At 45.1% G+C, this 288,358-nt stretch overlaps 2 protein-coding genes across 4 annotated transcripts in view; one reads left to right on the top strand and one right to left on the bottom strand.

The window, feature by feature from the left end:
• Positions 1-69,022: 69,022 nt before the first annotated feature.
• On the top strand, positions 69,023-278,803 carry ppp2r5d (protein phosphatase 2, regulatory subunit B', delta). Of its 2 annotated transcripts, XM_078212139.1 has the most exons (16): positions 69,023-69,117; positions 69,616-69,681; positions 127,524-127,701; positions 192,383-192,582; positions 204,068-204,178; positions 205,208-205,300; positions 206,224-206,354; positions 209,825-209,884; positions 215,368-215,476; positions 222,526-222,579; positions 234,791-234,961; positions 236,730-236,857; positions 237,249-237,350; positions 265,504-265,576; positions 269,725-269,841; positions 275,239-278,803. In XM_078212139.1, the coding sequence occupies exons 1-16, from the start codon at positions 69,091-69,093 to the stop codon at positions 275,374-275,376; spliced, it is 1,758 nt and encodes a 585-aa protein (XP_078068265.1). In that variant the 5' UTR covers positions 69,023-69,090; the 3' UTR covers positions 275,377-278,803. The 2 variants fall into 2 exon arrangements, with proteins under 2 accessions (XP_078068265.1, XP_078068266.1); XM_078212140.1 differs by lacking the exons at positions 69,023-69,117; positions 69,616-69,681; positions 127,524-127,701 and adding an exon at positions 129,466-129,549.
• A 5,149-nt stretch (positions 278,804-283,952) lies between these two features.
• The window catches only part of mea1 (male-enhanced antigen 1), a 45,135-nt gene continuing 40,729 nt past the window's right edge, over positions 283,953-288,358 (bottom strand). For both annotated transcript variants that reach the window (XM_078212141.1, XM_078212142.1), the window contains exon 2: positions 283,953-286,770. In XM_078212141.1, coding sequence (XP_078068267.1) covers positions 286,683-286,770 — 88 coding nt within the window. In that variant the 3' untranslated portion in view covers positions 283,953-286,682. The remainder of the gene's footprint in view (positions 286,771-288,358) is intronic.

Genomic DNA, 288,358 nt, shown 5'->3' with positions numbered 1-288,358 from the left:
TGCCTGATCTTCGTATTCCTACTCTCACTAGCACGTGGCACTGGTAGTGGTCCTGAAATTACTATCTTTGATGTCCTGCACTTTAGCCTTCTGCCTAATTCTCTATATTCACACTTCAGGACTTCATCCCTTTTCCCATCTATGTCGTTGGTACCAATATGTACAACGACCTCTGGCTGCTCCCCCTCCCCCTTAAGAATGTCCTGCAATCGCTCAGAGACGTCCTTGACCCTGGCACCAGGGAGGCAACACACCATCCTGGAGTCTCGATTGAGACCACAGAAACACCTGTCTATGCCTCTAACTAGCGAGTCCCCTATTACTACTCCTCGCTTGCTCTTTGCCCAACCCTGCTCCAAAGCAGAACCAGGTGTGGTGCCACAGGCCTGGCTGCTGCTGGTCTGACGAAGGAGCTGTGCTCCGAAAGCTTATGGTATTTGCTACCAAATAAACCTGTTGGACTTTAACCTGGTGTTGAGAGACTTCTTACTGTGCTTACCCCAGTCCAACGCCGGCATCTCCACATCGTATCTCCCCCTGACAGGGTATCCCCCTCAACAGTATCCAAAATGGTATACTTGTTTGAGAGGGGAACAGCCACAGGAGACTCCTGCACTACCTCCTGCCTCTCCTGGCGGTCACCCATCTACCTGTCTGAACCTGTGGTGTGACAACCTCCTGTAACTAGTGTCTATCACACTCTCTGCCCCCTCTTAAGGGGGCTCCTTGATGCCACACTCGGTCGAATGCGGCCTTGATGTCAAGGGCTGTCACTCACCTAACCTCTGGAATTCAGTTCTTTTGTCCATGTTTGAACCAAGGCTGTAATGAGGTCAGGAGCTGAGTGACCCGGCAAAATCCAAACTGGGCGTCACTGAGCAGGTTATTGCTGAGCAGGTGCTGCTTGATAGCGCTGTCGATGACCCCTTCCATCACTTTACTGATGATCGAGAGTAGGCAGTAATTGGCGGGGTTGGATTTGTGTACAGGACATACCTGGGAAATTGTCCGCATTGTTGGGTAGATGCCAATGTTGTAACTGTACTGGGAGAGCTGACGCAAAGTACTGACGCTAAGTACTTATTTAATACCTCGCCCAATTCCTCTGGCTCCAAGCATAGATGCCCTCCCCCTGTCCTTGAGTGGGCCAATCCTCTCCCTGGCTACTCTTGCTCTGTATATACGTATAAAAAGCCTTGGAATTTTCCAGTGACTTCTTGTGACCGCTTTTGGTCCTCCTGACTCCTTGCTTAAGTTTATTTCTATTTTCTTTGTATTTCACATTTGCTTCCTGTGTTCCCAACCTTCTAACCTTGACAAATGCTTCCTTTTTCTTTTTGACTTGGCTCACAATATCTCTCGTTATCCAAGGTTCCCGAAACTTGCCATACTTATCCTTCATCCTACAGGAACGTGCCGACTCTGAATTCCTACCAACTTAGACTTGAAAGCCTCCCACATGCCAGATGTTGATCTGCCCCCAATCTACATTCTTCAGTTCCTGCTTAATATTCTTGTAATTAGCCTTCCCCCAATTTAGCACTTTCACCTGAGGATTACACTTATCTTTACCCATCAGTACCTTAAAGCTTACTGAATTGTGGTCACTGTTTCCGAACTGCTGCTCTACTAAAACATCGACCACCTGGCCGGGCTCATTCCCCAACATCAGGTCCAGTACGGCACTTCCCTAGTTGGACTATCTACGTACTGTTTCAAGAAGCCCTCCTGGATGCTCCTTACAATCTCTGCCCCATCCACGCCCCTAGCACTAAATGAGTCCCAGTCAATATAGGGGAAGTTAAAATCACCCGCCACAACAACCCTGCTACTTTTACACCTTGCCAAAATCTGCCTACATATCTGTTCCTCTATCTGCCCACTGGCAGTTGGGCAGCCTATAGTAAACCCCCAACATTGTGACTACACCTTTCCTATTCCTGAGCTCTAACCATATGGCCTTGCTGTATGAGCCCTCCGAGGTGTCCTCCCATAGTACAGCTGTGATATTCTCCTCAGTAAGAAGTTTAACAACACCAGGTTAAAGTCCAACAGGTTTATTTGGTAGCTCACCCAGTAGTGCAACTCCCCATCCCTTTTACATTCCCCTCTGTCCCACCTGAAACATCTGTAGTCTGGAACGTTAAGCTGCCAGTCCTGTCCTTCCCTTAACCAAGTCTCTGTAATGGCAACAACATCGTAGCTCCTAGTACTAATCCGAGCGTAGGAGGCTGAGGGGTGACCTTATAGCGGTCTATAAAATAATGAAGGGCATGGACAAGGTAGATAGTCAATATCTTTTCCCAAAGGTAGGGGACTCTAAAACTAGAGGGCATAGGTTTAAGGTGAGAGGGGAGAGATACGAAAATGTCCAGAGGGGCAATTTTTTCACACAGAGGGTAGTGAGTGTCTGGAACAAGCTGCCAGAGGTAGTAGTAGAGGCGGGTACAATTTTATCTTTTAAAAAGCGTTTAGATAGTTACATGGGTACAATGGGTATAGAGGGATTGGGCCAAATGCGGGCAATTGGGATTAGGGGGTTAAAAAAAAGGGTGGCATGGACAAGTTGTGCCAAAGGGCCTGTTTCCATGCTGTAAACCTCTATGACTCTCAGTTCATCTGCCTTACCTGTTACAGTTCTCACATTGAAACAAATGCACTTCAGTCCACCAGACCCTCTTTCATTAGCAACCTCACCCTGCCTGCTCTTCCTCGGAGTCTTAGTGGCCCTACTCTCTAGTTCCCCTTCAGTTAATTCACTTTTGCTTTGGTTCCCAGCCCCCTACCAAACTACTTTAAATCCTCCCGTGTGACACGAGCAAACCTCCCGGCCAGATTATTTATGACCCTCCAGTTTAGATGCAACCCGTCCTTCTTGTACAGGTCCCACCTGCCCCGGAGGAGATCCCAGTGATCCAGATATCTGAAACCCTCCCTCCTACACCAGCTGTTTAGCCACGTGTTGAGCTGTACTATCCTCCTATTCCTAGCCTCGCTGGCACATGGCATAGGGAGTAATCCTGAGATTATAACCCTAGAGGTCCTGCTTTTTACCTAACTCCTTAAACTGCTGCTGCAGGACCTTGTCACTCTTCCTATCTATGTTGCTAGTTCCAAGATGTACCACGACCTCTGACTGTTCACCATCTCCCTTCAGAATGCTTTCTGCCCGTTCAGAGACATCTTGGTCCCTGGCACCAGTGAAGCAACATATCATCCTGGAGTCTCTTTCACGTCCACAGCAGCACCTGTCTGCACCTCTAACTGTAGAGTCCCCTATAATTATTGCTCTAGTGCTCTTTGTCCCTCCCTGATTAACAACAGAGCCAGCCGTGGTGCCACTGCTCTGGCTGCTGCTGCTGTTATCCCTGATAGGCCATTTTCCCCCCCCAACAGTATCCAAAACGGTAAACTTGTTAGAGAAGGGGACGACCACGGGATTCCTGCATCGACTGCCTGCCCTTTCTAGTGGTCACCCATCTATCTGCTTGCACCTTGGGTGTCGTCACATGTCTAAAACTCCTGTCTATGATGTTTTCCACCACCTTCATGCTCCTAAGTGCATCCAATTGGTGCTCCAACCTATCCATGCAGTCTGAGGAGCTGCAATTGGGTGAACTTCCTGCAGACGTAGTCACCCGAGATGCTGGAAGCATCATGGATCTCCCACATCTCACAAGTGCAGCACTTAACCCCACTGACCGACATTTCTATCACCAACTAAATTATTTAAGAAAATATATTAAACTCTTACCTTCACTTATTGCTGCAGTTACTTGATGTAGGTTCTTTATACCACTTACCGTCCCAGGATGCTCTCTGGATCTCTCCCTGCAGATTAACAGTGACAAAGCAAAAAGAAAGAAAACATAACAAAACGGGAAAAGAGCATCTCCTCTCACTCTGCACCGAATTACCACACTGCTCCAAATTACTAAACTTCACTCCCACTCTGGCTGCCTCACTCAGGCTGTCTCCCACTTCAGGTATGCAAAACTTTATCCTTAGTCAGTTTCACAATGCATTGCTCCGTGGAACTGTCAAAAAAACATTCTACAAACAATCTTCTAGACAATTCTTGCCAGTTAGATTACCCCTGTCTATATGAAGATTAAAATCTCCCATAATTATTGCATTTTCTTTGTTACCAGTCCCAGTAATTTCTTGTTCAATGCTCTATCCAACATTATAACTACAGTTCAGGGGCCTATAAACTACTCCCAGCAGTATTTTCTGACTCTTGCTTTTCTGAATTTCTACCCATACCTATTAGAACGATAGAAAAGTAATGGTGCACAAAGGGACCATTCAGTCTACTGTACCTGCACCAGTCAAAAAAGAGAAAAATGAAACCACTCATTTTAATCCCATTTTCCAGCATCTGGTCCATAGTCTTACAGGTTACAGCACTTTAGATGCAAATCCATAGAACATAGAACAGTACAGCACAGAACAGGCCCTTCGGCCCACGATGTTGTGCCGACCTTCATCTGAAACCAAGATCAAGCTATCCCACTCCCTATCATCCTGGTGTGCTCCATGTGCCTATCCAATAACCGCTTAAATGTTTCTAAAGTGTCTGACTCCACTATCACTGCAGGCAGTCCATTCCACACCCCAACCACTCTCTGCGTAAAGAACCTACCTCTGATATCCTTCCTGTATCTCCCACCATGAACCCTATAGTTATGCCCCCTTGTAATAGCTCCATCCACCCGAGGAAATAGTCTTTGAACGTTCACTCTATCTATCCCCTTCATCATTTTATAAACCTCTATTAAGTCTCCCCTCAGCCTCCTCCGCTCCAGAGAGAACAGCCCTAGCTCCCTCAACCTTTCCTCATAAGACCTACCCTCCAAACCAGGCAGCATCCTGGTAAATCTCCTCTGCACTCTTTCCAGCGCTTCCACATCCTTCTTATAGTGAGGTGACCAGAACTGCACACAATATTCCAAATGTGGTCTCACCAAGGTCCTGTACAGTTGCAGCATAACCCCACGGCTCTTAAACTCCAACCCCCTGTTAATAAAAGCTAACACACTATAGGCCTTCTTCACAGCTCTATCCACTTGAATGGCAACCTTTAGAGATCTGTGGAAATCCAGGTACCTTTAAAATGAGTTGAGCCAGTTCAGGCAGTGAATTACAGATGTCCATCACCCTGGTTGAAAAAGCTTTTTCTCATGTTCTCTAAACCTTCTATCAATCACGTTAAACATATGCTCATTGGTGATTGACCCCTCAGCTAGGGGAACAAGTCTTTCTTGTCCACCCTCTCTAGGTTCCTCATCTGGACCTTTGTGAGGCCAGATCCGTTCACATTAAGTTATCCTTTATTATAATGGTTGCCCCATTCTAATATCGTATACCCTGAAATATTTATTTCCTATCCTTGATCACCTTGTAACCATATCTCTGTAATGGCAATTAGATGCAAATCATTTAGACAGTCCTCGACTTTACAACATTCAATTTATTTGGAACAACATTTATAATTTGACAAACCATTTCAATTTCACATCGGCACCACGCCGGCGCACACCTGGCGTCCACCTCCCAGCACCACACCGACCATTGGTGTTCAATGTACTTTTACAGTACTAGGTGCCTTTTTTTCAAAATCCTTTTCAAATGGGTTGTCCAATTAAATAGTCTGGGTCTGTATTCCTTGAAGTTTAGAAGAGTGAGGAGTGATCTTATTCAAACATACAAGATCCTACAGGCGCTTGACAGGGTAGATGGTGAGATGTTTTCACTAGTTGGAAAGTCTTGAACAAGGGGACCTAGCTGCAAGAATAAGGACCGGTCATTTAAAACTGAGCAGAAATTTATTCTCACAGCGGGTGGTGAATCTCTGGAATTCTCTGCCCCAAAGGATGGTTGATGCTGGATCATTATAAGTATTCAAACTGGAGGTGGATAATTATTTGATAGATCGAGGAATGGAGGGCTTTGGGGAAATGGCACAGAAAAGGAGTGAGGCCGGCATAGATCAGCCACAATTGTACTGAATGACGGGTCAGGCTTGAAGGGCCTGGTGGCCTACTCCTGCTTCTATTTCCTTTGTAAGTGACAAACTGAAATTGTGCAAGAATTGTCAAGACATAACACTGTGTTGTATTATGATGGTACCTGCCAGTATTGTAGAGCATGTTGCTTGACAGAGAAAAGGATCAACAGTGATTGGAGAGTGACACCATCTTCAGGGTAAAGTATGAACCCTTGGTAGCACACGATTCATGACAGAACTTGGACAGTAGCAAGCAGGTATGGAAGAATCCCATGCAAGACAATATTTGGAACTGTGCATAGTTGAAGATTTCTACTACAAGTGTTATGTTAAATGCAAGCCTCAAGATCCCTCCATTGAACAATCGCTACATTCATATACAAGTGTCTAACTTTAAACTCTTTAAAATCTTTAACCTCTCATAACACCGACCTGAGGTCCCTATCTGTTTCAAGAAGATGACCATCTTCGCTGTACCAAAGAAAAGCCAGGCAGCGTGCCTTAATGACTTTCACCCGGTGACTCTGACATCCATCATTATGAAGTGCTTCCAAAGGTTAGTCATGGCACTGGGAGTAATTGAGGACACAGTGCAGAGGTTCATCCCAAACAAAAGAAAGGTTATCAGAGGGGGGATTAGGCAGCCATGGCTGACAAAGGAAGTCAGGGAATGCATCAAGGCAAAAGAGAGAGCCTATAATGTGGCAAAGAGTAGTGGGAAGTCAGAAGATTGGGAAGGCTATAAAAACAAACAGAGGATAACAAAGAGAGAAATAAGGAAGGAGAGGATCAAATATGAAGGTAGGCTAGCCAGTAACATTAGGAATGATAGTAAAAGTTTCTTTAAATACATTAAAAACAAACGGGAGGCAAAAGTAGACATTGGGCCGCTCCAAAATGACGCTGGTAATCTAGTGATGGGAGACAAGGAAATAGCTGAGGAACTTAATAAGTACTTTGCGTCAGTCTTCACAGTAGAAGACATGAGTAATATCCCAACAATTCAGGAAAGTCAGGAGGCAGAGTTGAATATGGTTGCCATCACAAAGGAGAAAGTGCTAGAGAAACTAAAAGGTCTGAAAATTGATAAATCTCCGGGCCCAGATGGGCTACATCCTAGAGTTCTAAAGGAGATAGCTGAAGAAATAGTGGAGGCGTTAGTTATGATCTTTCAAAAGTCACTGGAGTCAGGGAAAGTCCCAGAGGATTGGAAAATCGCTGTTGTAACCCCACTGTTCAAGAAGGGAACAAGAAAAAAGATGGAAAATTATAGGCCAATTAGCCTAACCTCAGTTGTTGGCAAAATTCTAGAATCCATCGTTAAGGATGAGATTTCTAAATTCTTGGAAGTGCAGGGTCGGATTAAGACAAGTCAGCATGGATTTAGTAAGGGGAGGTCGTGCCTGACAAACCTGTTAGAGTTCTTTGAAGAGATAACAAATAGGTTAGACCAAGGAGAGCCAATGGATGTTATCTATCTTGACTTCCAAAAGGCCTTTGACAAGGTGCCTCACGGGAGACTGCTGAGTAAAATAAGGGCCCATGGTATTCGAGGCAAGGTACTAACATGGATTGACGATTGGCTGTCAGACAGAAGGCAGAGAGTTGGGATAAAAGGTTCTTTCTCAGAATGGCAACCGGTGACAAGTGGTGTCCCGCAGGGTTCAGTGTTGGGGCCACAGCTGTTCTCTTTATATATTAACGATCTAGATGACGGGACTGGGAGCATTCTGGTCAAGTTTGCCGATGATACAAAGATAGGTGGAGGGGCAGGTAGTATTGAGGAGGTGGGGAGGCTGCAGAAAGATTTAGACAGTTTAGGAGAGTGGTCCAAGAAGTGGCTGATGAAATTCAACGTGGGCAAGTGCGAGGTTGTACACTTTGGAAAAAAGAATAGAGGCATGGACTATTTTCTAAACGGTGACAAAATTCATAATGCTAAAGTGCAAAGGGACTTGGGAGTCCTAGTCCAGGATTCTCTAAAGGTAAACTTGCAGGTTGAGTCCGTAATTAAGAAAGCAAATGTAATGTTGTCATTTATCTCAAGAGGCTTGGAATACAAAAGCAGGGATGTACTTCTGAGGCTTTATAAAGCACTGGTTAGGCCCCATTTGGAGTACTGTGAGCAATTTTGGGCCCCACACCTCAGGAAGGACATACTGGCACTGGAGCGGGTCCAGCGGAGATTCACACGGATGATCCCAGGAATGGTAGGCCTGACATACGATGAACGTCTGAGGATCGTGGGATTATATTCATTGGAGTTTAGGAGGTTGAGGGGAGATCTGATAGAAACTTACAAGATAATGAACGGCTTAGATAGGATGGACGTAGGGAAGTTGTTTCCATTAACAGGGGAGACTAGGACGCGGGGGCACAGCCTTAGAATAAAAGGGAGTCACTTTAGAACAGAGATGAGGAGAAATTTCTTCAGCCAGAGAGTGGTGGGTCTGTGGAATTCATTGCCACAGAGGGCTGTGGAGGCCGAGACGTTGAGCGTCTTCAAGACAGAAATTGATAAATTCTTGATTTCTCGAGGAATTAAGGGCTATGGGGAGAGAGCGGGTAAATGGAGTTGAAATCAACCATGATTGAATGGTGGAGTGGACTCGATGGGCCGAATGGCCTTACTTCCGCTCCTATGTCTTATGGTCTTATGGTCTTATGGATCAACTCCGGCCTCCTAGATTGCCTGGATCCATTACAGTTCACCTATTGCTGCAACAGGTCCACAGCAGACATCATCTCCTTGGCCCAACGTGAAATACATGGATAAAAAGGACACTTGTGTCAGACTCTGATTATTGACTATAGTTCAGCCTTCAACACCATTATCCTAACAAAACTCATCTCAAAACTCCATGGCCTCAGGCTCGGCTCCTCCTTCTGTGACTGGATCCAAAACTTCCTAACCCACAGACCACAATCAGGAAGAATAGGCAATGACACCTCCTCCACAATTATCCTCAACACCTGTGTCCCGCAAGGCTGTGTCCTTAGCCCCTTACTATACCCTTATACACTTAACTGTGTGGCCACATTCCCCTCCAATTCGATTTTCAAGTCTGCTAATAACACCACCATAGTTGGTCGAATCTCAATCAATGATGAGACTGAGTACAGGAAAGAGATAGGAAATCTGAAGAAATGGTGCGACAACGATAATCTCTCCCTCAATTTCAGTAAAATGAAAGAAAGAGTCATCGACTTCAGGAAGCGTAGTGGAGGACATGCCCCTGTCTACATTGACGGGGATGAATTGGAAATAGTCAAGAGCTTCAAGTTTCTTGGTGACCAGATCTCCAACAACATGTGCTGGTCCCTCCACGCCAATGCTATAGTTAAGAAAGCCCATCAATGCCTCTACTTTCTCAGCAGGCTAAGGAAATTTGGCATGTCCGCTACGACTCTCACCAATGTTTACAAATGCACCATAGTAAGCATCCATTCTGGTTGTATCACAGCTTGGTTTGGCTCCTGCTCTGTCCAAGACTGCAAGAAACTACAAAGGGTTGTGAACGTAGCCAAGCCATCACGCAAACCAGCCTCCCATCCATTGACTCTGTCAACACTTTCCACTGCCTTGGGAAAGCAGCCAGCATAATCAAGAACCCCTCGTACCCCGGACAAACTCTCTTCCACCATCTTTCATTGCGAAAAAGATACAAAAGTCTGAGATTACGTACCTACTAACTCAAGAACAGCTTCTTCCTTGCTGCCATGAGACTTTTGAATGGACTTACCTTGCATTAAGTTGATCTTTCTCTACACCCTACCTGTGTGGCCAAATTCCCCTCCAATTCAATTTTCAAGTTTGCTGATGACACCACCATAGTGGGTCGGATCTCAAACAACCCCGAGACAGAGTACAGGAATAAGATAGAGAATCTGGTAAACTGGTGCGGCAACGATAATCTCTCCCTCAATGTCAACAAAACGAAGGAAATTGTCATTGATTTCAGGAAGCGTAAAGGAGAACATGCCCCTGTCTACATCAACAGGGACGAAGTAGAAAGGGTTGAGAGCTTCAAGTTTTTAGGTGTCCAGATCACCAACAACCTGTCCTGGTCCCCCCATGCCGACACTATAGTTAAGAAAGCCCACCAACGCCTCTACTTTCTCAGAAAACGAAGGAAATTTGGCATGTTAGCTACCAACTTTTATAGATGCACCATAGAAAGCATTCTTTCTGGTTGTATCACAGCTTGGTATGGCTCCTGCTCTGCCCAAGATCGCAAGGACCTACAAAAGGTCGTGAATGTAGCCCAATCCATCACGCAAACCAGCCTCCCATTCATTGACTTCCTGCTGCCTCAGCAAAGCAGCCAGCATAATTATGGACCCCACGCACCCTAGACAGTCTTCCACCTTCTTCCTTCGGGAAAAAGATACAAAAGTCTGAGGTCACATACCAACCGACTCAAGAACAGCTTCTTCCCTGCCTTGCATTAAGTTGATCTTTCTCTACACCCTATCTATGACGTAACATTACATTCTGCACTCTCTCGTTTACTTCCCTATGAACGGTATGTTTTGTCTGTATAGCGTGCAAGAAACAATACTTTTCACTATGTTAATACATGTGACAATAATAAATCAAATCAAAAATGATTGTCACACTATATTCTGCACACTCTATTTCCTGCTCTATGTACAGTATGCTTTGACTGTATAGCACACAAGAAACAATACTTTTCACTGTATACTAATACATGAGACAAATCAAAAAGATCAAGTATATTTAGCTTTGATTTTTTTAGTAGTTTACAGCTCTGGATTTACTGTGTTGCATATTTGTGTTTATGTTTCCTGCCCCAACTGTCACACTATGACATGTTCCCCCTCCTCCTTCCCTATGTACTCTATGAACGTTATGCTTTCTGTATAGCACACAAGAAACAGTACTTAACTATAACATTCCATGTGACAATAAATCCAACTTGTGTGTATAATGTTTATTTAGAATGTGGGTTGAGGAAATTGATTTTGAAGATTATATAATAAAGCTAAAGGGGAAGGGATGATGTTTGTGGTCTCTGTCTCTTTAAGACATTACAGCAGAAGTGAGCAACCTGACTTGGAGAACCAATGGAAACTGAGAGTGAGTGATCACCAGAGGGTGGAGTCCTCTCTCAGACAAAATCTTTGAGCAGCCATGTTGTAAAGACTGGAGCTCTGCCCCACGACAGCCCAGAGCTGCAAACTTCCTCTACCTAAGTTTCTTTTATCAATAAATCCTAACAAAGTCTGAAACCCCTTGACAACACCATAACAGTCACAACATAACTCACTGACACTTGGACTTCACCAGGGCCACTCAGCTCCTGACCTCATTACAGCCTGTGTTACAATTCAGGTTGGATACCTCAAGGTGTTCTATGAAGCTCGCCCGACCTGTAATGTTTTACATTGAATTTGGCTAGGATGAGCTTTGGTCCTCCTGATAGCAAACATAGATTAGCATTTTTTCATTCTGGAGACCAAGTCCAGTGACAGGTGGGAAAGTTGCTGTGATTCCCGATGGGCAGTGGGCAGGGTAAAGATGCGATTTTCCACTTTTCAGTTTGTTAATTATGCATCTGCATAGAACTCGGCGAATCTCGTGGCGGCCGGCAAGAACCAGTTACCTCATGGGTGGAAGGACCTGCTATTATATTTAAAGGCATCCAGAAACACATTCACTTATAGAGTCATACTGGAGAAGCTCACAGATAGGAGTAAACACATCCTGAGACATGCCTATGGCATTGCCTATTGCTTACCCAATATAAGAGCACCACCAGCGATGCAGCCATAGTTAGCCCAATGCTCACTGTTGCAGTGGTCTATGTTCTCCTGCCTTCTGCTCTTGTAGAGGCCTCACACAACCTCTTGCTGCTTAGCCCCTTGCTCTTCACGGGCCTATGGCAACTTGCGATGGGCCCTCCTTCTCATTTGGAAGGGAATTACTTCCCAGACAGCGTTGCCTGCAGCTTGCCTCAGTATGAACTAATACATTTAGTGAACATGTCCTTTAGAGGTTTTGCTCCATTTCAAAGCCAGCAGGCAAGTGCTAAGCCCTTCACCTGGCCTCCATCTGGACATGGCATTCCCACCTCACATCTGCCTAGTCAAACAGCAGTGTGCAGGAAACCTCACTGTGACACTTTGTTGTTTGCCTCAAGTACTGTCAAGACTCTATACAGAGAATGTTGCCTTGGCATCATAGAAAGACTGACAGCATGATCCATTGTCAACCATGGCCATTCATCTGGGAGGATGAGACATTATCTAGAAGGTGGGATTCGGGGTGGGCTGGCTAGATGGATACAGAACTGGCTTGGTCATAGAAGACAGAATAGCGGTGGAAGTGTTATTCAGAATGGAGATCTGTAGCTCGTGATGTTCCGCTGGGATCAGTGCTGGGACCTCTGTTGTTTGTAGTATATATAAATGATCGGAGAGAAAATGTGGGTGGTCTGATTAGTAAGTGTGCGGATGATATGAAGATTGGTGCAGTTGGTGATGGTGCCAGGTATACAAGAGGATATAGATAGATTGGAGACTTGGGCACAGAAATGGCAGATGGGGTTTAATCCGGACAAATGCAAAGCAATGCATTTTGGAGAATCAAATTTAGGTGTGAATTATACTGTAAATGGCAGAACCTTTAGGAACATTAATATACAGAGGGATCTGGGCGTGCAGGTCCACAGTTCCCTAAAAGTGGCAACATAGATGGTCAAGCTAATTAAGAAAACATATGGCATGCTTGCCTTCATCAACTGGAGCATTGAGTACAAGAGTTGGGAAATCATGTTGCAGTGATATAAAACCTTGGTTAGGCCACATTTGGAGCATTGCATGCAGTTCTGGTCACCACACTGCCAGAAGGACATGGAAGCTTTGGAGAAAGTGCAAAGAAGGTTCGCCAGGATGTTTCTTGGTCTGGAGGGTGTTGGCTATGAGAAGAGGTTGAACAAACTAGGATTATTTTCAATGGGAAGATGGATGTTGAGGGGAAACTCTTGCGTACAAGATTATGAAGGGTATAGATAGGGTGAACAGTGGGAAGCTTTTTCCCAGGTCGGAGGTGACGATCACGAGGGGTCACGGGCTCAAGCTGAGAGGGGCGAAGTATAACTCAGATATTAGAGGGATGTTTTTTACACAGAGGGTGGTGGGGGCCTGGAATGCGCTGCCAAGTAGGGTGGTGGAGGCAGGCACGCTGACATCGTTTAAGACTTACCTGAATAGTCACATGAGCAGCCTGGGAATGGAGGGATACAAACGATTGGTCTAGTTGGACCAAGGAGCGGCACAGGCTTGGAGGGCCTGTTTCCTGTGCTGTACTGTTCTTTGTTCCTTTGTTCTTTGTCTACAAAATTATGACAGGCATAGGCAGGGTGGATAGCCAGAGGCTTTTTCCCAGAATGGAAGTGTCAATTACAAGGGGCTCAGGTTCAAGGTGAGAGGCACAAAGTTTAAGGCAGATGTGTGAGGAAAGTTTTTCATGCAGAGAGTGGTGGGTGCCTGGAACCCACTGTCAAAGAAGGTGATTGAAAGCAGGCACTTTAGCTACATTTAAGACATCTAGGTGGGTACATGAAGAGGGATGGAATCGAGGGATATAAGAACATAAGAAATAGGAGCAGGAGTAGGCCATCTAGCCCCTCGAGCCTGCCCCGCCATTCAATAAGATCATGGCTGATCTGACGTGGATCAGTACCACTTACCCGCCTGATCCCCATAACCCTACCCATATGAAGGTAGTAAGGGCAGAAGGTTTTTAAAAGTTCAGTTAGGGCTTCATGATCGGCACAGGCTTGGAGGGCCAAAGGGCCTGTTCCTGTGCTGTACTTTTCTTTGTTCTTTGACACAGCTCCTGGGAGCCGATTCTGGCTGTGGGTCCACAGTTCCCTAAGAGTGGCAACGCAGGTGGCCAAGGCGATTAAAAAGGCATGTGGCATACTCGACTTCGTCAGCTGGAGTATTGAGTACAAGAGTTGGGAAATCATATTGCAGCTGCATAAAACGTTGGTTTTTTCAGTTTATTTATTAGTGTCACAAGTAGGCTTACATTAACACTGCAATGAAGTTACTGTGAAAATCCCCCAGTTGCCTCACTCGGGCACCTGTTCGGGTACATGGAGGGAAAATTTAGCATAGCCAATGTACCTAACCAGCATGTCTTTCAGACTGTGGGAGGAAACCAGAACACCCGGAGGAAACCCATGCAGACACAGGGAGAATGTGCAAACTCCACACAGACAGTGACCCAAGTCAGGAATCAAAACTGTGTCCCTGGCGCTGTGAGGCAGCACAGCTAACCACTGTGCCACCGTGCTGCATTTGGAGTATTGCGTGCAGTTCTGGTCGCCACTCTACCAGAAGGACGTGCAAGTGATCAGGGGTGATCTTACTGGCTCTTCATGCCGGTTGATCGGTGTGATGAGCCAGTAAGATAGGGCAACAGGTGTAAAATCGGGTTTGTGCCTGGCTTTTTGCCTCTAGCGATGTTACTGGTCTGTTTTGCTGGCTGGCAAAATCGGCTTCACGTCGTTTATATTCAGTAGCTAATGTAAGTATCATTGGTGAGTCCTGGACGCTCATTGGCGGCATGGTGGCACAGTGGTTAGCACTGTTGCCTCACAGTGCCAGGGACCCCAGTTCAGTTCCAGCCCCGGGTCACTGTCTGTTGTTACAAGTCACGTTGGATAGTTCAAAGTGTTCTATGAAGCTTGCCTGACCTGTGATGTTTTACATTGAATTTGGCTAGGACGAGCATGAGAGGTTTCACTTCAGGTGTGATTCGACCGACCCACGGGGAGTTTTTATCAAAAACAAAGTTTAATTAAGAATATTGTTGACATGTATAGTTAGACAATTAGCAAGAACTTTTAACAATTACAAACAAGAAACACAACAACCACGATAATGTATAACTCTTAAGGAAATATCTCTAATGTGTTCCAACCAAAGCCAGCATCCAACACACAAAACCCTCCAAATAAACACAATACAGCATAGGTTAATGCCCACTTGTTACAGGAATCCAGCCTCCTGGGTGGAATGCTGAAAATCCCTCGTGAAGAAACTCAGAAGAGGTTGCAGTCGAATCTGTTTCCCAAAACACAGCTTCTTTAAGGCAGAACCAAACAAAGAGAAACGACATGGAGAGAAAAACTGCTTCCAAAACACTGCCCAAAACGAAACTGGAAGCCCAAAGGAAAAACCCCTATCACCTGACTACCACAAATGAAACTGAAAGCCCTATCACCTGACTGCCACACTTTCGCTCCACCCCCCATGACATCACTGAAGCTGTAAGCTGCATGATTTTTAAAAACTTTCTTAAAGGTACACTCACATAACTCTTGGTCCAAACTTGGACAAAGGAGCTGAATTCAACAGGTGAAGTAAGCAGCACCGTCCAAGACATCAAGGCAGCATTTGGCAGGGAGTAACATCAAAGAGCCCTGGCAAAACTGAAGTTAATGGGAATCAGAGGGAACACTCTCTAGTGATTGGAGTTATACCCAGCACCAAGGAAGATAGCGATGACTGTTGGAAGTGGAATATCTCGGTTCCATGATATTGCTGCAGGGGTTAATCAAGGTAGCATGCTTTTTTGATTATTTTCACAGGATGTGCGTATTGCATTGATTGCCCATCCCTAGTTGCCCTCGAGAAAGTTGAACCACAGCAATCCATGTGGAGTGAGTACTCACACAGTGCTGTTAGAGGAGAGTTCCAGGATTTTACCCAGTGAAAGTGAAGGAATGGTGATATATTTCCAAGTCAGGATGGCAAATGACTTTGGAGGGGACCTTCCAGGTGGTTGTCTTCCCATGCATCTGCTGCACTTTTGTCAAGGAGCAGAGGTAATTTTTAATGATTTATATTTGTATTGTTGAACATTACACATAAGGTATAGATTGATATAGGTTTGGTATTTTGTGTAGGAGAGGGTACAATTCTAGTTAGATCCATGTTAAATAAAGGTGTTTGCATGTGTAGGGGTTTGGTTTCAGTTCAAACTGTGTTGCTGTTGTGCTTAGAGAGTTTGTAGCATAAAAAGTAAACAGAAGCTTAGAAAAAGAGATGTTGCTTAGCAACCAGGGGCACCTGAGGGATTTTAGAGTTTTGTTTTAACTGGAGTCCAGTGGAGAAGGAGCATCTCAACTTTGCTGGAGGAAAAGCCATACAATGGAGTAAGGAGCAAGGGAGCAAGTGCCAGAAAACTAAAGAACAGCTAGTTAAGGCAATTGATGATGGCAGAGTGGTTAGCATTGCTGCCTCACAGCACCAGGGACCCGGCTTCAATTCCTGGCTTGGGTCACTGTATGAGTTTGGACATTCTCCACTTGTCTGCGTGGGTTTCCTCCAGGTGCTCCGGCTTCCTCCCACACTCCAAACATGTGCAGGTTAGGTGGATTGGCCATGCTAAATTGCCCCTTAGTGTCAGGGGGACTAGCTAGGGTGAATGCATGGGGTTATGGTGATAGGGCCTGGGTGGGATTCTGGTTAGTGCAGACTCGATGGGCCGAATGGTCTCCTTCTGCGCTGTAGGATTCTATGATTGTAAAGAAATGAAGATAACTTTCCATGAAGCCTGAAGTTATAAGAACATAGAAAACTGGAACAGTTCAGTCTTGTCAGACAGTTCTGTGATGGAGTTGGCTAGTGAGAAGCCAAAAAGATATCGGAAATGAATCCAAGATTTGTGATATCTTAGCTAACCTGTGAAGTGATAGTTTAAGTAATTCTGGGGCAATTGATGGCTGGATTTCAGAGTTTGTATAAAAGCATTCAAGGCAAAGGAAGGTTGTAAAACCTGGAAGCAGATCCTTGTTGCTAAAACAGCCAAGCTAAAGCTGTGAGTGAAAGTATAATTGAAAAACCTGGTGGTGGATCCTTGATGAAAAGAGCTGAGAGCATAATTTAGAAGATGATTTTAGTGGGTGTCTTTTTAAGAGTAGAGTGTGAGAATCATCTCGGGGATATTTGGGGAACAATCCACAGATGACTGACTGAGTGACATCTGCCATTTGGTTTCAGAGTAGGGTGTTGTCTGACCAATGGCAGCCTGTGGGTTTAATGGTCTGTGTGTTTTCTGAGCACATTATAGGCTAAGATATATTTTGTATCTTGTGTTCTCCTGACAATCTGTGCACATTTGAGAAGACAAGTGAGAATGAAGTATTATAGTCAAAATTTTCATGATTAATAAATGTTTTTTGTTGTCAAAAGCTAATTGGTAGCCCTGTGACTCAGTTCATCCACATTTTCAAAAAAATATATAAGTTATGGTCTTGAGCCAGTGTTCCATTCTGGGATCTTTCTGACCATTAGTGACATCAACTGAGATCATAACACATTTGCTTCTAGATGATAAAGGTTTGGAAGGTGCTGTCAAAGGAATTTTGGCAAGTTGCTGCAGTGCATCTTGTGAATGGTACTCAATGCTGCCACTGTGCATTGGTGGTGGAAGGAGTGAATATTGAAGGTGGTTGATGGGTGCAAATCAAGCAACTGCTTTGTCCTGGATGGTGTCAAGCTTCTTGAGTTGGAGCTGCACCCATCCAGGCAAGTGGCGAGTATTCCATCACACTTGCGCCTTGTAGATGGCAGACACACTTTGGGGAGTCAGGAGGTGAGTTACTCGCTGCAGAATCCCCATCCTTTGACTTGCTGTTGTAGCCATAGTATTGATATGGCTGGTCCAGTTCTGTTTCTGGTCAATGATAATCACCAGGATGGTGATAGTGAGGGATTCAAAAAGGTAATGCCTGAGGGCGGACCCTGGTGTCCTGTCAGGCAGACATCAAGAAACCCACTGGGTATTAGAACCCCTTCCTGGGACCTCATTGGCCGGAAGCCAGAGAAGTTTCTGGAAAGGCAAGCAGGCTGGAGGATAAAGGGACACATTTGGAGTCACACAGGAGCGAAGACTCGACAGGGGAGACGGCCGTGACCATTCGGAAGACTGACTAGAGAAGGAGGGAAGGAAGAAGCGGCCATCGAGACTCACCTTCGTGACGATGGACCAGAGGGACTCAGAGAATCGGACCTGCAGTTCAACGGGTAGTATACTTGAATCTGCTGGGGTATCTTCTTGTTTTATGTGGGTAATTTAAGGGTTAATAGTGTTATTATTAATAAACTTGTCGAACCTTTACTTGTGTTTGTCCTTTGTCCATCTTGCAAATAAGGGCACCGGAGTAAAACATTGGAGTAAGTAAACTGGTTGAAAGTATCTGAGAATTAACAGGTACAACACCAGCATTAGTCATGATGGTGTCTGAAACCTTGTCTGTCAGCCATGATTCCATGAATATGACTCTGTCAGCTTGTTGCTTGACTATTCTGTGCCACAGCACTTCCAATATTGACATAAACCTTCAGCTGTTAGTAAGGAAACATTGCAGGGTTGACAGGGGGTGTGCCGTTGTTATTTCATTGTTTGTCCAATAGTCCGGTTACATTCCTCTTTGACTCAGGAGCAGTTTAATCCAAATCAGTGGCTTGCTAGGTGATTTCAGATGCTCATTTAAAAGTCAGTCAGTTTGCTGTTTGTCTTGAGTCACATGGGCCAGACCAGGTATGGATGACAGATCTCTTTCCCTAAAGGACGTAAGTGAATCAACAACAAAGGTAGAAAGAGGGATGAGGTTATGCAGCAGGAATTGAGGGAACTAGGTAGCTGTAATGTCCTAATTATGTTCAGGGTTGTGGGTTTTACAGAAAAAGAAAAGATGTGGTTAAAACATGTAGATTCAAACTAATACAGAAATATTCCCTGCTCAAACTACAACCTGAAAAGTAAACAGCAGCCTCTGCAAATACCCTAATGACATCAACATTCAATCACTTAGCTCTTAAAGCAACCTATAACCTCATGATTAACCCCTCAACCAAGGGGAACAGCTCTTCCCTGCTCACTCTGTCCATACCCCTCATAATCTAATACACCTCAATCATGCTATAGCCTTCTCTAAAGAAAACAATCCAAGCCTATCTAGTCCCTACTCATTGCTCAAATGCTCCATCCCAGGCAACAACCTGGTGAACCTCCTCTGTTCTCCCTCTCGTGCTATCACATCCTTCCAATAGTAAGGTGACCTGAACTGCACACAGTACTCCAGCTGCGGCCTAACCAACACTCTTCAACATTACCTCCTTTCATCTTATACTCTATACCACAATTAAAGCAAGTGTTCCATATGCCTTCTTAACTATTCTATTCATGTGTGCAGCCACCTTCAGGAATCTGTAAATAATTACCCCAAGATCTGTCAGTTCCTCCTGAGCTTCCCAGTGTCCTGCCATTCATTAACTAGTCCCTCGTCTTTTTTTTCATTCATAGTGCATCACTTCACACTTATCAGGGTTAAATACCATCTGTCACTGCTCTGCCCATCTGACCAATCCATCTATATCTTACTGTAATCTACAACCATCTACTTCACTATTAAACACCCTACCAATCTTGGTGTCACCTGCAAACTTGTTCATCATTCGCCCCACATTTTCATCTGTATCATTTATGTATAACAAATAATAAGCATCCCAGTGCTGATCCTTGTGGTACATCGCTGGCCACCGGCCTCCAGTTACTCAAACAGCCTTCTACCATTAACTTTTGTGTCCTATTACTAAGCCAGTTTCTGATCCATCTCGCCAAGTGTCCCTGAATTATATGTGCTTTAACCTTCTCAATCAGTCTCCCATGTGCGACTTTGTCAAAAGCTTTGCTAAAATCCATATAAACTATATCAACTGAACTTCCTTCATCTGTGCACTTGGTCACATTTTCGAAAAATTCTACAAATTTGTTAGGCATGACCTCCCTCTAACAATGCAATGCTGACTATCCCTAATTAACCCATACCCTTCCAAGTGGATAGTAATCCTCTCCTTCAGAATTTTCTCCAATGGTTTCCCTACCAGTGATGTGAGACTCACTGGTCTATAATTTTCTCATTCATCTCTTTCTTGAATAATGGAACCACATGAGCTGTTCTCCAGTTCTCTGGCACGTCCCCTGTGGACGGAGAGGAGTTAGAAATTGTATCAGGCCCCATGCAATTTACTGCCTCACCTTCCACAACAGTCTGGGATGCAATTCATCTAGGCCAGGAGATTAGTCCATTTTTAAAGTTGTCAGAGCCTCAAATACCTCCCCATTTTTTAACTGTGCAAGTTTGTCAGTCCCTCTTCCTGAATTCTGCACCTACAGAGGTTTTTCAAGAAGCAATCTCAACCTGCTAGAAAGAGCATTGTTTTGGATTTTCAGTGCATTAGGCATAGTTTCCTGGTTGGGTGAGACCCGCTCCCCAAACACCAACCAGTCAACAGCTTTCATGGCAACCTGCTGCCCTGCCATCTTCACAGTCCCTATCGCAACTGCTGAATCCAACAAGGGCAGCAAGATGAAACCTTCAAATACCAAAAATTATACTCAATGCTCCTTTTTCCAGTTGAGCAGAGTTAGATTCAGCACTAAACAAGAGTACGTGAAGCAAAAGTTATTGGTCATTCTTCTCCCAAAGGTATAATGTGTGAAACTACTGCCCCTACTCCATGAGGTGAAGTGTTGCAAGCAAATTGGAATGGTCTCTTCAGATTAAAATGAACCAATACTTAAGATTTCTACAAAGCATCTTTGACATCCATGTAGGCACTCACATTCTGTTGTCCAGTCGCATGACTGTTTTGACATAGTAAATTATGCAATGGCTCCAATAATATAGCTGTTAGGAACAAATTTGCCAGAATTACTAATCCTAGAAAGAAGGTGCCTTGTGCGTTGGGTGATGTTTTGGGTGTCATGGACGAGTGGACCAAGGTGTCCCAGAGGCAATGGTTTCTGCAGAATGCTGACAGGGGGAGTGAAGGGAAGATGTGTTTGGTGGTGGCATCACGCTGGAGTTGGCGTAAATAGCAGAGGATGATCCTTTGAATGTGGAGGATGGTGGAGTTGCCCTTTGACAATATGCACCTTTGTTCTGCATTTACACGTTCCACCTTCTTATTGGATGCTATTAACATAGAACATAGAACAGTACAGCACAGAACTGGCCCTTCGGCCCATGATGTTGTGCCGAGCTTTATCTGAAACCAAGATCAAGCTATCCCACTCCCTATCATCCTGGTGTGCTCCATGTGCCTATCCAATAACCGCTTAAATGTTCCTAAAGTGTCTGACTCCACTATCACTGCAGGCAGTCCATTCCACACCCCAACCACTCTCTGAGTAAAGAACCTACCTCTGATATCCTTCCTATATCTCCCACCATGAATCCTATAGTTATGCCCCCTTGTAATAGCTCCATCCACCCAAGGAAATAGTCTTTGAACGTTCACTCTATCTATCCCCTTCATCATTTTATAAACCTCTATTAAGTCCCCCCTCAACCTCCTCCACTCCAGAGAGAACAGCCCTAGCTCCTTCAACCTTTCCTCATAAGACCTACCCTCCAAACCAGGCAGAATCCTGGTAAATCTCCTTTGCACTCTTTCCAGCGCTTCCACACCCTTCTTATAGTGAGGTGACCAGAACTGCACACAATATTCCAAATGTGGTCTCACCAAGGTCCTGTACAGTTGCAGCATAACCACGCGGCTCTTAAACTCCAACCCCCTGTTAATAAAAGCTAACACACTATAGGCCTTCTTCACAGCTCTATCCACTTGAGTGGCAACCTTCAGAGATCTGTGGATATGGACCCCAAGATCTCTCTGTTCCTCCACAGTCTTCAGAACCCTACCTTTGACCCTGTAATCCACATTTAAATTAGTCCTACCAAAATGAATCACCTCATATTTATCAGGGTTAAACTCCATCTGCCATTTTTCAGCCCAGCTTTGCATCCTATCTATGTCTCTTTGCAGTCTACAACAGCCCTCCACCTCATCCACTACTCCACCAATCTTGGTGTCATCAGCAAATTTACTGATCCACCCTTCAGCCCCCTCCTCTAAGTCATTAATAAAAATCACAAATAGCAGAGGACCAAGCACTGATCCCTGTGGCACTCCGCTAGCAACCTGCCTCCAGTCTGAAAATTTTCCATCCACCACCACCCTCTGTCTTCGATCAGATAGCCAGTTACCTATCCAATCGGCCAACTTTCCCTCTATCCCACACCTCCTCACTTTCATCATAAGCCGACCATGGGGAACCTTATCAAATGCCTTACTAAAATCCATGTATATGACATCAACTGCCCTACCTTCATCAACACACTTAGTTACCTCCTCAAAAAATTCTATCAAATTTGTGAGGCACGACTTGCCCTTCACGAATCCGTGCTGACTATCCCAGATTAATCCGCATCTTTCTAAATGGTCGTAAATCCCATCCCTCAGGACCTTTTCCATCAACTTACCAACCACCGAAGTAAGACTAACCGGCCTATAATTACCAGGGTCATTTCTATTCCCTTTCTTAAACAGAGGAACAACATTTGCCACTCTCCATTCCTCTGGCACCATCCCCGTGGCCAGTGAGGACCCAAAGATCAAAGCCAAAGGCTCTGTAATCTCATCCCTTGCCTCCCAAAGAATCCTAGGATATATTTCATCAGGCCCAGGGGACTTATCGACCTTCAGTTTATTCAAAACTGCCAGTACATCCTCCCTCCGAACATCTACTTCCTCCAGCCTATTAGCCTGTAACACCTTCTCTTCTTCAAAAACATGGCCCCTCTCCTTGGTGAACACTGAAGAAAAGTATTCATTCATCACCTCTCCTATCTCTACTGACTCCATACACAAGTTCCCACTACTGTCCTTGACTGGCCCTAACCTCACCCTGGTCATTCTTTTATTCCTCACTTAAGAGTAAAAAGCCTTGGGGCATTCCTTGATCCGACCCGCCAAGGACTTCTCATGCCCCCTCCTAGCTCTCCAATGCCCCTTTTTCAGCTCACTCCTTGCTAACTTGTAACCCTCAATCGAGCCATCTGACCCTTGTTTCCTCATCCCTACATAAGCTTCCCTCTTCCTTTTCACAAGACATTCCACCTCTTTCGTGAGCCATGGTTCCCTCATTCGGCCATTTCCTCCCTGCCTGACAGGGACATACCTATCAAGGACACACAGTATTTGTTCCTTGAAAAAGTTCCACTTTTCATTAGTGCCTTTCCCTGACAGTTTCTGTTCCCATCTTATGCCCCCTAATTCTTGCCTAATCGCATCATAATTACCTCTCCCCCAATTATAAACCTTGCCCAGCTGTACGACCCTATCCCTCTCCATTGCAATAATGAAAGACACCGAATTGTGGTCACTATCTCCAAAGTGCTCTCCCACAACCAAATCTAACACTTGGCCCGGTTCATTTCCCAGTACCAAATCCAATGTGGCCCCACCTCTTGTCGGCCTATCCACATATTGTGTCAGGAAACCCTCCTGCACACACTGCACAAAAACTGCCCCATCCGAACTATTCGACCTACAAAGGTTCCAATCAATATTTGGAAAGTTAAAGTCCCCCATGACAACTACCCTGTGACCCCCACACATATCCATAATCTGCTTAGCAATTTCTTCCTCCACATCTCTATTACTATTTGGGGGCCTATAGTAAACTCCTAACAATGTGACCGCTCCTTTCCTATTTCTAACTTCAGCCCATATTACCTCAGTATGCAGATTCCCCTCGAAGTGCCTTTCCGCAGCCGTGAAACTATCCTTGATTAACAATGCCACTCCTCCACCTCTTTTACCAGCTTCCCTACACTTACTGAAACATCTATACCCCGGAACGTCCAACAACCATTCCTGTCCATGTTCTACCTATGTCTCCGTAATGGCCACAACATCATAGTCCCAAGTACCAATCCACGCCCCAAGTTCATCTACCTTGTTCCGGATGCTCCTTGCATTGAAGTAGACACACTTCAACCCACCTTCCTGTCTACTGGTACCCACCCTTGACCTTGATACCTTCCCCAATACCTCACTACCCTCAACACTGACTTCCGGACTATAACTCCTTTTCCCACCCCCCTGACAAATTAGTTTAAACTCCCCTTAAGAGCCGTAGCAAATTTCCCTCCCAGGATATTGGTGCCCCTCTGGTTCAGGTGCACCTTGTCCTGTTTGTACAGGTCCCATCTTCCCTAGAATGTGTTCCAATTATCCACGTAGCTGAAACCCTCCCTCCTACACCATCCCTGCAACCACATGTTTAACTGCACTCTCTCCCTGTTCCTCAACTCGCTATCACATGGCACCGGCAACGTACCAGAGATGACCACATGTTTTGTCTTGGCTCTCAGCTTCCAGCCCAGCTCCAGAAATTCCTGTTTTAAATCCCCATCCCTTATCTTACCTATGTCGTTGGTACCAATGTGTACCACGACTTATGACTGTTCCCCCTCCCCTCAAGAATCCGGAAAACACGGTCCAAGACGTCACGGACCCTGGCACCCGGTAGGCAACATACCATCCATGAGTCTCTTTTGCTGCCACAGAACCTCCTATCTATCCCTCTAACTAACGAGTCCCCAATAACTATTGCCCTCTCGCTCTTCCCCTTACCCTCCCGAGCCACAGAGACGGACACAGTGCTGGAGATCCTCTCACTGCGGCTCACCACTGGTATGTCGTCCCCCTCAACTGCATCCAAAGTGGAATACTTGTTGCTAAGGGGAACGACCACAGGGGATCCCTGAACTGACTGCTTCCTCCCAGCCCCTCTCACTGTCACCCATCTATTTTCCTTTCCTGGAGTAACTATATCCATGAAGCTTCTGTCTATGGCCACCTCTGCCACCCTAATGATCCTAAGTTCATCCAACTCCAGCTCCAGTTCCCTAACACGGTTTTGGAGGAGCTGCAGATGGGTGCACTCCCCACAGGTGTAATCAGCAGGGACACTGACAGCGTCCTTCACCTCAAACATACTGCAAGAGGAACATTTCACTGCCTTCACACCCATCCCCTCTCGATACCTTGCCAATACCACTCGCAGATAGAGTTGCTCCAATGGAACAATGAGCTATTTTCCCCCCCTTTTCCTCGGAACCCACACGGACTGAACTTAAGATTTGCAATTGAAGAGACAACAAAATGAATTAAACTTACCCCACCTCACCCTTTCTGCCTAAGCCCTTCTGGAGAATGGCACTAAGCCCTTAGTGCCATTCTCAGCCTTTATCACCACCATTTACCTATTTACATTCCCTTTGTATTCTTGTCTGTGACATCTTGGTCATTGACCCCCCCGCCCCCCCCCTCCCTTACAATTTAAATCTCGTCCTATTTTCTTTGTCTTCAGCTCTGTCAAAGGGTCATCCAGACTCGAAACATTGGCTCTATTCTCTCTCCACAGATGCTGTCAGACCTGCTGAGATTTTCCAGCAGTTTCTGCTTCAATTAAAGGAAGCGGATATTGATCACAATACAATCAGCATACTTGATTTATGATTGTTTTAAAACCACCACAAATACAAACTGAAGCCCAGGTTTCAGAGCTGGAGCAGCGGCTGGGGACACTGGAGCATCCGTGAGGCAGAGTATCATGGATAGCACGTATAGAGTGGTGGTCACACCACAGGCTCAGACTCCACAGGAAGAGAATGGGTGAACACCAGGCACAGCAAGAGAGCTAGGCAGGGAATGCAGGAATCTCCTGTGGCCATTCCCCTGCAAAACAGATATACCGTTTTGAATACCATTGAGGGGAATGACCTCTCTGGGGAAAGCAGCAGCAGCCAAACTCGTTGCACCACAGTTGGCTCTGCTGCAGAAGGGAGGAGTAAAAAGTGTGGGAATGCAATAGTTTTGGGGGATTCAATTGTGAGAGGAATAGATAGGTATTTATGTGGCCACAAACGAGACTCCAGGATGGTCTGTTGCCTCCCTGGTGCTGGGGTCAAGGATGTTTTGGAGCGGCTGCAGGACATTCTGAAGGGGGTGGATGAAGAGCCAGTGTTGTTGTACACGATAGGTTTAAAAAAGAGGGATGAAGTCCTAAAAGCAGAATACAGGGAGCTCGGAAGCAAGCTGAAAAGTAGCACCTCAAAGGTAGTGATCTCAGGATTACTACCTGTGCCACGTGCTAGTCAGGATAGCAACAGCAAGATACATAGGATGAATACGTGGCTGAAAAGATGATGTGAGGGGGAGGGTTTCAAATTGATAGGGCATTAGGACTGGTTCTGGGGGAGGTGGGACCTGTACAAACTGGATGGGTTACACCTGGGCAGGATCGGGACTTAGGTCCTTGGGAGGGGTACTTGCTGGAGTGGTTGGGGAGGGTTTAAACTAATATAACAGGGGGATGGGAACCTTTGCAAGGATTATGAGCAGGGGGAATTAAGAATAAGAAGAAAAAACATTAAGGAGAATAAAGAAAGTGATAGGCAGAGAAATCAAGGGCCAGAGTCAGATACGGACCGAGTAAAAAACAGTAGGAAAGGGAAAAGAAATGTTAAAGATGCTCACCTTCCGGTTTTGTACCTGAATACTTGGAGCATTTGAAACAAAATGGATGAATTAGTTCCACAGATAGATGTAAAGGGGTATGATATAGTTGGCATTACGGAGATGTGATTCCAAGGTGACCAAGGATAGGAACTAAACATGGGAACTACTCAGTGTTTAGGAAGGACAGACAGAAAGGAAAAGATGGTGGAGTGGCATTGTTGATTAAAGACGATATTGATACAATATTGGAGAAAGATATTAGCATAGATGATGAGGAATCTGCATAGGTCGAGTTAAGAAACAACAAGAGGCAAAATACATTGGTGGGGGTGGTACACAGACCACTAAACTGTAATGGCAATGTTGGAAAAAGCATTAGACAAGAAATCAGAGATGCATGGGTTAAAGGAACATCTGTGATTATGGGTGACTTTAATCTACATATAGATTAGGAGAGCCAAATTAGTTACAGTACAACAGAGGAGGAATTTCTGGAGTGTGCACAGAATGGTTTTCTGGAGTAATACATTGAGGAACCAACAAGGGAACCAGCCATCTTGGACTGGGTGTTGTGCAATGAGAAAGGATTAGTTGGCAGTCCAGTTGTGAGAGAACCCTTGAGGATGAGTGACCACCATATGGTAGAATTCTTTGTCAAGGTAGATAGTGATGTAGTTGACTCTGAGACCAGGGTCCTGAATCTCAATAAAGGTAACTATGATGGTATGAGGCATGAATTGGCCATGATGGACTGAGAAACATTACTGAAAGGAAAGACAGTGGACAGGCAATGGCAGGCATTTAAGGAACAAATTGGTGAACAGCAGAAGTTGTTTATTCCTGTTTGGTGCAAGAATGATAAGGGAATTGCGGCCAAACTATGGCTAACAAGGGAAATTAGAGATAATATCAGATTCAAGGAAGAAGCACACAAATTGGCAAGAAAAAGCAATAGGCCTGAGGATTGGGAGCAGTTTAAAATTCAACAAAAGAGGACCAAGCATTAAGAAAGGAAAAATAGAGTATGAAAGTAGGCTAACGGAGAACATAAAAACTGACTGCAAAAGTTTCTATAGATATGTAAAGAGAAAATGATTGACAAAAACGAATGTAGGCCCCTTACAGTCAGAAATGGGAGAATTCATAACGGGGAATAAAGAAATGGCTGAGGAATTAAATTTGTACTTTGCTTCAGTCTTTACAAAGGCAGACATAAATAATGTACCAGAGAGAAACATATTTTAGTGAGGAGCTGAAGGAAATCAGCATTAGTAGAGAAAGCGTTTTGGGGAAATTGATGGGATTGAAGGTGGATAAATCTCCAGGTCCTGATAACCTTCATCCCAGGGTACTTAAGGAAGTGACCCAGGAAATAGTAGATCCATTGGTAGTTATTTTGCAAAATTCTTTGGACTCTGGGCTGGTTCTACAGATTGGAGGGTAACTAATGCCCGCTATTCAAAAAGGGAGGTAGAGAGATAACAAGAAACTATAGACCAGTGAGCCTAACGTCGGTACTGGGGAAGTTGCTTTCAAAGATTTCAGAGCTCAGTATTTGGAAGGCAGTGGTATAATCAGACAAAGTCAACATGGATTTACAAAAGGGAAATCATGCTTGACAAATCTATTACAATTCTTTGAGGATGTAACTAGTAGAGTTGACCGAGGAGAACCAGTGGATGTGGTTTATTTAAATGTTGAGAAGGCTTTTGACATAATATGTAAAGTTAAAGCACATGGGATTGGAACATAAGAACTAGGAGCAGGAGTAGGTCATCTGGCCCCTCGAGCCTGCTCCGCCATTCAATAAGATCATGGCTGATCTTTTCGTGGACTCAGCTCCACTTACCCGCCCGCTCACCATAACCCTTAATTCCTTTACTGTTCAAAAATTTATCTATCCTTGCCTTAAAAATATTCAATGAGATAGCCTCAACCAGATTCACACGATCCACAGATTCACAACTCTTTGTGTGAAGAAGTTCCTCCTCAACTCAGTACTAAATCTGCTTCCCCTTATTTATTTGATTGCAGGTAATGTCTTGAGATGGATCGAAAGTTGGTTAGCAGATAGGAAGCAAAGAGTTGGCATAAATGAGTCTTTTTCTGATTGGCAGTGGGGTTGCGCAGGGATCTGTGCTAGGGCCCCACCTGTTCATCTGCAGAGGGGGGTGGGGAACAAAACAGTAGGTCAGTAAGTACTGAGGCTGGGGTTGAGCTGGGGGCCAGGGTAAGGCTAGCTAAGAAGAGGAGCACTCTGGAGGAGGATGACCTGAGTGGGCCTGGAGGTCTGGAGTGCATCTGCTTCAATGCGAGGAGCATAATGGGTAAGACAGACGAACTTAGGGCCTTAATGTTTACGTGGAATTTGGATGTGGTTGCGGTGACGGAGACTTGGTTGAAAGAAGGACAGGACTGGCAGCTGAATATTCCGGGGTGTAAGTGTTTTAGGCGAGACAGAGGAGGGGCTAAAAAAGGTGGGGGAGTAGCGATATTAGTTAAGGAGCATATTACCGCGGTGCAGAGGGTAGACAACTTAGAGGGGTCATGTACTGAGTCACTGTGGGTGGAACTGAGAAACAGGAAGGGTGCAGTCACTATGCTGGGGGTGTACTACAGACCACCCAACAGCCCACGGGAAGTGGAGGAAAGGATATGTCAGGAGATTCTGGATAGGTGCAGGAAAAAAAAATAGGGTTGTTGTAGTGGGGGACTTTAATTTCCCTGGTATAGACTGGAAAGTGCTTAGAGCTGGGGTTCCGGACGGGAAGGAATTGTAAAATGCATACTGGAAGGTTCTTTGGAACAGTATGTAGATAGCCCGACTAGAGAGGGGGCTATACTGGACCTAGTTCTGGGAAATGAGCCCAGTCAGGTCGTCAAAGTTTCGGTAGGGGAACATGTGGCAAATAGTGACCACAACTCTGTTAACTTTAGGATAGTAATGGACAAGGATGAGTGCTGTCCTACGGGCAGGGTGCTAAATTGGAGGAAGGCTAACTATAGCCGGATTAGGCAGGAATTGGTGGCCGTTGATTGGGAGAGGCTGTTCAGGGGTAAGTCCACGTCTGGCATGTGGGAGTCTTTTAAGGAACAATTGATAAGGCTGCAGGATAGGCATGTGCCTGTAAAAAGGAAAGATAGGAAAGGTAGGATTCGAGAGCCGTGGATAACCAGGGAAATTGAGGATCTGATTAAAATGAAAAGGGAGGCGTACATTAAGTCCAGGCAACAGAAAACAGATGGAGCTCTGGAGGAATACAGAGAGAGTAGGAAAGAACGGGGAGTTAGAAGGGCAAAAAGAGGTCACGAAATGTTCTTGGCAGGCAGGATTAAGGAGAATCCTAAGGCATTCTATTCATACGTTAGGAACAAAAGAGTTGTCAGGGAGAAAATCGGACCTCTCAGGGACAAAGGAGGGGAATTATGCTTAGAACCCAAGGGAACAGGGGAGATCCTAAATGAATACTTTGCATCGGTATTCACGAAGGAGAGGGACGTGTTAACCAGGAGTGTCTCGGAGGGAGGTGTTGACCCGTTAGAGAAAATCTCCATTACAAGGGAGGAAGTGTTCGGTTTTTTAGGGAACATTAAAACTGACAAATCCCCAGGGCCTGATGGCATCTATCCTAGACTGCTCAGGGAGACAAGAGATGAAATTGCTGGGCCTCTGATGGAAATCTTTGTCGCTTCTTTGGACACGGGTGAGGTCCCTGAGGATTGGAGGATAGCGAATGTGGTCCCGTTGTTTAAGAAGGGTAGCAGGGATAACCGGGGAAATTATAGGCCGGTGAGCTTGATGTCCGTGGTAGGGAAGTTGTTGGAGAGGATTCTTAGAGACAGGATGTATGTGCATTTAGAAAGGAACAATCTCATTAGTGACAGACAGCATGGTTTTGTAAGAGGGAGATCGTGCCTTACAAATTTGGTGGAGTTTTTTGAGGAAGTGACAAAAACGGTTGATGAAGGAAGGGCCGTGGATGTCGTCTATATGGATTTCAGTAAGGCATTTGACCGGCAGGTTCGTTAAGAAGGTTAAGGCTCATGGGATACAAGGAGAAGTGGCTAGATGGGTGGAGAACTGGCTTGGCCATAGGAAACAGAGGGTAGCGGTCGAAGGGTCTTTTTCCGGCTGGAGGTCTGTGACCAATGGTGTTCCACAGGGCTCTGTACTATTTGTGAGATATATAAATGATTTGGAAGAAGGTGTAACTGGTGTTATCAGCAAGTTTGCGGATGACACGAAGATGGCTGGACTTGCGGATAGCGATGAACATTGTCGGGCAAAACAGCAGGATATAGATAGGCTGGAAAATTGGGCGGAGAGATGGCAGATGGAATTTAATCCAGATAAATGCGAAGTGATGCATTTTGGAAGAAATAATGTAGGGAGGAGCTATACAATAAATGGGAGAGCCATCAAGAGTATAGAAACACAGAGGGACCTAGGTGTGCCAGTCCACAAACACTTGAAGGTGGCAACACAGGTGGAGAAGGTGGTGAAGAAGGCATATGGTATGCTTGCCTTTATAGGACGGGGTATAGAGTATAAAAGCTGGAGTCTGATGATGCAGCTGTACAGAATGCTGGTTAGGCCACATTTGGAGTACTGCATCCAGTTCTGGTCGCCACACCACCAGAAGGACGTGGAGGCGTTAGAGAGAGTGCAGAGAAGGTTTACCAGGATGTTGCCTGGTATGGAGGGTCTTAGCTATGAGAAGAGATTGGGTAAACTGGGGTTGTTCTCCCTGGAAAGACGGAGAATGAGGGGAGATCTAATAGAGGTGTACAAGATTATGAAGGGGATAGATAGGGTGAACGGTGGGAAGCTTTTTCCCAGATCAGAAGTGACGATCACAAGGGGTCACGGGCTCAAGGTGAGAGGGGCAAAGTATAACTCAGATATTAGAGGGATGTTTTTTACACAGAGGGTGGTGGGGGCCTGGAATGCACTGCCAAGTAGGGTGGTGGAGGCAGGCACGCTGACATCGTTTAAGACTTACCTGGATAGTCACATGAGCAGCCTGGGAATGGAGGGATACAAACGATTGGTCTAGTTGGACCAAGGAGCGGCACAGGCTTGGAGGGCCGAAGGGCCTGTTTCCTGTGCTGTACTGTTCTTTGTTCTTTGTTCACAATATATATTAATGATTTGGAAGAGGAAACTGAATGTATTATCTCCAAATGTGTAGATGATACAAAGTTGGGTGGGAGGTTGAGCTGTGAAGAGGATGCAGAGAAGCTTCAGCATGATTTGGACAGGCTGAGTTTGTGGGCATATGCGTGGCAGATGCAATATAATGTGGATAAATGTGAGGTTATTCACTTTTGTAGCAATAATGGGAAGACATTATTACTTGAATGGGTGTAAATTGAGAGAGGTGGATACTCAGCGAGACCTTGGTGTCCTCGTGCATCAGTCACTGAAAGTAAGCGCGCAGGTACAGCAGGCAGTGGAGAAGACAAATGGTATGTTGGCCTTCATAGCGAGAAGATTTGAGTGTCGGGACAGGGATGTTTTGTTGTAATTGTTTAGGCTGTTGGTGAGGCCACACCTGGAGTATTGTGTGCAGTTTTGGTGTCCTTAGCTGAGGAAGGATGTCGTTGCTATAGATGGAGTATAGTGAAGGTTGATTCAGGCTGATTCCTGGAATGGCAGGTCTGTCAGATGAGGAGAGACTAAGTTGGTTTGGATTATATTCACTGGAGTTCAGTGTTAGAATGTAACAGGTGACAAATTTGTATTGGATGTAATGTGACCAATGTTAACAAGCAGTAAGGGTCAGCTGACCCAGTAAACCATGGAACCAATTACAAAGTGATGTGATGGTCAGCTGACCAGCTGACCCACTATAAATAAGAACCTGTTGGGAATTGTGGAAAGCTTGGAGTGGCCCAGGGTGAGGCCCCAAGTTTGGAGTAATGAAGTTTCTTTGTTAAACCTTTCCTTGATATATAAGTTGGAGTAATTTTGTTATATTTTTATTGTCTACATTTGAAGAGTTCCTTCTGAGGAAACATTGGTAGCAGAGGAAAACCCATCGTAATTTGGTGTTTGTTTTTGAAGAAGAGCTACAACCAGGCAGAAGGTGGACGTAAACCGGTGGAATTTGATTGTCCCTTTGTCTTTTTAGATGCCGAACCATATCGGCAATGGAAGGCAGAGGTGGAAATGTGGACTCTTGTCACCACAACGCCGAAAAAAAGCAAGGTATGGCATTAGCTTTGTCACTTCCAATTAGGAGCAAGATAAGGAGCAAAGTATTTTCCGATTGGACGGCAGATGCCCTAAATAGAGAAGAAGGGCTCCAGCTCCTGCTACAATACTTAGATAGGTTTTACCAAAACGATGTGTTCTTGGAGAATTATGAAGGATGGGTGATGTTTGACAGAATTAGGAGATACAATACCCAGTCCATGGAAGAGTATATCATGGATTTTGATAAGGCTGTAACAGGCAAATGAAATTTAATTTGGAAACTCCAGATATTGTTTAAGTTGTTACTCTGTGCATGTCTGCCGCAAATGGATACTCTTTCAGCAATGACTAGAGTACAATTAAAGCCCCTCTTTGATCAAATGTCAGCATCATTAAAAAGTTTTTCGGGAAACAATCCTTCCCCGCCATCTTGATCAATACGGACCGGAATGCCATAGCGCCCAGAACAGAGGAGTCAATGGTGACTCAGCCGTGTGCCAGACCAAATGGTACACGAAGGCCTTTAAACAGAGACAGTTACGTTAATAACAGGCCTAGTGTCGAAAACGGTTATAACTGATTTGAAAATGGGGAAAGAAGACGCTGTTGTAGGGAAAAATCCCTTGTACCAGTGCATTTAAGAGGTCGAGTCTCAAGGCAAGGTTCAAAGTGTTTTTCTTTATTGTACAATTACTCTGATCCCAGGGAGACCCGCGTAGCCAGCTCAGAAACAGTGGCTTGGCCACGTTGATCTCAACAGTTACACATTCACTCTGGATATTTATAGGAATCCAAATTCGAGCGGGAACATTTGCTCATACATTTTTACAATACCTAAAAAGTGGCGGGATTCTTTAATTGCTGCCCTGAAGATTTGGCGGGCAGTTTTGATTCGAACAGATTAACACTAAGAATATGTATCCCATCTGGTCAGGAAGTTCCCTGGTAGACTTTGTCAATTTGCATCTGTATGGTGTGTGTCCGTGTTAATGGGACTGCCTGTTCTTGCCCCGGTGTTTTAATGTGTTTCCCATTATCCTCTCGATGTGTCCCCTTATCTAAATCGACCTCCGATGTTTGTGTCTGTGTTCTATGCTTGCGAGATTAGATGTTAATGTCATTTTGTCCTGCTGTGTGTAGGGGATTTAATCTAATCTTTTATTCTTTTTATCTTGGTTTATTAAGTTTCTTTGCCTGCCTTGGCCATTTTATTCCCATAATATTTTATTTACAGTACAATTGTGCCATATATCCCACTGCCAGGTCTTGACTCGCAGATATCCCGATCTTCTGGCCAAGGGCCGGTTTAAAATGCAGCTTCGTGCTGTCGCTGGGCAGAATAAGGATCTTCTGTCAAATTTGAATTAAAGGTGTCTCAGCTGTGCAGAGGGGGATTTAAACGAATGTCCATTCGGGTGTTCCCCTCTGCATTGTGGGCACGTTATGAATGGTGCCAATCAGTCCAATAAATGAATATGTTTAATGAGGTGAATATTGATGAGATAATAATAAAAATATGGCTTTGGAAAATGACCTACTTCAGTCCCTCCTCTCGCCCAGTGGGTCCCATTCATGGCTGACCCCCCATGGATGATCTTCAGAGGTACAGTGACCTGTACAGATGTCGTCCTTGCCGTTGTTCCTCTTCCTCTGTGGTGTGGTTAAATTCTTGCATCTGGATACTGGCAGTGGGTAGCATTCTTGATACAATATTTGCACATATCATTTTAATACAGGTTAGGCCCAGGCAGAGTGTGATCAGGATGGCTACTACTAAAATTAATCCCTTCATAATGTATGCTCCCCAAACTGTGTTAAACAGCCACCCTAACCACCCATCAGTCCCTGTAAATCCCTGTTTAAAGCTATCCAATTGCTTTTGTATCCCGGGACATGGCTGCTGTTATGTTTAGTGTCTCGTCGTGTACATATGTGATGCATTTTCCTTTGATGATGGTGCATACCCCTCCTTGTCTGGCTAGCTGATAGCCTACTGCATATCTCGTTTGCTGTGTGTATAGTCTGAGTTCTGCGAGTTCTTGGTCAATTGCACCCAGTGCAATTACCTAAGATGGTAAGTCCACATATGAAGAAATTCCTATTACTGGCACTGATCACCCCTGCGGCGCCTCCTAGGGATAGTGTCCCCAGAAATCCATACCCCAGAGAAGATCCTAATGTGACAGGGGCCTGCCAGTCGGCGCAGAATTCTGCGCTGATGGCCCTGGTCACTATGCGTTTCTGGACATGTCCTTCGCTTGGGCACGGAACCGTGAGAGGTCTGATTGTCCCCACGGAAAAGAACCTTGGAGGCCTGTCTGTGGCCGTCATGTATACATTTTTGAATAAAAACACATAACCTTCTTTAACCCGATAACATGCATTACCCCGGGGTCGTCTGACCACATGGTCCCATGTTGTGGAACCTTCCCTCCCCCGGGACTGTCCACTTGATTGTCCCCCTTGGTGAGAATCAAATGGGTATGTCCCTGAGGCTGAGCTTACGTGGGTGCCGTTGCACTTGCCACACATAAGCTGCCTACCCGCGGTGACTGCAATGCACTTTTGTTGCTTACAGTCACAAGTGAAGTGTCCTTCCCGGACCCGGCACTCCTGGTGAGCACAATGTGCCTCAGTGCACGAATCATTTTTAGGGACAAAGGGATGCACGCACCCCCATCCCTCTCCCTTAAAACATTGTGGGTAATTCCCATGTGTCTCCTCCCGTTGGGGTCCCATCCCCCCTAGAATTCCCGGCTCAGTGAGCTCTACACACCTTCCTTGTATCCCTTGTTTAAAGTACCAATATGTTCCTTGCAGGGTGCCCCCGATGTGTCAATAGTGAATAACTCTTGTGGGAGCCACCCTGGTGTTGCGATGAATAGGGAGTTTACTGATCGCGCTGAGGGGTAACAAGCGGCCCTATTCCCATAGATCTGGATGTGTGTTTTCAGGAATAGGTTTCCTTCCATGATTGGTGGTTCTGCTCCCCTAACCCCCATATGTTGGAGCGTATTTACAATGGTCAGGGTTATTATCAAATATGTCCCTGTTCCCATATCGTTTTTTACAACAGTATTTTTACAGTTATAGTATATACAGAAAATAAACAGGCAATCAAATTCAAAGTAGTTTGTTCCGACGTCTTGATAGTAGATCTGGTCCTGGTACCTGTGGAATTTGAATGAATGAAAACAGTATCTTTAGTTCATTTGTCTTCATACAGCTTTAATTGGGTCCAATGTTTCCAGATCCCCTGTCCCCTTATATCTATGATGTGGAGATGCCGGCGTTGGACTGGGGTAAACACAGTAAGAAGTTTAACAACACCAGGTTAAAGTCCAACAGGTTTATTTGGTAGCAAAAGCCACACAAGCTTTCGGAGCTGCAAGCCCCTTCTTCAGGTGAGTGGGAATTCTGTTCACAAACAGGGCATATAAAGACACAAACTCAATTTACATGAATAATGGTTGGAATGCGAATACTTACAACTCATCAAGTCTTTAAGAAACAAAACAACGTGAGTGGAGAGAGCATCAAGACAGGCTAAAAAGATGTGTATTGTCTCCAGACAAGACGGCTGTCTAAGTATTCGCATTCCAACCATTATTCATGTAAATTGAGTTTGTGTCTTTATATGCCCTGTTTGTGAACAGAATTCCCACTCACCTGAAGAAGGGGCTTGCAGCTCCGAAAGCTTGTGTGGCTTTTGCTACCAAATAAACCTGTTGGACTTTAACCTGGTGTTGTTAAACTTCTTACCCCTTATATCTATACAGGCACAGGTATCTCCGCTAATAATGACCTCGTAAGGTCCGTGCCATCTTGGGGCAAATCCTGGTTTTGCAGGAAGCACTTTTGTTAAGACCCGGCTCCCGGCTTTTGGGACCTCCGGAAATATTTCTGAGTCCTCCTCTGTATCGACCTGTATCGGACCGGCGCATCCCCTTCAATTGGGTGCTAAGGTCTCGGATGTATTGACAGATCTTATCCTTTATCGGACCCACATCTGTCCAGCCTGTAATAATGTTTTCGGGTAAGTGCATTGCTCGCCCGGTCATCAGCTCGTATGGAGTCAAGCCGGTAGTTCGATTTGTGGTCGCCCTAAGCCTCATCAGAACTGCAGGTAGGACTTCTGTCCAATTTCTACCTGAGGATTGCATTGCTTTTGCCATGGTTATTTTTAGAGTCCGATTCATCCTCTCCACCATCCCGGAACTTTGTGGGTGATAGGGGATGTGAAATTTCTGTTTTATTCCTAATAGTTGGCAAATATTTTTCATAACCTTTCCTGTGAAATGTGTTCCCTGGTCCGAATCAACCTGAATTGGCATCCCCCATCGGGGAATGACTTCTGCTGCCAAAATCCTGGCTACCGTTAGGGCTGTACAATTGGTTGTGGGGAATGCTTCTACCCACCTGGTGAATTGATCTACTATTACCAGGCAGTATGTTTTCCCGTGAGTGGGGGGCAATGGTCCTATGAAGTCCATTTGTATCTGTTCCCAGGGTCCCTTTGGTCTGGGTTGGTGTCCCATCTTTACCTTTATGGGCTTCCCGGGGTTGTGCTGTGCACATATAGTGCATCTGCGGCAGTATGTGGCCACATCCCGTCCCAATCCTTTCCACCACCACTCTCTCCCCAGGCTCTGTATCATTGCATCCCTGCCTGTATGGGGAAGTCCGTGGTGTAGTTCCAGTAATGTGTTCTGGATACATCCTGGTGCCAATACCCGGTTATCTTTTCTCCACACCCCGTCAGCCCCTTTAACTGCGCCCAGCTCCTCCCATCTATCTCGTTCTTGCTGTGTAATGTCCCCATGTAATTTCTGTATGTCAATTTCTTCCGGTTCTACCACTATCGCTGCAAGGGGCAGGCTTTTAATGTCGCTGTTTCCTAGTGCTTGCTGTGCCGCTGTGTCTGCGGCTTGATTCCCTTTGAAATGAATCCACCCCGGGGTGTCCCTTCCGGGTTCCCGCTGGTGGGCTTTTATTTTAATTACTGCGGCCTCTGTAGGCTGTTCACTAGCTGCTAGCAGCGCCCTTATCTGCTGTTGGTGTTTAATGGGGGTACCTCCTGTAGTAATGAACCCCCTTCTCCCCCATGCGGGCATGTAATCATGGATCACACCAAACGCATATTGGCTGTCTGTATACATATTTATGGTTTTCCCTGCTGTTAATCTTAAGGCTTGGGTGAGGGCAACTAATTCTGCTACCTGAGTGGACTGACCCCCGTTGATCCGTCCTGATTCTAGGGTTTCCAGGTTCTGGTCTACTACTGCCCACCCTGTCCTTGGTGATCCAGATACATATTTGCGGGACCCATCCACATAGAAGGTCTTATCTGCTGTTCGAAGGGGTTCGTCTCTAATCTTTCCTTCCTTGCTATCTTCGTCAATTTCTCCACAGCTGTGCGCTTCCCCAATATCTAAAATCCCTTCCGCGGGGTTTTCTCCCGTGTCCCTAATGATGGTGACTGACTTATTAGATGGTAGGAGTGTGGCCTCCCACCTTGCCCTCCTTATATTCGAGACTGTTTTGAGTTTGCCCGTGTTTAGCGTTTCTACCAATGTATGTTTTGTGTGTAGCACGATATCTCCTGTCATGACAATGGGCTCACTTATCCTCACAGCCCATGCTGCACAATCTAGAGCGGCTATGCACCTGGGCATCCCGGTGACAACTGGTCCCTCAGCCGTTGAATAATACCCTACGGGTCTCTTTCTATCTCCATGAGTCTGTGCCACTACGGCAGAATAGAAGCCGTCCTGGTTATCACAGAAGATGTGGAACTCCTTGCTTCCATCTGGCAGTCCCAGCCCTGGGGCTGAAACTAACCTAGCTTTCAACTCTGCATATGCTGTCTCTTGCTCTTGTCCCCACTCTATACTTTCCAAGGCTGGCTTTCCTCCCTTCACTAGTCTCTGAATTGGCTCCGCGATTCTTGCAAAGTCAGGGATAAAACTCCTACTGTAATTGAATAGTCCTAAAACTTTTCGGACCCCTCTTACTGTAACTGGTCACGACATTTCTTTAATCGCGGTTTTGCAATCTGCGGGAATTTCTTTAATTCCCTGGGAAATTAGGTGTCCTAAGTACAGGACCTGGGGTTTTGCAATTTGTGCCTTATGTGGGCTGACTTTCAGCCCGGCTTTTGCCAATCCTTCTAGTACTGCATACAGGGCTGCCTTGTGCCCTTCTTCTGTTTTGGACGCTATTAACACATCGTCCACATACTGGAGGACTGTATTGTCCTCATGCAATTTCACCCTACTCAGGATATCGCTCATTGTTCTGTGAAATATGGCAGGACTGTTATGAAATCCCTGTGGGAGGCGAGTCCATGTATACTGTTTCTCTCCCACAGTGAAGGCGAATTTGTTTTGGGATTCTGTGTCCAGTGGAAGGGACCAGAACCCATTTGCTATATCTAGCACCGTGAAAATTTTATGGTCTTGTGCCAATCCGTTTAAAATAGTCGAGGGGTTTGCCACAATGGGGTGTAATTTAGGTGTTACCTTGCTCAAACCTGTGTAATCGATGGTGAGCCAGTAGCTCCCGTCAGGTTTTATAACTGGCCATGTGGGGGAATTGGTGGCACTGGTGGTTTCCCTGAGGGTTCTCTTTTCTATTAAACCCTTAACTATTTCTACCACTGCCCCTTGCGCTTCTCTCTTGATAGGGTATTGTCGGTGGGGCTTGTGTTCCGGTCCTGGGACTTTTATCGGTTCTGTGTCGGTTAGTCCGGTATCTAATTTCGTCCTAGCCCAGGCTTCGGGAATGGAAGCGCAGATGGCTCCGAACCCTTCTTTTTCCTGATCCCAATCTCGGGCCACAATGGTGGCTACCCCAACCGTCCCCAGGTGGCTAGCTAATGTCCCTATTCCGGTCTTCCTACCGTCAGGTTGTGGCCAAATTAGTTTCCCTTTCCCACAATCTATCAGCACCTGGTATTCCCTCATTAAATCATTCCCCATGATTGTGCCCTCATTATTCTGACATATGTAAAATTGCATTGGAATATACTTGTGGTTGATTTCTACTAGTGTGGTTTCGCTAAGATAGGCGGGTATTCTCTCTCCCCTACCCCGGTTATGTGTATTCTTTTGTTGGTCAGTGGCAGGGGTAGGTTTGTAATTGATATGGCTGCTCCCGTATCTACTAACATGTGGCATTCCCTACCCCCTACCAAGGCTTCTACATATATTCTCTCCCCCTCTTTCCTGTTTTGGATGGGAGCTACGGGTTGTGAGATTTCGACCAGTGTTGGTCGATGTGTGGGGTGGACGGACACCGGCTTCTGTCGGGATTCACTGTCTTCTGTGGGCGTGGCTACACTAATCCTCTCTTGTCTCCCATCTCCCTGGTTTGGGGTCTCTTCTAGTCACCCTAGCGGATTCCGGGAATGTGGTGCCCCCGGGGTTGGTCTATAGTTGTCTTGGGGTCTCCCATGTTTCCCCCAACATGTTGCCTCGGTGTGCCCTGCCCTGTGGCAGTGGTCACAGCGGGGCCCGCCATTCTCGGGTTTCCCTTTGAATGGTGCTCCCCTGCAGAATCTAGCCATATGCCCTGGCTGGCCACATGTGTAGCAGCTGAACCCGGTTCTCCCCTTATCTCCGTTATGGGGGGTTCCAGTTCTCTTTCGTCTGGGCTTTGTCTGGGCATCCTTCCCTTCTTTTATCCCGCTAGCCCACTCGACTAGCTCGTCATAGTCTTGGGATGCTATCACCCCCATCTTAAGGATTTCTTGGTGTACCTCTGATAGCCCGTCCTTGAATGCCTGGATAAAAGCCCTGTCTCTCCTATCCACGTTGTCCTGTCCTGAACACTCCCTATATACCTGGAATAATCTCTCTCCAAATTCCGATGCACTTTCCCCTGTCCTTGTTTAGTGTTTGTGATCCTGCTCCAATTAGTGGGGGAGTTCCCTAAGACCCGTTGGATTTCTGTCTTAAATAATGTAAAGGGTGCCTGCTGGGCGTCTATCTCAGCCGTTGTAGGAACAGCATGTGTCCACCTTCCTCCATTATAGTCCTGTGCTGCTTGGGTCGCTGGCCCTCCTGCCACCAACCTCCATTTATCCACTGGACAGGCTGCCCTGACCAGCGGGTGTATGTCCCTTAAATGTAACTGGTGTCCTACCCAGAGTGAATCTAATTCGCCCCAAAATCCCAGGTTTGCGCTTCTGGGTTTTAACTTCCCCAGAGATGCCATAATCTGCTGCCTTTCCCCTGGGGTAAAAGGCTTATAGGTTGCTTTTGGTTGTGCTAACGTCCCTCCTCTGGTGACTGGCGCTAGATTATAATTTTTTATGTCCCCTTCTGATGCTGGAGCGGTTGTATGTTTCTGCACTGACTCGTATGAGGGCCGAGGGTCCGTTTCCTCTGATCTCTGCGTTATCTCCGCAGTGTGGTTTCTGTATTCTAATTCCCTCACTCTCTCCTGCAATACCTTAATTTGTTCTGTCTCTTTGTGTCTCTCCTCCATGGAGGCATTTACCTTCTCAATTAGTCCAGCTAACTGGGTCACTAACATTACTCCCATTACTTTTGTTTTGTCCCGTTTAACTCCGTCTACCCACTTTCTCTGATCTTCCAAAGTTTGTGATGCGTTCCGCCCGTTCCGTTTCATCTTTGCAACAATCGCTTCTCTGGCTAACAGATACTTAAAAATGAGAGCTACTGCAGTTTCTCCCTCAATAACGTGGTCTGCCATTTTTCTGTCTAGCAGTCCTGCAACCCCCGTATGCTGGTTCCAACAGTAAAAGTGCCCCAACTCTCTCTCTCTTATCTCCTGTCACTGATACTGCTCCAGCACCGTCTGTATTGCTGTAGGGTCTCGTAGTGGGGTCCCAGTGGGTCTCTGCCCCTGTGCTCCCCCAACTATTCCTGACACCTCACGCTTGGTCTATTTTGTGTTGTCTTATTGGGATGTGTGCTGGTCTTTTAGTGGGTTTGTCGGCCCCTGTCCCCAGCCCCTTTAAGTACAACGCCTCCCGCTTGGCCACCACCTCCACTAGCAAGGTTGATCCGTTACCCCAGAAAGGGAGTCTCAGCACCCTGGTACCCTGCTATAGACTGTGGTGTTCCCTACAGACGAACAAGGTTATCAAACTCCGCCCGGGTCCCTAGTGGACTCTCCGTCGTCGTGTCTCTTGGTCAGGGTGGATCGGGTCCCCTCTTCCTCAACACTTACACATGTGTATCTGTTATCAAAGCCCCTGTTATAATTAGTAACTGTATCGACTCTGAGGTTGTTCGTCCCTTCAGAGTCTGTGTTGTTACCCGATTTACACTGTCCGTGCCTTGCACCCTGAGTGCCTGTGCCTCTTAGCGCCCGCTTCAAAACCCAACCTTAGCGTGGGAGATTTCTCCTCTTAACGTCCGGTTTAGGGTAGGGCACCTTGAGTCAAGCACTCCCTTGTCCTATTGCCTTGGCACAGACAGCGGTTTCGTTTACAATCCTGGGTTAGTTACACCAATTAGTTCTGCATGCGGTTCTTATCTTTATATTAGTCTTAATTCCTTATTCCCGTTATCAAATAGCCCAAAACCTGTTATCTTTACCTCTGGTCCTCTATTTCTATTAAAGTTACTTACCTTCTTCCACGCGGTCGTTCTGACCTATACCTCTTTAGTGCAGAATTCTGTTTCAATTTTAAAAACTTAGGCAAGATTATACAGTTCTACAAGACAATATTTAAAATGGACAAACCCTAACCCTTAAAGGTACCTCACTTTGAACGGAGACTTGTACTCGCCCCTGACTGCTCTGGATTTTTATCAGATTCGTTTAAATTTGATCCCGGCTTCCAGACCGTGGCCACCAGTCAGAAGTCAGATATCAAATCCTGCCGACTACGCCATTTGTTGTAGGGAAAAATCCCTTGTACCAGTGCATTCAAGAGATCGAGTCTCAAGGCAAGGTTCAAAGTGTTTTTCTTTATTGTACAATTACTGTGATCCCAGGGAGACCCGCGTAGCCAGCTCAGAAACAGTGGCTTGGCCACGTTGATCTCAACAGTTACACATTCGCTCTGGATATTTATAGGAATCCAAATTCGAGCGGGAACATTCGCTCATACATTTTTACAATACCTAAAAAGTGGCGGGATTCTTTAATTGCTGCCCTGAAGATTTGGCGGGCAGTTTTGATTCGAACAGATTAACACTCAGAATATGTATCCTATCCGGTCAGGAAGTTCCCTGGTAGACTTTGTCAATTTGCATCTGTATGGTGTGTGTCCGTGTTAATGGGACTGCCTGTTCTTGCCCCGGCGTTTTAATGTGTTTCCCATTATCCTCTCGATGTGTCCCCTTATCTAAATCGACCTCCGATGTTTGTGTCTGTATTCTATGCTTGCGAGATTAGATGTTAATGTCATTTTGTCCTGCTGTGTGTAGGGGATTTAATCTAATCTTTTATTCTTTTTATCCTGGTTTATTAAGTTTCTTTGCCTGCCTTGGCCATTTTATTCCCATAATATTTTATTTACAGTACAATTGTGCCATATATCCCACTGCCAGGTCTTGACTCGCAGATATCCCGATCTTCTGGCCAAGGGCCGGTTTAAAATGCAGCTTCGTGCTGTCGCTGGGCAGAATAAGGATCTTCTGTCAAATTTGAATTAAAGGTGTCTCAGCTGTGCAGAGGGGGATTTAAACGAATGTCCATTCGGGTGTTCCCCTCTGCATTGTGGGCACGTTATGAATGGTGCCAATCAGTCCAATAAATGAATATGTTTAATGAGGTGAATATTGATGAGATAATAATAAAAATATGGCTTTGGAAAATGGCCTACTTCAACGCAAACTGATAAAAGACGTTTAAATCAAAGGAATGCTAGAGGGGTTGTGAATCGCTGCTTCAATGCGATTCCCCATACCACTACATTGTAAACTGTCCAAAAAGAAGAAATCGTGTCTTTGAAAGCACATGTGACACAGAATACGTGGAAACTGACAGTGACGAGGATAAGGACCAGGACGGCATTGTTTTGGTGGCAGAAAAGTTGAGTCCCATAATGAGCGTCCTCACATCATAGAAATCATAGAAACCCTACAGTGCAGAAGGAGGCCATTCGGCCCATCGAGTCTGCACCGACCACAATCCCACCCAGGCCCTACCCCCACATATTTTACCCGCTAATCCCTCTAACCTACGCATCCCAGGACTCGAAGGGGCAATTTTTTTTTTTAACCTGGCCAATCAACCTAACCCGCACATCTTTGGACTGTGGGAGGAAACCGGAGCACCCGGAGGAAACCCACGCAGACACGAGGAGAATGTGCAAACTCCACACAGACAGTGACCCGAGCCGGGAATCGAACCCGGGACCCTGGAGCTGTGAAGCAGCAGTGCTAACCACTGTGCTACCGTGCCGCCCGATGATAGAGTCTTTCAACTGTGCTGTTTTAGATAGTGGATGTACATCCACTGCGGCCAAGATTGGCTAAATTGTTATTTAGGGTCTCTTGATCATTAATACTGAAAGAAAGCAAAAGAACATGATAGTTCCACCTGCTTTAGATTTGGAGATGAAGAAATAGGAGAGGCACTAAATGAATATTTTTCGTCGGTATTCACACTGGAGAGGGACAGTGTTGTCGAGGGGAGAACTGAGATGCAGGCTGTTGGACTGGATGGGATTGATGTTCATAAGGAGGAGGTGTTAGCAATTCTGGAAAGGACAAAAATAGATAAGTCCCCTGGACCGGATGGGATTTATCCTAGGATTCTCTGGGAGGCTAGAGAGGAGATTGCAGAGCCTTTGGCTTTGATCTTTGTGTCATCATTGTCTACAGGAACAGTGCCAGAAGACTGGAGGATAGCAAATGTTGTCCCCTTGTTCAAGAAGGGGAGTAGGGACAACCCTGGTAATCATAGACCGGTGAGCCTTATTTCTGTTGTGGGCAAAGTATTGGAAAGGATTATAAGAGATAGGATTTATAATCACCTAGAACGGAATAATTTGATTAGGGATAGTCAGCACGGTTTTGTGAAGGGTAGGTCGTGCCTCACAAACCTTATTGAGTTCTTTGAGAAGGTGACCAAAGAGGTGGATGAGGATAAAGCGGTTGATGTGGTGTATATGGATTTCAGCAAAGCGTTTGATAAGGTTCCCCATGGTAAGCTTTTGCAGAAAATACAGACACATGGGATTGAGGGTGATTTAGTGGTTTGGATCAGGAATTGGCTAGCTGTAAGAAAACAAAGGGTGGTGGTTGATGGGAAATATTCATCCTGGAGTTCAGTTACTAGTGGTGTACCGCAAGGATCTGTTTTGGGGCCACTGCTGTTTGTCATTTTTATTAATGACCTGGATGAGGGCGTGGAAGGATGGATTAGTAAATTTGCGATGACACTAAAGTCGGTGGAGTTGTAGACAGTGTGGAGGGAAGTGGCAGGTTACAGAGGGACATAGATAAGCTGCAGAGCTGGGCTGAGAGGTGGCAAATGGAGTTTAATGCGGAAAAGTGTGAAGTGATTCACTTTGGAAGGAGTAACAGGAATACAGAGTACTGGGCGAATGGTAAGATACTTGGTAGTGTGGATGAACAGAGGGATCTGGGTGTTCATGTGCATAGATCCCTGAAAGTTGGCGCCCAGGTTGATAGGGTTGTTAAGAAGGCGTACGGTGTGTTAGCTTTTATTGGTAGAGGGATTGAGTTTTGGAGCCAGGAGGTCATGCTGCAACTGTACAAAACTCTGGTGCGGCCGCATTTGGAGTATTGCGTACAGTTCTGGTCGCCGTGTTATAGGAAAGATGTGGAAGTGTTGGAAAGGGTGCAGAAGAGATTTACCAGGATGTTGCCTGGTATGGTGGGAAAATCGTATGAGGAAAGGCTGAGGGGCTTGAGGTTGTTTTCGTTAGAGAGAAGAAGGTTAAGAGGTGACTTAATAGAGGCATACAAGATGATCAGAGGATTAGATAGGGTGGATAGTGAGAGCCTTTTTCCTCAGATGGTGATGGCTAGCACGAGGGGACATAGCTTTAAATTGAGGGGTGAGAGATATAGGACAGATGTTAGAGGTAGGTTCTTTACTCAGAGAGTAGTAAGGGCGTGGAATGCCCTGCCTGCAGCAGTAGTGGACTCGTCAACATTAAGAGCATTCAAATGGTTATTGGATAAACATATGGATGATATTGGAATAGTGTAGATTAGAGGGGCTTTAGATTGGTTCCACTGGTCGGCGCAACATCGAGGGCCGAAGGGCCTGTACTGCGCTGTAGTGTTCTATGTTCTATGTTCTAACACTTTAACGTCCTCCATAAGGGTATACTTCCCTGTAGGATTGCGGGCATCAGTTTATTTATAAGTACAGCTGCAGTTTCCAGTGATATACCTTTGTTGTTGGGCAGGTCTGCGATGAAGAAAGCTCAGATGACCATCGATTTGAAACAGGATAAAGCTGTGGTATTTGGGGAAACTGTGGACCTACGTTTTACAAGATCTGGCCATTATTGTCTTCCTTTAAGCAAACTGAAATGATCAGACCAAAGGATTCATGAGGCATTAGTGTCGCTAACAGACAACAGCATGATGGACAAAAAGGTTATTCTGATCAGCAGTTTGTTCATCCAGCACCACAGAGACTGAGAGCCCTGCTGCAGGATGCAGGTGTGCTGGACAAAGGATATAATGATTTCATAGAACAAATATCAGCCCAGAGTGAAATTTGCATAAAATATAGAAGGACACCCCATGTCCAGTCGTGAGTCTACTGCGAGCACGAGATTTCAATGATGTAGTGGCGATGGATCTAAAGATATAGGACAACGACAAAGGCGCCTATCTATTGCACTTTGTGGACATGGCCACCCAGTTTAGCATATCCACGGAGATTTACAGCTAAGATAAAAAGACCATTATAGATAAAATTATGACCCGCTGGATTGGAACAGGATTGGGGGCACTGCCTAAATTTTTGACAGATAATGGGGGTGAATTTGCAAATGATGAGTTTCAAGATATGTGCAAAAATTTAAATATTGTAATAATGCGCACTGCAGCAGAGAGCCCATTCAGCAATGGCCTCTGTGAAAGGAATCACACAGTTATAGATTTCATGTTGCATAAGGTTTTGGCGGATCAACCGGGCTGTAAATTGCAGGTTGCATTAGCATAGGCAGTGCACGCGAAAAATTCGTTACAGATGGTGGGGGACTATAGACCATACCAGTTGGTATACAGGAGGAATCCAAAGTTGCCGTCAGTATTAACAGATGCTCCCCCGGCACTAGAAGGGACAAGCATTAGTTCCATGTTTTCTGCACACTTAAATGCTATGCATGCAGGGAGAAAGGCCTTCATTAAGGCTGAGGTTTCAGAACCGATAAGAAGGACCCTAAGACATTGTATAAGACCATTGGGGGTATACTTTGAGAAAGGGGATAGGGTCTACTATAAGAGAGAGGGCAAAAAAGAGTGGAAAGGGCCTGGGAAAGTGATTGGAAGAGATGGCAAGGTAGTTATATTACACACGGTAACCAGACAGTGTGAGTTCACTCTTCGAGAGTAGTGGGAATTGGGTATGAATTTGGAGCATCTGAGCAAGATGCAGAAGTGCAGGAGACACCTTGTACCTGACATGCACATACCCTGAGTTATTATGAGAAGCAGTCAACAATAGATGAAAGGGAATCCCATGATCTACAAAGTACCCGGGAAGCAGGGGATGAAGCTGCTACTTCAAAGGTTCAGCTACCTAAGTAGGCACAGTGGTACCATTCATACTCGAAGGGTCAAGCGTGTGGAGGGATGCCATTATAATCGGGAAAGCAGGAAAGGCCTCAGGAAAGGACAAATACTGGCTCAACATCCAAGAGCGAGGGCAAGAAGCCAAAGCTATAGATTGGGAAAATGGGGTGGACAGATGGAAGCAAAAAAAGCGAGACCTAAATTCTGAGGATGAGACAGTAAGCATTTGTGAACCCAGGAACGTCATGCATCTGTGAGCAAAGTTGTATCAACAGAGAACAGCAGTCTGAGAGTAGCAGCCCTGACAGAAACAGACACGGCAGTAGAGGCCGGAGTTTAACGATGAAGGCTAGGAATCAAACCAATGATGGAAATAGGAGTAGAAGCCCCCATGATAAGGAAGTATTGATAGCTGCAAACAAAATGGAGCTTGCAGAAGTAAGAGAGGCCAAACAAAGAGTTGGAAAGAGTTTGGGGTGTACACCGAGGTACCTGACGAAGGGCAGTCTGCTTTGTCCCATAGATGGGTTTGCACAGAGAAAGTTTTGCAAGATGGGACGTATAAAGCTAAAGCCAGATTAGTAGCACATGGATATGAGGAACATTTGGATGGGAGAGACATTAGGGACAACAGGGAAAGTGACACCGAAATTCTTTTCGCTGTTCTAGCATCTAATAATTGGATGTGTAAATTGTTCATCCTGAGAGAGGCAAAGAGGAGCAATTTGTTACAGGAGTGCTGGGGTAAGGGATCGACTTTTAAATCACTTTTTCGCGGGCTTGGTTTATTTATTTATTTTTAAACTTTTAAAGTCTAGACCGGACGTAGGCCGCGCGCGGGGTGTTGTGGGAAGGGTTTTTTAATCTTATTCTAAGTGTGCGGGAGGTTTAAAAAGCAGGCCGCAGTATCCAGTGGGCAGCGTTGAGAGCGGGCAGCAGAGTGAGAAGGGAGCAGAATGAGAGCTGAAGGGCTTTGGCTCTAAGGGCTTAGGCGGAAAGGGCGAGGCGGGGTAGGTTTAATCCTTAAGTACGTTTCTCTGTGTTCCTTGAAATAAGAAGGGAAATTATGAGTGTGAGGCCAGTCTGTTGTTCCCAATGTAGGATGTGGGAGGTCCTGGAGGCTCCTGGCCTCTCGCACGTCCATATCCATGATGGGTGCGTCGAGCTGCGGTTCCTAAGAGACCATGTTAGAAAACTGGAACTGCAGCTCAAGGATCTTCGTCTGGTTAGGGAAAATGAGGAGGTGATAGACAGGAGCTATCAGCAGGTGGTCAGACCAGGGCCACGGGAGGCAGACAAGTGGGTAACATAGAACATAGAACAGTACAGCACAGAACAGGCCCTTCGGCCCACGATGTTGTGCCGAGCTTTATCTGAAACCAAGATCAAGCTATCCCACTCCCTATCATCCTGGTGTGCTCCATGTGCCTATCCAATAACCGCTTAAATGTTCCTAACGTGTCTGACTCCACTATCACGGCAGGCAGTCCATTCCACACCCCATCCACTCTCTGCGTAAAGAACCTACCTCTGACATCCTTCCTATATCTCCCACCACGAACCCTATAGTTATGCCCCCTTGTAATAGCTCCATCCACCCGAGGAAATAGTCTTTGAACGTTCACTCTATCTAGCCCCTTCATCATTTTATAAACCTCTATTAAGTCTCCCCTCAGCCTCCTCCGCTCCAGAGAGAACATCCCAGGAAGGGTGCTCCTGTCTGAGTACTGCTGGGGGGGACAGCCCACCTGGGGGAAGCAGCAGTGGCCGTGTCTCTGGAGCAGAGTCCGGCCCTGTAACTCAGAGGGCTAAGGAAAGGAGGAGGAAGGCAGTATTAATCGGGGACTCAACAGTAAGGGGGTCGGACAGGTGTTTTTGCGGAGGCAGACGGGAGTCTCAGATGGTGGTCTGCCTCCCTGGTGCTGGGATCCGGGATGTCTCTGATCGCGTCCCAGAAATCCTGAGGTGGGAGGGAGAGGAGTCAGAGGTCGTGGTACATATTGGTATCGCTGACATAGGTAGGAAGAGGGAAGGAGTCATGAAAAGAGAATATAGGGAGTTGGGTAGACAGTTGGGAAGGAGGAACGCAAAGGATTGCTGCCTGTGCCACGGGAAAGTGAGAGCAGGAATGGAGTGAGGTGGAGGATGAATGCGTGGCTGAGGGACTGGAGCAGGGGGCAGGGATTCAGGTTCCTGGATCATTGGGACCTCTTTAGGGGAAGGTGTGACCTGTACAAAAAAGACGGGTGGCACTTGAATCCCAGGGGGACCAATATCCTGGCAGGAAGATTGGCAAAGGCTACTGGGGAAACTTTAAACTAGAAAGGTTGGGGGGAGGGAATCGTGATGAGGTGACTGAGAGCGAGGAGGTTAGCCCGCAAATAGAGAAGGATTGTAGACAGTGTAAGAGGGAGAATAGATGGGTGAAGGAGAAGGGGAGAGCTCAGACCAAAGGTTTGAGATGTGTCCATTTTAACACCAGGAGTGTAGTGAATAAAGTGGATGAGCTTAGAGTGTGGATCGATGCTTGGAAGTGTGATGTGGTGGCCATTACGGAGACTTTGGGACAGGGACAGGACTGGATACTTCAGGTGCCGGGTTTCAGATGTTTCAGAAAGGACAGAGAGGGGGGCAAAAGAGTGGGGGGAGTGGCACTGCTGATCAGGGATAGTGTCACAGCTGTAGAGAAGGTGGAAGCCGTGGAGAGATTGTCTACGGTGTCTCTGTGGGTGGAAGTCTGGAGTGGGAAGGGGTCGATAACTTTGCTGGGTGTTTTCTACAGGCCGCCCAATAGTAACAGGGATGTTGAGGAGCAGATAGGGAAACAGATCCTGGAGAGATGTAGTAATAACAGGGTTGTCGTGATGGGAGACTTTAATTTCCCAAACATCGATTGGAATATCCCTAGGGTAAGGGGTTTGGATGGGGAGGAGTTTGTTAGGTGTGTTCAGGAGGGTTTCCTGACACAGCATGTGGATAAGCCTACAAGAGGAGAGGCTGTACTCGATCTGGTGCTGGCTATTTGAGCCTGGACAGGTGTCGGATCTCTCAGTGGGGGAGCATCTTGGGGATAGTGATCATAACTCTATCTCCTTTACGCTAGCATTGGGAAGAGATAGGATCAGGCAAGCGAGGCAAGTGTTTATCTGGAGTAAGGTGAAATATGAAGCCATCAGGCAGGAGATTAGAGGCGTAAATTGGAAGGAGGCATTCTCGAGGAAAAGCACCAAAGTAAGGTGGCAGATTTTCAAGGAATGTTTGTCTGGAGTTCTGCATGACAACATTCCGATGAGACAGGGAGGTGTTGGTAGGTTACGGGAACTGTGGTGCATGAAAGCTGCGCTGAACCTAGTCAAAAAGAAAAGGAAAGTGTACAAAAGGTTCAGAGAGCTAGGCGATGATAGGGATCTAGATGAGTACACGGCTTGTAGGAAGGGACTTAAGAAAGAAATTAGGAGAGCCAAAAGGGGTCACGAGAAGGCCTTGGCAGGTAAGATTAAGGAGAACCCTAAGGCGTTCTATAAACATGTGAAAAGTAAAAGGATGAGATGTGAAGGAATTGGACCTATAAAATGTGACGGTGAGAAAGTATGTACAGAACTGGAAGAAATAGCAGAGCTGCTTAATGAATACTTTACCTCGGTATTCACGGTGGAAAAAGACCTGGGTGGTTGTACTACAGGATTGAGGTGGACTGAAAAGATTGAGTATGCGGACATTAAGAAAGAGGATGTGTTGGAAATTTTGAATAGCATCAAGATAGATAAGTCACCAGGACCAGATGGGATGTACCCCAGGTTACTGTGGGAGGCGAGGGAAGAGATTGCAGAGCCTCTGGCGATGATCTTTGCGTCGTCGATGGAGATGGGAGAGGTTCCGGAGGATTGGAGGATTGCGGATGTGGTTCCTATATTCAAGAAAGGGAATAGGGATAGCCCAGGAAATTACCAACCGGTGAGTCTAACCTCAGTGGTTGGTAAGTTGATGGAGAAGATCCTGAGGGACAGGATTTATGAACATTTAGAGAAGTTTAGTATGCTCAAAAGTAGTCAGCACGGCTTTGTCAAAGGCAAATCGTGCCTTACGAGCCTGGTGGAGTTCTTTGAAAATGTGACTAAACACATTGACGAAGGAAAAGCAGTAGATGTGGTTTATATGGACTTCAGCAAGTCGTTGATAACGTTCCCCATGCAAGACTTCTCGAGAAAATGAGAGGGCATGGGATCCAAGGAGCTGTTGCCTTGTGGATCCAGAACTGGCTTGCCTGCAGAAGGCAGAGAGTGGTTGTAGATGGGTCTTTTTCTGAATGGAGGTCGGTCACCAGTGGAGTGCCCCAGGGATCTGTTCTGGGACCCTTGCTGTTTGTCATTTTCATAAATGACCTGGATGAGGAAGTGGAGGGAGGAGTTGGTAAGTTTTCCGACGACACGAAGGTTGGTGCTGTTGTGGATAGTTTGGAGGGATGTCAGAAGCTGCAGCGTGACATAGATAGGATGCAAGACTGGGCGGAGAAGTGGCAGATGGACTTCAACCCGGATAAATGTGTAGTGGTCCATTTTGGCAGGTCAAATGGGATGAAGGAGTATAATATGTGGGACGGCACGGTAGCACAGTGGTTAGCACTGCTGCTTCACAGCTCCAGGGTCCCGGGTTCGATTCCCGGCTCAGGTCACTGTCTGTGTGGAGTTTCCACATTCTCCTCGTGTCTGCGTGGGTTTCCTCCGGGTGCTCCGGTTTCCTCCCACAGTCCAAAGATGTGCGGGTTAGGTTGATTGGCCAGGTTAAAAAAAAATTGCCCCTTAGAGTCCTGAGATGCGTAGGTTAGTGGGATTAGCGGGTAAATATGTGGGGGTAGGGCCTGGGTGGGATTGTGGTCGGTGCAGACTCGATGGGCCGAATGGCCTCCTTCTGCACTGTAGGGTTTCTATGATTTCTATGAATATCAAGGATAAGACTCTTAGCAGTGTAGAGGATCAGAAGGACCTTGGGGTCCGGGTCCATCGGACTCATAAATCGGCCCCGCAGGTGGAGGAGGTGGTTAAGAAAGCGTATGGTGTGCTGGCCTTCATCAATCGAGGGATTGAGTTTAGGAGTCGGGAGATAATGATGCAGCTTTATAAGACCCTCGTCAGACCCCACTTAGAGTACTGTGCTCAGTTCTGGTCGCCTCATTACAGGAGGGATGTGGAAATTATTGAAAGGGTGCAGAGAAGATTTACAAGGATGTTGCCTGGATTGGTTGGCATGCCTTATGAGGATAGGTTGAGGGAGCTCGGTCTTTTCTCCTTGGGGAGACGAAGGATGAGAGGTGACCTGATAGAGGTGTACAAGATGTTGAGAGGTATAGATAGGGTGGATTCTCGGAGGCTTTTTCCCAGGGCTGAAATGGCTGCTACGAGAGGACACAGGTTTAAGGTGCTGGGGAGTAGGTACAGAGGAGATGTCAGGGGTAAATTTTTCACTCAGAGAGTGGTGGGTGAGTGGAATCGGCTGCCGTCAATGGTGGTGGTGGAGGTCTTTTAAAAGGCTTCTGGATGAGTACATGGAACTTAATAGGATTGAGGGTTATAGGTAGGTCTATATATAAGCTGAGGTAGGTCGGGACATGACCGGCGCAACTTGTGGGCCGAAGGGCCTGTTTGTGCTGTATTTTTTCTCTGTTCTATGTTCTAAATCAATAGATATCAAAGCAGCATTTCTGCAGGGCAAAACATTTCAGAGAAAAGTTTTTTTGAGGCCACCCAAAGAAGCAAGTAATACACAGACATTTGTGGAAACTGAACAAATGAGTATATGGGTTAAGTGATGCATCAAGGGTTTGGTATTTCTCTGTACGATCTATATTGCTGAAGACTGACTGTGTCCAGTTAAAAGCAGATCCAGCAATGTTTTACTGGAAGGCTAAAGGAAAATCAGCTGGAATTTTAGTGACGTACGTGGATAGTTTCCTGAGGGGTGGCTCAGAAGAATGTGAAAAAAGGAGAATTGAGAAGCTGAAAGCAGAATTTAAAGTAGGCAGTCAAACAGCTGGTGCTTTTCGATATCCGACAAAGTACATCTGGTGTAACGATGAGTGAACAGGGATATCTAAACAGTATTGATCCCATTCCCATCACTGGAGAAAGGTCAATGGGAAAAGAGAACCAGGCCAACAGAAAGGAAACAGAATGAGGAGTAGGATAGGACAGCTAAATTGGCTCTGCACACAGACAAGGCTGGATGGGAGCTATTGGACTCAGTAAAATGCTGAGGCACACCACAGTCAGAGAGATCTTGCAGGCTAATAAAACATTTAAAAAGTTAAAATTAGAGGAATGTGTAATTAAATTCCCGGCACTGGGAGAACCGGAAGATATGAAATTGGTTGTGTTTAGTGATACTTCACATGCCGAGCTACCAGATGGACATTCAAGCGGTGCTGGATTCATAATATTCCTGATAGGTAAGGAAAGAAAATGTTGCCCCTTGGCCTGGGAAGCAAAGAAAATAAAAAGGATAGTCAAAAGCACATTGGCAGCTAAAACCCTAGCGTTTGTGGAGATGTAGGATATAAAGAACAAAGAACAAAGAACAGCACAGCACAGGAAACAGGCCCTTCGGCCCTCCAAGCCTGTGCCGCTCCTTGGTCCAACTAGACCAATCGTTTGTATCCCTCCATTCCCAGGTTGCTCATGTGACTATCCAGGTAAGTCTTAAACGATGTCAGCGTGCCTGCCTCCACCACCCTACTTGGCAGCGCATTCCAGGCTCCCACCACCCTCTGTGTTAAAAACGTCCCTCTGATATCTGAGTTATACTTCGCCCCTCTCACCTTGAGCCCATGACCCCTTGTGATCGTCACCTCCGACCTGGGAAAAAGCTTCCCACTGTTCACCCTACCTATACCCTTCATAATCTTGTATACCTCTATTAGATCTCCCCTCATTCTCCGTCTTTCCAAGGAGAACAACCCCAGTCTACCCAATCTCTCCTCATAGCTAAGACCCTCCATACCAGGCAACATCCTGGTAAACCTTCTCTGCACTCTCTCCAATGCCTCCACGTCCTTCTGGTAGTGCGGCGACCAGAACTGGACGCAGTACTCCAAATGTGGCCTAACCAGCGTTCTATACAGCTGCATCATCAGACTCCAGCTTTTATACTCTATACCCCGTCCTATAAAGGCAAGCATACCATATGCCTTCTTCACCACCTTCTCCACCTGTGTTGCCACCTTCAAGGATTTGTGGACTTGCACACCTAGATCCCTCTGTGTTTCTATACTCCTGATGACTCTGCCATTTATTGTATATTGTATGGGCATATATTTAGAGTCAGCATGGGAACAGGCCATTCGGCCCAATTTGTCCGTGCTGCCCTTTTTTAAAACCCCTAAGCTGATCCCAATTGCCCGCATTTGGCCCATATCCTTCTATACCCATCGTACCCATGTAACTAAATGATTTTTAAAAGACAAACTTGTACCTGCCTCTACTACTACCTCTGGCAGCTTGTTTCAGACACTCACCACCCTCTGTGTGAAAAAATTGCCCCTCTAGACACTTTTGTATCTCTTCCCTCTCACCTTAAACCTATGCCCTCTAGTTGTAGACTCCCCTACCTTTGGGAAAAGATATTGACTATCTAGCTGATCTGTGCCCCTCATTATTTTATAGACCTCTATAAGATCACCCCCCCAGCCTCCTACACTCCAGAGATAAAAGTCCCAGTCTATCCAACCTCTCCTTATAAATCATCAAGTCCTGGTAGCATCCCAGTAAATCCATCAAGTCCTGGTAGCATCCCAGTAAATCTTTTCTGCACTCTTTCTAGTTTAAAAATATCCTTTCAGAGCAGGGTTCCCATGTGGCCATACCCTCCACAACAGGTATACTGAATTGGATACTGTTGTGGGAGATGCTTTACCTGGGACAAGCTGCAACAGCCGGAACTCTGATACTGAGTCTAGTTCTACAGCGCAAAAGGGTGGGATGAAGAAGAGGAGAGCAGTAGTGATAGGGGACTCAATGGTCAGAGGTACGGACAGGAGGTTCTGTGGTCGGGACAGAGACTCCCGCATGGTTTGTTGCCTCCCAGGTGCCAAGGTCAGCGATGTCTCTGATCGCGTGCACAGCGTTCTAAAGTGGGAAGGTGATCAGCCAGATGTCGTGGTACACGTCGGTACCAATGACGTGGGAAGGAAGAGTGAGGAGGTCCTAAAGAGTGAGTACAAAGAGCTTGGAAGGAAGTTAAAAAGCAGGACCCCGAGGGTAGTAATCTCAGGATTGCTACCTGAGCCACATGCCAGTGAGGGCAGGAGTAGGATGCTTGGGCGGATGAACACGTGGCTGAGGAACTGGTGCAGGGGGCAGGGTTTCCAATTCTTGGATCATTGGGACCTCTTCTGGAGCAGGTGGGACCTGTACAAGAGAGACGGGTTACACCTAAACTACAAGGGGACCAATATACTTGCAGGGAGATTTGCTAGTGTTATTGGGGAGCGTTTAAACTAGATTTGCAGGGGAGTGGGAACCAGAGTGCCAGAGCAGATAGTGGAGCAGGGGTAAAAAGACAGGTTAGTTCAAGCAAAATCACAAATGGAAGGGTAGAGTGTGGTGGAAATAATCTTTTGAGGTGTGTCTATTTCAATGCCAGGAGTATTGTGGGGAAGGCAGATGAGCTGAAGGCGTGGATAGACACATGGAAATACGACATTATAGCCATTAGTGAAACTTGGCTACAGGAGGGGCAGGACTGGCAGCTCAATGTTCCAGGGTTCCAATGTTTCAGGCGGGATAGAGGCAGAGGGATAAAAGGTGAGGGGGTGGCATTGTTGGTCAGGGAAAATGTTACAGCGGTACTCAGGCAGGATAGATTAGGGAGCTTGTCTACAGAGGCCCTATGGGTGGAGCTAAGAAACAAGAAAGGTATGACCACATTAATGGGGTTGTATTATAGACCACCCAATAGCCAGCGAGAATTGGAGGAGCAAATCAGCAGAGAGATAGCTGACAACTGCAAGAAACACAAAGTTGTGATAGTAGGGGATTTTAATTTTCCACGTATAGATTGGGACTCGCATACTGTTAAAGGTTTAGATGGGGTAGAGTTTGTAAAATGTGTTCAGGAGAATTTTCTACATCAGTATATAGAGGTGCCAACTAGAGAGGATGCGATATTGGATCTCCTATTGGGAAATGAGTTAGGGCAGGTGATGGATGTGAGTGTGAGGGAACACTTTGGATCCAGTGATCATAATGCCATTAGTTTCAACCTGATCGTGGTTAAGGATAGATCTGGTCCTCGGGTTGAAGTTCTGAACTGGAAAAAGGCCAAATTTGATGAAATGAGAAGGGATCTGGGAAGTGTGGATTGGCACAGGCTGTTCTCTGGTAAGGATGTAAATAGAAAGTGGGAGGCCTTCAAAGGAGAAATTTTGAGAGTGCAGAGTTTGTATGTTCCTGTCAGGATTAAAGGCAAAGTAAATCGGAATAAGGAACCTTGGTTCTCGAGGGAGATTGTAACACTGATTAAGAGGAAGAGAGAGTTGTATGAAATGTACAGGCAGCAAGGAACACATCAGATGCTCGTGGAGTATAAAAAGTGCAAGAAGCTACTTAAGAGGGAAATCAGGAGGGCTAAAAGAAGACATGAGGTTGCTTTGGCAGACAGAGTGAAGGAAAATCCAAAGAGCTTCTATAGGTATGTTAGGAGCAAAAGGATAGTGAGGGATAAAATTGGTCCTCTTGAAGACCAGAGTGGTAGACTGTGTATGGAACCAAAAGAGATGGGGGAGATACTAAATGGTTTTTTTGCATCCGTATTTACTGAGGAAACGGGCATGGAGTCTACGGAAATAGGGCAAACAGGTAGGGAGGTCATGGAACCTTTACAGATTAAAGGGGAGGAGGTGCTCGCTGTCTTGAGGCAAATCAGAGTGGATAAATCCCCAGGACCGGACAGGGTATTCCCACGGACCTTGAGGGAAGCTAGTGTTGAACTTGCAGGGGCCCTGGCAGACATATTTAAAATGTCAGTATTCACGGGGGAGGTGCCGGATGATTGGAAGGTGGCTCATGTTGTTCCGTTGTTTAAAAAAGGTTCCAAAAGAAATCCGGGAAATTATAGGCCAGTAAGTTTGACGTCGGTGGTGGGCAAGTTATTGGAAGGTGTGATAAGGGATAGGATCTACAAATATTTGGATAGACAGGGACTTATTAGGGAGAGTCAACATGGCTTTGTGCGTGGTAGGTCATGTTTGACCAATCTATTAGAGTTTTTCGAGGAGGTTACCAGGAAAGTGGATGAAGGGAAGGCGGTGGATGTTGTCTACCTGGATTTCAGCAAGGCCTTTGACAAGGTCCCTCATGGGAAGTTAGTTAGGAAGGTTCAGTCGCTAGGTATACATGGGGAGGTAGTAAATTGGATTAGACACTGGCTCAATGGAAGAAGCCAGAGTGGTTGTGGAGGATTGCTTCTCTGAGTGGAGGCCTGTGACTAGTGGTGTGCCGCAGGGGTCGGTGTTGGGTCCATTGTTGTTTGTCATCTATATCAATGATCTGGATGATAATGTGGTAAATTGGATCAGCAAGTTTGCTGATGATACAAAGATTGGAGGTGTAGTGGACAGTGAGGAAGGTTTTCAAAGCTTGCAGAGGGATTTGGACCAACTAGAAAAATGGGCTGAAAAATGGCAAATGGAATTTAACGCAGACAAGTGTGAGATATTGCACTTTGGAAGGACAAATCAAAGAAGAACGTACAGGGTAAATGGTAGGACTCTGAAGAGTGCAGTTGAACAGAGGGATCTGGGAATACAGGTACAGAATTCCCTAAAAGTGACGTCACAGGTGGATAGGGTCGTAAAGAGTGCCTTTGGTACATTGGCCTTTATAAATCAGAGTATCGAGTATAAAAGTTGGAGTGTTATGGTAAGGTTATATAAGGCATTGGTGAGGCCGAATTTGGAGTATTGTGTACAGTTTTGGTCACCTAGTTACAGGAAGGATGTAAATAAGGTTGAAAGAGTGCAGAGAAGGTTCACAAAGATGTTGCCGGGACTTGAGAAGCTGAGTTACAGAGAGAGATTGAATAGGTTGGGACTTTATTCCCTGGAGCGTAGAAGATTGAGGGGAGATTTGATAGAAGTGTTATAAGATTTTGATGGGTATAGATAGAGTGAATGCAAGCAGGCTTTTTCCGCTGAGGCTAGGGGAGAAAAAAACCAGAGGGCATGGGCTAAGGGTGAAAGGAGAAAAGTTTAAAGGGAATATTAGGGGGGGCTTCTTCACGCAGAGAGTGGTGGGAGTGTGGAATGAGCTGCCGGATAAAGTGGTAAATGCGGGGTCACTTTTAATATTTAAGAAAAACTTGGACGGGTTCATGGATGAGAGGGGTGTGGTGGGATATGGTCCAAGTGCAGGTCAGTGGGACTAGGCAAAAAATGGTTCGGCACAGACAAGAAGGGCCAAAAGGCCTGTTTCTGAGCTGTAATTTTCTATGGTTCTATGGTTGTATAATAGGGTGACCAGAATTGCACACAGTATTCCAAGTGTGGCCTTACCAATGTCTTGTACAACTTCAACAAGACGTCCCAACTCCTGTATTCAATGTTCTGACCGATGAAACCAAGCACGCCGAATGCCTTCTTCACCACTCTGTCCACCTGTGACTCCACTTTCAAGGAGCTATGAACATGTACCCCTAGATCTCTTTGTTCTGTAACTCTCCCCAATGCCCTACCATTAACTGAATAAGTCCTGCCCTGGTTCAATCTACCAAAATGCATCACCTCGCATTTGCCTAAATTAAACTCCATCTGCCATTCGTCAGCCCACTGGCCCAATTGATCAAGATCCCATTGCAATTGGAGATAACTTTCGTCACTGTCCACTATGCCACCAATCTTAGTGTCATCTGCAAACTTACTAACCATGCTTCCTATATTCTCATCCAAATCATTAATATAAATGACAAATAACACTGAACACAGCACTGATCCCTGAGGCACACCGCTGGTCACAGGCCTCTAGTTTGGAGAATGCCTTCTCCTTTACGCTAGCATTGGAAAGAGATAGGATCAGGCAAGCGAGGAAAGTGTTTATCTGGAGTAAGGGGAAATATGAGGCACACCGCTGGTCACAGGCCTCCAGTTTGAAAAACAACTCTCTACAACCACCCTCTGGCTTCTGTCAATAATGATGTGGAGATGCCGGCGTTGGACTGGGGTGAACACGGTAAGAAGTCTCACAACACCAGGTTAAAGTCCAACAGGTTTATTTGGTAGCAAATACCATAAGCTTTCGGAGCACTGCTCCTCCTCTTGTGAAGAAGGAGCAGTGCTCCGAAAGCTTATGGTTTTTGCTACCAAATAAACCTGTTGGACTTTAACCTGGTGTTGTGAGACTTCTTACCGTATTCTGTCAATAAGCCAATTTTGTATCCATTTAGATACCTCAGCCTGGATCCCGTGAGATTTAACCTTATGCAACAACCTACCATGCGGTACCTTGTCAAAGGCCTTGCTAAAGTCCATGTAGACAACATCAACTGCACTGCCCTCATCTACCTTCTTGGTTACCCCTTCAAAAAACTCAATCAAATTTGTGAGACATGATTTTCCACTCACAAAGCCATGCTGACTGTCCCGAATCAGTCCTTGCGTCTCTAAATGCCTGTAGATCCTGTCTCTCAAAATACCTTCCAACAATTTACCCACCACAGATGTGAGGCTCACTGGCCTGTAGTTCCCAGGCTTTTCCCTGCAGCCCTTTTTAAACAAAGGCACAACATTTGCCACTCTCCAATCTTCAGGCACCTCACCCGTGACTATCAATGATTCAAATATCTCGGCTCGGGGACCCGCAGTTTCCTCCCTAGCCTCCCACAATGTCCTGGGATACACTTCATCAGGTCCCGGGGATTTATCTACCTTTATGCGCTTTAACACTTCCAGCAGCACATCCTCTGTAATATGTACACTCCTTAAGACATCACTATTTTTTTCCCCAAGTTCCCTAACATCTATGCTTTTCTCAACAGAAATGTGATGAGAAATATTCATTTAGGATCTCACCCATCTCTTGTGGATCCGCACATAGATGACCTTGTTGATCCTTAAGAGGCCCTACTCTGTCCCTTGTTACTCTTTTGCCCTTTATGTATTTGTAGAAGCTCTTTGGATTCTCCTTTGCCTTATCTGCCAAAACAATCTCGTGTCCCCTTTTTGCCCTCCTGATTTCTCTCTTAACTCTACTCCTACACCTCCTATACTCTTCAAGGGATTCACTTGATCCCAGCTGCCTATGCATGTCATGTGCCTCTTTCTTCTTCTTGACCAGGGCCTCAATATCCCGAGTCACCTGGGGTTCCCTATTTCTGCCATTCTTGCCCTTCACTCTAAGAGGAATGTGTTTACCCTGAACCCTGGTTAACACACTTTTGAAAGCGTGCCACTTACCAGACGTCCCTTTGCCTTCCCACAGACTCCCCCAATTAACTTTTGAAAGTTCCTTCCTGATACCATCAAAATTGGCCGTGCCAATTTTAACTTTTGGGCCAGACCTATCATTCTCCATAGCTATCTTAAAACTGATAGAATTATGGTCACTGGCCCCAAAGTGATCCCTCACTAACACCTCTGTCACCTGCCCTTCCTTATTTCCCAAGAGGAGGTCAAGTTTTGCCCCCTCTCTAGTCGGGCCATCCACATACTAAAGGAGAAATTCCTCCTGAATACACTCAAGAAATTTCTCTCCATCCAACCCTCCAATACTATGGCTGTCCCAGTCAGACACATTAACAGAATTATTTTTTATGGGCACATCGGGTAAGAAAGTACCAATTGAGTGTTATGTGGACAATGGGTCTTTATGGGACAATGTTCACTGAACAAAAAGTGTAACAGAAAAATGACTAAGAATTGATTTGGCCAGCATTCAACAAATGCTGGGAAACAAGGAAGTTTCCAAACTTAACTGGGTCGGTGCTAATCTACAGGTATCTGACTGTTTTACAAAAAGGGTTGCAGATGCTGGAAAGTTAATAAGAATACTGGAGGATAGTTGTCTTAAATTATTTTGGAAAAAAATTAAAATAAAGGGAATCTGTTAGAATGTAACCAGGGACAACTTTGTATTGGATGTAATGTGACCAATGGGAACAAGCTGTAAGGGTCAGCTGACCCAGTAAATCATGGAACCAATTACAGAATGATGTGATGGTCAGCTGACCAGCTGACTCACTGTAAATAAGAACCTGTTGGAAATTGCGGAGAGCTTGGAGTGGCCCAGGGTGAGGCACCAAGTTTGGAGTAATGAAGTTAAACCCTTTCTTTGATTTATAAGTTGAAGTATTGTTATACTTTTATTGTCTGCATTTGAAGAGTTCCTTCTGAAGAAACATTTAGAAGAGTGAGGGGATCTCATAGAAACTAATAAAATTCTAACAGGGTTAGACAGGGTAGATTCAGAAAGAATGTTCCCAATGGTGGGGGAGTCCAGAACTAGGGGTCAGAGTTTGAGGATAAGGGGTAAACCTTTCAGAACTGAGATGACGAGAAATGTCTTCACCCAGAGGGTGGTGAATGTGTGGAATTCACTACCACAGAATGTAGTTGAGGCCAAAATGTTGTGTGATTTCAAGAAGAAATGAAATATAGCTCTTGGGGCTAAAGGGATCAAGAAATATGGCGGGAAGAGGGTATCAGGATATTGAATTCGATGATTAGCCATGATTAAAATGAATGGCAGAGCAGGTTCGAAGGGTCAAATGGCCTCCTCCTGCTTCTAGTTTCTATGTTTCTATCTGGTTTCCTGTGAAGAGAGTAGCACCGTCACTTATTGTAAATGGCTCTAACACACCAGTGTTAGCAAATCGCAATTATTTTCCTTCAACCTTTGAACAAATGGCATATGGTACCGCTCTTATTTTGAAACTTTTTCATTAACTTGAAGTCCCTTCATTGAGCTTCACGCTAGAGGTCCAAGAGGGGGGAAATGGCCATGCCGAACTTATTAAGATATTGAAATGCATTCAAAGGCATGCTGACAGGCTTCAAACCCATTTTGGGCGCAAAGCAGTTTGTGCCAGGAGAAAGTGGCTGGGAAGATACCAAACCACTTGACGGCAGGCGCAAATTTGATTGTTTGTTTCACGTGCTATTTTCCAGCCTTGACACGCTAATCACCAGCGCAGTGGGGCAGAAAGATCACTGCATGGCAGATGCTGTATAATGTGGATAAATGTCAGCTTAACACTTTGGTAGTGTTATGTATTGTAAAGTAATGCACCTCTGTATGATTAGTCACATGACATGTGACCTCAACAGAGGCATTTGCAGGTTTTTATTTCTCTTCCATGTTGGACTTCAATCAGGCAACACCTTGTAAATAAAGCTGCATTATTTGTTTAAACATCCCACAGTGTGAACAATCCTGTTTCCTTGTTGCCACATTGATCAGAAACAATTTCACATACAGAACAAGGAAAAACTGGCAACAAGATTGGATTTAAGCCAAAATAGAGGCGTTTGAAGAAAATGTGGAAACATGGCATGCTTACAAAGAGAGATTTCAATGTTATCTGGCTGCTAACAAGATGTGGAGATGCTGGCGTTGGACTGGGGTAAACACAGTAAGAAGTCTCACAACACCAGGTTAAAGTCCAACAGGTTTATTTGGTAGCACACGCCACAAGCTCTCAGAGCGCTGCTCCTTCATCAGGTGAGTGGGAGTTCTGTTCACAAACAGGGCATATAAAGACACAAACTCGATTTACAAAATAATGGTTGGAATGCGAGTCTTTACAGGTAATCAAGTCTTAAAGGTACAGACAATGTGAGTGGAGAGAGCGTTAAGCACATGTTAAAGAGATGTGTATTGTCTCCAGCCAGGACAGTTAGTGAGATTTTGCAAGCCCAGGCAAGTCGTGGGGGTTACAGATAGTGTGACATGAACCCAAGATCCCAGTTGAGGCCGTCCTCATGTGTGTGGAACTTGGCTATCAGTCTCTGCTCAGCGACTCTGCGTTGTCGTGTGTCGTGAAGGCCGCCTTGGAGAACGCTTACCCGAAGATCAGAGGCTGAATGCCTGTGACTCCTGAAGTGTTCCCCAACAGGAAGAGAACACTCCTGCCTGGTGATTGTCGAGCGCTGTTCATTCATCCGTTGTTGTAGCGTCTGCATGGTTTCCCCAATGTACCATGCCTCGGGACATCCTTTCCTGCAGCGTATCAGGTAGACAGCGTTGGCTGAGTTGCAAGAGAATGTACCGTGTACGTGGTGGATGGTGTTCTCACGTGAGATGATGGCATCCGTGTCGATGATCCGGCATGTTTTGCAGAGATTGCTGTGACAGGGTTATGTTGTGTCGTGATCACTGTTCTCCTGAAGGCTGGGTAGTTTGCTGCGGACAGTGGTCTGTTTGAGGTTGTGCGGTTGTTTGAAGGCAAGAAGAGGGGGTGTGGGGATGGCCTTGGCGAGATTTTTGTCTTCATCGATGAAATGTTGAAGGCTCTGGAGAAGATGTCGTAGCTTCTCTGCTCCGGGGAAGTATTGGACGACAAAGGGTACTCTGTCCACTGTGTCCCGTGTTTGTCTTCTGAGGAGGTCGGTGCGGTTTTTCGCTGTGGCCCGTCGGAACTGTCGATCGATGAGTCGAGCGCCATATCCTGTTCTTATGAGGACATTTTTCAGCGTCTGGAGGTGTCTGTTGCGATCCTCCTCATCTGAGCAGATCCTGTGTATTCGGAGGGCTTGTCCGTAGGGGATGGCTTCTTTAATGTGTTTAGGGTGGAAGCTGGAGATGTGGAGCATCATGAGGTTATCCGTGGGCTTGCGGTACAGTGAGGTGCTGAGGTGACCGTCCTTAATGGAGATGCGCATGTCCAAGAATGCAACCGATTCCGGAGAGTAGTCCATGGTGAGTCTGATGGTGGGATGGAACTTGTTGATGTCATCATATAGTTGTTTCAGTGATTGTTCACCATGAGTCCGAAGGAAGAAAATGTCATCGATGTATCTAGTGTATAGCATCGGTTTAAGGTCCTGTGCGGTGAAGAATTCTTGTTCGAACCTGTGCATGAAGATGTTGGCATATTGAGGTGCGAATTTGGTCCCCATGGCTGTTCCGTGTGTCTGGATGAAGAACTGGATGAAGTTCCGCACACATGAGGACGGCCTCAACCGGGATCTTGGGTTCATGTCTCACTATCTGTAACCCCCACGACTTGCTTGGGCTTGCAAAATCTCACTAACTGTCCTGGCTGGAGACAATACACATCTCTTCAACCTGTGCTTAACCCTTTCTCCACTCACATTGTCTGTACCTTTAAGACTTGATTACCTGTAAAGACTCGCATTCCAACCATTATTTTGTAAATTGAGTTTGTGTCTTTATATGCCCTGTTTGTGAACAGAACTCCCACTCACCTGATGAAGGAGCAGCGCTCTGAGAGCTTGTGGCGTGTGCTACCAAATAAACCTGTTGGACTTTAACCTGGTGTTGTGAGACTCCTTACTGTGCTAACAAAATAGCAAATGAACTTAAAGTAGTCACTTTCCTAAGCACAATAGGGTGTAATGTCTTTACATTGCTACAGAGCCTTGTCCACTCTGAGAAGGCTAGTGAAAAAAACCTACCAGGAACTGACTCAGATTCTTGAAAGTAATTTCTCGCCTAAACCATGGATAATTTCTGAGAGATTCTGATTTCATCGATAAAGCTAAGTGGGTGAATATATATTGCAATTTGTTGCAATGCTGCAAACATTAATGAAGAACTGCAAGTTTGGCTTGACTCGCGAAGACACTCTGTGAGATAGACTTGTTTGTGGACTTTGAAATGAAGCATTCAAAGACACTTGCTCACTGAAAGCTCTTTAACACGAGAACTTGCTGTTGAGATTGTGGTGTCCATGCAATTGGCCATAAAAGCTTATTTAATTGCAACTGCAGTCAAAATACACAGGATGAGAACAGACAGGAAGAAATGTGTTAAAATGCAACATGCCATAGGTTTGCTCAGGTGGGGCACTCTCCACATAAATGTTGGAGTAGAGAAAATAGATGTAGAAGCTGTGGCATGAAAGGCCACACAACTAATATGTTGGACATGACAGATTCTCCAACCCCAATGTGCAAACGCAAGAACACAAATCCTCCTGACACCAGGGATTAATTTTAGCATGGCCAATCAACCTTACCCACACATCTTTGGACTGTGGGGGGAAACTGCAGCACCCGGAGGAAACCCAAACAGATACGGGGAGAACATGTAAACATCACACAGATGGTCACCCGAGGCCAGAATTGATCCTGGGTCTCTGGCGCTGTGAGGCAGCAGTGCTGACCACTGTGCCACTGAGAATACTCTAGGATCCATGACTGGAGTGGCAGCTCAAGATCAAACCTCATATCAACCCTAGATCCTTCGAGGCATGAACTTGTACCTTATAGTGGTTAAACTGAAGGTCGAAGTGGAACTAAAAAAATAGTCAAGGATGAAGTGATTGAATCTATAACAACAAGAAATTGAGCACCCCTAATTGTCCTTTCCTGTACATATCTGCAGGGACTTTAAGATGTTGATGAATCCAGTACTGTGTTGACACCAATCAAGGACCTATTCGCTGGACTGTCTGGTGGTCAGCAGTTCAGCAAGATAGACTTGTCTTAAGCATGTCCAGATGAGGGTGGCAACTGAGTCGCAAGCACTGTTAACAATTGTTACCCACAAGGGATTGTTCCAATATAAGCGCCTGACTATTCGGAATAACATCAACATTGGCCATATTCCACAAATCAATGGACCAAATCTGAAGTGGCTCAACGATGCCTAGTTTTATTTGAATGCCATTCTAATCACAGGCAAAACTGAACAGGAACATTTAGAGAACACACTGGGGCATTGAGAGAAGTACAATTTCGATGTGAAGAAAGAAAAATGTGAATTTTTTGAAATCATCCATCAGTAATCCAGATCAGTTAATAGACAAGGGTAGTCTCCACAAAATGACAGTGATCCTTGGTGTGCCAAGACCACAGAATGTGTCACACTTACAATCATTTTTATGACTAATTATTACAGGAAGTTCATCCCAAACTTTGAAATAGTACTTAAGCCACTTCATACTTTATTGTGAGCTAACCAACAATGGAATTGGACAAAAGGGTGTGAAAGTATGTGCAAAGGAGTTAAAGACGTGCTCAAGCAATCCAAGGTATTGGTCCACTTTAACCCAGAGTTGAAAATTCACCTCTGGGTTAAAATTCAAGCATTCGCATTACAAATGTTATCAAGTGCAAAACAAAATTATACACAATTTGAGAAAGAAGCGCTCAGCATAATCTTTGGCATTAAACAATTTCACCAATCCTTGAATGGCAGACGATTTACTTTGTTGACCTACCGCAGACAATCATTTGTGGTCCATACCAGGGAATTCTATCATTATCCAAGTTGTCTATAAAGATGGGCATTGATATTATCAGTGCATAATTATGAAATCAAATATTGGAGTTCAGAACAGCATGCCTTATCGAGATTGCCACTTCGGGACATAACCGAATCACAAGATAGCTACATTTCTCCCAGGTAGAGAATTTCCCAATAGCATCATCTCAGATGCAGAGGAAACCTACCATTCTCACCTGGTCTGGCCTACATGTGCCTCCAGACTTACAACCATGTGGTGAACTCTTAAATGCGCTCTGAAGTGGAGGGCAGTTATGGATGGGCAATAAATATTGGTCCAGCCAGTGACATCCAACTTTTTTTTGAGAGCAACATGGTGGCACCAGGGCCCCAAGGTTCAGTTCCGGCCTTAGGTGACTGTGGAGTTTGAATGTGCTCTCCATGTCTGTGTAGGTTTTCTCTGGGCGTTCCAATTCCTTCCCACAGTCCAAAGGTGTGCATGTTATCTGGAGTGGCCATGCTAAATTGCCCCTTAGTGTCTAAAGATTAGGGGGTTTAGGGGGATAGGATGAGGTGGGGTGGGGCGAGTTGGCCTCGGTAAGGATGTTCTGTCAGAGAAGCGGTGCAGACTTGATGGCCTAATGGCTTCCTTCTGCACTATGTAAATCAGTTGAGGCTTGGTCACTGAATTTATTGAAGGCTGAGTTAGATAGAATTTTATTGACAAGGACAGCGAGAATTATTGGGAGGGTAGACAGGAAAGTGGAGCTGAGGCTACAATCGAATGGCAGCACAGGTTTGATGGGCATAATGTCTACTCTTGCTTCTGTATGGGTGGCACAGTGGTTAGCACTGCTGCCTCACAGCGCCAGGGACCCGGGTTCACTGCTGCCTCACAGCGCCAGGGACCCGGGTTTGATTCCTGGCTTGGGTCACTGTCTATGCGGAGTCTGCACTTTCTCCCCATGATTGCGTGGGTTTCCTCCTGGTACTCCGGTTAAAGTAAAAAGTTTATTTATTTGTCACAAGGCTTACATTAACACGGCAATGAAGTTACTGTGAAATTCCTCTAGTCACCAGACTCCGGCGCCTGTTCGGGTGAATGCACCCTAACCAGCACATCTTTCAGACTGTGGGAGGAAACCGGAGCACCCGGAGGAAACACACGCAGACACGGGGCGAACGTGCAAACTCCACACAGACAGTGACCCAAGCTGAGAATCGAATCAGGGTCCCTGGCACTGTGAGGCAGCAGTGCTAAACACTGTGCCACCCATACCACGGTTTGCTTCCATAGTCTGAAAGATGTGCAGGTGAGGTAGGTTAGATGTGCAGGTTTGGCCATGCTAAATTCTCCCTCAGTGTACCTGAAAGGTGCCGGAGTGTGACAACTAGGGGGTTTTCACAGTAACTTCATTGCAGTGTTAATGTAAGCCTACTTGTGACACTAATAAATAAACTTTAAAAATTCAGTTCTGTCATTTACCAGGAGAAAGAGTGAACGGTTTGAGTTCTTTGTTGACTTGTTCTAATTATACAATACTTTCCTGAGTGCAGTGTTAAAATTTCCTGAACAGATTCAAACATCAGTGCCATTAGGTGAACTGATCTTGCAGAGGGCCAGTACAGATATGATGGGCTGAAAGGCCTCTTCCTTTGCTGTAACCTATGATTGTATTCTATGTTCATCATGGAATTTGCTGTGTTCAGCTCCAGCCTGAAGATGTGCAGGTTAGGAGGATTGGCCATGCTAAATTGCCCCTTAGCGTCCCAAGATATGTAGGTTAGGGGGATTAGCAGGGTAAATACTTGGGGTTATGAGAGTAGGGAGTGGGTAAGATGTGGGTAAAAGTCGGTGCAGATTGATGGGCTGAATGGCCTATTTCTGTAGGGATTCAATGAAGGGAGCTGTCCAAGCCGCTCTGGTCAGCATAACCTCCTCCGTCAATGGAAACTCCCATTGTGCGACAGACAGACTGAGCGGACATGATGTCCAATCTGCTCAGGGCTCAGGCTCGGGGAACCAGCCACTCGCCAATGGGAAAAGCCGGAGCGCTGTGGAGCCCACGCTGATTGGCTGAATTCTGACCTATCAGCCGCCGAGAGACCGGAATCCAGCCAATCAGAGCCGCCGAGGGACCGGAATTCAGCCAATCAGAGCCGCTGAGAGACCTGTCCAATGGGCTGCGTCCTACCCAGAGCCTGCCCAATGGCGTTCGAGATAGGATTTTCCATCCAATGGGCGACAGGTTCCGCAGCGGGTTTAACCAATCAGCCGGTATGTGCCTGCGCGCACGCGCGGCCTGCAGCTCGAGCGGTCGAGGGAAAAAAAGCGGGCGGAGCGCGCGGCAAGAGCAACGGAAAATGCCGAATAAAAGCAAGAAAGAGAAGGTAGAAAGCTCCAGCTCGGAGTCCCTGACACCCCCTCCCTGCGGCGGCGGCTCCAGCTCGGAGTCCCTGACACCCCCTCCCTGCGGCGGCGGCTCCAGCTCGGAGTCCCTGACACCCCCTCCCTGCGGCGGCGGCTCCAGCTCGGAGTCCCTGACACCCCCTCCCTGCGGCGGCGGCTCCAGCTCGGAGTCCCTGACACCCCCTCCCTGCGGCGGCGGCTCCAGCTCGGAGTCCCTGACACCCCCTCCCTCCGGCTCCGGCTCCAGCTCGGAGTCCCCGACACCCCCTCCCTGCGGCGGCTCCAGCTCGGAGTCCCCGACACCCCCTCCCTGCGGCGGCGGCTCCAGCTCGGAGTCCCCGACACGAACCCCCTCCCTGCGGTGGCTCCAGCTCGGAGTGCCCGACACCCCCTCCCTGCGGCCAGCCACACACACTCACTCACTGACTCAGCCGCCCCGCGCTGACATGATGGTAATGATCTCTCTCTCTCCATTGCAGGAGCCCAATAAATCCAGCAAGACCTCCAAGAGCGGCGGCAAGGATGCTGCCGAGAGCACCGAGGAGGTAAGAAAAATGAAGGCCGGCTACTGGCGTCCCTCAGCCCGCCGCCCCACCCTCGTCACCACCGCCTCCCCGCCCGGTCCACCGTCACCGCCCCGGTCTTCCTCCGCCTCCTGCCTTTTGTCTGGATGCAAGTGCTGCGGCTCGGGCAGCTCCCGGGCTGGGCTGTGTGGGAGGAGGGCCCGGGGGGGTGAATGGATCGCCTCCTACTGGGGAATGCAACAATCAAGCCCGTCATGGGGGCAGAAACCCCTGAACACTGACACAAATCTTCCTCTCCCACATATCCAGCAACTGCATTCAAATCGGTTCCCAACGCACCAAACACTTCCTATTCACTGGGCTCCAGCATTCTGGGGCTGGGGGGGGGGGGGGGGAGCGGATAATGGCGGCTGGGTTGTGAGGATTAAGCCTCAGTTTCTGCTTTGGTGAGGTGCTGCGTTCAAAATGTGAAGCAGATATGTTTGCACTAGGATTCTGCCTTCATGGATTATTCATAGCTGCCAAAGATATTTGAGGGATTTGGAGGTAATTTGTCCACATTATGATATTGGATTAGTGTTCTCTAGAAGTTATCCTAATTGCATCTCGTATAAAATGTTCTCTTGTGCAGTAACCATTCTGTTGTGCTCTGCCAGTCCTCTGCAAGAGCAACTCCACTAGTTCCACTCCCATGCCCTTTCCATGTAGTTCTGATTGATAATGCACACATTAATGTCAACGAAATGCAGGAGATCGCCATCAACTTCAGGAAGCGTAGTGGAGGACATGCTCCTGTTTACATCAACGGGGGCAAAGTAGAAAACTTCATTAAGAGCTTCCGGTTTTTAGCTGTCCAACAACCTGTCCTGGTCACTTCAACCGCTGTAGTTAGGAAAGCCTACCAATGTCTCTACTTTCTCAAGGCTAAAGAAATTTGGCATATCCACTGTGACTCACCAATTTTCACAGATGCACCATAGAAAGTATTCTTTCTGGTTGTATCACAACTTGGTATGGCCCCTGCTCTGTCCAAGACCGCAAGGAACTACAATGGGTCGATCACTCAAACCAGCCTCCACCCAGTAACTCTGTCTAATTAAGGACCCCATGCACCCCGGACATTCTCTCTTGCACCTTCTTCCGTCGGGAAAAGGATACAAAAGTTGAGGTCACTTGAGCTACTCCCTTTTAAAAATATATTTTCTTGCCATTGTGGTTCTACCAGGCACACATCTGTGTCTTCTAGTTAACCTGTTTACCAATGGGAATGGTTTCTCCCTATCTACTTTGTCTGGACCCCTCATGATTTTAAACACTTCAATTAAATCTGCTGTCCGTCTTCTCCCAAAGAGAACCACTTGAGCTTTACCAATTTACCCATGTAACTGAAGTCCATCATAGAATCCTGCAGTGCAGAAGGAGGCCATTTGGCCCATCAGGTCTGCACCAGCCACAATCCCACCCAGGCCTGATCCCCATAACCCCATGCATTTACCCTAGCTAGTCCCTCTGACACTAAGGGGCTGGCAAGGCCAGCGTTTATTGCCTGTTCTTTATAGCACTTGAGAAGGTATCTTGAGTTGTCTTCCTGAATTGCTTCATTGTATGTGGTGTAGAGCCACCAGAGATTGTCACTGGGCGAAAACCCAGGCACTATGAAGGAATGGCAATTTTGTTCCCGGTCAAGAAAATGAGTCACTTGGAGAGAAGGTTGACGGTGCTGCTGCCCCTTTGTGTCTACTATCAGTGTTCCTCTAGGCGGAGGTTGTGACTTTGTAAGGTGCTGTCAAAGGAGACTTAGCAACATGTTGCACTGCATATTTCAATATATATGATTTAGGTGCAGGGGCGGGCTGACTGACTTTTGGGTCTGCTCTGCCATTTTGTAAGATGTGACCTGTACAAAAAAGACGGGTGGCACTTTAATCCCAGGGGGACCAATATCCTGGCAGGAAGGTTGGCTAAGGCTACTGGGGAGACTTTAAACTAGAAAGGTTGGGGGGAGGGAATCATGATGAGGTGACTGAGAGCGAGGAGGTTAGCCCGCAAATAGAGAAGGATTGTAGACAGTGTAAGAGGGAGAATAGACGGGTGATGGAGAAGGGGAGAGCTCAGACCAAAGGTTTGAGATGTGTCTATTTTATTGCCAGGAGTGTAGTGAATAAAGTGGATGAGCTTAGAGTGTGGATCGATGCTTGGAAGTATGATGTGGTGGCCATTACGGAGACTTGGGGACAGAAGGATGTTTTTGCTGGGTGTTTTCTTCAGGCCGCCCAATAGTAACAGGGATGTTGAGGAGCAGATAGGGGAAACAAATCCTGGAGAGATGTAGTAATAACAGGGTTGTCGTGATGGGAGACTTTAATTTCCCAAACATCGATTTGGAATATCCCTAGGGTAAGGGAGTTGGATGGGGAGGAGTGTGTTCGGTGTGTTCAGGAGGGTTTCCTGATACAGCATGTGGATAAGCCTACAAGAGGGGAGGCTGTACTCGATCTGGTACTGGCAAATGAGCCTGGACAGGTGTCGGATCTCTCAGTGGGGGAGCATCTTGGGGATAGTGATCATTACTCTATCTCCTTTACGCTAGCATTGGAAAGAAATAGGATCAGGCAAACGAGGAAAGTGTTTATCTGGAGTAAGGGGAAATATGAAGCCATCAGGCAGGAGATTAGAGGCGTAAATTGGAAGGCGGTATTCTTGAGGAAAAGTACTGAAGTAAGGTGGCAGGCTTTCAAGGAATGTTTGTCTGGAGTTCTGCATGACAACGATCCTATGAGACAGGGAGGTGTTGGTAGGTTAAGGGAACCATGGTGCACGAAAGCTGAGCTGAACCTAGTCAAAAAGAAAAGGAAAGCGTACAAAAGGCTCAGAGAGCTAGGTGATGATGGGGATCTAGATGAGTATACGGCTTGTAGGAAGGGACTTAAGAAAGAAATTAGGGGAGCCAGAAGTGGTCACGAGAAGGCCTTGGCAGGTAAGATTAAGGAGAACCCTAAGGCGTTCTATAAATGTGTGAAGAGTAAAAGGATGAGATGTGAAGGAATTGGACCTATAAAATGTGAAGGTGAGAGAGTCTGTACAGAACCGGAAGAAATAGCAGAGGTATTTAATGAATACTTTACCTCGGTATTCACGGTGGAAAAAGACCTGGGTGGTTGTACTACAGGATTGCGGCAGACTGAAAAGATTGAGTATGCGGACATTAAGAAAGAAGGTGTGTTGGAAATTTTGAATAGCATCAAGATAGATAAGTCGCCGGAACCGGATGGGATGTACCCCAGGTTACTGTGGGAGGCAAGGGAAGAGATTGCAGAGCCTCTGGCGATGATCTTTGCGTTGTCGATGGAGACGGGAGAGGATCCGGAGGATTGCGGATGTGGTTCCTATATTCAAGAAAGGGAATAGGAATAGCCCAGGAAATTACCGACCGGTGAGTCTAACCTCAGTGGTTGGTAAGTTGATGGAGAAGATCCTGAGGGACAGGATTTATGAACATTTAGAGAAGTTTAGTCTGCTCAAAAGTAGTCAGCACGGCTTTGTCAAAGGCAAATCGTGCCTTACGAGCCTGGTGGAGTTCTTTGAAAATGTAACTAAACACATTGACGAAGGAAAAGCGGTAGATGTGGTTTCCATGGACTTCAGCAAGGCGTTCGATAAGGTCCCCCATGCAAGACATCTTGAGAAAGTGAGAGGGCATGGGATCCAAGGAGCTGTTGCCTTGTGGATCCAGAACTGGCTTGCCTGCAGAAGGCAGAGAGTGGTTGCAGATGGGTCTTTTTCTGAATGGAGGTCGGTCACCAGTGGAGTGCCCCAGGGATCTGTTCTGGGACCCTTGCTGTTTGTCATTTTCATAAATGACCTGGATGAGGAAGTGGAGGGATGGGTTGGTAAATTTGCTGACGACACAAAGGTTGGTGGTGTTGTGGATAGTTTGGAGGGATGTCAGAAGCTGCAGCGTGACATAGATAGGATGCACAACTGGGTGGAGAAGTGGCAGATGGACTTCAACCCGGATAAATGCGTAGTGGTCCATTTTGGCAGGTCAAATGGGATGAAGGAGTATAATATCAAGGGTAAGACTCTTAGCATTGTAGAGAATCAGAAGGACCTTGTGGTCCGGGCCCATAAGGCTCTTAAATCGGCCTCGCGGGTAGAGGAGGTGGTTAAGAAGGTGTATGGTGTGCTGGCCTTCATCAATCGAGGGATTGAGTTTAGGAGTCGGGAGATAATGATGCAGCTTTATAAGACCCTCGTCAGACCCCACTTGGAGTACTGTGCTCAGTTCTGGTCGCCTCATTACAGGAGGGATGTGGAAATGATTGAAAGGGTGCAGAGAAGATTGGTTGGCATGCCTTATGAGGATAGGTTGAGGGAGCTCCTTGGAGAGACGAAGGATGAGAGGTGACCTGATAGAGGTGTACCAAGATGTTGAGAGGTATAGATCGGGTAGATTCTCGGAGGCTTTTTCCCAGGGCTGAAATGACTGCTACGAGAGGACACAGGTTTAAGATGCTGGGGAGTCGGTACAGAGGAGATGTCAGGGGTAAGTTTTTCACTCAGAGGGTGGTGGGTGAGTGGAATCGGCTGCCGTCAGTGGTGGTGGAGGCAAACTCAATAGGGTCTTTCAAGAGACTTCTGAATGAGTATGTGGAACTTAATAGGATTGAGGGTTATAGGTAGGTCTATATATAAGCCTAGGTAGGTAGGGACATGACCGGCGCAACTTGTGGGCCGAAGGGCCTGTTTGTGCTGTATTTTTTCTATGTTCTAAGATCATCCTGATCTGATTGCAGCCTTAATTCACACTCTGAACTGTTTGATTCTTGAAATCAGCCTTCCAAAAATATTAAACGATCCGGCCTTCACTGCTCTGTGGTTGAGAATTCGACAGATTAACAGCTCCCAGAAGGGAAAATATTTTCATCCGTCATAAATAGGAGACCCCTTATTTTTTTAAATTGTGTCCCCGAAGTTCTAGCCTTTCCCAGATGGAGAAATGTCCTTTCAGGATCATCTCTCGGTCTTCTAAATGCCAATGGATACATGCTCCACTTTTCCCTCATACAATAACCCCTTCATCCCAGGAGTCAGCTTTTTTTTATTCATTTGTAGGACATGGGCATCGCTGGATGGCCAGCATTTATTGCCCATCCCTTGTTGTCCATGGAGGGCATTTCAGACTGAACCACATTGCTGTGGCTCTGGAATTACGTAGGCCAGACCAGGTAAGAATGGCAGATTTCCTTAAAGGACATTAATGAATCTAAGTTGAGTGAATCTTCTCTGGATGACTTCTAATGCAATTATGTCCTTCCTTACGGAAAGAGACCAAAACTGTACACAGTGTTCTAGATGTGGTCCCACTGTCGCAAATATTCCCTACTTTGCTCACATTCCCCTGACAATAAATGCCAACATTCCATTTGCTGTATCTGCATACTAGCTTTTTATGATTCATGTACCAGGGGAACCAGATCCCTCTGTTCTACAGAATTCTGCAATCTCACTCCATTTCAATAAATGCCCTTTTTTATTCTCCCTGTCAAAGTGGGCAAGTTCACGTTTTCCCACATCATTCTCCATCTGCCAATCTTTTTCTCTACTTAGTTAACCTATATGTCTTCACAATTTATTCTCCTCATGTGTCATCAGCAAATAAGTAAGCAACCGTTCATTCAAGTCATTGATATACTGTAAATAGTTGAGGCTCCAGCACTGATCCCTGTGACACTCCATTACTTACAGGTTGCCAAACCAAAAATGACCCATTTATCCCTTCTTTCTGCCTCTTGTTAGCTAACTAACCCTCAACCCCACTGTTTATTCAAAGAGGGAGAGAGAAACTGAAAACTGCAGATCTCTTAGCTTAACATTAGGAAAATACTATAATCTGTTGTGAAGAGTATGATAACTATACACTTAGAAAATAATGGTAGGCAACATGGATTAATGGAAGGGAAATAATATTTGTCAAGCTTCTTGAAGGATGTTTTGAGGATGTAACTAACAGAATAGATAAGGAGGAACCAGTGGATGTGAGGTATTTGAATATTCAGAAGGCTTTTGACAAGATTCCACCTGAGATTAGTAAACAAGATTGGAGGTAATATACTGGCATGGATTGAGGTTTACGACAGAAAACAGGACAAAACTGAGGTTCTCAGGTTGGCAAGTTGTGACTACGAAGTATTTGGATTGGGGGCCAAACATCATGCTTCAAAGTTTGCTTTTGATATAAGCTAGAAGGGAATGTGAATTGAGGGGGATTCTAAAGAGGCTTTGAGGGGAGGTAGATAGTGGGCACGAACATGGCAGCTGGAATACAATGTGAAGGTATCCACTTCATTAGGAAAAATAGGAATGCCGAGCACTTCTTAAATGGTGAGAGACTGGCAAGTGTTGATTGATGTCCAAAGGGACTTGGTGTTTGTTAACCAGTCACTGAAAGCAGGTGCAGCAAGCAGTTAAGAAGGTAAATTATATGTTGGCCTTCATTGCAAAGGGATTTATCTTGCTGCAATTGTCTAGAACCTTTGGTGAGATCAGACCTGAAGTGTTGTGTACAGATTTGGTCTCCTTACCTAAGGAAGGATATATTTTCCACTGACAAAGTGCAACAAGGGTTCTCCAGACTAATCCTGGCGATGATGGGATTGTCCTAATGAGGAGAGTTGAAGAGACTGAGCCTGTATTCTCTAGCAGTTGTTGTTTTTTCCGGAGCAGAGAAGACTGAGGAGAGACCTAATTGAGATGTTCAAGATTGAGGGGCGTGGATAGGGAGCAGCTGTTCCCCTTAGTTGAAGGGTCAGTTATGAGGGGACACAAGTTGAAAGTGAGGGGTGGGAGGTTCAGGGGGGATTTGGGGAAAAACCTTTTCACCCGGAGGTTGGTGACGGTCTGGAATGCACAGCCTGGGAGGGCGGAGACAGGAAGCCTCGCATCCTTTAAAAAGTACCTGGATGATTACTTGGCACACCATAACATTCAAGGCTATGGGCCAAGTGCTGGCAAGTGGGATTAGGTGAGCAGGTCAGGGCCTTTGGGCATCGGTGCAGACTCGATAGGCTGAAGGGCCTCTTCTACACTGTAATATTCTGTCATTCATTTTGAATAGTGCGACGTGATCCCATTCAAACGTACAACATTCTTCTAGTGCTTCACATGTTATATGCAAAACAGATATTTCCCCTGGTTGCAGTGGGGAGTCTAGAATTGAGTGACCAAGTCTCAGAATAAAGGGCAAGCCATTTAGGTATTTCTTCTCTGCCCCAGATAGCTGTGGAGGCTCAGTCATTGAGCATATTCAAGATTGCAATTGATAAACTTCTAGACAGTAAAGACATCGAGAGATTATGGGAATTGCACTGGGGGGAAATATGGTGTTGAGCTAATTGAATGGTGGAAGAGGCTTATGGGACTGAATGACCTATTTTTGCTCTTATGTCACCTGTTTCTATCCATACTGATACTGCCACTTATACCAGAAAGTCGTCTTTGATGTGACAATTGATCAAATACCTTCTGTAAATCCATCTATGGGTTCCTCTTTATCCATGTCGCTTCTTCAAAGAGCTGTTGATAAATTAGTCCACATGATTTTTCCCTTCACAAAACCATTTGGCTCTGCCTGATTGCATTATGATTTTCTAAATGTCCTGCAAATACGTCTTTACTGATTGATTCCAGCATTTTCCTTGGGACTGATATTGGGCTAACTGGCCTGCGGTTTCCTGTCTCTCGTTTCTTGAAGAGATGAGTTACATTCACTGTTTTCCAATCTAATGAGACCTTTTTGGAATGTAGGAAATTTTGGAAAATTACAACCAATTCATCTGCCATTTCCACAGCCACTTTTTAAGACACTAGGGTGTAGGCCACTGGGTCCAGAGTGCTTGTCAGCTTTTAGTTCTAATCGTTCTCTCTAGTGTAATTGACCTCTTGAGTTACAGGTATTTCTGGGATGCTATTTGTCTTCTACAGTCGAGACAGGCACAAAATATCTGTTCACCTTTTTTAGTTATTCTGATTTGTAAATTCTGTCCAATCTTCTGCCCTACCACTAATCTTTGCTATATTGTAGGCTTTTTCTTTTAGTTTAATACTTAAACTAGTCACAGATGGGCCAAGTGCTGGAAAATGGGATTAGGTGTTTTGGACCAGAGCAGAGGAAATGGGCCAAAGGGCCTTGCCTATGTTGTAGATCTCTGACTCTGTTGGATCCATCTCCAAGAATCTTTCATTCTCGCTTGAATGTATTTTTGCTGAGTGTTGTGAAATAACTCCTTAAATGTATCTCTACTGACATAGCCCTGAACCTCATTTTCCAGTTCACTTCAGCCAACTCTTGTTTTGATTTGTTTTATTATTGTCACATGTATTAGTATACAGTGAAAAGTATTGTTTCTTGCTATACAGACAAGCATACCGTACATAGGGAAGGAAAGGAGAGAGTGCAGAATGTAGTGTTACAGTCATAGCTAGGGTGTAGAGAAAGATCAACTTGATGCAAGGTAAGTCCATTCAAAAGTCTGATGGCTGCAGGGAAGAAGCTGTTCTTGAGTCGGCTGGTATGTGATCTCAAACTTTTGTATCTTTTTCCCGATGGAAGAACGTGGAAGAGAGAATGTCCGGGGTGCGTGGAGTCCTTAATTATGCTAGCTACCTTTCTGAGGCAGCGGGAAGTATAGACAGAGTCTATGGTTGGGAGGCTTGTTTGAGTGATGGACTGGGCTTCATTCATGATTCTTTGTAGTTTTTTTGCGGTCTTGGGCAGAGCAGCAGCCATACCAAGCTGTGATACAACCAGAAAGAATGTTTTCTGTGGTGCATCTGTGAAAGTTGGTGAGAGTTGAAGCGCACATGCCAAATTTCCTTATCTCCTGAGAAAGTAGAAGCGTTGGTGGGCTTTCTTAACTACAGCATCAGCATGGGGAGACCAGGTTGTTGTTGTTCTGGACACCTAAAAACCTGAAGCTTGCAAACATTTCTATTTCACCCCCATTGACGTAGACAGAGGCATGCACTCCACTACGCTTCGGAGCCTATCTGCTTTGTTTTGTTGACATTGCGGGAGAGATTATTGTCATCACATCAGTTCACCAGATTCTCTCTCTCTTTCCTGTACTGTGTTTTGTCATTGTTTGAGATCCGACCCACTACGGTGGTGACATCAGCAAACTTGAAAATCGAGTTGGAGGGGTATGTGGCCACACAGCCATGGGTGTATAAGGGGTATAGTAGAGGGCTGAAGACAGTCTTGTGGGGCACCGGTGTTGAGGATGATCATGGAGGAGGTGTCATTGCCTATCCTTACTGATTGCAGTCTGTGGGTTAGGAAATCTAGGATCCAGCCGCAGAGGGAGGAGCCGAGCCCCAGGCCGCGAAGTTTAGAGATGAGTCCTGTTGGGATAATGATGGGTGTCCAAGCCACCAGACAATAGACATTAAGGCACGCTGCCTGGCTTAACCGGTCCACTGACTCTAAGCAGTCCTGTGGGAGATCATCAGTTTCCTCAGATCAACATTGCATGACTTTCTTTAACAGATTCTCTTGTTTCAGTTTTTGTTTAGGAGCAGGAGCACAGCCTTGTGGTCTGATGTGCCAAAGTATGTGTGGGCGATAGAGCAGTAGGCATGTTTGATATTTGTGTAGCAGTGGTCCAGAATGTTTGTGGGCTTTTGGTGGAACAGGAGATGTGTTGGTGATACTTTGGTAGGACGCTCTTGATCGTAGCCTGATTGAAGTCCCCGGCCACAATGAACAAGGCTTCTGGATGTTTCATCTCAAGGCTGTTTGTGGTGGTGTATATTTCGTTCAGCACAATCTTCACATCCGCGTGGGGTGGGATGTAAATTGCTGTCAGGATAACTGCGAAGGTAGTAGGGGCAGCATTTTAGGTTCTAGGTTGGGAGCAACACTGGCGAGTTTCTGCTATGTCAAGAGGTGTTGATTAGAAGGCAGACCCCCACCTCCCCAGGCCTTGCCTGAGGTCAGTAAGAGTTGTAACACCACCAGGTTAAAGTCCAACAGGTTTATTTGGTAGCAAATACCATTAGCTTTCGGAGCGCTGCTCCTTCGTCAGATGGAGTGGAAATCTGCCCTCAAACGTTTGAGAGCAGTGGGAGTTGATTTTTAGGAGTGTGGGGAGTGCTTTGGGCCTGCAGAAGGTCACAGCTCTCTGGGTCAGAAGGTTGGGGCCAGTAAAGCGAAGGCCCTGGTTCCAGTCTTGCTGGTCTGGCCATCAGGGTCAGTGGAGGCTGGGAGAGTGAGGGCCTTGGCCTGGGAGCTGGAATCCCGTTTGATGGGAGTCCTTATCCTGCTGTAATTTCTGCCCTTTGAATTTATAACACTCTTAGACCCACGTTTCTGACCCTCAAACTAATGTAACATGTAATTGTGTTGCAGTCACTGCCACCTGGAGGCTTAATTATTATGAGGTCATTCATGAATCCTGTCTCGTCTCATGGCATGTACATTACCAGGTCTAAAATGTTCTGTTCCTTTGTTCAATCCAGAATGTATTCTTCTCAAGTATTGTCCCCCATAAAAGGTGAAGGTGGGAAAGTCTGTACGGGACAAGAAATGGCAGAGGTGCTTAATGAGTATTTTGCCTCGGTTTTCACAGAGGAGAAGGACCTGGGTGGATGTACTGCGGGCTTGCGGTGGACTGAAAAGATTGAGTATGTGGACTTTAACAAAGAGGTTGTGCTGGAATCTTTGAATGGCATCAAGATAGATAAGTCGGCGGGTCTGGATGGGATGTACACCAGGTTACTGTGGGAGGCGAGGGAAGAGATTGCAGAGCCTCTGGCGATGATCTTTGTGTTGTTGATGGAGACTGGAGAGGTGCTGGAGGATTGCGGATGTGGTTCCTATATTCAAGAAAGGGAATCGGGATAGCCCAGGAAATTACCGACCGGTGAGTCTAACCTCAGTGTTTGGTAAGCTGATGGAGAAGATCCTGAGGGACAAGATTTATGAGCATTTAGAGAGGTTTAGTATACTCAAGAATACTCAGCATGGCTTTGTCAAAGGCAGATCGTGCCTTACGAGCCTGGTGGAGTTCTTCGAAAATGTGACTAAACACATTGACGAAGGGAAAGCGGTAGATGTGGTTTACATGGATTTTAGCAAGGCGTTCGATAAGGTCCCCCATGCAAGGCTTCTCGAAAAAGTGAGAGGGCATGGGATCCAAGGGGCTGCTGTCCTGTGGATCCAGAACTGACTGTCCCAAAGGAGGCGGAGAGTGTGTATAGATGGGTCTTTTTCTAAATGGATGTCGGTCACCAGTGGTGTGCCCCAGGGATCTGTTCTGGGACCCTTGCTGTTTGTCATTTTCATAAATGACCTGGATGAGGAGGTGGAGGGATGGGTTGGTAAGTTTGCCGACGACACGAAGGTTGGTGGGGTTGTGGATAGTCTGGAGGGATGCCAGAAGTTACAGAGGGACATAGATAGGATGCAAGACTGGGCGGAGAAGTGGCAGATAAATGCGTAGTGGTCCATTTTGGCAGGTCAAATGGGATGAAGGAGTACAATATAAAGGGAAAGACTCTTAGTACTGGAGAGGATCAGAAGGACCTTGGGGTCCGGGTCCATAGGACTCTAAAATCGACCCCGCAGGTGGAGGAGGTGGTTAAGAAGGCGTATGGTGTGCTGGCCTTTATCAATCGAGGGATTGAGTTTCGGAGTCCGGGGATAATGATGCAGCTATATAAGACCCTCGTCAGACCCCACTTGGAGTACTGTGCTCAGTTCTGGTTGCCTCATTACAGGAAGGATGTGGAAAAGATTGAAAGGGTGCAGAGGAGATTTACAAGGATGTTGCCTGGATTGAGTGGTGAGGATAGGCTGAGGGAGCTTGGTCTTTTCTCCTTGGAGAGACGTAGGATGAGAGGAGACCTAATAGAGGTGTATAAGATGTTGAGAGGCATAGATCGGGTGGACTCTCAGAGGCTTTTTCCCAGGGTGGAAATGGCTGCTACGAGAGGACGCAGGTTTAAGGTGCTGGGGGGTAGGTACAGGGGAAATTTTAGGGGTAAGTTTTTCACACAGAGGGTGGTGGGCGAGTGGATTCGGCTGCCGTCAGTGGTGGTGGAGGCAAACTCAATAGGGTCTTTTAAGAGACTCCTGGATGAGTACATGGGACTTAATAGGATGGAGGGTTATAGGTAGGCCTAAAAGGTAGGGATATGTTCGGCACAACTTGTGGGCCGAAGGGCCTGTTTTGTGCTGTAGTTTTTCTATGTTTCTATTACCAGATCTAGAAAAACCCCTGGTTGGCTCCAGATGTGCTGCTCTAAGAAACTGTTCCAAAAACACTCATTTTCTGTGTGTTTGCCAGTCATATGTAGATTAACATCTTCCATGATTCATTATTTTAATAACCTCCATTTCTTTCTTTCTGTACACTTGATCCTACAGTGTACATTTGGGAGAACCTATAAAATACTCCTTGCTTTTTCTTATCTCTACCCAAACTGATTTTACATGTTGATACTTAAAGATCTCCTCTCACTATTGTACTAATGGGCGGCAAGGTAGCACAGTGGTTAGCACTGCTGCTTCACAGCCCCAGAGACCTGGGTTCAATTCCCGGCTTGGTTCACTGTCTGTGTGGAGTTTGCACATTCTCCTCGTGTCTGCGTGGGTTTCCTCCGGGTGCTCCGGTTTCCTCCCACAGTCCAAAGATGTGCGGGTTAGGTTGATTGGCTATGCTAAAAATTGCCCTTAGTGTCCTGAGATGCGTAGGTTAGAGGGATTAGTGGGTAAATATATGGGGGTAGGGCCTGGGTGGGATTGTGGTCGGTGCAGACTCGATGGGCCGAACGGCCTCTTTCTGTGCTGTAGGGTTTCTATGATTTCTAATGTCATCCTTTAACTGAGCTGACCTTTCTCTTAGCTTTCTGTCTTGCAAGTGGATGGTACCTACAATTCCAAGCAAGTGGAGAGTGTTCCATCATATTCCTCCTTTAATCTTTCATGGGGTGCTGGTGTCACTGGCAAAGCCAGCATTCAACATTTCCGAGGACTGTTAAGAGTCAACCATGTTGCAGTCGGTCTGGAGTCTCATGTAGGCCAGACCAAGTAAGGATGACGGATTTCCTTTCCAAAGACAGTGGTGAACCAGATGGACGGAGAGGTGGCAGATGGAGTTTAATCTGGATAAATGCGAAGTGATGCATTTTGGAAGAAATAATGTAGGGAGGAGTTATACAATAAATGGCAGAGTCATCAGGAGTATAGAAACACAGAGGGACCTAGGTGTGCAAGTCCACAAATCCTTGAAGGTGGCAACACAGGTGGAGAAGGTGGTGAAGAAGGCATATGGTATGCTTGCCTTTATAGGATGGGGTATAGAGTATAAAAGCTGGAGTCTGATGATGCAGCTGTATAGAACGCTGGTTAGGCCACATTTGGAGTACTGCGTCCAGTTCTGGTCGCCGCACTACCAGAAGGACGTGGAGGCGTTAGAGAGAGTGCAGAGAAGGTTTACCAGGATGTTGCCTGGTATGGAGGGTCTTAGCTATGAGGAGAGATTGGGTAGACTGGGGTTGTTCTCCTTGGAAAGACGGAGAATGAGGGGAGATCTAATAGAGGTGTACAAGATTATGAAGGGTATAGATAGGGTGAACAGTGGGAAGCTTTTTCCCCAGGTCGGAGGTGACGATCACGAGAGGTCACGGGCTCAAGGTGAGAGGGGCAAAGTATAACTCAGATATCAGAGGGATGATTTTTACACAGAGGGTGGTGGGGGCCTGGAATGCGCTGCCAAGTAGGGTGGTGGAGGCAGGCACGCTGACATCGTTTAAGACTTACCTGGATAGTCACATGAGCAGCCTGGGAATGGAGGGATACAAACGATTGGTCTAGTTGGACCAAGGAGCGGCACAGGCTTGGAGGGCCGAAGGGCCTGTTTCCTGTGCTGTACTGTTCTTTGTTCTGGTCTTTACATAAATTGATGATTTTGTCTTGGTTACCAAGCTAGCTTTTTATATTCCATTTAATTATATGAATTAAATTTAAATTCCATCAGCTGCCATGGTGGGATTTAACCCCAGAGCATTGGCCTGGATCTCTGGTTTACTAGTCCAGTGACAATACAGGTTGAGTACCTTTTATCTAAACCCATTGGAATTGAATGTGTTTTGATATTCAGATATGTTCAGATCTATCATATATAAGATGGCCTAGGTTTACTTCCATTGCAAGGCTGGCTATCGACAAATACTAGCTTGTTTCTCTATTTGCCAATTCTTTCTTGCCCTACTTAATGTTAACACTTCTGTTACATTATTACATGGCTTTATGAACATTAACTTTATAGCCATTCAAAAAAGTTCAGAATTTGGCTTTGTTTTTCAGATGTCTGTGTATATAGATAAAGGATTTGACATTTGCCATTGAATGACAAAGGTTAGATTCTCTCTTTAACCTGGGGTTGCGAAACTTCTTACTTTTGAAATCACTGATCATTTCCCCTTCCATTCTCCTCATGATCAGCAAGATTCACCACCAACCATGAAACAGGTTCTTCCTCACATTCTGCCTGTGACCCCCTAGTTTGTACCATCAGCTAATATGAATAGTTTTTCCTTTTCTGCCTTATGTTATACCTAACCTTGGAGCTAAAACCCATGCCCAATCCCTGGAAACATTTTGGTAAATCTCCTCTGCTTTCATGGACCTCGCTTCCTTCTGAATGTATGGTGACCAGAAGTAAAACTTAATTTACACTTTCTTAGCACAAAAAAAAATTGACAAGCTCTCTCTATCTTCCATCTCAGCAACTATCCACATCCTTGCTCAGCTCATGCCTGGGGTGGGAGAGTGCAGAGTTTCTATGCACACATCATTGAAGGTGCGCAGTAGGGTAAGAAAATGGAATACTGAATCCTGGATTTTATAAACAGAGTTTACAAGAGCAAACAGCTTCCCGGTTACTGAAGCAGCCTGCTAGCATTTGTCAGAGAAGTGCCAGGCAATGAGAGAGTGACTCACCTGATGAAGGAGCAGCGCTCCGAAAGCTCGTGCTACCAAATAAACCTGTTGGACTTTCACCTGGTGTTGTGAAACTTCTTCTTACTGTGTCCACCCCAGTCTAATGCCGGCATCTCCACATGATTTCAAAAGGAAATGGGGCACTTGAAGATTAAACCTGCAAGGCTACAGGAATTAAAGAAGGAAATGAAACTGACTGGATTACTCCATGGAGCACTGGCATGAAATTGCTGGACCAAATGACCTGTTTGGCCTTTGGGCTGAACAGAAAATGAGAGCAAAACTGGTCATTTCCAGGAGCTATTTAAAATGTGTTCTGCTTGTGGATCTGGTTTTGTTCAATGTGTTATTTGGCAAAGAGTGCAGTAAGCTGGTATGACGATTTGGCGTTTAATTACCATACTTGATGAGATCCCAAGTTAGTGGAGAATGTGTTTTTTTAATTCAGAGAATTGGATGTCAGTCAGCCTCATTCACTTTTGCCTGGGAAAGGTTTACAAGCCCATAAGATAAATAGAGATGCGGAGACAATTTTAGCTCACCATTCAAAATAAAAGACCTACAGTCACCACCAACTAACTGTTGAAATCATTGCAAACGTGCCAGATTTTAACTTGCCAGCAGTAGATTCCGAACAACTTTATTCTCACTAGTGTGCAAGAATTCAGCCTTATTGTATTGCTCAGCTGCTAATGGCTAATTCAGACAGCCAGTAAATGTGAAACTTCACAGCTTAGCTAACTGCACTTCCATGTTTTCTTAATAATTGCAAGTTCAGCATAATTGGTCACTAAATCCAATACAGAATTTGGGAGAAACCTCTTTATCCAGAAAGTGTTTAGAATGTGGAACTTGCAGCAACAAGACATGCATGTAGTTCCGTGTTCTGGCTTCACCAGGTTGGCACCCCATTTTTAGGTATGCTGTTGGTATGCTCTGTTGTAAAGTAAAGGATATGCTAGGCTATAAGATTGCAGGTCTGTAGTGCAGTACAATTCTGCTCATGGTCCATTGCATTGGAGCTACTGGATCTGTTCTGAATGTATACTACTCTGGCAGATATGATCTTCAAGATTGGCTTTTAATGTTGCTACCAAGCCACTCCCAGATGATGGATGTTAAAGTCCCCTTCTCAAGAGTACATTCTGTGCTCTTGACTCTGTGTACGTGCATAAATCCCTAATAAATTCAGTGATACTTGATCTCTGGTGTGGGAATCCAGACAAAGGCACACAAGCTGAAAATTAAAGGTAGGTCATTTAGAAACAAAAGGAGACATTTTCTTTCACGTGCAGGTTAGTGGAAATCTGGAATGCAAATGCTGGAGTGCGATTTGAATTTTCACAGTTCTGTTGAACAGATTTTTGTAGGATTTCAGTACTAAGGAAGGTAATGTTGAAGTTGAATTCCATCTGGCTGTTTCCCAAGAGAATGGAGCTTAGTGTTCATCTTGACGTGTAACATCCTCCTCGCCAAAGTGTACAACCTACTGGTCCGTCATTTTTCGTACAGTTTTACCATGATCTGAATTTGGAGTAGACCGCATGTCTTGTCCATCCTGCTCTATCATTCATGATAAAGGCTGTTCTTGAACTTTAACTCCTATTTTCCTGTCTGCTTCCCATATCCCTTGATCTCTTAGACAGACTGCTGTGGGAGGTGAGGTAGGAAATTATAGGGGATTGGACACATTTTAATTCCTCTCTGGTCACGGGGAAATGCCAGAGGACTGGAGGATGGCTAATGTGGTTCCACATTTCACCTCTACTACTTTTCAAGAAAAGTAGTAGAGATGACCAGGAAATGACAGATTGGTGTGTCTCGTGTCAGTGATAGGGAAACTATTGGGGAAAATTATGACAGGCAGAATTAACATCCACTTGGAAAGGCATTGGGTAATTAGGGATAGTCAGCATTTGTCAGATGGTCGTCATACCTAACAAATTTGTTAGAATTTTTCAAAAATATGACCGTGTGTCAGTGAATGAAGTTCAGTTGATGTAGTTTCTATGGATTTTAGCTTTTGACAATGTCCCACATGGGAGACCGATTTGATTGAGAAGATTAAGGAATGCAGGGAAACTTAGTGAGATGGATCCGAAACTAGCTTGGTAAAATAGGAAGCAAAGGGCAGTGGTAGAGTTTGAGTGGTTAGAGGCAAGTGTCCAGAGGTGTACCATAAGGATCAGTATTGGGACACTTATTGTTTATTATATACATAAATGATATAGATGAAAATGTGAAGGAATGTTAAGCAAGTTTGCAGATGTGCAGGAGTTGCTGATAGTGCTGGGGATTGTCAGAGGATGCAACAGGACTTGGGCACAGAGGTGGCAGATGAAGTTTCATCTGAAATGCGAGGTGATGCATTTTGGAGGATCAAATTTAGGTATGAATTGTGCTGCAAATGGCAGAACCCTTAGGAACAAACATTAACTTGGAGGGATCTGGGTGTGCAGGTTACAGTCCCGGAAATGTAGCAACACAAGTAAGCAAGATGATGAGGAAGGCACATGGCATGCTTGCCTTCATCAGCTGGAGCATTGAGTACAAGAGTTAGGAAATCATGTTGCAGCGATATAAAACCTTGGTTAGACCACATTTGGAGCATTGCGTGCAGTTCTGGTCACCACACTACCTGAAGAACGTTGAAGCTTTGGAGAGAGTGCAAAGAAGGTTCACCAGGATGTTTCCTGGTCTCGAAGGTGTCAGCTATGAGGAGAGGTTGAATAAACTAGGATTGTTTTCGCTGTAAAGACAGAGGCTGAGGGGAGACCTGATAGAGGTCTACACATTGAGAGACATAGATAGGGTGGATAGTTAGAAGTTTTTTCACAGGGTGGAAGTGTCAATTACATGGGGACACCGGTTCAAGGTGAGAGGGGGAAAGTTTTAAGGGAGATGTGCAGGGAAGTTTTTCCACGCAGAGTGTGGTGGGTGCCTGGAATGTGCTGCCAAAGGAGGTGGTGGAAGCAGACACATCGGACCATAAGACATAGGAGCAGAATTAGGCCGCTCAGCCCATCAAGTCTGCTCCACCATTCAATCATGGCTGATTTTTTTTTTCTCATCCCCATTCTCCTGCCTTTTCCCCACACCCCTGATCACCTTATCCATCAAGAACCTATCTATCTCTGTCTTAAAGACACTCAATGACCTGGCCTCCACAGCCTTCTGCAGCAAAGAGTTCCACAGATTCACCACTCTCTGGCAGAGGAAATTCCTCCTCATCTCTGTTTTAAAGGATCATCCCTTTAGCCTGAGGTTGTGCCCTCTGGTTCTAGTTTTTCCTACTAATAAGACCATAAGACATAGGAGCGGAAGTAAGGCCATTCGGCCCATCGAGTCCACTCCACCATTCAATCATGGTTGATTTCAACTCCATTTACCCGCTCTCTCCCCATAGCCCTTAATTCCTCGAGAAATCAAGAATTTATCAATTTCTGTCTTGAAGACGCTCAACGTCTCGGCCTCCACAGCCCTCTGTGGCAATGAATTCCACAGACCCACCACTCTCTGGCTGAAGAAATTTCTCCTCATCTCTGTTCTAAAGTGACTCCCTTTTATTCTAAGGCTGTGCCCCCGCGTCCTAGTCTCCCCTGTTAATGGAAACAACTTCCCTACGTCCATCCTATCTAAGCCGTTCATTATCTTGTAAGTTTCTATCAGATCTCCCCTCAACCTCCTAAACTCCAATGAATATAATCCCACGATCCTCAGACGTTCATCGTATGTCAGGCCTACCATTCCTGGGATCATCCGTGTGAATCTCCGCTGGACCCGCTCCAGTGCCAGTATGTCCTTCCTGAGGTGTGGGGCCCAAAATTGCTCACAGTACTCCAAATGGGGCCTAACCAGTGCTTTATAAAGCCTCAGAAGTACATCCCTGCTTTTGTATTCCAAGCCTCTTGAGATAAATGACAACATTACATTTGCTTTCCTAATTACGGACTCAACCTGCAAGTTTACCTTTAGAGAATCCTGGACTAGGACTCCCAAGTCCCTTTGCACTTTAGCATTATGAATTTTGTCACCGTTTAGAAAATAGTCCATGCCTCTATTCTTTTTTCCAAAGTGTAATGGAAACATCCTCTCCGCATCCACTCTATCCAGGCCTCGCAGTATCCTGTAAGAGTACAGACCCAGAGTCCTCAACTGTTCCTCATACGACAAGCTCTTCATTCCAGGGATCATTCTTGTGAACCTCCTCTGGACCCTTTCCAAGGCCAGCACATCCTTCCTTAGATATTAGCAACACTTAAGAGGCATCTGGATGGGTACGTGAATAGGGAGGGAATAGAGGAATATACATACAGTAAGGACAGATGGATTTTTTTAGTTTAGCTAGGGCAACATGATCAGCATGGGCTTGGAGGGCTGAAGGGTCTATTCCTTTGCTACACTGTATTTTGTTCTTTGTATGACACCAAGATTGGTCGGGTGGTTAACAGTGAAGAGGATGGTTGGATGTTACAGGAAGCTATAGATGGATTGGCAGATGGTATTTAACCTGGATAAATGCAATGGGGTGAAACACTTCAGAAGAAGTAACGATATGAGGGAGTATTTAACTCCCTCATAGTTATTTCCTCTGGAGTGCATCGGGTAGCTCTGAGGAACAGAAGGATCTGGGGGTAATTATTTGCAAATCCCTGAAGGCGGCAGAACACGTGAATAGCATAGTTAAGCAGGCATATGGGACACTTGCTTTCATCAGTTGTGGCACAGTGTATAAGAGCAAGGAGGTGATGTTGGAGTTGTACAGAGTGCTGGTTAGGCCACAGCTGGAGTACTGTGCGCAGTTCTGGTCACCTCACTATAGGAAGGATAGTTTTAGAGTAAGGAACAGGAGATTCACAGTGGTTAGCACCATAGAACCATAGAAACCCTACAGTGCAGAAGGAGGCCATTCGGCCCATCGAGTCTGCACCGACCACAATCCCACCCAGGCCCTACCCCCACATATTTTTTACCCGCTAATCCCTCTAACCTACGCATCCCAGGACTCTAAGGGGCAATTTTTTTAACCTGGCCAATCAACCTAACCCGCACATCTTTGGACTGTGGGAGGAAACCGGAGCACCCGGAGGAAACCCATGCAGACACGAGGAGAATGTGCAAACTCCACACAGACAGTGACCCAAGCCGGGAATCGAACCCGCAACCCTGGAGCTGTGAAGCAGCAGTGCTAACCACTGTGCTACCGTGCTGCCCTGGCACTGCTGCCTTACAGTGCCAGGGACCCGGGTTCAATTCCCGGCTTGGGTTGCTGTCTGTGTGGAGACCGATTTCGGTGCTCTGATTTCCTCCCACAGTCTGAAAGACGTGTTGGTTAGGTTCATTGACCCGAACAGGTGCCGGAGTGTGGTAATGAGGGGAATTTCACAGTAACTTCATTGCAGTGTTAATGTAAGCCTTACTTGTGACTAATAAATAAACTTTAGATTTGGAGGATTGAGAAAAAACATTTGCACTCGGGTGTGGGAATCTGGAATGCACTGCCTGGGGAGGTAGTGGAAGCTGGAAGCCTTGCAATCTTTAAATATTTGGATGAGCACTTGAAATATAGTAACATTCAAAGATATGGGACAAGTGCAAGAAAACAGGATTAATGCACCTTTATTTGTAATAATTGTTGATGCAGACTCGATGGACTAAAGGGTCTTTTCTGCGCTGACTTTCTGACTATGACATCGAAAATCTGCCTACCCCAGCCTTAATGTATTCAACAATCGATCATCAACTGATGGCGAATTCCAAAGACACTTAGTCCTTTTGGAGTAATTTCTCCTCGCCTCAGCCTTAAATGATCAGCCATAGAATAGAATCATAGAACCATAGAACCCTTACAGTGCAAAAGGAGGTCATTTGGCCCTTGATTCTGCACCAACTCACCGAAAGAGCATCCCTCCTCGCCCTATCACCATATACCCTTGCATTTATTATGGCGAATCCACCGAACCAACACATCTTTAGACTGTGGGGAAAAAATGGCACATGGCAATGGCAAACATTCAAGAAACTGCAGCAACTGTTTATCCTTGTCTGGCACAAAAGCAAATCCATGGTTTACAAAGGAAATTAGAGAGAATCCGATCTAAGGAAGAAGCATACAGATTGGCCAAGAGAAATAATAGGTCTGAGGATTGGGAACAGTTTAAATTCAGCAAAGAAGGATGAAGGGATTGATTAAGAAGGGGAAAATACAATATTAAAGTAAGCTTGCAGGGAACATAAAGACTGACACTAAGAGTTCCTATAGATACGTGAAGACAAATGTAGGTCCCCTACAGACAAACAGGGGAATGGATAATAGGGGACAAAGAAATGGCCGAACAACTGAATACATTGGTTCTGTTTTCACAAAAGAGGACACAAATCCAATACCAGAAATGTTGGAGAATGCAAGATTTAGTGAGAGGAAAGAACTGGGGGAGATCAATATTAGAGAAATGGTGCTGGGAAAATTGATGGGATTGGAGGTGGATAAATCTTTAGGGCCTGATAATCTACATCCCAGAGTACTTGAGGAAGTGGCTCTAGAAATAGTGGATGCATTGGTGGTCATCTTCCAGGATTGTATAGACTCTGGAACAGTCCCTGCAGATTGGAGGGTAGTTAATGTCACTCTAATATTCAAAAAGCGAGGTAGAGAGAAAACAGGGAATTATAGACCAGTAAGCTTAACGTCAGTTGTGGGGAAAATTCTCGAATCCACTATCTAGGACTTACTTTATAGCAGAGCATTTAGAAAGCAGTGGCAGGATCAGACCGAGTCAGCATGGATTTATGAAGGGGAAATCATGCTTGACAAATCTGGAATTCTTTAAAGATGTGACTGGTAGAGTTGACGAGGGGGATCCAGTCGATGTGGTATATTTGGACTTTCAGAAAATATCTGACAAATCCCGCACAAGGGATTATCGTGCAAGATTAAAGTGCATGGGATTGAGGAGAGTGTATTGAGGTGAATAGAAAACTGGTTGGCAGAGAGGAAACAAAAAGCAGGAACTAATGGGTGCTTTTCAAATTGGCAGGCAGTAACTAGTGGGGTGCCACAGGGATTGGTGCTGGGACCCCAGCTGTTCACAATATATATGAATAATTTGGATGAGGGAACAAAATGTAACATCTCAAAGTTTGCAGATGATACCAAGTTGGGTGAACTGTGACGAGGATGCACAGATCTTCAGCATGATCTGGACAGGTTGGGTGAGTGGGCAAATCAATGGCAGATGCAGTATAATTTGGATAAATGTGAGGTTATTCACTTTGGAAGCAAAACAAGAAGGCTGATTCCTACCTAGCTGTAAATTAGGAGAGGGGAGTGTGCAGTGGGATCGGTGTGTCCTTGTGCACCAGTCGCCGAAGGTAAGTATGCAGTTGCAGCAGGCGGTAAAGAAAGCAAATGGCATGTTGGCCTTCATTGCGAGAGGTTTTAAATACAGGAGCAGGGATGTATTGCAATTATACAGGGCCTTGGTGAGGCCACACCTAGAATATTGTGTGCAGTTTTGGTCTCCTTTTCTGAGGAAGGATGTTCTTGCTCAAGGGAGTGCAGCAAAGGTTTACCAGGCTGATTCTGGGGATGGCGGGACTGATGTGTGAGGAGAGATTGACTAGGTTAGGATTGTTTTTGCTGGAGTTCAGACGAATGAGGAGGGGGGGAATCTCATAGAGACTGATAAAATTCTAACAGGACTAGACAGGGAGGATGTTACCGATGGAGGGGGGAGTCCAGAACCAGGGGTCACAGTCTGAGGATTCAGGGTAGACCATTTAGGACAGAGGTGAGGAGACATTTCTTCACCCAAAGAGTGGTGAGCCTGGTAATTCATTACCACAGGAAGTAGTTGATGCCAAAACATTGAATGTATTGAAGAGGTGGCTGGATATAGCACTTGGGGCAAATGGGATCAAAGGTTATGGGGAGAAAGTAGGATTAGGCTGTTGAGTTGGATGATCAGCCATGATCATGATGAATGGTGGAGCAAGCTTGAAGGGCCAAATGGCCTCCTATCTTCGATGTTTCTATGATGCCGGAGCACCCAGAGGAAACGCACGCAGATACAGAGAACGTGCAAACTTCAGTCATCCGAGGGCAGAATTGAACCCAGGTCCCTGCTGTGCGGCATGAGTGCTAACCACTGTGCCACATGTGGCTTTGATATGATAAGCCCCTTATCTGTTTAATTCCCCAACCAAAGGAAGCAACAGTGTCTACCCTACTGAACTCCATCAGCATTTTGTAAGTTTCTGAGTTCTCCCCTCCATTTTTCGAAACTTCAAATGGTAAAAGCAAAACAAATATTTTTACTTTGGACACAGTGAGTGCACAGCTCTTGCAGTCAGTGTGAGCAATCTAGCTTTACGCGCATACCACTTCAGTCATACTGGTAAGAAAACGCTATGTGGATGGAAATCACAGGAATGTGGCAACTCTGGACGGGCAACTGTCAACAAAACATCTTGTGGGTTGCACTTGGAACTTGGATAGGCTCATGTGGCCTCTGGATTTGAGGATTCCCATCACGACTCTGGATAAACCTCTTGGGAGTAAAGCAGACAGATTCTGTAGCCAATTGAAAATGCACTGTTGCGCTGTTTTTGGAATTAACGGTTCTTTTCTATATTTTTACAAAAGGCTATTTCAGCAAGAATTAGAGTTGATGCTTTGCATCTGGTTATCTCCAATGGTTGGACAATATGATGCTAATTGAATTTGGAGCAAAATGTGCTTCTGTTTATCTTCACTGAATACTATAAAATACATTTTGATTCTAATTTGTGCTCTGAATCCACCTGCTTCAATTAATCAATGGAATAAATCTTAACCAGAGTTTGGAGGTAACAGATTCTCTGCACGTGCATTTAATTTTACCATTTTCTCATGGTTCATGCTATGATAGTTTTAAGATGCAGGCAATCCTTGACTTTGACATTCGAGTTACAGTGAAGGACACTTGCAACATTTATATATTGACTCCCCATTTTGACATTACAATGTCAATATTACGACGCCAGTCCAGCACATTCATAAGTGCACATTGACATTCTGCGCTGCCCATCTGCATGACTGAGCAGGTCAAACTGTAGTGTTTTTATACTGTTAAAATTTCTCTGACACCACTATCGTGATTTTAATGCAGTTATACACTTGTATTTAATAAGTACTCAGATTCTCAGACATTCAAACTTAAACAGGCAACTGACTGTGATTAATGTCTTCATTATATCCCCTACACTAACCAAGGAACTTTAACTAATATGTGCAGGCACCAGCAGTTGCCACAGTGACTTGACGTAGCAAGAGTTAAGAGTATTTAACACTACTGGGTACCCCATGAGTGATTTTTGGCCTTGGTTCAGGAACCAATCCCCCATTTATTCAATTATTCCAGTGGGAAAATTGGTTCCGGCTTATGACATTTCAAATTGCCCCATGGTTTTCAGGAAATGGGCGGCCCAAGGACCGCCTGTAAATTAAAAGCAAAATCTCAAAGAGCAGTTGTACTTTGTGATGGCAAAAATTGATTCACATGCTTTTGGTTTCCAGTTGGTATCCAAATGTGATCAATCACTGCTCATGTACTGGTTTTTGCCTCAACCCCACTCTGCATTTGCTCTTGTTTGAAATTAAAATTTAAGCCTGTTTTGGCTAATGCTTGAACATTTGAGAGAATGCCAAGAGTGTTGAGCTGAAAATGTCTCATCTCAGGAAGATGATGGCCTATTGCTATTATCACTAGACTATTAATCCAAAAACTCAGCTAATGTTCTGGGGACCTGGGTTCAAATCCCTCCATGGCAGATGGTGGAATTTGAATCCAATAGAGAGACAAAATCTGGAATTAAGAACCTACTGATGACCATGAAACCATTGTCGATTGTCTGAAAAACCCATCTAGTTCACTAATCTGCTACACTCAACCCTGGAACACCTGGACAACCAAGACACTTATGTCAGACACCTATTTATTGACAGCTCAGCCTTCAACACCATTATTCCTACAAAACCCATCTCCAAACTCCGTGGCCTTGGGCTCGGCTCCTTCCTCTGCGACTGAATTCTAGACTTCCTAACCCACAGACTGCAATCAGTAAGGATAGGCAACAACACCTCCACAATTGTCCTCATCACCAGTGCCCCACAAGGCTGTGTCCTCAGCCCCCTACTATACACCTATGACTGTGTGGCCAAACTCCCCATCAACTCCATTTTCAAGTTTGCTGATGACACCACCGTAGTGGGTTGGATCTCTAACAATGAGACAGAGTACAGGAAAGAGCGAGAGAATCTCGTGAACTAGTGCGATGACAATCTCTCCCTCAATGTCAACAAAACGAAGGAGATAGTCATTGACTTCGAACAAAGAACAGTGCAGCACAGGAAACAGGCCCTTCGGCCCTCCAAGCCTGTGCCGCTCATTGGTTCAACTAGACCATTCGTTTGTATCCCTCCATTCCCAGGCTGCTCATGTGGCTATCCAGGTAAGTCTTAAATGATGTCAGCGTGTCTGCCTCCACCACCCTACTTGGCAGCGCATTCCAGGCCCCCACCACTCTGTGTAAAAAAAACGTCCCTCTGATAGCTGAGTTATACCTCGCCCCTCTCGCTTTGAGCCCGTGACCCCTCGTGATTGTCACCTCCGACCTGGGAAAAAGCTTCCCACTGTTCACCCTATCTATACCCTTCATAAATTTGTACACCTCTATTAGGTCTCCCCTCATTCTCCGTCTTTCCAGGGAGAACAACCCCAGTTTACCCAATCTCTCCTCATAGCTAAGACCCTCCATACCAGGCAACATCCTGGTAAACCTTCTCTGCACTCTCTCTAAAGCCTCCACGTCCTTCTGGTAGTGCGGCGGCCAGAACTGGACACAGTACTCCAAATGTGGCCTAACCAGCGTTCTATACAGCTGCAACATCAGACTCCAGCTTCTATACTCTATACCCCGTCCTATAAAGGCAAGCATACCACATGTTGACTTCACCACCTTCTCCACCTGTGCTGCCACCTTCAAGGATTTGTGGACTTGCACACCTAGGTCCCTCTGTGTTCCTAACTGTGACCCACTTGTCTTCCTTCTGAGGCCCCGGTGTGACGACCTGCTTATAACTTATATCTATTATTTTCTCATTTTCCCTGACTAAACTGAGGTCATCGAGCTCCAGGTCCCTTACACGGTCCCTCAGGAGTTGCAGTTCCCCATGCATCTGGCACAGATATGGACCTCCGGGAGGCAACTTGTCTCCAGGAACTCCCACATCCTACACCGAATGCAGCAAACTGGCCTCTCACTCATACCTGCCATTTCCTTTATAGTTTTGGAAAAAAAACAACAACCTTCCTTGCCTCCGCCTGTTTTCGCCGAAGCCCTTATAGCTCTCACTCTGCTTCCTGCTCACTCCGCTGCCCGCTGTATACTGCAGCCTACCTTTTATATTCATGTGCTTTAAAAAAAAAACCCTTCCCAGACTCCTTAGCGGCCCACTTCCGGTTTTCAGTTTAAAATTAAGAAAAAGACTTCAGGAAGCATAGTGGAGGGCATGTCCCTGTCTACATCAACGGATGAAGTGGAAATGGTCAAAAGCTTCAGGTTTCCAGGTGTACCAATCACCAACAACCTGTCCTAGTCCTTCCACGCTGAGGCTATAGTTAAGAAAGTCCACCAACACCTCTACTTTCTCAGGAGGCTAAGACACTTAAGAGCAGTGTTAGTAAATGAAAGGTGATAGCTGTGGGTAGGCTTGTAGGAGTTGTGAAATTTTGCAATCTTGGTGGCTAATTACAAGGTGATGCTGATGAGAAAATGTCTGCACTTTTTCTGACCACTTTCTTTCACCATGCACGTGACTCGATTTTCCTCAAGCTTCTTGATGTGCGCTCATATTCAGTATACGTCATAATCTATCTCCTGTTTCCTTTATGGCAATGGTCACCTTTTTCTTAATTTGTGGGACATGGGCCTCGCTGGCAGGCCAGTATTTATTGCCCATCCCTAGTTGCCCTTGAGAATGTGGTGGTGAGCTGCCGTCTTGAATTGCTATAGTCCACACGCTATGGGTTGACCCACTGCCATTAGGGAGGGAATTCCAGGATTTTGACCCAGCGACTAAAGGAACGGCGATCTATTTTCAAGTCAGGATGGTGTGTGGTTTGGAGGGGAGCTTGCAGGTGGTGCTGTTTGCATGTATCTGCTGCCCTTGTCCTTCTGGATGGAATCAGTTGTGGGGTTGGAAGGTATTGTCTAAGGATCTTTGGTGAATTGCTGCAGTGCATCTTGTAGATGGTACACACTGCTGCTACTGAGCCTCAGTGGTGGAGGGAGTGGATGTTTATGGATATGGTGCCAATCAAGCGGGCTGCTTTGTCTTGGATGCTATCAAGCTTGTGTTGTTGGAGCTGCACCCATCCAGGCAAGTGGGGAGTATTCCATCACACTCCTGACTTGCGCCTTGTAAATGGTGGACAGGTTTTGGGGAGTCAGGACGTAAGCCACTTGCTGCAGTATTCCCAGCCCCTGACTTGGAATTTTTCTGCTGTGATTTCTGAGATGGAGGGAGGGTTAGGGGAATGCGAATTTTGTAAAGTTGCAGCAAAATGCATGTTGTCAGTGTGGACTACATGATTGTGATAGGATTTGTCCTACCTGCCTAGATTGTCAATTGGGAGCAGTTTTGGTACTTTTTTCTTTCTATAAATTTTTTAATGAATGTTGAAATCATAAAATCCAAGATGTTAGTGATGGTTTTTGGGCACCCATTGTCAGTGTTCCCAAGTTAGACATAGGACAGTGGCACAGAGTAAAACTGGGTCCTCTAGTCGCCTGATGAAGGGGCAGCTCCGAAAGCTCATGCTCCCAAACAAACCTGTTGGACTTGAACCTGATGTTGTGAGACGACTTACTGTGCCTCCAGTTAAAAGATAAATCTCTGGGTCCAGCTGGAATTTTCCTTTGTTTGTTGTGAATGACTTGTTCCAGCCAATGCATGATACCTCAATGTTTTTGCCCTGCCAGATACATATATTTTCAATGGGTGAGTGGCCTGCATGGTACCTTCTGGGTTGTTGCGCACATATGTACCTTAAAGGGAACATTAGTCACGATGAAATATTCCTGCTTCACTCGTCAAATGCTTTTTCCTTTTCCCACACTATCCATGACTGACCTCTCCAGCTTGGTGAACCTTTTGGTGATGTTGCAGGTGATGTCCAGCCTTGCCATTTCACCCATACTGCATTACAGAGCTCTGTGATTAGATGGAATACAAGGAATTGAGACCAGGAAAATTATTGTTTGTACCATTATGAAAATCTTTTGGAATGCTATTCTCTACTTTTTGCTGCTAAATCCAAAAAGATACAGAAGTCTGAGATCACGCACCAACCAACTCAAGAACAGCTTCTTCCCTGCTGCCATCAGACTTTTGAATGGACCGACCTCACGTGAAGTTGATCTTTCTCTGCATCCTAGCTATGACTGTAACATTACATTCTGCACTCTCTCCTTTCCGATGTACGGTAAGAAACGATACTTTTCACTGTATACTAATACACGTGACAAATCAGAGCTTTGCATGGTTCTCTAATATAGTTTTCACTTAACTAGTTGTACACACACTATGTATCTGCAGTCGCATGTAGCCTAGACTAGGTAAGGATAGCAGACTTCTTTCCCTAAAGGACATTAGTGAATGAGATGGGTTTTTAATGACAATCGACAATGGTTTCATGGTCATCCTCTGACTTCTAATTCCAGATTTTTATTGAATTCAGATTTCACCATCTGTGGTAATGGGATTTGAACTCCGGTCCCCGGAGCATGACTCTAGTGGTCTCTGGATTACTCGTCTAGAGTCCAGAGGTTTACAGCATGGAAACAGACCCTTCGGCCCAACTTGTCCGTGCCGCCCTTTTTTTTTTAAACCCCTAAGCTAATCCCAATAGCCTGTATTTGGCCCATATCCCTCTATACCCATTTTATCCATGTAACTGTCTAAATGCTTTTTAAAAGACAAAATTGTACCTGCCTCTACTACTACCTCTGGCAGCTTGTTCCAGACACTCACCACCCTCTGTGTGGAAAAAATTGCCCCTCTGGACACTTTTGTGTATCTCCCCTCTCACCTTAAACCTATGCCCTCTAGTTTTAGACTCCCCTACCTCTGGGAAAAGATATTGACTATCTACCTTATCTATGCCCCTCATTATTTTATAGACCTCTAAGGTCACCCTTCAGCCTCCTATGCTCCAGAGAAAAAAGTCCCAGTCTATCCAGCATCTCCTTATAACTCTAACCATCAAGTCCCAGTAACATCCTGGTAAATCTTTTCTGCATTCTTTCTAGTTTAATAATATTCTTTCTATATGGGCGAATGGCCTCCTTCTGCACTGTAGGGTTTCTATGATTTCTATAATAGGGTGACCAGAACTGTACACAGTACTCCAAGTGTGGCCCTACCAATGTCCTGTACAACTTCAACAAGACGTCCCAATTCCTGTATTCAATTCTGACAGATGAAGCCAAGCATGCCGAATGCCGCCTTCACCACTCTGTCCACCTGTGACTACTTCTGCACAGAGATTGGGATAGGCTAAGTGAGTGGGCGAGGATCTGGCAGATGGAGTATAATGTTGACAAGTGTGAGGTTATCCACTTTGGAAGGAATAATAGTAAAATGGACTATTATTTAAATGGTGAAAAATTACAACATGCTACTGTGCAGAGGGACCTGGGGGTCCTTGTGCATGAATCGCAAAAACTCAGTCTGCAGGTGCAGCAGGTGATCAAGAAGGCGAATGGAATGTTGGCCTTTATCGCGAAGGGGATGGAGTATAAAAGCAGGGAGGTCTTGTTGCAATTGTACACGGTACTGGTGAGGCCGCAACTAGAGTACTGCGTGCAATTTTGGTGCCCTTATTTGTGGAAGGATATATTGGCCTTGGAGGGAGTACAGAGAAGGTTCACCAGGTTGATACCGGAGATGAGGGGGTTAGCTTATGAGGAGAGATTGAGTAGATTGGACCTGTACTCGTTGGAGTTTAGAAGGCTGAGGGGAGATCTTTATAGAGACATATAAGATAATGAAGGGGCTAGACAGGGTAGAGGCAGAGAGATTCTTTTCACTTAGAAAGGAAACAAGTACTAGAGGACACAGCCTCAAAATGAGGGGAGTCAGTTTAGAACAGAGTTGAGGAGGAACTTCTTCTCTCTGAGGGTAGTGAATGTCTGGAATTCTCTGCCCATTGAAGCAGTGGAGGCTACCTCGTTAAATATGTTTAAGTCACAGGTAGATAGATTTCTGATCAATAAGGGAATTAAAGGTTATGGGGAGCGGGCGGGTAAGTGGAACTGAACCACTATCAGATCAGCCATGATCTTATTGAATGGTGGGGCAGGCTCGAGGGACTAGATGGCCTACTCCTGCTCCTATTTCTTATGTTCTTATGTTCTTTTAAGGAGCTATGAACATGTACCCCGAGATCTCTTTGTTCTGTAACTCTCCCCAACGCCCTACCATGAACTGAGTAAGTCCTGCCCTGGTTCAATCTACCAAAATGCATTACCTCGCATTTTTCTAAATTAAACTCCATCTGCCATTCGTCAGCCCATTGGCCCAATTGATCAAGATCCTGTTGCAATCGGAGATAACTTTCTTCACTGTCCACTATGCCACCAATCTTGGTGTCATCTGCAAACTTACTAACCATGCCCCCTATATTCTCATCCAAATCATTAATATAAATGGTTATATTAATGATTTATAGTGACAATACCATTATGTCACCGCCTCCCCAACAGAGTGAAATGTAGCCTCCAGATATTTTCACGATTTTAGGTGCTCAGGGTTTTTCAGCATTCCAACTTTGATCATAATTTCTCTAACAGTGAGTTTGTTTACTAGAATAAATCGTAAATGCTAAACCTTTCCCTCCCACTCCCAAAATAATAGTTGTTTGCGTGCCTGCCTTCAGTGTTTTGCCACGCTGGGCTACTTTTCTGCACTTCATTTGGCAGTCACTACTGTTTTCCTTAAAATTACTTTGTAATGTGAACTCCGCCCTTTTTGAATATTCCTCATGAAAGAACTTCGAATGGCAGCAGTTTGGGATTGTACTGTTCAATACCATTTACTAAATTTAAATTGTACTTGTCGATTGATCGTGTCTGACTGCTTCTGTGGTTACCACCACTAGCGATGCTGTATGTGCTTCAGTTACTGAAAGTGCTTAGGGCTGGGGGTCTGGATGGGGAGGAATTTGTAAAATGCGTACCGGAAGATTCTTTGGAACAGTATGTAGATAGCCCAACTAGAGAGGGGCTATACTGGATCTAGTTCTGGGAAATGAGCCCGGTCAGGTCGTCAAAGTTTCGGTTGGGGAACATGTGGCAAATAGTGACCACAACTCTGTTAACTTTAGGATAGTAATGGACAAGGACGAGTGTTGTCCTAAGGGTAGGGTGCGAAATTGGGGGAAGGCTAACTATAACCGGATTAGGCAGGACTTGGTGGCCGTTGATTGGGAGAGGCTGTTTGGGGGTAAGTCCATGTCTGGCATGTGGGAGTCTTTTAAGGAACAGTTGATAAGGCTGCAGGACAGGCATGTGCCTGTAAAAAGGAAGGATAGGAAAGGTAGGATTCGAGAGCCGTGGATAGCCAGGGAAATTGAGGATCTGATCAAAAAGAAAAGGTCCAGGCAACTGAAACTGTACGTTAGATCCAGGCAACTGAAAACAGATGGAGCTCTGGAGGAATACAGAGAGAATAGGAAAGAACTCAAACGGGGAGTTAGAAGGGCAAAAAGAGGTAACGAAATGTTCTTGGCAGATAGGATTAAGGAGAATCCGAAGGCATTTTATTCATATGTTAGGAACAAAAGAGTTGTCAGGGAAAAAGTCGGACCCCTCGGGGACAAAGGAGGGGAATTATGCTTAGAACCCAAGGGAATAGGGGAGATCCTAAATGAATACTTTGCATCGCTATTCACAAAGGAGAGGGACTTGTTGACTGGGAGTGTCTCAAAGGGAGGTGTTGACCCGTTGAGAAAATCTCCATTACAAGGGAGGAAGTGTTAGGTTTTTTAGGTAACATAACTGACAAATCCCCAGGGCCTGATGGCATCTATCCTAGACTGCTCAGGGAGACGAGATGTGATTGCTGGGCCTCTGACGGAAATCTTTGTCTCTTCATTGGACACAGGTGAGGTCCCTGAGGATTGGAGCATAGCGAATGTGGTACCGTTATTTAAGAAGGGTAGCAGGGATAACCCGAGTAATTATAGGCCAGTGAGCGTGACGTCCGTGGTAGGGAAGTTGTTGGAGAGGACTCTTGGAGACGGGATGTATGCGCATTTAGAACAGAACAATCTCATTAGTGACAGACAGCGGGGTTTTGTAAGAGGGAGGTCGTGCCGTACAAATTTGGAGGAGTTTTTTGAGGAAGTGACAAAAACGGTTGACGAAGGAAGGGCCGTGGATGTCGTCTATGGATTTCAGTAAGGCATTTGACAAAGTCCCTCATGGCAGGTTGGTTAAGAAGGTTAAGGCTCATGGGATACAAGGAGAGGTGGCTAGATGGGTAGAAAACTGGCTTGGCCACAGGAGACAGAGGGTAGCAGTCGAAGGGTCTTTTTCCGGCTGGAGGTCTGTGACCAGTGGAGTTCCGCAAGGCTCTGTCCTGGGACCTCTGCTATTTGTGATATTTATGAATGATTTGGAAGAAGGTGTAACTGGTGTTATCAGCAAATTTGCGGCTGACACGAAGATGGCTGGACTTGCGGATAGCGATGAACATTGTCGGACAATACAGCAGGATATAGATGGGCTGGAAAATTGGGTGGAGAAATGGCAGATGGAATTTAATCCAGATAAATGCGAAGTGATGCATTTTGGAATAACTAATGTAGGGGGGAGTTATACAATAAATGGCAGAGCCATGAAGAGTATAGAAACACAGAGGGACCTAGGTGTGCAAGTCCACAAATCCTTGGAAGGTGGCAGCACAGGTGGAGAAGGTGGTGAAGAAGGCATATGGTATGCTTGCCTTTATAGGACGGGGTATAGAGTATAAAAGCTGGAGTCTGATGTTGCACCTGTACAGAACGCTGGTTAGGCCACATTTGGAGTACTGCGTCCAGTTCTGGTCGCCACACTACCAGAAGGACGTGGAGGCGTTAGAGAGAGTGCAGAGAAGGTTTACCAGGATGTTGCCTGGCATGGAGGGTCTTAGCTTTGAGGAGAGATTGGGTAAACTGGGGTTGTTCTCCCTGGAAAGACGGAGAATGAGGGGAGACCTAATAGAGGTGTACAAAATTATGAAGGGTATAGATAGGGTGAACAGTGGGAAGCTTTTTCCCAGGTCGGAGGTGACGATCACGAGGGGGTCACGGGCTCAAGGTGAGAGGGGCAAGGTATAATTCAGATATCAGAGGGACGTTTTTTACACAGAGAGTGGTGGGGGCCTGGAATGCGCTGCCAAGTAGGGTGGTGGAGGCAGACACGCTGGCATCGTTTAAGACTTATCTGGATCGTCACATGAGCAGTCTGGGAATGGAGGGATACAAACGAATGGTCTAGTTGGACCAATGAGTGGCACAGGCTTGGAGGGCCGAAGGGCCTGTTTCCTGTGCTGTACTGTTCTTTGTTCTTTGATTCAGTTGGCAGATTTTGGCTAGAACAGCAACATATACAAGAAAATGAGGTCATGGCACAGAAATGGACCATTTTTCCTATAAATGTGCCATTCTTTCCATATTTACTGTAATTCTGTAATAGAATATACTTTAATTCTGTTCACTCTAATTTCTGGTGATTTAGTTGAGTTTCTGAAAATTACATATGTGCTATTGGGAAGGGTCTCAACCAAGTTCCTGGTCTTGATCTTAATACGAAACAGAAAGTGCTCTTGAGGGGCATCCAGTGAGGAAAGTTCTGGGCTCGTACCTGTTCCTGAACTCAGTTTTGATTTGCCAACCAAGATGAACTAATTGGACACAGTGCTGAAGAGCTGCTGACACCTCGAGCTGTTCATGTCCAGTTGGTCAGACCACTTTAAGATTTGTTTGTAATGAGCGGGAACTAGGGTGCAGTGAGAGTTAGAACTTGCAGTGGTCTCATAGCATCTGCCTGGTTTCTTGTGGTACTCCAGGTAACTTGTCCCCTTTTCACAACCCTGAGGAAGTTTTCTGTTTTTGGAAAAAGTGAATGTGTGCGTGTTTATGTTACATCCTACATTCTTGTTTTTTGGTTTGGAGCTTGATGTGATTAGTGTGCTAGGATGTTGTTCTGCAGACTGGTAATTTACAAAATCACCAGGCTTTAATGTAGGGCAGAATTTGGTCTTATGAATGTTTCCTCTTGCTCTATTTAATTGCGTTTTTGTAGAACATCAAAATGTATAAGTCAGTGCAAGTCAAGTGTGTAGCTACTTTTTGCTGCAGCCTAACCACACATTTGAAACTCTAGTATGAACTGCAACTTGAGAATAAGCTAAGACAAGTTATGGTAAACATCATGCCAGTGAGTCAAGATTCACTTCCATCACTCTTTCTAATTTGTATCATGATATCTGATGAGTGAGGTGTAGTGTTAACAATAATTACTCTGGAAGTAGTTCATGCTGACCAATTATTTCCACTGTCTGGGTAAACCTGATCCTTTGTTGGGTGTGATCTAGTCATTAACATGAATGGAAATGGGGAAAAGTGTCTATAACTCAAGTTGTACCTGTTCACTTATTATTTAGATTCTGTTTTATGGTGGAATTTAACAATCAAATTGGCTGAAATGATTTCCAAACTCTCTGGTGAACAAAATGCAGTGGGAAAAAAACTTCTAGTTTGATCATTTGAAGTGACACGGAGTGTAGAGAAATGCGTGGAATTAATCTAGAACTGACACTTCTATTGGCTCACAGCACTTTAAAAATAAAATTCTCAAATATTTGCACAGTATCATGTACAAGTAACTGGATGGGACATTCAGATGGTGAAGTGACTCCCCATAGAACTCCTCCTCCACCTCTGTCAATCTTGATTGGAAAGGGAGTCTCGCAGGGAAGACAGTGGAACAGCAATGGCAGGAGTTTGAGTGTTATTCGGGAGGCACAACAGAAATTCATCCCACGGAGGAAGAAAAATGCTAAGGGGAGGACGAGGCATCCATAGATGACGAGGGAAGTCAAGGACAGCATGAAAGAAAAAGCAAACAAAGTGGGAAGCCAGAGGATTGGGAAGCCTTTAAAGGCGAGCAGAGGACAACTAAAAAAGCAATAAAGGGGGAGAAGATGAAATATGAGTGTAAGCTAGTTAGTAATATAAAAGAAGATGGAAGAGTTTTTTTCAACATATAAAAGGTAAGAGAGAGGCAAAAGTAGCCATTGGACCACGGGAAAATGAGGCTGGAGAAGTAATAATGGAAACAAAGAAATGGCAGAGGAACTGAATAGTTACTTTGCATCAGTCTTCATGGTGGAAGACACCAGTGGGATGCCAGGGCTCCAGGAGATTCGGGGGGCACAGGTGAGTGTAGTGGCCATCACTAAGGAGAAGGTTGTAGGGAAACTGACAGGTTTGAAGGTGGATAAATCACTTGGACCGGATGGACTACACCCTAGGGTTGTAAAAGAGATTGCTGAGGAAATTGTGGAGGCATTGGTGGTGATCTTTCAGGAATTACTGGAGGCAGGGAGGGTAACAGAGGACTAGAAAGTAGCGAATGTAACACCGCTGTTTAAGAAGGGAGGGAGGCAGCAGCCGAGAAATTATAGGCTGGTTAGCCTGACTTCGGTCATTGGCGAGATTTTAGAGTCCATTATTAAAGATGGGATTGCAGAGTATTTGGAAGTGCATGATAAAGTAGGACTGAGTCAGCATGGCTTTGTCATGTCTGACAAACCTGTAACAGTTCTTTGAGGAGGTAACAAGGAAGTTAGATAAAGGAGAACCAGTGGACGTGATTTATTTAGATTTCCAGAAGGCCTTTGACAAGGTGCCACATAAGAGACTGTTAAATAAGTTAAGAGCCCATGGTGTTAAGGATAAGATCTGGCATGGATAGAGGAATTGCTGACTGGCAGAAGGCAGAGAGTGGGGATAAGGGGGTCTTTTTCAGGATAGCAGCCGATGACTAGTGGTGTGCCTCAGGGGTCAGTGCTGGGACCACAACTTTTCACAATATACATTAACAACTTGGAGGAAGGAACTGTTGATAAGTTTGCAGATGATACAAAGATATGTAGAGGGACAGGTAGTACTGAGGAAGCAGGGGGGCTGGAGAAGGACCTGGACAGGTTAGGAGAACATAGAACATAGAACATTACAGCGCAGAACAGGCCCTTCGGCCCACGATGTTGCACCGACCAGTTAAAAAAAAACTGTGACCCTCCAACCTAAACCAATTTCTTTTCGTCCATGAACCTATCTACGGATCTCTTAAACGCCCCCAAACTAGGCGCATTTACTACTGATGCTGGCAGGGCATTCCAATCCCTCACCACCCTCTGGGTAAAGAACCTACCCCTGACATCGGTTCTATAACTACCCCCCCTCAATTTAAAGCCATGCCCCCTCGTGCTGGATTTCTCCATCAGAGGAAAAAGGCTATCACTATCCACCCTATCTAAACCTCTAATCATCTTATATGTTTCAATAAGATCCCCTCTTAGCCGCCGCCTTTCCAGCGAAAACAATCCCAAATCCCTCAGCCTCTCCTCATAGGATCTCCCCTCCATACCAGGCAACATCCTGGTAAACCTCCTCTGCACCCTCTCCAAAGCCTCCACATCCTTCCTGTAATGTGGGGACCAGAACTGCACACAGTACTCCAAGTGCGGCCGCACCAGAGTTGTGTACAGTTGCAACATAACGCTACGACTCCTAAATTCAATCCCCCTACCAATAAACGCCAAGACACCATATGCCTTCTTAACAACCTTATCTACTTGATTCCCAACTTTCAGGGATCTATGCACACATACACCTAGATCCCTCTGCTCCTCCACACTATTCAAAGTCCTCCCGTTAGCCCTATACTCAACACATCTATTATTCCTACCAAAGTGAATTACCTCACACTTCTCCGCATTAAACTCCATCCGCCACCTCTCGGCCCAACTTTGCAACCTGTCTAAGTCTTCCTGCAAACTACGACACCCTTCCTCACTGTCTACCACACCACCGACTTTGGTGTCATCAGCAAATTTGCTAATCCACCCAACTATACCCTCATCCAGATCATTAATAAATATTACAAACAGCAGTGGCCCCAAAACAGATCCCTGAGGTACACCACTTGTAACCGCACTCCATGATGAATATTTACTATCAACCACCACCCTCTGTTTCCTATCCGCTAGCCAATTCCTGATCCAATTTCCTAGATCACCCCCAATCCCATACATCTGCATTTTCTGCAGAAGCCTACCATGGTGAACCTTATCAAACGCCTTACTAAAATCCATATATACCACGTCCACTGCCTTGCCCCCATCCACCTCCTTGGTCACTTTCTCAAAAAACTCAATAAGGTTAGTAAGGCACGACCTACCTGCCACAAAACCATGCTGACTATCACCTATCAATTCATTACTCTCCAAATAACTATAAATCCTATCCCTTATAATTTTTTCCAACATCTTGCCGACAACAGAAGTGAGACTCACCGGTCTATAATTCCCGGGGAAGTCTCTGTTCCCCTTCTTAAACAATGGGACAACATTCGCTAACCTCCAATCTTCTGGTACTATACCAGAGGCCAACGACGACCTGAAGATCAGAGCCAGAGGCTCTGCAATCACTTCTCTTGCCTCCCAGAGAATCCTTGGATAAATCCCATCCGGACCAGGGGATTTATCTATTTTCAGACCCTCCAGAATATCCTGCACATCCTCCTTATCAACTGTAATACTGTCTATTCTACTCCCTTGCAACCCAGTGTCCTCCTCAGCTATATTCATGTCCCCTTGCGTGAACACCGAAGAGAAATATTGGTTCAATGCTTCACCAATCTCCTCCGGTTCCACACATAACTTCCCTCTGCCATCTATAACTGGCCCTAAACTTGCCCTAACCAACCTTCTGTTCTTGACATACCTATAGAACGCCTTAGGATTCTCTTTAGTGGGCAAAGAAGTGGCAGATGGAATACAATGTGGAAAAGTGTGAGTTTATGCACTTTGGAAGGAGGAATGGAGGCAGAGACTATTTTCTAAATGGGAAAATGCTCAGGAAATCAGAAACACAAAGGGACTTGGGAGTCCTTGTTCAAGATTCTCTTAAGGTTAATGTGCAGGTTCAGTCAGCAGTTAGGAAGGCAAATGCAATGTTAGCATTCATAAGAACATAAGAAATAGGAGCAGGAGTAGGCCATCTCGACCCTTGAGCCTGCCCCGCCATTCAATAAGATCATGGCTGATCTGAAGTGGATCAGTTCCATTTACCCGCCCTGATCCGTATAACCCCTAATTCCCTTACCGATCAGGAATCCATCTATCCGTGATTTAAACATATTCAACGAGGTAGCCTCCACCACTTCAGTGGGCAGAGAATTCCAGAGATTCACCACCCTCCTGAGAGAAGAAGTTCCTCCTCAACTCTGTCCTAAACTGACCCCCCCTTTATTTTGAGGCTGTGCCCTCTAGTTCTAGTTTCCTTTCTATGTGGAAAGAATCTCTCCACCTCTACCCTATCCAGCCCCTTCGTTATCTTATAGGTCTCTATAAGATCCCCCCTCAGCCTTCTAAATTCCAACGAGTACAAACCCAATCTGCTCAGTCTCTCCTCATAATCAACACCCCTCATCTCTGGTATCAACCTGGTGAACCTTCTCTGCACTCCCTCCAAGGCCAATATATCCATCCGCAAATAAGGGGACCAATACTGCACATGTCGAGAGGGCTAGAATACAAGAGCAGGGATGTATTTCTGAGGCTGTATAAGGCTCTGGTCAGACACCATTTGGAGTATTGTGAGCAGTTTTGGACCCCATATCTAAGGAAGAACGTGCTGGCCTTGGAAAGGGTCCAGAGGAGGTTTACAAGAATGATCCCTGGAATGAAGAGCTTGTCATTTGAGGAACAGTTGAGGACTCTGGGGCTGTACCCGGAGTTTAGAGGGATGAAGGGGGATCTTATTGAAACTTACAGGATACTGAGAGGCCTGGATAGAGTGGACGTGGAGAGGATGTTTCCACTAGTAGGAAAAACTAGAACCAGAGGGCACAACCTCAGGCTAAAGGGATGATTCTTTAGAACAGAGATGAGGAGGAATTTCTTCAGCCAGAGAGTGGTGAATCTGTGGAGCTCTTTGCCTCAGAAGGCTGTGGAGACCAGGTCATTGAGTGTCTTTAAGACAGGGATAGATAGGATCTTGATTGATAAGGGGATCAGGAGTTATGGGGATGAGAAAAAAAATCATCCATGATTGAATGGCGGAGCAGACTCGATGGGCCGAGTGGCCTAATTCTGCTCCTATGTCTTATGGTCTAATCCTACTGACGGAAGAGTTGAGTGGGAAGCAACATCCAGTAGAAATCAAGAATTGCCATCTACAGATACATCTTGATGAAATAGCAGATAGCCAGTTTGTGCTGAGCCTAGATAGGGAATTTGGCATGAAGGCATGGTTGTGTGGAGTGTGTTCATTTGTATTACAAGTTGCATTGGTTGACCAGAAGATATGATTTATATTTATATTATCGGATTGTTTCTCTTGACATAAGAGGATAGTTGAATACAGTCACGGTTTTTAATAGCTGTGATTTCATCAGCCACACACTTTGAAAGCCTGTGTCACACGAGGAATTTACTGATCCAGTAATTTGCAAACTGTTCTGCACTTACCAGTGACAAACCAAGTTGACTGCACAGTGGTTAGCACTGCTGCCTCTCCATCAGGGATCTGGGTTCGATTCCCGGCTTGGGTCACTATCTGTGTGGAGTTTGCACATTCTCCCCATGTCTGTGTGGGTTTCCTCCGGGTGCTCAGTTTCCTCCCACAGTCTGAAAGACGTGCTGGTTAGTTGCATCGGCCATGTTAAATTCTCCCTCAGTGCACCCGAACAGGGGCTGGAGTGTGGCGACTAGGGGATTTTCACAGTAATTTCATTGCAGTGCTATTGTAAGCCTACTTGTGACACTAATAAATATACTTTTTAAACTTGGGCACTGAAAATGAACCATTGCATTATTTGTCATGTGTCATGAAGTCCTGTTGAATGAAAGCTTAAAACCTGCTAATCTTCACCGTCATCTTGAGACTAAACATGGGGAATATGTATCCAAGCCAAGCGAATGTTTTGAAAACCAGCTCGAAGATTTGCAGAGTAGCAAGAAAATTATGGAAAGCAGGTAGTGATGATGCTAAGGCGGTGGAGGCCTTGTATCGGGTGCTTGGCTCAGAGCAACAAAGGCAAGGAAGTTGCACACAATTAGGAGGAGTTGATATTGCCAGTGGCTGAGGAAGAGAATGCCTGCAAGTGAATTAACATAATTTAATTGTCAGATAACACAGTTCAACGCAGAATCAATGAGTTGGCCCACAATATGAGTAATCAGCTAATAGCAAAAATACAAGCAAGTCGATTTTGTGTACCTCAGCCAGATGAATCACTGGACGTTGCAAACTTTACAAACTTGCTCAGCTATGGAAGGTATGAACACAACAGAGATACATGAGTTTCTCTTTTGTAAATTGTTGCCCCCACGCTCAACTGCAGAGGCTATTTTTGTCATGTTGAACACTCCATAATTCAAAATGGGATTGCTTGGTCAAAATATGTAGGAGTTAGCCCAGATGGGGCCTGTGCAATGTTAGGCCAACACAGTGGGGTTGTTATGCGTGTAAGAGCAGTGGCTCCACTACCAAATCCATTCACTGCAGTGTCAATAGGGAGGCGATAGATGCAAAGGAAATACCTTCTGATCTCATGACCGTTTTGGAGGAAATGGTTAAAACAGTTAAATTTATCAAGGCCTGTCAATTGAATTTCTGAATATTTACAACTCTAAAGAGATGGGCAGTGATCACCATCAACTACTGAGGTATGCTCTTTCCCTTGGGGAAAGATACTAGCACGTCTTTTCGAGATGTAGAATCATAGATCTATGATGAAATGAGAATTTCTTTATTTGACTCGGTTTGAACTTTCTCAACACTTCAGTGGCGTGCCAAATTGGTGCATGTGGTAGATAGTTTCAGTCACTTAAATGGTCTCAATCTGAGGCTCAAAGGAAAATCAATGACAGCTTTTAGTGTGCAGGACACAATAGAAAGGATGATCAAGAAAATAAGGGATGCGGGCCAAACTATTTGATCAGTCTGCTTGCTAATCTGTCAGGTGTTTTTGGCCATGGCAGAAATGCAGCTTCCAAATGACGACAAAGTACCTGCAAAGTTTCAAAGCACAGCTTCACAAGTCCCTCCCTGTCCCTGACACACAATTCAACTGGATAGGAAATCCTTTTGTGAGCCTTGATGTCATGTCGCAAGTCTGACCTCGAGAGCAAGACAGCCTTGTGGAACTGTTCTGTGCCAATGCTTTAAAGCTGGATTTTTCTCAGAACTACCTGACTGGCTTTAAAGTTGCTTCAGAATACCAAGAACTGTCTGGGTTTCTCATCCCTTTCCCTACAATGTACCTTTGCAAAACTGGATTTTCAGGGGATGTCTCATTCAAGACCAAATATTGGAATAAACTTTGAACCAGATCTCCGATTATGTGTGTCACTGACATCTAACATTTTATGTCTGTGAAACAACAACAACAGCCTTCTCACTAGGTAGAGTTACTGTTTCCTCTGGTAGGCCTACTGCAAGTAAATGTGCTGTAATGAGTGTAATTTATTTGTGAGTGTGCATCTTCGAAATAGCTGCATTTTGAATACCCATTGATATGAGTTTGACTCCCGTCAGCCCTCGGCTCTTTTTAAAAAAAAAAGTTCCAAATGGCTTGTCTACGTTGTGGTCCAAAAAAACTTTTGATGATTTAATGATCGTCATAAAGGAAAAAGGTTGGGAACCACTGGCGTAGAACTTAAATAGGACATGTAAAAGGTTTGGTAGAATGGATGGACAGGTGGCATAGAAACATAGAAAAACTACAGCACAAACAGGCCCTTCGGCCCACAAGTTGTGCCGAACACATCCCTACCTTCTAGACCTACCTATAGCCCTCCATCCTATTAAGCTCCATGTACTCATCCAGGAGTCTCTTAAAAGACCCTATTGAGTTTGCCTCCACCACCACTGACGGCAGCCGATTCCACTCGCCCACCACCCTCTGTGTGAAAAACTTCCCCCTAACATCTCCCCTGTACCTACCCCCCAGCACCTTAAACCTGTGTCCTCTCGTAGCAGACATTTCCACCCTGGGAAAAAGCCTCCGAGAGTCCACCCGATCTATGCCTCTCAACATCTTATACACCTCTATTAGGTCTCCTCTCATCCTACGTCTCTCCAAGTAGAAAAGACCGAGCTTCCTCAGCCTATCCTCATAAGGCATGCCACTCAATCCAGGCAACATCCTTGTAAATCTCCTCTGCACCCTTTCAATCTTTTCCACATCCTTCCTGTAATGAGGCGACCAGAACTGAGCACAGTACTCCAAGTGGGGTCTGACGAGGGTCTTGTATAGCTGCATCATTATCCCCAGACTCCTAAACTCAATCCCTCGATTGATAAAGACCAGCACACCATACGCCTTCTTAACCACCTCCTCCACCTGCGGGGCTGATTTTAGAGTCCTCTGGACCCGGACCCCAAGGTCCTTCTGATCCTCTACAGTACTAAGAGTCTTTCCCTTTATATTGTACTCCTTCATCCCATTTGACCTGCCAGAATGGACCACGACGCATTTATCTGGGTTGAAGTCCATCTGCCACTTGTCCGCCCAGTCTTGCATCCTATCTATGTCCCTCTGTAACTTCTGACATCCCTCCAGACTATCCACAACCCCACCAACCTTCGTGTCGTCGGCAAACTTACCAACCCATCCCTTCACTTCCTCATCCAGGTCATTTATGAAAATGACAAACAGCAAAGGTCCCAGAACACGTCCCTGGGGCACACCACTGGTGACCGACCTCCATTTAGAAAAAAATGGCAGATCAAGTAAAATGCAGAGAAATGAGGTGATTAATTTTAGTAGGAAAAATGAGGTGGCGATGGCAAGTTGTATTGTTGCTGGATTAGGGAAAAGGGGGTGGTGGTACAGTAGTATTTTGCTAGATTAGTGATCCAGGATAATGCTGAGGGAGCCCAGCACATTGGCACAAAATGTTGAGGCTAAAGCATTTGCTGTCATGTTCAGCCAGAAGTCCCGAATGGATGATCCGTCTGTCTGTCTCTGCAGATCCCAAGCATCACGGGTATCAATCTTCAGCCAGTTCAGTCTTTTCTCGATCACATGGAGTGAATTGAAGGCACTGGATACCGCAAATGCTATTGGTCCTGACAATATTCCAGCAATAGTACTGAAGATTAGTGCTCCAGTACTTGCTGCGCCCCTAGCCACGCTGTCTGAGTACAGCTACAACACTGGCATCTACCCGGCAACATGGAAAATTGCCAGGTCTCCTCTTGTAGTCATACCCAACATAAAGATGGTTGTGGCTGTTGGAGGTCGTCATCTTAGCTCCAGGACATCATTGCAGGAGCTCTTCAGAGCAGTGTCCTAGGCCCAACCATCTTCAGCTGCTTCATCAATGACCTTCCTTCCATCATAAGGTCAGAAGTAAGTGGGGTGTTCAATGATTACATAATGTAATCACCAGCAAACACCATTTGTGGCTCCTCAGAATTTGAAGCAGCAATGTTTTGACAACATCCAGGCTTAGCTGGCAAATAACATTCGCACCACACAGGCAATCACTGCCTCCAACAAAAGAGAATCCAACCATCTCCCTGTGGCAATTCACTGGCATTACCATCATTGAATCCACCACTATCAACATCCTGGGGGAGGGGGTTACCATTGACCAGAAACTGAACTGGACTAGAACTGTGGCCACCGGACCAGATCAGAGGCTAGGAATCCTGCAGGAAGTAACTCCCCTCCTGACTCTCCAAAGCCTGTCCACCATCTACAGGGCACAAGTCAAGAATGTGATGGAATACTCTTCCCTCTGCCTGGATGACTGCAGCTCCAACAACACTCGAGGTGCTTGATTGCTACCCCTTCCACAAACATTTCATCGCTCCATCATTGACTCTCAGTAACAGTAGTGTGTACCATCTTCAAGATGCATTGAAGGAGCTACGCAAGGCTGCTTCGGCAGCATCTGCCAAATCCACAATTATTTCTACCTCGAAGGATATGGGCAGTAGACACACAGGAATACCGCCACCTGAAAATTCCCTGTCCAGTCACGCACTATCCTGACATGGAAATATATTGCAGTTCCTTCACTGTCGCTGGGTTAAAATCCTGGGACTGCTTCCCTAACAGCACTGTGGGTGCATGTTCTCCAGGGCAAGTGGGAATCGTTTTTAATCTGGTTCTTCACTCGTATGGTTTTGTGTGAGGTGGACAGTGTACATGTTATGTTGGATGTGCAGTTATGTGGGAAAGGCTGCATGGACCACACTTTTTTTTTGTGCCTAACCAATAGTTCTGTGCCTCCTATAAAGCCATTGTTTTTAAGTCTTTTCAACTTGCCCTGTCACCTTTTATGTACATAAGCTTCTGTTTGCGCTCTTATTGCTTCTTCTCCGTTCTCCCTCGCTAAATACATCACAGTTGATCTGCTATTTGTTTATCAAGTCTACTACTCTATTTTTTTGCTGTTCAATACATTTAAATGTTTCTGTCCTCTGCAGGTTCTGTAATTTTTTATCTTTTATAGTCATAGCTATGCTTGTATGACAATCATGTGACTTGTGAAGCTAGTTTTTTTTTTAAAGTTGCACATTTAAAGGAGGAATATCAAGACATCTCCGAGAACAGCCAGCTTGATTTGTGGATCAGACCTCGTCTTTGTCATCTTCAAAGATCAACAGTCTTTAATCTGATAAAAGTAAATTACTGCAAATGCTGGAAAATCTCAGCAGGTCTGACAGCATCAGTGGCGAGAGAACCAAGCCAATGGGGGGAGTTTTCCCATTTGGCCCACCACGAGAATCTTAGTGGGCTGGGGGCGAATCTTGCAAAGGTCTGTTGACCATGGGTGGGATTTTCTGGTTTTGTGGTGGGCATGACGAGAAAATCCCACCCAACATTTCAAGTCTGGATAAGTCTTCGTCAGAGCTGATATTGACTCGCATGTTTATCAGACCAGGAGATACACTGGTCATTGTTTTACAATGACACTGGTCATTGATATAATGTATTTTTCATTTCAAGAAACAAAAGGTTTCAGTGTTTGAAACCACAGGCAGGAGATGAATCCAGCTACTTCTGGGGTTACTGCAGTACCTTTATTTGGAACATGACACTGAGATCACATCATACAGCATTTGCTCCCTGCTAGCAGATATTAACAAAAGTTTAAACTGACTTTTGAGGGCCACGTTCAGATAGAGCAGCTGACCAACAAGGAGGGCCATTGGACTACTGCAATCAGTCAGGCTGTGAAAGGACCCCCCCACACACACTACCCTGAAAGAGAAACAAAGAACCTGTACCACCGCCACTCTTTTCCAGTTTAAGTCCGTATGAGAAACCAGTCTTCAGATCAACTTTATGAGCCATCACAGCTGCTGAGATACCTCTGCAATTTCAAAATATTCATTTCAGACTTTGTAATGCCGTGACGATGAAACAATAGGCCTGCACCAAAACACAGACCAAGTTAAATTACACTTTGATAATTACTGATTTTGGAGACCTGTTGTTTTAATGAGCATTCATGAGATGCAAATGGCATTAACACCACCATTAGAGTCAGAGGTTTACAGCCTGGAAACAGGCCCTTCGGCCCGACTGTCCATGCCGCCCTTTTTTTTTAAACCCCTAAGCTAATGGTCCTGGTAAAGGTGCCCATTACACTTGCAGACCTTAGAGTTCAGGTTATGTCACAATGATCGAAATACTTAATCAGGCCAGCGAGTTACCCTCATCTACTGTCCGCTTTCTGAAAGACACTGAGGTCAATTATGGGGTAAAATATGGTGAGGGTTAAGGGGGGTGTGGGGGTGGAAGTGAGGGTTGAGGTGGATTGGTGTGAGGGTGGGGATGCAGGGCGGGAGGTGGATTGGGCTAAGGGTGGGGGTGCAGGGTGAGGGGTGGATTGAGGGTGGGGGGTGCAGGGTGAAAGGTGGATTGGGTGTGAGGGTGGGGCGGGTGCCGGGTGAGGAGTGGATTGGGCGAAGGGTGGGGGGTGGATTGGGGGTGAAGGGTGGATTGGGGGTGGGGGGTGCAGGGTGAGGGGTGGATTGGGGGTGAGGGGTGGATTGGGGGTGAGGGGTGGATTGGGCTAAGGGTGGGGCGGTGCAGGGTGAGGGATGGATTGGGGGTGAGGGGTGCAGGGTGAGGGATGGATTGGGGGTGAGGGGTGCAGAGTGAGGGGTGGATTGGGGGTGGGGGTGCAGGGTAAGGGGTGGATTGGGGGATGAGGGTCGGGGGTTTGAGAAAGCTGAAGGGAAACCACTCCAAGGATGTGCGGGTTAGGTTGATTGGCCGTGCTGGATTGCCCCTTGGTGTCGGGGGACTAGCTAGGGTGAATGCATGGGGATGGGGCCTGGATGGGATTGTGGTCGGTGCCGACTCCAATAGCCAAATGGCCTCCTTTTGTACTGTAGGGATTCAAGAGACGACTAGATAGATACATGAATAGGCAGGAAATAGGGATACAGACCACACAGAGGCAAGAAAATATTAGATTAGAGAGGCATCTGTGTCGGCACAAACTTGGGCCGAAGGGCCTGTTCCTGTGCTGTACTTTTCTTTGTTCTTTTTGTTCTAATCCCAATTGCCCACATTTGGCCCATATTCCTCGATACTCATAGTACCCATGTAACTATCTAAATGCTTTTTAAAAGACAAAATTGTACCCGCCTCTACTACTAGCTCTGGCAGCTTGTTCCAGACACTCACCACCCTCTGAGATAATTGCCCCTCTGGACACTTTTGTATCTCTCCCCTCTCACCTTGAACCTATGCCCTCTAGTTTTAGACTCCCCTACCTTTGGGAAAAGATATTGACTATCTAGCTGATCTGTGCACCTCATTATTTTATAGACCTCTATAAGATCACCCCTAAGTCTTCTACACTCCAGACGAAAACATCCCAGTCTATCCAGCCTCTCCTTATAACTCAAACCATCAAGTCCTGGTAGCATCCTAGTAAATCTTTTCTGCACTCTTTCTAGTTTAATAATATCCTTTCTATAATAGGGTGACCAGAACTGTACACAGTATTCCAAGTGTGGCCTTACCAATGTCTTCTACAACTTCAACAAGACATCCCAACTCCTGTATTCAATGTTGTGACCAATGAAACCAAGCATGCTGAATGCCATCTTCACCATTCTGTCCACCTGTGACTCCACTTTCAAGGAGCTATGAACATGTACCCCTAGATCTCTTTGTTCTGTAACTCTCCCCAACGCCCTACCGTTAACTGAGTAAGTCCTGCCCTGGTTCAATCTACCAGAATGCATCACCTCGCATTTATCTAAATTAAACTCCACCTGCCATTCGTTGGCCCAATTGATCAAGATCCCATTGCAATCGGAGATAACTTTCTTCACTGTTCACTATACCACCAATCTTGGTGTCATCTGCAAACATACTAACCATGCCTCCTATATTCTCATCCAAATCATTAATATCAATGACAAATAACAGTGGGCCCAGCACTGATCCCTGAGACACACCGCTGGTCACAGGCCTCTAGTTTGGAAAAACAACCCTCTACAACCACCCTCTAGCCTCTGTCATTAAATCAATTTTGTATCCATTTAGATACCTCACCCTGGATCCCATGAGATTTAACTTTATGCAACAATCTACCATGTGCTACCTTGTCAAAGGCCTTGCTAAAGCCCATGTAGACGATATCAACTGCATTGACCTCATTTACCACCTTGGTGACCCCTTCAAAAAACTCAATCAAATTTGTGAGACATGATTTTCCACTTACAAGGCCATGCTGACTGTCCCTAATCAGTCCTTGTGTCTCTAAATGCCTGTAGATTCTGTCTCTCAAAATACCTTCCAACAACTTGCCCACCACAGATGTCATTCCCAGGCTTTTCGCTGCAGCCCTTTTTAAACAAAGGCACAATTGTCATCCTCCAATCTTCAGGCACCTCACCCGTGACGATTGATGATTCAAATATCTCTGCTAGGGGACCTGCCATTTCCTCCCTAGCCTCCCACAATGTCCTGGGATACACTTCATCAGGTCCCAGGGATTTATCTACCTTGATGCGCTTTAAGACTTCCAGCACCCCTCTCTCTGTAATATGTACACTCCTCAAGATGTCACTATTTATTTCCCCAAGTTCCCTAACATCCATGCTTTTCTCAACAGTAAATACTGATGAGAAATATTCATTTAGGATCTCGCCTATCTTGTGTGGATCCGCACATAGATGACCTTGTTGATCCTTAAGAGGCCCTACTCTCTCTCTCTCTCTCGTTACTCTTTGGCCCTTTATGTATTTGTAGAAGCTCTTTGGATTCTCCTTTGCCTTATCTGCCAAAACAATCTCGTGTCCCCTTTTTGCCCTCCTGATTTCTCTCTTAACTCTACTCCTACACCCCCTATACTCTTCAAGGGATTCACTTGATCCCAGCTGCCTATGCATGTCATGTGCCTACTACTTCTTGACCAGGGCCTCGATATCCCGAGTCATCCAGGGTTCCTGACTTCTGCCAGCCTTGCCCTTCAGTCTAAGAGAAATATGCTTACCCTGAACCCTGGTTAATACACTTTTGAAAGCCTCCCCCACTTATCAGATGTCCCTTTTGCCTTCCCACAGACTCCCCCAATTAACTTTTGAAAGTTCCTGCCTGATGCCATCAAAATTGGCCTTGCCCCAATTTAGAATTTTAACTTTTGGGCCAGACCTATCATTCTTCATAGCTATCTTAAAACTGATAGAATTATGGTCACTGGTCCCAAAGTGATCTAACACTTCTGTCACCTATCCTTCCTTATTTCCCAAGCGGAGGCCAGGTTTTTCCCCCTCTCTAGTCGGGCCATCCACATACTGAATGAGAAATTTCTCCTGAATACAGTCATCAAACTTCTCTCCATTCAACCCATTAATACTATGGCTGTCCCAGTCAATGCTGGGAAAGTTAAAATCCCCTACTATTACCACCCTATTATTCTTGGAGCTATCTGTAATCTCCTTACATATTTGCTCCTCCAATTTCCCACCGACTATTTGGGGGCCTATAATACAACCCTATCAAAGTGATTTCCCCCTTATTTCTCAGTTCTACCCAGATAGACTCAGTGGGCGAACCCTCGGATATATCCCCTCTCAGCACTGCTGTGATATTTTCCCGAATCAAAAGTGCAACTCCCCTTCCTCTCTTACCTCCTGTTCTATCTTTCCTATCGCATCTGTACCCTGGAACATTGAGCTGCCAGTCCTGTCCCTCCCGTAACCATGTTTCAGTAATTGCTGTGATATCCCAGTCCCACGTACCCATCCATGTTGGCTGTCCCACCAAGCAGTGGGACAGCCAACCTGCAACTGGGAAAATTGCAATGTATTTTGATGCCAGTGGTTTTCCAATTATTCTCCTGCGAGATTCTCCACTAAACCAGCTGTGGGTGGGATTGGAGAATTCCACTTGATTTTTAAAAAAAAACTCTTGTGGGATGTAGGCGTTGCTGGTTGAGTCAGTATTTATTTCCCAACTCTGAGGGTACTTAAGATCCACATTGTTGTGGATCTGGAGTCACATTTAGACCAGACTAGGCAAAGCTGACAAATTTCTAAAAGATACAAAGTCAGTTAGGATTGTATTCATTGGAGTTTAGAAGAGAGAGAGGGGATCTCCTAGAAACGTATAATATTCTAACAGGGTTAGAGATGGTAGATTCAGAAAGAATGTTCTTGATGGTGGGGGAGTCCAGAACTAGGGGTCAGAGTTTGAAGGTAAGAGGTAAACCTTTTGGGACTGAGGCGAGGAGAAATTTCTTCACCCAGAAGGTGGTGAATGTGTGGAATTCACTGCCACATAGTTCAGGCCAAAGCATTGTCTGATTTCAAGAATAACTTAAATGTAGCTCTTGGGACTAAAGGGATATGGGGGAAGGCAGAATCAGGGCATTGAATTTAATCAGCCATGATCATAATGAATGGTGGAGCAGGCTCGAAGGGCCGAATGGCCTACTTCTAATGGCCTACGTCTATATGGATTTCAGTAAGGCATTTGACAAAGTCCCACATGGCAGGTTGGTTAAGAAGGTTAAGGCTCATGGGATACAAGGAGAAGTGGCTAGATGGGTGGAGAACTGGCTTGGCCATAGGAGACAGAGGGTAGTGGTCGAAGGGTCTTTTTCCGGCTGGAGGTCTGTGACCAGTGGTGTTCCGCAGGGCTCTGTACTGGGACCTCTGCTATTTGTGATATATATATAAATGATTTGGAAGAAGGTGTAACTGGTGTAATCAGCAAGTTTGTGGATGACACGAAGATGGCTGGACTTGCGGATAGCGAAGAGCATTGTCGGGCAATACAGCAGGATATAGATAGGCTGGAAAATTGGGCGGAGAGGTGGCAAATGGAGTTTAATCCGGATAAATGTGAAGTGATGCATTTTGGAAGAAATAATGTAGGGAGGAGTTATACAATAAATGGCAGAGTCATCAGGAGTATAGAAACACAGAGGGACCTAGGTGTGCAAGTCCACAAATCCTTGAAGGTGGCAACACAGGTGGAGAAGGTGGTGAAGAAGGCATATGGTATGCTTGCCTTTATAGGACGGGGTATAGAGTATAAAAGCTGGAGTCTGATGATGCAGCTGTATAGAATGCTGGTTAGGCCACATTTGGAGTACTGCGTCCAGTTCTGGTTGCCGCACTACCAGAAGGACGTGGAGGCATTGGAGAGAGTGCAGAGAAGGTTTACCAGGATGTTGCCTGGTATGGAGGGTCTTGGCTATGAGGAGAGATTGGGTAGACTGGGGTTGTTCTCCTTGGAAAGACGGAGAATGAGGGGAGATCTAATAGAGGTGTACAAGATTATGAAGGGGATAGATAGGGTGAACAGTGGGAAGCTTTTTCCCAGGTCGGAGGTGACGATCACGAGAGGTCACGGTCTCAAGGTGAGAGGGGCAAAGTATAACTCAGATATCAGAGGGATGTTTTTTACACAGAGGGTGGTGGGGGCTTGGAATGCGCTGCCAAGTAGGGTGGTGGAGGCAGGCACGCTGACATCGTTTAAGACTTACCTGGATAGTCACATGAGCAGCCTGGGAATGGAGGGATACAAACGATTGGTCTAGTTGGACCAAGGAGCGGCACAGGCTTGGAGGGCCGAAGGGCCTGTTTCCTGTGCTGTACTGTTCTTTGTTCTTTGTTCAACAATCTTAGAACCATTTTTTAATTTTTATCCTCATTGCCAATGTCATTCCTGTTCACTGGTTAGGTAAATAACAACTATAATGTTTATTGACACATAACTATAATATAGAACCTTTGCAGCCTCATGGCTGCCAGTCAGCTTCCATGAAGGTTTCCAATAAACCTGAGCTCACCATAATAATCCCACACCCTGCTTTTCTATTGGTTCCCCAGGTCATGTGACCTTTTGCAGTTTGTCCCTTTTAAGGATCGATCTCCACAGTTTAGTGTGCAGGCACAGCAAGTGATGAGGAAGGCATTTATTGCAAGAGGAATGCAATATAGCAGTACAGCCGGACAGAGTCCTGGTGAGACCACATCTGGAATACTTGTTCCTGTGATGAGGGGTTGTCTTATAAGGTTGAACAAGGTGGGCCTATATCCACTGGAATTTAGAAGAATAAGGGGTGACCTTACTGAAACCTCAGATCCTGAGAGAACTTCATAGGGTAGATACCCAACGGGTGTTTACTCTTGCGGGGGGGGACTTAAACTAAGGGACTTTGTCTTAAAAGGAAGATCTCTTGATTTTAAAATGAGATGCGTAACATTTTCCCCCAAAGGGCCGTTAGTGTGTTGAATTACCTCCCCCAGAATATAGTGGAGGCTGGATCTTTGAATTTAAGGCAAAGTAGTCGAGCGCAGTTTGTTTTTTCGAACTTTCTTTCCTGGGACTCACTTTTGCAAGTGGCTGACCTTTGGGACCCACGCCACAGTCACATACCTTTTAAGTGACAGATGAGCCTGCTTGGTCCTGTGTGGAACAATAAATGTGTGCACTCAGCCCCCATTTTGGAACAGAGAGACTCAAAAAGCCGTTGAGTGCGTTGTGTTTAATGAAATTCACAATTTTCACAGTTTCTTTCAAGACGGATGGAATTGCTTTTGATGCCAATGATTTCGGACAATGTCCTGACCAGCTGGACTTCCTTAATCCTTATAACTACTGTTTTTTGTGATTCCTCTGCAATTAACCCAATTGAGCCCACACTTTCCAATTTGATTTATTATTGTCACATGTATTAGCATACAGTGAAAAGTATTGTTTCTTGTGCGCTATACAGACAAAACATACCGTTCATAGAGAAGGAAACGAGAGAGTGCAGAATGTAGTACTACAGTCATAACTAGGGTGTAGAGAAAGATCAACTTAATGCAAGATAAGTCCATTCAAAAGTCTGATAGCAGAAAAAAAGCTGTTCTTGATTCGATTGGTATGTATCCTCAGACTTTTGCATCTTTTTCCCAACGGAAGATAATGGAAGAGAGAATGTCTGAGGTGCGTGGGATCCTTGATTATGCTGGCTGCTTTGCCGAGGCAGCGGGAAGTGTAGACGGAGTCAGTGGATGGGAGGCTGGTTTGCGAGATGGACTGGGTTTCATTCATGACCTTTTGTAGTTTATTGCGGTCTTGGGCAGATCATGTAGTTCAACACTTCAAAGATCGTGTGTCGGTCGTGTTGGTTGGTAATGTGAAACATCACAGCATATCCTCAAAAAAATTCAATGTGCCAAACAAATCCGATATAAACTAACAAGGTTGCACAATGTAACGTCTGTACTTTCTTCCAACTGTATTGAGAACTCCTGTGCTAACTTTAAACAAGAAATAAACTTTTGAATTCTCCGTAATATGGTAAGCCACCGCGTTATCACTAAGTGGGATGCATTCAGTTTTTCACCTGACCTCTCACCTAGGTCCGTGCAAACCATGTTTAGTGTTGCACGGAGAATTAAATGTGAGGCATTTTCTCTTCAGCTACGTGGTAAGCTACCAAATAAGAGGCTAATTGTCCTCTCTCATCCAATGCTAAATTCCTGCTAACAACAACTGATGATTTCAGTTCTTGCTGCATGCTTTGAAAAAAATCCAAAGTTTGTCTTCCTGATCAGAGAGGTGATGGCCTAGTGGTATTGTTGCTAGATTATTAATCCAGAAACTCAGCTGATGGAATTTGAATTCAATAAAAAAAAATCTGGAATTAAGAATTCACTGATGATCATGAAACCATTGTCAGGGAAACCCATCACTAATGTCCTTTAGGAAAGGAAATCTGCCGTCCTTGTCTGGTCTGCATGTGACTCCTGAGCCATAGCAACGTGGTTGACTCTCAACTACCCTCTGAAATGGCCTAGCAAGCCGCTCAGTTGTATCAATCAAGGGCAACTAGGGATGGACAATAAATGCTAGTCAGCCAGCGATGCCCATATCCCACCAATGAAATGAATAAAAGGATTGCCATGCTTAGTCTTCAGATGCCTTTGCAGTTTTGAGGGTTTTAAACACTTGTTCGCCAGTATTTCCCTGCATTCTGATTTGCATTGGCACAATTAACAAAACCATACCTCAAGGTATCATCTTTATACTGCTGTGTTCCTGATTTTAGTTTCTTCTTTGTAGGCTGTTCACCAGAGGCCCTGGCGCTCTGTTGTGAACTCTCAGGAGCAGTACTCCAGCAGATTCTGATGTGAGATCTTGGCCACCAGGTGCACTGCCTATTAGTGTCTCTGGCCATCTCTTTCTTATAACAAAACAATCCATGTCCAATGTCCTCTTGTCTAGCTCGCAAGTGAAAGAAGCTTGACTCTGAATTCTCGCCAAAAGCATGTATGTACTGGGTGCTTGGCACCAAGTGTATGTACAGGGCATTGACCTGATCACTGTCGCCTTTTATGGGCAGGGACTTCTATTAATGTTTATTTCATGTCTTGCTGTACAGAAGATGTTACAAAATCTACTCTACTTTTGCTTTAGAAGCGTTTTCAATGGTGCTTCATTCTACTCTATTTTAAAATAGTGTGCAGTTCTTGGCACCTAAGTCAGGCGATCTTTGGGGAACGCCATGACCCAGTCGCGACTCCCACTTTGAAGAAACCTGGTCTAGGGTTATTAGGATGGGACCGAGTGTAGGGTAACAAAGTTTGAGGATGACACAAAGATGAGTGGGAAAGCGAATTGCGTGGAGGATGCGGAAAGTCTGCAGAGAGATTTGGATAGGCTGTGAGTGGGCAAGGATCTGGCAGATGGAGTATAACGTTGACAAGTGTGAGGTTATCCACTTTGGAAGGAATAATAGTAAAATGGACTATTATTTAAATGGTGAAAAATTAAAACATGCTACTGTGCAGAGGGACCTGGGGGTCCTTGTGCATGAATTGCAAAAACTCAGTTTGCAGGTGCAGCAGGTGATCAAGAAGGCGAATGGAATGTTGGCCTTTATCGCGAAGGGGATGGAGTATAAAAGCAGGGAGGTCTTGCTGCAATTGTACAGGGTACTGGTGAGGCCGCAACTAGAGTACTGTGTGCAATTTTGGTCCCCTTATTTGAGAAAGGATATATTGGCCTTGGAGGGAGTACAGAGAAGGTTCACCAGGTTGATACCAGAGATGAGGGGGTTAGCTTATGAGGAGAGATTGAGTAGATTGGACCTGTACTCGTTGGAGTTTAGAAGGCTGAGGGGAGATCTTTATAGAGACATATAAGATAATGAAGGGGCTAACAGGGTAGAAGCAGCGAGGTTATTTCCACTTAGAAAGGAAACAAGAACTAGAGGACACAGCCTCAAAATAAGGAGGAGTCAGTTTAGAACAGAGTTGAGGAGGAACTTCTTCTCTCTGAGGGTAGTGAATCTCTGGAATTCTCTGCCCATTGAAGCAGTGGAGGCTACCTGGTTAAATATGTTTAAGTCACAGGTAGATAGATTTCTGATCAATAAGGGAATTAAGGGTTATGGGGAGCGGGCGGGTAAGTGGAACTAAACCACTATCAGATCAGCCATGATCTTATTGAATGGCGGGGCAGGCTCGAGGGGCTAGATGGCCTACTCCTGCTCCTATTTCTTATGTTCTTATTAGGGACAGGCAGGAAAGTGGAGCTGAGCCCACAAACAGATCAGCCATGATCTTATTGAATGGTGGAGAAGGATCAAATGGCCTATTCATATTCCTGTGGCAGAGGTGATTTCAACTACATAGGTATCTCACTGCTCAGTGTCACTAGGAAGATCTTTACTAGAATCATGGTGAAAAGACTCCCATCTACTTGGAGATCCAGTTTGTCCAGAAGCACATGTTGTTTTTGTGTTGTCGACATGTCCTTCTCCATACACCAGCTACAAGAGAAATGTAGAAAACTGGATATATATATATATAAACATTCAACACCATCAGCAGGACAAGACTGGCACAGTGGTTGCATTGCTGCGCCTCAGCGCCAGGGACCCGGGTTCAATTCTGGCCTTGGGTAACTGTGTGAAGTTTGTACTTCCTCCTGTCTGCATGGCTTTATGCCGAGTACTCCAGTTTCCTCCCACAGTCCAAAATGTGCAGGTTAGGTGGATTGGCCATGCCATGCCCCTTAGTGTCCCAAGATGTGTAGGTTAGATGGATTAGCCATGGTAAAATGTGTGGGGTTATGGGATAGGGCATGGGAGAGTGCCTGGGTATAACACTGTCATCAGGAAACTGACAGTGCACTGTCGGTTACTTGCACAGATACTCAGCTACATAGACACTTGGATTGTGTCTCCCATGCAAGTCTTTCCTTAATATTTTCTACCTTGGATTCAGAATGACTGACGATCTGCCTCTTAATGTGGAATTTGATGCACATTTGGAGAAAGAAGCTACCAACTTTGGCTGACCTATAAAACACAAGCTGACTCTTGGGATCGAGGTACTGTCCATGAGGCCTGTGTTCTCAGAATGTTTATTGTAAGCTGTTAAACATGGAGGAGCTTATAGCTATCAAGAAAGGCCAGTGATTTTCGGCTTTACTGTTTGGGGCACATTACAGCATTTCATGGAAGGATTAAATTTCGAAGACACATCTCCCACATATGCTACCACTTGACAAGCAGAGGTGACTTCACTAGTTCAGGTATGTTTGTAGGATGGTAGACTGACGCATTCACAAGGATATTCTGTATGGCGAGGTAGCTGGAGCAAAAAGACCAATAGCCTCGCTTCAAAGATGCTTGCAAGCATGACATGAATTTTCACACATGGGAAACACTAGCCAAACAACATGGGAAAATGACACCATTACTTGTGGGCTGGTATGCATTACTGTAACGTTCGCTGGCTACAGCAGCTTGATAATAGGCTCAACGCTGAAAATAATGACACCTGATAACCCTCCTTCTGCACAGTAGGGATTCTATAAGCGATATTTGTGGCAGAACCTGCCTGTCACAAATTGGTCTCTTCAGCCGTCAAAGAATGCACCATATGAAACTATCCCATCATCAATTTGCTGAATGGCCATCATATGTAGATGGAAGGATGATGATGGACCTCATTCCTCAGAACCAGATCCAGTAGTGCTGCTTCCAATTAGAACAGTGGCATACTGAGGTATCAGTATCTCCAGGAACAGTACAGCACAGGAACAAGTCCTTAAGCTCACCAAGCCTGCTCCAATTCCTAATCTTTATTTAGACACTACTTTTTGCCAATTCATGGTTTCCATCCCTCTGTTCGCTTCCTATTCATGTGTCTATCAAGATATTCCCTGAACGTTGCTAGCGTGCCTGCTTCCACCACCTCTACTGGCAGTGCATTCCAGGCTTGGAGGCAAACTTGCAGGTGCTGGTTTTTCCTGCTATCTTTGTCCTTCTAGATAGTGGTTGTTGTGGATTTAGTCGGCGTTGCTTCCAAGGAGCCTTGGTGAGTTCATCTTGACGTCAGTAACACTGTCGGAGAAAGAGGGAGTGAATGTTTGTGGATGGGGTGCCAGTCAAGTGGGCTGCTTAGTGTCGAGCTTTTTTTAGTATTTTTGGAGCTGCATTCATCTTGACAAGTGGAGTGTCTCTCATCACACTGCTGACTTGTGTCTGGTGGACATACTTTGGGAGTCATGAAGGTCTAATAAGATCATGGCTGATCGGTTTGTTTTGAATTCCCCCCTTCCCATTTACCGCCGATAACCTTTGATCCTCTTGTACTTGCCGCTTGTCAGCCCAAGCCTGGATATTGTCCAGAACCTGTTGGGGACCTGATTGTGTTTGATAGACACCAGGAGCCCAGGGGAAAGATAAAAACAGGTGTAACAAATACTCATACCACCCTGCCAGCAGAATATTAAAGTAGTGCTGCTTGTTTTTCTACAATGAATGATTTACTTTGTACTGGTATGAACGTTTGCACTTTGTTTCTATTATAAATAGCATATCACACATGTTCCTGAGTCTATTCATTGTATGCATGAACAGTCATGGTTTACTGAAGTGCCCTCCGAAGTATATTGTTTGGAAAAAGTTTATTCGGATAGAAATAAGGTTTTTGAAACTGTTTTTTGGAGCCGGAACATGAAAAATGTTGATTTGTTACAGGTTCAACAGCAGCCAGCTGCAAACAAACGTCCAAGTAACAGTGCTCCTCCTCAAACCCAGCTCAATAAAATCAAATACTCTGGAGGGCCACAGATAGTGAAGAAAGAGAGACGCCAGAGTTCATCTCGCTTCAATCTGGCTAAAAATAGAGAACTTCAAAAACTGCCAGCACTTAAAGGTAAGGCAAAATCTCATTTACAACCTTGTTTGAAAATAATAGTGGTTTTCTTGGGTGCCACAGTCCAAAGATGTGCAGGTTAGGTAGATTGGCCATTGGGGGCGGGGGGTGGCACTGAGTTAAATCTTGTTTCAGAGTCTGTGCAGACTGGATGGGCTGAATGGTCTCTGCATTGTCGGGATTCGATGTTTTTTTTCCCCCTCTGAATGGCGGCTGTTAATTTGGCTTGTGGCCTCCTCCAGCAATAGTTGTGTAGAAGGAAGATGGTAACAGATTCATGAGAATACATAGACTGGTGAATAGGACCAACATTTGGTAGATTTGAATTTAATGCGGATAAGTGTGAAGTGATTAGTTTGGGTCGGAAATGAGGCAGTGGGTTGCAGGAACAGACACTCCTGGGAGTTCAATGTGCTGATGTGGAGATGCCGGCGTTGGACTGGGGTAAACACAGTAAGAAGTTTAACAACACCAGGTTAAAGTCCAACAGGTTTATTTGGTAGCAAAAGCCACACAAGCTTTCGAAGCTCTAAGCCCCTTCTTCAGGTGAGTGGGAATTCTGTTCACAAACAGAGCTTATAAAGACACACTCAATTTACATGAATAATGGTTGGAATGCGAATACTTACAACTAATCAAGTCTTTAAGAAACAAAACAACGTGAGTGGAGAGAGCATCAAGACAGGCTAAAAAGATGTGCATTGTCTCCAGACAAGACAGCCAGTGAAACTCTGCAGGTCCACGCAACTGTGGGGGTTACAAATAGTGTGACATGAACCCAATATCCCGGTTGAGGCCGTCCGCGTGTGTGCGGAACTTGGCTATCAGTTTCTGCTCAGCGACTCTGCGCTGTCGTGCGCGACACACGACAGCGCAGAGTCGCTGAGCAGAAACTGATAGCCAAGTTCCGCACACACGCGGACGGCCTCAACCGGGATATTGGGTTCATGTCACACTATTTGTAACCCCCACAGTTGCGTGGACCTGCAGAGTTTCACTGGCTGTCTTGTCTGGAGACAATGCACATCTTTTTAGCCTGTCTTGATGCTCTCTCCACTCCCATTGTTTTGTTTCTTAAAGACTTGATTAGTTGTAAGTATTCGCATTCCAACCATTATTCATGTAAATTGAGTCTGTGTCTTTATAAACTCTGTTTGTGAACAGAATTCCCACTCACCTGAAGAAGGGGCTTAGAGCTTCGAAAGCTTGTGTGGCTTTTGCTACCAAATAAACCTGTTGGACTTTAACCTGGTGTTGTTAAACTTCTTACTGAGTTCAATGTGCACCAGTCTTTGACAGTAACCGGGCTATTGAGAAGGCTGTTTTAAAAAAAAAAGTCATACTTTGTTAAATAGGCATAGAGTACAAAAGCAAGGAATTTATACCAAACTTTTATAAATCACTAATTATTCACCAGCTGGATTATTATGCCTGTTTCTCTTCTTAAAATGGGCACAGAAGGTAGATTCATTAGAATTGTATCAGTTATATGGAGCAACTGGGATTTAGAGCAGTGAAAAATAAGGGGAGATTTGATAAAAGCATTCAAAATCATGAATTTTAATATAAGTAAGATGTTACGATGCCTCTTGGAGACTGCTAATTTTTAAAAAGCAATGGCTCTCCCAAACAGAGAGATTGAAGGTTAAGATTTCATATTTTAAGACTTTTTCTGTAAAAAGCAAACTGAAATCAATACAGATCAAACATTATTTAACAGGTAACTACAATTGTCCAACAGGTTTGAGGTCCTTTCAGCTTGTTTGGATGAGAGTGGAGGCTGCAGGGTGGATGAGCTGACCGACCATGGCACTGAGATACAGGAAGCCATTCAAGTCGGGGGAACACGTAAGAATGTAGCTGTAGTGGGGATACTATAGTGAGGGGGATTGACCTTGTTCTATGTAGCAAGAAGCAAGAGTCCAGGCGGCTGTGTTGCCTGCTTGGTGCCAGTGTTCAGGACATCTGCTCTGGGCTGGTGAGGAACCTGCAGTGAGGAGGAAGATTTGATGTCATTGTCCATATAGGTACCAACAACATTAACAGGATGTGGAAGGGAGTTTTGCATAGTCAGTATGGGAGCTATGCACCAAATTAAGAAGCAGAACCTCAATGGTAATTTCTGGATTATTACCTCAGTCATGTGCAAATTGGCACAGGAGAGATGAGATTAGAGAAATTAACACGTGGCTCAAAGGTGTGGGAGAAGTGGTTTCCGTTTCGTGGGACACTGGCACCAGTACTGGGGAAAGTGAGGTCTGTACCTTGGGGCGATCTACACCTGGACTGTGCTGGAGCTGATGTCCTAGCAAGCTGTATAACGATGGGAGTAGAGAGAGTTTTAAACTGAATAGTGGTACAAGGGATCAGATTTGGGAAGATGAGGTATACCAAAGAGTAATGAGACAAGATGAGAGAGAGGTACTAATATGGAAAATGATACAGACCGTGACAGGAAGGGGCAGAGTAGAAAACTAACTGGTCTGCTTTCTGTCTCCATTTTTCAACAAAGAAGTTACATTTGCAATTTTCCAATCTAATAGAATTTTCTTCAAATCTAGGGAATTTTGGAAAATTAAACTATCGCATTAGCCACTTCTTTCGCGGTTTTAGCCTGCAGTTTCCTGCTTTCTGTCTCCCTCCCTTTTGAATAAAGGAGTTACATTTACTATCTTCCAAACTAATGGAACCTTCCCCAAATCTAGAGAATTTTGGAAAACTAAAACCATCAACAATCTCATTAGCCAATTTTCCACAACCTTAAGGTGAAGTCCATCCAAACCATGGGGTTTGTCAGCCCACAAACTCAACAGTTTGCTCACTTACCTGATCTATTATAATTTTCCTGAGTTTCTCCCTCTCTTCCATTTCCTGATTTACAGCAATTTCTGGGATGTTACTTGTGTCCTCTATAGTGAAGATAAATGCACAATGCCTGTTTAATTCATCCATCTTTCTTGCCATTGCCAATCCCCAGGCGCATTTTTATAGGACCAATGCTCACTTTGTTAATGCTTTTATTAAGGAGAGATGTTAATGCATTAGAAGCAGAGAAGGTTTACTAGTCTAATAGCTGGAATGGGTGGGTTGTCTTGTGTGGAAATGTTGGACAGGTTAGGTTTGTATATCCACAATACGAGGAAAAAGAGAGAAGAGAAAATGGAAATGAAAAGGCTTGAACTTGACCGTCAGATGAAAGGGAAAAGGAATGGGAAAGGGAACAGAAGGGGGCGGGGGGGGGGGGGGGATGTTTAAATTTGTACAAGCTCTTCCAAAATTTGAAGAAAGTTATATAGAAGCTTTATTTCATTTGAGAAGGTAGTTAAGCAAATGAAGTGGCCTAAAGAAAATTGGTCATTGCTCCTATGGAATCCGTTAGTGGGTAGAACTCGTGAGGTTTGAGCATCACTGCCAGAAGGGCTTAGTGTGCACTAACAAAGGCTATTCCTGCTCATAGGAGTTGATCCCTGAGGCATACAGGCAAAAATTTGAAACCATAAGGCCACAGCTTTGGCAGATGTATATTGAAGTAGAGGGGGTAAAACAATGTAATTATGACCATTCATTTGGGCATTAAAAGCAGGTGCAATGTAGGAAGCTCTTGGGGAAATAATACTCCTGGAAGAATTAAAAAATTCACCTCCTCCAGCTGTTAGAACCCAAGTTGAAGACCAGAGGGTGACAACAACAAGACAGGGAGTGGGGATGGCTGGCAATTATGAGCTGGTCCATAGATAAAACACTTTTTCTGTCGACCCCATAAACCCAAGAAGGGGAGACGGTGAAAAGAAGGCAAGTAGCCAGAAACCGCTGGGAATACTCTTGAAACTCCTTGGACCAGAAAGGAAGATACTGAGAATTTAAGTGATATTCAAAGACACAAGTGTTTCCATTGTAACAAGGTGGGATGTGTTCATGCAGATGGTTGGAAGTTGCACCTGAAATCCGTGGGACTTATTAGGGTACGTAAAGGCAATTCAGGAAAAGGAATTCTACATTAACTACAGCTGTGAAACCGACTGTAAACACTGTAGTGAGTGCAGGTGAGGTGAATGAGACACATGAAAACTATAAAGGATTCTTATTGAGAGGAAAAGTAACCCTTATCCCTGAGACAGCTAAACCTATAATTATATTAAGAGATGCAGGAGCCACTCAAAGACTTGCTGGGGAAAGGCAAACTTTTTCACCAGAGAGCGCATTAAAGTCAAATATTTGTACCACATGCACTTGGAGTGTAACCTAATGTCTGGGACAGTGATGGTATGGAGTTGTTGAGAAGATACACATAGATGGAGCCAACCTGCTCCCAGGAAATGATTTAGCCAGAACAAAAGTAGTAGTTTCTCTCATGATTACAGAAAGCCCAAGTAAGGTTCATGAGTCAGAAGTTATAGGAAAAGATTTCAGGAATCTTTTCTTTGTGCATGGTGACCTGAGCAATGGCTAAGTAAACTCCTTCAGAGGTCAAAGTGACACTACAGACAGATATTTGATTAGCTGAACTAGTTAAAGATCTAGATAATCTGAAAGATGTTTAGTAAATCTTCTCTTGTTGAGGGTCAACAAGCTGAAACAGAATTAAGTAAGGTAGCACAATCAGCTTGAATTGAAGCTAAAGCTAAGGAAGTTCCAGAATGTTGTATTAAAAATAGGATACTAATGAGGAAGTGGAGACCTCACAAACGTGCACATGAAGAGTGGGCGGTGGTTCATCAGGCAATTGTACTGCTAAATATCTTAGAGCATATGCTAAGGTGAGAGTCTTGGTGTACAAGTATACAGGTCACTGAAGGCAGCAGTTCATTTAGTCAAGGTTGTGAAGAAGGCATATGGAATGCTTTCTTTCATTGGCAGAGGTATAAAATATAGAAATAAGGATATAATGTTGGAATTGTATAAAACACTGCTGAGGCCACAACTGAAATATTGTGTGCAGTTCTGGTCACCACGTTACAGGAAGGACGTAATTGCCCAGGAGAGAGTACAGAGGAGATTTGCAAGAATGTTGCCAGGGCTTGAAAGGTTTAGCTGTAAGGAGTTATTTTACTTAGATGTGGAGATGCCGGCACTGGACTGGGGTGGGTACCAGGTTAAAGTCCAACAAGTTTATTTGGAATCATGAGCTTTTGGAGTGCTGATCTTTCCATCAGGTGAGTGCTCCACCTGGTCCACTCACCTGAAGGAGCAGTGCTCTGAAAGCTCATGATTCCAAATAAACCTGTTGGACTTTAACCAAGTGTTGTGAAACTTATTACTATTTTATTTGAAGTTATTCTTGGAAGAAGCCTGAGGGGTGACTTGGTTGAGGTGTGCAAAATTATGAGGTGAAGAGAGAGAGTTGACAAGTTAAAATTAAAATCTGTGGTTCCCCAACCGGAAACCATGGATGAACAGAGATATCTACTGCTTGCTGAAGTCTAGGTCTGAGTCGTTCAAGCCAGGCGACACTGACCTAACAAGAGAGCCAGATACAATCAACCCATCAAAGATGCCAAAAGACCAGGCTAGAGTCCCAGGCTAGCCGCAATAACCCCCGCCGACAATGGCCAGGTCTGCAAGACATAACAGGCTACAAGATGAAGGCATGTAAAATCGCCAGCTCCAGTGCACCCCTCCTTGATCAGCTCAATGCATTCCACGCCCGTTTTGAGCAAGAGATCAGCGAGAGCACGCCCTCTACCCTGGAAGCCCTGGATGAACCTATATCTGAGGTCACCATTGCAGATGACAGAGCAGCTTTCTCGAAGGTCAACCCACGGAAAGCAATTGGCTCGGATTGGGTACCCGGACGAGCACTCCGATCCTGTGTGGATCAGCTGACGGGAGTATTCACAGACATCTTCAACCTCTCTTTACAACAATCTGAGGTCCCTATCTACTTCAAGAAGACGACCATCATCCCGGTACCTAAACAAAAGCAGCGTGCCTGAATGACTATCAGCTGGTGACTCTGACATCCATCCTTATGAAGTGCTTCGAAAGGCTAGTCATGGCACAAATCAATTCAAACCTCCCGGACTGCCTGGATCCACTACAGTTTGCCTATCGCCGCAACAGGTCCATAGCAGACGCCATCTCCCTGGCCCTACACTCAACCCTGGAACACCTAGATAACAAAGACACCTATGTCAGACTCCTATTTATTGACTACAGCTCAACCTTCAACACCATTATTCCCACGAAACTCCTCTCCAAACTCAATGGCATGGGCCTCGGCACCCCCCTCGTGGATCCTGAATTTCCTAACTCTCAGACCACAATCGGTGAGGATAGGCAACAACACCTCCACGATCATCCTCATCACTGGTGCCCCACAAGCCTGTGTTCTCAGCCCCCTACTGTACTCCTTATACACCAATGACTGTGTGGCCAAAGTCCCCTCCAATTTGATTTTCAAGTTCGCTGACAACATCACCATAGTGGTTCGGATCTCAAACAATGATGAGACAGTGGTCAGTGGTGGGATGAGACAGCGTACAGGAATGAGATAGAAAATCTGGTGCAGCGACAATAATCTCTCCCTCAATATCAACAAAACGAAGGAGATTGGCATCGACTTCAGGAAGCATAAAGGTGAACCATGACCCTGTCTACATCAACGGGGACGAAGTAGAAAGGGTCGAGAGCTTCAAATTTTTAGGTGTCCAGATCACCAACAACCTGTCCTGGTCCCCCCCCATGCTGACACTATAGTTAAGAAAACCCATCAATGCCTCTTCTTATAGAAACATAAGATTATGAAGGGAATAGATAAGATAGAAGCAGGGAAGTTGTTTCCACTGACAGGTGAAACTAGAACTAGGGGGCATAGCCTCAAAATAAGGGGAAGCAGATTTAGGACTGAGTTGAGGAGGAACTTCTTCACACAAAGGGTTGTGAATCTGTGGAATTCCCTGCCCAATGAAGCAGTTGAGGCGACCTCATTGAATGTTTTTAAGGCAAGAATAGATAAATTTTTGAACAGTAAAGGAATTAAGGGTTATGGTGAGCGGGCGGGTAAGTGGAGCTGAGTCTACAAAAAAGATCAGCCATGAGGGGCCAGATGGCCTACTCTTAGTTCTTATGTTCTCTACTTTCTCAGAAGACTAAGGAAATTTGGCATGTCAGCTACGACTCTCACCAACTTTTACAGATGCACTAAATGCATTCTTTCTGGTTGTATCACAGCTTGGTATGGCTCCTGCTCTGCCCAAGACCTCAAAGAACTACAAATGTATGTAGCTCAGTCCATCATGCAAACCAGCCTCCCATCCATTGACTGTCTACACTTCCTGCTGCCTTGGCAAAGCAGCCAGCATAATTAAGGACCCCGGACATTCTCTCTCTTCCACCTTCCTTTGGGAAAAAGATACAAAAGTCTGAGGTCACGTACCAACCGACTCGAGAGCAGCTTCTTCCCTGCTGCTGTCAGATGTTTGAATGGACTTGCCTTGCATTAAGTTGATCTTTCTCTACACCCTAGCTATGACTGTAACACTACATTCTGCGCTCTCTCCTTTCCTTCTCTATGAATGGTATGCTTTGTCTGAATAGCATGCAAGAAGCAATACTTTTCACTGTTAATACATGTAACAATAAATCAAATCAAATTGTTTCTGTTGGCGGAGGATGCTCGAACCATGTATTCAAGATAAGTGGCAGAAGGTGATAAGGGGGTAATGAGGAAGAATTTTTTACGCAAAGGGTACTGGGTGCCTGGAATTTCCAGCCCAAGTTGCCAGTGGTGGGAGAGACCTGAAACTACCTGGATCTGCAGCTTAAGTGCTGTAAGTTACAGGGCTCTGGCCAGATGCAGGAAGGTGGGATTAGAAAGGGCACCTGGATGTCCTTGGACGGGCATGGACAAGATGGGTTGAGTGGCCTCCTACTGCGACATAACTTTTCCGTGGTTCTATATTACGGATAGGAATAATCCTCCTTCACTCCAAAGTTCTATTCTTAAGAACCTCCGGGCACCTTCTGGGACTAGGGGTCCCTCTTCACATAGCATTGAAATCCTGTGAACTTTATCTATCCTTGTTATAAAGTCTTTTCTTCAACCACCCTTGACTTGAAACGTTTACACTAAAGTTACAACTTGTGGCATAGTGGAGCTAGATCAAATACACACTCCTCCTACCCCAGCTGTAATACAATTGCGATCAAATGCATTCAAGATAGTTCTGTAGCCAACCAGAGAGCAGGTTATATTAGACTTGGTATTGTGTGATGACATGATTAGTTAATGACCTCAGAGTAAAGGCACCCCTACCTAGCCCCGAACACACACAATGATTGAATTTTAAATTCAAATTGAGAAGAGTGGGTCTAAGACAGGATTCCTGTCTCCATTCCTTCTGTGGCACGGTGGTCAGCACTGCTCCCTCACAGCGCCAGGGACCCAAGTTCAATTCCTGGCTTGGGTCGTTGCCTGTGTGGAGTTTGCACATTTTCCCTGTCTGTGTGGGTTTCCTCCCACAGTCCAAAGATGTGTGGGTTAGGTGGATTGGCCATGCTAAATTGCCCCTTAGTGTCAGGGAACTCACTAGGGTAAATGCATGGGGTTTGGGGGATAGTGCCCGGGTGGGATTGTGGTCGGTTTAGACTTGATGGGCTGAATGGCCTCCTTCTGCACTGTAGGATTCTATGACTGGTATTTTTAAACTTAAATAAGGGCAACTATGGGAATGAAAACTGAGCTAGCTGAAGTGAATTGAGATACAAGGCTAGAAGGGTAGATTAATAGAGAAGCAGTGGCAGACTTTTAAGGAGTATATTTCAGAATCCTCCAAGTACATTCTAAGAACATAAGAACTAGGAGCAGGAGTAGGCCATTTGGCCCCTCGAGCCTGCTCCGCCATTCAATAAGATCATGGCCGATCTTTTTGTGGACTCAGCTCCACTTACTCGCCCGCTCACCATAACCCTTAATTCCTTCACTGTTCAATTCAACATTCCTAAAAGAATAATTCTCAGGAGAACCCACTGTCCATGATTAGCTAAAGTTAATGGAAATTAAGGAAAGAATCAAACTTAAGGAAAAAGCATAAAACTGTGCAGCAGGTCTGGTAATTAATCAGCATATAAAGGCAGCGGAGAATGACTAGTTTGCTCATCAGGAGAAAGAAATTTAGAGTTTGAGAGGAAGCTAGCTAGAAATGTAAAGTTGGATCGCCAAAGTTTCTACAGGAAATTAGGAGTCGGTAAAGTGAATGTTGGTCTTCTGGAGAGTGAAAATGGGGGAGTTAATATATAATAAGGAAATGGCAGATGAAATAAACAAATATTGTGTTTCTGTCTTCATTATAGAGGATACAAAAACCATTCCAGTAATAGCTGTATATCAGGAGTTGGAGGGGAGAGAGGAACTTGCTGAAATTACAATTGCTAGGGAAGTAATACTGAGCAAACTGATGGAGCTGTGAGCTAGTGAGTCTCTGGATCCAGGTGGACTTAATCCTAGAGTCATAAGAGGTGGTAGATGCAATGATGATTTTTCAAAATTCCCTAAATTCTGGGAAGATCCCATCAGACTGGAAAGTAGCAAATGCAGCCCCTTTATTTGAGAAGGAATGGAGACCGGAATCTCTAGGCCAAGTTAGCTTGACATTTGTTCTGGGGAAGGTGTTAGCATTGATCATTAAAGGGGTTGTAGCTGTGCACTTTGCATGATTTTGTGGAAGGGAAATTGTGTTTAACCTAGTCTGAGGATTCGGGGTAGACCATTTAGGATGGAGGTGAGGAGACATTTCTTCACCCAAAGAGTGGAATTCATTACCACAGGAAGTAGTTGATGCCAAAACATTGAATGTATTTAAGAGAGGCTAGATAGAGTACTTGGGGCGAATGGAATCAAAGGTTAAGGGGAGAAAGTAGGATTAGGCTACTGAGTTGGACGATCAGCCATGATCATAATGAATGTGTAGCAGGCTCGAAGGGCCAAATGGTCCTATCTTCTATTTTTCTCTGTTTAACCAAATTATTTGTTATTTGAAAAATAACGTGCTGGGTTTAGAGGGAAGATCTAGATTTCCAGAAAACATTTGATAAGGTGCCACATCAAGGTTTATCATGGAAAATAAAAGCTCATGGTGTGGTGGGTAAGATATTAGCCTGGATGGAAAATTGGCTTGCTGGCAGAAAATAGAGTATGCATAAATGGATCTTTCCTGTTTGGTGGAATGTGATGAGGGGAGTTCCACAGGGGTCACCTGGATGCTATGACTCCAATTGGTGTTATAACTAGATAGGAAAATCCCAGAATGGAACATAAGAACATAAGAAATAGGAGCAGGAGTAGGCCATCTGGCCCTTCGAGCCTGCCCCGCCATTCAACAAGATCATGGCTGATCTGAAGCGAATCAGTTCCACTTACCCGCCTGATCCCCTAATTCCCTTATCGATCAGAAAACTATCTACCCGTGATTTAAACATATTCAACGAGGAAGCCTCCACCACTTCAATGGGCAGAGAATTCCAGAGATTCACTACCCTCTGAGAGAAGAAGTTCCCCCTCAACTCTGTTCTGAACCGGCCCCCCCTTATTTTGAGGCTGTACCCTCTAGTTCTGGTTTCCCTTCTAAGTGGAAAGAATCTCTCCACCTCTACCCTATCCAGCCCCTTCATTATCTTATATGTCTCTATAAGATCACCCCTCATCCTTCTAAACTCTAACGAGTACAGACCCAATCTGTTTAATCTCTCCTCATAAGCTACACCTCACATCTCCGGTATCAACCTGGTGAACCTTCTCTGCACTCCCTCCAAGGCCAATATATCCTTTTGCAAATAAGGGGACCAAAACTGCACACAGTGCAGTGCAGAACCCTAAATGATTGTAATTTTTACTTTTTCAAGAAAATGTAGAGGAACCAAGTCGCAAGGCCACAAATTGGTTTTAACAACAAGAAAGAAAAATATTATACAAGAAAAGTTGCATTGTTATTCAATGCTTCTTTACTTCCCACTTAACCTTAAAATCTGTATATTTGTAAAGTTAACATGGATTACAAAGTACACCTTAAGCTTCAGTGGTCTCAGTGACACATGGTCCCTTTAAACTGGGGTGGCACGTTGGCACAGTGGTTAGCACTACAGCCTCAGAACGCCAGGGACGCGAGTTCGATTTCCGGCTTGGGTTACTGTGTATGAAGTTTGTACATTCTCCCCTTGTCTGCGTGGGTTTCCTCCAGGTGCTCCAGTTTCCTCCCACAGTCCAAAGATGGGCGGGTTAGGTGGATTGGCCATGCTAAATTGCCCCTTAGCATCAGGGGGAGTAGCTAGGGTAAATGCATGGGGTTATGGGGATAGGGCCTGGGTAGGGTTGTGGTCGGTGTAGACTCGATGGGCCGAATGGCTGCCTTCTGCGCTGTAGGGATAAACACACAAGTTGGCCATGACAAAACACATACTCTGCTCTAAACCCAAGTGAGTGTGGATTTCTCCTCAAAGTTCCTTCCAGATGATTGTTATACCATGAGCCACCTTGTCTCATTGAACTCCGGCTTCCGCACGAGTGGTTTTACATTCCGCTTTCAAAAAGGCACACTTGCATATCGTCTTTTAAACTATGCTTTCTGTTAACTGTTCTCAAAGTTTCACTTGCAGGTTTTACACCTTCCATCTGCAGGGTTTTGTTGTCTTCACAGTTGCTTTACATTCCCAGACAATTAAGATGGCACCAAACTTTTGATTTACCTCCTGAAGTGTGCTTTCCCAATTTAAATGTGGTTCCTGCAGCTGTCTCTTTTAACTTAGCTGTTCACTCCCTGATGTCTTGTTGGGGGTATAATACAGGCCCCCCCAACAGCCCAAGGGAAGTGGAAGAGCGGATATGTCAGGAGATAATGGATAGGTGCAGGAAAAATAGGGTTGTTGTAGTGGGAGACTTCAATTTCCCTGGTATAGACGGGAAATCGCGTAGGGCTGGGAGTCTGAATGGGGAGGAATTTGTAAAATATGTACAGCAAGGTTCTTTGGAACAATATGTAGATAGCCCGACTAGAGAGGGGGCTATACTGGACCGAGTACTGGGAATGAGCCCGGTCAGGTCTTCAAAGTTTCGGTAGGGGAACATGTGGCAAATAGTGACCACAATTCTGTTAGCTTTAGGATAATGATGGAAAAGGATGAGTGGTGTCCCAAGGGTAAGGTGTTGGATTGGGGGAAGGCTAACTTCAGTGGGATTAGGCAGAAATTGGCAGCTCTTGATTGGGAGAGGCTGTTTGAGGGTAAATCCACATCTGGCATGTCGGAGTCTTTTAAGGAACAGTTGTTAGGGCTGCAGGATAGGCATGTGCCTGTAAAAAAGAAGGATAGGATTCGAGAACCGTGGATAACCAGGGAAATTGAGGGATTGGTCAAAACGAAAAGAGAGGCGTACGTTAGGTCCAGGCAGCTAAAAACGGAGGGAGCTCTGGAGGAATACAAAGAAAGTAGGAAAGAACTCAAACGAGGAATTAGAAGGGCAAAAAGGGGTCACGAAATGTCCTTGGCAGACAGGATTAAGGAGAATCCCAAGGCATTTTATTCATACGTTAGGAACAAAAGGGTTGTCAGGGGAAAAATCTGACCTCTCAGGGACAAAAGTGGGGAATTATGCTTATAGCCCAAAGAAGTAGGGGAGATCCTAAATGAATACTTTGCGTCGGTATTCACAAAGGAGAGGGATGTGTTGACTGGGAGTGTCTCGAAGGGGAGTGTTGACCCGTTAGAGAAAATCTCCATTACAAGGGAGGAAGTGTTAGGTTTTTTAGGAAATATAAAGACTGACTAGTATAGCCAAATTGAAGTCTCCCACTACAACAACCCTATTTTTCCTGCACCTATCCATTATCTCCTGACATATCCGCTCTTCCACTTCCCTTGGGCTGTTGGGGGGGCCTGTATTATACTGATTAGAATGCGAATCCCTACAGCCAACCAGATCTTAAAGATATAGACAATGTGGGTGGAGGGAGCATTAAGCACAGGTTAAAGAGATATGTATTGTCTCCAGACAGGATAGCCCGCAAGTCCAGGAGGCAAGCTGTGGGGGTTACTGATAATGTGACATAAATCCAACATCCAGGTTTAGGCCGTCCTTTAATCAGTATTCTGTAACTTGATTTTTTGTCTCTGTGCCCTGTTTGAGAGCACATTTCCACTCCATCTGACGAAGGAGCAGCACTCCGAAAGCCAATGGTATTTGCTACCAAATAAACCTGTTGGACTTTAACCTGGTGTTGTTAAAACTCTCACAGGTGAGGTCCCAGAGGATTGAAGGATAGCTAATGTGGTCCTGTTATTTAAGAAGGGTAGGAAGGATAACCCGGGAAATTGTAGGTTGGTGAGCTTGACGTCCGTGGTGGGGAAGTTGTTGGAGAAGATTCTTAGAGATAGGATGTATGCGCATTTAGAAAGGAATAAACTCATTAACGATAGTCAGCATGGTTTTGTGAGAGGGAGGTCATGCCTCACTAACCTGGTGGAGTTTTTTGAAGAAATGACTAGAATGGTTGACGAGGGAAGGGCCGTGGATGTCATCTATATGGACTTTAGTAAAGCATTTGACAAATTCCCACGTGGTGGGTTGGTGCAAAAGGTTGGATCTCATGGGATAAAGGGGGAGGTGGCTAGATGGGTGGAGAACTGGCTTGGTCACAGAAGACAGGGTGGTAGTGGAAGAGTCTTTTTCCGGCTGGAGGCCTGTGACTAGTGGTGTTCCGCAGGGCTCTGTATTGGGACCTCTGCTGTTTGTGATTTATATAAATGATCTGGAAGAAGGTGCAACTGGGGTGATCAGTAAGTTTGCGGACGACACGAAAATGGCTGGACTTGCAGATAGTGAGGAACATTGTCAGAGGCTACAGAAGGATATAGATAGGCTGGAAATTTGGGCAAAGAAATGGCAGATGGAGTTCAATCCAGATGAATGTGAAGTGATGCATTTTGGTAGAACTAATGTAGGGAGGAGCTATACGATAAATGGCAGAATCATAAAGGGTGTAGATACGCAGAGGGACCTGGGTGTGCAAGTCCACAGATCCTTGAAGGTGACGTCACAGGTGGAGAAGGTAATGAAGAAGGCATATGGCATGCTTGCCTTTATAGGACGGGGCATAGAGTATAGAAGTTGGGGTCTGATGTTGCAGTTGTATAGAACGTTGGTTAGGCCACATTTGGAATACTGCGCCCAGTTCTGGTCGCCACACTACCAGAAGGACGTGGAGGCTTTAGAGAGAGTGCAGAGGAGGTTTACCAGGATGTTGCCTGGTATGGAAGGGCTTAGTTATGCGGAGAGATTGGGTAAACTGGGGTTGTTCTCACTGGAAAGACGGAGGATGAGGGGTGACCTAATAGAGGTGTATAAAATTATGAAAGGCATAGATAGGGTGAACGGTGGGAAGCTTTTTCCCAGGTAGGCGGTGACGTTCACGAGGGGTCATAGGTTCAAGGTGAAGGGGGGGAGGTTTAACACGGATATCAGAAGGACATATTTTACAGAGGGTGGTGGGGGCCTGGAATGCGCTGCCGGGCAAGGTGGTGGAGGCGGACACACTGGGAATGTTTAAGACTTATCTAGAGAGCCACATGAACGGAGTGGGAATGGAGGGATACAAATGAATGGTCTAGTTTGGACCAGGGAGCGGCGCAGGCTTGGAGGGCCAAAGGGCCTGTTCCTGTGCTGTATTGTTCTTTGTCTCCAACTGCAAACAAATTCAGCTAAAGTTCAAAGCTTTTCTATCTTGAAGAGCCCCCATCTGTTAAGCAAGACCACATGCTACTGCTAGCTTGTATTTATTCTTCAAACCATAACCCTCTAAGCACATTTGGAACTGAGCAAACCCCCCACGCATACAAACACCTTTGTCCAGCATGAATCCAACTATTGGTTTACCTTTCATTGCACAGACACTAAATCAAACCCAGTTAAAACTATACCTTATTTGTAATATTTACTATTACAAATATATTAGAACAACCAGAGCTACCTGTGTTTTCCTAATATGGGGCCTCAACCTTCTACAATTTATATTAGTGACTTAGTTGAGATAGGTGATATCATGGTAGCTAAATTGTAGACAACACAAGATGGGTAGGAGATTTTATTGTAAAGAGGCCATAAGGAGTTTGTAATTTTTTTATCGAAAGGTAAAATGGGCAAAAATCTGGCAGATGGAATAGAATGTGGGAAATGGTAAAGTCATTCACTTTGGCAGAAAGAACAAAAAAACAGAATATTACTTAACTGACTGCCAAATTGAATTCTGAGGTACAGCGGGATCCAGGTGTTTTCATGCATGAGTCACAAAGTTAGTATGCAGGTGCAGCATGTGATCAAGAAGGCTAACGAAATGTCATGCGAGGAATTGAACACAAGTAAAAATGAGCAAAATGCTGAGGGTGCTGAAAATTTGAAATAAAATTTTTTTTGGACTGGACGTTAATGCTGTTTCTCTCTGCACAGATGCTGCCATACTTGCTCAGTTTTTCCAGAATTTTCTGTTTCTAATTTATATTGCAGAAGTAAGGATGTCATTCTTCAGCTATACAAGGCATCGGTAAGACCACATCTTGAATAGTGTGTGTAGTTTTGGTCTTATTTAAGGAAGGCTGTAAATGTTTGAGGTGGTTCAGAGGAGGTTTACTAGATTAATACCTGGGCTGTGAGTTTTCTTATGACTATAGGTTGGACAGTCTCGGCTTGTTTCACTGGAGTTTAGAGTTGTGAGGGATGACTTGATTGAAGTTTGTAAGATCCTGAATGGTCTTGAAAAGGTGAGATGGAAATGATGTTTCCTCTTGTGGGTGAGTCCAGAACTAGAGGGTACTATTTTAAAATTAGCGGTCGGACAAAGGTGAGGAGAAATCTTTTCTAAGGTTTGTGCGATTTTGAAACTCTACCTCAGAAGACAATGGAAGCAGGGTCACTGAATATTTTTAAGGCAAAGGTAGATTCTTGTTCGGCAAGGGAAACAGAAGTTATCTAGGGTATACAGCTATGTGGAACTCAACATATACAGATCAGCCATAATAATATGAATGGCAAAGCAGGCTCGAGGGACAGAATGGCCTACTTCCTCCACCTACTCCTGCTCCTGTTTTGTATATGTCTTACAACTACTTCCACTGTTCACCGCACTTCTAGCAGATGTGTAGAATTACAAGAATAAATCCAGTGTTGCTTCTGTACTCCCCAGCAGGCTTACGTTCCCTGATGCTGGGTTTAAAATTCCATTGTTATTTGGCAGTCATTCCATTTAGCCTGAGTGTTCCACATCTGACTTGCACCAGCAAGGGCCACTTCAGTAACTCCTTGTTCATTAAATCTCAAAAGTTCCATCAGTTCCGACTGCTTCCTTTCAGACAAAAAAACGCTCTTGCAAGCTCCTGCTTCTCCACGTCAATAAGTTCTTTATTCCCCCTCCCCCTCCCCACCAGATCACATTGGCATGCCTCTGAGTGAGAATGCTTCCAGAATTCCTAAATTTGTGTAATTTAAAGGAGATATTTTGAAACGCAAGTGTTTAAAAATCAGCATTTGGAACAAAGGAGAAATTATTTCCATTGTCAAGAGTCAGTAATTCAAATGGATATAAGGTAATGGGCAAAAGAACCAGAGGGCACATGAGAAAAATTTATGCAGCAAATGATAATCTGGAATGAGTGGTGTTAAAGGCTATGGAAACTAGATTAAATAATAACTCCAAACGGAATTGGATTAATGTTTCAAAGGGGAAAGCTTTCAGGGCTGTCGGGGGAAAAAAAACAGGGAAGTGGACTAAATGTCTTTTCCAAGTCCTGACAAATATGATAGGCTAAATCGCCATTTCCTGTGCTGTATCATTCTGTAAATCTGAATACTTTAGATCTTAGTTGTCTGGATAATCCCTGCTGAACAACTGGATTTGTGCAATGAATTGAAGGCATCATATATGTGTCACATATTAAAGCTCATTGTCGTGTTATTGTGATGTTTCCCTCTATCTTGCCTTGAGTATTGATGCACTAATGCCTGGTATAATTAGCAGGCTTATTGGTCGAACATAACTTTCACCAGTTGAGCCTTCAGGTTTGCTGCTCACAAGCACTCGAGTGGAAGTTTAATTTATGCTTTGCCTTTTCCAGTAGATGTCATGACTCTTATAAAACTCCAGTTGCAATCTTGGAAGTATCAACACTATTGTTATTGTCTGATGGAATGATGGCTAACCGATGCAATAGTGAATTGGTTTTTCTAAATTTAATAGGCTGAATAAAATAAAGACTGTTCCTGAAGACCATGTACATAGTTTTTTTTGCCCATTGATTTTTGTAGTTTACCAATGTGTTTTTTTAGTGGTAGTAACTGCTGGTATCTTATGTTACCTCTTGCTGATTTGATCAGCTATCTGTTCCATTACTTACTCGGTGATTGCTGTAAAAAGCATTTGTGAATTGTAAGTCAGCTGCTTCTCCCAACACTATAAATTTCTCCCAGTAGTTCAATTAATTAAATTAGGAAGTCTTTGAGTCCTCTGCTTCCTTGTGATTTTTTTTTGGGGTTTGGGCAGTAATTTACCAGCGACCAGTGGCATTCATATCTTTGAATATTGATGGGGGAGATCAACTCAAATTCCCACTTTTATTGCTGTCTCCTCGCTCCCATTGGAAAAATGCTAGCTTGTGAACACTATTCAAGGTGGCATTGAATTTGGATTTGATATTTCCCACTGTTACGAGCCAAGATAATGCAGGCTACTTGAGCGAGTAACTGGAATTTGCTAGCTACCCGTGAAACGATTCATGAATGTTCCAGGGATATTGGGGAGGGTTAGCAATGAATTGAAGTGAAGGCAATTGGCATGCATTTAATACTCACTGGTATTTTCATTACCACGTGAAATTAATGTTTTATGCAAACAGTGATGAGTTGAATGATACATGAAACAATATCGAACTGGTATATCAGGTTTCAGATTCCTGATTCCTCTTGGCATGGAAGTTCATTTTTTAACAAAAAGCTGTGCTTTTTTTGTATTCTGTAGATGGATGTATTTTTGCAGCAGAGTTGGTGTTTTTTATTTTAATGTGGCTATGACATTGAGCTGAGGAGGTGACTAGATCACCTGTTTAACCAAATTAGAAAGCTGTGAATTGACCTTTGATCGAGGTTAGGGTCCATTTGAAACACTGCTTTCTGGGAAAGCCTTGACATTCTGCAGGGTAACAGTCCATCCTATAAATAGGTCAGGTAGTGGTTCTGGGCTGGTGATACTGAAGACATTTGTATCATAATCTTTGAAATTGGATTAAGAATGAGTGCATTTTTAAAAAAAAGGACAGTTTCAGTCATCACGCACATAGCAAACGTGTTCTAAATTGGATCGGCTACTAAAGGATAGGGTGCATAATTTGAGAAGTCTTATCGCAGTGAGGGCGGAAGACGTTGAAGACAACTGCATTGCAGATCCTTGTGTATGATGGATGAGATCACCTTTATAAATCCTTTAATATACTGAATGTTCTTTGTAGTTTTCAAAAGGAGAAACACAAGCCGAGGTGATCTTTTTTGGTCAAACACTGCTACGTGCCTCAGGATTCTTGTACATGTTACATAATATAATTTCCCACTGCTAACTGAGTAGAAATTGCAGAAATAAAGAAATTCATCTCTAGATTTACATTTCTAGTGCAGATCAGTCTGATAACCTCCAACTAAGGTATTCTAAAAAGATGCAGGGAGCCTATCATGACCACGAATGGTAAACTGTTCATTAAAACAGTGTAACCTTGTGCACCATACTTCCCTCAACATGAATCATGTTAGTTTGTTGAAGACAAAAAATAAATGGATCAGTTTTATGGATTATTCTCCTTGAAGCTCAAACACAGTCTTGGTGATCATAAGTTGTCCATGATTTAGACTTAGGCATACAATAGCTATCCTTGATATCTGGCAATTGATCTGCAAAAAAAAAAATCCCTCACAGAAGTCCTAAAAGGTTACACCTTTCACATCCTTTCAGCGGCTCTCAACCAAAATTATCCATTATAACTCTTAAGTTGTAACATCATCTATTTGGGCTATTTGTGAATCCTGCTTGATTCACAAAATCTGAATTATTACAGTGCAGAAGGAGACCATTTGGCCCATGTCTGCACCAGCTTTCTGGATGAGCAGTTCACTGGGTGCCATTTCCCTGCCGCCTTCCAATAATCCTGAACATGCTTCCTTTTCAGATAACCATTTAATTTTGAATGCCGCAGTTGAACCTGCTTCTCACCAAATCTCCATGCATTACTCACCTTAGTCGCTCGCTGCATGGAGAAAGCTTTTCCTCATGCCACTTTTGCTTCATTTGCCAATTACTGGAAAACAGCTCTTGTTCTTGATCCTTTCATAAGTTTTTTAATTCATTTACAGAATGTGGGCATCACTGGCTAGGCCAGCATTTATTGCCCATCCCTAGTTGTCCTTCAGAAGGTGGAGGTGAACTGCCTTCTTGAACCCACCGTGCTTTGAGTGGGAAGTCCGGAATTTTGATCCAGCGACTGAAAAAATGGTGATATATTTCTGAGTCAGAACGATGTGCGTCTTGGAGAGGAGTCTCCAGGTGGTGGTGTTCCCAGGTATCTGCTGCTCTTATCCTTCTAAATGGTAATGATCCTGGGTTTAGTAGGTGCTGCCTAAGGAACTTTGAGTTTTTGCAGTGCATCTTGTCGATGGTACACATGGCTGCCACTGTTGAGAGTGGAGAGAGTGAATGTTTGTGGAAGGGATAACAAGCAGAGGGAGGCTTTGTCCTTGATGTTGAGCTTCTTGTCTTGTTGGAGCTGCACTTATCCAGGCAAGTGGAGAATATTCTGTTACAATCCTGACTTGTCTTGTAGATGGTGGATAAGTTTTGGGGAGGCAGGGGGTTAGTTGCTTGTTGCAGGATTCTTAGCCTTTGATTTGCTCTGGAAGCCACCGTATTTATAGTCCTAGTCCAGTTCAGTTTCTGGTCAATGGTAACCCCCAGGATATTGATAGTGGGGGATTCGGTGGTGGTAATGTCATTAAATGTCATGAGCTGTGTTGTGGGAAATTTACCACTTCGGAGTCAGACTTGGAGGTTCAACAAAACAGTTTTATTTCGGACAAAGCTTTGGGAGAAACCACTGGTACTCTGCAGTACTTGGCAGCTACCTTCTCAACTACACAATGGTAGTTGAGCATCTCTTATACTTTTTAGACAATAGGCAGTTGTTAAAGGTACATCCTTTATCCTACACCTTCTACGTCCATATCTATGTCTCCACAATTGTGTGGCTCTCCTGTGTCTAAAATCCCTTCTGCTGGGTTATCTCCTGTGTCCCTTATTATAACTGATTTGCTTGGAGGTAGGAGGACAGCTTCCCATTTAGCCCTTCTCATGTTTGAACATAGAACATAGAACATAGAACATTACAGCGCAGAACAGGCCCTTCGGCCCACGATGTTGCACCGACCAGTTAAAAAAAAAACTGTGACCCTCCAACCTAAACCAATTTCTTTTCGTCCATGAACCTATCTACGGATCTCTTAAACGCCCCCAAACTAGGCGCATTTACTACTGATGCTGGCAGGGCATTCCAATCCCTCACCACCCTCTGGGTAAAGAACCTACCCCTGAAATCGGTTCTATAACTACCCCCCCTCAATTTAAAGCCATGCCCCCTCGTGCTGGATTTCTCCATCAGAGGAAAAAGGCTATCACTATCCACCCTATCTAAACCTCTAATCATCTTATATGTTTCAATAAGATCCCCTCTTAGCCGCCGCCTTTCCAGCGAAAACAATCCCAAATCCCTCAGCCTCTCCTCATAGGATCTCCCCTCCATACCAGGCAACATCCTGGTAAACCTCCTCTGCACCCTCTCCAAAGCCTCCACATCCTTCCTGTAATGTGGGGACCAGAACTGCACACAGTACTCCAAGTGCGGCCGCACCAGAGTTGTGTACAGTTGCAACATAACGCTACGACTCCTAAATTCAATCCCCCTACCAATAAACGCCAAGACACCATATGCCTTCTTAACAACCTTATCTACTTGATTCCCAACTTTCAGGGATCTATGCACACATACACCTAGATCCCTCTGCTCCTCCACACTATTCAAAGTCCTCCCGTTAGCCCTATACTCAACACATCTGTTATTCCTACCAAAGTGAATTACCTCACACTTCTCCGCATTAAACTCCATCCGCCACCTCTCGGCCCAACTTTGCAACCTGTCTAAGTCTTCCTGCAAACTACGACACCCTTCCTCACTGTCTACCACACCACCGACTTTGGTGTCATCAGCAAATTTGCTAATCCACCCAACTATACCCTCATCCAGATCATTAATAAATATTACAAACAGCAGTGGCCCCAAAACAGATCCCTGAGGTACACCACTTGTAACCGCACTCCATGATGAATATTTACTATCAACCACCACCCTCTGTTTCCTATCCGCTAGCCAATTCCTGATCCAATTTCCTAGATCACCCCCAATCCCATACATCTGCATTTTCTGCAGAAGCCTACCATGGTGAACCTTATCAAACGCCTTACTAAAATCCATATATACCACGTCCACTGCCTTGCCCCCATCCACCTCCTTGGTCACTTTCTCAAAAAACTCAATAAGGTTAGTAAGGCACGACCTACCTGCCACAAAACCATGCTGACTATCACCTATCAATTCATTACTCTCCAAATAACTATAAATCCTATCCCTTATAATTTTTTCCAACATCTTGCCGACAACAGAAGTGAGACTCACCGGTCTATAATTCCCGGGGAAGTCTCTGTTCCCCTTCTTAAACAATGGGACAACATTCGCTAACCTCCAATCTTCTGGTACTATACCAGAGGCCAACGACGACCTGAAGATCAGAGCCAGAGGCTCTGCAATCACTTCTCTTGCCTCCCAGAGAATCCTTGGATAAATCCCATCCGGACCAGGGGATTTATCTATTTTCAGACCCTCCAGAATATCCTGCACATCCTCCTTATCAACTGTAATACTGTCTATTCTACTCCCCTGCAACCCAGTGTCCTCCTCAGCTATATTCATGTCCCCTTGCGTGAACACCGAAGAGAAATATTGGTTCAATGCTTCACCAATCTCCTCCGGTTCCACACATAACTTCCCTCTGCCATCTATAACTGGCCCTAAACTTGCCCTAACCAACCTTCTGTTCTTGACATACCTATAGAACGCCTTAGGATTCTCTTTAACCCTATCCGCCAAAGTCTTCTCATGTCCCCTTTTAGCCCTTCTAAGCTCGCTCTTCAACTCCCTCTTAGCCAATCTAAAGCTTTCTAGTGCACTACCCGAGTGCTCACGTCTCATCCGAACATAAGCCTCCTTTTTCTTTTTAACCAACAAAGAAACTTTTTTGGTGCACCACGGTTCCCTAGCCCTACCAATTCCTCCTTGCCTGACGGACCTTAGCTTTCCTGTGTTCAGCATTTCCACCAAGGTGTGTTTGGTGTGGAGGATTATATTCCCTGTCATTATTATTGGCTCACTAACCTTTACGGCCCAGGCGGGCAATCCAAGGCAGCTGTGCACCTTGGCAGTCCGGTGACTACCAGCCCTTCTGCTGTTGAATGATATCTATGGGTCTCCTTTTGTCGCCATGGTCCTGTGTTACCACTGTGGAATAGAACCCTCCTTCATTACTACAGTGGATGTGGAAGTCTTTATTGGAATCTGGTAATCCTAGTCCAGGGGCTGACATCAGTTCTGTTTTTAATTTGTTGTAAGCCACTTCTTGCTTGGGTCCCCATTCTACGGGATTTAAAGCTGGTTTTCCCCCTTATTATAGGTTCTGCCAATTTTGCGAATCCCGGGATAAAACTTCGGCTATAGTTAAACAGTCCCAGCCCCTTCCTGACCCCTCTTACGGTGACGGGCCGCAGCATTTGTTGTACCACCGCCTTTCGGTCTGTTGGCATTTCTTTAAGCCCTTGGGATATAAGGTGTCCTAGGTACAGGACTTGTGTTTTTCTGATTTGTGCCTTTTTGGGGCTTACCTTTAACCCTGTGGTTTTTAGTTCGTTTAACACTAGATATAGTGCTTCCTGATGTCCTGACTTGGATTCTGAAGCTATTAAGATATCATCTACATATTGTAGGATCGTGCTACCCTCTGGCAGTTCTACCCTGTTCACGATGTCACTCATTACTCGATGGAAGCTAGCGGGGCTGTTGTGGAATCCCTGCGGTAGGCGAGTCCAAGAGTACTGTTTGTCTCCCACTGTAAAGGCAAATTTGTCTTGGGATTTGGGATCCAAGGGTAGGGACCAGAATCCGTTGGCTATATCCAATACTGTGAATATTTTGTGCTCCTGTGACAGTCCATTCAGGATTGTCCGAGGGGCTTGCTACAATGGGGTGCAACTTGGACGTGACTTTATTGAATCCGGTGTAATCTATCGTGAGCCTATAGCTTCCGTCAGGTTTACTCACCGGCCAGGTTGGGGAGTTATTAGTACTCGTGGTTTCCCTCAGAATCCCCCTTTCTACTAACCCTTTAACTATCTCCACTACAGCTTTCTCTGCCTCTGGTTTTATTGGGTATTGTCGGTGGGGCTTATGCTCCGGTCCCGGTACCTTTATTGGGTCCGTTTTAGTTAAGCCGGTATCTAATTTTGTTTTAGCCCATACTCCGGGGATGGAGGCACAGATGGCTCCGAACCCTCCTGTCTCTAATTCCCAATTTCTGGTGGTGGCTGTGGCCACCTTAATAGTTTCGAGGTGACTTGTGAGTTTCCCTATTCTAGTTTTCCGACCGTCCTGTCTTGGCCAGATTAATTCTACCATTCCACAGTCTATCAAAATCTCATTCTTTCATTAAATAATTTCCCATTATTGTACCCTCGTTATTTTTACACACACAAAACCTCATTGGTATATACAAATTATTTATTTCTACTAATGTGGTCTCGCTCAGGTAGGTGGGTGTTTTGTTCCCTCCTATCCCGGTTAGGTAAATCATTCTACTTGTAGTGGGTAAGGGTAGGTCAGTGACAGATATGGATGCTCCTGTGTCCACCAGCATCTCACCTTGCCTGCCCCCTACTAGTGCAGACACAATCCTTCCCTCCTTCTTACCCTTATGAATGGGGGCTGCACACAGTCAATCTTGCTGACCTCGGAGGTTCCTTGGTTCCTCCGATTCCGCTGTGGTCATGGATCGGGTCAGGGGTCTCCCATGTTTGTCCCAACACACTGCTTCTGTGTGTTCATTTTTATTACAGTGATTACAATGTTTCCCGCTGCTTCCAAATTTGTTTCCTTTCCTTGGGACCCCGCAATCCCTCGCAAAGTGTCCTCGCTGGCCACAATTGTGACAAGTCAGTTTGGACTTAATTCCGTTCCCGTTACTGTAAGCGGCTACTCTTTCTTGTCTGGGATTTCTCCTCTCTGCCTCCTGGTACGCCACTAGTCCATTCTACTAGTTCATTATAATCCTGGGACATAATCACTCCCATTTTTAGGATGGTTTGGTGAGCACTAGAGCCCATCCTTGAAAGCCTGGATGAACGCTTGATCCCCACGACCTGGGTTTCCTTGCCCTGATCATTCCTGGTATACTTGGAACAACCGTTCCCTGTATTCAGAAGCTCCTTCCCCCTTTAGCTGCTTGGTCATGGTAATTCTGCTCCAGTTAGTAGGAGCATTTCCTAAAACTCTCTGAATTTCTGTTTTAAACTGGGTGAAGGGCGCCTGTTGAGCATCTATTTCTGCTGTTAGGCCGACTACATGTGTCTAACGTCGCCCACTATAATCTTGTGCTGGAGGAGTGGCGGGTCCACCTGCCACCTGTCTCCACTTATCTGCTGGACATGCTGCCCTGACCAGTTGGTGTACGTCTCTCCGGTGTAATTGGTGTCCTACCCAAATTGTATCTAATTCTTCCCAGAATTTAGTGTTTGTGCTTCCAGGTTGTAATTTACCCAGGGAAGCCATTATCTGCTGCCTTTCGCCTGGGGCGAATGGTTTATAATTTGCTTTTGGCTGCGCATCTGTTCCCCCTCGGGTTACTGGCGCTAAGTTGTGTTCTAGCGCTTCCCATTCCACTGGGGGAGCGGTTGGTCCCTGTCGTGTGGACTCATAAGGAGGTAGAGGAACGGTTTCCCCATCCCATCGATTCTCTTCTAACACTTGGTTTCGTTTCTCCAGTTCCCTTACTCTGGATTCTAACTCTCTAATCATCTCTTTATCTTCACTCCACTTTTTAGTAGAGGCGACTACTTGCTCAATTAGTCCAGCTAACTGATGTACAAATAAAACCCCTGTCTTCTTTGTCTTGTTTCTCTTTTCCCCATCTATCTACTTTCTTTGCTGTTCTAAGGTCTGAGAAACAGCCCAGCCATCCCATTGCATCCTCTTTATTAACCCTCGTCTGTCTGTCATGTGCACTTCAATAAGAGATCCTGCAGGTCCTCTCTCAACTTCTTTATCTGCCATCTCGCAGACTTCACTACCCCCGGTCACTTGGCAATGTGTTTTAGGCACCGTACGGCCACGATTACTTCCTAGTAATGTGTTCTCTCTACTGTAGGAACTTCACTACCCCCAGCCACTATTACTACTCTAGCACCGTGTTTCACTACCGTCTCAGGGTTTCAATTTATACTCACGGCTCCACTATTACCGCCTCGGCAATGTGTTTTTCCACCGGAGTCCGGCTCGAGGTCCGAGTTGATCAGCTGCTTTTCCGCGCCGCTTTACAACATTGACAGTCCAGTAACCAACTATACAAACTTTCATGCAAACAGATGGCAAACTCTGCGTTTGTTCGCCACTACAGAGTTTGATGTTAACCGACCTTTGCCACTTGTGCTTCACAATCCTAAGTCCCTCTACACCCACTTCAGGGTCCTGACCTTCGCGTGGGGGATTTCCCCTCTTAACAACTGGTCTAAGGCTGCACGTTTGAGACAGGCACTTCCTTGTCCTCTCGTCGGTCAGCACAAGTAACAGTCAATCAATACTTATCACTATATCATCAGCAGTTAGTACTTATCTCTATACCATATACAATCAATACTTATCACTATATCATCAGCAGTTAGTACTTATCTCTATACCATATACAATCAATACTTATCACTATATCATCAGCAGTTAGTACTTATCACTATACCATATACAATCAATACTTATCACTATATCATCAGCAGTTAGTACTTATCTCTATACCATATACAATCAATACTTATCACTATATCATCAGCAGTTAGTACTTATCACTATACCATATACAATCAATACTTATCACTATATCATCAGCAGTTAGTACTTATCTCTATACCATATACAATCAATACTTATCACTATATCATCAGCAGTTAGTACTTATCTCTATACCATATACAATCAATACTTATCACTATATCATCAGCAGTTAGTACTTATCACTATACCATATACAATCAATACTTATCACTATATCATCAGCAGTTAGTACTTATCTCTATACCATATACAATCAATACTTATCACTATATCAGCAGTTAGTACTTATCTCTATACCATATACAATCAATACTTATCACTATATCATCAGCAGTTAGTACTTATCTCTATACCATATACAATCAATACTTATCACTATAAATACCCCTTAATTTTACCCCATTTAAACTGTATTATTGACCTTGTCTGACTCCCACAGATTCCGTGATCTCTACCCCGGCTTTCCGATCATGGCCAATCGATCGAACTTACCAGCAATCAGATCCTTGCTGAGTGTAGGAGGCTGAGGGGTGACCTTATAGAGGTCTATAAAATAATGAGGGGCATAGACAAGGTAGATAGTCAATATCTTTTCCCAAAGGTTGGGGAGTCTAAAACTAGAGGGGATAGGTTAAGGTGAGAGGGTACGGACATGGACAGTTAACACATCATTGTACGTAGAATGGATACATTCATGCAGTTATGTCCTCTATCAATGACTGGTTTCGATATACATACATTTATGCATTTATGTCCCCATCAGTGGCTGACCTTGTTATCAAACTCATTGTTCTGGGTCCACTCTTTATCTCGAGTGTTAAAGTGCCTCAAGGTCTGACCAGTTTCCTGCAGCAATTCAACATCTCTTTAACCTGTGTTTAATGTTCCCTCCACCCACATTATCTGTACCTTTAAGACCTGGCTGGCTGTAGAGATTTGCATTCTAATTAGTATTCTGTAACTTGATTTCTGTGTCTCTCTGCACTGTTGGAGAACAGATATCCACTCCATCTGACGAAGGGGCAGCGCTCCGAAAGCTTATGGTATTTGCTACCAAATAAACCTGTTGGACTTTAACCTGGTGTTGTGAGACTTCTTACTGTGCTTACCCCAGTCCAACGCCGGCATCTCCACATCATGCAATTCAGATACTGCAGGTTTTAACTCTGTAACTGTCTGTGCCCAAAGTCAGTGCCTTTTAATGTCCCTTCCCAGAGTCCATTTTGTAACCATTTTGTGGCCATCATTTTGATTTCACCATAACAGGCTGATAATTGGATCTTTTCATGTTGGAGATGGTCATTGCCTGCCCCTTGTATGGCATGAATGTTATCTGCCACTTGTTAGCCCAAGCTGACAGGTGTGACCTGTACACAAAAAACGGGTGGCACTTGAATACCAGGGGGACCAATATCCTGGCGGGAAGGTTGGCTAAGGCTACTGGGGAGAGTTTAAACTAGATAGGTTGCGGGGAGGGGATCGAGACGAGGTGACTGGGAGTGAGGAAGTTAGCTCGCAAACAGAGAAGGGTTATAGACGGTGCAAGAGGGAGGATGGATGGGGGATAGAGAAGGGGAGAGCTCAGACCAAAGGATTGAGATGTGTTTACTTTAATGCCAGGAGTATAGTAAATATGGAAATGTGATGTGGTGGCCATTACGGAGACTTGGATGTCTCAGGGACAGGACTGGATACTACAGGTGCCGGGATTCAGATGTTTCAGGAAGGACAGGGAGGGAGGCATGAGAGGGGGTGGAGTGGCACTGCTGATCAGGGATAGTGTCACAGCCGTAGAGAAGGTGTATGCTGTGGAGGGATTGTCCACCGAGTCTCTGTGGGTGGAAGTTTGGAGTGGGAAGGGGTCGATCACTTTGCTGGGAGTTTTCTATAGGCCACCCAATAGTGACAGGGAGGTGGAGGAACAGATAGGGAAACAGATCCTGGAGAGTTGCAATAATGATGTGGAGATGCCGGCGTTGGACTGGGGTAAACACAGTAAGAAGTTTAACAACACCAACCAGATGAAATCGAAGTTCTCAGCCGAGGGCTTAATTTTTGCCCCACCACCAAAATAGACCCCATCAGTCTCGCAGCAGACACAGAGGAATTCATCAGGCGAATGAGGCTGAGGGAGTTCTTCCACAAACCCCAAGAGGCCAACAACGAACACAATGAGACAGCCAATGAACTGGAACAGCCGACAGAGAGATCCGCAGTGCATCCGAAGAGGAAAGAGTCGAATTGGACTCCTCCGGAAGGCCGCTGCCCTCGACTTGACATGTATGCCCAAGCCGTCAGGAGGTGCGTCAACACCAAATTCATCAGCCGCACTCACAAGACAGCCCCGAACATCACCCAAGCACAACGTAACGCCATCCACGCTCTCAAGACCAACCGCAACATTGTCATCAAACCAGCAGACAAAGGAGGGGCCATCGTCATACTGAACAGAACGGATTACTGCAAAGAAGTGTACCGACAACTCAACAACGAGGAACACTACAGACAGTTACCTGCAGATCCGACCAAAGAACACACCGTCAACTCAACACTCTGATCAAGACCTTTGATCCGGACCTTCAGAACACCCTCCGTGCTCTCATCCCACGTACTCCCCGCGTTGGAGATCTCTACTGCCTCCCGAAGATACACAAGGCAAACACACCCGGCCGTCCCATCGTATCGGGCAATGGGACCCTGTGCGAGAACCTCTCCGGCTATGTCGAGGGCATCCTGAAACCCATTGTACAAAGAACCCCCAGCTTTTGTCGCGACACGACGGACTTCCTACAGAAACTCGGCACACATGGAGCAGTTGAACCAGGAGCGCTCCTCGTCACAATGGATGTCTCAGCACTCTACACCAGCATCCCCCATGACGATGGCATTGCTGCAACGGCCTCAGTGCTCAGCGCCAACAACTGCCAGTTTCCAGATGCAATTTTACATCTCATCCGCTTCATCCTGGACCACAATATCTTCACCTTCAACAACCAGTTCTTCATCCAGACACACGGAACAGCCATGGGGACCAAATTTGCACCTCAATATGCCAACATCTTCATGCACAGGTTCGAACAAGACTTCTTCACCGCACGGGACCTTCAACCGATGCTATACACTAGATACATCGATGACATTTTCTTCCTTTGGACTCATGGTGAACAATCACTGAAACAACTCTATGATGACATCAACAAGTTCCATCCCACCATCAGGCTCACCATAGACTACTCTCCGGAATCGGTTGCATTCTTGGACACGCGCATCTCCATTAAGGACGGTCACCTCAGCACCTCACTGTACCGCAAGCCCACGGATAACCTCACGATGCTCCACTTCTCCAGCTTCCACCCTAAACACGTTAAAGAAGCCATCCCCTACGGACAAGCCCTCCGTATACACAGGATCTGCTCGGATGAGGAGGATCGCAACAGACACCTCCAGACGCTGAAAGATGCCCTCATAAGAACAGGATATGGCGCTAGACTCATTGATCAACAGTTCCAACGCGCCACAGCGAAAAACCGCACCGACCTCCTCAGAAGACAAACACGGGACACAGTGGACAGAGTACCCTTCGTTGTCCAGTACTTCCCCGGAGCGGAGAAGCTACGGCATCTCCTCCGGAGCCTTCAACATGTCATTGATGAAGACGAACATCTCGCCAAGGCCATCCCCACACCCCCACTTCTTGCCTTCAAACAACCGCACAACCTCAAACAGACCATTGTCCGCAGCAAACTACCCAGCCTTCAGGAGAACAGTGACCAAGACACCACACAACCCTGCCACAGCAACCTCTGCAAGACGTGCCGGATCATCGACACAGATGCCATCATCTCACGTGAGAACACCATCCACCAGGTACACGGTACATACTCTTGCAACTCGGCCAACGTTGTCTACCTGATACGCTGCAAGAAAGGATGTCCCGAGGCATGGTACATTGGGGAAACTATGCAGACGCTGCGACAACGGATGAATGAACACCGCTCGACAATCACCAGGCAAGACTGTTCTCTTCCTGTTGGGGAGCACTTCAGCGGTCACGGGCATTCGGCCTCTGATATTCGGGTAAGCGTTCTCCAAGGCGGCCTTCGCGACACACGACAGCGCAGAGTCGCGGAGCAGAAACTGATAGCCAGGTTCCGCACACACAAGGACGGCCTCAACCGGGATATTGGGTTTATGTCACACTATTTCACATAAATATTTCTGCTTTTTTCCTCCTGAGTCTTTATCATGCGATCCTAGAATCAGAATTTATGTCACACTATTTGTAACTCCCACAGTTGCGTGGACCTGCAGAGTTTCACTGGCTGTCTTGTCTGGAGACAATACACATCTTTTTAGCCTGTCTTGATGCTCTCTCCACTCCCATTGTTTTGTTTCTTAAAGACTGGATTAGTTGTAAGTATTCGCATTCCAACCATTATTCATGTAAATTGAGTCTGTGTCTTATAAGTTCTGTTTGTGAACAGAATTCCCACTCACCTGAAGAAGGGGCTCAGAGCCTCGAAAGCTTGTGTGGCTTTTGCTACCAAATAAACCTGTTGGACTTTAACCTGGTGTTGTTAAACTTCTTACTGTAGTTGCAATAATAGCAGGGTTGTTGTGATGGGAGACTTTAATTTCCCAAACAGAGATTGGAATATCCCGAGGGTAAGGGGATTGGATGGGGAGGAGTTCGTTAGGTGTGTTCAGGGGGGTTTCCTGACACAGCATGTGGACAAGCCTACAGGAGGAGAGGCTGTACTTGATCTGATACTGACCAATGAACCTGGACAGGTGTCAGATCTCTCAGTGGGAGAGCATCTTGGGGATAGCGATCATATCTCTATCTCCTTTATGCTTGCATTGGAAAAAGAGAGGATCAGGCAAGCTAGGAAAGCGTTTATATGGAGTAAGGGGAAATATGAAGACATAAGGCAGCTAATTAGAGGAGTAAATTGGAAGGAGGTATTCTCGGGGAAATGTACTGAAGAGAGGTGGCAGTTTTTCAAGGAATGTCTGTCTAGGGTTCTGCAGGACAATGTTCCGAGCAGACAGGGAGGAGTTGGTAGGTAGTTGGTGCATGAAAGCTGTGCGGGACCTAGTCGAGAAGAAAAGGAAAGCGTACAAAAGGTTCAGAGAGCTTGGCGAAGATAGAGATCTAGATGAGTATACGGCTTGTAGGAAGGGACTAAAGAAGGAAATTAGGAGAGCCAGAAGGGGTCACGAGAAGGTCTTGGTGAGTAGAATTAGGGAAAATCCTAAGGCGTTCTTTAAATATGTGAAGAGTAAAAGGATGAGACGTGAAGGAATAGGGCCTATAAAAGGTGAAGGTGGGAAAATCTGTGCAGAACCAGTAGAAATGGCAGAGGTGCTTTAATGAGTATTTTGCCTAACCCTAACCCTCGGTTTTCACAGAGGAGAAGGACATGGGTGGATGTACTGTGGGCTTGCGGTGGACTGAAAAGATTGAGTATGTGGACTTTAAGAAAGAGGTTGTGCTGGAATCTTTGAATGGCATCAAGATAGATAAGTCGCCGGGTCCGGATGGGATGTACCCCAGGTTACTGTGGGAGGCGAGGGAAGAGATTGCAGAGCCTCTGGCGATGATCTCTGCGTCGTCGATGGAGACAGGAGAGGTGCCGGAGGATTGGAGGATTGCGAATGTGGTTCCTATTTTCAAGAAGGGGAATAGGGATAGCCCAGGAAATTACCGACCGGTGAGTCTAACCTCAGTGGTTGGTAAACTGATGGAGAAGATCCTGAGGGACAAGATTTATGAGCATTTAGAGAGGTTTAGTATGCTCAAGAATACTCAGCATGGCTTTGTCAAAGGCAGATTGTGCCTTACGAGCCTGGTGGAGTTCTTCGAAAATGTGACTAAACACATTGACAAAGGGAAAGCGGTAGATGTGGTTTATATGGATTTTAGCAAGGCTTCTCGAAAAAGTGAGAGAGCATGTGATCCAAGGGGCTACTGCCCTGTGAATCCAGAACTGGCTTGCCCAAAGGAGGCAGAGTGTGTGTATAGATGGGTCTTTTTCTAAATGGAGGTCGGTCACCAGTGGTGTGCCCCAGGGATCTGTTCTGGGACCCTTGCTGTTTGTCATTTTCATAAATGACCTGGATGAGGAAGTGAAGGGATGGGTTGGTAAGTTTGCTGACAACACAAAGGTTGGTGGGGTTGTGGATAGTCTGGAGGGATGTCAGAAGTTACAGAGGGACATAGATAGGATGCAAGACTGGGCGGAGAAGTGGCAGATGGACTTCAACCCAGATAAATGCGTCGTGGTCCATTTTGGCAGGTCGGATGGGATGAAGGAGTACAATATAAAGGGAAAGACTCTTAGTACTGTAGAGGATCAGAAGGACCTTGGGGTCCGGGTCCAGAGGACTCTAAAATCGGCCCCGCAGGTGGAGGAGGTGGTTAAGAAGGCGTATGGTGTGCTGGCCTTTATCAATCGAGGGATTGAGTTTAGGAGTCCGGGGATAATGATGCAGCTATATAAGACCCTCGTCAGACCCCACTTGGAGTACTGTGCTCAGTTCTGGTTGCCTCATTACAGGAAGGATGTGGAAAAGATTGAAAGGGTGCAGAGGAGATTTACAAGGATGTTGCCTGGATTGAGTGGCATACCTTGTGAGGATAGGCTGAGGGAGCTTGGTCTTTTCTCCTTGGAGAGATGTAGGATGAGAGGAGACCTAATAGAGGTGTATAAGATGTTGAGAGGCATAGATCGGGTGGACTCTCAGAGGCTTTTTCCCAGGGTGGAACTGGCTGCTACGAGAGGACACAGGTTTAAGATGCTGGGGGGTAGGTACAGGGGAGATGTTAGGGGGAAGTTTTTCACACAGAGGGTGGTGGGCGAGTGGAATCGGCTGCCATCAGTGGTGGTGGAGGCAAACTCAATAGGGTCTTTTAAGAGACTCCTGGATGAGTACATGGGACTTAATAGGATGGAGGGTTATAGGTAGGCCTGAAAGGTAGGGATATGTTCGGCACAACTTGTGGGGCCGAAGGGCCTGTTTTGTGCTGTCATTTTCTATGTTTCTAAGCCTGGATATTATCATGTCTTGCTGTATTTGGACATGAACTGCTTCATTATCTGGACAAATGGTCCTGAATGTCGTGTAGTCATTAGTGAACGTCACCACTCTGATCTTATGATGGAGCGTTGATCTTATGAATTGATGAAGCAGCTGAAGATGGTTGGGCCTCGGACACTACCCTGAGGAACTCCTGCAGTGATACCCTGCAGCTGATATGATTGACCTCCAACCACCACAACCAACTTCCTTTGTGCTCGGTATGATTCCAACCAGTGGAAGGTTTTGTCATTTATTCTCATTGACTCCAGTTTTGCTAAGGCTCCTTGATGCCAGACTCTGTCAAATGCTGCCTTGATGTCAGGGGCTGCCACTCACCCCTCACCTATGGCATTTTAGCATTTAGCTCATTTGTTCATGTTTGAACCAAGACTGTAATGTGATCATGGTAGAGCGCCAAACTAGTTGTTGCTGAGCACATGCTGTTGATAACCCCTTCCATCACTTTGCTGATGATCAAGAGTAGACCAATGGGGTGGTAATTGGCCAGGTTGGATTTGTCCGGTTTCTTAGGTACAGGACATACCTGAGCAATTTTCCACAATGCCGGGGAGGTGCCAGTGTTATAATTGTACTGGAACAACTTTAGGCGCAGCATGTTCTGGAATACAATTCGGAATATTGTCAGGGCCCATAGCCTTCATGGTATTCGGTGCCTTCAGCTGTTTCTTTATCATGTGGAGGGAATCAAATTGCCTGAAGACTGATCTCTGCTGGGCTCCTCCATCAATTTAGGTGGGGATACTTGTGGAGTCTCCTCTGAGTTTCTAATGGCCACCACCATTCATGGCTGGATGTGGCAGGACTGCAGAGCTTCGATCTGATCCGTTGGTGTGGAATTGCTTGGTTTTGTCTCTTTCTTGCTGTTCTGGCATGCAAGCAGTGCAGGGTTTTAGCTTCAGCAGGTTGATCCCTCATTTTTAGGTTTTCCTGATGTTGCTCCTGGCATGCCCCCCCTGCACTCTTCATTAAACCAGCGTTGATCCCCTGGCTTGGAGGTAATGATAGATTGGCTGCTGCTGATGGCCCACAGCACCTCATGGATGCCCAGTCTCGAGTTGCTATATCTGTTCAAACTCGCCATTTAGCATGATGGCACAATAGAGAATATCCTCAAGGTGAGTCTGGACTTTGTCCCCACAGCAGGAGGATTCCTTCGAATGTTTTACCTGATGCTATGAGACTTAATGGGGTCCAGAGTTGATGAGGATTCCCAGGACAACTTCGTCCCTATCTTATGCCAACTGTGCTGTAACGTCTGCTGGGTCTGACCTACAGGTGGAACAGGACATACCCAGGAGTGGTGGTGTCTGGGACCTTAGAACAAAGAAAATTACAGCACATGAACAGGTCCTTTTGGCCCTCCAAGCCTGCACCGACCATGCTGCCCGACTTAACTAAAACCCCCTACCCTTCGAGGACCATATCCCTCTATTCCCATCCTATTCATGTACTTGTCAAGATGCCCCTTAAAAGTCACTACTGTATCCGCTTCCACTACCTCCCCTGGCAACGGGTTCCAGGCACCCACTACTCTGTGTAAAAAAAATCTGCCTCATACATCTCCTTTAAACCTTGCCCCTCGACTGTAAACCTGTGCCCCCTAGTAATTGACTCTTCCAACCTGGGAAAAAGCTTCTGACTGTCCATTCTGTCCATGCCCCTCCATAATCTTGTAGACTTCTATCAGGTCTCCCCTCAACCTCCATTGCTCCAGTGAGAACAAACCAAGTTTCTCCAACCTCTCCTCATAGTTAATGCCCTCCATACCAGGCAATATCCTGGTAAATCTTTTCTGTACCCTCCCCAAAGCCTCCACATCCTTCTGGTAGTGTGGCGACAAGAATTGAACACTATATTCCAAGTGCGGCCTAACTAAGGTTCTATAAAGCTGCAACATGACTTGCCAATTTTTAAACTCAATGCCCCGGCCGATGAAGACAAGCATGCCGTATGCCTTCTTGACTACCTTTTCCACCTGCATTGCCACTTTCAGTGACCTGTGTACCTGTACACCCAGATCCCTTTGCCTATCAATGCTCCTAAGGGTTCTGCCATTTACTGTATATTTCCTATCTGTATTAGACCTTCCAAAATGCATTGCCTCATATTTACATAGAACAGTACAGCACAGAACAGGCCCTTCGGCCCACGATGTTGTGCCGAGCCCCTTAGAAGGGGCTTGCAGCTCCGAAAGCTTGTGTGGCTTTTGCTACCAAATAAACCTGTTGGACTTTAACCTGGTGTTGTTAAACTTCTTACTGTGTTTACCTCCTCTGTAACCAGTGAGGATACAAAGATTTCTTTCAAGGCCCCAGCAATTTCCTCTCTTGCCCCCCTCAGTATTCTGGGGTATATCCCATCAGGCTCTGGGAACTTGACTACCCTAATATTTCTCAAGAACCCCAATATCACCTCCTTTTTGATCTCAACATGACTCAAACTATCTACACATCCTTTCCCAGACTCATCATCCACCAACTCCTTCTCTTTGGTGAATACTGATGCAAAGTACTCATTTAATACCTTGCTCATTTCCTCTGGCTCCACGCATAGATTCCCTCCCTTGTCCTTGAGTGGGCCAAACCTCTCCCTGGCTACCCTCTTGCTCTTTATATATGTATAAAAAGCCTTGGGATTTTCCTTAATCCTGCTGGCCAGTGCTTTTTCGTGACCCCTTTTAGCCCTCCTTACTCAAGTTTCTTTCTACTTTCCTTGTATTCCACACTTGCTTTGTGTGTTCCCAGTCTCCTAGCCTTGACAAATGCTTCCTTTTTCTCTTTGACTAGCCTCAATATCTCTCATTATCTAAGGTTCCCAAAACTTGCCATACTTATCCTTCATCCTTACTGGAATGTGCTCCTCCTGAATCCCTATCAACTTGCACTTGAAAGCCTTTCACATGCCAGATGTTGATCTGCCCGCAAACATCTGCCCCCAATCTACATTCTTCAGTTCCTGCCTAATATTGTTGTAATTGGCCTTCCTCCAATTTAGCACCTTAACTTGAGGACTACACTTGTCTTTATCCATCAGTATCTTAAAGCTTACTAAATTGTGGTCACTGTTCCCGAACTGCTCCCCTACTGAAACATTGACCACCTAGCTGGGCTCATTCCCCAATACCAGGTCCAGTATGGCCCCATCCCTAGTAGGACTATGTACATACTGTTTCAAGAAGCCCTCCTGGATGATCCTTACAAACTCTGCCCCATCCACGCCCCTAGCACTAACTGAGTCCCAGTCAATATAGGGGAAGTTAAAATCTCCCACCACAGCAACCCTGTTACTTTTGCACCTTGCCAAAATCTGCCTACATATCTGTTCCTCTATCTCCCGCTGGCAGTTGGGTGGCCTATAGTAAACCCCCAACATTGTGACTACACCTTTCCTATTCCTGAGCTCTACCCATATTGCCTCGCTGTATGAGCCCTCCGAGGTGTCCTCCCGGAGTACAGCTGAGATATTCTCCTTTAACCAGTAGTGCAACTCCCCCACCCCTCTATCCCCCTCTATCCCGCCTGAAACATCTGTATCCTGGAATGTTAAGCTGCCAATCCTGTCCTTCCCTTAACCAAGTCTCTGTAATGGCAACAACATCGTATTTCCTGGTACTAATCCAAGCTCTAAGTTCATCTGCCTTAGTTCCACTTCTCGCATTGAAACAAATGCACTTCAATCCACCAGACCCTCTTTGATTAGCAACCCCACCCTGCCTGCTGTTTCTCTGAGTCTTACTGGCCCTACTCTGGGTTCCCCTTCAGCGAATTCACCTTTGCTTTGGTTCCCACCTCCCCTGTCAAACTAGTTTAAATCCTCCCGTGTGACAGTAGCAAACCTCCCGGACAGAATATTTATGCCCCCTCCAGTTTAGATACAACCCGTCCTCCTTGTACAGGTCCCATCTGCCCCGGAAGAGATCTCAATGGTCCAGATATCTGAAACACCCCCCTCCTACACCAGCTGTTTAGCCACGTGTTGTGTTGCACTATCTTCCTATTCCTAGTCTCACGAGCACGTGGCACAGGGAGTCATCCTGAGATTACAACCCTAGAGGTCCTGCTTTTTTAACTTTCTACCTAACTCCCTAAACTGCTGCTGCAGGACCTCATCACTCTTCCTACTTATGTCGTTAGTCGTTATCTGTGAGCATGACTGTTAGGCTGTTGCTCGATCAGTCTGAGACATTTTGACACGCCCTCAGATATTAGTAAAGAGGACCTTGCTGAGTCATCAGGGCTGGGATTGCTCTGTCATTTTTGATGTCGAGGCCGATCTGGGTGGTTCGTCCGGTTTCATTCCAACAGTTTCTCCCTATCTATTCTGCCCAGATCCCTCATGATTTTGAATTGCTTGATCAAATGTCCTGTCAGTCTTTCCTTCAAGGAAATCAGTCCCAACACCTCCAACTTTAACTTCATAATTGAAGCTTCTCCTCCCTGTTACTATTCTTGTGAATCTTTTCTGCACTTTCTCAGGTGCTTTTATGTCCTCAAAGTGTTCGGTCGGAACCAGAAGCAATACTTCAGCTGAGGCCAAACTAATGTCTTGACACACATTCAACATAATCTCCTAGCTATTCCACTATTAATAAAGCCCAGGATACTGTATGCTTTATTAACTGCTCTCTCAACTTATCCTGTCACCTTTAATGACTTTATATACACATACTCCCAGGTCCCTCTGTTTCTGCCCCCCCTGAGAGTGTACCCTTTATTTTATATTGTCTCTCCAAGTTCTTCCTACCAAAGCAAAACATTTCGTATTTAAGTATTCACTTCCTTGGTTTAATCCGGACACCTGTTTTTATCCTTGTTCCTGAACTCTCCTGCTTCTATTCACCCAGGCTGAATCTTCTTTCCTTTCCCAGATATGGGTCTCTTGCAAATATTTGTCTACTGTCAATGAAACATGAAATAATGGATTAGATTGTGTCAAACTCAGTCTTGGTAAAACTCAATTCTGCTTCAAAATCCACCCTTTTGGGGAAATAATTAGATATATTCTATAGTGTGAGGAAGTTCTTCCTATGTTCCTGAATGGCAGAGCCCTAATGTCACCAGCTTACCTGGTGGATAATCTTTTTTTGTCGTATTCTTTACCCACTCATTAATGTCTGTTGGGGGTTGCCTTAAGTGCACTTCTGAAATTTTCTTCTAACCTGTGAGGTGGCATTGATAAATAACCTTGGGTATTAAATGTGGTTCACTCTTCACTGCCCTCTGAAATGGCCTAGCAAACGATTCAATTCAAGGGCAATTCAGGATGGTTTACAAATTGGCGTTGCCAACTACACCCTTTTTTCCAATTGCACCATCCTATACTCGTCCTTTCCAGAGTCTCAAAACTGAAATTTAACTTTCCTTGGTTTTCCTGCAATATTCTTTTCAAACCCAAATGTGGTATCACCAAACAACTGTTGGATTTTTCTTTTCTTCTTTCATGGGATGTGAATGTTGCTGACATGGCTAGTTTTTGGAACTGCTGCTGTCCATCTGGTGTAGGTAAAGCCACAGTGCTATGAGCAAGGTCTATCTTTGTTTGTTTCCAATCAACTGGTGCCCTCCCTGTGTGGGTTTCAGAAATTTACAACAAAAAATGCTTGGTTGTTTGAGATAGTGAAGTAGAAGTATCATCTTGAGGTGAAGGTTAATTGTGCATTTCGGAGCAGTCCGAATCCCAGAACCAGATTACAGGCTTGTAATCGCTGCTACACACACATCTGTTGGTTTTGTAATGTCAACTGAAGTTCATGATGGTTTTATTCTACTTAGGATATAATGGCAGCTCTGAGCTGTTGAAATGTGACCAAGTTCTCACGGAATGATATAGACAAAGAAATGATTTCTTTAAGAATGAAAGCTAGGAAATGTCACTATGTTCTCTGATGCAATAGTTCAGTTCCTTGGGTTTGCTGATTCTTTAATTCATACTTGCACTTTGACACCTAATTGTTTCAGTTAATGCCAGTTTCCCATTATGTCCTTACAAACTCAGGACTTTCACTCCAAAAGTGAAATTCTGCCAATTGAGCACTTTTTTTTGTTTGCTGATTAATTTTGTCTCGTCTCGCTTCTCTTTCCCCCCCCCCCCCCCCCCCCACCATGAGTGCCCTGCAGCTTTTGGTATCCCACCCCCCCCCCATCCCCAAACCCCGCCCTCTTCCCCCAAGAGGCTGTGCTTTTTGTATGTGCTTTGGCATTGAGTATTGGCAGCCTCTGTCTGAAAGAGGGCAGTTTACAGCGGGGTCCAATTCTTTGTTTACCTGTTGTCCACATGTGCATTTTCGTTATTGACTCTTAACGGCCAAGGGGTCCAAGTATGGAAAAAAAACTTACCACTGGATGTATCTTTTTATTCCTCTGCATTTCAAATTGATGTAAGTACATCACAGCCTTGTTATTAAAATCCTAATGAAAGCACTGAAGACTGATGGAGCTAAAGAATATTATTTTTCATAATTTTGCAACTGTGTTCTCAGGCGTTGTTCATATAAAGTCTGAATAGATGCTAACGGAAAGAAGCGAGAGGAGGTTTGTAGATGATAAGGATCAAAAGACTCATGTTCTCTTTTTAAAAAAAGCTGACTATAATTAAATGCTTTTTATTTCAGGTGGCAGATTTACTGTTAATACAGCACACTCCTGTAATGCAGCGTGCTGGACCGAATGAAAGTTGCTCAACTTTGATTCCTGCATCAACAGGATGACTTCACCAGTGTTGATTCTGTGTGGAGTAGATTGAAACTAGTTAATTTTAACACAGGGTCCCGGGCCCAACATTACACAATTGCCACTTACTATTGACTGCCCAAGGAGCAAGAGGACGGACGTCCTACACTTTGACCTCACGATATGATGCAAAGTTGCGGTCAATAGCATATTTGGTGCTACAATTACAATGAGTCGTCCAAATACTTGCATGTATACATAGCAGTCAATTTTTGTGGCACAATTTACCACAAATGGCAATAGGCTAATGAGCACACACACTTTTCTATTCATTCATGGGACATGTGTGTCGCTGGCTGGCCAGCATTTGTTGACACCAGGTTAAAGTCCAACAGGTTTATTTGGTAGCAAATGCCATTGTGTTATAGGTTGACCTGAGTGGGTTTGTGATCTGTAGTCCTTTCGGTATCTTGTCTGCTTTCTTGCATCTTTGTAGAAACTTGATGTCTGTGTCGATATGCGCGATCTTCTTGGAGATCCTCTCCACTTGGAACCGGCAGTTTGTGGTGTCGATGGTAGTCATGATGTGGCGATGCTGGCATTTGCACTGCATTGCATTTGCATGGTATTTGCTACCAAATAAACCTGTTGGACTTTAACCTGGTGTTGTTAAAACTCTTACAGCATTTATTGCCCATTCCTAGTTGCCCTTGAGAAGGTGGTGAGCTGCTGCCTTAAATCGCTGTAGACCACATGCTGTGGGTTGACCCACATTGCCGTTAGAGGGAATTCCAGGATTTTGACCCAGCGACTGCGAAGGAATGGCACTATATATTTCCAAGTCAGGACAGTGAGTGGCTTGGAGGGGAACTTGCCATGTATCTGCCGCTCTTTTCCTTCTAGATGGAAGTGGTCCTGGGTTTGGAAGGTGCTGTCTAAGCATCTTTGGTGAATTCTGCAGTGCATCTTGGAGATAGCACACACTACTGCTACTGAGTGTCGGTGGTGGAGGGATTGAATGTTTGTAGATGTGGTGTCATCAAGTGGGCTGCTTTGTCCTGGATGGTGTCAAGCTTCATAGAAGAAATCATAGAAACCCTACAGTGCAGAAGGAGGCCATTCGGCCCATCGAGTCTGCACCGACCACAATCCCATCCAGGCCCTACCCTCACATATTTACCCGCTAATCCCACTAACCTACACATCTCAGGACTCTAAGGGGCAATTTCTAACCTGGCCAATCAACCTAACCCGCACATCTTTGGACTGTGGGAGGAAACCGGAGCACCCCGGAGGAAACCCACGCAGACACGGGGAGAATGTGCAAACTCCACACAGACAGTGACCCGAGCCGGGAATCGAACCCGGGACCTTGGAGCTGTGAAGCAGCAGTGCTAACCACTGTGCTACCGTGCCGCCCCTTGAGTGTTGTTGGAACTGTACCCATCCAGGCAAGTGGGGGGTATTTCATCGCACTCCTGACTTGTGTCTTGTAGATAGTGGATAGGCTTTGGGAAATCGGGTGAGTTACTCACCACAATAATCCTAACCTCTGACCTGCTCTTCTAGCCACTGTTTATGTGGTGAGTCCAGTTGAGTTTCTGGTCAATGGTAACCCCCAAGGATGTTGACAGTGGGGGATTCAGTGATGGCTACACCATTGAATGTCAAAGGGCGATGGTTAGAGTGTCTCTTATTGGTGATGGTCATTGCCTGGCATTTGTATGGCGCGAATGTTACTTGCCACTTGTCAGCCCAAGCCTGGATATTGTCCAGATCTTGTTGCGTTTGAACATGGGCTGCTTCAGTATCTGAGGAGTCTCACATGATGCTGAACATTGTGCAATCATTGGCAAACATCCCCAAACTGTCTCAGTGAATGTTGGTTTAGGGACAATATCTGCCGCAACTGGTGGTGGTGCAGGTGGATAGGGTAGTTAAGAAAGCAAATCGGACACTTGTTTTTATTAGTCATAACATAACGTATAAGAGCAAGGCGATTATGTTGGGGCAGTATTTTGCACAGTTCTGGTCACATCACTATCGGAAGGATGTGATTGCACTAGGGAATACAGAGGAGATTCACCAGGATGTTTCCTGGGATGGAGTATTTGAGCTATAAAGAGAGACTGAATGGTATTGGATTGTTTTCTTTAGAGCAGAGAAGGTTAAGGGAGGACGTGATTGAGGTGTATGAAATCGAGGGTTTGGACTGAGTTAATAGGGAGCAGTTGTTCCTCTTGGCTGAAAGGACGTAGTTTTAGGGAAAAGGGCAGGGAATTCAAAAGGGATTTGAGAAAAATCTTTTTCACTCAGGATGGTGGGAATCTAGAATGGAGGCTGGAAAAGTTACAACCTTTAAAAAGTATCGTAACGTTCAAGGATATGGGACAAGTGCAGGAAAAGGGGATTAGTGCGACTTCAGTGGTAGTTATTTGTCCTGGATGGTGTCAAGCTTCATAGAAGAAATCATAGAAACCCTACAGTGCAGAAGGAGGCCATTCGGCCCATCGAGTCTGCACCGACCACAATCCCATCCAGGCCCTACCCTCACATATTTACCCGCTAATCCCACTAACCTACACATCTCAGGACACCGCAACATTGTCATCAAACCAGCAGACAAAGGAGGGGCCATCGTCATACTGAACAGAACGGATTACTGCAAAGAAGTGTACCGACAACTCAACAACGAGGAACACTACAGACAGTTACCTGCAGATCCGACCAAAGAACACACCCGTCAACTCAACACTCTGATCAAGACCTTTGATCCGGACCTTCAGAACACCCTCCGTGCTCTCATCCCACGTACTCCCCGCGTTGGAGATCTCTACTGCCTCCCGAAGATACACAAGGCAAACACACCCGGCCGTCCCATCGTATCGGGCAATGGGACCCTGTGCGAGAACCTCTCCGGCTATGTCGAGGGCATCCTGAAACCCATTGTACAAAGAACCCCCAGCTTTTGTCGCGACACGACGGACTTCCTACAGAAACTCGGCACACATGGAGCAGTTGAACCAGGAGCGCTCCTCGTCACAATGGATGTCTCAGCACTCTACACCAGCATCCCCCATGACGATGGCATTGCTGCAACGGCCTCAGTGCTCAGCGCCAACAACTGCCAGTTTCCAGATGCAATTTTACATCTCATCCGCTTCATCCTGGACCACAATATCTTCACCTTCAACAACCAGTTCTTCATCCAGACACACGGAACAGCCATGGGGACCAAATTTGCACCTCAATATGCCAACATCTTCATGCACAGGTTCGAACAAGACTTCTTCACCGCACGGGACCTTCAACCGGTGCTATACACTAGATACATCGATGACATTTTCTTCCTTTGGACTCATGGTGAACAATCACTGAAACAACTCTATGATGACATCAACAAGTTCCATCCCACCATCAGGCTCACCATAGACTACTCTCCGGAATCGGTTGCATTCTTGGACACGCGCATCTCCATTAAGGACGGTCACCTCAGCACCTCACTGTACCGCAAGCCCACGGATAACCTCACGATGCTCCACTTCTCCAGCTTCCACCCTAAACACGTTAAAGAAGCCATCCCCTACGGACAAGCCCTCCGTATACACAGGATCTGCTCGGATGAGGAGGATCGCAACAGACACCTCCAGACGCTGAAAGATGCCCTCATAAGAACAGGATATGGCGCTAGACTCATTGATCAACAGTTCCAACGCGCCACAGCGAAAAACCGCACCGACCTCCTCAGAAGACAAACACGGGACACAGTGGACAGAGTACCCTTCGTTGTCCAGTACTTCCCCGGAGCGGAGAAGCTACGGCATCTCCTCCGGAGCCTTCAACATGTCATTGATGAAGACGAACATCTCGCCAAGGCCATCCCCACACCCCCACTTCTTGCCTTCAAACAACCGCACAACCTCAAACAGACCATTGTCCGCAGCAAACTACCCAGCCTTCAGGAGAACAGTGACCAAGACACCACACAACCCTGCCACAGCAACCTCTGCAAGACGTGCCGGATCATCGACACAGATGCCATCATCTCACGTGAGAACACCATCCACCAGGTACACGGTACATACTCTTGCAACTCGGCCAACGTTGTCTACCTGATACGCTGCAAGAAAGGATGTCCCGAGGCATGGTACATTGGGGAAACTATGCAGACGCTGCGACAACGGATGAATGAACACCGCTCGACAATCACCAGGCAAGACTGTTCTCTTCCTGTTGGGGAGCACTTCAGCGGTCACGGGCATTCGGCCTCTGATATTCGGGTAAGCGTTCTCCAAGGCGGCCTTCGCGACACACGACAGCGCAGAGTCGCGGAGCAGAAACTGATAGCCAGGTTCCGCACACACAAGGACGGCCTCAACCGGGATATTGGGTTTATGTCACACTATTTCACATAAATATTTCTGCTTTTTTCCTCCTGAGTCTTTATCATGCGATCCTAGAATCAGAATTTATGTCACACTATTTGTAACTCCCACAGTTGCGTGGACCTGCAGAGTTTCACTGGCTGTCTTGTCTGGAGACAATACACATCTTTTTAGCCTGTCTTGATGCTCTCCCCACTCCCATTGTTTTGTTTCTTAAAGACTGGATTAGTTGTAAGTATTCGCATTCCAACCATTATTCATGTAAATTGAGTCTGTGTCTTATAAGTTCTGTTTGTGAACAGAATTCCCACTCACCTGAAGAAGGGGCTCAGAGCCTCGAAAGCTTGTGTGGCTTTTGCTACCAAATAAACCTGTTGGACTTTAACCTGGTGTTGTTAAACTTCTTACAGTTATTGTCAGTGCAGAGTCGATATAGGCCAACGGGCCTTTTCTGCACTGTATGACAGTACCAGGAAGAATACTTTTTGCTTTTTTCCAATATTGTCATGGAATCTTTAACATTCATTTGAGAGGATATCCAGAGAACGGCACCTGTGACGCTGTAGCACTCCTTCAATCCTGTGTTTGGAGTGTTGGCCAAAATTGTGCTCAAGTCGTTGGGATGGATGGAAATGCATGGCCATCTGGCTCGGATGCTAAAGTGGATGAATTTATCTCTCACATAGGTGTAAACTTGCTGACAACACCACTGTAGTGGGTCGGATCTCAAACAATGACGAGACAGAGAGACAGACAGGAATGAGATAGAGAATCTGGTGAACTGGTGCGGCAACAATGATCTCCCTCAATGTCAACAAAATGAATGAGATTGTCATTGACTTCAGGAAGTGTAGAAGAGAACATGCCCCTGTCTACATCAGCAGGGACAAAGTAGAAAGGTTCGAGAGCTTCAGGTTTTTAGGTGTCCGGATCACCAACAACCTGTCATGGCCTCCCCTCCACCCCCCATGCCGACATTATAGTTAAGAGGAGGTTGAAGTGCCTCATAGGTCTCTCTTGACATTTCAGCGCAGGGTCCTGATCTTCCAACTTAACATCTGACATTGGACGGGTGTATCTCTTCGGAGTCCGAACAGGTGCCTAAATGATTTGATTTATTGTTGCCACGTACAGTGAGAAGTATTGTTTCTTGTGTGCTTTTTAGTTTTAACTATGGTGACAGGTAGGGTTGGCTGGTCTGGAAGGACTCTCCTCCTCTCAGCCTACTGGGCTGAGTCAGCTCTGGGACAGACAGTAATTTTTGATACCTGCATTGGGAATAGCAGACTTGATCTGGTGCAGTGTCATCTGCCCATGAGTAATCCTGCAGTGCTATTCCCATAGTGGCATGTGGGATTGTCCTGTTGTTGAATAACCAACAAGAGAGTTTGTTTTAAACCGGTTTTCAAAGTCTGGACTGCTCTTTCCACAAGCCCGTTCGATGCTGGATGGTATGGTGCCTTCCTGATATTTCATGAACCGTGCGAACTCCTGGCTGGCAAAAGCCAGTCCATTGTCGGAGCTGGCATCTCTGGGATGCCATGTGTTGCAAAGGAGGTACAAAGTTTCTCTACAGTTATCATTGTGTTTACAGAATTCACGCTATGTATGTCCAACCAATTTGGGCATTCACTATGACCAAGAACATAGACACCATGAGTGGGCCTGCACAGTCCACGTGCAGCTGAGTCCATGGTCTGCCTGGCCATTCCCACGGATGTAGGGGAGTTGCTAGTGGCAACATTTGTCCTTGCTGGCATTCCTGCCACTGACCCCTAGCGCTGCTAAGTCTGTACCCATTCCGCGCCGTTAAACATAGCCCCTGGCCAACATCTCCATTTTGGACACTCCTGTGTGACCATGATGTAATTCTGGAAGTATGTTATGATGACCCGACTCGGAACTATCACTCGTGCCTCCATAGCAGTATTCTGTCTTCTACTGTGAGCTGCTCTCTTCCACTCCAATACAGGATGGATTGGCCTTTCTGTTTCCCCCGTTAGTCCAGTGTTTCACTTCTGCAGTACAGGGTCTTTTTGCGTATATTATGTGTGGCCACAGCAAGGGTATCCAGGAAATTCATAGTCATGACCATCTCTTCATCAGTGTCTGCTTAAGGTAGCCTATTTCAGGCATCTGCATTTGCCACTCAACTTCCTGGCCGGTGCTCCAGCTGATGGTGGGCATTACCAATAGTAATGCTCACTGTTGGATCCAAGCCGATGCTAAGGGTCATACTGCTTTGTCCTCTTTTAGTAATCATGATGTGGAGATGCCAGCATTGGACTGGGGTAAACACAGTAAGAGTTTTAACAACACCAGGTTAAAGTCCAACAGGTTTATTTGGTAGCGAATGCCATTAGCTTTCGGAGCGCTGCCCCTTCGTCAGATGGAGTGGATATCTGCTCTCAAAACGTTTCTACAAAGATACAAGAAAGCAGACAAGATGCCGAAAGGACTACGGATCACAAACCCACTCAGGTCAACCTATAACACAGACTACGCTGAGAGACTTTGCCGTCGCACCTCTCTCATACTCCTCAAACACCTCATACACCAGCTCTACAGCAAATGCTGCAGCCTGGAAACCAAGATCGAATCCATATTCTCAACTTGTGCTCAGGACGCAGACCAGCTGCGAAACTCTGCCAAGCAGACGAGACAAAGGCACTACACCATCTACATGCACACCAAGAACAGGAAACCTGAGAAACTCGGCATCACCACCAGCAGCAACCAAGCCTCCCCTGGTACCACAGTAGAAAACAGTACCACTGCAGGGAAGTCCATTGTCAACTTGTCCGACTACACACTTCAACCAGATGAAATCGAAGTTCTCAGCCGAGGGCTCAATTTTTGCCCCACCGCCAAAATAGACCCCATCAGTCTCGCAGCAGACACCGAGGAATTCATCAGGCAAATGAGGCTGCGGGAGTTCTTCCACAAACCCCAAGAGGCCAACAGCGAACAGAATGAGACAGCCAATGAACTGGAACAGCCAACAGAGAGATCCACAGTGCAACTGAAGAGGAAAGAGTCAAATTGGACTCCTCCGGAAGGCCGCTGCCCTCGACTTGACATGTATGCCCAAGCCATCAGGAGGTGCGTCAACACCATATTCATCAGCTGCACTCAAGACAGCCCCAAGCATCACCCAAGCACAACGCAACGCTCTCAAGACCAACCGCAACATTGTCATCAAACCAGCAGACAAAGGAGGGGCCATCGTCATACTGAACAGAACGGATTACTGCAAAGAAGTGTACCGACAACTGAACGAGGAACACTACAGACAGTTACCCACAGATCCGACCAAAGAACACACCCGTCAACTCAACACTCTGATCAAGACCTTTGATCCGGACCTTCAGAGCACCCTCCGTGCTCTCATCCCACGTACTCCCCGCGTTGGAGATCTCTATTGCCTCCCGAAGATACACAAGGCAAACACACCTGGCCGTCCCATCGTATCGGGCAATGGGACCCTGTGTGAGAACCTCTCCAGCTATGTCGAGGGCATCCTGAAACCGATTGTACAAAGAACCCCCAGCTTTTGTCGTGACACTTCGGACTTCCTACAGAAACGCAACACACATGGAGCAGTTGAACCAGGAGCACTCCTCGTCACAATGGATGTCTCGGCACTCTACACCAGCATCCCCCACGATGATAGCATTGCTGCAACGGCCTCAGTACTCAACGCCGACAACTGCTAGTTTCCAGATGCAATGTTACAACTCATCCGCTTCATCCTGGACCACAATGTCTTCACCTTCAACAACCAGTTCTTCATCCAGACACACGGAACAGCTATGGGGACCAAATTCGCACTTCAATATGCCAACATCTTCATCTTCAAGACTTGTTCACCGCACAGGACCTTCAACCGATGCTATACACTAGATACATCGATGACATTTTCTTCCTTTGGGCTCATGGTGAACAATCACTGAAACAACTATATGATGACAACAAGTTCCATCCCACCATCAGACTCACCATGGACTACTCTCCGGAATCGGTTGCATTCTTGGACACACGCATCTTCATTAAGGACAGTAACCTCAGCACCTCACTGTACCGCAAGCCCACGGATAACCTCATGATGCCTCATTTCTCCAGCTTCCACCCTAAACACGTTAAAGAAGCCATCCCCTACGGACAAGCCCTCTGCTCGGATGAGGAGGATCGCAACAGATACCTCCCAGATGCTGAAAGATGCCCTCATAAGAACAGGATATGGCGCTCGACTCACCGGTCAACAGTTCCGATGCACCACAGCGAAAAACCGCACCACCGACCTCAGAAGACAAACACGGGACATGGTGGACAGAGTACCCTTCGTCGTCCAGTACTTCCCCGGAGCGGAGAAGCTACGGCATCTCCTCCGGAGCCTTCAACATGTCATTGATGAAGACAAACATCTCGCCAAGGCCATCCCCACGCCCCCACTTCTTGCCTTCAAACAACCGCACAACCTCAAACGGACCATTGTCCACAGCAAACTACCCAGCCTTCAGGAGAACAGTGACCACGACACCACACAACCCTGCCACAGCAACCTCTGCAAGACATGCAGGATCATCAACACTGATGCCATCATCTCACGTGAGAACACTATCTACCAGGTACACGGTACCTACTCTTGCAACTCTGCCAACATTGTCTACCTGATACGCTGCAGGAAAGGATGTCCCGAGGCATGGTACATTGGGGAAACCATGCAGACGCTACGACAACGGATGAATGAACACTGCTCGACAATCACCAGGCAGGAGTGTTCTCTTCCTGTGGGGGAGCACTTCAGCGGTCACGGGCATTCAGCCTCTGATCTTCGGGTAAGCGTTCTCCAAGGTGGCCTTCATGACACAAGACAGCGCAGAGTCGCTGAGCAGAGACTGATGGCCAAGTTCCGCACACATGAGGATGGCCTAAACAGGGATCTTGGGTTCATGTCACACTATCAGTAACTCCCACAGCTTGCCTCCTGGACTTGCAGAATCTCACTGGCTGTCCTGTCTGGAGACAATACACATCTCTTTAACCTGTGCTTAATGCTCCCTCCACTCACATTGTCTGTACCTTTTAAGACCTGGTTGGCTGTAGAGATTCTCATTCTAATCAGTATTCTGTAACTTGATGTTGTGTCTCTGTGCCCTGTTTGAGAGCAGATTTCCACTCCATCTGACGAAGGGGCAGCGCTCCCAAAGCTAATGGCATTTGCTACCAAATAAACCTGTTGGACTTTAAGCTGGTGTTGTTAAAACTCTTACTCTTTTAGTAATCCCAGCAACAGGTTGTGATCGGTGACGATCACAAATTTCCACCCAGATAGATATTGATGGAATTTCTTCACTCTAAATATTACCACCAAATTCTCTCTTTCAATATGGGCATACTTCCTATCTGCTGTAACCAAGGTCCTGGAGGCATAGGCTATTGGCCTTTGCTCTCCATTTTTCCATTTATATGCTAAAACTGCCCCGATGTCGTATAGCGATGCACCACAGGTGAGCACTAACCCTTTTCTGGGTTCATAAATGTGCTAAGAAATTCACCAATGACAATGTTGTTTTATTTTCTTAAAAGCAAGCTCTTGACAAATGGACCATTCCCAAGCTTGATCCTTTTTTAGCAGTTGATGTAGGGGAACCAAGATGGAAGCGCAGTTTATTATGAATTTCCCGTAGTATATCACCAGTCCTAAAAATGACTAACTCCTGGATTGAGATGGGAGCTGGGGTATTTTTAATCGCCCGCACCCGATCCTCCAAAGGATGTAGACCTGTTTTATCCCCTGTTACCCAGGTAGGTCACTTGAGGTACCAATAAAATGCATTTCTCCCTCAGGCGCACATCACCTATTGAAAACCATCTAAGGACTTCCTCCAGATTCTGCAGGTGTTGTGCCTTTGTTTTACCTGTAATGAGAATGTCGCCCAGGTAAATGGCCACCTATGATAAACCTTGTAATTTCATCTCTGGAAGATGGCGCAGGCTGACAATATCCCTAAACGTAACCTTTTGATAGAGGCCCTTTAATGGATTGATCGTGGCATATTTCTGTGAATCCTCAGCCAGCTGCAAATAAGCATGACTTGTATCTAATTTCAAAAGTAAGAGTCCTCTTACCAGCTTTGCATATAAATCTTCGATCCGGGGAAATTGCGTCTTTGTCCGATTGTGAATAGCGGTTTATTCTTTTTTTAAAGTTTTTTTGGGATATTAGGCAGGGATTTATGGAGTTGGGGTGGAAACTAAAGGCCAAGACTGACAGAGTGGTTATCTCTGGACTCTTGCCTGTACCACGGGATAGTTTAGAGAGGAATAGGGAGAGGGAAGGTTTGAATTCATGGCTGAGGGGATGGTGCAGGAGGGAGGGGTTCAGGTACTTAAGCAATTGGGGCTCGTACTGGGGAAGGTGTGACCTCTATGAGAAGGATGGTCTACACCTTAATCAGAAGGGGACCAATATCCTGGGGGGTAAATTTGCTAAGGCCATGCAGGGAGGTTTAAACTGATTCGGGGGGGGGGAGGGATCCTGAGTAGTGGGGCTGAAAGTGAGGGATGCATGGATGGGGACTGCAATGCACGGCATTGCAGAGGTGGGGTGGAGCAGGGTTTGAAATGTGTATACTTCAATGCCAGGAGTATTCGCAATAAAGTGGGTGAACTTGCAGCGTGGATCAGTACCTGGGACTTCGATGTTGTGGCTATTTCAGAGACATGGATAGAGCAGGGGCAGGAATGGATGCTGCAGGTCCCGGGGTTCAAATGTTTTAGTCGAAGTAGGGAAGGAGGTAGAAGAGGGGGAGGGGTAGCATTATTGGTCAGAGATTGTATCACAGTGTCAGAGAGGAGGTTTGATGAGGACTTATCTGTTGAGGTAGTATGGGCGGAGATTAGAAATAGGAGAGGAGAGGTCACCCTGTTGGGAGTCTTTTATAGACCTCCTAAAAGTTCTAGAGAGGTTGAGGAAAGGATTGCGGAGTCAATCCTGCTTAGGAGTGAAAGTAATAGGGCAATTGTTATGGGGGATTTTAACTTGACTAATATTGACTGGAATTGTTATAGCTCTAGCTCGTTAGAGGGGTCAGTTTTTGTTCAAAGCGTGCAGGAAGGTTTTTTGACTCAGTATGTAGACAGGCCAACTAGAGGTGAGGCTATATTGGATCTGGTGCTGGGAAATGAGCCAGACCAGGTGCTAGACTTGGAAGTTGGTGTGCATTTTGGTGATAGTGACCACAATTCGGTTACGTTCACCTTAGTGATGGAAAGGGATAGGCATGAACCTCGGGCCAATGGTTTTAGCTGGGGGAAGGGTAATTATGAGGCTATTAGGAGAGAATTAGGAAACATAGGTTGGACTAGGAGATTACAGGGACTGGGAACGTCCGACATGTGGAGTTTTTTCAAGGAGCAGCTACTGCGAGTCTGTGATAGGTATGTCCCTGTCAGGCAAGGAGGAATTGGTAGGGCTAGGGAACCGTGGTGCACCAAAAAAGTTTCTTTGTTGGTTAAAAAGAAAAAGGAGGCTTATGTTCGGATGAGACGTGAGCACTCGGGTAGTGCACTAGAAAGCTTTAGATTGGCTAAGAGGGAGTTGAAGAGCGAGCTTAGAAGGGCTAAAAGGGGACATGAGAAGACTTTGGCGGATAGGGTTAAAGAGAATCCTAAGGCGTTCTATAGGTATGTCAAGAACAGAAGGTTGGTTAGGGCAAGTTTAGGGCCAGTTATAGATGGCAGAGGGAAGTTATGTGTGGAACCGGAGGAGATTGGTGAAGCATTGAACCAATATTTCTCTTCGGTGTTCACGCAAGGGGACATGAATATAGCTGAGGAGGACACTGGGTTGCAAGGGAGTAGAATAGACAGTATTACAGTTGATAAGGAGGATGTGCAGGATATTCTGGAGGGTCTGAAAATAGATAAATCCCCTGGTCCGGATGGGATTTATCCAAGGATTCTCTGGGAGGCAAGAGAAGTGATTGCAGAGCCTCTGGCTCTGATCTTCAGGTCGTCGTTGGCCTCTGGTATAGTACCAGAAGATTGGAGGTTAGCGAATGTTGTCCCATTGTTTAAGAAGGGGAACAGAGACTTCCCCGGGAATTATAGACCGGTGAGTCTCACTTCTGTTGTCGGTAAGATGTTGGAAAAAATTATAAGGGATAGGATTTATAGTTATTTGGAGAGTAATGAATTGATAGGTGATAGTCAGCATGGTTTTGTGGCAGGTAGGTCGTGCCTTACTAACCTTATTGAGTTTTTTGAGAAAGTGACCAAGGAGGTGGATGGGGGCAAGGCAGTGGACGTGGTATATATGGATTTTAGTAAGGCGTTTGATAAGGTTCACCATGGTAGGCTTCTGCAGAAAATGCAGATGTATGGGATTGGGGGTGATCTAGGAAATTGGATCAGGAATTGGCTAGCGGATAGGAAACAGAGGGTGGTGGTTGATAGTAAATATTCATCATGGAGTGCGGTTACAAGTGGTGTACCTCAGGGATCTGTTTTGGGGCCACTGCTGTTTGTAATATTTATTAATGATCTGGATGAGGGTATAGTTGGGTGGATTAGCAAATTTGCTGATGACACCAAAGTCGGTGGTGTGGTAGACAGTGAGGAAGGGTGTCGTAGTTTGCAGGAAGACTTAGACAGGTTGCAAAGTTGGGCCGAGAGGTGGCGGATGGAGTTTAATGCGGAGAAGTGAGGTAATTCACTTTGGTAGGAATAACAGATGTGTTGAGTATAGGGCTAACGGGAGGACTTTGAATAGTGTGGAGGAGCAGAGGGATCTAGGTGTATGTGTGCATAGATCCCTGAAAGTTGGGAATCAAGTAGATAAGGTTGTTAAGAAGGCATATGGTGTCTTGGCGTTTATTGGTAGGGGGATTGAATTTAGGAGTCGTAGCGTTATGTTGCAACTGTACACAACTCTGGTGCGGCCGCACTTGGAGTACTGTGTGCAGTTCTGGTCCCCACATTACAGGAAGGATGTGGAGGCTTTGGAGAGGGTGCAGAGGAGGTTTACCAGGATGTTGCCTGGTATGGAGGGGAGATCCTATGAGGAGAGGCTGAGGGATTTGGGATTGTTTTCGCTGGAAAGGCGGCGGCTAAGAGGGGATCTTATTGAAACATATAAGATGATTAGAGGTTTAGATAGGGTGGATAGTGATAGCCTTTTTCCTCTGATGGAGAAATCCAGCACGAGGGGGCATGGCTTTAAATTGAGGGGGGGTAGTTATAGAACCGATGTCAGGGGTAGGTTCTTTACCCAGAGGGTGGTGAGGGATTGGAATGCCCTGCCAGCATCAGTAGTAAATGCGCCTAGTTTGGGGGCGTTTAAGAGATCCGTAGATAGGTTCATGGACGAAAAGAAATTGGTTTAGGTTGGAGGGTCACAGTTTTTTTTTTAACTGGTCGGTGCAACATCGTGGGCCGAAGGGCCTGTTCTGCGCTGTAATGTTCTATGTTCTATGTTCTAAAGTCTCGGACTGAATTATTTGGCTGGCATCATGGGGGCTGCCCATTCGCACACTGGACAGGTTTTATTATACCTTCCTGTTCCAATCTTCTAATTTCTGTTTCCACTTTTTCCCTTAAAGCAAATGGAACTGGGTGGGCCTTGCAAAATCACGGGACTGCACTTGGATCGATATGTTATATCGCTTTGGCACGGTGGCACAGTGGTTAGTACTGCTGTCTCTCAGCACTGGAGACCCAGGTTCAATTCCCTCTGATAATTGGGTCACTATCTGTGTGGAGTTTGCACGTTCTCCCTGTGTCTGCGTGGGTTTCCTCCGGGTGCTCGGGTTTCCCCTCTCAGTCCGAAATATGTGTTGGTTGCATTGGCCATGCTAAATTCCCCCTCAGTGTAACCAAACAGGCGCCGGAGTGTGGCGACTAGGGATTTTCACAGTAGCTTCATTGCAGTGTTAATGTAAGCCTACTTGTTTCACTAATAAATAAACTTTAAACTTTTTATTGGTCCTAGCCCTTGTCGGAAAACCTACAGGTATTTGAGCAGGACTTCACTCAAACGACCATTCTTCAACTGGAAAATGTTCACCCAATCCAGTTGGATTTTTCTCAGCCTGTTTCACCCCATTAAGCTCAGCCCCGAGCCCTCCACTACTATAATGGTAGTTCACCAGTTGCTTTTCGTAAGAAACAGGAACAAAGGTTGTACCCACAACTCTGTGGTTTCCCTGTACAAGTCCTCAGTCTTGTCAAAGTCTTAATTAAGGATAAGCGTTGGAGGCCAGTGTGAATTTTGCTGAACACTTCTTCCCCGACCATATATATGGCCGCGCTAGTGTTGGCCTCCATTAATACTGGTCGTCCATTTAGTCTTTGGTTATTTTAATAGGTTTTGATTTGACCATTGTTATGCAGCTTAATTGACCCTTGTTGGATGTAGGTGGAGCTTCCAGGGTGTGAATTCTCCTGGTCATCGGCCCACATGTCATTTTCCTAAATCTAGGTTTTGAGACTTTCTTTTGATGCTCTGACTCAGAATACCGGCAAGTTACAATGTCTTGCTGACTGGGATTCTACAGGGTTGTTGTCTGTCTGGCCCAAACTTGGCTTTGTTTTGGGGCGGTCCTGTTGGCCGATCTGGGTTTACTTGTTTCCGGATCCTTCCTGAGGGCGGCTATATAATTAGCTGCCCTCTAGTGGTGGTCCCCTAACTTAGTTGCACTGGTGTGGGTGTTCACTTTCACCGGGGACCCTTGTAACTTGTATGCCTCGCTTATCGCCTTTTCCAATGACAAGGCCAGTTGTAGTGCTTGTTTGCAGTCCAGTTGAGCCTCTGTCAGCAGGCGTTTTTGGATCGTCACCTTATTTATCCCACATACCACTGGTGTCTCAGCATCTTAAGTGTCAACCCAAATTCACAGGCTTCTGCCAGACGCATCAATCTTAAACTCGTGACAGATGCCCCTGCCTCCTGGATTGCTGAGTGAAACGGGTATCTTCTATAGACCAGAAGTGGTTTAGGATCATAAATATTCTTTCACTCGGTCCGCCAATTCTGGAAGGTCTGGGGCCTCTGGGAAGTTTAAGCTGCGCACAACGGCAAATGCTGACAGTCCGCAGGTGGTCAGAAAAATGACCCGTTGCTTTTCATCTGGCACTGTTACTGGCCCTAAAAAAGAAACCCATTCATTCAACATATTGTGCTCAGTCCTCCACAGCAGGGTTAAAAGATTCCAGTTTCCCAAACACAGGTATGATGTCGGACAATGCGTCACGACTATTAGCGAGCAAGTCCTTTCGGGTCATTCCTTTTTCCTCGCTGCCAGTGAAATAAGTCAGCAAAGGCTGGTACCAGTATTTTACATCAGTAAAGAGTGCGGGGGAGGGGCGGGGCTTCAGTCGAGAGGGGCGGGGCTTCAGTCGAGAGGGGCGGGGCTTCAGTCGAGAGGGGCGGGGCTTCAGTCGAGAGGGGCGGGGCTTCAGTCGAGGGGCGGGGCTTCAGTCGAGAGGGGCGGGGCTTCAGTCGAGAGTAGAGAAATGGGCGAGGCCTCGGTAAGAGCGCGGGGAGATGGGCGGGGCCTCGGTAAAGAGCGCGGGGAGATGGGCGGGGCCTCGGTAAAGAGCGCGGGGAGATGGGCGGGGTTCAGTAAAGAGAGGTGGGAAGGAGACGAGCGCGGACCTGCAAGGGACACACTGTGATGTGACAGGAAAACAGTAATTTCATTGACTGGTGTGTAACTGTTAATTTGAATATCCTATTCTAAATTGTTTTCAGATTAAATGTAATAAGGAAAAATATTTTCAAGATTAAAAAGCCATTTGAAAAAAAAATAAACACAAGGCCAGTTGATGTGGTGTTGCTGCATGATGTGGCTCCTGGTGGGCCCCCGTGGTGGCTCCTGGTGGGCCCCCGTGGTGGCTCCTGGTGGGCCCCCGTGGTGGCTCCTGGTGGGCCCCCGTGGTGGCTCCTGGTGGGCCCCCGTGGTGGCTCCTGGTGGGCCCCATCTGTAGCAAGTGTTGATTGCTTGAGGAACTATGACAGAGTTGATGAGCTGGAGTCGGAGTTTAGGATGGTACAACACAGGGAGCGAATGCTGTACCTGGATGCTGTGTTTCAGGAGGTAGTTACACCCCTTGGATTAACTAGCTTATTAATTAGGCCAGTGGTTAGGGACAGAGATGTGAACGAGACGTGTAGAGGGATCCTAGGGATAGCATTGCAGGAGCCTGAGCCGTGGTCCCTGTCCAATAGGTACGAGATTCTTTGTTCTTGTATGGATGAGAGAGGGGACTGTAGGAAGGATGAGCAAACTGACCATGGCATTGTTTGTTCAGGGAGCTGTTCAAGTGGGGGGGAAGTCAACACAAATGTATTTGTGGTTGGGGATGGTATAGTCGGGTGAAGGGACGTTGTAGCTCGGATCGAGTGTCTCGAAGGCTGTGTTCCTGCCGGTATCGGCCAGGATCTTTCACTTTATTCAAATACATGTGACAAATCAATAATCTGCTCTGGGCTGGAGAGGCACATGCAGTGGGAGGGGGAGGTCGTGGTCCATATAGGCACCAACAATAGGTAGTGCGAGGAAGGAGGTTCTGTGCAGGCAGTTTGAGGGATTAGGCACTATATTAAAGAACAGAACCTCCAAGGTCATAACCTTTGGATTATTACCTGCGCCACATGCAAATTGACAAAGAGTATGTAAAGTTAGAGAGATTAATATATGGCTCAAAAACTCCTGTGATTAGGAGTGATCAGTTTGACTGTCAACTGAAAGCTCCAGGTCAGGACAAATATGAACATTACACCAACGGCTCATACAAGATCCCTGATTAGGAGGGGGAAATGTTCCAAGAAAGTGAGGTTTAAAAAATCGGGTATATGAGGGAGCAGTGGCATAACATTGTGAGGGTGAACATCACTGTCATATTGTGACAGGTCGGGGCAGGAAATATAAACACAAATATGCAACACAAAGTAAATCCAGAGCTGTAAACAACTATTAAAAAAATCAAAGCTAAATATACTTTATCTTTTTGATTTATTGTCTCGTATTAGTATACAGTGAACAGTATTATTTCTTGCATGCTATACAGACAAAGCATACTGTACATAGAGGGTGCAGAATGTAGTGTTAAGTCATGGTTAGGGTGTAGAGAAAGATCAACTTAATATGAGGTAAGTCCATTCAAAAGTCTGATGGCAGCAGGAAAGAAGCTGTTCCTGAGTCGGTTGATACACATCTTGAGGCTTTTGTATCTTTATCCCAACGGGAGAAGGTGGAAGAGAGTATGTCCAGGGTGCGTGGGGTCCTTGATTATGCTAGCTACTTTCTTGAGGCAGCAGAAAGTGTAGACAGTTAATGGATGGAAGGCTGATTTGTGTGATGGACTGGGCTTCGTTCACAACCCTTTGTAGTGTTCTGCGGTTTTGGACAGAGCAGGAGCCAAGCTTTCTATGGTGCATCAGCAAAGGTGGTGAGAGTCGTAGCGGACATGCCAAATTTCCTTAGGCTCCTGAGAAAGTGGAGGCGTTGGTGGGCTTTCTTAACTACAGCGTCAGCATGGAGGGACCAGGACAGGTTGTTGGTGATTTGGACACCTAGAACCTTGAAGTTCTCAACCATTTCCACTTGATCCCCATTGATTAGACAGGGGCATGTCCTCCACTACGCTTCCTGAAGCCGATGACTATCTCCTTCATTTTGTTGACATTGAGAGAGAGATTATTGTCATTACACCAGTTCACCAGATTCTCTATCTCTTTCCTGTACTCTGTCTCGTCATTGTTTGAGGTCTGACCCACTATGGTGGTGTCATCAGCAGACTTAAAAATCAAGTTGGAGGGGAATTTGACCATACAGTCAGAAGTATATAAAAAGAATGCAGTAATGGGCTGAGGACACAGCCTTGTGGAGCACCAGTGTTAAGGATGATTGTGGAGGAGGTGCCGTTACCTATCATTGGCAGTTGTGGTCTGTGGGTTAGGAAGTTTAGGATCCAGTTGCAGAGGGAGGAGCTGAGCCCTAGGCTACGGAGTTTGGAGATGAGTTATGTTAGGTTAATGGTGTTGAAAGCTGCGCTGTAGTCAAGAAATAGGAGTCTGACACAAGTCTTTGTTTTTCATATTTCAGGGTTCAGTGTATTGCCAGGGAGATGGCGTCTGCTGTAGATCTGTTGCGACAGTAGGCGAACTGTAGTGGATCCAGGCAATATGGGAGGATGGAATTGATTTGTGTCATGACTAACTTTTCAAAGCACTTCATAATGATGGATGTCAGAGCCACTGGGCCGTAGTCATTAAGGCACGCTGCCTGGCTTTTCTTTGGTACCGGGATCATGGTCGTCTACTTAAAGCAGGTAGGGACCTCAGATTGGTGTAAAGAGAGGTTAAAGATGCCTGTGAATACTCCCGTAAGCTCGTCCGCACAGGATCTATGTGCTCATCTGGGTATCTCATCCGGGCCAGTCGCTTTCCGTGGGTTGACTTTTGAGGAAGCCACTCTGACATCTGTGATGGTGACCTCGGATACAGATTTGTCCAGGGCTTCCAGGGTGGTGGGTGTGCTCTCACTGACCTCTTGCTCAAAACAGTAGAATGCATTCAGCTCATCGGGGAGGCATGCATTGCTGCCGGCGATTTTACATGCCTTCATCTTGTGGCCTGTTATTTGCAGACCTTGCCATAATCGGTGGGAGTGCAGTTGGATAGCTTGGGACTCTAGCTTGATCTGGTACTATCTTTTGGCATCTTTGATGGATCTGCGTAGATCATATCTGCATTTCTTGTATTGGCCAGGATCGCCTGAATTGAATGCCTCAGATCTGGACTTCAGCAAACAGTGGATATCCCTGTTCATCCATGGTTTCTGGTTGGGAAACACATGGATTTGCTGCTTTGGCACACCGTCTTCTACATGCTTACTAATACTGGTTACGTGTGTTAAGATACAGTGAAAAGTATTGTTTCTTGTGAGCTATACGGACAAAACATACAGTACATAAGGGAGAAAGAAAAGAGAGGGTGCAGAATTTGATCTTACAGTCATCAGCTTAATATATGGTAGGTCCATTCAAAAGCAGCAGGAAAGAAGCTGTTCTTGAGTCAGTCGGTACGTGATCTCAGACTTTTGTATCTTTTTCCCAACGGAAGAAGGTATATCTGGACTGCACGGGGTTCCTGATTATGCTGGCTGCTTTTCCGAGACAGTGTCAATGGATGGGAGGCTGGTTTGCGTCATGGAAAAGGCTACCTTCACAATCCTTTTTAGTTTCTTGCAATCTTGGTCAGAGTAGGGGCCATACCAAGTTGTATATGCAGAAAGGATGCTTTCTATGGTGCATCTGTAAAAACTGGTGACTGTCGTAGCAGACATGCTGAATTTACTTAACCTCCTGAGAAAATAGAGATATTGGTATGCTTTCTTAACTATGACGTTGGTATGGATTAACCAGGACAGGTTGTTGGTGATCTGGACATCTAGAACCTTGAAGCTCTTGACTATTTTGACTTCGTCCCCATTGATGTAGACAGGGACATGTCCTCCACTACGCTTCCTGAAGTCGATGACTATCTCCTTCGTTTTTTTGACATTCAGGGAGAGATTATTGTCGTTGCACATTTCACCAGATTCTCGATCTCTTTCCTGAAGATAATTGTTGTGATGTTGTGCCTTTAAGAAGTATGTTTCTCAACAGGATGTTTTGTCAACGCCATTTTGTCTGTAGCCAGTGTCTTTTATTGTTACGGAAGCAATATAATATGTTGATTTTAATCTGAACTGATGTTGTGCTCTGTGATTTTAATGGTGCATTGGGATTGCTGGGTAGAGCTTGACTTGGGGTCATGTGGCTAGGGCCAACTATTTTTCACAGCATTTCAGATTTAGTTTCATTTTCTGAAGTGGCTTGAAGCTGAGAGAGACAGCAGTGTTATGCTGCTCTCTGGAGAACAAAAAACAGGAACAGGCCCTTCGGCCCACCAAGTCTGTGCCGATCACATTGTCCTACCTAGACCAGTATTCCTCTATACCCTGCCTGTTCATGTGTCAAACTTCCCCTGCGCATCTCTACTCAACCTTTCCCCCCTTACCTTGAACTTGTGCCCCCTTGTGATTGTCATTTCTGCCCTTGGGGAAAAGCTTCCAACTGTTCACCCTATCGATACTCCTCATAATTTTATAAGATTCTATCAGGTTGCCCCTCAGCCTCCGTCTTTCCAGGGAGAACAATACCAGTTTATTCAATCTCTCCTCATAGCTAATACCCTCCATACCAGGCAACATCCTGGTAAACCTTTTCTGTACTCTCTCTCCAAAGCCTCCACGTTCTTCTGATAGTGTGGTGACCAGAATTGAACACAGTATTCCAAATGTGGCCTAACCACATTGTATAACTAACATAATTTGCTAACTTTTATACTTGAGTATAAAAGTTTCTGGAGTTTTTGTTCTGTGTGGCTGTTTTTGGAAGCTGCCAGAGATGAAGTTCACCTCTCTGGAGTTTGGCTGTTTTGAGGATATCCTTCTCTGGAAACCGCTGGCTGGAATTTCTGTCCATTGGTGTTGCAAAACTGAAATCCAGCACCACGTGAGCATACTCGATTCTGTGCCAAGCCTGAAGAAGGGTGTATGTCTGTGGGATGGTGTTTAACTTGGAATAGCAGAGATAGCTAGCTGTTAGGAGCTATACTGTATCATATTTAAGTCTTGTAATTGGTAAAAGTTATGCTAATTCTTTTTGCTATGTTTTAACTGTTCTGAAATAAACTCTTTGATAAAAGCTTCTGAGTGGGTCACTTGAATCGTACCTGGAGTGAGACACCTTTTGCGCCCTTTTCACTTCCTGGTTACCCTTTTGCCCTTAATATATTTATAAATCACCATTGGATTTTCCTTTATTTTGTCTGCCAGGGTTTTTTCCTGCCCCTTCTTTGCTCTCCTAATTTCCTTTTTGGGTACCCCTTGCAATTTCTGTACTCCTCTAAGGCATCCACTGTTTCAGGCCCCCGTATCTGCCATAAACCTTTTTTTAAATTCAATCCTGTATGTCCCTTGACATCCAGGGCTCTCTGAATATTTTGGTCTCACCCTTTACTTTTACAGGAACGTAAAATGCTAACCATTGCAGCACAATGGTTAGCATTGCTGCCTCACAGTGCCAGAGACCCAGCTACAATCAGTGAGACTCGATGGGTCAAATGGCCTCTTTCTACACTGGAGGGATTCTGTGAAGATGTTTAGATTGGGGGGATTTGCAGGGTAAATATCTGGGGTTGTAGGGATAGGGCCTGGGTAAGATGGTCTGTCAAGAGTCAGTGCAGACTAGATGGGCTGAATGATCTCCTGCTGCACTGCAGGGATTCTGATTCTACGTTGGCATTGCACTTTGTCTTTTTCCCTTTTTGAATGACTCGCACGGCTCTGATTTGGATTTTCCTGTTAAAATCAGCTTCCCCAATTCAGAAACCTCATTTCTGATCCATAGAACCATAGAGGAGTCGCAGCCCATGTCCATGTTAGCCTGAGGGCACCAGGTGCCCTTTCTAATCCCACTTTCCTGCACCCGGCCCATAGCCCTGTAGCTTCCAGCACTTCATAGAATCATAGAAACCCTACAGTGCAGGAAGAGGCCATTCGGCCCATTTGAGTCTGCACCGACCACAATCCCACCCAGGCCCACTTGTACCCACTTGTGGTGCAGATCAAAGGATTAAGCAATGGAGTAAACCTTACAGAAGAGCAGCTCCCAAAATGGTTCTCTGCCCTGCTCAACCTTCTACACGGCACCACCATGGCTAAATTCCAGTGTTTGATCACCATTGGAAATCAATGATATTGCTTCACTCTGAACACCAAGAAACATCCATCCACATGATTCCGCACCAGCTCTGTTTAGGATGCCCTATATCTTTTTCATGGATCTTATTTGTGTTGCGCACTCTCCCATTCTCTTATTTCCCAGAATCTGAAGCCACGCTCCACCGTGACTTGGAAGTCTATCACCTTTTCTTCACTGTTGCTAATTCAAAATCTTGGTACACTCTCCCTTCGTTCCAAATAAACCTGTTGGACTTTAACCTGGTGTTGTGAGACTTCTTACTGTGCCTACCCCAGTCCAACGCCGGCATCTCCACATTATTCCTTCCTTCCTGGGCCGGCACGGTAGCACAGTGGTTAGCACTGCTGCTTCACAGCTCCAGGGACCTGGGTTCGATTCCCTGCTTGGGTCACTGTCTGTGTGGAGTTTGCACATTCTCCTCGTGTCTGCGTGGGTTTCCTCCGGGTGCTCCGGTTTCCTCCCACAGTCCAAAGATGTGCGGGTTAGGTTGATTGGCCATGCTAAAATTGCCCCTTAGTGTCCTGGGATGCATAGATTGGAAGGAGTAGTGGGTAAAATATGTGGGGATATGGGGGTAGGGCCTGGGTGGGATTGTGGTCGGTGCAGACTCGATGGGCCAAATGGCCTTTCTGTACTGTAGGGTTTCTATGATTTCTATGATTCCCTAACAGCATTGTGGATATACCTGCCCCACATGAACTGCAACAATTCAAAAAGACAGTTCACCACCACCACCTCAAGGGTAATTAGGGATTGGTAACAAATGCTGGCCTTGCCAACGACACCCACATCCTATGAAGGCCTCTTTTTCCTAGAGTTTAAAAGTCTTTAAAATCTAAAATTGAATGTTTCCTGACTTTTCCCTTTTTTTTACTCTCTTGTATCGTTTACCGGTCTGTGTAAAAATAATTAGCGCTCTTCCCTTTTCCCTGGCACAGCTAAAGGAATTTTCTTTTTCTCAATTCATGTTCTGGAGGGTTTGTAAGAACTGTGCTGTGGTATTCTTTAGGCATGTTCTTCCCACTCTGATCCTGGCACATGGTTGATTATTTGTGCCCATTTCTAAGTTGGTTGCTTGTATAGATGTTCTTTTCAGATTTACTGGTGCTAAATCCAAGGCCAAGGGATTTGTGATTGGTTCATCCAAATTGAGAATAGACACCAAAATTGAGAACTAAATGTGAACCAACTGAATGTCAGAATGTCAATTTTTATTAAATTTAACTTTTGATACACTTCTATACTTTAGGCACCATGGTGGCAGTGGTTAGCACTGCTGCCTCACAGCGCCAGGGACCCAGGTTCAATTCTGGCCTCGGGCCACTGTGTGGAATTTGCACATTCTCCCTGCATCTGTGTGGGTTTCCTCCGGGTGCTCCAGTTTCCTCCCACAATCCAAAAGGTACAGGTTAGGTGGATTGGCCATGCTAAATTTCTCCTTAGTGTCAGTGGGGCTAGCAGAGTAAATACGTTGGGTTAAGGGACTGGGTGGGATTGTTGTTGGTGCATTCTCGATGAACCAAACTCATTTGTCCCAAACTTACATTTCACAAGTGGAGCTGAATGTTTGCTCCTGACTCAGGTCGGGAACACTACATGCACAGGAAGCATAGAAGTAAATTACAGCCACTACTTTAGGTTATTTAGATTTTACTGGCTGGAGCCCAGTTCCATTGGAATGTTTTCTTTTTGTTGTACTCAGATGTGAATGATACTGGCAAGACGCAAGTTCTTGCCGGCTGAACATGCAAGGAACTTGTTGGGCCACTCGGGAGGGCATTGGGTCAACTGCATAGTAAGGATTAGTCATGTAGGCAGACTGGGTAAGGTTGGCACGTTCCTTTCGTAACTGGATCTGTTGTATTTTTTAACAATCTGGTGATTTTTGCTTAGTTTTATTGTGAAATATGATTGAACCGTTATTGTAGGACAGGTTTGGCAGACATCGTTTGAGCTTTGACAACAAGTGCAAACTTGTCACGATATGTTAGATCACATTAAAGTATATTTAAGCCAATATACTTTAATGTGATGTAACATATTGCCTTTATACCTAATTCATCATTTCAAAATGCTCCCATCATTACCACTAGTGATGACAGTAATCACCAATGTTTTGCATTACAGCTTTCAATGTTTTTTCTATTTAACTTCGTTTTAGAAAGATGAATTCTAGAACACATTGTTTTCTTTTGCTTGCTTTCATTACGTTCATGATGTACATTCATACTTTATGTTACTATACATGTAGATGTACAATCTTTCAAGTATTTTACAAAACTAATTTCCATTTTTATAAGCTATTGTACAGATGTGGATTTTTAAAATCGTTCAGATACAAATTGTATGAAAATGTCGTGTGCTACCATTACACTTCAGTGAAATATTAGTGACAACATTGGGACATTCTGGAGGCAAACAGAAAATGAATGCCTTCAATTCATTATGCTGGATAACTGCAGCACTTCTGAAACTGCTGTGTATTTTCTCCTTTCCTAGATGCACAGACTCATGAGAGAGAAGAGTTGTTTGTTCAGAAGTTACGACAATGCTGCGTCCTCTTCGATTTTGTATCTGACCCTCTCAGTGACCTCAAATACAAAGAAGTGAAACGGGCAGGTTTGAACGAGATGGTGGAGTATATCACACACAATCGAGATGTCATTACAGAGGCTATTTACCCTGAGGCTGTTATTATGGTATGCTGTGTAGATGTCTGTTTTGTACACATTGTAGAGAGAACAAACTAGTTTTTTGGGCTGTTCTGCTTAATATCTCAGTTGTCAGCCAGACTTAGTGGTAGCACTCTTGCAAGTTGGTCAAAATTCAAGTTCCTCTGCACCAACATGAGTGCATAATTTAATTGACGGGCTCTGCATTGGTAGAGGACATGTACGTTTGATGGGACATTAAATCAAGTCACAAGTGGATGTTTAAGACATATTTACATAAGACCATAAGCAGGAGGAGGCATTTAGCTTCTCAAGCCTGCTCTGCCATTCAATAAGAGATCTTTTCATGGACTCTGCTCCACTTACCCGCCCGCTCACCATAACCTTTAATTCCTTTACTGTTCAAAAATCTACCTATCTTTGCCTTAAAAACATTCAACGAGGTAGTCTCGACTGCTTCACTGGGCAGGGAATTCCACAGATTCACAACACTTTGGATTAAGAAGTTCTTCCTCAACTCCTAAATCATCTCCCCCTTATTTTGAGACCATGCCCCCTAGTCCTGGCTTCACCCGCCAGTGGAAATACAACCTCTCTGCTTCTATCTAATTATTTATTTCCTTCATAATCTTATGTTTCTATCAGATCTCCCCTCATTCTTCTAAATTCCAATGTATAGTCCCAGTCTACTCGGTCTCACCTCATAAGCCAACCTTCTGAACTCCAGAATCAACCTGGTGAATCTCCTCTGCACCCCCTCCATTGCCAGTATATCCTTTCTCAAGTAAGGAGACCAAAACTGTACACAGTACTCCAGGTGTGGCCTCACCAGCACCTGAACCGCTGCACCATAACCTCCCTGTTTTTAAATTCCATCCCTCTCGCAATGAAGGACAAAATTCCATTTGCCGCCTTTATTACCTGCAAACCTATTTTTTTATGATTATGCACAAGGACACCCAGGTCCCTCTGCACAGCAGCATGCTGCAATTTTTTACCATTTAAATAACACTCTATTTTGCTGTTATTCCTACCTAAATGGATGACCTCACATTTACCAACATTGTACTCCATCTGCCAGACCCTCGCCCACTCACTTACATTATCTATATCCCTTTGAAATCTTTCAGTGTCCTCTGCACACTTTGCTCTGCCACTCATCTTAGTGTCATCTGCAAACTTTGACACACTACACTTGCTCCCGAAGTCCCAATCATCTATGTATAAACACCCATTTATCTCCACTCTTTGCTTTCTGTTAGTTAACCGATTCTCTATCCATGCTAATACATTATCCATAACACCGTACACCTTTATCTTATGCAGCAGTCTTTGGTGCAGCACCTTGTCGAATGCCTTCTGGAAATCCAGATACACCACATCCACCGGTTCCCCATTGTCCACCGCGCTCGTAATGTCCGCAAAGAATTCCAATAAATTAGTTAAACATGACCTTCCCTTCTTGAACCCATGCTGCGTCTTCCCAATGGGACAATTTCTATCCAGATGTCTCGCTATTTCTTCCATGATAGATTCAAGCATTTTCCCTACTGCAGAAGTTAAACTAACCGGTCGATTGTTACCCGCCTTTAGGCTACCTCCTTTTTTAAACAGTGGCGTCACATTTGCTATTTTCCAATCTGCTGGAACCACCCGAAGGTCCAGCGAATTTTGATAAATTACCACTAGTGCATTTGCTATTTCCCCCGCCATCTCTTTTACTACCCTTTTACTATCTCTTTTAAGTTTAAAAATTGGCAAGTCATGTTGACGCTTTATAGAACCTTAGTGAGGCTGCACTTGGAATATAATGTTCAATTCTGGTCGCCACACTACCAGAAGGATGTGGAGGCTTTGGAGAGGGTACAGAAAAGATTTACCAGGATGTTGCCTGGTATGGAGGACATTAGCTATGAGGAGAGGTTGGAGAAACTTGGTTTGTTCTCACTGGAGTGACGGAGGTTGAGGGGAGACCTGATAGAAGTCTACAAGATTATGAGAGGCATGGACAGAGTGGATAGTCAGAAGCTTTTTCCCAGGGTGGAAGAGTCAATTACTAGGGGAATAGGTTTAAGGTGCGAGGGGCAAGTTTTAAAAGAGATGTACGAGGCAGATTTTTTACAGAGTAGTGGGTGCCTGGAACTCGTTGCCGGAGGAGGTAGTGGAAACGGATACGGTAGTGACTTTTGAGGGGTGTCTTGACAAGTACATGAATGAGATGGGAATAGAGGGATATGGTCCCCGGAAGCATAGGGGTTTTAGTCCAGTTGGGCAGCATGATTGGTGCAGGCTTGGAGGGCCGAAGGGCCTGTTCCTGTGCTGTAATTTTCTTTGTTCTTTTACCCTGGGATGCATTCCATCAGGACCAGGAGACTTGTCTACCTTTAGCCCATTAGCTTGCCCAACACTATCTCTCTCGTGATGATGATTGTCCTAGGTCCTCACCTGCCGCAGCTGTCTTGTCATCAATTTTTGGCATGTTATTTGTGTCTTCCACTGTGAAGACTGACACAAAATATCTGTTCAATGTCTCAGCCATTTTCTCATTTCCAGTTATTACATCCCCCTTCTCATCCTCTCAAGGACCAATGTTTACTTTAGCCACTTTTTTTTTTCATAATTTGTGGAAACTTTTGCTGTCATAATCTATCTTGCATTTCTTTACAGTTTTTTTTCGTGGCTTTCTGTTGACCTTTGAAGATTTCCCAATCCTCCAGTTTCCCACTAATCTTTGCCATTTTGTATGCCTTTTCTTTCAGTTTGATACCCTCTATTTCCTTAGATATCCATGGCTGATTATCCCTTTTCCTACAGTCCTTCCTCATCACTGGTATATAAGTTTGCTGAGCACTGTGAAAAATCGCTTTGAAAGTCCTCCATCGTTCCTCAATTGTCCCACCATAAAGCTTTTGCTCCCAGTCTACCTTAGCCAACTCCTCCCTCATCCCATTGTAGTCTCCTTTGATTAAGCACAAGACACTGGTATTGGATTTTACCTTCTCACGCTGCATCAGTATTTTAAATTCAACCATACTGTGATCGCTTCTTCCGAGTGGATCCCTAACTGCAAGATCATTAATTATTTCCTTCTCATTACACAGGACCAGATCTAGGATAGCTTGCTCCCTCGTAGGTTCCATTACATACTTTTCAAGGAAGCTATTGCTATGAACTTCTCCTCAAGGCTGCCTTTACTGACCTGGTTTGATAAATCGACATGCAGACTAAATTGCTGTACCAGTTTTACATGCACAGTGTTACGGGTAATGTATTAGCATAGATAGAGGATTGGTTAACTAACAGAAAGCAAAGAGTGGGGGTAAATGGGTGTTTTTCTGGTTGGTGATCAGTGACTAGTGGTGTGCCTCAGGGATCAGTGTTGGGACCACAATTGTTAACGATTTACATGGATGATTTGGAGTTGGGGACCAAGTGTAGTGTGTCAAAATTTGCAGATGACACTAAGATGGGTGGCAGAGCAAAGTGTGCAGAGGACGCTGAAAGTCTGCAAAGGGATATAGATAGTCTAAGTGAGTGGGCGAGGGTCTGGTAGATGGAGTACAATGTTGGTAAATGTGAGGTCATCCATTTTGGTAGGGATAACAGCAAAATGGACTATTATTTAAATGGTAAAAAATTGCAGCATGCTGCTGTGCAGAGGGACCTGCGTGTCCTTGTGCAGGAATCTCAAGGAGTTGGTTTGATCCCCCTACCTGCCTCACTTGCAGTCTCACCCTGCTGTCCCTGACCACTGGTCGAATTTGAGGTACTTAATCTACCTGAAACAGTGTCCAGGTAAATCTCCCCCTCCCGGATGTGCTGCAGCATCTGAAGCTCAGACTCTAGCTCACTAATTCTGAGCTGAAGTTCTTCGAGCAACCAACACTTGCTGCAGATGTCACTGCAGCTCACAATGGGATCCGTCAGCTCCCACATCATACAGCTACAGCACATCACCTGTCCATCCATATAATAAATTAATTTACTAGTTTTGCAGTGTTCTTTTTCAAATTTAGCACAAATTTCCTACCAGCCTCACTTGCAATATACTCACTTAATGCTCTGTCCTGCCCTGCGACTGCTCCCTGCAGACTAGGCCGCGGATCCCCGAGGTAAGTTAGTTTTATATTCACTGTGCTGCTCCGCAAAGCCCTCTGACTGCTCCCTGGAAATTGGGGAGCAGTCCTAGGATTTGAAGAAGGGCGGGGCAATTTTTCCCTGTCAGTTTGGGAGTCACAAGGCTGTGAAAGATGTTATATAAATTTGTTATTTTTTTTCTTTGTAGTTATAATGTTACCTGGTGATACTGAAAATTATGTTGACAATCTTTAATACATTTAGATATGAAACTCCTAAATAGCTGTACCCTGCTTTTTTTAAAGAGTGATCGTGATAGACAGCTAACGGGAAAGTGGGGGTGGGGGGGGGGGGAGAGACACACATATGGCTGTGGCCTCTTGGCTGCCCTGCGGCAGGAAGGGGTGGAGGGGAGGTGCACACATTGCTTGTGGCCTCTCGGCTGGCCTGCTAATTGCCCTGGGTGAAAGGTGTGTTTATACTGCTTAAAAGGTTGAAATGAGAAAAAGAGTGGGAATACTTCATCAGACCAGTCCTATCCAACCATGCAAATTCACCCTTGAACTAAGGCAGTGTTCGGAAAGGCAAAACTACGGCTGATTGGAAGAAATCTCTGGGAAATTACACCCCTTCTTCCAAAGACTGTTAGAGACGACTCTTCAGCTAACTAGTGATTTACCCCTCCATAACTGGAAATGTCCACATTTTGTCAATCTCCTTGTTTGATGAATTATAATCGCTGCATTCTAACCTAGAATAGGTAGACTGTTTCAGGGGGCGCTGAGTGTCTGGGAAAATCAGTTCATGACATCTAATTTGGCTCTATCTATCGATTTTATGTACTAGTCCTACCATCCCTATCCATCTTGAATTGCTTCAGCATTTTATAAACTTCAATCATGAGCCCTCTTGAGTCTTGCAGCGTGGAAACCATTTGGCCCTTTCTTTGTCTAAGCAACATGTCGATCTATTCCTTTCTTCCTTCATATGCTTATATAGCCCCTTAAATTAAACTATGCTATTCATTTCAACGACTTGCATTAGCGTCGGGAAAACAAATGTTTTAAGTGACCTATTTTTGTTAAATATTAGAAATAAGGTATAGATTTAAGTGGATTTAATTTTGTGGTCTGTGTAAGAGTAAAACTCTAGTTAGATTCATGATAGACAAAGGTGTTTGCGTGTGAGAGATTTTTGGTCAGTTCAGACTGCTTCTATTATGCTCATGTTTACTGCACGAAAAGTAAATAAAAGATTGGAGAAGGAAAGAGATGTTGCTTTGCAACTTGAGAACCTTTAGGATGGCTTTTTGTGATTGTTTTTAACTGAATTCATCGTAGTTGATGACAAGAAACTAAAGAGTGAGCAGCTCTGAGATTTGCTAGAAAAAAAAACAAGCAACGGAGTAATGGTTAAGAAAGGCAGTGTCAGGAATCTAAAGGACTGCGAATTAAGGAAAGTGGAGAAATGAAGAGAAGTTTCCAAGAATCTTGAAGTTAACGGTAGAGAGAAAACGAGGACTAGAACAGTGAAGACAAACAGCTGAAAAGGAGTTGGCTAGTGAAAAACCAGAAAGGGACCTGAATTGGTCAAAGGTTTGTGATATCTTGCTCCAGTTTGAGAGATGTTAATTAATATAACTGTGGAGCGGTGGCTGGATTTTAGAGTTTATGTAACAGCATTCAAAACAAAAGAATCCTTAAAGCTGAGTTGGAAAACCTGGAGGCAGATCAATATTAAACAGTGGAGAGGAAGCTATTTTTTTGAAAGGGTAGTTGGAAAACCTGGAGGTGGATTCTTGATAAAGACAGCTGATGGAAAGCATGGTTTGAAAGAAGATTTTCAAGCATGTCTTTCTGAGATTGGAGTTTAGAGACACTTGTGACAATCATCTGGGAGGATTTGAAGGAGAAATCCATGGAAGATCGATTGAGTGATATAAAGAACAAAGAAAATTATAGCACAGGAACAGGCCCTTCGGTCTTCCAAGCCTGCACCGACCATGCTGCCCGACTGAACTAAAACCCCCTATCTTTCCGGGGACCATATCCCTCTATTCCCATCCTATTCATGTATTTGTCAAGACACCCCTTATCCCTATCCGCTTCCACCACCTCTCCCGGCAACGAGTTCCAGGCACCCACTACTCTCTGTGTAAATAAAAAAAAATCTGCCTCGTACATCTCCTTTAAACCTTGCCCCTTCCATCTTAAAGCTGTGCCCCCAGTAATTGACTCTTCCACCCTCGGAAAAAGCTTCTGCCTATCCACTCTGTCCATGCCTCTCATAATCTTGTCGTTCCAGTGAGAACAAACCAAGTTTCTCCAACCTTTCCTCACAGCTAATGCCCTCCATACCAGGCAACATCCTGGTAAATCTTTTCTGTACCCCCTCCAAAACCTTCACATTCTTCTGGTAGTGTGGCGACCAGAATTGAACACTATATTCCAAGTGTGGCCTCACTAATATCTGCCATTTGGTTTCAGAATGAGGTGTTATCCTTGAAATATGTGTATGTTTGTGAAGATAAGGGGGGGCTGGGGGGTGAAGGAGTATTGTATTATAATCAAAGGTTTCGTGCTTGTTTTTTTTTCCCTTGTTTAAAAAGCTATTTGGCAATCTTGTGACTCTATTCCTCCACATTTTCTTAAAGAATAAGTTGCAATCTTTTGAGCCAAGGTTCAATTCCGGGAACTTCCCGTCCAGTAGTAACATTAACTGGGATAGTAACAGTAGTACATTCCACATTTTCCAGATAAAGATGTTTCTTCTGAATTGCCTATTGGATTTATTAGTAACCATTTTATATGTATGGTCCCTAGTTCTGTCTTGCTTGCAACTAGAAACATCTTCTCTGTCTATCCTTTCTTAAACTTGAAAACCTCTTCCTTTGTCTTCTAAAGTCCCAACCTGTTCAATCTTTTCTAATGATAGATATAACCTCTTATTATAATCTTTTAAGCACCTTTCCCAATGCCTCTTTATGCAAAAGGCTTGAACTGTGATTCTGTGAATGAGGCCACATACACATTGGGAAGAACAATACACGTAGCATTAAAAGTAGCAAAGCCGGTCAAATAGGAAACATATTTAAGAAAAAAGGTTCATTTCCAGAGAGATGGAAAAAAGAAATTTTCAGAACCAACAATATTGCAAATGCTTTACAGTCTCTGAAGGACTTTTTTTTTTGAAATGTAGTCACTGTTGTAATGTAGGGACAGTAAGAGTTTTAACAACACCAGGTTAAAGTCCAAAAGGTTTATTTGGTAGCAAATTTGCTGCCAAATAAACCTGTTGGACTTTAATCTGGTGTTGTTAAAACTCTTACTGTGTTTACCTCAGTCCAACGCCGGCATCTGCACCTCATGTCCACGTAATGTAGGAAAGCAGCAGCTACTCTGCAAACCTCCACAAAGAGCAATGTGATAATAACCCGATACTCGTTTTTGTGATGTTGACTGAAACAATTATTGGCCAGTACACTGGGATAACTCCCCTGCTCTTCAAAATAGTGCAGTTGCATCTCTTACATCCACCTGAGCAGACAGATTGGACCTCAGTTTAACACCTCATCCAAAAGCGCAATGCTCCTTCAGTACTGGAGTGGAATGTCAGCCTTGACTTCTGCGCTTAAGCCCTGTACTTTAATCCAGGGCTTTGTGATTTAGAGGCAAATGTGCTGCCAATTGAGCCACAGTGGACAATTGAAGAGCTGAAATGGTTTGAGCATCTAACCCTCATAATCTTGAACACCTCAATCAGGTCGCCCCTCCGTTTTTTCTGCTCCAAAGAAAACAACCCAAGCCTATCCAACCTCTCTTTATAACTGAAATGCAGCATCCTGGTGAATCTCCTCTGCACCCCCTCCAGTGCATTCACATCCTTCCTATAATGTGGCGACCAGAACTGCACTCAGTACTCTAGCTGTGACCTCACCAAAGTTCTGTACAACTCCATCATGACCTCTCTGCTTTTGTAATTATATCCTGATTGATAAAGGCGAGTGTACCATGTGCCTTTTTCACCAACCTGTTTACCTGCCTTCCACTTTCAGAGATCTGTGGACAAACACACCACGGTCTCTTTGTTCTTCTGAACTTCCCAGTGTCAGACCTTTCATAGTAACTTCCCTATCAAATTACTCTTCCAAAGTGTATCACCTCACACTTTTCAGGGTTAAATTCCATCTGCCTTTCATGAAAGAGGTGGAATGTCTTGTGAAAAGGAAGAGGGAAGCTTATGTAGGGATGAGGAAACAAGGTTCAGATGGCTCGATTGAGGGTTACAAGTTAGCAAGGAATGAGCTGAAAAAGGGGCTTAGGAGAGCTAGAAGGGGACATGAGCAGTCCTTGGCGGGTCGGATCAAGGAAAACCCCAAGGCTTTTTACTCTTATGTGAGGAATAAAAGAATGACCAGGGTGAGGTTAGGGCCGGTCAAGGACAGTCGTGGGAACTTGTGTATGGAGTCAGTAGAGATAGGCGAGGTGATGAATGAATACTTTTCTTCAGTGTTCACCAAGGAGAGGGGCCATGTTTTTGAGGAAGAGAAGGTGTTACAGGTTAATAGGCTGGAGGAAATAGATGTTTGGAGGGAGGATGTCCTGGCAGTTTTGAATAAACTGAAGGTCGATAAGTCCCCTGGGCCTGATGAAATATATCCTAGGATTCTTTGGGAGGCAAGGGATGAGATTGCAGAGCCTTTGATCTTTGGGTCCTCACTGTCCACGGGGATGGTGCCAGAGGACTGGAGAGTGGCGAATGTTGTTCCTCTGTTTAAGAAAGGGAATAGAAATGACCCTGGTAATTATAGACCGGTTAGTCTTACTTCGGTGGTTGGTAAATTGATGGAAAAGGTCCTTGGGGATGGGATTTACGACCATTTAGAAAGATGCGGATTAATCCAGGATAGTCAGCACGGATTCGTGAAGGGCAAGTTGTGCCTCACAAATTTGATAGAATTTTTTGAGGAGGTAACTAAGTGTGTTGATGAAGGTAAGGCAGTTGATGTCATATACATGGATTTTAGTAAGGCGTTTGATAAGGTCCCCCATGGTCGGCTTATGATGAAAGTAAGGAGGTGTGGGATAGAGGGAAAGTTGGCCTATTGGATAGGTAACTGGCTATCTGATCGAAGGCAGAGGGTGGTGGTGGATGGAAAATTTTCGGACTGGAGGCAGATTGCTAGCGGAGTGCCACAGGGATCAGTGCTTGGTCCTCTGCTCTTTGTGATTTTTATTAATGACTTAGAGGAGGGGGCTGAAGGGTGGATCAGTAAATTTGCTGATGACACCAAGATTGGTGGAGTAGTGGATGAGGTGGAGGGCTGTTGTAGGCTGCAAAGAGACATAGATAGGATGCAAAGCTGGGCTGAAAAATGGCAAATGGAGTTTAACCCTGATAAATGTGAGGTGATTCATTTTGGTAGGATTAATTTAAAATGTGGATTACAGGGTCAAAGGTAGGGTTCTGAAGACTGGAGGAACAGAGATCTTGGGGTCCATATCCACAGATCTTTAAAGGCTGCCACTAAAGTGGATAGAGCTGTGACGAAGGCCTATAGTGTGTTAGCTTTTATTAACAGGAGTTTAAGAGCTGTGGGGTTATGCTGCAACTGTACAGGACCTTGGTGAGACCACATTTGGAATATTGTGTGCAGTTCTGGTCACCTCACTATAAGAAGGATGTGGAAGCGCTGGAAAGAGTGCAGAGGAGATTTACCAGGATGCTGCCTGGTTTGGAGGTAGGTCTTATGAGGAAAGGTTGAGGGAGCTAGGGCTGTTCTCTCTGGAGCGGAGGAGGTTGAGGGGAGACTTAATAGAGGTTCAGAAAATGATGAAGGGGATAGATAGAGTGAACGTTCAAAGACTATTTCCTCGGGTGGATGGAGCTATTACAAGGGGGCATAACCATAGGGTTCATGGTGGGAGTTATAGGAAGGATATCAGAGGTAGGTTCTTTACGCAGAGAGTGGTTGGGGTGTGGAATGGACTGCCTGCAGTGATAGTGGAGTCGGACACTTTAGGAACATTTAAGCGGTTATTGGATAGGCACATGGAGCACACCAGGATGATAGGGAGTGGGATAGCTTGATCTTGGTTTCAGATAAAGCTCGGCACAACATCGTGGGCCGAAGGGCCTGTTCTGTGCTGTACTGTTCTATGTTCTATGCCACTTCTCTGCCCATTTGATCATCTCGTCTATTCTCCCTTTCAAAATGTATTATTTTGCGCTTATTTAGATGGAAGACTGGTTGAGCATGACGTACCTTTTGAAATCCCTCTATATATGTCTATGAAGTAAATTCTTGGAACCATCCTGTTAACTGGTCATGCCACATACTCCAAAGCCTATTTGTTTGCCTTGTAGCCACCTCATGTTGGCTTGTGCTCCTTTTTGATGAATTACTAAATATTACCAGGTCACTTCCTTGATTGGTGACACTTCAACAGACGGTAATATAAATCTACTTGGAGGATAAACAGCAACATGTACTGTTATACCAAATAATCTGCTTCCAAATTGTAATATCTTACCTTCTGTTTAAAAATGAGTACATGAGGACCACATTGGCCAGTTCCCTATCTTGGGGTTGGACATGAGCTGAAAGAAAAGGGGACATGTCCTCTCTTTGTCCGACCCCAAAAACTTATTGATTTTGTAGTTCATCTCTGAATGCTTTTGTCTCTTCGATGAATCTAAAGATGGAAGTTAATGGTTTTGTCCAAATTATTCATGTAATGTTAATTTCTCGCTGCAGGACTTCACTGTTACCTAACCGCATATAGTTCTTTTCTCATTGATACAACGCTCTATCAGACTTTAACCATTTGCTAAGAAACCAGCTAGCTGTCCCAACAAACATATCCGGTATAAATTCAGTCTACACTTCCCACTGCCTCGGAAAGGCAAGGACCCCACGCACCCCAGACATTCTCTCTTCCACCACCACCTTTCGGGAAAAAGATACAAAAGTCTAAGGTCACGTACCAACCAACTCTCGAGCAACTTCTTCCCTGCTGCCATCAGACTTTTGAATGGACTTGCCTTGCATTAAGTTGATGTATCTCTACACCCTAGCTATGACTGTAACACTACATTCTGCACTCTCTCCTTGCCTTCTCTACGAAGGGTATGCTTTGTATAGTGCGCAAGAAACAATACCTTTTACTGTATACTAATACATGTGACGATAATCAGTCCAATCAAATAAGCTGTTCAGTTTCCCAAAAACTGGCCCCTAATTTTCAGAACTTGGAAGATTTGGCCTTTGCCCAAATCATTTGTTGTGTAAATCTGGCATGTTGTGTGGTCTCTCCCTGGTTGGTAACTTTCAAATAAAAGAACTAAGTTAGGCTCTTGTATTACAGGGCTTTAAATGTTTAACTGTTCTCTTTATATTTCTTGCCTTTAACTGTAAGATGTTTGTTCTCTCCAGTTTTCAATAAATCTGTTCAGGACATTGCCACCATCATCTAATCCCACTGGGGCAGAGTTTGATCCAGAAGAAGATGAGCCCACACTTGAGGCTGCTTGGCCACATCTCCAGGTATGATCCAATAGCGCTGAGACTGGTAGGGGTCACATATGTGACATTAGAAAGCAAGTTGGTGTGGATTTCTTCAAAACTGGGACAGGTATTCTTAAAATTTATTTATTCGTCACAAGTAAGGATTACATTAACACTGCAATGAAGTTACTGTAAAATTCTCCTAGTTGCCACACTCTGGCGCCTGTTCGGGTCAGTGCACCTAACCAGCATGTCTTTCAGACTGTGGGAGGAAACTAGAGCACCTGGAGGAAACCCATGCAGACACGGAGAACGTACAAACTCCATACAGACAGTGACCCAAGCCGGGAATCGAACCCAGGCCCCTGGCGCTGTGAGGCAGCAGTGCTAACCACTGTGCTGCCCCCAGGAGTTAATAGTTCAGAAGTTAATAATAAGGTTACAGATAAATATGCCCCTGGAAAATAACATTCAAATTGAGAATTCCAGCATTTGCACTGCTCTTGATTTGAACATCTCCTATTCCCATTTAACATTGATCCTGTCAGAAGGCGGGTACCCCCAAAATGTGGTGGTCACATACAGCCATGTGAGGAACCAAGTGGCCTTTCCTTTGCAAGCAAAAGAGTCACAATTGTAATGAATTTGAGCAATCTTGATCTTGTTCATCATGATTAGGGTGTGGACTAGAGTTTCATTCTCTGTCTAACCCTGTCTGGCAGTACCACAACTGTCAGTACTCGGGCACAGCCTGGTGTCACAAGTGGAAAAGTATTCTGTTCCCTCGCCTGGACAATCCTTAACCATCCTCTTTATAAGGAAATAGGCATTTAAAAAGAAGGGAAGTCTGGGCTTTTGGCCTTCGACAAGCAGATCACTGGCTGCAAAACCAGAGATAACCCCATCTCGCTGTTAATGGCACTTTCCATGTAGGCTGAGGCTATTTTAGTACAAATATAAAGTTATCTTGTCTTTTAAAAAGCTACACATGCACTTATTTGAGAATCTAATTTCAGTCAAGCAATAGGAAGACCGATTTACATTAATGTCTATCCTTCCTCCTTCCAGTTGGTCTATGAATTTTTTCTGAGGTTCCTAGAGTGTGCGGATTTTCAACCGAACGTAGCAAAGAAGTATGTTGACCAGAAATTTGTCCTGTCGGTGAGTAGACCCATTGCCGTGAAAACGCAGAAACTGTAGATGGGTAGCAGGATGGTGCATTGTTGGGTGGGTTATGTGCTACTGATGCCTCTAACTTTAGCAAGCAATACGATGCTAGTCTGGGCCACACTGTTGGGAGTTATGGAGCTATAGCCAGTCTTTTCACCATGCAGTGAAAGGGGGAGGTCACTGACCAACCGGATAGCTGACCATGGTGTAGTTTCAGCAGAGCCATGGGAGTGAATGCTGGCCTTAATCCAAAGGTCATGATGTGGAGTTGCCGGCGTTGGACTGGAGTAAACACCGTAAGAGTTTTAACAACACCAGGTTAAAGTCCAACTCCATCTGACGAAGGAGCAGTGCTCCAAAAGCTAATGGCATTTGCTACCAAATAAACCTGTTGGACTTTAACCTGGTGTTGTTAAAACTCTGACTAATCCAAAGGCCCAGTGCATAGCCTCAAAAGCGATTCCTTTCTACATAATTGATGCAAAATATTCTGCCAGTGTCTAAATATACTGTGGTCCAAGACAATGTGCTCAGACTGACATTCTGTCACTTAGCAAGTTCTGTTTCAGCTTTGGCCCTAATCTGAAACAAATGTTGTCATTTTGTGAACTTCCTGACCTCTGCTGTTCTTTATAAATATGCAATTTCTACTCCCTTTTGATTTATTATTGAAACTACAGAGTAATTTCTCAGATCTTTTATTTTAGCTTAACAGCAAGTGGCTAAAAATGGTGAAATAGAATGTATTATTCATGGAAATAATGGTGGAACAGGCATTTTATAAAAATGGCACAATGCATTACCCTTGAAATACAGGCTACTGCTGTATGAAATGTTTAAAATTTACGCAATGTGTTAAAAGCATATGTCAAGCTCTTACAACAGATTTTGTATGTGTTTATTCCTTCTCCCAGCTGTTGGAATTGTTTGATAGTGAGGATCCAAGGGAGAGGGATTTCCTCAAGACTATTCTTCATAGAATCTATGGCAAGTTCCTGGGCTTGAGGGCATACATCCGGAGACAAATCAATAATATCTTTTACAGGTAATTGTGTCTTCTGATTCGTTTGGAGAGGAGCAGAGAGGGATTGGTGTGGAAAGTGGCAAAAGCAGTTTTGAGTATATTTTACACACATAGAACATAGAATATTACAGCGCAGTACAGGCCCTTCGGCCGTCGATGTTGCGCCGACCAGTGGAACCAATCTAAAGCCCCTCTAATCTACACTATTCCAATATCATCCATATGTTTATCCAATAACCATTTGAATGCTCTTAATGTTGATGAGTCCACTACTGCTGCAGGCAGGGCATTCCACGCCCTTACTACTCTGAGTAAAGAACCTACCTCTAACATCTGTCCTATATCTCTCGCCCCTCAATTTAAAGATGTGTCCCCTCGTGTTAGCCATCACCATCCGAGGAAAAAGACTCTCACTATCCACCCTATCTAATCCTCTGATCATCTTGTATGCCTCTATTAAGTCACCTCTTAACCTTCTTCTCTCTAACGAAAACAACCTCAAGTCGCTCGGCCTTTCCTCATACGATCTTCCCACCATACCAGGCAACATCCTGGTAAATCTCCTCTGCACCCTTTCCAACACTTCCACATCTTTCCTATAATGCGGCGACCAGAACTGTACGCAATACTCCAAGTGCGGCCGCACCAGAGTTTTGTTCAGTTGCAGCATGACCTCCTGGCTCCAAAACTCAATCCCTCTACCAATAAAAGCTAACACACCGTACGCCTTCTTAACAACCCTATCAACCTGGGTGCCAACTTTCAGGGATCTATGCACATGGACACCCAGATCCCTCTGTTCATCCACACTACCAAGCACACTACCATTAGCCCAATACTCTGTATTCCTGTTACTCCTTCCAAAGTGAATCACCTCTCTCTTTTCTGCATTAAACTCCATTTGCTACCTCTCAGCCCAGCTCTGCAGCTTGTCTATGTCCCTCTGTAACCTGCCACTTCCCTCCGCACTGTCTACAACTCCACCGACTTGTGTCATCCGCAAATTTACTAATCCATCCTTCCACGCCCTCATCCAAGTCATTAATAAAAATGACAAACCGCAGTGGCCCCAAAACAGATCCTTGCGGTACACCACTAGTAACTGAACTCCAGGATGAACATTTCCCATCAACCACCACCCTCTGTTTTCTTACAGCTAGCCAATTCCTGATCCAAACCACTAAATCACCCTCAATCCCATGTGTCCGTATTTTCTGCAAAAGCTTACCATGGGGAACCTTATCAAACGCTTTGCTGAAATCCATATACACCACATCAACCGCTTTACCCTCATCCACCTCTTTGGTCACCTTCTCAAAGAACTCAATAAGGTTTGTGAGGCACGACCTATCCTTCACAAAACCGTGCTGACTATCCCTAATCAAATTATTCCCTTCGAGGTGATTATAAATCCTATCTCTTATAATCCTTTCTCAATACTTTGCCCACAACAGAAGTAAGGCTCACCGGTCTATAATTACCAGGGTTGCCCCTACTCCCCTTCTTGAACAAGGGGACAACATTTGCTATCCTCCAGTCTTCTGGCACTGTTCCTGTAGACAATGACGACCCAAAGGTCAAAGCCAAAGGCTCTGCAGTCTCCCCTCTAGCCTCCCAGAGAATCCTAGGATAAATCCCATCCAAACCCAAGTTAGCATGTCTACCTGTATCCTTGAAGAGTTCTGAATGCGTTACCTGACAAGGTGATGGAAGCAAGCTCAATAACAATTCTCAGAAGGGAATGGGATAAATACCTGAATGGAAACAGTTTCAGGGTTCCGGGGAAAGAGAAGGGAAATGGAACCAATTGGTTGGCTCTTCCGAAGAGTCAGCAAGATGGGCTGCTCCTGTCCTGTATGATTTCTGCTCACTGGTGAAGTTCCCAGCACAATGTTCCACATACAGGTGCCAATCTTGTTCATTTCACCGATCACTTCCCAGCCCATTATTGGCTTCAGGAACAGTGGACCAGTTTAGGGTTAATGGGCTCGGTTGACACCCCCCCTCCCTTCTATCCTTTGGGTATTAGATTATACTGATACAGAGCTTAGTGTCTCTGTAGCTTGTTGTGCAATATATTAATGGTGCGGCAGCTTATTCATCTAGCTGCTTTCTCCATTAATGAAATGCCAACTTCAATTGCAATCTAATCTGCTTATAATAAATGTTGGCAGCGCTCCATTTCCTCAGAATCCATACATTTTGAACTAGCAACATCCTCGGGGTTAGCATTGACCAGAAACTGAACTCGACTGGCCATTTAAATACTGTGGCTCCAAGAGCAGCTTAGAGGCTCTGAATTCTGCAGCAAGTAACTCGCCACCTGACTCCCCGAAGCCTATCCACCATGTAATGGTGTAATGAAGATGTTGTAATGGAAAGCTCTGCATTTGCCTGGATGAGCACAGCTCCAACAACACTTGATGTAGCACATCATCCAGGATGAAGCAGCCCACTTGATTGGAATCCCATTCACCATCTTCAACATTCAATCCCTCCACCAGTGACAGCAGTGTGTGTCATCGACAAGATGCACAGCAGCATCTCAAGTTTCATTTAGCAGCACCTCCAAACCCATGACCTCTACCACCTAGGACAGATACCTGGGAACACCACCACTGGAGGTTCCCTTTCAAGTCATTCACGATCCTGACTTGGAAATATATTGCCATTCCTTCACTGTTGCTGGGTCAAAACCCTAGAACTCCCTCCCTAACAGCACTGTAGATGTACCTACACCACATGGACTGCAGCTGTTCAAGAAGAACAACACACCATCACCACCTTGAGGATGACGGGCAATAAATGCTGGCCTAGCCTGCAACATCCACATCCTCCGAAAGAATAAATAAAAACAAATCAGAGCAGAAACTGACCCAGTGGCACTGCCAGACCTTCAGAACATTTGCAGCATTTTCTCTCTCTCTTTCACCCTTTCTGCAAAGCGAGTATGGACAGGATCAAGCAGAGTGCAGTACTGATGTACTAGACTGCCACCTTCAGGAGAGCAGGGGAAGCGTTGAAGGAATGTGTTCCCTGTAAAAGCTTAATGTTAATGGCCACATTAAAATTTGAGGCTTTTCATTTTCTTTCCAAAACAGTGACTCCTCTTGAGCACTGGAGAACTAGTTGCCCAAGTAGGCTCCTTCTTAGTTGTTTATTTGAGACTTAAATGCTGGCTGTTGAGTGCATTTCTAACACTTCATCTTCATCTGAGTTGCAGCATTTATAGTTTGTTGTTTTGGGATGTTTTCTGTGAATAAACCTAATAATTTTCAGCAGAAATATTTCTATGTCTTTGAAAAAATTTTCAGATCAGAAGGAAATGGTAATTTGGTGTGTATATTTGTAAAGGAGAAATTTGCAGGCAGAAATAATGGGAGTGGGATTAATTGAATAGCTATTTTGAAACTGGCAACAGTATCATGTAGCAATTATCCACCTCCCATTCTGATTGTTGTTAAAATGACCTTTTTTACCCACTCAATTAGGTTTATATATGAAACTGAACATCATAATGGGATTGCAGAGCTTCTAGAAATTCTGGGCAGGTAAGTGGTGTTTTGGTTAACTCTGTTCTGATTTATATAACAAATATAAATGATCATTTACTGTAGATTATTATTGGCTGTGTCTGAACAAAGTTACTATGGGGAAATTCAATAATTCAGAACATTGCTCTTTGTAAAGGCAAACCATTTGACATGCCTCTGCTGAAGAGAGGAAATTATCTCATGTTTGGGCAGGTTTCCAGTCAAATGAAAATGCATATGAAATTCAGGCAATCAGTGTACTTTTCAAAGTCTTGTAGGCGATGGAGAGAAATTGAAGATTCAGGAGGAATGCTATTTGCTGCAAAATGGCCAGCCACTGACTTGGTCTGTATAAGTTTCTGCTCAGTGGTGAACGCCAGCATCATTGTAATTGAGGGAACCCAGCAACACCACATTGAGACATCATTAAACTCAACTTGTTGAGTGATACCTAGCCTGGATGTTCTCCAGGTCTTGCTACTAGTGAGCATTTATTGTTTGAGGAATCGAGAATGGTACTGAGCACTGCAATCATCAGTGGACATCCCCACTCCGGGCTTTAAGGTGAAGTGGGGAGTTATTGATTGAATATAAGAATAGGAGCAGTAGAAGATCACATGGGGAGGTGATGGTATTATTGCTATTAATCCAGAAACTCAGCTAAAGTACTGGGGACATGGGTTCGAATCTCACCACGTCAGATGGTGGAATTTGAATTCAATAAAAAAAAATCTGGAATTTAGAATCTACTGATGACCATTTAACGATTGTCGGAAAAACCCATCTGGCTCACGAATGTCCTTTTGAGGAAGGAAATCTGCTGTCCTTGCCTGGTCTGGCTTACATGTGACTCAGAGCCACAGCAATGTGGTTGTCCTCTGAAATGGCCGAGCAAGCCACTCAGTTCCAGGGTAACTAGGGCTGGGCAACAAATACTGGCCAGCGACGCCCATGTTCCATGAATGAATAAACAATCCTGCTCCTTCATTCAATACGATTATGGCTGATCTTGGACTTCAACTCCATTTTACCACCTGCTCCCCATATCCTTTAATTCCCTGAGATTAAAACCATCTATCACCATGTTAAATCTAATCAGTGATCAAGCATTCAGAATTCCAAAGACACTCAACTCTTTGTGTGAAGCAATTTCTCATCATCTCAATTCTGAATGATTGGCCCCTTGTCCTGAAATTCTGCCCCCATGTTTTAGATTGCTGATGGAGACTATCTCCCAGGGTCCATCTATCAAACTCCTTCAGAATTTTGTCAGCATTTTACCCCTCATTCTTCTGAACTCTAGAGAATATAAACTCAGTTTACTCAGCCTCTCATCATAGGATAGTCCCCTCATCCCAGGGTCCAACCCAGTGAATCTTCGCTGTACCGGCTCACATACAGTGTGTCCATTGTTAAATGTGGAGACCAAAACTACACACTGCTTCAGGTAGAGTCTCGCCAAAACCCTGTACAACTGGAGCAAGACTTGTTTGAGCTTGTACTCCAATCCTTGTGCAATAAAGGCCAACATGTCATTTATCTTCCTAATTGCTTGCCACATCTGCAAGCTAACTTTGTGTTCCTTTTAGTAGCACACCCAACCTTAAACATCAATACTTACCGGTTTCTCACCTTTTAAAAAATATTCTCAACGACCAAAGTAAATAGCTTCACATTCCCTTTCTTTTACTCCTTCTGCCATAGAGGAGGCAGTGATATAGTGGTATTGTCACTGGACTAGTAATCCAGAGACCCAGGGTAGTGCTCTGAGGACCCAGGTTCAAATCCCACCATGGCAAATGGTGAGATTCGAATTCAATAAAAAAAAATCTTAATGACTATGAAACCATTGTCGATTGTTGTAAAAACCCAATTGGTTCACTACTGCCCTTTTTTTATAAAGGAAATCTTTCATCCTGGTCTGGCCTACATGTGACTCCAGATCCACAGCAATGTGATTGATTCTTAAATGCTGGCCCAGCCAGTGATGCCCACATCCCATGAACAAATTAAAAAAAAAATTATAGCCCACTCACCTCTTGCAGCCTCTGTGTTCTCCCCACAGCTTATCTTTCCATCCTAGCTTGGTATCATCAGCAAACCTCAATATATTTCTCTCTCTTCACCCAAGTAATTTCTATCAATTGTAACAAGCTCAGACTAAGGCATTAAGTCTTGCAGCACTCCCCTATTCGGTGTCTGCCAACTTGAAAACACCCTGTTTATGCCCACTCTCTTTTCTACCTGTTAACCAATGCTCCTTGCTAACATAGTTGCATTCGCCCTTACTTTACCTATTAACTTTGTGCTGTACATTATCGAATGTTTCTTGGAAACCTAGGTATCCTACATCTACTTGTTCTCCTTTATCTACACTACTAGTTACATCCTCAAAAGACTAATAAATTTACCAAATATAATTTTTCTTTTAGTAAAGCCATGTTGACTTGTTCTAATCATACTATGCTTTTCTAAGAGCATTGTTAAGACTTCCTTAATAATAGATTGCAACGTTTTCCCAACAACTGATGTGAGGCTAACTGGCCTTTAGTTCACTGTTTGCTCTCTCCCTCCTTTCTCGAAGTGGTGTAACATTTGCCATCTTCCAATCTAAAGAGACTGTCCCTGAATCTAATTTTGGAAAATCATAGCTAGCACGTCCACTATCTCTGCATCTATCTCTTTTGAACCCTAGGGCCATCAGGTCCCAGGGACTTGACAGCTTAGTCCCTTCAATTATTAATTTCTCTAATTTCCTCATTCTTTTTAGCCCCTCGGTTACCATCTATTCCTGGTATTGAACTCCTACTGCGAAGACGCACGCAAAATATTTGTTCAGTGCCTCTGCCATTTCCTCATTCTCCATGATAATTGCTCCTGTCTCTGCTTCTAAGGGTCCAATATTTACTTTCGCCACTTTTTTTTAACATTTCTAAAAACAGATTGTAAGAGTTTTTATATTTCTTGCGAGTTTACTGTCATTTCCTATTTTTTCCCTTTTTATCAATGTTTTGGAGGGCCTTAGCTAGTTTCTAAAACACTCCCAATCCTTCGACTTGCTATTGATTTTTGCAACATTACAAGCCCCTTTTTAAGCTAACACTATCCTTAACTTTGTTCTTCCAAGGAATGTATTTTTTTGAACAGTTTGAATTGTTTGTTTAAATGTTTCCCATTGTCCATTTACTGGCCTTAACCAGTTCTCCCTTCAGTTAAATTGTCAGTTACTGCAATAAGGACAGATATCTTGAAGGGAGCATCACACTAAACTTTGAGTAGATCTTAGGAATAATAAAGGGGCAGTCACATTGCTACGTGATTATTATAGACCCCGAGATAGTCAGCAGGAAATTGAGGAGCAAATCCATGCACAATTCGCAGAGTGGTGTAAAAATAATAACACGGTTATTATCTTAGGTGATTTGAACTTTCCCAACATGGATTGGAATAGACATAGTGTTAAGGGCTTGGATAGAGTGGACTTCTTGAAATGTGTACAAGAGAACCTTAAGGTCAATGTATAGAGGGTCCAACAAGCGACAGCACAGTGCTGCACCTAATTCTAGAGAATGAAGCCAGACAGGTGGTTGAGGTGGTGCTGGGGGGGGCATTTTAATGATAGTGAGCACAACATGGTACAATTTAAGCTTGTTGTGGACACAGAAGTAGACAAGTTGCAAAAAACGTTTTGGATTGAGGGAGAGTAGATTTTAGTAAAATAAGGCAAGATCTGGCCAAGGTAGACTGGGAATAGATACTTGTGGAGAAAGCTACAGATGAGTAGTGGGGAGCGTTCAGAAGGAAATGCAGAGGGCACAGGCCCAGCATGTTTCCTCTAGGGTGATGGGAAGGAGAAACAAGCCCAGAGAACCATGAATGACCAGAGACATTCAGAACGCAATGAAAGGAAAAAGGCTTTCAGCAGGTACAAAGGAAGCAAATCGGTGGAGACATTAATGAAGCACAATGCAGGGTGGAACTTAAAGCAATTAGGTGAGTATGGAGGAGATATGAGAAAGCTCTGGCTGGTAAAAGTCAGGAAAATCAAGATATTCTTTAAGTATATCAATGGGGTGAGGATAACCAGGAAAAGAGTAGGGACCATTGGGACCAAGCGGGCAATCTATGGGTGGAGGCATAGGAGGTTGGGAGAGTGTTAAACAAATACTTCACACCTGCCTGCATCCAAGAGAATGAGAATGAAGGTATGGAATTGGGGGAGAAGGACTGTGAGGTTCTTGAGCAAATTGATATCGGGAAAGACAAAGTATTAGAGGCGTTGGCAGGTTTAAAAGTGGATAAATCTCCAAGTGCGGATGAATTGTGTCCCAAGCTGCTGTGGGAGACAAGGGTGGAGATTTTTAATTCCTCTCTGGCCATGGGGGTGGTACCAGAGAACTGGAGAACAGCAAATGTGGTTCTGCTACTTGAGAGCTGTAGAGATAAACCAGGGAACTATAGACCAGTGAGTCTTGAAACAAGTCAGCAGAGGCTGGTGTCCCTTCACCAGATTTTCTTTTATTTGCAAACTCTACTATAGTTCATAGTGCTACAGGTTCTGTGTCAGCATTCTGAGTGCCTGCCTTCCTTGGGCAGCAGAGGAGTAGCTGCAGCTTCATCTGCAGTGAGTATGGCCAACATTTATAGCCCTTCAGCTGAGTGGCTTGATTGGCAATTTCAGAGGGCAGTGAAGAGTCAACCACATTGCTGTGGTTTTGGAGTTACGTGTAGGTCAGACCAGATAAGGACAGCAGATTTCCTTCCCCAAAGGACATTCGTACACCAGCTGGGTTTTTATGACAGTAATGGTTTCATGGCCACTGTTACTGAGGCTAGCTTTATATTCCAGATTTTATTAATTAAATGTAAATTCCACCAGTCGCTGTTATGGCGGAATTCAAAACTGTCCCCCAAAGCATTAGATTCAACATGACATTACCACTTTGACTGTGTCCCCCTAAAATAAATTATTTTATCTAATTATTTGTGAGGCCTTTAATCTATGTTGTGTATGGTTTATATATTGATATGACACATTCAGAGAAACAGGTGACTTTGGAACTATGGTTCCTAAGTAGCAGGATTTTTCCATGCATCATTTCTGGATCTGTTGTATACCAATTGTTAGTGTTGAATCATGATTGGTCAACAACTCGATTATCAAAGAACAGCACAGCACAGGAAACAGGCCCTTCGGCCCTCCAAGCCTGTGCCGCTCATTGGTCCAACTAGACCATTCGTTTGTATCCCTCCATTCCCAGACTGCTCATGTGACTATCCAGGTAAGTGTTAAATGCTGCATCATGCCGCCACCACCTCGACAGTAGAAGGTGAACTAGGCAGCCTCTATGGGAATTGTTCGACCAAAATTAAAACCTCCTAAAGAGCTCAATGATACTCTAATGTCAAACTCAATGAATAATTTATAGCCAGTGGAATTTTGTACACTCCTGTTAATTGTCTACGGTTTTAATTTCTCTGCACTCTCTTTCCTTGTTCAGTATTATCAATGGGTTTGCATTACCTTTGAAAGAAGAACATAAAATGTTCCTAATTAGAGTACTACTACCATTGCACAAGGTGAAAAGTCTCAGTGTTTACCACCCACAGGTAAGGAATATTTCACCTGCTCGGAGGGACTCAATCCTGCAACAAAATACTTTTAAGGACTGATTTGTGACTTTGGCTTGATTTTAGGGGAAGGGGCTGTGTGGTAGTGGTGGTCTATACAGTTAGATATGCTGATGAGCCCCTGCTGAGCAAAGAGGGTGTTGGGGTCCTCAACAGGGTTTCATTGTAACAGCCAATACCAGAGTATAAAGAGAGTATTGAACTTTTAGCAAATGGTTACCAGTGTCTGGTTAGTGGCTTGAAGACTTTGACTAGAACTAAAGGAATATCAGATTCCTTGTTTTTCATTGAGGACCAATACTGTATAGCTAGGTCCCACATTACCTCAAACACTCATAGTAGCTAGATGGTAAATGTACAAACATATGAATTAGGAGCATGCGTAGGCCATTCATCCCTTCGAGCCTGCACTGCTATCCAATAAGATCATGGCTGATCTCATTCTAATTGCAATTCCATATTCCCACCTACCCCCCAATAATCTTTCACCTACTTTTTTTAATCAAAAATCTACCTAGCTCTGTCTTAAAAATATTCAAGGAATCTCCTTCCCTTTCAGATTTCCAAAGATTTGAGAGAAAAAAATTCTCCAACAAGAGGAAACATCCTCTCCACATTCACGCTGTCAAAACCCCTCAGGATCTTTTTATGTTTCAATCAAGTCAGCATGTCCAAACTTTTCTCATATGACAACCTGCCATTCCTAGTATTACTCTAAAGGTTCTTTGAAAGGGTTCTAATGCATTTGCATCCATCCTTAAATAAGGAAACCCATACTGTAAACTGTACTCCAGATATGGACAACGAGTGAATTCCATACATTCATCACCCTCTGGGTGAAGAAATTTTTCCTCACCTCAATTCTAAAAGGTTGACCCCTTATCCTCAAAACTATAACCCCTAGTTCTGAACTCCCTCTACCATCGGGAACATTCTTTCTGAATCTACCCTGCCTAACCCTGTTAGAATTTTATCAGTTTCTATGAGATCCCCTCTCACTCTACTAAACTCCAGTGAATATAATCCTAACCGACTTGGTCTCCCCTCATATGACAGACTTGTTAGTGAGTCATTTTATTTAACTCTATATAATCAATTATCACTCTCCAAAAAATATCCGGTTTCCTAACTGGCCAAATTGGTGAATTGTTTGTGGAAGCGACCAGTTGTAAAACTCCCTGTTGTTGCAGACTTGTGATTACTTTCGCAAACTCCCCTTCAGCTGGCTTTAGGAAACCGTACTGCCTTTGAGTTTTTGGGTCAGTGCCCTCTACGATTACTTCTCCTCTCATTTGACCACAGTAATGCTTATGCATTGCAAATGCAGCTGCATGCTTAGCAATAATCTCTTGTATTGTTAAATCATCGGACATATCGGCAGGTTTAAGCCAAAATTCCCCAACTGTACAAACCCTGTCTGCATAAGTCCCTGTAGAGATCTCTATTGATGCTTCATTCACATCAGCCATCTGCCAGATGGAACAATTCAGTGGATCAAAAGACAGATTACATCTGCTCATAAAATTGCAACCCAAAATGTGCTCTGCCATTCATAGAATCCCTACAGTGCGGAAAAGGCCATTTGGCACATCAAATCTGCACCAATTCTCTGACAGAGTATCTTATCCAAGCCCTTTTCCCTGCCCCATAACCCTGCACATTTCCCATAGCTAATCCATCTAACCTACACATCTTTGGACCGTGGGAGGAAATGAGAACACCCAGAGGAAACCCACACTGACACAGGGATAATGTGCAAACTCCACACACTCACCCAAGGCCAGAATTGAACCCGGGTGTGAACTGTGGGGCAGCAGTGCTTGTCACTGTGCTGCCCTCGGGCAAGACATACTAATATAGCTGGCTGATTACAAACTACATGCCCCAACTTAAACTCTATCGGTCCATTTCAAATCCTCCTTGTAAATGTCCTGTAAACCCACTCAAAATAATGTTTCATCAAGATAAACCAATATCTCTGGATGTGTTAAAGGTAATGAGGGAACCCCCTGTATCCCCCTGCCACCTCGTCCTCTACCATGGGTCTTCCTACACTATTCCACCTAACATTTTTCATCCGTGCTGAAGAAGCTGGGCATATTCGTGCCTTCGGGACCGGCGGATAAAGAAAAGCAGTCTCTGCCACCTGGTGCACTGGTCCCTCTAGTGGCTGGGCACATTGTCCCTGTCCGTGTCATGGAAAAACTCGGTGTCCATGTCCCTCTGTGCACTGGGAAGGCGCTCTACATTCCTGGGCAAAATGACCCATTTTACCACAATAATATTTGTCTAGTGTGCCGTTGTGGTTGTCCTCTACCTCTATCCACATGCACTATATATAGAGGTGGGAAATCCCAAGGATTAACACCACTCCCTCTTCCTCTACCTCCTTCATTTCTCCACACCAGACCAGAATTTGGTCCTTTAACAGGAATCATTTTCCCACTTTTAGCTGCTTTCCCCTCACCTGCCTCTTGAACTTCCTTCTCCCAAACCCATTCCATTCACTTTAACACCCAGTATGTGTAACATCTGTGGGATCAAAATTCTCACAAGCCTTCTTTCCCTCTTCCGAAGTGTGCGTTCCTAGGGTTCTCTTCCGATTAGAAAGGCCACGGCTATCCAACCTTGTATAATACATCTCCCAAAACGTGAGTAAAATTAGTCCACAAATGACCAGCATACACAGTTGGATGCTCCCCTTTCCTTTGTCTACATTATTTAAACCTTCTTCTGGATCCCCTCTGTTATAATCCACCATGGTTAATCTAGCTTCCAATTCCCCTCCCCCTACATTCTGGGGAGCAGGTAAAGCAGAATTGGTCACAGGCCTTACACACATTAACATTAATTTTACCGCCATCATTGAGCTGTGTAAAATCCTCCGCTGATCAGTGCTTTCAAAAAACACAAGGATCTGCACTGGGCTCAAAAGTGGGGATCTTTTTAGCTACTTCCCCTAAATAGGCTACCATAAACAGAGTTGTGTAGGTGACTGTATTTGGGTCATCCTCACCTTCCTTGCGACTAATAATCACAGGATTCATCAGAACAGGGTCAGGTTCTGAGGACATTAATGAAAGGGAGGTGGGGGTCCCCAGTCATTTCTACATGCAACATACCGACGGGCGTCCTCTTCTAGGTCCCTCCCCCCCCCCCTCCCCAGCCCAGTCCATTCCGTAATCACTGTCTCCCTCAGACTCAACTGTCCCAAATACAGATATCACCTCTTTTGTGCGGATGGCTAGGATTTCAGTCTTAGCAATCTCCTGCTGACACTGAATGGTCAGCCCCAAAGATTATATTTTCTGTTAGTTTGATGCAGGACTTTCACTGCAGCCTGTAAATTCATGCACTTTTCAGCTCGGTCACAGCCCTTTTGGCCGCAACATGGTCACTGTTTGCATGCTGCACTTCCTGAAAAGCTTTCTCGCGTTGTGTTTGAAATTGGTCCATGTGCAACAATACAATGTGCAACAGACTCTTTTGCTCCTGTTCTACCACCTTTTCACGTAACTACTTATTCTCCTGTCTCATATTTTCGAACTCGTCTTTTTAACTTTGCTTTCTCTGACTCTCTTCCTCAAACTATCCCAAGCAACTGGCTATCACTATAGCCTTTCTAAGTTTAAAGCACACTTCCCTTGCATTCTACGCGCTTCTTCCAACAGCTCTGACCCATAGATCTTGAACCCAGTACCGATTTACTACAATGCTCAGCCTACTTGGGCCACTTTTTATTTAGATACTTTCTTATTATCCCCCATTCTTGGCAGTCTGCCATTCTCTACACTTAACTCTTTAGGCTTATTCTAAGGGGCACAGGAGGCAACCAGTATAGGGGTCCAGCTTTCACTAAATTCCCACTCAGTCGCTCTGACCCAGTATACATGAGACCCACAAAATACCCCTCGAGCCTGACTTGCAGTTTATCCTTACTCCCCCAACCTAATTTCACTTAAATTCTGCCATTTGTTTGTCACACTCTGCAAATACCTGGTTTATTTGCAATTACTGATCAATTCCCCTCTGTCAGTTCATCCACTTGAGTCCTTGCCGTCACAAGGGGCTACTGCCCTGTTAATTCCAGCTCAGGCTGAATGTCTGAGAATATGGAAGGTTTTAGGGTTTGATTTCTGAGCAACTTCAGTTACTTTTTATCAACACCCACCCGGGGTGCCAAAATGTTATCCCACTGGAATACTTAAACCTTTTCTTCCCAGATCTCTTTCCCTTGTGTGACTGACAAAAGACAGAGTCGACTCCGATTTCACATAACAAATCTCTTTAACATTTTAGATACCAATACTCAACATAACATAAAAATACATTTGTTGCAACCCTTTAACTTATTTGAATTTTAACAGACTAATTCATTTAACTTTAAGTTTTGACTGAAAACACATACTGCCTGTTTGAGTGAACTGGCCAGGTCTGCCCTTGGGTATGGATCTTTCTTCTTCTTCTCTGAAGCTGATCTTCAGGGCACATGTTGTGAATATGATTTTCAAGTTTCCGCTATGGAAAAGACTTAAAAGTGCTTTTTATTTTAAACTGCGCATCCTTCCAGAAAGTTCTGACACAACCACCAGAGTTTCCAGTGGTATCATTGGTTGATGGTGACTAGTGCTGCTGTCTCAGTGCCAGGAACCCAGATTCAATTCCGGCCTTGGGTGGCTCTGTGTAGAGTTTGCATGTTCTCCCCGTGTTTTCTCCGGGTGCTCTAGTTTTCTCCCACAGTCCAAAGATGTGCTGGTTAGGTTTATTGGCCATGCTAAATTACCCCTTAGTGTCGGGGGTAAATATGTGGAGTATAAACTCGATAGGCCCAATAGCCTCCTTCTGTACTGTAGGGATTCTATATTTAAAAAAAGAAACTGATCACAATGTCCAATTATAACCAATAGAGTTACTCATAAATAACTCCCAAATATTTATACCAAATTGCATGTCTCACAGCCTCACCGTATATGGAATATGGTCGTAATCAGTGGCTCCGATTTGTCTGGCACCTGTCCAAACAATCATCAATGCAGGTCACGACTTGCTTCAACCTTTCCTGACCTGTATCAGGGTTTATCAGTGGTTCCCAAAGGGTGCGGCGTGTCACACTGGTGCGGCCAGAGAGGATGGCAAGTGTGGCGGGAAGATTCAAGGACAATCAAAGAAACATTTAAACATGGTTTAAACAAGCATTGTTTTATGTGGATGTACCATGATCATGGGACATCCACAAAGTATCGGAGTATCGAGTATAAAAGTTGGAGTGTTATGGTAAGGTTATATAAGGCATTGGTGAGGCCGAATTTGGAGTATTGTGTACAGTTTTGGTCACCTAGTTACAGGAAGGATGTAAATAAGGTTGAAAGAGTGCAGAGAAGGTTCACAAGGATGTTGCCGGGACTTGAGAAGCTGAGTTACAGAGAGAGATTGAATAGGTTGGGACTTTATTCCCTGGAGCGTAGAAGATTGAGGGGAGATTTGATAGAGGTGGATAAGATTTTGATGGGTATAGATAGAGTGAATGCAAGCAGGCTTTTTCCGCTGAGGCTAGGGGAGAAAAAAACCAGAGGGCATGGGTTAAGGGTGAAAGGAGAAAAGTTTAAAGGGAATATTGGGGGGGCTTCTTCACGCAGAGAGTGGTGGGAGTGTGGAATGAGCTGCCGGATAAAGTGGTAAATGCGGGGTCACTTTTAACATTTAAGAAAAACTTGGATGGGTTCATGGATGAGAGGGGTGTGGAGGGATATGGTCCAAGTGCAGGTCAGTGGGGCGAGGCATAAAATGGTTCGGCACAGACAAGAAGGGCCAAAAGGCCTGTTTCTGAGCTGTAATTTTCTATGGTTCTATCATATATAAAGTAGTTGTGTTCTATGTTATGAATCAAACACTGCTAGGAGTTGTTTTTTTTTGTTTTTGAATGTATTTCTTATCAATAAGAAATTCGGTGTGGCGCGAGCAAATTTTTATTCCGAAAGTGCAGCCCAGTGAAAAAAGTTTGGGAACCACTCCCAGCATGTTTGCTTGTAGCTCTTAACCATTCTTGTTGCTGTTGGCCGCAACCATCACCTGAAGGTTCCCCTCCAAGTCACTTACCATCCTGACTTGGAAATTTATTGCCCCATTCCTTCAGTGTCACTGGGTCAAAATCCTGGAATTCCCTCCATAATAGCACTGTCGATATACCCACACTTAAGGGTCTGAACAAAGAACAATACAGCACAGGAACAGGCCCTTCGGCCCTCCAAGCCTGCGCCGCTCATGTGCCCAACTAGACCATTCATTTGTATCCCTCTATTCCCAGTCTGTTCATGTGGCTATCTAGATAAGTCTTAAACGATGCCAGCGTGTCCGCCTCAATCACCTTGCTTGGAAGTGCATTCCAGGCCCCCACCACCCTCTGTGTAAAATACATCCCCCTGACATCTGTGTTGAACCTTGTCCCCCTCACCTTGAACCTGTGACTGCAGTGGTTCAAGAAGGTGGCTCACTGCCTTCTTCTGAAGGGCAATTAGGGATGGAAATCAATAGTGTTGCTTTTATCAACCTTCTATGTTACCTCAAAAATCTCCAGCAAATTAGTTAAACATGCTTTTCCCTTAATGGATCCATGCTGGCTTTCCTTAATTATTAATTAATTGCACTTGTCTAAGTGACTATTTATTTTTATCCCGCACTATAGTTTCCCTACCACTGAAGTCAGTCTAACTGCTCTGCAGTTGGTCATTGAATGGCAGAGAACAGGCTCAATGGGCGAAAAGACCAGTTTCTCTTCCTGCAGTTAACGTTTAATTTTTTTTGATACGCTCCTGATGAAAGCAACGCTATTGATGAGGTGCATGTGGATTTTGAAAAGGCATTTGATACGGTTTATTTACAGGAAATGGGCATTGCTGGCTCGGCCAGCATTTATTACCCATCCTGAATTGCCCTTCAGAAGATGGCGGTGAGCCATCTTCCTGAACCGCTAATAAAAGGTAGGCTTCGCTTGGGAGTTGACTAATGTGGTCTGCTTTCTGTCTCTGCAGCTGGCCTACTGTGTGGTGCAGTTCCTTGAGAAAGACAGCAGCCTTACAGAGCCGGTGAGTAGAAAACAATTCATGTCTTCTCGGCCTTACATGACTTCTGAGTTTGTTTTCTTTGTTACAACCTGAAACGGGGTGACCTTGTCTTGCACACTCTAAATTGACCTGTTTTGATTTGATTTATTACTGTCACATATATTGGGAAGCAGTGAAAATTGTTTCTTGGGCACTATATGGACAAAGCATACTGTACATGGGGGAGAAGGAAAGGAGAGGGTGCAGATTGTAATGTTACAGTTGTAGCTACAGTGTAGAGAAAGAACATAATATAAGGTAGGTCCATTCAAAAGTCTGATGGGGGAAGCTGTTCTTGAGTTGGTTGATATGTGATATCAGCACTTTGTATTTTATTTCCCAACAGGAGAAGGTGGAAGAGAATATGTGAGGGATGTGTGGGGTCCTTGATTATGCTGGCTGCTTTCCTGAGGATGTGGGAAGTGTAGATGGAGTCAATGGATGGGAGACTGGTTTGAGTGATGGACTGGGCTACATTCACAACCGTTTGTAATTCTCTGCATTCTTGGGCGGAGCAGGAGCCATACCAAATTGTGATACAACCAGAAAGGATGCTTTCTGTGGTGCATCTGTAAAAATTGGTGAGAATTTTAGCGGACATGCCGAATTTCTCCAGACAGTTGAAAGAAAATCATTTGTGATTTTCTCCCACTGCCACATTTATTTCATTTTTGATTTGATTTATTATTGTCGCATGTATTAACATACAGTGAGAAGTATTATTCCTTGTGTGCTATACAGACAAAGCATACCGTACATAGGACAGAAGGAAAGGAGGAAGTGCAGAATGTAGTGTTTCAGTCATAGCAAGGGTATAGAGAAAGATCAACTTAATGAAAGGTAGGTCCATTCAAAAGTCTGACAGTAACAGGGAAGAAGCTGTTATTGACTCGGTTGGTACATGACCTCAGACTTTTGTATCTTTTTCTCAACGGAAGAAGATGGAAGAGAGAATGTCCGAGGTGCGTGGGGTCTTGGATTATGCTGGCTGCTTTTCTGAGGCAGTAGGAAGTGTAGACAGAGTCAATGGATGGGAGGCCAGTTTGTGTGATGGACTGGGCTTTGTTCACAACCCTTCGTAGTTTTTTGCGGTCTTGGGCAGAGCAGGAGCCATACCAAGCTGTGAAACAACCAGAAAGAATGCTTTCTATGGTGCATCTGTAAAAGTTGACGTAAGTCGTAGCAGACATGCCAAATCTCCTTAGCCTCCTGAGAAAATACAAGTGTTGGTGGGCTTTCTTAACTATAGTGTCAGCATGGATTGGCCAGGACAGGTTGTTGGTGATCTGGGCACTTAGAAACTTGAAGCTCTCGACCAGTTCCACTTCATTCCCGTTGATGCAGACAGGGGCATGTTCTCCACTACGCTTCCTGAAGTCTATGACGATCTCTTTCGTTTTGCTAACATTGAGGGAGAGATTATTGTTGCCGCACCAGTTCACCAGATACTCTATCTCATTCCTGTACTCTGTCTCGTCATTGTTTGAGATCCGACCCACTACGGTGGTGTCTTCAGCAAACTTGAAAATTGAGTTGGAGGGGAATTTGGCCACACAGTCATAGGTGTCTAAGGAGCTGAAGACACAGCCTTGTGGGGCTCTGGTGTTGAGGAAATGAGTCTCTCCTCTATATCTTAGCTTAATTATTATTGCAGAAGCCTAGGCTAAATATAGAGTCATTGAGGTTTACAGCATGGAAACAGGCCCTTCGGCCCAACCTGTCCATGCCGCCCAGTTTTTAACACACAGTTAGTCCCAATTGCCCGCATTTGGCCCATATCCCTCTATACCCATCTCACCCATGTAACTGTCTAAATGCTTTTTAAAAGACAAAATTGTACCTGCCTCTACTACTACTTCTGGCAGCTTGTTCCAGACACTCACCGCCCTCTGTGGGGGAAAATAAATTGCCCCTCTGGACCCTTTTGTATCTCTCCCCTCTCACCTTAAACCTATGCCCTCTAGTTTTAGACTCCCCTACCTTTGGGAAAAGTGTTGACTACCTCATCTATGCTCCTCATTATTTTATAAACCTCTATAAGATCACCCCTAAGCCTCTACGCTTCAGGGAAAAACATCCCAGTCTATCCAGCCTCTCGTAATTTAACCATCAAGTCCCAGTAGCATCCTAGTAAAGTTTTTCTACACTCTTTCTAGTTTAATTTCCTTTCTATAATCGGGTGACCAGAACTGTACACAGTACTCCAAGTGTGGCCTTACTAATGTCTTGTACAACTTCAACAAGACGTCCCAACTCCTGTATTCAATGTTCTGACCAATGAAACCAAGCATGCCAAATTCCTCCTTCACCACTCTGTCCATCTGTGACTCCACTTCCAAGGAGCAATGAACCTGTACCCCTAGATCTCTTTGTTCAATAACTCTTCCCAATGCCTTACCATTAACTGAATAAGTCCTGCCCCAATTCGATCTACCAAAATGCATCACCTCGCATTTGTCTAAATTAAACTCCATCTGCCATTCGTCAGCCCACTGGCCCAATTGATCAAGATCACGTTGCAATCCTACATAACCACCTTCTCTGTCCATATGCTACCAATTTTGGTGTCATCTGCAAACTTACTAACCATCTCTCCTTAATTCTCATCCAAATCATTAATATAAATGACGAGTAACAGTGGACCCAGCACCGAACCCTGAGGCACACCGCCTGTCACAGGCCTCCAGTTTGAAAAACAATCCTCTTCAACCACCCTCTGTCTTCTGGATTTTGAATTCAATTGGCTACCTCACCCTGGATTCTGTGAGATTTAACCTTATGCAATAACCTACCTTGCGGTACCTTGTCAAAGGCCTTGCTAAAGTCCATGTAGACAACACCAACTGCATTGCTGTTATCTACCTTCTTGGTTACTCCTTCAAAAAACTCAATCAAATTCATGATTTTCCATTCTCGAAGCCATGCTGACTGTCCCTAATCAGTCCTTGTCTCTCTCTAAATGCCTGTAGATCCTGTCTCTCGGAATACCTTCTAACAGCTTGCCCACTACAGATGTGAGGCTCACCAGTCTGTAGTTCCCAGGCTTTTCCCTGCAGCCCTTCTTAAACAAAGGCTCAAAGTTTGCTACCCTCCAATCTTCAGGCAGCTCACCTGTCGCTGTCTGATTCAAATATCTCTGCCAAGGGACCTGCAATTTTCTCCCTAGCCTCCCAGAATGTCCTGGGATGCATTTCATTAAGCCCCAGGGATTTATCTACCTTGATGTGCTTTTAAGACTTTATTTCCCCAAGTTCCCAAACACCCATGCCTTTCTCAACGGTAAATACTGATAAGAAATATTCATTTAGGATCTTGCCCATCTTTTTGTGGATCTGCACATAGATGACCTTGTTGATCCTTAAGAGGCCCTACTCTCTCCCTTGTTACTCTTTTGCCCTTTATGTATTTGTAGAATCTCTTTGGTTTGTCCTTTAGCTTATCTGTCAAAACAATCTCATGTCCCCTTTTTGCCCTCCCAATTTTTCCCTCAACTCTATTCCGACTCCACTTGTCATATGGGTGTGGGGGGGGGGGGGGTCTTATTGAAACTTACAGGATACTGTGAGACCTGGATAGAGTGGACGTGGAGAGGATGTTTCCACAAGTAGGAAAAACTAGAACCAGAGGGCACAACCTCAGGTGAAAGGGATGATCCTTTAAAACAGAGATGAGGAGGAATTTCTTCAACCAGAGAGTGGTGAATCTGTGGAACTCTTTGTCACACAAGGCTGTGGAGGCCAGGTCATTGAGTGTCTTTAAGACAGTGATAGGTTCTTGATTGATAAGGGGATCAGGGGTTACAAAGAACAATACAGCACAGGAACAGGCCCTTCGGCCCTCCAAGCCTGCGCCGCTCCCTGGTCCAAACTAGACCATTCTTTTGTATCCCTCCATTCCCACTCCGTTCATGTGGCTATCTAGATAAGTCTTAAACGTTCCCAGTGTGCCCGCCTCCACCACCTTGCCTGGCAGCGCATTCCAGGCCCCCACCACCCTCTGTGTAAAAACAACTCCAGATTACCCAATCTCTCCTCATAACTAAGCCTCTCCATACCAGGCAACATCCTGGTAAACCTCTGCACTCTCTAAAGCCTCCACGTCCTTCTGGTAGTGTGGCGACCAGAACTGGACGCAGTATTCCAAATGCGGCCGAACCAACGTTCTATACAACTGCAACATCAGACCCCAACTTTTATACTCTATGCCCCGTCCTATAAAGGCAAGCATGCCATATGCCTTCTTCACCACCTTCTCCACCTGTGATGTCACCTTCAAGGATCTGTGGACTTGCACACCCAGGTCCCTCTGCGTATCTACTCCCTTTATGGTTCTGCCACTTATCGTATAGCTCCCCCCTACATTAGCTCTACCAAAATGCATCACTTCGCATTTATCAGGATTGAACTCCATCTGCCATTTCTTTGCCCAAATTTCCAGCCTATCTATATCCTTCTGTAGCCTCTGACAATGTTCCTCACTATCTGCAAGTCCTGCCAGTTTTGTGTCGTCTGCAAACTTACTGATCACCCCAGTTACACCTTCTTCCAGATCGTTTATATAAATCACAAACAGCAGAGGTCCCAATACAGAGCCCTGCGGAACACCACTAGTCACAGGCATCCAGCCGGAAAAAGACCCTTCCACTACCACCCACTGTCTTGTGTGACCAAGCCAGTTCTCCACCCATCTAGCCACCTCCCCCTTTATCCCATGAAATCCAACCTTTTGCACCAACCTACCATGAGGTACTTTGTCAAATGCTTTACTAAAGTCCATATAGATGACATCCACGGCCCTTCCCTCGTCAACCATTCGAGTCACTTCTTCAAAAAACTCCACCAGGTTAGTGAGGCATGACCTCCCTCTCACAAAACCATGCTGACTATCGTTAATGAGTTTATTCCTTTCTAAATGCGCATACATCCTATCTCTAAGAATCCTCTCCAACAACTTCCCCACCAGGGACATCAAGCTCACCGGCCTATAATTAACTGGGTTATCCTTCCTACCCTTCTTAAATAACGGGACCACATTAGCTATCCTCCAATCCTCTGGGACCTCACCTGTGTCCAGTGACGAGACAAAGATTTGCGTCAGAGGCCCAGCAATTACATCTCTCGTCTCCCTGAGCAGCCTTGGATAGATTCCATCAGGCCCTGGGGATTTGTCAGTCTTTATATTCCCTAAAAAACCTAACACTTCCTCCCTTGTAATGGAGATTTTCGCTAACGGGTCAACACTCCCCTCCGAGACACTCCCAGTCAACACATCCCTCTCCTTTGTGAATACCGACGCAAAGTATTCATTTAGGATCTCCCCTACTTCTTTGGGCTCTAAGCATAATTCCCCACTTTTGTCCCTGAGAGGTCAGATTTTTTCCCTGACAACCCTTTTGTTCCTAACGTATGAATAAAATGCCTTGGGATTCTCCTTAATCCTGTCTACCAAGGACATTTCGTGACCCCTTTTTGCCCTTCTAATTCCTCGTTTGAGTTCTTTCCTACTTTGTATTCCTCCAGAGCTCCCTCTGTTTTTAGCTGCCTGGACCTAACGTACGCCTCTTTTCTTTTTGACCAATCCCTCAATTTCCCTGGTTATCCACGGTTCTCGAATCCTACCCTTCCTATCCTTTTTCACAGGCACATGCCTGTCCTGTAGCCCTAACAACTGTTCCTTAAAAGACTCCCACATGCCAGATGTGGATTTACCCTCAAACAGCCTCTGCTAATCAAGAGCTGCCAATTTCTGCCTAATCCCACTAAAGTTAGCCTTCCCCCAATCCAACACCTTACCCTTGGGACGCCACTCATCCTTTTCCATCACTATCCTAAAGCTAACAGAATTGTGGTCACTATTTGTCACATGTTCCCCTACTGAAACTTTGAAAACCTGACCGGGTTCATTCCCCAGTACTAGGTCCAGTATAGCCCCCTCTCTCGTCGGGCTATCTACATATTGTTCCAAAGAACCTTCCTGTACGCATTTTACAAATTCCTCCCCATTCAGAGTCCCAGCTCTCAGCGATTTCCAGTCTATACCAGGGAAATTGAAGTCTCCCACTACAACAACCCTATTTTTCCTGCACCTATCCAGTGTTATCCCCAGGGTTATGGGGATGAGAAACTATCAACCATGATTGAATGGCGGAGCAGACGCGATGGGCTGAGTGACCTAATTCTGCTCCTTTGTCTTGTGGTCTTATGGACAACCTTTCTACTCAAGGGATCCACTTGATCCCAGCTGCCTATGCATGTCATGTGCTGCCGCCTCCTTTTTGACCAGGGCCTCAATATCCCAAGTCTACCAGCCTTGCCCTTCACTCTAAGAGGAATGTGCTTACCCTGAACCCTGGTCACACTTTTGAAAGTCTCCCACTTACCAGATGTCACTTTGCCTACCAACTGACTCCCCCAATCAACTTTTTAAAGTTCCTGTCTTAAACTATCAAAATTGGCCTTGTCCCAACTTAAAATTTTAACAACACCAGGCTAAAGTCCAGCAGGTTTATTTGGAATCACGAGCTTTCAGAGCGCTGCCCCTTCATCAGGTGAAGGTGCAGCGCTCCAAAAGCTCATGATTCCAAATAAACCTGTTGGACTTTAACCTGGTGTTGTGAGACTTCTTACTATGCCCACCCAAGTCCAACACCGGCATCCCCACAACATAGGTTTGGCACAAAAGTTAAAGTTCTATCATTCTCCATTGCCATCTTAAAAATATGGGTCTGGGATGCTGCTTCTTCACAATCATATAATTTCCCAACTGTAATTCAATAGCTGTTGTTACGGATGCTTGTGGAATCCACCTTTTTGGAGGCTTCAGGTGCTTTGGTGGGGGGAGGAGGGATTGATATTTGGCCTTGTTAATACAGATCTGACTCCAGTGGCCACTAATGGATGCCTGTGATGTCGTTCTGACTGATGGAGGGTGAAGGGTTTTTCTTTTTTTTTAGACTGCGCAGGTGCCTGAAGTCAGCCAGTAGTGCGCGTGAGGTTTAAAAAGCAGGCCGCACTATCCAGTGGGCAGCGGAGTGAGCAGGTGGCAGAGTGAAGGCTGAAGGGCTTTGGCTCAATGGGCTTGGGCGGAAACGGGCGAGGCAGGGTAGGTTTAGTTCTTAGTTGTTTCCTGTGTTATTTGAAGAAAGGGGGAACTATGAGTATGAGGTGTCGGATGTGGGAGGTCCTGGAGTCTCCTAGCCTCCCGGACGTCCATAAGGGACCAGGTTAGGGAACTGGAGCTGCAGCTCGATGACCTTCGCCTGGTCAGGGAGAATGAGGAGGTGATAGAGAGGAGTGACAGGCAGGTGGTCTCACCGGGGCCATGGGAGGCAGACAAGTGGGTCATGGTTAGGAAGGGAAAAGGTCAGGTACCAGAGAGCACCCCAGTGGCTGTGCCCCTTAACAATAAGTACTCCTGTTTGAGTGCTGTTAGGGGGGACAGCCTACCTGGGGGAAGCAACAGTGGCCGTGCCTTTGGCACAGAGTCTGGCCCTGCAGCTCAGAAGGGTAGGAAAAGGAGGAGGAAGGCAGTTGTAATAGGGGACTCTGTAGTGAGGAGGTCGGACAGGCGATTCTATGGACGCGGTCAAGAAACTCGGATGGTAGTTTGCCTCCCTGGTGCCAGGATCCGGGATGTTTCTGATCGCGTCCAAGATATCCTGAAGTGGGAGGGAGAAGAGCCAGAGGTCATGGTACATATTGGTACCAATGACATAGGTAGGAAAAGGGAAGAGGCCTTGAAAGGAGAATATAGGGAGTTGGGAAGGGAGTTGAGAAGAAGGACCGCAAAGGTAGTAATCTCGGGATTGCTGCCTGTGCCACGCGACAGTGAGAGCAGGAATGGAATGAGGTGGAGGATAAATGCATGGCTGAGGGATTGGAGCAGGGGGCAGGGATTCAGGTTTCTGGATTATTGGGACCTCTTTTGGGGCAGGTGTGACCCGTACAATAAGGACGGGTTGCACTTGAATCCCAGGGGGACCAATATCCTGGCAGGGAAGGTTTGCTAAGACTACTGGGGAGAGTTTAAACTCGTATGGTTGGGGAGTGGGAATCAAATTGAAGTGACTGGGAGAGGAGGTTAGCTCCCAAATAGAGAAAGCTTGTCGACAGTGTGAGAGGGAGGATAGGCAGGTGATAGAGAAGGGGAACACTCAGGCCAAAGGTTTGAGCTGTGTCTATTTTAACGCAAGGAGTGTTGTGAACAAAGTGGATGAGCTTAGAGCGTGGATCACTACTTGGAAATATGATGTGGTGGCCATTACAGAGACTTGGATGACTCAGGGACAGGACTGGTTACTTCAAGTGCCGGGTTTCAGATGTTTCAGAAGGGACAGGGAGGGAGGCAAAAGAGGTGGGGGACTGGCACTGTTGATCAGAGATAGTGTCACGGCTGCAGAAAAGATGGACACCATGGAGGGATTGTCTACGGAGTCTCTGTGGGTGGAGGTTAGGAACAGGAAGGGGTCGATACCTTTACTGGGTATTTTCTATAGGCCGCCCAATAGCAACAGGGATGTTGGGGAGCAGATAGAGAAACAGATCCTGGAAAGGTGTAATAATAAGAGTTGTCGTGATGGGAGATTTTAATTTCCCAAATATTGATTGGAATCTCCCTAGAGTAAGGGGTGTAGATGGGGAGGAGTTTGTTAGGTGTGTTCAGGAGGGTTTCTTGACACAGTATGTAGAGAAGCCTACAAGAGAGTCTGTACTTGATTTGGTATTGGGAAATGAACCTGGTCAGGTGTCAGATCTCTGTGGGAGAGCATTTTGGAGACAGTGATCATAATTCTATCTCCTTTACAATAGCATTGGAGAGAGATAGGATCAGACAAGTTAGAAAAGTGTTTAATTGGAGTAAGGGGAATTATGAGGCTATCAGGCAGGAAATTGGAGGCTTAAATTGGAAAGAGGTTTTCTCAGGGAAATGTACAGAAGAAATGTGGCAAATTTTCAGGGAATATTTGTCTGGAGTTCTGCATAGCAACGTTCCAATGAGACAGGGAAGTTATGGTAGATTACAGGAACCGTGGTGTACAAAGGCTGTAATGAATCTAGTCAAGAAGAAAAGAAAAGCTTACAAAAGGTTGAGGGAGCTAGGTAATGTTAGAGATCTAGAAGAGTATACGGCGAATAGGAAGGATCTTAAGAAGGAAATTAGGAGAGTCAGAACCGGTCATGAGAAGGCCTTGGCAGGCAGGATTAAGGAAAACCCCAAGGCATTCTACAAGTATGTGAAGAGCAATAGGATAAGACGTGAAAGAATAGGATCAAGTGTGACGGTGGGAAAGTTTGTATGGAACCAGAAGAAATAGCAACGGTACTTAATGAATACTTTACTTCAGTATTCACTATGGAAAAGGATCTTGGTGGTTGTAGTGCAGACTTGCAGCGGACTGAAAAACTTGAGCATGTAGATATTAAGAAAGAGGATGTGTTGGAGCTTTTGAAAAGCATCAAGTTAGATAAGTCGCCGGGACCAGATGAGATGTACCTTAGGCTACTGTGGGAGGCGAGGGAGGAGATTGCTGAGCCTCTGGCGATGATCTTTGCATCATCAGTGGAGACGGGAGAGGTTCCGGAGGATTGCGGATGTTGTTCCTTTATTCGAGAAAGGGAGTAGAGATTGTCCTGGAAATTATAGACCAGTGAGTCTAACCTCAGTGGTTGGTAAGTTGATGGAGAAGATCCTGAGAGGCAGGATTTATGAACATTTGGAGAGGTATAATATGATTAAGAATAGTCAGCATGGCTTTGTCAAAGGCAGATCATGCCTTACGAGCCTGATTGAATTTTTTGAGGATGTGACTAAACACATTGATGAAGGAAGAGCAGTAGATGTAGTATATATGGACTTCAGCAAGGCATTTGACAAGGTGCCCCATGCAAGGCTTATTGAGAAAGTGAGGGGGCATGGGATCCAAGGGGACATTGCTTTGTGGATCGAGAAAGGGAGTAGAGATTGTCCTGGAAATTATAGACCAGTGAGTCTAACCTCAGTGGTTGGTAAGTTGATGGAGAAGATCCTGAGAGGCAGGATTTATGAACATTTGGAGAGGTATAATATGATTAAGAATAGTCAGCATGGCTTTGTCAAAGGCAGATCATGCCTTACGAGCCTGATTGAATTTTTTGAGGATGTGACTAAACACATTGATGAAGGAAGAGCAGTAGATGTAGTATATATGGACTTCAGCAAGGCATTTGACAAGGTGCCCCATGCAAGGCTTATTGAGAAAGTGAGGGGGCATGGGATCCAAGGGGACATTGCTTTGTGGATCGAGAACTGGCTTGCCCACAGAAGGCAAAGAGTGGTTATAGATGGGTCATATTCTGCATGGAGGTTGGTCACCAGTGGAGTGCCCCAGGGATCTGTTCTGGGACCCTTACTCTTTGTGATTTTTATAAATGATCTGGATGAGGAAGTGGAGGGATGGGTTGGTAAGTTTGCTGATGACACAAAGGTTGGAGGTGTTGTGGATAGTGTGGAGGGATGTCAGAAGTTGCAGCGCGACATTGATAGGATGCAAGACTGGGCGGAGAAGTGGCAGATGGAGTTCAACCCAGATAAGTGTGAGGTGGTTCATTTTGGCAGGTCAAATAGGATGGCGGAATATAATATTAATGGTAGGACTCTTGGCAGTGTGGAAGATCAGAAGGATCTTGGGGTCTGAGTTCATAGGACGCTCAAAGCAGCTGTGCAGGTTGAGGCTGTGGTTAAGAAGGCGTATGGTGTACTGACCTTCATCAATCGAGGAATTGAGTTTAGGAGTCGTGAGATAATGTTGCAGCTATATAGATGCCACTTGGAGTACTGTGCTCAGTTCTGGTCGCCTCATTACAGGAAGGATGTGGAAGCCATAGAAAGGGTGCAGAGGAGATTTACAAGGATGTTGCCTAGGTTGGGGAGCATGCTTTATGAGGATAGGTTGAGTGAGCTCGGCCTTTTCTCCTTGGAGAGACGAAGGATGAGGGGTGACCTGATAGAGGTGTATAAGATGTTGAGATGTATTGATCGAGTGGACAGTCAGTCTTTTTCCCAGGGCTGAGATGGTTGCCACAAGAGGACACAGGTTTAAGGTGCTGGGGAGTAGGTACAGAGGAGATGTCAGGGGTAAATTTTTCACTCAGATTGTGGTGGGTGCGTGGAATGGGCTGCCAGCAACGGTGGTGGAGGCGGATTCGATAGGGTGTTTTAAGGGCGGCACGGTAGCACAGTGGTTAGCACTGCTGCTTCACAGCTCCAGGGTCCTGGGTTCGATTCCCGGCTTGGGTCACTGTCTGTGTGGAGTTTGCACATTCTCCTCGTGTCTGCGTGGGTTTCCTCCGGGTGCTCCGGTTTCCTCCCACAGTCCAAAGATGTGCGGGTTAGGTTGATTGGCCAGGTTAAAAATTGCCCCTTAGAGTCCTGGGATGCGTAGGTTAGAGGGATTAGCGGGTAAAAAAAAAAAGGGATTAGCGGGTAGGGCCTGGGTGGGATTGTGGTCGGTGCAGACTCGATGGGCCGAATGGCCTCCTTCTGCACTGTAGGGTTTCTATGATTCTAAGAGACTTTTAGATAAGTACATGGAACTTAGTAAGATAGAGGGTTATAGGTAAGCCTAGTAATCGCTAAGGTAGGGACATGTTCAGCACCACTTTGTGGGCTGAAGGGCCTGTATTGTGCTGTAGTTTTTCTATGTTTCTATGTTATTGGTTGTGGGTGTCTGTTGAAACAGCTCTGACTGTGAGGCAAATGACTTCCTTCTAGTCTTGGTTACAAATTCGATAGGATATGTATTGACCTCATTTCTTGAAATCAACCTATCGAATTATTTTTCTCGAACCAGCAGGTAGTATTTTATGTCCGACTAAGCAGGAGTATCCTGCTTTATTTTCCATTATATCGTCATAACTAACTTCACAATCAAATGAATCATATTTAAAAATAAATTATCTTCAGTCCATTTACGTTCAGGAAAAAACTCTACTCAAATGCATGACACTACAGAATAAAAGCAAACTACGTGAAATCTATGGGGGAGAGGGATGTTGAAGTCACTGAGTTCTGGCACAATACCACTGTCTCATCCCGTATATAATCTTGTTGCTGAACCACCACCTGTATGTTTCATGTGCACATTCCTACCCAAGGCTTCCAGACTGTCATTTATGATGTGCAAATATGTCTTGTATCTGCTTTGTTTCTATCGTAGGTGATCGTAGGTTTGCTCAAATTCTGGCCGAAAACACACAGTCCAAAGGAAGTGATGTTTCTGAATGAACTGGAAGAAATTCTCGATGTTATTGAACCCTCTGAGTTTGTGAAAGTAATGGAGCCACTTTTCCGACAACTCGCTAAATGTGTTTCCAGTCCGCACTTTCAGGTAACCCTAGCATTCCCAGAAACACACTTGCTCTGGAATTTCCTTCCTGATGACAGTAAAGTAGCCACTTTCCTTTTCCTTGCTGCAGTTGGGTTTCTTGTATGCCCCCTTCTCTCTTCTCCCCACTTCGCCTGATTAAGATCCTTTCCATTGGTGCTCTGAAAACAGGCATTGAGGTGTACTCAAGTATGCAGTGATTCCATCAGACCATAAGAATTAGGAAGAAGAGCAGACTGTTCGGCCCAGAGCCTGCTCCATCAATCAATTGGACCCTGGCTGATTCAACATTCTTCACATCCACTTTTATTGATCAAAAATCGTTCTATCTCAGCCTTGAATATGCACAAAGACTCTGCCCCACACCTCTGTGGCAAAGAGTTCCAAAAACTGACAACCGTGAGACGAAATTACCTTCATCTCAGTCATAAATTGGCAGCCCTTTATTTGGAGAGTATGCCTTCTGGCCCTAGACTCTACCATGAGGGGATAAATCCTCATTTACCGTATCAAGTTGTCGGTTTCAATGAGATCACCCCTCATTCTTCTAAATTCCAATGAGTAAAGGCCTAATCTGTTCAACCTTTCTCCATAAGACAATCTCTCCGCACTGGGGATCATCCTATTGATCATCCAGAGATTGCTTCTCTGAATTGCCTCCAATGAAATAATATGTTTCCTTAAATAAGGGACCTTAACTGCTCACAGTACTCCAGATGTAGTCATACCAGTATCGTTGCAGCAAGACTTCCCTACTCTTATACTCCAACCCCCTTGAAATAAGGACCAACACTCCATTAGTCTTAGTGATTCCCTGCTGCATCTGTGTGCTGGCTTTGTGTTTTGTGCACAAGTACCTCCAGGTCCCTTTTGTGTGGCAACTTTCTGTAGTTTTTCTCCATTTAAATAATATTCTGTTCTTTTGTTCTCCCTTCCAAAATGAACAAATTCACATTTTCCGGCATTATACTCCATTTCACAACTTTTTTCCCCACTTAACCTATCTATATGTCTTTGTAAACTGTTTGTATCCCTCTCGTAACTTGCCTTCCCACCTATTTTTGTGATGTCTGTAAATTTGGCTACATTCACTTCTTCCCTCCAAGTTTTATATATATATATATTGTAAACAGTTGCGGTCCCAGCACTGATCCCTGTGGAACCCCACTGGCTACAGGTCGCCAACCTGAAAAGAACTCATCAACACTCGCTGTTTCCTGCCCATTAGACAATTCTCCATCCATGCCAATATGCTACCTTCAACACTGTGGGCTCTTAACTTAACCTTTTGTGAGGTATCTTGTTGAATGCTTTTTGGGAGTCCAAATACAATACATCTACTGGTTCCTCTCTATCCACTCAGGCTGACACTCGAAAACCGATTTCCCTTTCATGAAGTCATGCTGATTCTGCTTGATTAAATTGAGTTTTCAAATGTGCTGCAATTACTTAAAAATTGATGCAACATTTTTCCAACAATGGATGTTCGGTTCTGTAATCTTTCATTTCTGCTCTACACAGAAGAAGATGGTGGAATCCAGGATACAGTGTGTGGTGATTGTTAGCCAATTCCATGCATTACCCTGTATCTACATTTATCCTTTCCCATTTGTTCAACTGAAAAGCTTGACCTTTGTTTAGCTAAAAGGTTTGATTTAGATGTTGCAGTCACTTTCTACTTGTTGAGGGAAGCCTCTATGTGGTGCACTGTGCAATAAATGTTGGTGAGGTAGGTTATTTTATTATGCTGATGTTGGTTGTCCTGTTTCAGGTGGCAGAGCGAGCTTTGTATTATTGGAACAATGAGTATATCATGAGTTTGATCAGTGATAATGCTGCCAGGATCCTCCCTATAATGTTCCCTGCACTCTACAAAAACTCTAAAAGTCACTGGAACAAGTAAGTCTGCCTTCACTTACCCATTTTGTAGCAGGTTGTATGGTTTCATGTGCGCGATAAAGTGGGAAGTAATTTGGAACATCTGACTTGGTCACAATGGGTACACAGCCTAAAGAGACCTGAAAATGGGGCTGGTGGATGGTATTCCTTTAGGTGAATGCTTCAGTGTTCACTTCTGAACCCCTGTTACTCAGGGCTTCTGAGAACTTTGAGGTTTAATAATTGAGTGCAAGGGCTGATTGTCATTTCCTCTGGTAATATGGGAAATAGTGAAGTGAGTATTTTCTCAGTAAATGATATTGGTGGTTAGAAACTTTGTAAAATGTAGATTAAGCTGAATTATATTAAATCTTCAACTCTCCTAATGTTGAAATGTCTCATTTCTGTTCAGGACAATCCATGGATTAATTTACAATGCATTGAAGCTATTTATGGAGATGAATCAGAAGTTGTTTGATGATTGCACTCAGCAGTACAAAGCAGAGAAACAAAAGTAAGAAAATTTTATTGGATTTAAAGCGTACATGTGCAGGAGACGAGGGAATTTCTATTGGCATTGGCGGCAGCAATGGGGAAAGAGGGAGCTGTGTCTTTAGGACAGTCTTTCACAGAAATCATAGAAACCCTACAGTGCAGAAAGAGGCCATCTGGCCCATCGAGTCTGCACCGACCACAATCTCACCCAGGCCCTACCCCCAAATCCCGACACATTTACCCACTAATCCCACTAACCTATGCATCTCAGGACACTAAGGGACAATTTTAGCATGGCCAATCAACCTAACCCGCACATCTTTGGACTGTGGGAGGAAACCGGAGCACCCGGAGGAAACCCATGCAGACACGAGGAGAATGTGCAAACTCCACACAGATAGTGAACCAAGCCGGGAATCGAACTCCGGTCCCTGGAGCTGTGAAGCAGCAGTGCTAACCACTGTGCTACTGTGCCGCCTCACCTGAACTGTACTGGGACCTGTGTCACACAATCCTTACAATGCAGAAGGAGGCCATTCGGCCCATCAAGTCTGCACCGACCACAATCCCACCCAGGCCCTATCCCCATAAATCCACATATTTACCCTGCTAGTCCCCCTGACACTAAGGGGCAATTTAGCATGGCCAAATCAACTAACCAGCACATCTTTGGACTGTAGGAGAAAACCAGAGTACTCTGAGGAAACCCACGCAGACACGGGGAGAATGTGCAAATTCCCCACACGGTGACCCAAGGCTGAAATTGAACCCGGATCCCTGGCGCTGAGAGGCAGCTAACCACTGTCACTGTGCCGTATATAGCGAGTTGTATAATTAGGACTACACAGAGGGCTTAAAACTAAATAATGGGGGGAGGGGTAACATGACAGGAGATTTGGAAAGTTAGAAAGATGAGACTAGGCTTGAGTGCAATACCATTAATGTTATCCAGGGCATGACAGGAAACACAGGGCCTACAAACATGAGAGTACACCAGCATATCTGATCAACGGAGGGAATATCAGCTTTAAACTAACAGAGGGAAGGAAGGTTCGAGTGAAAGGAGATTTAGAAATCCAAAGATAAAACTGAGGCATCGATGTGGGTAAAGACAAGCTGAGTGGAATAGGGTGGTGCACAGAGAGTTTAATGGAAAGAAGGTTTGATGGAGGCATTCAAGATCCTGAAGGGTATGGGCAGGGTACCCACTCTAGCACCAACTACTGGAGGATACAGATTCAAAATAATTGGCAAAAGGAGTAAAAATGATGAGGAAAAGTTTTCTTTTAACCCAGAGGCTTGTTGGATGTGAATGAACCCCCTGAGAGTGCCAGAGGCCGGTTCAATCAAGGTATTCAGAATGGAATTGGATGGTTATCTGAAAAACAAGAATGTCAGGTGGCAGGGGAGTAGGACTCTGTAGAATGCTCTTTCAGAGAGTTAGTGCAGAGTCAGTGGACTGAATAGCCACCTCTTACACTGTAAAGATTCTGTGTCCCTGCTGGTTGACAATTAACCATCCAGCCTCGTTCCTCTTTCCTGTTCTTGGTCAACAACCTTGTAGGTTATACACCTCCGGTACATTTTTAAAAAAAGTCATGAGGATTTCTGCCTCTACTTTCAGGCAGCGAGTCCCACCACCCTTTGGGTGAAACAATTTCCCCTCAAATCCCCTCTAAACCTCTGACCTTCAATTCATACCCACTTTTTATAGACCCTCAAGGAAAATCGGCATGCCCACTATCACTCGCACCAATTTTTACAGATGCACCATAGAAAGCATCCATCCCGGATGTATCACAGCTTGGTGTGGCTCCTGCTCTGACCAAACTGCAAAGGGTTGTGAACGAAGCCCAATCCAACCCGCAAACCAGCCTCCCATCCATTGACCCTGTTTATACTTCCCGCTGCCTTGGGAAAGCAGCCAGCATAACCAAAGACCCCACGCTTCCCGGACATTCTCTTTTCCACCTTCTTCCATCGAGAAAAAGATACAAAAGCCTGAGATCACGTACCAACCGACTCGAGAACAGCTTCTTCCGTGCTGTCATCAGACTTTTGAATGGACCTACCATACATTAAGTTGATCTTTCTCTACACCCTTGCTATGGCTGTCACACAACACTACTCCCTCTCCTTTCCTGCTCCCTGATGTACTCTGAATGGTAAAACAGCTCCAGCCTTTGCAGTCTTCCCCCATAACGCAAATTCTCCAATTCAGACAACATCTTTGTAAATCCTCTTTCTACCCTCTCCAATGCAATCACCTGTCTGATCTGATTGTGGCCTTATCCCACTTTTCTACCTGTTTCCCATAACTCTTGACTCCCTTGTTGATCAAAAATCTAACTAAGTCGGCCTTGAATATATTCTGCCACTCAGCCTCCTCTGTCCTTTGTAGAAGAGAATTCTAAAAATAACCATGTGAAAGAAGAAATTCCCCCTAATCTCCATCTCAAAAGTGAGACGACTTATTTTTAAACTGTCCCCTGGTTCTAGATTGTACCCATGATGTGGAAATGCCGGCGTTGGACTGGGGTAAACACAGTAAGAAGTTTAACAACACCAGGTTAAAGTCCAACAGGTTTATTTGGTAGCAAAAGCCACACAAACTTTCGGAGCTGCAAGCCCCTTCTTCAGGTGAGTGGGAATTCTGTTCACAAACAGAGCATATAAAGACACAGACTCAATTTACATGAATAATGGTTGGAATGCGAATACTTACAACTAATCAAGTCTTTAAGAAACAAAAAAACATGAGTTTCTTAAAGACTTGATTAGTTGTAAGTATTCGCATTCCAACCATTATTCATGTAAATTGAGTTTGTGTCTTTATATGCTCTGTTTGTGGACAGAATTCCCACTCACCTGAAGAAGGGGCTTGCAGCTCTGAAAGCTTGTGTGGCTTTTGCTACCAAATAAACCTGTTGGACTTTAACCTGGTGTTGTTAAACTTCTTACTCTAGATTGTACCACCAGAGGAAACATCTTCTCGGCATCTACCCCTATTAAGTCCCCTCAAATTCTTATGTTTTAATAAGAGTGCCTCTCATTCTTCTGAACTCCAATGAGTATATGCCCAACTTGCTCAGCATTTCCTCAGAAGACCATCCATTCATCTTTGAAATCAGCCTGTTGGGCCTTAAAATCATTTCCAATGCAAGTACATCCCTCCTTAAATAAGGAGACCAAATCTGTACATAGTGCTGTAGGTGAGGCCTCATCAATGCCCTATAAAATTATAGCAAGACTGTCCTACTTTTATATTCCATTCCCCTTGCAGTAAAGGCCAATGTTCCATTTGCCTTCCTATACAATTCTGTACCTACATGCAAACCTTGTGATTCACATACAAGGACATCCAGATCCCTTTGTACTGCATCATTCTGCAGTCTCTGTCCATTTAAATAAATAATATTCTACTTTGCTATTTGTCCTGTCAAAGCAGACAACCTCACATTTTCCCATATTAGACACCATCTGCCAAATTGCCCACTAACTTAACCTATCTTTGCATCATCAGCAAGTTTGGCTACAGTGGAACTATACAACTTATTAACACAGATTGTAAACAGTTGATGAAGAACCCTAATAAATTTGTCAGGCATTCCTTTCAAAAAACCATGTTGACTCTAACTATTATAATTTTCTAAAATTTCCTGCTACTACCTCCTTGTATTCGAGCATTTTCCCAATGACAGATGTTAAACTAAGTGGCCGACAGTTTACTGCTTTCTGCCTCCCTGTTTTCTTGGTCTGAGGTGTACGTTTGTGGCTTTCCAATCTGCTGGAGTCTTTGCAAAATCGAGGGAATTTCAGAAGCTTAAAACCAATACATTCACTATTTCATTTAAAGTCCCTAGGATACAGGCCATCGGGTCCGAAGAACACAAGAACTAGGAGTAGGCCATGTGGCCCCTCGAGCCTGCTCTGTCATTCACGGCTGATCTTTTCGTGGACTCAGCTCCACTTACCCGCCCACTCACCATAACCCTTAATTCCTTTACGGTCAAAAATTTATCTATTCTTGTCTTAAAAACATTCAAAGAGCTTGCCTCAACTGCTTAATTGGGCAAGAAATTCCACAGATTCACAACCCTTTAGGTGAAGAAGTTCTTCCTCAACTCAGTCCTAAATCTGCACCACCTTATTTTGAGGCTATGCTGTAGAATTCGTTTTCGGAAGTCGGATCAAAAACTGAAGAGACACCGGTTTCTCCGAAAACCTTCTTTATTGCATCGGAGGAGAGATCGCTAGACCAGGCGCATCAAGCATGGGTTCGTGAGTCTCTGTCTGGCTTACAAAACAGATTCAGTTATACACGACGGAGATACATCCACATACTTCTGTTAGACAATAAGGGCATAACTGTATTGTTACATTTTGATTAGATTACTTTCAAGAACAAAAGGCGATAGCCACGTAAGGACATGGCTATTAAAGTTCCTGATTAGATTACTTTCAAGAACAAAAAGGCCAATCGATAAGGTCCTGCCCTCCGAATCCAGAACCACAATTACCTATTAGCAGTTTCTTTAACGTGATCATTAGTTTCGGTGAGCCTTGTTGCCCTCACCTCAGGCCCTTTCCATAACCAGTTTATCCCTCAACAGATTCCTAGTTATGCATTCCAATTTTAACCCTTTCCTCTTCTCAATCTACCTTATACACATTCTCAATGCCCCCTAGTTCTAGTTTCACCCGCCAGTGGAAACAACCTCCCTGCTTCTATCTTATCTTTCCCTTCATAATCTTGTGTTTCTATAAGATCTCCCCTCATTCTTCTGAATTCCAATGAGTATAGTCTCAGTCTCTCCTCAACTCCAGAATCAACCTAGTGAATCTCCTCTGCAACCCTTGTAATGCCAGTATATCCTTGTCAACCTTTAATCCCATTCATTTTCCTAGTATTTTTCTCTAGTGATCATGCAGCTGGATACAGCAGGAGGTTCCTGCCACCATTTCACTGCTGGGGAAATTCCAAGTTTATCTTGGTAGAAAGTGTTGTGGTGGACTTTTGGACATCGCTGGCTGGCCAGCATTTATTGCCCTTGTTCAGAGGGCAACTGAGAGTCAACCACATTGCTGTGACTCTGGTAACACATGTAGGTCAGACCAGTTAAGGATGACAGATTTCCTTCCCTAAAGGATATTAATGAACCAGATGGGTTTTTCCAACAATGGTTTCATGGTCACCAGTAAATTCTTAATTCCAGATATTTTTTATTGAATTCAAATTTCGCCATCTGCCACGCCGGGATTCGAACCCGGATCCCCAGAACATAGCTGAGTTTCTGAATTAATAATCTCGGCCACCGCCTCTCCTCGAACTAATCACAGGAGATCCAGGGACAAATTACAATAGTTTATTCATGATTTAAGCATGGAGGGAAGTAACCCAGAGAAACTTTTGGGCTACTTCCTCTGATACAGTTCTAACACAAGGAGAGCATTCTAATACAGCTCTCAGCTCTAATACAGCATAGAAACAGGGTTAAGATATGGATCAGAAACCTCAAGTATGTTATGAACTTTGTTATGAGGCCTGACTAGACCCCAACTATTTTGGCCGTTAGTGTGAGGATAAGGTGTTTCACTTGAGGTACGATTCTATTAACCCACTAGAGAGCTTTTATCAAAACAAACTTTATTTAATTAAGTTTAACTATAAGATCAAATGTAGTATTGATGTGCTGCATTGTTTGAAGTCATGAGGTTATACTAAAGCTTCATTTGAAGCAATTTTTTAAAGCGGCATCTCAGCCTTTTGGCTAAGATGCAAATGAGATCGAGCCTTGGAGGAAGTGCAGTGCCTACTCCAATCAGCTTGGATCATGTAGATCAAGCCCCAGAGAGGAAGTGAGAGGCCTGTCTTGTCAGCTTGGATCTGGATTGTCTCACTTGCTGAGACTTTGAATTGGACTTTGATTGGATTGAATTGGAGATATAAACAAAAAAGAAATTAACTTAACTGTAACCAATTGGAATACTTAAACATGACGCAATACAATCCTTAACTCCTAAACTATCTCTTAGTTCCAATTAAAGCAATGTTCCTCTTGTAGACTCGAGCTCCTCTTCAAAATCAGTTAGCAACACACACGCTTATGTGTTTGTACTTGGGCTGCCAGTCCTTGAGCCATGATATGGAAATGCCGGCGTTGGACTGGGGTAAACACAGCTGACGAAGGAGCAGTGCTCCGAAAGCTATTGGCGTTTGCTACCAAATAAACCTGTTGGACTTTAACCTGGTGTTGTTAGACTCCTTACAGTCCTTGAGCCTCCAGAGCACCTCTGGAGAGAGACCTATTCCTCCTAGCTGGTCCCAAACAGCAGCTTCCAGAGAGAGACAGTGACACCTCTTGCTTCTTTCAGAACCCAGCATTGACTGCCTGCCTGCCTTTCCCTGTTAGCTTAGCTCCTCCCCTTAAGCACGAGTCTCAATCACCCTAATCAAAACCCTACTCTGAAACCCCAGCGGAAAAACCAAATAAACAAAAATGCATTAACTCAGAATATAACAAACACATCCCTAGCTAAAATCAATCATTAGCCTGCATTCTCAGCAGGCTGCCTGTTTCATAAACAAATCAGCACAGTGTAAAACCAAACAATGTTAAACATACCCCTCACCAGAAACATGATATATATTTCTTAAAGGCGCAGTATCATCAAAACAGAAAATAGGAGCAGGAGGATGCCTTTCAGCCTGCTCTACCATTCATGAAGATCATGGCTGATCATCCAACTCAGTAGCCTGTTCCTGCTTTCCCCCACATCCTTTGCCCCCCAGCCCCCCAAGTTTTTAAGGTATACTTACCTGAATGAATCTCTGACATGCTGTGCATCTCAGAGATTCATGCTGGAAAGTGAGGGGTGCGGGGCCTCATCCAGCCCGAGAGGCCACCAGCATAGTGCTGAGCGGGCCACAACTGGGGAGCAGTTGTAAACACCACTGGTGAGACCCTGTCACGGCAGGGGTGGGGGAGACGTTAACAGACATGGAGACTACCATCCCGGGCTCACTAATCATATGGAAATTGCTATTTCCATGTGGTAATCAGTTCTGTGCCGATTTCCAGCATAGAGCTGATTACGCTGAAAAAAAGGGTCTCAAAGACTGCTAATTGTCAAGCGGCGTGCTGCACTACTCGAGCAGCGAGCAGGCTGGGAGAATCCCAGCCATTATGTTTTGCCCTCAACTGCTTTCTGTGATAGCAAATTCCACAGGCTTATCACTCTCCGGGTGAAGTAATTTCTCCTAATCTCAGTGCTAACCCCTTATCCTTAGACTATGACCCCTGGTTCTGGCACCCCCACCATCAGGAACATTTGTCCTGCATCTACCCTATCTAGTCCTGTTCGAAATGTATAAGTTTCTATCTATAAGTTTGTAATATATATAAATGATTTGGAGGAAAATGTAACTGGATTGATTAGTAAGTCTGCAGACGACACAAAGGTTGGTGGATTTGCGGATAGTGATGAGGACCATCAGAGGATACAGCAGGATATAGATCAGTTGGAGACTTGGGCGGAGAGATGGCAGATGGAGTTTAATCCAGACAAATGTGAGGTAATGCATTTTGGAAGGTCTAATACAGATAGGAAATATACAGTAAATGGCAGAACCCTTAAGAGTATTGATAGGCAGAGGGATCTGGGTGTACAGGTACACAGGTCACTGAAAGTGGCAATGCAGGTGGATAAGGTAGTCAAGAAGGCATACGGCATGCTTGCCTTCATTGGCCGGGGCATTGAGTTTAAAAATTGGCAAGTCATGTTGCAGCTTTATAGAACCTTAGTTAGGCCGTACTAGGAATATAGTTTAAAGGAGATGTATGAAGCATCTACTTTACACAGAGAGTAGTGAGTGCCTGCAACCCGTTGCCAGGGGAGGTAGTGGAAGTGGATACAGTAGTGACGTTTAAGGGGCGTCTTGACAAATACACGAATAGGATGGGAATAGAGGGATATGGTCCCCGGAAGGGTAGGGGGTTTTAGTTCAGTCAGGCAGCATGGTCAGTGCAGGATTGGAGGGTCAAAGGGCCTGTTCCTGTGCTGTAATGTTCTTTGTTCTTTGAAATCCCCCTAATTTTTCTAAACTGCAGCAAATATAATCCTAACCGATTCAATCTCTCTCCATACATCAGTCCCACCTTCCCAGGAATATGTCTGGTATATCTTCGCTGTACTCCCTCCAGAGCGAGAACATCCTTCTTCAGACAAGGAGACTAAGACTGCACACAATACTCTAGCTGTGGCCTTACCTGGGCTCTGTATAATTGCATGAAGACATCCCTGCTCTTATACTCAAATCTTCTCGCTTTTGAAGGCTAACATACCATTTGCCTCCTTTTACTGCCTGCTGCACTTGGATGCTTACCTTCAGTGACTGGTGTACGAGGATGCCACATCCAGGTCTCATTGCACATTCCCTTCTCTCAATTTATAGCCATTCAGATAATAACCTACCTTCCTGTTTTTGCTACCAAAGTGGATAACCTTACATTTATCCACATTGTACTGCATCTACCTTGCATTTGCCCACTCACTCAGCTTGTCCAAATGACACTCTAGCATCTCTGCATCCTCCTCACAGCTCGCTCTTCCACCCAGCTTTGTGTCATAGAATCCCTGCAGTGCAGAATAAGGCCATTCAGCCCATCAAACCCACATTGACAACTATCCCACCCAGACCCTATCCCTGTAATCCTGCTTATCCCCCTGACATTTAAGGGGCAATTTAGCATGGCCAATCCACCTAACTCTCTCACCTCTGGACTGTGGGAGGAAACCGGAGCACCAGGAAGAAATCCACACAGACAGGATGAGAATGTGCAAACTCCACTCCTCCAAGGCCAGATTTGAACTCTGAGCTGTGAGGCAGTAGTGCTAACCACTGTGCCACCATCTGCAAATTTGGAGATATTACATTTAGCTCCCTTATCTAAATCATTAATAAATATATTGAATAGCTGGATCCTAGCACTGATCCCTGCGGTACCCCACAAGTCACTGCTTCCAATCCACAAAAAAAACGCTTGTTTATTCCTACTCTTTGTTTCCTGTCTGGCAAATGTTTTCTCTCCATCTCGATGCACTACCCCAATCCCATGCGCTTTAATTTTACACACTAATCTCTTATGTGGGACTTTGTCAAAACCCTTCTGAAAGTCCAAATAAACCATATCCACTGGCTTCCCCTCCTCAACTCTACTAGTTACATCCTTGAATTCCAGTAGATTTGTCCAGCATGATTTCCCTTCCATAAATCCATGCTGACTCTGTCCAATTCTGCCACTGCTTTCCAGGTGTTTTGCTATCAAATCTTTGATAATGAACTTTAGAATTTTCCCCACTACCGACATCAGGCTGACTGGTCTATAATTACCTTCTTTCTCTCTACCTCCCTTTTTAAATAGTGGGGTGACATTAGAACAAAGAAAATTACAGCACATGAACAGGTCCGTTTGGCCCTCTAAGCCTGCACCGACCATGCTGCCCGACTTAACTAAAACCCCCTACCCTTCCGGGGACCGTATCCCTCTATTCCCATCCTATTCATGTATTTGTCAAGACGCTCCTTAAAAGTCACTACCGTATCCGCTTCCACTATCTCCCCCGGCAACGAGTTCCAGGCACCCACCACCCTCTGTTTAAAAAAAAAACTAGCCTCGTACATCTCCTTTAAACCTTGCCCCTCGCACCTTAAACCTGTGCCCCCTAGTAACTGACTCTTCCACCCTGGGACAAAGCTTCCAACTATCCACTCTGTCCATTCCTCTCGTAATCTTGTAGACCTCTATCAGGTCGCCCCTCGACCTCCGTCATTCCAGTGAGAACAAACCAAGTTTCTCCAATCTCTCCTTATAGCTAATGCCCTCCATACCAAGCAACATTCTGGTAAATCTTTTCTGTACCCTCTCCAAAGCCTCCACATCCTTCTGGTAGTGTGGCAACCAGAATTGAACACTATATTCCAAGTGCGGCCTAACTAAGGTTCTATAAAGCTGCAACATGACTTGCCAATTTTTAAACTCAATGCCCTGACCAATGAAGGCAAGCATGCCGCATGCCTTCTTGACTACCTTCTCCACCTGCGTTGCCACTTTCAGTGACCTAGGTACCTCTACACCCAGATCCCTTTGCCTATCAATACTCTTCAGGGTTCTGCCATTTACTATATAGTCTCCTTTGCTTAAACATCAGTGGTGGGCGGCACGGTAGCACAGTGCTTCACAGCTCCAGGGACCTGGGTTCGATTCCCAGCTTGGCTCACTGTCTGTGTGGAGTTTGTACATTCTCCTCGTGTCTGCATGGGTTTCCTCCGGCTGCTCCGGTTTCCTCCCACAGTCCAAAGATGTGCGGGTTAGGTTGATTGGCCATGCTAAAATTGCCCCTTAGTGTCCTGGGATGCGTAGATTAGAGGGATTAGTGGGTAAAATATGTGGGGATATGGGGGTAGGGCCTGGGTGAGATTGTGGTTGGTGCAGACTTGATGGGCTGAATGACCTCTTTCTGTACTGTAGGGTTTCTATGATTTCTATGATAAACAAAGGAGACTACAAAGGGATGAGGGAGGAGTTGGCTACGGTAGACTGGGAGCAAAAACTTTATGGTGAGACAATTGAGTTGGGGTGAACATTGAGGAACAGTGGAGGACTTTCAAAGCGATTTTTCAGTGCTCAGCAAAAGTATATGCCAGTGATAAGGAAGGACTACAGAAAAAGAGATCAGCCATGCATATCTAAGGAAATAAAGGAGGGTATCAAATTGAAAGAAAATGCCTACAAAGTGGCAAAGATCAGTGGGAACTTAGAGGATTGGGGAATCTTTAAAGGTCAGCAGCAAGCCACGAAAAAAGCTATAAAGAAAGGTAAAATGGATTATGAGAGTAAACTCGCTCAGAATATAAAAACAGATAGCAAAGGTTTCTACAAATATATAAAACAAAAAAGAGTGGCAAAAGTAAACATTGGTCCTTTAGAGGATGAGAAGGGGGATGTAATAACTGTGTATAAGATTTTGATGGGTATAGATAGAGTGAATGCAAGCAGGCTTTTTCCACTGAGGCTAGGGGAGGAAAAAACCATAGGACATGGGTTAAGGGTGAAAGGAGAAAAGTTTAAAAGGAATATTAGGGGGGCTTCTTCACGCAGAGAGTGGTGGGAGTGTGGAATGAGCTGCCGGATAAAGTGGTAAATGCATTTTAACATTTAACAAAAACTTGGACGGGTTCATAGATGAGATGGGCGTGGAGGGATATGGTCCAAGTGCAGGTCCGTGGAACTAGGCAAAAAATGGTTCAGCACAGACCAGAAGGGCCAAAAGGCCTGTTTCTGAGCTGTAATTTTCTATGGTTCGATGGAAATGAAAAAATGGCTGAGGCATTGAACAGGTATTTTGTGTCGGTCTTCACAGTGGAAGACACAAATAACATGCCAAAAATTGATGACAGGAAAGCTATGGCAGGTGAGAACCTAGAAACTCTCATTATCACGAAAGAGGTAGTGTTGGGCAAGTTAATGGAGCTAAAGGTAGACAAGTCTCCTGGTCCTGATGGAATGCATCCCAGGGTACTAAAAGAGATGGTGGGAGAAATAGCAAATGCACTCGTGGTAATTTACCAAAATTCGCTGGACTCTGGGGTGGTTCCCGCAGATTGGAAAACAGCAAATGTGACGCCACTGTTTAAAAAAGGAGGTAGACAAAAGGCAGGTAACTATAGGCCGGTTAGCTTAACTTCTGTAGTAGGGAAAATGCTTGAATCTATCATCAAGAAAGAAATAGCGAGACATCTGGATATAAATTGTTCCATTGGTAAGACGCGGCATGGGTTCATGAAGGGAAGGTCATGTTTGACTAATTTGGTGGAATTCTTTGGGAACATTACATGTGCAGTGGACAATGGGGAACCTGTGGATGTGGTGTATCTGGATTTCCAGAAGGCATTTGACAAGGTGCCGCACCAAAGACTGCTACATAAGATAAAGGTGTACGGTGTTACGGGTAATGTATTAGCATGGATAGTGGATTGGTTAACTAGCACAAAGCAAAGAGTGGGGGTAAATGGGTGTTTTTCCGGTTGGCGATCAGTGACTAGTGGTGTGCCTCAGGGATCCGTGTTGGGACCGCAATTGTTTACGATTTACATAGATGATTTGGAGTTGGGGACCAAGTGTAGTGTGTCAAAATTCGCAGATGACACTAAGATGGGTGGAAGAGCAAAGTGTGCAGTGGACGCTGAAAGTCTGCAAAGGGATATAGATAATGTAAGTGAGTGGGCGAGGGTCTGGCAGATGGAGTACAATGTTGGTAAATGTGAGGTCATCCATTTTGATAGGAATAACAGCAAAATGGACTATTATTTAAATGGTAAAAAATTGCAGCATGCTGCTGTGCAGAGGGACCTGGGTGTCCTTGTGCAGGAATCTCAAGGAGTTGGTTTGCAGGTGCAGCAGGTAATTAAGGCGGCAAATGGAATTTTGTCCTTTATTGCTAGAGGGATGGAGATTAAAAACAGTGAGATTATGTTGCAGCTGTATAAGGTGCTGGTGAGGCCACACCTGGAGTACTGTGTACAGTTTTGGTCTCCTTACTTGAGAAAGGATATACTGGCACTGGAGGGGGTGCAGAGGAGATTTACTACGTTGATTCCAGAGTTGAGAGGGTTGGCTTATGAGGAGAGATTGAGTAGACTGGGCCTATACTCATTGGAATTCAGAAGAATGAGGGGAGATCTTATAGAAACATATAAGATTATGAAGGGAATAGATGAGATAGAAGCAGGAAAGTTGTTTCCACTGGCAGGTGAAACTAGAACTAGGGGGCATAGCTTCAAAATAAGGGGAAGCAGATTTAGGACTGAGTTGAGGAGGAACATCTTCACACAAAGGGTGTGAATCTGTGGAATTCCCTGTCCAGTGAAGCAGTTGAATGTTTTTAAGGCAAGGATAGATGAATTTTTGAACAGTAAAGGAATTAAGGGTTATGGTGAGCAGGCGGGTAAGTGGAGCTGAGTCCACGAAAAGATCAGCCATGATCTTATTGAATGGCGGAGCAGGCTCGAGGGGCCAGATGGCCTACTCCTGCTCCTCGTTCTTATGTTTTTATATATTTCCTATCTGTATTAGACCTTCCAAAATGCATACCTCACATTTGTCTGGATTAAACTCCATCTGCCATCTCGCTGCCCAAGTCTCCAACCGATCTGTATCCTCTGATGGTCCTCATCGCTATCCGCAAATCCACCAACCTTTTTGTTGTCCGCTAACTTACTAATCAAACCAGTTACATTTTTCTCCAAATCATTTATACGTATTGCAAACAGCAAAGGTCACAGCCCTCCATTCAGATACACACCCACTGCTACCCTCCAATCTGTAAGAACTGTTCCAGAGTCCATAGAATCTTGGAAGATGATTACCAATGCATCCACTATTTCATGGTCCACTTAAGTGGAGAGCTTTCTAATACAATTCTCGGCGCTAATACAGCAATCACAGGGAGTGCATTCTCATTCAACTCCCAAGTCATACAGTTAGTCAGTACACAGCATCGTTTTGAAATTCTGATCTTGCCCACCTAGATTTAGTACTAAACCTTCACCCAAAAGCTTTTCTGCAATATTTGAGACGGGGACTGTCTGTTTTTCCAACAAGTAAACAACCATGAGTTCTGCTGATATTAGGAGGTATAGCATTTGACTAGCATGTGATTTTAATCCAATGCAGGGATGTTAGATCTGTGCCCCCTTTTACTTGATCTACTAATTCACCCCTTTAAAAAAGGAAACTCTGAAAGAGTTGTAAGAACTTAAGTACTAGGAGCAGGAGTAGGCCACCTGGCCCCTCGAGCCTGCTCCTCCATTCAATAAGATCATGGCTGATCTTTTCGTGGACTCAGCTCCACTTACCCTCCCGCTCACCATAACCCTTAATTCCTTTACTGTTCAAAAATTTATCTATCCTTGCCTTAAAAACATTCAATGAGGTAGCCTCAACTGCTTCAGTGGGCAGGGAATTCCACAGATTCACAACCCTTTGTGTGAAGAAGTTCCTCCTCAACTCAGTCCTAAATCGGCTCCCCTTATTTTGAGGCCATGTCCCCTAGTTCTAGTTTCACCTGCCAGTGGAAACAACTTCCCTCCTTCTATCTTATCTATTCCCTTCATAATCTTATGTTTCTGTAAGATCTCCCCTCATTCTTCTGAATTCCAATGAGCATAGCCCCAGTCTACCTAGCCTCTCCTCATAAGCCAACCGTCTCAACTCCAGAATCAACCTAGTGAATCTCCTCTGCACCCCCTCCAGTGCCAGTATATCCTTTCTCAAGTAAGGAAACCAAAACTGTACACAGTACTCCAGGTGTGGCCTCACCAGCACCTTATGCAGCTGCAACATAACCTCGCTGTTTTTAAACTCCATCCCTCGAGCAATGAAGGACAAAATTCTATTTGCCGCCTTAATTACCTACTGCACCTGCAAACCAACTCCTTGAGATTCTTGCACAAGGACACCCAGGTCCCTCTGCACAGCAGCATGCTGCAATTTTTTACCATTTAAGTAATAGTCCATTTTGCTGTTATTCCTACCAAAATGGATGACCTCACATTTACCAACATTGTACTCCATCTGCCAGACCATCGCCCACTCATTTAGATTATCTATATCCCTTTGCAGACTTTCAGCATCCTCTGTACACTTTGCTCTTCCACTCATCTTGGTGCCATCTGCGAATTTTGACACACTACACTTGGTCCCCAACTCCAAATCATCTATGTAAATCATAAAGAATTGCGGTCCCGACACTGATCCCTGAGGCACACCACTAGTCACTGATCGCCAACCGGAAAAACACCCATTTACCCCCACTCTTTGCTTTCTGTTAGTTAACCAATCCTCTATCCGTGCTAATACATTACCCGTAACACTGTGCACCTTTATCTTAGCAGCAGCCTTTGGTGCGGCACCTTGTCAAATGCCTTCTGGAAATCCAGATATGCCACATCCACAGGTTCCTCATTGTCCACTGCGCATGTAATGTTCTCAAAGAATTCCACCAAATTCGTCAAACATGACCTGCCCTTCATGAACCCATGATGCGTCTTACCAATGGGACAATTTATATCCAGATGTCTCGCTGTTTCTTCCTTGATGATAGATTCAAGCATTTTCCCTACTACAGAAGTTAAGCTAACCGGCCTATAGTTACCCGCCTTTTGTCTACCTCCTTTTTTAAACAGTGGCATCACATTTGCTGTTTTCCAATCTGTGGGAATCACCCCAGAGTCCAGCGAATTTTGGTAAATTACCACGAGTGCATTTGCTGTTCCCCCCGCCATCTCTTTCAGTACCCTGGGATGCATTCCATCAGGACCAGGAGACTTGTCTACCTTTAGCCCCATTAACTTGCCTAACACTACCTCTTTCATGATGATAATTTCTAGGTTCTCACCTGCCATAGCCTTCCTGTCATCAATTTTTGGCATGTTATTTGTGTCTTCCACTGTGAAGACCGACACAAAATATCTGTTCAATGCCTCAGCCATTTTCTCATTTCCAGTTATTACATCCCCTTTCTCATCCTCTAAAGGACCAATGTTTACTTTAGCCACTCTTTTCCGTTTTATATATTTGTAGAAACTTTTGCGATCTGTTTTTATATTCTGAGCTAGTTTACTCTCATAATCCATCTTAGTTTTCTTTATAGCTTTTTTTGTGGCTTTCTGTTGACCTTTAAAGATTTCCCAATCATCCAGTTTCCCACTAGTTTTTGCCACTTTGTATGCATTTTCTTTCAATTTGATCCCTCCTTTATTTCCTTAGATATCCATGGTTGATTATCTCTTTTTCTACAGTCCTTCCTTATCACTGGTATATACTTTTGCTGAGCACTGCGAAAGATCGCTTTGAAAGTCCTCCACTGTTCCTCAATTGTCCCACCATAAAGTTTTTGCTCCCAGCCTACTTTAGCCAACGCCTTCCTCATCCCTTTGTAGCCTCCTTTGTTTAAGCACAAGACACTGGTATTGGATTTTACCTTCTCACGCTTCATCTGTATTTTAAATTCAACCATATTGTGATTGCTTCTTCCGAGAGAAGTTTAGTTCTCATGGGAATGAATTCTTCCAATTCCTTCGTCACAGGAAAAGGAAGGTTATGACATCGGATCAAAATTCAGCCACACCAACTTTCTTGGCTTCTTTAAGGATGTGACTTTCCAATGGACTCTGGAGGGGCCATGCAGTGTGATCTCAGGCTCAAAATGAAAAGCTTTTAGTCAAACTTTGAAGCCCTAGAGTTTCAAAACTGGCTGAAGGATAGGAGAGAAAGAGTACTCGGTCAAGAAGTTGTGACGGTGTAGGGTGCGGTGCCCCAGGGATCAGTACTGCTACTATTTCTGGGTGGTATCAATAGTTTAGACTCAGAATCGTAGTGAAAATTTGTCTAATTTTTAGGAAGGGCAGTGGAACTGTAAGAATGATGTGGCGATGCCGGTGTTAGCGGGAGAGAATCTCAAAGAAATCACAATGCTCAGGGTTGGTCCTCGCATCAAAGGGTTTATTTTCGCCAGTGGGGAGATGGCTTCTGTTAAACCCAGTGCCTCTCTCCAACCAACAAAGGAAAAACATCCATTCTTGTACATTTTTCAAACATCTACATAGCCCATCACGGCTGCATCTTGTCCAATAATATTGATTATAGATTACATACAGCAGTCACATATCCAATGAAAAAGGCATCAAGTAAGGTGGGCTTGTGCATGATCAGCTCGTGGTCTCATGGACACGACTCCTTGTACTTCAGTCAATATTATCTTTCTTTCTCCCATCTGGAGTCCTTGAGTGTACAATACTCCTTGTCCAGTGGGCCTCCTTATCATCTCCTATGACTGTCCTCCCTAATCCTCCGTGTCTGGTTTTCATCCAAGGCCTCAGATCATAGACTGGTACCAGTCACCAGTATCTGTGGTCTATTGTGCACAAGCTTATGCTCAAGCCAACTAGTGGTGTTGAGGAATGTGGCTAAAAGCTAGCATCCATCTTGTGTCGTTTTACTATCCTGAGCTCCTGTTAACATGGTGGAGTTTTCATGCATGCTCTTTGTGATCGTATAACGGTAAATTCATACATACTTAGTATATACTATTTATTCCTACTAATATAAATTGCTATACAGGTACCTTTGAATATAAATTGTTATACAGGCACTTAAACCAAGGATATTGTTCCCTCTAAATGTATTCTTTAAATCTCCCTTCAACACCAGCGTTGGACTAGGGTAAGCACAGTAAGAAGTCTCACAACACCAGGTTAAAGTCCAACAGGTTTATTTGGCAGCACAAGCTTTCAGAGTCTCGCTCCTTCACCAGGTGAGTGAGGAGTTGTGTTCACAAACAGGGCATATACAATCACAAACTCAATTTACAAGATAATGGTTGGAATGCGAGTCTTCACAGGTAATCACGTCTTAAAGGTACAGACAATGTGAGTGGAGAGAGCGTTAAGCACAGGTTAAAGAGATGTGTATTGTCTCCAGCCAGGGCAGTTAGTGAGATTTTGCAAGCCCAGGCAAGTCGTGGGGATTACAGATGGTGTGACATGAACCCAGTTTAGGCCGTCCTCATGTGTGCGGAACTTGGCTATCAGTTTCTGCTCAGCGATTCTGCGTTGTCGTGTGTCGTGAAGGCCGCCTTGGAGAACGCTTACCTGAAGATCAGAGGCTGAATGCCCGTGACCGCTGAAGTGTTCCCTGACAGGAAGAGAACAGTCTTGCCTGGTGATTGTCGAGCGGTGTTCGTTCATCCGCTGTCGTAGCGTCTGCATGGTCTCCCCAATGTACCATGCCTCGGGACATCCTTTCCTGCAGCGTATCAGGTAGACAATGTTGGCCGAGTTGCAAGAGTATGTACTGTGTACCTGGTGGATGGTGTTCTCACGTGAGATGATGGCATCCGTGTCGATGATCCAGCACATCTTGCAGAGGTTGCTGTGGCAGGGTTGTGTGGTGTCGTGGTCACTGTTCTCCTGAGGGCTGGGTAGTTGACCATTATCCACAGCAAACTACCCAGCCTTCAGGAGAACAGTGACCACGACACCACACAACCCTGCCACAGCAACCTCTGCAAGATGTGCTGGATCATCGTCACGGATGCCATCATCTCACGTGAGAACACCATCCACCAGGTACACAGTACATACTCTTGCAACTCGGCCAACATTGTCTACCTGATACGCTGCAGGAAAGGATGTCCCGAGGCATGGTACATTGGGGAGACCATGCAGACGCTACGACAACAGATGAATGAACACCGCTCGACAATCACCAGGCAGGAATATTCCTTTCCAGTCAGGGAACACTTCAGCAGTCACGGGCATTCAGCCTCTGATCTTCGGGTAAGTGTTCTCCAAGGTGACCTTCACGACACATGACAACGCAGAGTCGCTGAGCAGAAGCTGATAGCCAAGTTCCGCATACATGAGGACGGCCTCAACTGGGATCTTGGGTTCATGTCACGTTATCTGTAACCCCCACGACTTGCCTGGGCTTGCAAAATCTCACTAACTGTCCCGGCTGGAGACAATACACATCTCTTTAACCCGTGCTTGGTCCCCTCTCCACTCACATTGTCTGTACCTTAAAGACTCGCATTCCAACCATTATCTTGTAAATTGAGTTTGTGATTGTATATGCCCTGTTTGTGAACACAACTCCTCACTCACCTGATGAAGGAGCAAGACTCTGAAAGCTTGTGCTGCCAAATAAACCTGAGACTTCTTACTGAACTGTAAGAAGCCAGCTTGGGAACTACAAAATAAATCGGACAAAATGTGCAAGACGGTGAAACAAAGCCAATTGAAATTTAAATTTAAAAATACCAAATGCTGGAAGCAGTTTGCACATCAGACAGCATCTGTGAAGAGAAGTTAATTGTTTCAGATATGAATCCTTCATCAGAACTGGGGAAATGGGAAGTTGAAGGTATAAGATGCTCCACAGGAGAAGGAAGAACACGAATTGTATTGAGCTAGCTAAGGATGACACACCGAGAGAGACAAGGACCTTGTTGGGGCACAAGCACTTAACATGTCTGAACATTGCAAAGCATTGAGAGTTTGGGTGTGCCGGGGCCACTCAGCTTCTGACCTCATTATGACCTTGGTCCCAATGTGAATGGATACAGGAAGTGAGGTGAAAGTGACATGAAAGCAGCATTTAATGAAGTCTGACATCAAGGAGCACTATTAAACCTGCAATCAATGGGAACTATGGTTACAAGCGCAGGTCTGAGGCTGGGAATTCTGCAGAGAATATCTCACTCCCTGACTTTCGAAAGCCTGTCCAACATCTATGTTCTATTAAGCGGTTATTGGATAGGCACATGGAGCACACCAGGATGGTAGGGAGTGGGATAGCTTGATCTTGGTTTCAGATGAAGGTCGGCACAACATCGTGGGCCAAAGGGCCTGTTCTGTGCTGTAATGTTCTATGTTCTATCTACAAGGCGCCAGTCAGGAGTGTGATGGAATACTCTCCCCTGCCTGGATGTGTGCAGCTCCAACAACACTCAAAGCTTGACACCATCCAGGACAAAGCAGCCCGCTGATTGGAACCTATTTACCACCTTCAACATTCACTCCTTCCATTACCAACACAGTGGCAGCAGTGTGTATCATTTATAAGATGTACTGCAGCAACTCGCCAAGGCTCCTTAAACAGCACCCTCCAAACCCACAAACTCTCCCATCCAGGAGGACAAGGACAGCAGATGCATGGGAACACCAACACCTGCAAATTCCCCTCCAAACTGCACACCATCCTGACTTAGAAATATATTCCTTTTCTTTCACTATTGCTGGGTCAAAGTCGTGGAACTCCCTACCTAACAGCACAGTGGGTGAACCTACATCACACGGTCTGCAAACCATGCAATGCCACCACTTTCTCAAGGGCAATTAGGGATTGGCAATAAATGCTGGTACAGCTTGTGACATTTTTTTTCTTTAAAAGCGGCAATCAACAAAGCAGATGTGAATACTTGACTGCAGTCAAAAGAATGACATGGTCACAGTAAGTATATGATGAGCCTCATAGATCACGTGGATACCATGTAGAGAGTTGGCAAAATGTCAAAAGTCTGAGTTATGTGGAAAGATTGACAAAAGTTTAACATTTTCCCTTTGAACGTTGATACCTGTGAAGTGATCTGTTGAGGAATGTAAGATATGAAACGGTATTGGTGAGGTAAATCGAGCAAATTAATACAAATGAAATTGAGAGTAGGATTTGGTTAATGGGGTGATGTTAAGAGGGTTCCTTCATACAGATTGGTCAGCACGCGTAATCACAGAACAGTACTTCGCCGAAAGGGGTCACTCAGCCCATCAAGTCTCTTTTGTGAAGCAATCCAATGGGTCCCTGAGTGCAATTATTCTCCTTCAAATCTTTGTCTATTTTCCCTTTGACTTTGTATCCATCACCCTTAGCAAGCTGTGGATCTCAAATCCTAACCCATTGCATTGACATTTTCTCTTAAGACCATAAGACATAGGAGCGGAAGTAAGGCCATTCGGCCCATCGAGTCCACTCCACCATTCAATCATGGTTGATTTCAACTCCATTTACCCGCTCTCTCCCCATAGCCCTTAATTCCTCGAGAAATCAAGAATTTATCAATTTCTGTCTTGAAGACGCTCAACGTCTCGGCCTCCACAGCCCTCTGTGGCAATGAATTCCACAGACCCACCACTCTCTGGCTGAAGAAATTTCTCCTCATCTCTGTTCTAAAGTGACTCCCTTTTATTCTAAGGCTGTGCCCCCGCGTCCTAGTCTCCCCTGTTAATGGAAACAACTTCCCTACGTCCATCCTATCTAAGCCGTTCACTATCTTGTAAGTTTCTATCAGATCTCCCCTCAACCTCCTAAACTCCAACGAATACAATTCCACGATACTCAGACGTTCATCATAAATTTGAGCCTACTCCTAATCAGTCCTTCAGCCATTACAAACTGTTATCTTTATTTACTCTATCAAAACTGTTCATTATTTGAAACGCCTCCTTTCAAATTTCCTCTTGATCGTCTCTACTCTAAAGGAGAGCCACATTTATTTTAAACCAAAGCCTTCACGTCATTTCTAAAGTGTACTACTCAGCGTTGAATGTGTAGATGGCGGGGGTAAGAGTCTGGATAACTCCGATTAATGTGATTGTAGATATTTTTCCAGACAGTTACTCTTGAGATTATCTGAGTGTTCTAACATTCCAGGTTGAAAATTTGGATAGAGATTGGTGGGAATATTTTATAGGCTTCCAGACAGTAGCTACACTGTAGGACAGAGTATGCAGGAAGAAATAATGGGAGCTTGTAGGAAACGTTCTGCAATAATCACATCAATTGGATGAATTAGATTAGCAGGTAGTCTGAAACATCAGTTCATAGTACATTCAGGACAGTTTCTTAGATCAACATGTTCTAGAGCCAACCAGACCTGGTAATGTGCAATGAGACAGTAAAGGAGCTTCTAGGTAGCAGTGATCATAACACAATTTGAATTTTACATTCAGTTTGAGGGTGAGAAGGGTGACTCTGAGACTAGTGTTTTAAACTTAAATAAAGGCAGTTACAAGGGCATGAGGACACAGCTGACTAAAGTGAACTGGGAAATTAGGTTAAAGGGTAGGACAGTAGATATACAGTGGTAGACGTTTAATGGGATATTTCATAACTCTTGCAAAGCTATATTCCAGTGAGAAAGATTCTGTGAGAAGGATGTACCATCTGTGGCCAACTACTTTGTGTCTGTCTTTACTGTAGAAGTCCCGAATAACATCACAGAAATATTTGTAAATCAAGAGGTGAAATGAAGGGAGGAACTTAAATAATTATAATCACCAGGGAAAGGGGGTACTGAGAGAAGTATTAAAAGTTAAGGCTGGCATGTCCCCAAGTCCTGATGATCTGCATCCTAGGATCTTTCAAAAAAACCTGGCTGCTGAGATGATGGATGTAATTTTCCAACAATGTCCTAGATTCTGGAAAAGTCCCATCAGATTGGAAAATAGCAAAACTAACTAACTCTATTCAAGAAAGGAGGGAGACAGAAAGCAGGAAACTATAGTCCAGTCAGCCTAACATCTGTCATAAGGAAAATACTATTGTTAAGGAGTTTATAGCAGAGCACCTAGAAAATCTTATTGTAATGGGCAGGTTCAGCATGGTTTTGAGAGAGAGTTCATGGTTTGACATGTTAGCAAGGAATAGAAGATTGGTTAGCCATCAGGAAGTGAGAAATGGGTCAAGGGAGTCGAGAAGGTTTTAGGAGGTGGATGTGGAAGTAGAGTTGAGGCCACAACCAGATAAGCCATTATCTAATGAAAAGGCAGAGCAGGTTTGAGGGTTCAAAAGGTCTGTTCCGAACTCGTATGTAAAATTTAATTTTTTCTTTGACCACAAAGATGGTTATCCCATGCAGGGAAAGCCTTTTTTTTTGGGACATGTTTCCTAGCCCCTTCCCTAGTCAGGGTGAGCAGAGAGTATCCTTTGTTCCAACTGTGGTGTCCAATGTTGCTTCTGTAAAGATTCTTGATTAGGTATTCCCAGATTCACAGCCTTGTCCTAGTTGCCAATTCATCACTGCCAGAGAACTTTGTATATTGGATCCAGGCAGGAGTCTGCACGGACTTTGTTTAATGTGGGATCTGGAATGACGTCATTGTCCCAGACCATGATGGGTGGATTGTCCATTTTCAGGGATATGTTGAGCCACCTTGCTGCTGCAACCTTCGTCTGCCTTTTCAGCCAGTGAGACTCTGTCTTCCTTCAACTGTTTTTGCTTTGAGGACTTCTTGGACTGTGCTGCCACAGATGGTCCTACCAGGAACAAGGAGCTCCCAACCACTTCACTCGAGAGCATCAGATCTCTCAAAAATCTCCAGCAGGTTAAGAGGACAATCCACAGAGGGATCTGGAATGAAATCTTGGATGCACTCAGAATTCCCCAATTGTATAAATGAAGGACTGATGACATTTCACCCACAGCTCAGCCATAATCAATATACCATTGTTATCAGCTCTTTTGCTCCCAATTGTGGCACCAATTAATATGTTATGCCTTCATGAAATCCTCTTTGCTATCCCAAAGGAAGAACAGATCATACTTCTGGTAGACTTTAATGCCAGGTTTGGCCATAACTCTTAATGTCTGGAGTAGAACTGGTGGGAAAAGCCAATACAATGATGTCCTGCTACTGACAGTCTCATTATAACAAACAGCTTTCCACCAGAATGCACAGGCATCTCCTGGATTGTAACCATTCTTCAAGACAAAGATCTAAGTGATATCTGTACCATTTGACCCATGAGGAGAACAAGTGTCTGATGGACAGACCAACTTGTTCAAATAATGATGAACATTCACTGACCACTAAGACGTCACAGGGCCCGAAGGTCCAAGGGGAAAAAGATCAATGTCTCAAACCTAAATACTGAAGAGAGGAATTGCAGGGGCAGCCCATGCCCAATCTGGAAATTTTCATATCCATTCAATTTCAGAAGAGTGAAATCAAAGTCAGCTGTACAAGGCTTCTACGTCCAGACTATTGGGTTCATGCATTACCAGGACTGGTTCAACAAAAATGATGTCACCTCCCAGAATAAGAATGAGCAACCTTCAGTTCCTGGTAGAACAACCTAAGGTCACAAGTCATGAAGGCAGATTTCCAATAACTCAAGACTGTGAACAGTCTAAGGAAAGGTACGCTGACATTGGAGGCAGCTTAGAGGAGGTTCACCAGGTTGATCCCGGGTAGGGCAGCATGGTGGCACAGTGGTTAGCACTGCTGCCTCACAGCACTAGGACCCAGGTTCGATTCCCAGTTTGGGTCACTGTGCAGAATCTGCACGTTCTCCCCACGTCTGCATAGGTTTCCTCCCACAGTCAAAAAGACGTGCTGGTTAGATGGATTGGCCGTGTTAAATTCTCCTTCAGTATACTTGAACAGACACCAGAGTGTGGCAACTAGGAGATTTTCACAGTAATTTAATTGCAGTGCTAATGTAAGCCTACTTGTGACACGAATAAACTTTTTAAAAAAGTTATTATGAGAGGTTAAGTAGGTTGGGTCTGGACTCATTGGCGTTTAGAAGAATGAGGGGTGACATTGAGCATGTAGGATTCTCAGGGGGTTTGACAGGGTAGATGCCGAGGATGTTTCCTCTTGTGGGACAGTCTAGGACCAAAGGGCATAATCTCTAAATAAGGTCTGCCCCTTTATGACAGAGATGAGGAGGAATTCCTTCTCTTGGGTCATTGTCTGTGTGGAGTTTGCACATTCCCATGTCTACATGGGTTTTCTCCCACAGCCCAAAGATGTGCCGGTTAGGTGGATTGGCCATGTTAAATTGCCTCCTAGTGTCAGGGGACTAGCTAGGGTAAATGTATGGGGTTATGAGAATAGGGATTGGGTGGGATTGTGGTCGGTGCAGACTCGATGGACTGTATGGCCTCCTTTTACACTGTAGGATTCTATGATTCTCTGAGGGTATCAATTTGGAATTCTTTACCGCAGAGAGTCGTGGAGGCTGGGTCATTAAATACGTTCAAAACTGAGATTGACAGGTTTTTAATCAGTCAGAGAATCAAGGGTTACGGGGATAAGGCGGGGAAGTGGAGTTGAGGATTATATCAGAATCTGATCCAAATAGGCTAATTTTGCTCTAAGGCTAACACGCAAGACACAAGTCATATAAATACTGTGTCTGCCAGAGCAGGTCAAGGGCTACGAATCCTGCAACGAGTAACTCACCACCCGATTCCCCAAAGCCTGACAACTATTTACAAGTTACAAATCAGGAGTGTGATGGAATACTCTCCACTTGCTTGGATGGATGCAACTCCAACAATACTCGCGGCTTGACACCATCCAAGACCAGCAGCCAGCTTGATTGCTACCCCTTCCACAAATATTCAATCCCTCCACCGATGAACAATGGCAGCCATGTGTACCACCTACAAGATACACTGCAGGGACTCACCAAGCTACCTGAAGCAACGCTTTCCAAACCTTTCCAAACCACTAACATCTAGAAGTACAAGAGCAGCAGATACCACCTGGATGTTCCCCTCCAAGTCACTCACCGTCCTGACTTGGAAATATATCACTGTTCCTTTACTGTCGCTGGGTCACAATTCTGGAACACTCTCAACAGCACTGTGGATGTACCTAAACCTTAGGGACTGCAGCAGTTCAAGAAAGCAGCTCACTACCACCTTCTCAAGGGCAACTAGGGATGGGCAATAAATGCTGCTCTAGCCAGCAACACCTACCTCCTTTTTTAAATGTAGAGAGTAAAGGACGAGGTCTTAAGAGACCCTGAGAGATCTGAAAATATGCTGGTCATTAAGAGGTACTGTTAAGGTCCCAGAGCAGAACACCACGTTACATTAGGAAGCCAGACCAGACCTCAACATTTTTTTCCTTTCTGGCATAAATGTGAGGATAGGATATTTCTTTCCAGGAATGATTCTACTGGGTAGAGATCTTTGATGGTGAAACAAACTAGTTAATAACTGTTCAAATATAACAAAAAGCAGCTTAACCATTAACAGGTAAACAATATTTAAAAATAAAAGGAAGCAACTTTACTTTTTGCTCATATCTGCCCCAGTTCTGAATAATCCTCATTCATGCATAGATCAAAACCACTTTCAAATAAATACAGTTAGATAACCCAGGGATATTTGCTATAAAATGTGTTAACAATCTTGAAGCTTTCAGATTGTGTTTCAGAGTAGGTTGCAGAAGCCTCTGTCTTCAAACAATTTCCAGCTGAAACTCCAACTCTAAACCACAAAAGCTTCATTCTTAGACCCAGCTCTGACCATTAACCACATTATTATGTGACCCTGTCAATAACTTCCCACGGAATCTTGTGTAAACTAAAGTCCTTTAGCTCTATCAAAGTAACGCATTCCTGGCTGAAATGAGTAACTTGCTTTTACAACCTTGAGCTAAATGTTTTTCAGAAACGCCAACTGCCTGTAGAATAAAACTGAAATTTTAAACGTTCTGCTGAAACATAACGACCCAACAAATATATATCTGTACCAACTGCCTACTATAATCACAGTATAGAGCTTTTTTGAAACCACCAGAGTCATCTAAACACCAAGGTCAAATGGATAAAATCCCTTTCACGCACGGGATGGTGATCAGAACTGCACACAGTGTTCCAAGTGTGGCCTTATCAATATCTTGTACAACTTCAACAAGACATCCCAACTCCTGTATTCAATGTTCTGACCAATGAAACCAAGCATGCTGAATGCCTTCTTCACCACTCTGTCCACCTGTGACTCCACTTGCAAGGAGCTATGAACCTGTATCCCTAGATCTCTTTGTTCCATAACTCTCACCACCACCATACCATTAACTGAATAGGTCCTGCCCAATTTGATCTACCAGAATGCTTCACCTCACATTTATCAAAATTAAACTCCATCTGCCATTCTTCGTTCCACTGGCCCAATTGATCAAGATCCTGTTGCAATCCTAGATAACCTTCCTCACTGTCCACTATGCCATTAATCTTGGTGTCATCTGCAAACTTACTAACCATGCCTCCTAAATTCTCATCCAAGTCATTAATGTAAATAACAAATAACAGTGGACCCAGCACTGATCTCAGGCACACCACTGGTCACAGGCCTCCAGTTTAAACAATCACCCTCTGTCTTCTGTCATCAAGCCAATTTTGTATCCAATTGGCTACCTCACCCTAGATTCCGATTTTTAACCTTATGTGACAACCTACCATGCGGTACCTTATCAAAGGCCTTGCTAAAGTCCATGTAGACAATGCCAACTGCACTGCCTTCATCTGCCTTCTTGGTTACCCCTTCAAAAAACTCAATCAAATTCATGAGACGTGATTTTCCACTAACAAAGCCATGTTGACTGTCCCTAATCAGTTCTTGCCTCTAAATGTCTGTAGATCCTGTCTCTCAGAATACCTTCTAACAACTTACCCACGACAGACATTAGGCTCACCGGTCTGCAGTTCCTAGGCTTTTCCCTGCAGCCCTCTTTAAACAAAGATACGACATTTGCCACCCTCCAATCTTTAGGCACCTCGCCCACGACTATCGATGATTCAAATATCTCTGCTGGGGACCCGCAATTTCCTCCCGAGCCTCCCACAACATCCTGGGACACAGTTCATCAGGTCCTGGGGAATTTATCTACTTTGATGCACTTTAAGACTTCCAGCACCAACTCCTTTGTAAAATTCACTCCTCATGACATCACTATTTATTTCCTCAAGTTTCTTAATATCCATGCCTTTCTCAACGGTGAATACTGATGAGAAATATTCATTTAGGATCTCACCCATCTTTTGTGGATCTGCACATAGATGACCTTGTTGATCCTTAAGGGGCTCTACTCTCTCCCTAGTTACTCTTTTGCCCTTTATGTAGTTGTAGAAGCTCTGGATTTTCCTTTGCCTTGTCTGCCAAAGCAATCTCATGTCCCCTTTTTGCCCTCCTGATTTCTCTCTCAATTCTACTCCGACAACCTCTATACTCTGCAAGGGATCCATTTGATTCCAGCTGCCGATGCATGTCATATGCTTCCTCCTTTTTGACTACAAAGATCATGAATGTAGCCCAATCCATCCTGCAAACCAGCCTCCCATCCATTGACTCTGTCTACACTTCCCGCTGCCTCAGCAAAGCAACCCCAGGCACCCTGGACATTCTCTTTTCCACCACCTTCTGTCGGGAAAAGATACAAAAGTCTGAGGTCACGTACCAACTAACTCAAGAACACCTTCTTCCCTGCTGCCATCAGCCTTTTGAATGGACCCACTTCACATTAAGTTGATCTTTCTCTACACTTTAGCTATGACTGTAGCACTACATTCTGCACTCTCTCCTTTCTGTCTCTATGAATGGTATGTTTTGTCTGTATAGCGCAAGAAACAATACTTATCAAAATATTAATACATGTGACAATAATAAATCGAATCTTAAAACTAATTTGCATTATGGTCACTGGTCCCAAAGTGATCCCTCACTAACCCTTCTGTCACCTGCCCGTCATTTTTCCCAAGAAGAAATCCTCCGAACAGTTGCAAGGCAAACAAATGTTTGTTTTTGTATTTCAGGGAGAAATTCAAACTTAAAGAGCGTGAGGAGACCTGGCAAAAGATTGAGGACCTGGCTCACCATAATCCACAGGTATCAGTGTCATTAACCCACCCCTCAATCTCTTCTCCCTACCCCCACAGCTCCTTCGCTTGCCCCCCTACTCCCACAGCTCACTCTCTTTCCCCCCTACCCCCCACTCCTCTCTCTTCCCTCCCCCCCACTCCTCTCTCTTCCCTCCCCCCCACTCCTCTCTCTTCCCTCCCCCCCCACTCCTCTCTTCCTTCCCCCCCCCACTCCTCTCTTCCTTCCCCCCCCACTCCTCTCTTCCTTCCCCCCCACTCCTCTCTTCCTTCCCCCCCCCACTCCTCTCTTCCTTCCCCCCCCCCACTCCTCTCTTCCTTCCCCCCCCCCACTCCTCTCTTCCTTCCCCCCCCCCACTCCTCTCTTCCTTCCCCCCCCCACTCCTCTCTTCCTTCCCCCCCCCCACTCCTCTCTTCCTTCCCCCCCCCCCACTCCTCTCTTCCTTCCCCCCCCCCACTCCTCTCTTCCTTCCCCCCCCCCCACTCCTCTCTTCCTTCCCCCCCCCACTCCTCTCTTCCTTCCCCCCCCCACTCCTCTCTTCCTTCCCCCCCCCCACTCCTCTCTTCCTTCCCCCCCCCACTCCTCTCTTCCTTCCCCCCCCCACTCCTCTCTTCCTTCCCCCCCCCACTCCTCTCTTCCTTCCCCCCCCCACTCCTCTCTTCCTTCCCCCCCCCACTCCTCTCTTCCTTCCCCCCCCACTCCTCTCTTCCTTCCCCCCCCACTCCTCTCTTCCTTCCCCCCCACTCCTCTCTTCCTTCCCCCCCACTCCTCTCTTCCTTCCCCCCACTCCTCTCTTCCTTCCCCCCCACTCCTCTCTTCCTTCCCCCCCACTCCTCTCTTCCTTCCCCCCCACTCCTCTCTTCCTTCCCCCCCACTCCTCTCTTCCTTCCCCCCCACTCCTCTCTTCCTTCCCCCCCACTCCTCTCTTCCTTCCCCCCCACTCCTCTCTTCCTTCCCCCCCACTCCTCTCTTCCTTCCCCCCCACTCCTCTCTTCCTTCCCCCCCACTCCTCTCTTCCTTCCCCCCCACTCCTCTCTTCCTTCCCCCCCACTCCTCTCTTCCTTCCCCCCCACTCCTCTCTTCCTTCCCCCCCACTCCTCTCTTCCTTCCCCCCCACTCCTCTCTTCCTTCCCCCCACTCCTCTCTTCCTTCCCCCCCACTCCTCTCTTCCTTCCCCCCCACTCCTCTCTTCCTTCCCCCCCACTCCTCTCTTCCTTCCCCCCCCACTCCTCTCTTCCTTCCCCCCCCCCACTCCTCTCTTCCTTCCCCCCCCCACTCCTCTCTTCCTTCCCCCCCCCCACTCCTGTCTTCCTTCCCCCCCCCACTCCTCTCTTCCTTCCCCCCCCCCACTCCTCTCTTCCTTCCCCCCCCCACTCCTCTCTTCCTTCCCCCCCCCACTCCTCTCTTCCTTCCCCCCCCCACTCCTCTCTTCCTTCCCCCCCCCACTCCTCTCTTCCTTCCCCCCCCACTCCTCTCTTCCTTCCCCCCCCCACTCCTCTCTTCCTTCCCCCCCACTCCTCTCTTCCTTCCCCCCCACTCCTCTCTTCCTTCCCCCCCACTCCTCTCTTCCTTCCCCCCCACTCCTCTCTTCCTTCCCCCCCACTCCTCTCTTCCTTCCCCCCCACTCCTCTCTTCCTTCCCCCCCACTCCTCTCTTCCTTCCCCCCCACTCCTCTCTTCCTTCCCCCCCACTCCTCTCTTCCTTCCCCCCCACTCCTCTCTTCCTTCCCCCCCACTCCTCTCTTCCTTCCCCCCCACTCCTCTCTTCCTTCCCCCCCACTCCTCTCTTCCTTCCCCCCCACTCCTCTCTTCCTTCCCCCCCACTCCTCTCTTCCTTCCCCCCCACTCCTCTCTTCCTTCCCCCCCACTCCTCTCTTCCTTCCCCCCCACTCCTCTCTTCCTTCCCCCCCACTCCTCTCTTCCTTCCCCCCCACTCCTCTCTTCCTTCCCCCCCACTCCTCTCTTCCTTCCCCCCCACTCCTCTCTTCCTTCCCCCCCACTCCTCTCTTCCTTCCCCCCCACTCCTCTCTTCCTTCCCCCCCACTCCTCTCTTCCTTCCCCCCCACTCCTCTCTTCCTTCCCCCCCCACTCCTCTCTTCCTTCCCCCCCCCACTCCTCTCTTCCTTCCCCCCCCACTCCTCTCTTCCTTCCCCCCCCACTCCTCTCTTCCTTCCCCCCCCACGCCTCTCTTCCTTCCCCCCCCACTCCTCTCTTCCTTCCCCCCCCCACTCCTCTCTTCCTTTCCCCCCCACTCCTCTCTTCCCTCCCCCCCCCCCCCCCCCCCCCCCCAAACTCCTCTGGCAATCCGTGACTAGTGGTGTGCCTCAGGGATCGCAATTGTTAACGATTTACATGGATGATTTGGAGTTGGGGACCAAGTGTAGTGTGTCAAAATTCGCAGATGACACTAAGATGGGTGGAAGAGCGAAGTGTGCAGAGGACGCTGAATGTCTGCAAAGGGAAAGGATTATAAGAGATAGGATTTATAATCATCTAGAAAGGAATAATTTGATTAGGGATAGTCAGCACGGTTTTGTGAAGGGTAGGTCGTGCCTCACAAACCTTATTGAGTTCTTTGAGAAGGTGACCAAAGAGGTGGATATGGGTAAAGCAGTTGATGTGGTGTATATGGATTTCAGTAAAGCGTTTGATAAGGTTCCCCACGGTAGGCTATTGCAGAAAATACAGAGACATGGGATCGAGCGTGATTTAGTGGTTTGGATCAGGAATTGGCTCGCTGTAAGAAAACAAAGGGTGGTGGTTGATGGGAAATATTCATCCTGGAGTTCAGTTACTAGTGGTGTACCGCAAGGATCTGTTTTAGGGCCACTGCTGTTTGTCATTTTTATTAATAACCTGGATGAGGGCGTGGAAGGATGGATTAGTAAATTTGCGGATGACACTAAAGTCTGTGGAGTTGTAGACAGTGCGGAGGGAAGTGGCAGGTTACAGAGGGACATAGATAAGCTGCAGAGCTGGGCTGAGAGGTGGCAAATGGAGTTTAATGCGGAAAAGTGAGAGGTGATTCACTTTGGAAGGAGTAACAGGAATACAGACTACTGGGCTAATGGTAAGATACTTGGTAGTGTGGATGAACAGGGGGATCTGGGTGTCCATGTGCATAGATCCCTGAAAGTTGGCACCCAGGTTGATAGGGTTGTTAAGAAGGCGTACGGTGTGTTAGCTTTTATTGGTAGAGGGATTGAGTTTTGGAGCCAGGAGGTCATGCTGCAACTGTACAAAACTCTGGTGCGGCCGCATTTGGAGTATTGCGTACAGTTCTGGTCGCCGCATTATGGGAAAGATGTGGAAGTGTTGGAAAGGGTGCAGAGGAGATTTACCAGGATGTTGCCTGGTATGGTGGGAAAATCGTATGAGGAAAGGCTGAGGGACTTGAAGTTGTTTTCGTCAGAGAGAAGAAGGTTAAGAGGTGACTTAATAGAGGTATACAAGATGATCAGAGGATTAGATAGGGTGGATAGTGAGAGCCTTTTTCCTCGGATGGTGATGGCTAGCACGAGGGGACATAGCTTTAAATTGAGGGGTGAGAGATATAGGACAGATGTTAGAGGTAGGTTCTTTACTCAGAGTAGTAAGGGCGTGGAATGCCCTGCCTGCAGCAGTAGTGGACTCCTCAACATTAAGAGCATTTAAATGGTTATTGGATAAACATATGATATTGGAATAGTGTAGGTTAGAGGGGCTTTAGATTGGTACCACTGGTCGGCGCAACATCGAGGGCCGAAGGGCCTGTACTGCGCTGTAATATTCTATGTTATCCTCCCGTTCCTTTTTCACACTCTGGTGATCATCCATCCCCTGTTTCCCTGCATACTCTGAAGCTGTAGGTGACAGTATTGATTAAGTAGTTAATACTACTATTCATAAACCTTTACTAATATTACATAACTTTTTAAAATAAACCTTTTTTAAAAATAAAAGCCCCGTTAGCTGCTCCATTCCTCTCGTCTCTAACTTTTGAAAAAAGGAAAACCTAGCTGAAATACTCATTGGCCAATCACCTCACGGTTTTCCTCAAATTTTTCCCCAGTTATTTTCAAATTCAAGGGTACCCAAACATGCCTGCTGCTGTTTTAGGTAAGTGTGAGACCCTGATCCTGGCCCTCAATTTTAAATTTCTGTTTGAATCTTTTTCAGTCCACTGCATACATTGAGCGCTCAGCTATCAGTCCCGTGTTCTCCATGGAAACAGAGACTCCCACTACTGAGGATATCCAGCTGCTGAAGAAGGCTGTGGAAACTGAGGCTGTTCAGGTAATGTCCCAGTTTGTACAGTCTAACAGAGTAACATAATACTGCAAGGTTACATTCCTGGCTGCCTCACTTACCATACACAACTCCATAGCATTTGATCCCTTGTCTCTGCTACATTGGTTGGTTGCTATCCTCCAGGCATGGTGGGGAAGGGAATTACACACAACTTAGGTTACTGACGCCTGGTGAGGATTCAACCAACGGAGTTTAGAAGGATGAGGGGGGATCTTATGGAGACTTATAAGATAATGCGGGGGCTGGATAGGGTGGAGGCGGAGAGATTCTTTCCACTTAGTAAGGAAGTTAAAACTAGAGGACACAGCCTCAAAATAAAGGGGGGTCGGTTTAAGAGTTGAGGAGGAACTTCTTCTCCCAGAGGGTGGTGAATCTCTGGAATTCTCTGCCCGCTGAGGTGGTGGAGGCTACCTCGCTGAATATGTTTAAAGCGCGGATGGATGGATTCCTGATCGGTAAGGGAATTAAGGGTTATGGGGATCAGGCGGGTAAGTGGTACTGATCCACGTCAGATCAGCCATGATCTTATTGAATGGCGGGGCAGGCTCGAGGGGCTAGATGGCCTACTCCTGCTCCTATTTCTTATGTTCTTATGTATGTCTGTCATCAGAACAGGATGCAATACTACTGAAGACTTGTGAAGTGGAGGAACTGATATGTCAGCAGATTATGGGAAGATGTAAAAACAAAAGGGATGCTGTGATGGGCGATTTTAACTTTCCCAACGTAGACTGGGATTTCTTTAATGCCAGGGGCTTGGACAAGGCAGAGTTTGTTCAGTGTGTCCAAGAGTGCTGCTTGAGGCACTACGTGGATTGAATAACTCTGGAAGGGGCTATCTTCGACCTGGTTCTGGAAATGCACCCAGACAGGTGATTGATGTCTCAGTGGGAACAGTGATCACAATTCTGAGTTTCACGATACTTGTAGAAAAGGATAAAAGTCTCAGAGTGAAAGTACTAATCTAGGGGAAATCCTAACTATGACAATAATAGGCAGGAGTTAGGGAATGTAAACTGGGGGTGCTGTTTGGGGGTAAGCCCACACCCGATATGTGGGAGTCTTTTAAAAGTCAAATGTTAACAATTCTGGACAAGTATGTTCCTGTAAAAATGAAGGATAAAGATGGCAAGATCTGGGGACAAAGAGAGATTGTGAGCTTCGTGAAGAAGGAGGCATAGATAAATTTCAGGAAATTGAAAACAGATGAGGCTCTTGAGGAATACAAAGGTAGCAGGAAAGAGCTTAAACAGGGACTTAGGAGGGCAAAAAGGGCCTTGAAATGTCCTTGGCAGGCAGGATTAAGGAGAATCCCAAGGTTTTTTATGCATATGTAAGGAGGAAGAGGGTAGCTAAGGAAAGGCTAGGTCCACTCAAGGACAGTGGAGGGAATTTGTGTGTGGAGCCAAATGAGGTGGGTGAGGTCCTTAATACTTTGCATCAGTATTCACAAAAGAGAAGGATGTGGTGGATGGTGAGTGTAGAACGGAGGATGCTGGCATTCTAGGACATGGTGAGAGAAATGGGGAGGAGGTATTGGAGGTTTTGAAAAACCATAAGGTGGACAAGTCCCAGGGCCAGATAGGGTCTATCCTAGAATACCGAGGGAGGTGAGGGAAGAAGTTGCTGAGGCCTTAGCCAAAATCTTTGTATCCTCTTTAGCCACGGGCGAGGTACCAGAGGATTGGAGAGTAGCTAACATTGTTCCTCTGTTTAAGAAGGGCAAAAGAGACAATCTGGGAAATTATAAGCCTGTCAGTCTTCCATCAGTGGTGGGGAAATTATTGGAGAAGATTCTTTAAGGACAGTGTGTACTCTCGCATCTGGAAGTGAGTACACTTATTTGCGATAGGCAACATGGTTTTGTGAAAGGGAGGTCACGTCTAACAAACTTGATTGAGTTCTTTGAGAAGTGACAAAAAAATTAACCAAGACAAGGCAGTGATTGTTGTATACATGGACTTTAGTAAAGCCTTCGATAATGTTCCTCATGGCAGGCTGATACAGAAGGTGAAGTCATGTGGGATCCGAGGAGAGCTGGGAAGATGGATACAGAAGTGGCTTGGGCATAGAAATCAGAGAGTAGCAGTGGAAGGGTACTTTTCTAACTGGAGGTCTGTGACAAGCGGTGTTCCACAAGGATCAGTGCTGGGGCCTCTGTTCTTTGTCACATATATAAATGATTTGGAGGAAAATGTAGGTAGTCTGATTAGCAAACTTGCAGATCATACAAAAATTGGGGGAATAGTGAATAGTGAGGAGGATTGTCCGAGGACATAACAGGATATAAATCAGCTGGAGACCTGGACCAAAAGATGGCAGATGGAATTTAACCCGGACAAAGGTGATGCGATTTGGAAGGAAGGAAAGTATACAGTAAATGGTAGAGCCCTTAGAAATATTATCATACAGAGGAATCTAGGCGTGCAGATCCACAGTTCCCTGAAGGTGGCAACTCAAGTGGTCGAGAAGGCGTGTGGCATGCTGGCCTTTCATCGGTCGGGGCGTTGAGTATAGGAATTGGAAAATCATGTTGCAGCTGTATAAGACTTTGGTTAGGCTGCATTTGGAATATTGTGTACAATTCTGGTCGCCACACTATCGGAAGTATGTTGATGCATTGGAAAGGGTGCAGAAGAGATGTTGCCTGGTTTGGAGGATATGGATTATGAAGAAACAAAGAACAATACAGCACAGGAACAGGCCCTTCGGCCCTCCAAGCCCGCACCGATCATGTGTTCCTAACTAGACCATTTGTTTGTATCCCTCTATTCCCAGTCTGTTCATGTGGTTATCTAGATAAGTCTTAAACGATCCCAGCGTGTCTGCCTCAACCTCCTTGCTTGGCAGTGCATTCCAGGCCCCCACCACCCTGTGTAAAATACGTCCCCCGCATATCTGTATTGAACCTTGCCCCCCTTACCTTGAACTTGTGACCCCTTGTGTTTGTCCTTTCTGACCTGGGAAAAAGCTTCCAACTGTTCACCCTATCTATGCCCTTCATAATTTTATAAACTTCTATTAGGTCGCCCCTCAACCTCCATCTTTCCAGGGAGAACAACCCTAGTTTACTCAATCTCTCCTCATAGCTAATACCTTCCATACCAGGCAACATCCTGGTAAACCTTCTCTGCACTCTCTCCAAAGCCTCCACATCCTTCTGGTAGTGTGGTGACCAGAACTGGACACAGTATTCCAAATGTGGCCTAACCAACGTTCTATGTAACTGCAACATCATATGCCAACTTTCATACTCTATGTCCCGTCCAATAAAGGCAAGCATGCCATATGCCTTCTTCACCACCTTTTCCACCTGTGCTGCCACCTTTAAGGATCTGTGGATTTGTACACCCAGATCCCTCTGTGTGTCTATACTCCTGATGGTCCTGCCATTTATTGTATAGCTCCCCCCTGCATTAGATCTACCAAAATGCATCACTTAGCATTTATCTGGATTAAATTCCATCTGCCATTTCACCGCTCAATGTTCCAGCCTATCTATATCCTGCTGTATTCTCTGACAATGTTCATCACGATCCGCAGCTCCAGCAATCTTTGTGTCGTCCGCAAACTTACTAATCAGACCAGCTACATCTTCCTCCAAATCACTTATATATATCAAACAGCAGAGGTCCCAGTACAGAGCCCTGCGGAACACCACTAGTCACAGACCTCCAATCAGAAAAAGACTCCTCCACTGCTACCCTCTGTCTTCTATGGCCAAGCCAGTTCTGTACCCATCTAGCTAGTTCACCTTTGATCCCATGAGATTTAACCTTTTGCACCAGTCTGCCATGAGGGACCTTGTCAAACGCTTTACTAAAATCCATATGGACGCCATCCATGGCCCTTCCCTCGTCAATCGTTTTTGTCACCTCCTCAAAAAAACTCAACCAAATTTGTGAGGCATGACCTCCCTCGTACAAAACCATGCTGTCTATCGCTAATGAGACTATTCAGTTCTAAATGTGTATAGATCCTATCTCTAAGAATCTTCTCCAACAATTTCCCTACCATGGACGTCAAGCTCACTGGCCTATAATTACCTGGGTTATCCTTGCTGCCCTTCATAAATAACGGTACCACATTCGCTATCCTCCAATCCTCTGGGACCTCACCTGTGTCCAATGAAGAAACAAAGATTTGTGTTAGAGGCCCAGCAATTACATCTCTTGTCTCTCTCAATAATCTAGGACAGATGCCATCTGGCCCTGGGGATTTGTCTACCTTAATGCTTCCTAAAACACCTAACACTTCCTCCCTTGTAATTGAGATTTGTTCTAACAGGTCTACACATCCCTCTGAGACGCTACCAATCAACGTGTCCCTCTCCTTTGTGAATACTGATGCAAAGTATTCATTTAGGATCTCACCTACTTCCTTGGATTCGAGGCATAATTCCCCTCCTTTGTTCTTCAGAGGTCCAACTCTTTCTCTGACGGCCCTCTTGTTCCTAACGTATGTATAAAATGCCTTGGGATTCTCCTTAATCCTGTCTGCCAAGGACATTTCGTGACCCCTTTTTGCCCTTCTAACTCCCTGTTTGAGTTCTTTCCTACTTTCTCTGTATTCCTCCAGTGCTCCATCTGTTTTTAGCTGCCTGGACCTCATGTATGCCTCTTTTTTTCCTTTTGATTAGAAAGGTTGAACAAACTTAGATTGTTTTCATTGGCGTGTCAGAGGAGGAGGCGGGGAGGGGACCTGAAAGAGGTTTACAAGATTGTGACTGGATAGTCAGAGTCTTTACTCAGGGCACAGGTTAACAGTGAGAGGGGGAAAGTTTAAAAGAGATGTAAGGGGCAAGTTTTTCACACAGAAGGTGGTGAATGCCTGGAATGTGCTGCCGGAGGAGGTGGTGGAAGCAGAATCTGCTTCCAATGTTCGAGGCATCTGGATCAATACATGGATCGGCAGGGAATAGAGGGATATGGACCATGCAGAGGCAAGAAAGTATTAAGAGAGGCATCTCTGCTGGCACAGACTTGGTGGGGCGAAGGGACTGTTTATAGAACATAGAACAGTACAGCACAGAACAGGCCCTTCGGCCCACAATGTTGTGCCGAGCTTTATCTGAAACCAAGATCAAGCTATCCCTCTCCCTATCATCCTGGTGTGCTCCATGTGCCTATCCAATAACCGCTTAAATGTTCCTAAGGTGTCTGACTCCACTATCACTGCAGGCAGTCCATTCCACACCCCAACCACTCTCTGCGTAAAGAACCTACCTCTGATATGTTCCTGTACTGTTCTTTGTCCCATCATGTTTAGCAGCGATGCCGTGGTCCTCCTGTGCTCCTCCGCGCCCCTGGGCGGCGGGCCCCGGCGCGCCCCTGGGCGGCGGGCCCCATGATTAATTCTCACTGTAAACTCCTGTTTCTCCAGGTGAAGAAGGAGATAAAGAAGGAGAAGGCTTTACTACGCCGGAAGTCAGACCTGCCTCAGGATGTGTACACTATAAAGGCCCTTGAAGCACACAAGCGGCCAGAAGAGTATCTCAGCTCAAACCAGGAGGCTCTCTGACGGGCTCCGAACCCAGGATGTTAGAAGAGGCGCCTTCTGTCAGTGTAAAGCATAGAATGAACTGTTGATCAGTGTTTATGTAAAGCTGCATTCATTCTTTTGTAATCTGCTTATTTTAATTTTCCCCTTTGCTGTTGTTTCTCGCCCTACCCCTCCACCCTCGGTCTGTTTCTGTCTGTCCTTTGGATTGGATTATGCTTCTCAGCAGGTGGAAGAAAAGTATAGTGGACGAATGGAAAGCAAACATACCCAAAGACGGGGGAAAGCAAACAGCTGCAACTACCTAGCGATGAAGGGGACGGCATTGACCTTGTAGCTGTCTCGTCTCGGGCTGACCTGCACTGTCCCAGTGACCGTGTCTCGTCTCGGGCTGACCTGCACTGTCCCAGTGACCGTGTCTAGTCTCGGGCTGACCTGCACTGTCCCAGTGACCGTGTCTCGTCTCGGGCTGACCTGCACTGTCCCAGTGACCGTGTCTCGTCTCGGGCTGACCTGCACTGTCCCAGTGACCGTGTCTCGTCTCGGGCTGACCTGCACTGTCCCAGTGACCGTGTCTAGTCTCGGGCTGACCTGCACTGTCCCAGTGACCGTGTCTAGTCTCGGGCTGACCTGCACTGTCCCAGTGACCGTGTCTAGTCTCGGGCTGACCTGCACTGTCCCAGTGACCGTGTCTAGTCTCGGGCTGACCTGCACTGTCCCAGTGACCTTTTCTAGTCTCGGGCTGACCTGCACTGTCCCAGTGACCGTGTCTAGTCTCGGGCTGACCTGCACTGTCCCAGTGACCGTGTCTAGTCTCGGGCTGACCTGCACTGTCCCAGTGACCGTGTCTAGTCTCGGGCTGACCGGCACTGTCCCAGTGACCGTGTCTAGTCTCGGGCTGACCTGCACTGTCCCAGTGACCGTGTCTAGTCTCGGGCTGACCGGCACTGTCCCAGTGACCGTGTCTAGTCTCGGGCTGACCTGCACTGTCCCAGTGACCGTGTCTAGTCTCGGGCTGACCTGCACTGTCCCAGTGACCGTGTCTAGTCTCGGGCTGACCTGCACTGTCCCAGTGACCGTGTCTAGTCTCGGGCTGACCTGCACTGTCCCAGTGACCGTGTCTAGTCTCGGGCTGACCTGCACTGTCCCAGTGACCGTGTCTAGTCTCGGGCTGACCTGCACTGTCCCAGTGACCGTGTCTAGTCTCGGGCTGACCTGCACTGTCCCAGTGACCGTGTCTAGTCTCGGGCTGACCTGCACTGCCTAGCCTCGGTGACCTGATGGACTGAGTTGTCCATTGCCTGTTGAGAGTTGGTTTGCTTCATACAAATCAATGTAAAGGTTGAAATGTGGATTTGTAGAGCTGGTTTTGAGTATCTGGAAGTGGCCAGTGCTCCTTTTGTTTTCTGTTATGCTTCTCTCAGCTCACCCTTTCTTTCCCAAAAGGTTTGCCTAATGCTGTGATTTGATTCTACATGTGTCTGCTATCCTCTTGTCCCTGGCCAAGTGCAAAAGCAGCCATTTAGTGCAGTCAGGCCGTTGACCATAGGATGCACCGCAGTCTGCCCCTGTCCACCGCAGCACCTTCCGGGATAGCAAGCGGGAGAAGCATGGCTGATATACCCATTACTAATCCAGGAGGGAATTGAAACCAGTCTGTACATCTCAACACCATACCAGTCAATACAGCTCGTCTGTCTGAACAGGGTGAAGTTCCATAGTTAGGGTGACACTGGCGTACAATTAATTCCATTACTCGTAATTTGTGGCTTATCCTGCTGTTTATTTTTTACCCTTGTGCAATCAACAGCTATGTAACATTCAATGAATGATGGATATATGAATATAACATTGAAATACTTCAGTGCGTGGCAATGATCATCCTTGAAATGCAGCACCAATATTTCACTTCCTGCTTTGAAGTGCTATACTGTCAAAGCGCCAGCCGATTCCTATGGCAACACTTACAAAAAGTGGGTTCATGGGTTTTTATTTAATTTTATGTTTTAACAAACAATCAATGATGAGGATTGTACCCTGGGACATTGCAGATGTGAGCCGTCTTGCCAGCTTCCTCCAGCCTGAGTGAGTTGCCAGGTTCCTTTCCCAGAAATAAAGCACTTAGTATTATGTGACTTTTTCTCTTAACAGAATCATGTTAAAGTATTGAGTGGAGTGATAAAGACTGTTTCATTAAGTAACACCATATTGATGCCAGACTGTAGCAGAGGCTGTAGCACTAACCTCACTGTTGCAGAATCCCTGGGCACTGGTGAAAAATTCAGACTGCCAGAGTGGGGGATTGTCTTCCTCAGCCAACTCGAGGATCTGATCTTCCACAGATAATGGGAATAACGGCCATTTGTGCAATGGTGTGTAGGATTGGGACCGCCAATGTTTTATTCATGTGGAGCCAATAAAATGAAGTGTGTATTTGTGTTGGGGTGGAGATGGAGTCTATGATTAGAGCCAGTTTCCATCTAGTCCCCCACACACTTTCCCTCCCATCTTGACACCAAGGTTCTGTTCACTTGCTTTCTGAGAGTGTCATGAGGTGTGACTAGACTGTCAACATGGCAGGGGTTGGCTGATGGCAGGCAGTAGTGGCAACCTTTTCTGGTTTCTTCCCATCCCTACCCTGCTCATTGAGATCAGCTGTCATACACTTTTTCTCTTTCATTCCTTTTCTGTAAGTCTGAGCCTACGGTACAAACTAGTGATGGTTTCCCATCAGGTAGAACATTCGAGCCCAATAAAATTAATACATTCTTTATTGTAACACTGAAAATATGTATTTTAAATTAAGGACTCAATGCACCAATAGATGTGATACCAAAGTGGTGATGGACTCCATTCTTTACTTTGAGTGAATAACTGCCCCAGTCAGGCCATCCATACGCTATTCAGCATCCATAAAATAGCACATCAAATCCACAAACAATATTGCTGTGCCAAAGTTTCTCCATTTTGATCCCAACATCCGTTGTGTATGTTGGATATAAGAATCTACACTGCCCAGGCAACCACTGAACATTGGTGGCTGCCTGGCATTGTGGCTAATGCTTTTTCAGAGTCAGAAGGTTGTGGTTTCAGAATATGCTTGAGCAGAATAGAGGTAGATGTTACATTGTTGGCCCATTTGGCGGGGGGGGAAGGATTTGTTAGCAGCTTAATGTCAGAACAGTAATGCACCATCAGCGTTGCTGTCATTTTGATTTGATATTAAACTGACGTCCTGTCTGTTTATTGAGATCGATGTTGGAGATTCCAGACCTCTAAGAAGAACAAGAAACTTCAGTCTTAACACCACTGTAAGAAGATGAGTTATTTATTCACATGATTGGAATAGGAAATGAATTGGAATATTTGGTCAGTTATAAATGATTTGGAAATTGATTAGGCAGTGATATAAATACAAGGTGTTCAAGGCGAAATCCACATGGGAGACAAAAAGCATCAAAAGAAGGGAAATGGAATGATGTAGGTAATCTCAGGATCTGTGACAGGGCCTCTGTTTAACATTCTTGTGAAAATGATTTGACTCTGAATATAGGAAGAATTATCTCCCAAAAGGGCCTAATAAATAGTGGACAAGAATGCAGCAAGCAGAGTGAGCAGACAGACAAGTGACGGGTACAGAAAAACATGAAGTTTAAATTTGTATAAAAGTTATTGAACAAAAATACAGCCTAAATCATGAGATTACATAGGGTAGCAAAATTAGATAGTAATCTTTATAAGTGGGCAAAAAGGCAAATTAAATTCTGGCTTTTGAGATCTGAATGTAAAAGGAAATGATGCTGAATTTATGCAAGATGTTGGGTTAGGTCACAGCTGGAGTAATGTGTGCAGATTGAGCATCCCATTAGTGTTTCTGGAATTCTCCAGCCTCTTCCTAACCAGGAGACCCAGCTTTCACCATCCAGGTAGAAGAGCCTAGCCCATTGCTTCATTTGCAATACGTGACTGAATACGTGACTATTCTTAAGATCTGGTACCAACAACATTTTGAAATTGTAGCCCTCTAGTTAGTGCAGAAGATAGGTAACAGTAACTGTACTGATCCTTGGGAAGCTAGGGTAGAAGTCCCCTTGCAGCCTCATAGTGAAGCTTTACTGGCCTGGGGGTATAGATTATCCTGTGGTCATGCTTTACTGACCCAGGGTAAAAGTTATCCTTCAGTCTGATGGTGTAATTTTTCTTATTGACTGCTCTCCAGTCTGCCCTGTAGATAATTGCTGTATAGCATATTTGTGTATTGGGTATACCAGCCTATCCTTGCTATCATCCAGCAATCCAGTGTAGAGACATTTGAGGTTTCTGCTGCTCATGCAGAAGAGGGGTTTGGAAATGAAGCAATTTATTTTGTCAAAAATCAAATCATTTTTTGTTATTTAAAAGAGGAATGACTCCTAATTAACTGATGCAAGAGTTTGAGGTATCATGATAGTGTCTGGAATAAATCTGATGGAACCCTTTTCCCTAAATGCTCAGAATTTTCAGTCACGTATTCCAATTATATCACCTCTTATTTTCTTGAAGTCCTATTTATTGGAATGTGTTTCAAGCGTTGACCAGTTTCTAGGGTGTAACGAATCCCAAAGTTGAACTTCCCCGGTCCCAGATAAATCTGAAACAAGATCATTTACAAAACTCACTCTACTGCTCCCTGGTAAATCTGTACTAATCAAAACAGCCGCGTATGATTATCTCTTGTCCCTCCAGAATAGACTGATAGGAATTCAGCAACAAGCAGTCTTCAGACAATTTTTAGGGAAGTTAAAATTATGAAATCTTTTTTTGAACATTTATCCAGGAGCTGTGAAGTGGTTCACACTGGACAAAGTCGCTGGACCAGATTGCTTGAATTCAGATGTAAAATTAACAGGAAATGAGTTTTAAATATAGGAGTGACCTTGTAACCATTGCTTTAAAGAGCTTTTTGTTCTGCTTAGAAAGCTAACTGGGCAAGGTGAGAGGTGTGCCTAGTTACAGTAATTCTGAGCTGCTGATGGAACATTGTACTGGGCATGCGATACTACCCCAAGGGAAACCCACACTGAAGAATCTACAGTGGTACATAGCATTATCATCTTAGGCAGACCCTCGGAGTTGAAGATGACCTACTTCCACACTAAAGTTCTCAGGTGACTCAGGAGTTCAAAGAGATCTACAGTCTCTGTTACAGGTGGGGTAGATGGTGGTTGAGGAATACAGGAAGAATTGTCTCCAAGGGGGTTCCACTGGAGTGGGATGCCCAGGGTGGCACATGCTCCTTTGCTGTTGACGCTTGGTTCAGCTTGCTCTTGTGGTGGTGCAACCACTTTGTGCAGTCTTGGGCCAGGAATTCCGTGGAGATGTTGCACTTTTTCAAAGAGGCTTTGAGGGGGTCCTTGAAGCACCCGCAAGGCAGGCATTATACTCCAGTACTTACACCCCTGGAGGGAAGTGAACAAAGTAATTGGGGCAGCAAAGCTGTCCTCATCACAAAATGGTTCAGAAACCACCACAGAACAGATTTTTTGAATTGGATCGATGTTTTGAAACTCCCCCAAGTGGGATAACAGCAGGGCTCTTTCTGTGCAAGTGCACTTTTGAAAAAAAAAACAATGAACTTGGCCTGTAAGAAACCTAACCTGCCCTCTCCATGAACTCAGTACTCTGTGGTATAAAATAGTGCCTGCACTAGAGTTTCTGGCATTGCTTTTCAATGGGAACTGACAAATATTCCAGCCCTTTCCTAGAAACTTTGATTTTTAGTGAAATAGGAGAGGAACTGTTTGTCAGCCTCTCAGTCCAGTCATAGAAAGGGAGTGGCAATAACTAGAGGTTGTCAGTCTCACTCCACCTTAATGTAATTTTATGCTTGGCTTGTTTAAGTACAATGGAAAACCCAGCAATATGTTATGATCAGATATTTCTTGGCGCATACACAATATCAATGAATCCTTACTAGGACTGTAATTTTAAAACAATTTTAAGATTCAAGCTTGTTCAGGGATGTATTCAATGTTGCACATATTCATGTACTGTATACTGTTGTATCACTGAAGGTTGTAAAAGAAAAACTCCTCTTGCCTCAGTCTCTACCCAATACAAGTGTAAAGCCTGTGGTAATGCATGACATTTGCTCATTCCAACTATTTCTTAATCTTTCCAGACTTGGGCTGGGTCATTTTAGATCCAATTGTACAGTGCTGTTGATGGGATTTGCTAGCTGTGGGTGCACTGGACCATAATACCTGCTGGATTCAGGCCTTTAGGCAACTTTGTCCCTACTTAGTTTCCACTAAGACATTTAGTGCAGGGAAGGATTAGGATCATTCGTTTCTTGATCTTAATCCTATATGTTGAGGGTGGGGACAAGAGTCCTACTCTTCTATTTCAGGACCAATGCCCTTATCCCAAATGTTTATATTAATTCACAGGCTGTGGGCGTCACTGGTTATGCCAGCATTTATTGCCCATTCATAACAATCCCTAATTTTATATATTTTTGTCCCCACACTCTACCCAAGATTTTGTTCAAAATGTTGATCACTTTATCACCTGTGTTTACCTGTTACCCCACCTTTGAGTTCAGTTTGAGAAATATCTAGATTTTAATTTGCTGTGTTGTTTTCTATACCTTGGTTCAGTCAGGCACTTCATTTGAATTGTTCAAAAGTATTTTTGTCTGCCTGGCAGAATATTTTGTCTAACCCATTCTGTAGTTGTGTTGCTGCATCAGAACCATCTGCCCCACATACTGTAGTGGCATTGGCCAATCAGCAATGAAATGACCACCATCCTGTTAGTGTGGTGTAGCTAAGAATAGCATCAGGTAAATGACCTTGAGAACCCAGAATGTTAATGGGCAGAGGAAAATTGCTTCCCTGGTCCTTGGATGAGGGAATTTACCCCCTCCTCACCATCATACTACCCTAAAAGTAACTTCTAGACAAGTGTTGGTGGAAGCCTGCGAGCCATCTACCTTGCTTTCTGTTCTGGAGCAGCGCACACATCGGAAAGAAAGATTATTTAAGTAATACCTTGTTAAGCTGCCAATATACATCATTTGTGGACCAGAAGCTCCTGTAGCTGTCTTGAATGATTAAGCTCAAACTTGACATGGAACCACACTCTGTAGTTTACAATCAATTTTGTGTTTCTTGTAGCATTCCCCAGAACAATAGCACAGGTCCCAGTAAAGACACTGGTATTTTGGCAATTGTTTTGATATTAATGGAGCTCTTAAAAGAATCAAAACCGAGCTTAAAACAGACTTCTGAACTGGTTTAATGGCATGCTCATTCATTAACTGCTTCCCTCAGAGCATACATATCACTTTCACTTATTACAAAAATGGTGCTGTACTGTGAAAAGTACACAGAACTGCACCCAGCATCAAGATTGCTGTCAGCATATTCAATCAGCAAATGATTGGGGAATTGAGTTGGTGAGAGTAGAACAAAGGCAATTTATTTGGATTGGGACTTGATTTTACTGATGGAGATCTTTTATATTGCCTGGAAAGTGCCAATGAGGTCTGTCTGAACTGTGGGGTAGATGGAAATGTAGCAGATCGATCCACACGCAGTTTTAAACTACTTACTGAATCTGGAACATGTGAAGAGTTGTCACTGGACTTTGTACCACAAATCATTCTCATCTTGAGCTGACTGAAAGGGGTCAAGTCGGTACAACTATCTTTTATAAGTAAAATCATGAATCATTAACACCTGATCCATGGAGTTTTATAAATGGATGTTTTTTTTCAATTATGAATTGAGCATCCTGAAGACTAGAGGCAAAGTGTGGAATATATAAATGAGTAAACAGTTCTGAGATTCTCCCCAAGAGCTGCAGTGACATTGGACTCTGCTCGCTTCCTCAGTCCTACTGCAATTGGGGGAGGGGGGGGGGTGGATTTCCAAAAGTAAAATGTCTCTAATTTTCTGACTGACACTATTAAGCTGCTTAGTTAATATTTGTACATATGTTGTACTTTATTTTAGGTAGAGTATCACATAGTATTGAAATGTCATATTTTGTACAGATGTTCATGTATGTACAGAACAAAAATAAAATGGGTCTCAAAAGAAAAGTTTTTTTGTGAATGTAGTCAGGTTGGTAGTGTGTTGAAGAGAGAGAAAGAGATACTGCAAAAATCCGGAACACTGCTCACCATCCCCCTCCTCAGAAAGGAAAGGAAGATCTCAAATCAAGTCAATGGGGAAAGAAGGGAGAGAAGAGCAGTTATGGTAGAGAAAGCTTTGGGGGTTTGGACTCTGCTGACAGTCACAAAGACAGTCTATTTTACGAGCAAGTGACATGGGGATTTTCACAGTAAATTGCAGCGTGGAATGTAAGCCTACTTGTGACACTAATGAATACATTTTTAAAGTGGGTGCCAAAATTGGCCTCTGCATTCTTGAGTTCATGGGGAATAAAATGACTCCCTGAACCCACTAATCACAAACTCAAGGGAATATAAACCATGTTTATCCAACCTACCTTCCCACCGAGAACAGCTTGGAGGGAGATACCATGGTCGTTTACCTTGTCACAGAAAACTGGGTATCACACCACATGCACGGTGATCACAGCTCACCAAGTGAAGGTTTTTTGAATATGGTTTTAATGATTTTGGATTTACTGAGCAGGTGAATACAGACAAGAAATTTGGCACAACACCAAGAAATCACAGCTTGTTAAATGGGCTAGCATCGCAACCATTCAGAATTACAGAGTATGGAGCAGGGACACAAGGAAACATTTTTAATTCTGAACCTTTATCATCAGGGCCCAAACCTCAGACCAAAAAAATCATCTCCAGCAGCAGTCAGGTTTCATGGCTGCAGGCACAGTCAAGGGTTCCTGGCAGCATTTACTCCATCATGGCATAAAACCATTTCAATCTCGACTTCATGATTTTTCTAAACTCAATAGTGAGGAATGTTCGTTAATGATGAAACATTTCGCATTTCAGAAATATAGTGTCTGCAGCAAATATTCCTAAACCAGATACAGCGCAAGATCAGATACATAGTAAAGCTCTCTAGCCTGTCCCATACAGCACAAGAGTAGATAGATTAGATAAAGCTCAGAACAGGGACCTCCCCTTCAGCACTAGTGTCATTTTTATAACTTTCCCGCGTTTCAGATTTTCAATTTGAGGTGTTCTTGTGCTCAAGTCTCACACTCACCAGCCTCACTACACGGACACCAAGCTGGAATAGGTTTGAGCTCAGAGATGTTAAGAAACTGCTTCTCTCCTTGAGAGCTGTGAAGTTAACATGAACTTGCCCCAAAAAGCAGCTTAAACTGTTAATATTTATAAAATGGCAGAATTAGCACAGTACAAAGAGCAGGGTGTGAGATTAACCTACTCATCAGGGGAGATGCTGGTTGAACAGTGCTACAGGTTCATTGCGATTGGTTGGTTTTTGCCATAATCACCGAGTCCTGCTGCCACTTAGCAACCTGAAGCCAGGAAATAATCTGGAAACAAGGCATCCAAAACCTGGAAGGAATAGTGGAAACAATGCCTCTGTTTCAGTTAGATCCAATAGTCTTTACAATTCATCACCACACCATGGGTAGCACAGTGGTTAGCACCGCTGCCTCACAGCGCCAGGGACCCAGGTTTGATTCCCAGCTTGGGTCACTGTGTGGAGTTTGCACATTCTCCCCGTGTCTGCGTGGGTTTCCTCCCACAGTCTGAAAGACGTGCTGGTCAGGTGCATTGACCCAAACAGGCGCCAGAGTGTAGCAACTAGGGGAATTTCACAGTAACTTCATTGGTATTAACCTTACTTGTGAGTAATAAACTTTAATAACTTGTTTTTTTATTATCATAAGGCAGGGAGATGGCAAAGTGAACACCTGCAGAATGATCATAGCCAGGTTTGTGTTTACCAGTAGAACTTAAAGCAATGGATGGACAATATTCTACAATGGGCAATGCACACGTTCAGTCCTGGTACAACAGTCTGGGGGCACCAGTTTATATCCTCAAGTATGGCAAATTGTCAACCTCACCTCAAACACAGAGCTGGTCTTGGGCCAAGGAGAGTAAGCAGAGCTGTGAACTGGTTAGCCTCTGATTGGGGAAGATATCAACTTCCCCAATCAGAGTGAACAATTGGAACACGTCATGGATGGGGTCAAGAACAAACACAAAAAGCTCCTGGAAAGGACTGTGGCCCTGCAGAGAGTGAGGATCACTAACACTGGCCCTGCAGAGAGAGAGGATCACTAACACTGGCCCTGCAGAGAGTGAGGATCACTAACAGTGACCCTGCAGAGAGTGAGGATCACTAACACTGGCCCTGCAGAGAGTGAGGATCACTAACACTGGCCCTGCAGAGAGTGAGGATCACTAACAGTGACCCTGCAGAGAGTGAGGATCACTAACACTGGCCCTGCAGAGAGTGAGGATCACTAACAGTGGCCCTGCAGAGAGTGAGGATCACTAACACTGGCCCTGCAGAGAGTGAGGATCACTAACACTGGCCCTGCAGAGAGTGAGGATCACGAACACTGGCCCTGCAGAGAGTGAGGATCACTAACACTGGCCCTGCAGAGAGTGAGGATCACTAACAGTGGCCCTGCAGAGAGAGAGGATCACTAACAGTGGCCCTGCAGAGAGTGAGGATCACTAACACTGGCCCTGCAGAGAGTGAGGATCACTAACAGTGGCCCTGCAGAGAGTGAGGATCACTAACACTGGCCCTGCAGAGAGTGAGGATCACTAACACTGGCCCTGCAGAGAGTGAGGATCACTAACAGTGGCCCTGCAGAGAGTGAGGATCACTAACAGTGGCCCTGCAGAGAGTGAGGATCACTAACAGTGACCCTGCAGAGAGTGAGGATCACGAACACTGGCCCTGCAGAGAGTGAGGATCACTAACACTGGCCCTGCAGAGAGTGAGGATCACTAACACTGGCCCTGCAGAGAGTGAGGATCACTAACAGTGGCCCTGCAGAGAGAGAGGATCACTAACAGTGGCCCTGCAGAGAGAGAGGATCACTAACACTGGCCCTGCAGAGAGAGAGGATCACTAACACTGGCCCTGCAGAGAGTGAGGATCACTAACAGTGGCCCTGCAGAGAGAGAGGATCACTAACAGTGGCCCTGCAGAGAGAGAGGATCACTAACACTGGCCCTGCAGAGAGAGAGGATCACTAACACTGGCCCTGCAGAGGGTGAGGACCATTTCCAGGCATCTGTGGTTGCAGGAGACTCCGCAGAATGGATCCAGGGTCACTGCTGCCCTGCCTCCTTCACTGTCACTGCTGACCGCCTGGTTTCTATTGTTTGTCGAACAACAGACTGCCACTGCTCATCGGAGATCTCTTGGGCCCAGGATGGGACCCCCAGGCTGGGGATCTTGATTGCAGCCATGGTCCTCTTCACCAATTCCACATGCTCTGCAAGAGAAAGACAAAAACAATGACTGGAGGAGAAATTGAATTGGAAATAAAAGAGCTTTGGGCTCTCCCCGGGGCTCAGCTTACGATCTCTGGAATTCATGTGCTGTTACAAAGCGAGCCAGAGAAATAGGTGAGTAGAGCGTGTGGGAAACAAGGATACCCTCATCCACATTTTTGTCACTTCCATTGTTGGTTAATATATAGCTATCTGACTGGCTCGTATTGCCACTTCTCTGAATTCATCCAAACATTTGCTGCACTCACTCACTGAAGGAACCCTCTGCCTCATTGCTACTCCCCTGCCTTCTCCCATTTGACCCGCACATTCTTGCTTTTTAGGTAATAATTCAGTTCTCTCAAGTGGGATCGAGAATCCCGAAGGTTGTGTTGCCTGCCTGGTGCTCGGGTTCAGGATATCTCATCTGGGCTGCAGAGGAACTTGGAGTGGGAGGGTAAAAATCCAGTTGCCGTGGTCCACGTAGGTACCAATGACATAGATAGAACAGGAACAGAGGTTCTGCTAAGGGAATATGAAAAGCTAGGAGCTAAATTAAAAAGCAGAACCAACAAGGTAATAATCCCTGGATTACTGCCTGAGCCACGAACGAATTGGCACAGGGTCAATAAGATTAAGGAGGTAAATGTGTGGCTCAAAAATTGGTGTGGGAGGAATGGGTTTGAATTCATGGGACATTGGCACCAGTATCGGGGAAGAGGGGACCTGTTCCGATGGGACGGTCTTCATCTGAATCGTGCTGGGACCAGAGTCCTAGCGAATCGTATAACTAGGGCTGTAGATAGGGCTTCAAACTAAATAGTGGGGGGGGTTCAGTTGTGTGGAGAATTAGAAAATCAAAGGTAAAGGAGAGGGTAGAGTGCAGGTTAATGATGAGGACTTTCAACTAGTTAAAGGAGCAGAGGGCTCAGGAGAGGTTAGTAAAGTTTCCAGACCCACACAATAGAACAGAGAGTATAGAAGGTGGCAGGAATCTAACCTCAGGCAGAGTAAAAAAGGTGACAAGCATGAGAAGGGAGGTGGTCAACAGAGTGCAAGGAGATGGTCTGGGGAAGAATAACCAGTCTGTGACAGGAAGGGACAGAGCATGCAAACAAAGGAATGCACGAACAAATCGGGTTCAGGTAAGAAAGACTAACATAAAGACACTTTACCTGAATGCACGTAGCATTCGAAATAAAGTGAATGAGTTGACGGCACAAATCAGTACAAATGGGTATGATCTAGTGGCCATTACAGAAACGTGGTTGCAGGACTGGGAACTAAATATCCAGGAGTATCAGACAATTTGGAAGGATAGACAGGAAGGAAAAGGAGTGGGGTAGCTCTGTTAATTAAGGATAACATCAGGGCGGTAGTGAGAGACGATATAGGCTCTAAGGAGCAAAATGTGGAATCAATGTGGGTGGAGATAAGGAATAGTAAGGGGAAAAAGTCACTGGTGGGCGTAGTCTATAGGCCCCCAAATAATAACTTCAAGGTGGGGCGGGCTATAAACAAACAAATAACAGATGCATGTAAAAATGGAACAGCAATAATCATGGGAGATTTTAACCTCCATATTGATTG

This window comes from Mustelus asterias, chromosome 5 (assembly GCF_964213995.1).
Source record: "Mustelus asterias chromosome 5, sMusAst1.hap1.1, whole genome shotgun sequence".
NCBI lineage: Eukaryota > Metazoa > Chordata > Chondrichthyes > Carcharhiniformes > Triakidae > Mustelus > Mustelus asterias.
The sequence above is the reverse complement of the archived record's forward strand: the minus strand, read 5'-3'. Positions and strand labels throughout refer to the sequence as shown.

Excerpts from the sequence above, each read along its gene's own strand:
- ppp2r5d (XM_078212139.1), top strand. The coding sequence starts at position 69,091 with ATGCCGAATAAAAGCAAGAAAGAGAAG. Across the intron at positions 205,301-206,223 it reads ACCAGAAATTTGTCCTGTCG|CTGTTGGAATTGTTTGATAG; the intron begins GTGAGTAGACCC and ends TCCTTCTCCCAG. Across the intron at positions 215,477-222,525 it reads TCAGTGTTTACCACCCACAG|CTGGCCTACTGTGTGGTGCA; the intron begins GTAAGGAATATT and ends CTGTCTCTGCAG.